This window comes from Rattus norvegicus, chromosome 16 (genome assembly GCF_036323735.1).
Source record: "Rattus norvegicus strain BN/NHsdMcwi chromosome 16, GRCr8, whole genome shotgun sequence".
Lineage (NCBI taxonomy): Eukaryota > Metazoa > Chordata > Mammalia > Rodentia > Muridae > Rattus > Rattus norvegicus.
Genome location: NC_086034.1, coordinates 77712531 through 77997438, shown reverse-complemented (window position 1 = coordinate 77997438; position 284908 = coordinate 77712531). Strand labels below are relative to the sequence as shown.

Genomic DNA, 284908 nt, shown 5'->3' with positions numbered 1-284908 from the left:
GTCTGGCTAAGGGGAAGTTTGGAGCAATAAACTTCTATTGAACCAAGAGAAGTGAATAGAGCTTGCAGAAGGAAAAACTTTTACATAGCCAAATATGCATAAACATATAATTTCATGTACAGATTCATAAATGTGTATTTATTCATTTCCTTATAAACAGTTGGGCCCTGCTTAATGCATTCTCAAAATTACATTCTTACACATATATTCTCACAATTACATACTTACACATACATCCATACTTACATATACATATGGAGCAAAAGACTAAACACCAATGCAGAAAGAACTCACTCATTCTGGATGAAAGATGAGCTCCGATCTTCACTGCATAGAGAAAGAAAGAAAGAACCCTTTTAATGCTAAATGAATTAAACCCAAGTTTGTAAGAGAAAAGACTTGTTCCTTTTAATAAGACTAAACCTGCCTTGCTATTGAGAAATGGCCTGTTCTGTCCCATGGTAAGGAGAAACCTGCCTGCTCCTTCTGCTCTCTCCAGCTTCTTCTTTTTTCCTCTTTTCCTCTGCATTCTGCACATTGCTCTCTTATGTTACCTATAGTCTCTAAATTATTCCACTCTGCATTTCTTCTCAGCCCAGATCTTTTTAGCTCAGTTCTCCTTCACTCAGTCCTGACTCTTCAGCCCAGTCCCTCTCCAGCTCAGTCCTGACTCCAGCTCAGTCCCTTCCAGCTCAGTTCTCACCCTTCTCTTTGTCCTCCAGCACTTAAACATCTTTCAGAATACATGATCACATGTTACAAAGTTCATCACAAGCTCATAAAAATCAAATCATAAATTGAAATAGAAGTTTACAACAGAGCATGTTTGCATGCATATCCATTAGGACTAATTATCTGGCTAAACATCCATCACCTGTCACAGCTCCACAGGTTCATTGAAGGTTTAAAACCATAACTAAGGTATTGGTGAAGTTTTGTATAGATAAACCCAGTCAATGTTTTATCCTCTGTCCTAGCAACTATAATAAATTGTTAGTTCCCTTTTTAAGACCTTTGGTTAATTATTTTACAACCACTTGGAATATGCTCTGAGTAGGAGAAAGCCTGGTTACTATCTAAGAGCAATTAACTGGTGACACTTGGGAGACTTGCAGAGTTCTCACTGCAGTTTTGACTATCAGAAAAATACTTAATAACAGTCCCACTATAAAAGAGCATAATAATCACTGATATAATTTTAGGAATTCTTATAGGATCATATTAAGACTTAAGTCTTCTATTTGTCTATATAGCATCACTACAAGACTTTGTAGATCTTTGTAGATCTGCAGAGATTTGCTCCAAAGGGGTGTGCTATTACTTAATGATTGTTATATATGTTTAATAATAACAACAGGAAAATCATTTTAGTAGCAGGAATCTTTCTTAAAATGAATCCCTTACAACCTTGTGTAATAAGGGTGAACCGGTAGCAGATTATATAATAATCCAAGGCTGGCCATCTCAGGAGGATCACCTGCTAGTTATTAGCTTGTCCCGTTATGGTTCCCAACAATTCTCAGTACTGATTTCTACAATGGCTGGACCAGTTGCATCCCAGCAGCAGTGGATGAGGGTCCCTTCCCCCATAAGCCATCCAAAACCTGTTGTCAGGTGGTTGTTATCTTTGCTATCCTGACTGGAGTAAGAGTTGTTTTTATCTGCACTCCCCTAATTGCTAGAGACAATGAACTATTTTAATATTCTTTAGGCATTCTTTTTTCTTCTTTTGAGGCTCCTACTTCTAAATCTCCAGGTATGAGTTCAAATACTGGAGTCACTTCAGAAACCAGAAAAGTAGAAAGGGGGGAGGGGAAGGCAGGGGAACAACCGAGATAGGAATAACAAGGTGTAAGTGATCTGATGGGGGAATAGAAAAAAATGGAGAACTCTAATCATGGAGGAGAGGAAAGTAAATACAAAAAGAGGGAGAAGTCTAAGATAACAGTAGGATGTCAGAAGAAATCATAATCATCCTTTAAAATGCCTAGAATATATGTAAGTTGGCATATAAACACATATACAGTTCAATTGAAGGTTTCTCATCTGGACTGACAATACTCTAAGAAAGACCACCTAACAAAAAAATCCAACATCAGGTTTGACAAGCCCTCTTTTGAGCCGTTGGCTAGAGTTATTCAAGAGACTCTCCAAAATATTATAAGCTATTGCTATCGCCACTGGTTGCATCTAGGGCGGAAGGCAAGTCTCTGTTGCTGAAGGTACCATGCACTTCAGACATGGGATCCAAAGGCCCCTGAGTGGAATTTGCCTGAAAGTCTCTTCCCTGAGTACTAGCTTTGTGGTACCAGAAGTCTGTATGCAAGCTTCCACACGAAACACTGAACAACCAACAGTTCCTAGCCAGCTATGAAACCTATGAATCACATCAGTGAGCAGCATGTCACCTAAGGGTATTGGCACACATACGTTAACAATAATAACTCTCTAATTAGACATATGATTCTCTAAACAAGAGGGAAATCATGACTGGGACCAGAAACTCAGCCAACTATCCAAGGCTACTAAAGTCTGTGAAGAAGAACCTATGATACACACGCCCGTCTTTCTAAACCAGCATAATCTCTAGCTGTACTCTAGATATTTTTCCTAATACCACAAAGTGTGGTCAGCAAAGACCAGCATCAGCAAAGCCCAGCAATGACCAACAAAGAATGGCAATACAAACCAATACCACACAGCAGCATCCACTGTCTGTTGAGTCATATTTATACACTTTCCAAACATCACATATTGTCTCAAGCATCCAGTCTGGCAAAACATCACATGTCCCTTTTCCAGGCTGCTTTCAGAAAAACACCAAGTATCTGCTTCAGCAAAAACATCCTCTCATAAGACAGTTTCCAGAAAAGCATCACATGACACAACTGAGTCGCCAAAGAAACCAGAAATTTTCACTTTGGCCTACAGTGTTCCACTAATCTTTGCTTGTTCTATATGGAATTTTTGTTTGTTTGTATTTTCAAGTAGGTTTCTCTGTGAGTTCCTAGCGGTCCTGGGACTCGCTCTGTAGACCATACTGGACCAGGCTACTTTGAGCTCAGAGATCCTCTTGTCTCTGATTCCCAAGTACTGGGGTTAAAGGCATATACCACCATACCCTGCTCAATATATAGTGTTTTAAATGTCCAATACTAGAGGATGAAATTAAGAATGTCACATGTTAAGAAAAATTGTGACAAGATCCGTGGACTGTGCTCTGTGGTCTATCAAAAGTCCCAAGCATTTTCCCTACCAAATAGCACAGTGGCCAAAATGGCCCTGGCAATCTTTATAACAGCAAAAACAGCATCAACCTGCATATGTAACAACAAAATTTAAATGAGTGGCGAGACTGTACCCTAGCTGAGGAGGTATTGGTGACCAATGTGTGCTGGGAGACATGGCTGCTGATGGAGTGCCCATGCTCAGGCAGCACTAACTGGACTCAGTGAGTTCTAAAAAGAAAAACAATAAGAAGCTTTTGGGAAGACCCAGGGGAAGTGGGAAAGGAAAGCTGGGTAGATGTAATCAAAATGTGTGTTGTGTGTGTGTGTGTGTGTGTGTGTGTTATACAAAATAGTCAAATGTAAGTAAAAAGTTAAATTTAATTTTAATTTGAACACTAAGAATAATTTTTAAAAGAATTAAATGAGTGGTATAGCTCTCTAGTAATGACCTGGGAAAATATTCTCAAACCATTTTAAGCAGAAAATCAATGTCTAGAGCTATGCAAAAAAAAATCATTCTCTGTTTTGAATATATACAGATATTCTGTTAACAGAATTTTTATATGTGAAATATATATGAGGAAGAGAATCAGAGAGAATGCCATGTAGACATCTGCATGTATAGATCCCTGTGAGGTTTGGGGGGGCAGGGGGATCTGCTTCTATCCCAGCAGCCACTTCAACTGTAGTACCTGGTCCTGACAGATGTTCTGAACTGATTGAATGCCAGATTGTTTTCTGTTATCTTCTTTCTTCTACAGTTCCTCATAATGATTCTGGTATAGTCAGAAAATTGAATGGTCATAAAAATGTGTCCGGGTCTGTTTCAGAGCTGCGATGTTCATCCCCATTTGCCTCTATCCTGGGCAAATGTGAGTGTTTTTTTTTTTTAAGCCAGCCTCTGAGGATGCTGAAATGGGCTCATCTCCAGGGGCAGAAACAGGGGTAATCATGCTAAAATAAAGGAAAGATGCTAAGTGCCAGCTTCTGATCCTCCTCAGCCCCCCTGTTACAAGCTTGCTTTGATGTAGGCAGCAGCTGTGGGTCTGGATCAATCTGAGAAGCCCAGGACAAGTGAGACCTGTGTTCCTTGTTCTCTCTCCTCTGTGGAGGGGGAGATGTCCCTTTCACAGCAGGGGGGCAGGCGAGGCTATTGTGCAGGATGCAGATGCTGGTACCAGCCCAAGACTTTGCCTAGGTTGAGGTTATGACCAAATTAAACCCTCCCAAAGAATAGGCTTTCATTCTCAATGGTGATAATAGCTTTTCTGCCTTTCTCAGTGTATCTTGTTTTCCTAATGTTTTCTGCTGTAGGGACACCACAAAGAATCGAAGCATCTTCCTCCTGGGTCCTCCACTTCAATAAAGAGGGCAAAGTAGTTACGTTACATGGTTGTGACCAACATACCTGACAGAACAATTAAGAAGAGACAATGTTTCTTAGGTTTTGTTTGTTTGTTTGTTTGTTTGTTTGTCTCACAATCCACACTGGGTCACTTGGCCCCACATACGTGAGTAGGTCATCATGGTGAAAGAACTATGTGGTGGGGGATAGCTGTGCACTCTGTGGTAGACAGGAAGCAGAGAAACAGGAAAGTGTCAGTAACAAGATACACGATAGACTCCCCTCACCCTCACTATCTGGGCTCCACCTCTTAAAGTTCCCAGAACCTTCTAAAACATTGCCACCAGCTGGATGTGAAGTGTTTCTGACGACACACTTCCTGTTTGAACTGCAAAAGGCCATGACAAAATCAGAATGCCCTCACATCCTGAGTTTCATAGTGGGGGCACCATATTGCCAGGGACATGGAGAGTGGTGTGCCCCTCCTAGCTTCTCCCTGTGTGTATCCCTAACAAAGTCAACACCACAGTCACATGGGGCTTCTGATCAGAATGTCAACTCAAAGGAAGCATAGTTGTGGAAAGAGGTCTCCATCTTCCACAAGTATCTGACCTGCCTGATCCTGGATGAAGTTCATTTTATGTGAGTTAAGTTGGCTTGACTGCAGTACCCAAATAATAAACAAAGATTATCCTGGGTGACTCTGTGAGAGTGTTTCCTGAACAGTTAAACGGATGGGCTTTGGACAAAGCAGAGTGCCTTCAGGAATGTAGGTTGTCTGGATAGAGCAGAGTACCTTCAGGAATGTAGGTTGTCTGGATAGAGCAGAGTACCTTCAGGAATGTAGGTTGTCTGGATAGAGCAGAGTACCTTCAGGAATGTAGGTTGTCTGGACCCAGTCAGAAAGCTGAATACGCAAAACAACCAGACCTTCTCAGGTAAGAAGGAACGATCCACCAGACAGTCTTAAACTTTAACTGCAAGTGAAGGGCCAGATCTCGGTCTCCAGCCCAGCATCTAGATGTCATATAATAATACAATACCTTCTATACTCATGTGTCTGAACCACAGATATCACAGAGTATCTATCTATCATCTATCTCTCTATCCATCTTCTCCCTTCTGTCTCTCTCTACATACATACATACATACATACATACATACATACATACATACATACATACAGTCTCTCCCTCTCTGCATATAAATACATATATGTAACACATAAACACACACACACACACACACACACACACACACCAGATTTGGAAAACCCTGACTGATACTACCTATCACATGTGCTTTCTAAGATATCTTGCTTGGGTCTTTAGCAACCTCTGCAAACCCCAAGCTTAGATTGTCGCTCCATTAATACCTCTGTACAGACTTGGTACAGACTTTGTGGCTTCTGGGCAGCTCATCCCCAGTCCGTTCCTTCAGCCGCTGCCTCTCGGCCTCTCAGCTATGTCATGTTTTACTCCTGCACATTATCTCTTACAAACAGGAGGAACCAGTAAGAGACAACAGAAAGAGTATTCCTGCTAGTCAACCTGCATGCTGTTGTACACAATGTCCCTGTTGTCCTCACAGCCTGTCTCCCATCCAATACCCTTCTCTTTCTGTTTCTTGCTTGGATGCAAGGAGACTGCAGAAGCATCTGTATGTTGGGAACTTACCCTGCAAATCTGGCTGCCCTTTGGTACCTTACTTAAGCGGTGCAGAAAAGCAGAACATGCACGGTGAAAGGCACTGTGCTATACCTGCCAGAGATGTGAGGTCAGAGGAAAAGGACTACCACAGTAATGAGTCTGGGTGCCTTTACATGGGATTTTATGTAGCGCTGACATGTTGTTATATTCATAACAGAAAGGTTTGTTGGCCAGGTGGCTGCTTGGTTGGTCAGTATATTGGTTGTTACCTTTGCCCTTTGACGGATATAATAATACCTGAATGACTTCCTTTTGGGTGAGCAGAGTGTCAATGCCATGTGCTATAATGGAACTGAGAAAGCACAAATGAACTACCCGTAGTAGTAAGACGTAGACACAAGGAACAAGACATCCACCAAGCAGGTGCGATGGTCTAAACAAAACGTCCCTGATGGACTCAGGCATTGAACACGTGATCACTAACTGGCGGTGCTGTTTTGGGTGGTTTGGGAGCATGATTTTGCTGCAGGAAGTATATCACTGTGGACAGGTTTTGAGATTAGGTAACTACTCTTCTTCCACTTCAGGCTCTATACGCTATGCTTCTGGATCAGGTGTGATCTCTCAGCTTCCTACTCTGGTCATGTTGCCTTCTTGCTCTATTTCTATGCCTCCCGACCAAGAGAGACTCATATCCCTCTGGAATTACAATCCCAAATAAAGTTGTCTTTCTTAATTACATAAAAGTAACTATGGGGGTCATTCTGCCAGGGCTTAAAACACATAGGGGGAATGCAGAGTTTAAATGAAATATTTTATTTGTAAAAATAATTTTTGGACTTTTTGGACTTATTCAGTTAAAGATATTTATTGAGTATCACCTGTCATGTAACCAAAAAGAAATGTACCCGTTCCTGTGTTTTAATACACATCAGACATTCAGTCTTAAATAATAAAATTAGACGGTTATCATCATCTTAATCAAACACTGGGTTACTTAGACAAGAAAGGGGGAGGGGAGAATTTGTTCAAAGAATACCTGACTAACATTCTCCCCTGACGAGGACCTTAACTTTCAGGGAATGGAGTGTATACATTACAGAAATTTTCACCAGATCCCACAAAAACAAATCTATATTCCATGCTTGAATTAGACCCCCCAAAATCCGGGTGTCCATTACAGATCTGAATCTGCCAAAGTCTATACCATGTGAAGGTCCTTCCTCCAGCCCTGAGGTCAATAGATTGGGAAAAGGCCATATGAAGCTGGTAATAAAGTAGACTCAACACAGTGCTCAAGTACAAGTAATAAAAATTCATTACCTGGCATAACATTTTCCCTGGGGCTCCTATGGACTCTAAAGGGCAGGCTTGCACGTAATTAAATATCAAGGAGGAGCATAAGGGACTCTGAAAGTCTCCTCCTCAGCCTCTCCCCCTACCTTATGACTGTTTAGATAAGATTATGTCTCAGAAACGACCATCTTTTCCCCCTGTATTCTTTTCTCTACAGTGAGTAAAAACTATCAAACAAAAACAGACATAACGGGGTGAGAAGCCTCATCAACATTCAGAAGAGGGAATGTTGGAGGGTCACGTAAGACTGCCTTAGCGTAGCTCTCAGCATACTGACTGAGCTTCACACGTGATTCACTCAGGACGCCGCTGGGAGCTCCCTTACCTTGCAGCATCCAGCGTACCTCTTGGCTTCTCCTCCATGGCTTAACCAGTGCTTGCCTTCTTCTCATGTTCTTACCACTGTTTCCATCCCACCGTGTCCCTCACTGTGGTTCCTAGCTGTATGCCCTGGCTCAAGTCCCAGCTGATTTGCCTGCTGTGACAAGCCAGCCCTGCCTTTCAGAAGCCCCTTTCTGAGCTCTGGAGACTCTAAGTTGCCTCGAAGGCCTAAGAAGATGGCTGGTTCAGGCTTTAAATAATATGTCTACATCTACAGAAAAAAGGCACAACTGGATACTCAGTTCTCAAGGAGTCCCAGGGCTCCAACCATGAACACTGTACCCTAACTCCAGTTTGTGGCAGTATATAAATGACAGTACTCCAGAATAACAAGTATATGGTCCACGGAGTAGAAAAAGGCTGTACCACTGGTGTTGGCATCCTCTCTGTGAAAACAGGCAAGTGACTACTGCAGTTTGGATGGCCAGCTTAGAGACATCTCCCAATGGTGCAGAAAAACCCAAAGGCTGGCCACATAGGGGCACCCGTCTGCTCAGACTCACAACTCGTTCTGTTGAGCCCTTGACTTTGATGAGTCTCACCCACTTTATTCAGAGTCTCCTTCTGACTTAAAGGCTCATAGCATTCAAATTCCCCTTGAAGTTGGTACCTAAATTAGACACAACACACCATAACACTGTGGATCTGTAATTAAATTACAATAAAGGTTTAAAAAAAACAGAAGGCTCTTTGCTCTTATGGTAAGGCTTAATGGCTTTATGTGCATCATACATAAAACCCAGTCTTAAGTAATGTAAGGAGATGCCTCTCATTGGCATCAGAATCACATGCACACACACACACACACATACACACACACACACACACACACACACACACACACACACAGTTAAAAATAATAGAAATAGATCATTTTAGAAGAATAAAGTTAAAGAGCCACATATTTGCAATCCAATGAAGTGTTTTCATTCAGAAGATCTATGTTTAAAATATCTGTGACCCACCAAGAAAAAAGCAGGTAGCCTCATCTTTGGATACGGCAGTTGAACAGGCATGCCACAGAAACAATTCTATAAACAATAGCAAAGAAACAGCGTAACGTTACCTCCTATCCACTAACCCCGGTTCATGGTAAGAAAACACTGCGAACTCTGAGTCCAGTGGTTTAGTTATAATTTAAATACATACAGCTGGTTTGGAGCAGGGGTGTTTGGTGTCAGTATAAACATCAGCACCATTATGTATCTACCCTGTGGCAGAAATTCACCTCCCTTCGAGGAATGCAGTGAGAGGGAGTGAGAAGGCAAGTGTGTCAGTGTCGGAGGCTTCTGTGGAAACATTCATAGGCAACATTGTTGATCTTCCTCAAAAACCAGAAACAACCAAGGCACAGCAGCAGAAGAGGGGAATAAACTGAGGGTATTTCCATGAGTTAAAAGCAAGAGTAAAAGTCCAGGCAGTCCATGGGTGAATCATTCAGGTATGTTTGAGTCCAAGAAGCCGACAGTGAATAGCCCCGAGTTTCTACATAGAAAAGGCTCAAACACAGGGTGTTAAAAGCCCTAAAGAGAGCCCACCCCAGGGGCTGAGAGGGCTGGAGGAGCCTCTGCCAGCCCAAGAGACTTTTTTTTTCCTGATTTAATCCAGGGTTTCACAAAATACAGCAAATACATTATAATATGTATTTTTCATGAGTACATGGTCTACTTCTATTTTTAATAAAATTATCAATATACATGTTTTTGGAGAACGTGGAGTTATATGGACATTTCTAAATAACAAGAAGAAGAGGAAGAAGAAGAAGAGGAAGAAAAAGAGGAAGAAAAAGAATTGTCCTCAGTTCAAGATAGAGTCTCATGATGCTTCCTGAACCCACACAATCCTCTGCAAAGTAGTTACGAAGCAAAGCCAAATGTTAAAACTTTGCAAAGAAACCCTGAGATGAGTTTAGAGAGCTAAAACTTGTTGATTCTGTTGAGAGATGCTGACAGGTGAGTCGAAGCACCTCAATTTCACTCTGTTATCTTTATTTTAATAAGGGAGCAAAACAGAATTAATAATTCAGGAGCAAATTTTCCTGAGAACAAGAAAGTCTGCAGTGGCTTTAATTTTTAAATGTGAGTCTCCCAATCATTTCCCTGCCTGACGCTAAAAACTTCTACTGACTCCTGTGACTTGGTTGGGTACCACAAAGCCTAGAAGAAGGAAAAGGAGGCAGTGTGGTACCAAGACCGAGCAGAAGGAAAAGGAAGTGGGGCCTTTTAAAATTCTAGAAAAACTCTTGGAAGTCCAAATGACTGCTGGAGTTCAGAAGCCATTGTATGTTGTTTGTCCTAACACAATGTCACTTGTTCTGTTCTATTGAAAATTATATACTACATGATTGTGTACCATCTTCGATACATGTGGGAGCACAGTACAAAGGCGATTAGAACACTCTGGCTGCATAACCTTATTCATCATCTACCCCAGAATTTTTTTCATGTGGCAAGAGTCAAAGTCTATACCCATAAAACACTGACACCCCCCCATGCCCCATTCCTCAAAGCCTGACAATCCAGTCCTACTTTATCTCTATAAATTTGAACATGCCAGATACCTCCTATAGCTAAAATCCTACATTTCTGTCTTCTTGAGATTAGCTTGTTTCAACTTACATATAGCCCTCAAGGTTCACCCAAATTGTAATATCTGTCAGTATACACCTCCTTTTTAAGGCTGAATAATATTCCTTTTTATGAACAGACCCTGCTTTATCTATCCACTACCTATGTGTGGATACTTAGATTGATTCCACCTTTTAACTATTGTATCATACTTTAAAATTGATGTTCTCTGTGACTAAATAAAAACAGAGGTCTGAAAGTATAACTCAATACTATAGCGCCTAAGGCACTAAGTTCTGTTCCCAGTACCACACTAAAAAGAAGGGGAAAAAAAAGAAGAGAGAGAAGAGAAAGATGAGGAGGTGGTGGTGGTGGCAGTAGCAGGGGTGGCACTGGTGAAGACAGTAGGGGAAGAGGAAAAGAGGAAAAGAAAAAAAAAGAATAGGAAAGACAAGAAAAGAAGGCCACAATTTGACACTCCTTCCATCCAATGGCAGGGTTGATTTTGTCTGCCCTGAGACATAGTTGAGTTCCCTAGTCATTTGACTAGTAGAACAAAACAAAATTATTATCTGTTCAGACTTTTAAAACAGATGGTTTTGTCCTCTACTCACCAGAGGACAAGATGAGAGTCCATGGTGGATGCCCTTCCTTCTGCCCTCACTTATGCCAGCCTGTCCTCCATCCCTACAAAGGCAGCAGGGACGGAAAGAAAGCTACATAGACCCTTCAAACCTGTTCTCCCATCAGATATAGAAGGAAAGACAGTCTATCTGGAGAACAAGAATTACCAAGACATCCTGTGCTCATGATAAAATCATTAAGCCGGTAAGTTTTGAGGTGCAGTGTGACAGAAAAATAGACAACCAGAATGACTTTGACAGTAAATCTTCAGAAACTTCCCTGGGATTCTCCCACAGAGGAAAAAGACAGTAGTTCTTAACATCCTAAAGATGTGATGGCAGGAAGGCCATTCTCAAGACCAGATTGTGTCTGGCCAACCCCAGAGAGGCAGAGGAAAAAGGAGACCATAGGACACATGCTGATATGTTGATGCTATGGGTGTGCGTTTGTTAGCTTGCTGGACAGCATTGTGTCGAATGTGTATTGTTGATAAGTACTGTACTAGGAGGTGGTGACAGGTGAGCACGTGCCTGTACTCAGTGTTGTCACCTCTCTCTTCTCACCAACGCTTCCCACTCTGCCACTTCTCCATGCCGAAATCAGCAGTCGGGCCCACAGATGGAGTGCTGAAACTCACCATACTGTGAGAGCCATCCTCCTGCTAAAAAGGGGGGGGAATCCAAAAGGGGAAAAGGACGCAGCTGAATAGCACTTAGAACTAGCATTTTGTGGCATCTTCTAATGAACTGTGTTTCATTCGCTTTGATTCAGATCTACTAGAAGTTTCCCAGGGTGTTTGGAATTCATGAGACAGTGACAGAAGCTCATTGTTAACTTCTTAGTCTAAGACAACAGAGTGAATTCAAAGACAAAAGCAAGAAGAATTCAGATATCTCTTAGGGACAAAATCTTAACTTTGTACAAGACACAGGAAAGTCGATTGTTCTAACGGGGCTGTGTCTTCCCACGAAGTTTACTGTGATCACTTTCCCATGCTCAGACTTGCTTTATTTATTTTGGATAGAAAACAAGTGAAGCATTGCCCCCAAGGGAGGGAGGAGTCCTTGCAGGTAGAGTGGTCTCTGAACTCACAGGATCATACCTACCCATCCTGGCTTTCCTTTAGTCTGTCAATGTGCCAAGACTGATTCAATACGTGGGCTCAGTCTCTCCTGTCCCTGCACCATGAGTATCAGAGCTACATGCTGTGGAAACCAATTTCAATCAAGGAATGAATATCTAGCATCAACCTTGGGTACAGGAAGTGTCAGTGGGACCCCAGGAAACCCTGATCTCCCACACGCCTACACAACTGCAGTCCTCTCCTCTTTCCTAATGTGTGTGTGTGTGTGTGTGTGTGTGTGTGTGTGTGTGTGTGTAAGCGTGTTACAGCTGTCTCTCTCAGTTCTCAGTTAAGGCAGGAACCCTGTCATTAACTAAGTTCCCTTTAATCCACTCCACACGTTAACAATGACTTGGTGCCCCCAAGAATGCCCACAGCATACCTAACATTAGATATATTGGGGAAAGATTTAGAGGTGAAAGAGATACAGAGACAGAACTTGTTTGTTCAGATAATAGGTAGTTACTAATGCTAGGCACTCACATGCAGAGGGGGTCTTGGAGGTCCCCAACAGCTGTAGGGGGGTCCCATGCCGCAGGTACATAGGGCTATGGGGAATATGTAACTTGGTGAGAATCATGGAGGCCCTATAAGAAATTACCTTGATCTTTGTATGACTATAATTCAAGGCTTTTCTGACTTCAGGCAGGAGGCAAGGGGGAATGTTTTTCCATCCTGCTCCTGCTTGTGTTGGATGTTGACACTGGGCCCTGCAGCCCACATCCTTTGCTTAGGGCCTAAAGGGGACTGGCTGCTTTGGTACCTCAAGCTTCTTCATCCAAAGTATTGAAAATTAAAACATGAAATAAAGTGTGACTGTTATGCTTGAATCGGTCAGGGTTCTCCTAAGAAACAAAGTCACATCACAAAGAGTGGACAGAAAGAGACATGCTCTGAGAGACTGGTGAATGTTATGATTGATCCTGTGCAGGGAAATAGCCAAGACGTAGCTGGAGGCCAAGAGAGCAGATATTGTAGTTTAATATAAGCCCAAGGGCCACAGAAACAGGGAGGCTAAGTTTCTGTGTGACTCCAAATCTGAAGGCTGAAAACTGGGTTTGCTGATGCCTATGTACAGGGCGAGTGGACACTCCAGCTCAAGTAGTAGATGAGATTTGCCCCTACCCCTTGTTATTCAATCTGAACCCTTTATGGATTGGAAGAGGCCCAAACACATGAGTGACAGAAAATATTAACCCAACCTACCAACTAAAACTGATGTCTTCTCAAATACCCCTCAGACACACGCAGAACTGTGTTTCACATTATCTGACTCAAATTAACATCATCTCAAACAAATGAATTAAAGGATTACCATTTGCATCTATTCTGCATAAATATTTCCATATGCTTAAATTGCCTTTAGCTGAATTATCATACCTGAGACATGGCAGATGCTATATAAATAGTCTTCAGCTGTATTGCTGAGCGTGTAGAGACAGGGAAATTAAAGCTACCCATTGTCAGTACCAACACGATCTCTAAACTTTTTTAAGTCCAAGATTGCATTGTTGGCATCCACTTTGTTAATGTTCAGATAAACGTGAGTTCAGGTCCTAGAAAACCAACTAGGATCAGCCTAGGCCCTCCATGTCTTCTTCTGCAGCCTCGGGAGTGTGCCTCCTTGTCTCAGCCGTCAGTGGTTCTGTCATTACTAAGTGGCACTATTTCCAGTCAGAGCTGAGTCTTGATGAGACCATCTGAAAAAGGTAGGGAAGTGAAACCTGCCCCTCTCCAACACCGTGTAGTTGGAGGATCAGTAGGCATAATTGGGGTTGAGTATCGGCATGGCAAACACTTGCCAGGAGATGTTTGTAAGACTTGGGTTTCTGGTGACAGACACTCTGGGAAACGGCTCCTGTCTCTTCCCCAAATAAATGTTTATTGTGAATCACGCCCATATTAACATGAAGATTTTTCTCCATCACACACCCAAAAACCATGACTGTCCTTAAGTAAGAACTCTTGCTTTTATCAGCTCACACCATCTCTGGGAGAAATGTGTCTTTTCATTTAGCTTCTTGGGTGCTAATTAATTGCTAATTATCTTCAACTACAACTACCTTCCCTGCACTGATTTTGCCACACAGATTCATGAGCATTTTTTTTGTTAAACCAAGTGCAGTTTCATGCATTGAAAGGAGCAGGCCCATGCATTATTCACTCCACATAAATGCATGTGCTCCTATTTGAAAATTTCAAAGATCTCAGGAAGAAGCATGGAGGAGAAGCACAATCTGACAAAGGCAAGTACTGGGATGGGAAAATTATATACGGATGGAAATGGAGCAATCTGTGTGAAATGAAGCCATTGGGAAGGATGCAAGAACCAGAAGGAAGGAGAAAACTCTCCTGTGCCTCTCATGACCCCAGTGTGCACAAAGGAAGTGCAATGTCACATAGGGATCCCTTCTCTGATCTCCCACAACATGAGCAAAGCCAAACTACCCTAGGCTTTAAAAACTACCTTTGCCAGAACCCACTTGACCATCTAAGGAATGCACAGAAGGCCAGTGTCTCCTCCAAACAGAAGCAAGCCTAGATCCCACTTGTCATCAAGAAGCTGATGAGAGAAGATCCCCAAATCAGAATTGCTTGATTTTTTTGGAGAAAAATTAGAAGACAGAAAAGCACTAAACTGAATTGTCCTTCAGGCACCAGCTTCTTTTAGTGCTAAAGCCACAGTTTCAGTCCCCACAAAGTGAAGTATCTTCTCCTAAGGGTCCCAAGGAAAGAGAGACCCTGTGCTGTATGGTGAGGATACAGGTTTAGTTAATAGGTGACCTATGCTGTTTGCCCTAGCATGCTTTCTATTGCTGCAATAAACACCATGACCAAAGACAGGTTAGGGAGGAAAGGGTTTTTCAAACTGTCATGTCCTGATCACAGTCCATTATAGAGAGAAGCTAAGGCAAGAGCTGAAACAAAGAACATACAGGAAAGTGCCTACTGGCTTTCTCAGTTTTCTTTTTATACAAGCCAGAACTGCCACCCAGGAGTGGCATCACCCACAATGAACTGGGCCCTCTTACGCCAATCATTAATCAAGAAACTGTCCCTATAAGCTTGCCTCCAAGCCAATCTGATGGAGGTATTTTCTCAATGGAGGTTCACTCTTCCTGGAAGACTCTAGCATGTGTCAATTTGAAATAAACAAGCAAACAAACAGCATACAATTTAATAGAGGTAGGGGAGAAGGGCACATATGACAATGCTAAGTGACAGAAGTATCTCTCTCCTTGAGTAGGGAATAGAACTTGGCTAATGTGTGGCCTGCAAGACATGACCATGGCCATGATGTCTTGAGCAGGTGGTAGGTAAGATGTGTGTCACTGCCCTGCTTGCAGCTTTGTTCGCTTGGAGCCCAAAAAGCTCTGAGTGTTCTAACAGTACTCTAAACCCCGAACCCCAAAAGCTTCTGTGATAAAGTAAAGAATGTATCTGGGGTTTGTCCCCAGTTGCATGCACAGAGCTCAGTAACCCTTGGAATTGTTAAAGCTAATAGAGATGCTTGGCTCCTGCCAGGCAACTTCAAGATGAGGGCTGGTCATCGGGGAGTCCACAGATATGCCTAGCTTTGAGGCTTTTTGCTTCTGACCTCCAGGAAAGAGAGAGATGAGGAACTGTGTGCAAGCCAACAGCCATTGGTTTATTTGATCAATAAAACCCTGGAAAAAAATCCTTGGACATTATGGCTGAGGGCAGCTTCCTGGATGAGGAACACACAGACATGCCAAGAAGCTGAAGCTTCCTGAACACCAAGGAAGACACAAAAGAACTGGGCGGTGGGGACTCTCCAAGGTTTGGGGCTACACGTCTCTTTCCTGGGCTGTTCCTGGCCCGAATCTTCATGATAATGCTCTAATCATGACCACAATTCTCTCTCCTGGGTTTTCCGAGTTGTAGCAAATGGAGAGGACTGTAAAGACCTGGAATCTGTAGCATTTGGCTCTAAGTGAAGATGGCCTGGTGACCCTGGAAATGCATCGTGTCCTGTGAAGACAGTGTAGCTGAGGACTGAGCCTTCAACGCTGCAGTCTGACACTGACTCCGACAGGTAGAGACAGAAGTAGATGGCAGTCCACCCTCTCAGAGTATAAACCTTGGGACTCGCTTTACCTTTAGCTTTTCCTTTCTAACACCCACCCATGCGTTACTCTTGACCTTACTTAAGGGTAGTATGTTTCCTCTTGGAATGCAAAGAATAGCCAGACAGGAGGCCCAACCATCCCTCAAGCATGTGGCTTTCAAGCCTTTTATAAAGCAGCAGGCTGTGCTTCATAAAATAGTTCATCAAATAATCCCGCTAATATGCAAGAAATAAGGCAGACACATACGATTCCATTAATAATGTTAAATTTCACACTTACAGAAGTGTGGTTCTATAGACTAGAGACAATAAGGAATGAGCTTCTCTGTGCTTTCCAAGCCTCACAAGTCAGCACATTCCCTTTCTCTTCCTGAAATCAGAAAGGGGTGGGGGAGGCAATAAGAAGAACCAAAAGTCATTTTGCAAACTAGTCTTTTCAGTGAAACTAGGAAGCAGATACAACCCACAGACTACAAATTGTGAGCTCGAGCTGCCGAAAGCCGCTGGTTTAAGGAGAAAAGCCATGGAGCAGAACCGGAGAAGAGAGCACAGCCTCAGTGAATGGCAAAGAATAACACACGCATCCGCCTGGGGGGCCAGTGACAAACAAAAGGGAACGTCTGCATCCCTGACTGGCCAGTGTGTGTAGAAATGTTACCAACAGGGGCAGGGCAGCTCACGCGCCTGGCTCATGTGCTGGTCAGATAAAGCAAGAGGCACGCTTCTGCCAGTCGTCACTCTGCTCTCTGTGGCCACCAGTACCGTTTATGAGATCCTGAAAATGACAAAGAGTAACACCCGGGGGATCCAGATCACCATTCCCTGCGTGGTACCCAATGAGGTCCCGAATGACAGACCAAAGAAACGATTCCTCCTAACTCCCACCTGATGGACTAGTGAGTTTATTAGGGTTACATCCAGGAGAATGGGTGACTCAAAGGCAGCCGAATCATTGAGAAGCCTCTGCCAACACAGGGATGACTCAAGCAAGAAATCTGTGTCTTGGGGTTGGGGATTTAGCTCAGTGGTAGAGCGCTTGCCTAGCAAGCGCAAGGCCCTGGATTCCGGTCCCCAGCTCCGAAAAACAGAAAAGAAAAAAAAAAAAAAAAGAAAGAAAGAAAAGAAAAAAATCTGTGTCTCTGGAGTTCCCTGCATACTTTGCAGGCAATTCCACCAGAAAGTTTCCGCTCAGGCAACGATTAGTGCTTCTAGAACCTGGTGAGGGTCCCGGAGGTCTTGCAATGCCCAGAGCTTCCTGGGCCAGTTAGTCCATAAGCTTCTGGAGACTTCTAAATTCACTTTGCTCCCTGATCTTCTGAGAGTGTTTCAATTCGAAAAGAATGGCTTCTATACACGAAGGGTCCTTCTCAGAATATCAATAAAGGGTTGATCTTAGACAGCTAAATTACAGAATTAACAGATTAAGAAAAGGTGTGGGTGGTGCTGTTTAAGCACAGGACAGCAACATAAGCAGAAGATTAGGGTAACAGCCTGCGGTACATACGCTGTATTCCCCAGCAGTGCCGGGGGGCGGGGGAGATTTAATTTAAAAGGTATCAGAAATAAAGGAGGAGAAAGCTTGGAATTAAATTCATTGAATGCTTAATCCAAAATAGCTGGGAGTTCTAAAATATAGCTTAAAGCTAATAAGGTAATTAAAGTATAAACATGCATAAAAGTACTAGACAAAGCCATGAATAGTAATATTAATAACTATGAAATAGGTGATTGTGGGATTGGAGCAAAGAAATAAACAAGCTAATTTTGTGATTGTTCTCTGAGGGGAACCAATAAATATTCTTTAAGGAAACAGAGTCCTGAGGTAATTACATGACAGTGCAAAAAAAAGCCTTTGAATAAAAATACCAACTTCAGTAATTATCGCAAGAGTGAAGGAAAGGAGCAAATAGCTCACATAATTACATATCTTTAATATACTATTTTCAGAGGTTTCAGTTTCACAGAAAAGCTGAATAAAAAGCATCAAGAATTCCCATCCACTCCCTCCCCCCACCCCACAGATGCACATCCTGCTCCAGAGGGTCACATTGGCTACAACTGGCCAATCTGTGAGGATATATGACTGACTCAGAAGTCCACGAGTGACACCAGAGTGAACTGCTGTTGTGCACCCCATGTATCTCACGCACAACATTCTGAGTCCGTCATTACAGCATCAAACAGATGAGTGCCCTGGTCCCGAGTCTCCCGTGCTCTGCTCTACTCCCCGGCTTTAACAGTGGCAGCCACCTTTTCCCTTACTGTTCCTGTCACCTGCCATCTCTGAGAGGTCATGAGTTGGGGGTCACACGTCAGCCTTTCCAATTTGTTTTTCACTTGTAATTGGCATAGAAGCTGCCCCCCACCCCCACCGTGTCTCCTCATGATTTGATGCCTTACCTCTTTTCCTTGCTTAGTGATATTCCACAGTTTAGATTACTATGGGCTGTTTAATCCGTTCATCCTATAGCTATAAATATAACTGATGAACCTCCGTGTCCAGATTTTTCTGGAGAGAAAATCTGATTCCTGTGGGTAAAATAACAAAAGAGAGTACTTGCTAAATCAAACGAACTGTTCCGAGTTCAAGGCCAGCCTAATCTCCATAGCACATTCCAGGCCAGACCTTGTCTCAAAGAAGAAGTTTAGAAATAATAAAGTAATGATGAATCATTCCCAAATGGAGCTAGAAATTCTGCTTCTCTCCCTGAAGATGTACAGGATACAATCCCGCATGAAGGTACACTAAAGCCAAATCGGGGGTGGGGTATGCAAATCACTTAAATATTCTGATGGAAAGTAATTTGTTAAATGGGACACGGCACGGAGAAACACAGACGTTAATAGAAAAGATTACTAAATGCATCTACATTGAAATTAAAAATTAAGGGCTTGTCAGATGGCTCCGTGGGGGAAGGAACTTGCTGAAGAGCCTGATGACACAAGTCCAATAACTGGGCACCCACATGGGAGGAGAGAAACAGCTCTCGCAAGTCCTCTGACATCTACGGGTACACCTAGTATACACCGACTTCTCCAGAAACGTTTAGTGAAAAAGCAGTGACATATGGTGAGTGATATACAAGTTTGTCACCAAAGGTTCCCACCTCATTTAGCAATGACAAAGCAGTAAAAACACCACAGAGTTTTCAGGCTGAATTATGTTTAGAAATCAATTTAAGATTATATGACTCGTTTCCTGTGTGGTTTGATGTTTGAATGTCTTCAGGCCTAGAAGACAGAGAAAAACTGTCTGCTCCTCCCAGACACAGATAATCCCTAGTTAGAAAAATACTCCTGTGGGATCGTCTTTTGTACATAGTAAGAATTTTGGTTTCTTTAAAACAAACAAACAAGCAAACAAGCAAACGGTTCTGTTATGTGAATACAGTTTTTCTTTTAATCCCAAGCTTCTCACAGCAGGTGATTATGATTTGCCTCCTGCACTAGAAGGGGCGTGATTATGGCCAGCTGCAGATAGTTTAATTCTGGGGACTCTGGAGAAGGTATAAATGAGAGAGCCCTGAGAGGGCCTGTGGTGGCTGCTGTTCCCTCTGCTGCTCCTGGTTACTGCTGTTTTTGTTTGACGAGGAGAAGAAGTTGTTGGAGGTAGCCTGACAACATAGGTTGGACTGGCTCCAAAAAGCCTCAAAGCTCCTAATCAGCAGGAAGTAGTCTGAAGAGGTCTGTGCCCTCTTTTCCCTCTAGACTTCATTCTCTCCTACTTAGTGTTAGGAGGTTGAAAGGGATCAGGGTGGAGTAAGAGTTGGAAGGGAGGTAAAGGTATGAGAACCTCATAAAGCAGGGAAAAATACACCAACATTCATGAGCCTATCAGCAAACCCACCACCAACCTCAAACCACCCTGGTCTGTCTAGCACTCTCCGGGAGGAAATACTGCCCTAAGATCCAGATCCAAGGCAACTAGAGACAAGCCCAGAGCTCACTGATCACTGATGACCATTCTGCAGTCTGTTCACTCTGCCTTTGTGACCTTGCCCGCTGGAAACCATGACAGAGTCTGACCACAACTGCCCCACTCTTGTCTCTTTTTTTTTTTCCAGCAACACTATACTGGCTAGTTTTGTGTGTCAACTTGACACAAGCTGGAGTTATCACAGAGAAAGGAGCCTCAGTTGTGGAAATACCTTCATGAGACCCAGCTGTAAGGCATTTTCTCAACTAGTGGTCAAGGTCAGAGGGCCCAGCCCATTGTGGGTATTGCGGTCCCTAGGCTGGTGGTCCTGGGTTCTATAAGACAGCAAGCTGAGAAAGCCAGGAGGAGCAAGCCAGTAAGTAACATCCCTCCATGGCCTCTGCATCAGCTCCTGCTTCCTGACCTGCTTGAGTTCCTGTCCTGACTTCCTTTGGTGATGGACAGCAATGTGGAAGTGTAAGCTGAATAAACCCTTTCCTCCCCAACTTGCTTCTTGGTCATGATGTTTGTGCAAGAATAGAAACCTTGACTAAGACAAACACTTTTAAAAATTGTGTACGTGTATATGGACATGTGTGCATATGCGTTCACGTGCCCATGTGTGCACATGCAGAGGCCCCTCCACTGTCTACATTGTTTCTTAAGATGGGATCTTTCAGGGGCTGGAGATGTAGCTCAGTGGTTAAGAGAACTGACCGCTCTTCCAGAGGTCCTGAGTTCAAATCCCAGCAACCACATGGTAGCTCATAATCATCTGTAATGAGATCTGATGCCCTCTTCTGGCATATCTGAAAACAGCTGTAGTGTACTCATATATAATAAATAAATCTTAAAAAAAAAATATGGGATCTTTCACTGACCTCGGGGCTTACAGAGTAGACTAGACAAGATAGACAGAAAGCCCTAGGGATTCCTCAGCCCTAGCCACTCTCATTCCAATCTCAAGTGGGATTACAAACATCCAGTGCCACACTTAGTTAGCTTCTGGATTCTGGGAGTCCCACTCACCTCCTCATGCTTCTGTACCAAGCACATTAGCCACTTTGTGCCCTCCCTAGTTCTCTCTCTATCTCTTGACTGGCCTGCCTACCATCTCTAGCAGGACAACCATTCAGAAGTCCATTAATAAATTTGACCTCTCCTATTCGAGCCCAAGGGAGTGAATCACACCCGGGTAGTCCAAGAAGCATCCAGAGTTGCACAAACCCACCAGTCCTGGCTGCTCATTCACTTCTTAGATACTTGTCCCCCCTTCCCCAACCCATCACCCCACTCTTGAGTCCCCACTCCTGTTCTTATGCGAGTTCATGAGGACCAGATGAGGAATTTACTCCTCTCAGAAGCACGAGTATTTTAACAAACCATTTCTTAAAAGACTTCGACACTAAACTGCCACTTTATATCTATTAGGACAGCTGTCACCACTCAAAACAAAATGCACATGTGTGGCAAATGTTAATGAGATGCGTAGGCACTGAGACCAATATGCAAATGAAGACGTGGGAAGAAGAGTGGGTGTCCATTGTGGAAAACAATATGGCAGTTCCCCAGAAAAAAACATCAAATTACCAAGTGACTCACCAAACCCATTTCTAGGTTCCTGCCCGAAACAACAGAGAGAGGATCCTGAGCAGATTCGCTCACAACTGTTCACAACAGCAGTCCTCCCAACGGCCAGTGTGGAAGCAACCGCGATGTCCATGCACCGATGCACGGAGAAGCGAAGGAAGCAGACACTATTACTCCGCCTTAAGAAGGGATGGAACTCCACGGTGTTCTCAAAGGCTCTGTAGTCTGTGAAGCAAGGCAGTCCTAGGAGTGGGAAGCTACTGTTTGCTGGATACATGGTGCCAGGAGGAATGGAAATCTGCAGAGATGGGGGTAGTGATGACTTCATAACAGAAAAAATGGACTTAGTGTAACAGAGCTGTACTCCTACACATGGCTAAAAGGTAGCTCGATACCAAGCACTTAAAAAATGCGGGAGAGAGGAGGCAAATTGTGCTGTGTATACATTACCACAACAATTAAAAAGATAAAAGGCTACATACAGTGCTTCACTGTCTAGTTACTGGGGTTTGAGTTAAATGTACACAGACACTTTGTGATTAGTATTAGGCGAAGAAGGTCTTAGTCCCCCGTTAATATGTCATGCGGAAGGGTGAAGATGGGTGGGTATGCGTGCACTTGCAGAGGCCAGAATTCAACCTCTTGTGTCCCTTCCCCAGATGCCTTCCACCTTGGCTTGACACAGGTTCTCTCACTGGGACCTGGAATTCTGTTTTTGTTAGAGCTTTACTGTTGTGAACAGACACTATAACCAAGGCAAATCTTATAAGGACAACATTTAATTGGGGCTGGCTTACAGGTTCAGAGGCTCAGTCCATTATCATCAAGGTGGGAACATGGCAGCATCCAGGCAGGCATGGTGCAGGAGGAGCTGAGAGTTCTACATCTTCATCTGAAGGTCGCTAGGAGAAGACTGGCTCCCACATGTTTAAGAGGAGGGTTCATTGCCCTCTCCCACACTTCCTCCAACAAGGCCACACCTACTCCAACAAGGCCACACCTCCTAATAGAACCCCTCCCTGGGTCAAGCATATTCAAACCATCACAGACTCACCAGTAGCTCAGTAAGTTTCTGCAAACTCCAGGATCCTTCTGGTTCTGCCTCCCCAGGTATAGCACTGCAAACACATTCTACTACACCGGGGTTTTTGCATGGGTTCAGGTCTCCAGACTTGCAGGGTAAACACTTTACCAATGAAGATATCCCCTAACCCTTCTTCAGTAACACTTAACTGGCCCCTCTGCACCAGTATGAGACTTCACCCAGCCATTTTGAAAATTACCCAATGGAAAGCAAGTACAACAACGCAGAGAGAGAGAGAGAGAGAGAGAGAGAGAGAGAGAGAGAGAGAGAGAGCTGTCAGAGAAAAACTTGAGCCACTATTCAGAGTGATGCCCAGCAAGAAGGCCTGCTCACATATGGAGACATCTTCGTGTACAGTCAGCACAGGCACAGTGAGCATGGCCTGCAGGCCAGACCCTCCGAAGGGCAGCTAGAATGGTGCATGGAGATACAGTCTACTGAGCCACACTTTCAGACTTCTGTAAGTACATCAGACAGTAACTTGAAATCTGGGTCTTTGATTTGCGAGCCTGCTGCTTCCTCCAAAAGAAATAAGCAGAAGCCTTTCCCCTGAAGGCCCAGGCAGGGAATCTCACTCTCCTCTTAGAGGGGGCAGCTCACTTTCCCTGAGCCCAATGCCGATGGAGCAGCAGGGGATATGGAGTCTGTCCTCCTAACTCTTCCTTCTCATAAAGAAAAGGTTGAGGCTAATACTGGGGCGGGAGTTCCTTCCTCTCACCCCATACCCCCAACACCACAGGCAGTGCGGGCTGGGAAATTATTTTTTCCACATTTTCTGCGTGAGTCGTGAACACTGCAGGCAGAGTATTCATAAACCTCAGATTTCAGAAAGGTCTCTTAGCAGCCCCTTTTAAAGGTTTTTATTAGCATATATTAATTATGCACAATGGTTTCATCATGATATTTTCATGCATGTGTATAATGTATCTCAATCACATTCACCCGGTTAGCCCTTGTCTCGCTCCCCTGATGATTCCCTTCCTCTTCTAAGTAAGGCCTATTTATGTTTCTTTCTCTCTCTCTCTCTCTCTCTCTCTCTCTCTCTCTCTCTCTCTCTCTCCTCTCTCTGTCTCCTCCTCTCTGTCTCTGTCTCTCTGTCCCCCTCTCTCTCTGTCTCTCTCTCTCTGTCTCTGTCTCTGTGTCCTCTCTCTCTCTGTGTCTCTTTCTGTCTCTCTCTGTCTCTCTCTCTGTCTCTCTCTGTGTCTCTTTCTCTGTGTGTCTCTCTCTGTCTCTCTCTGCATCTCTCTCTGTCTCTGTGTCCTCTCTCTCTCTGTGTCTCTTTCTGTCTCTCTCTGTCTCTCTCTCTCTCTCCTCTCTCTGTCTCCTCCTCTCTGTCTCTGTCTCTCTGTGTATCTCTCTGTCCCCCTCTCTCTGTGTGTCTCTTTCTCTGTGTCTCCCCCTCTCTCTCTGTCTCTCTCTGCATCTCTCTCTGTCTCTGTCTCTGTGTCCTCTCTCTCTCTGTCTCTTTCTGTCTCTCTCTGTCTCTCTCTGTCTCTCTCTGTCTCTCTCTCTCTCTCTCTCTCTCTCTGTCTCTCTCCCTTTGTCTCTCATGTGCGTGTGCGTGCGCACATGTGCATGTGTGTGTGACACAATGAGTTTCACTAGGGTTTCCTACAGGAGCATGTGTGAGGGAGTATTGGCAAGAGCAAGATCAGCTTATCAGTAAAGGGAACACCACTGAGGAAAAATGTTTGTCCTTCATCAGCAGCGTTAACTCAAAGGATCTCATAAGCCCCTCCCTGCTCCATGATGTGATGTTGACGGGGCCCCTTCCCCTGCAGGTCCTAAGAACTGCTGAGAGCTCAAGGGTACCACAGCCCAGAAGACAGCATTCCACAGTGCTCCACCTGGAAGCCGCTGATCAAACACCAGGAGAAATCTGTATTCTGGGCAACATTCCTCATAGCAAGTAGGGCCTCTCTTGTCTCCTCCTCCCTGCTGAGCGCTGAGGCCCCAGGTGAGCATCAGGTGGCTGGGTCTGAGCATGCCTTCATAGCTTACAGCTTACTGTCAACATTCACTTCCCCGACTCTCAGAGACAGTGCAGCAGAGGCCTCCAGAAAACACCATGGGGGCAAACCTAGTAAACAGCACAAAGCTTCCTAAAAATCTGAGGTTCGACACTAAACAATAGCATTCCCAAACAGCGAAGAAATCAAAGTTTCTACCATTGAAAGATGTAATTTTTATTTTTCTTGGATATTTTAGGTATTTACATTTCAAATGTTTTACCCTTTCCTTCCTCTCCCATCCCCTCTCCCGCCTCCCCTTCCTTCTATGAGAATATTCCCACTCCCACCCACCCACTCCAACCTCAACGCCCTGGCATTCCCCTACTAGCTGTCAGCTAGTACCCAGAATTGATTCCCCAACACCCCTTCCCCAGGACCCCTGACCAAGCTGAAACTGGTCCTTGGCATATAGGTATTTGCTCTTATGTGTGTATGTATGTCATGTATGTGCCTGATGTCCATTGAAGCTAGATGAGGGCATCAGAGCCTCTGCAACAACACCTACAGGCAGTTGTGAGTTAGCATGTGGATTCTAGGAACCACACATGGGTACTCTACAAGAGCCAGTGTTCTTAACCATTGGCCACTCTCCAGCCCAACTTGAATGTTCCTTTTAATTAAAACATGCTTTACATTTAATTTACTTTAATTGTGTACGTACATACATGCCAAGGTGCACATGCAGAAGTAAGAGGACAACTTTTTATATCTAGCATACTATTTTTTATTGATTCTTTGGGGACTTCACATCATACACACCTATCCTATTTGCCTCCCAGTCCTTCCCTGTCCATCCCCCAACCCCACTGCCCTTGTGACTTCCCCACCCCCCGCACACACAAAAAAAAAATGTCGAATTTACTCACTGGAGTTTGGTCAAACTTTCAGTGGCCTGCTCCTTAAATAGAACTGAGTCCTTCCCCTTCCCCCATCCCTGCTGGAAGCCATCTATTATGGACAGCCACACTTGAGCATCCTATCACAGTTTTCAAGAGTTCTCTCAGATGGCTTCCTGTCTAGGCTGTTACTATTAGGTGGGGGTAGGTAGAGGCAGAGGTTAAGACAGACGTCTTCCATATCCCTCTTTCTTAACTGTGCATCAACAGTCATCCAAATCACTGTGAAAGTGGCCTATCTGCTCTATATTCAGTCTGTGGGACATAGCTCATGGGCTTGCACATGGTTTCTGGCATGAGCACAAACCACAAATAAGGCTCATGTTTGCAGGGATCTGCAGACCCAGACAAGGCCCTCTGATGCAGCTTGGATCACAGATATCAACACAGCGGCAGGCCACAGCACAGACCATAAACATCTGTCTGGCTGCCAGTGGCAACACGGGCTATGGACATCAGCACAGACACGGCCAGTAAAACCATGGGCTCAGACATTACCCTCAGAGGCATCACAGGTAAGACATCACCACGGCCTTAGGTAACAGTACAGGCCACTCGTGTCAGTATGGCCCCTGGTTGCGCCACATCCCCCATGAGCATCAACATGGCTTCAGGCTGCAGTACAGATCACGTCTCCTCTTGGCACAGGCAGAAGACAACTTTCAAGCATCAGTTTTCTCTTTCTACTCTGCATGTACTAGGGATGGGTCTCAGGTCCTCAGACTTGACAAGCACCTTTACCTGCTCGCCACCTCGATGGATGTTTTTGCTAACTCTTTTGCTCTCGGAAAAAAATATCATGCCTATTTCTCTGTCCTGTAAAAACCTTCTTCAAAGTAATTCTTACAGGTCCACCACTGATGACAATCCCCTACTGCTAGACGTTCAGATCATCCTGTGTCACCCTTACACAGACAAGATTAAGAAGAACACACCTCCACAAACACCTTCCTCCAACTCAATAATGGCGTCCTTAGAATAACTCGTGGAAGCGAAACTACTGAGCAGAGTGCTGCGCTTTCCATTTGTGCTTACAGAACAAGCAAACTCAGAGCACAGCTGTCAACAGCAGCACCTGTCCCCATCACCCCACTTCTAATTCCTTGCCTCCCTCACCCCTGCCCCTGACATTCAACCTTATTGCTATGTAGTGCTTGCTTTTCTCATTGTGATGGCTACCTGACAAAAACTACTTAAGGAAGATGGGTTGGTCTTCTGGGTTTTGTTGTTCTGCTTTTTTGTTTTCCTGGCTCATGGTTCGGGGGCGTAATTCATGACGGTTGGGGAGTCCTGTGTTAGATGGTCAGCTCCACACGCCGCATCCACTGTCAGGGGTCACAGTGATAAATGGGGGTACTCAGTTTGCCTTCTCCTTCCCATTCAGCCTCAGATTCCAGCCCGTGGGATAGTGTTGCCCACAGCGAGGGTGGGTCATCCCGTTTCAATCAATTTAGCCCAGGAACACCACCCCCGCCCTCAAGGACAAGCCCATGTTTTTCTTGTGATTCTAGATCCTGTAAGTTGATGATCAATATTCAATACTTCAGAGTCCTTTTCTTTCTTTCTTTTTTTTTTTTTCTTTTTTTCGGAGCTGGGGACCGAACCCAGGGCCTTGCGCTTGCTAGGCAAGCGCTCTACCACTGAGGTAAATCCCCAACCCCCAGAGTCCTTTTCTTAAAAACACGGGTACCCGCCAAACTATTATAGTTAGCTAGATTCAGGGAAACCAACATTAACACAAACCATTAGCTAAGCTTCCAATCATGCTCTAAGCTCTTCAGTTCCGAAGACGCTCGCTCACCGTATCTCTCCCACCACAGTCAGCCAGAGAGCATGGTCAGTTACTCAAGATGCTTCAAAGTGAAATCGACAGTGTTCAGTTCTGTTGCTTTGCAGAGGATATCCCCGGTTCCTATATATTGGTGACACCCTCCATTCCTATTTATTTGTTTCCCTGCTCAGGACCAGGTTCAAGTTCAGTTGACTCCTTCAGCCTTCTTTCCAACTCCATCACAAAATTAGCAATAGTTACGTCTGTACTCCTGATTCAATAACATGGGGTGGATTCAGATAGTTTCCCGGAGTGTGCCTGCTAGTGATAGCAAAGTAATAAAGTGAGCATAGGCGTCGCATAATCCATGTTTTCGCAAACTTTATAAATTCATCAACTCACAGTAAAGCTCTGTGGGTGAGGACACCACTTACCTCAGACATCAAAGATGAAGGAACTCAGCTGCTACCCAACTAGGATAGTCACCCATCCTTGTTCACGTTCACAGTTAGGAAAGGGGCTGCACACGCTACTGGAAGAGAAAGGTGGTCACCAATCTCCCCCAGATAGAAACCTTATGACCTACAATAGCTGCCTGCCTGCAAGATACACTAGTCCAATTGCGGTGCAAATGAGAGAAACCAAGCACTTTTCATTTGTATTTAAGGTTCATTCCATGAGATGGAACCCATATTTCACACTGCCAAAATGGCCAAGAACCTGAGGCCAGACAGGTCACGGGCCTACGGGACATCTATTACTATTATTCTGCTAATGAAAAATAAAATAAAATGATTCCTAATGACATTCTGCTGTCCTCATAGATCGGTGCCTGTCTCCACCCTCATCAGAAAAGCTCCTTCCTGCAGTAGAAGGGGATTAACACAGAGACTAACAACTGTACGATGTGCAGAGAGTAAGAGCATTCAGCCTTAAATGAGGTGTCTTTATCAAATCTCTCCGCTCAAGGGTCAGGGATCCATGTAAAAGAGAAGGTGGAGAGATTGGAGCAGCCAGAGGACATGGATGACGTTAAAGAGGCCGTGTCTTTCAGACACAGCAGGACAGATGCACATAGGAACCCACAGGGACTGTGACAGCACACACAAGACCAGCCCAAATTCAAACCACACAAAATTCCAGCATGGAGGAAGGCAGGGAGACAGAAAGTTCCCACTCCTAACCGAAACTCTATGTTCACTTAATACCTGCTGAGAAAATCAGTTTCTACCATGAAGTTATACTGGGTACCTCAGCCGTACTCCAAGGCAGATTGCATGCTCACAAGTAGTTGCCAACACAAAATGGACTCCATGGTTTTCTCTGTGTGTGCTTTTTGTTTCCATTGTTGTGGTTTTATTTTTGTCTTTGGCGGTGTTTATGGTTTGGGGTTGTGAGAAAGAACATGAAGCTGGGTGGGTAGGGAGGTAGAGAGACTCTGGGAGGACTTGGGAGAAGGCGAAGAATGTGATTAAAATATAATCTATGGGGGTTGGGGATTTAGCTCAGTGGTAGAGCGCTTGCCTAGCAAGCGCAAGGCCCTGGGTTCGGTCCCCAGCTCCGAAAAAAAAAAAAAAAAAAGAAAAGAAAAAAAAAACTAAAATATAATCTATGAAAATTTTTGAAATTTTTAAAAAATGTAATAGAAAATGAAAAAAAGTTGAATTCGTCAGCCCTCAGGATAGTTTGCTCCTCACTCATAATGCGGCGTCAGTTATAACACATCTTGTTAGACTCCACCTCAGGTCTGACTGAGTGGAGAAATGCCATACGTCAAGAGGACCCAGACAGGAAATCTGCCTCTGGAGCCTCAAAGCAACTCTAGGACCCTCGGGTAAACAAAAAGCACAGTATTTCAGAAAAACTTAAAGTACACCGGAACTTGACGTCTGTGTTATTTTCAGGTGCCAGAGATAATTGTGTCTTTCGGTGATTTTTTTTTCAACCGTTTTAAAACGTATGAAAATGGGTGGTGACTTGGATTTGACTGGTGGGCTATAATTTACTACTCCCCACATCAGAACAAACAGCATGTGAGCAAAAGATAGAATGTGCCAAGTCTGGCGGCCTTATATCTTGTCAATGAGGAATTTTCTACTTGCTCTGACCAAATAATAATAATAATAATAATAATAATAATAATAATAATAATAAAGCATAAACCAAATCTAATGGAACCTGCGAGGCACTGTGCTAGGGAAGTCCCCAAGGGCCTTGATGTTCCACAGCAACTGTGATTATTTAAGAAGGAAATATTTCATTATTCAATATGTGTTTTCACGTGGTCATTACTCTGGTAGGTCATAAATATGAATTATCGTAGCATCTGTACTCAACGAACAGAACTACTAGGTACATTTTCATATCAAGAAGATAGCTGAGGCACTGAGGGACCCTCGGTGACACTTAAGTCAGGCCCAGCTCCTCCATGCTGCAGGGTCCTCTCCAGAAAGCGACAGGGTTCTCTATTCAAATCAAAACTCTCAGGTTAGGGTCCTGTGCCTGGCACTCTCCTGCCCATTCCTGGATGGTAAACAGAATGACCCCAGGGAAAGTAAATGGAAAAAAACGAAGAAGGAAAAGGAAAGCAGATAGAAAACCGAAGGTGGCCCGTATTACTATGTGGCTGCTTTCTTCCTTTTCCGGGCCTCCCCTGCCTTTTCCACCCGGCGTATTGCCATCCATCGCTCTTAACCCCACAGCCTGTTTGTCAGTTTGCTTGTGCTGTTGCAGTAGAATCCGGTGTGATTGAATTCTCAGCATGAAAACAATCTTTCCTGACAGCAAGCTCGTGTGTGAACACTTCTCTTCCTCCTAGGGGTCCGAGAGCAACAACTCCAGGGAAGAAACCGATCTGGTTCCCGAGGCTCAGCAGCCTCGAAGGGAGGCGCACGTTCCCTAGGGAATGGAGCACAGCGTCTACAGCCAAGAGAAGACGAAGGGGATGACGGAGGTTGAAGAAGCCTGAGAGAACTTTGCCCATTGGTCTGTGCCTCCCTCTGGCCACGGAGTCTGACTCCCGGTGCTATGGAGGCTGTCAACACCGTGCAAGCCGTGCGTCAGGTGCCCTAGTGCCCAAGACATCCATGCCTGCGGTCCGCTTGATCAGAATTTAATTTCCCAGCCGGAAGCTCAGGGACTCCTCAACTTCCTTAAGCCAGATAAATAATGCTTCCCTCTAGGCTATTCCAGTCTGTGCTGCCTGACCAGTTTGGACCAGTTTGGACCCAGGGAATCACATGTCCAGGTATGGTGCTGCCATCTCCTGAGAGTTTCCGTTCACCTTTAGGAAGAAGAGGCTCGACCTTTCCTTCCAGAGTGTTGTTATTGCCCGGAATAGATACTGTCACAGAGAAGATGTTAAGTGTGGATCTGTTGCTGTGATGCCCAAGAGAGGTGACGTGGTGGTCAGCAAGCCAGCCCTGCTTTGGCAGGAAGCCTAGTGGCAGCCCTTCACACCCCAGCACTCTCTCTGAAGCACAGTCTGCTCAGAGTTTCTAGCGTGGCTAAAAAGAGTTATGGCTACCCTAATATAGTTTCTGAACTAAAGCTCTAAAGGCTGCTAGGAAAATCAGAGTTGGCAAGATGCCTCGGAGGGTGAATCCCAATCCGGACAACTTGAGTTTCATCCCCCAGAAGCAGATTGTGGTTAGAGAGAACCAATTCATGCGGGCTGTACTCTGACCTGCACATACGCATGCACACTAAATAGATATGTAAATTAATAAAGGTAGATAATTTAAGATCAGATTTTAAAACCCTGAAACCACATTTGTTATATGACAGATGTAAGACTTGAGCCCAGCCTCTGTGCAGAATAGCACACATCTTTGGTCATATGCGCCATCAAGCCCTGAGTACCACCATGGCAGGCTCTTCTGTCCCAGTTTCATGGGCAGATAGCAGTCCTTGAGTATAAACAGAAGTAGAGAAGCTGGGAAGAGAGGCATGTGCCTAGAATTCCTGCACTTAGGAGGTTAAGGCAGGAGGAACAAGAATTCAAGACCATTGCAGGTTACAATGAAATCAGGCCAGCCTGGGCTACATGGCACCCAGTCTCAAAAAAATAAACTTTATAACAATTAGATAAACAACAGAAATTGACTCAGACTAACTTGTGTATAGTGTTTATTATCAGAATGCTGAGAGCTCATAAAATATATGAGGCTAAGGAAATCCACAGCCTACTAAGGAAATGAGATTCCTGAGTAACATAAAAACAGGCCAGCAAGACACACAGATTAGAGGGAGAATGATTAACTGACGTTTCCAGTGTTAGCAAGTGTTGAACTTATCTTAAACATCCTACAAGGCTGTCTGACTTCTGAGAATGGCAATGACTTTGAAGAGACTCGGAGCCCAACTATACGCTATCTCAGCCCCTAAATAGCCATTTCTTGACCCTCTCTGCATTTGGCCGAACGCCCTTGTAAAAGCCCTTTTGTAATGTACAAACAGAGCCCCGACTCCCACCAACACTAAAGCTAACAATGTCATCTCATCAGACATGCGTCTGAGGCCTACAGTAGAAATCTCCTGGGTTTGCTGCAGCTCACCTCTCCCATGTTTCTGTCGACGTGTTTTAAGCAATTTTTCTTTGCTGTTGCTCTGGAAAAATTCATGAAACTGTTAACCATGTTAGAACATGTAAATTTAGGTAATGATCAAGTCACGGTCACTAAGATTTGGCTCCTGAATAAACCCTCTCTTGCATCCTTTGATGTGAGAGCTATGCATTTTCTAGCAGAGGTTCTCACATCTGTGAGCTGCCTTTCCAGACTGTGCACCCGAGTAAGTCTAGCTGGCTGAGGTAAGGAAGGACGAGGGCACTTCAGCTTCAGCCAAGGAGAAGAGCACCTATGCTACCATCCCCCAAGGCTGCACACAGTGTGGCAGAAAATCCTTCAGAAAGAGCTGGGGGAGTGGCCGAGGAAGAAATTCTGGGAAATGATTAACGAAGGCATCACTGGTGGTTAATATTGTTTGTGCAGAACATGAACAGGAAAGGGAGTCTGTTTACGTTGATTGTTTTTCCTGAGTAGAACCACTGTTATCATCAAAGTAGTCAACTGCGTTTAAAATTCAAGTACTCTAAAATTCGTGCACAAAGGACTAAGGTGTGCCAAGTTTCAGGATGCTGTCCCAGAGCTTCATGAAATTTATTTCCTTTCCTTCTCCCTTACTGTCTTCCTTCCTCTCTAGTTGCCCAGACTAGCCTTCGATTCACAGCAATCCTTCAGCCTTAGTCTTCCAAATGCCACAGGTCTGTGGCAACAAGCCTGCTCCCGCCTCTCTTCCTTCCTTCATTTTCCCCCAGCTTTATTAAGGAATAAAGGACAGGTCAATAGTGCTTTCTTTGAAATGTGTGTGCCTCCCATTATATAGAAGATTAACTAAATTCAGGGCTCATATCTCTAAAAATCTTTCCTAAATTATGTCTGCTTGTCATTTAGACAGTCTCAGAGTTACTTGCCCAGCCCAAGATAACCTTGAATCCAAAATAACCCTCCTGACTCCACTTTCTGAATGCTGGGATTACAGGCATGGGCTGTGATGCCCGGTTTATGCTCTCTTCTTTGTAATGGTGAAATATTCTGAGACTTAGCTTTTGAACTTCACCAAGTCAGCTTTGAGAATATCAGGACGTGTTTGTGGATGGCTGGGTTGGTCATTTCCTTTTAAAATTTCTGTTTTACTTTTAATGACATGGCTGTGGGTGGAAGGACATGGTGGGTATGCATATGTGAGTGAAGTGCTCACAGGAGCCAGAAGAGGGACATCGGATCCTCTGAGGAAGGAGCCACAGGTATTTATGAGCCACCTGATGTAGGTGCTGGGACCCGGATGCGGATTCTCTGCAAGAGCAGTACACACCCTTGACCTCTGAGCATGTCTCAGGTCTTTTCATTTTCATTCTGTTGTTCTCTACGGACCGTGGGGCAACTCTAACTGTGTGACTCCCAGAACTGATGGGGCCTCCACTTCCCCTGGATCTGTACAAATAGGTGTGACCCCAGTACTTTCTCATTTAAGGTCATTGTTTCCCGTTTGAAGCATCACGATGTAGTCTGTCTTGTTGAAGGCCGCTTGTGAAAACTGATGACAGCAAAAGAGTCGACCCTGGACACTGCTTTCCATTGATCAGTGATTCAGGGGAAATCAATAATTAGCAATTTCTTTCTCTTTCCAAACTACTGAATAAAAGAATGATAGGGATCAGTCATTTGCTATTCTAGTCAGTGCCCAACACTTAGACACTTGACCTGCAGCCACTTAATCTCCCTGGGCTTTAATGAAGAACTTGTACTGGTTCAGCATTGGGTCAATCTGACTGATGTTTGTGGAAGTTGCCAAAACTGCTTGCTTGCTTTGTCCAGAAACTGGAAAACATCTTTACGAGGCAGCTTTTGTAGGGATACCGCTGTTGTGTTTTGGAGACTAAGCTTCTCCAAGAGCTCATGTTTTGCAAGCTTGGTCCTCAACTGAGGGTACCTTTGTGAGGTAGTGAAAACTCTAGGTAAGATGGCCTTGGCTGAAGGACACCATAGACACAGCTTTGAAGGGTATACTTTGAGACCAGCTCCTGGTATTCTGCCTCCCTCCCACCCCACGCTCTTCCTGAGCATCCCTCATTCCCAGCTGTCATGATGTGAGTAGTTCTTTTCCATCATGGCATCCTGTAACAATGCTCTGCCTCTAAACAGCCCAGAAACAAGAGTCAATAGTCCATGCGCTGAGCCCCTGGAATTGGCATGAAATAAACTCTTCCTCCTCTTAGTGGATCCCTCTAGTGTTTGGTCACAACCAACTAAGTGCTGACTGACACAACTACTCTTCTCCATGTCTCCACCTCGCCTTGCACAGCCTTCCAATTCAAGTCGTGCAAATTTCCTCTTTGAGAAACAGGAATGAAAAAGATGAAGAAAAGGGGGTGCTGTGTCGTGGTTTTCTCCCAGATCAAAGCCTCCCTTCTTGGAGAGAAATGTCTTAGAATGAGATATTTATGGGGAAGGTAAAATACTGCAGGGAAGCTCCTCAAGGCAGGAAGGAAACAATTAAAAGGAAAAGCCCTACAGGAAGTCCCTGAACCTGACAAGATTCATGAGACTCCTCCATCCCCAAGAGTCTGTAGACAGAAAACACTAATGACAGTCACTCTAAGAACGCAGCCAAGGATTCTGAAGAAGCAGAGAGCAGCCAAACTGCCTAGAAGGAACAAAGTCTGAGTTGCCTAGAAGTAGAGACAAACTGAGTCGCCTGGAAAGAACACACTCCAACTTGCTGAGTGGCCTGCAGGCTGTGCAATGAGTCCCCTGTCCCCAACTTTTGTGATGTGCCTCCCACACTGAGTTGGGTTTTGGTGGTACTGCTGTCTTGGGGTCTTTTATACTCCTGTAAGTAACCCCCTCATCCATATTCCTGTATGTAATCCCAGTAAAACTCATTGGTTTGCCAGACTGAGCTTTGGGGGGGTACAGTTTCTGTGGTCTGTCATTGGTTCCCTATCTGGGGTGAGTAGCATGTCTCTCCAGGAAAAGTCAGTCACACAATAAGAGAAAAGAGGTAGGATCTGGAGCAGGTGGACTGGACATCAAAGAGGGTTATATTCATAAAATATGCATAAAGTTCTCATCATGTGAAACAGCCAGATTCACAGGGAAAGGGGAGTTAAAATAGGCAATTTCATGTCTCCACATAAGCAATGCTGGACAGACTCTAAAGCTAGAGCGGAGAGTAAGGCAGAGGGGGTCCTAGCCCTTGTAGACAGAAGAGTAGACATCAAGCTTTGTTAGATTATACGTCTTTGCGCTGGGTCAGTGGTTTTCTGTGAGAGAAAGAAAGGTGAAATCTTCCATTTGGGAGTGACTTGTGACTGAGGAGAGCTGGAAGCTTATCTTGGGGCCATAAATTGAAACTAAGCAGGGCAGGAGGGCCTGGGGACACTGCAACCTGAGGGGACCCTGGGGAGGAGTTTGGGGAGGTGTGAGTGAAGAGGGACAGGAAGATGTCAGAAGACCTGAAGACCAAATGGGGAGGTAACATCCTCAAACAAAACTCCGAGTGAAACAGGTAGTCTCCAGATAGCTCAGCTCAGCCCAGCATGTCCCTCCAAATACTGAGGAAATTTGGAAAAGAAGGATGGAATTTGAGACCAGGGCTCTGTATGACACCCAGAACGACTTCTGGAATTCATTCAGGGTTTATAAGAAGGATAGCTGGGTCAAGATTTTACCATATATAGATTCGAATGAAGAGATTATTTGACTGTAATGAATAAAACAGGAGAAAGCCCAAATCAATCTTCCTAACAAGATTCTCCATGTGGCTCTCAAATGTTTACTTCCTCTCAAATGTTTATCTGGAGCATTTGTTCCTGGAGATGAGTGAACTCAGTTCCTGGCTGGAGGGTTTCATTTCCTGCTCAATATTCTCTTCTCTGAAGTTGGGCTGATGTCTTAGCTGCTGTCATTGAGGATGCTGCCTCAGATACAGGCTTCACACAGTCCTTCCCAAATTCAGAGTCAATGTGAAGCTAGACACTCTCTTTACAGAGGCTGAAGATGAAGTATGGATAAAAATGCAAACAAACAAACCAGGCTCTGGAGTCACTGGGACAGACTGTGGTTCTCACTACGTAATGCGCTTTGCCCGTGATACCTGAAGCCACTAGGCTCTCTTTCTTAAATAAATAAAAAGGGGGAAGACAATTTGAAAAAAATCTATGTAGTAGAATTTTGTGATCTGTAAGCATGTTGTTTTGTGTGTGTGTGTGTGTGTGTGTTACAAACTTGTGAGGGTGTATGTGTGTATGCTTGTGTGCACGTATACCTGTGTAAGAAAATCCCAGAGGTCAATATCAGTAGACATCAAATCCATTGAAGCTGAAGTTAAAGGAGGTTGTAAGCTAGGAGCTCAACTCAAGTCCTCTGGAAAGGTAGCAAATTCTCATAACCACCGAGCTATCAATGAAGTCTTACGGAAATTTAGTTTTTAAGAGCCAGTGGAACCTAATTCCATTGTGCTTCTAAAATCTACTAGCAGGGAGACATTGAACCAGATATTCGGTCTCTCTGGGTTTTGGATTCCTCAATTGAAAGAAAAACTATACCCATCACAATCCTCTGTGGACTTTATGGGTATGTGATGTGATATGCATGTAAATTATAGAGCCTAGCTCTTGTACATAGTCTCTTAGCAATATGTAGCCTCTTAGCAATTCTTCCTGTTGCTCTGATAAAATATCCTGACAAGTGCAGCATTAAGGGAGAAGAGGTTATTTCAGCTCACAGTTCAAGAGTGCAAGTCCATCATAGAAGGGAAGCCATGAAGGCAGGCATTTGAGCCAGTTGGTTACATTGTATCTGAAGTCAGGAAGCAAAGAATAAGCACTTGAATCCAGCTCACTCTCTCCAGAATCCTAGCCTAGGGAATGGTGCCACAAACAGTGGCTTTGTGGCTTCCTGCTTCCTGCTTCCTGCTTCAAGTGACCAATGCCCAGAGGCCTGTTGCCCAGGTGATTCTGGAGCCTATCAGGTTGATAGTTGAAATTAACCAGCACACTCAACAAATCAGCCACAATTTTCACAAAAAATTGAGTTTCTAAGAATGAGTAGTTTTCAAGGCATCAGAGCTGTAGTTGTCAAAGCCAAGATCCCAGCACAGGTCTACACGAACCCAATGTTCTTTCCAGGATTCAAACTGAGTGAGTGAAGTTGAACCCTATCCATCTCTACAATGAACAGCCTGTCCCCTTGCAGGTGCTGTTGGGGTACAAGTTAGTTAATAGATTGTAGGCAGTCGGCTACCATAGTCACTTAATTTATTAGATGTCCTGGTTTCCCGTGGGGGTGGTTACTTATACCTCGGAGAGTCATCCATCTTAACTCTAGGCTTTTGCAAAAAGAAGCTGTAGAAGAGACAAGCCATGGAGATAAATAACTAGGACAAGAGTGAGCTGACCTCATGCAAAAGAAAAAAAAAATGCATCTTCAAGCTGAAAGAGAGAGCACATCTCTGTTTAGAGAATATATATATATTCTCATTGCAAAAAAGGCAAGTCAGTATCAAACACATTATCATTTGTTACTTATTTCAAATATGCATATCTATAGGCAGGTCATATGGTCAACAGTGAGTCTTCCAGAAAGGTGGACTTGAAGTGAGAAGCTACTGTTCCTGATGGAATTATAAAGGAGAGCTTGTGATAAATACACCCAGTTGTCTGCAGAAGGAATTGCCTGCCCTAAGAGATCATGCATAGTCATCACAAGATGACTTGTTATTTAAGAACTCCCACAGTTCCCTGTATCTAGTGTAAAGAATAGCTCAGCACTGGGAGATGAAGGGTGAGGCTAATTTAGGCAGCAGCCACCGTGCTGGATGCTGTCATGTATCTTTTGTTCGCAGATTTCTACGGCAACTGGATTAGAGCTCCACTTCACAGGTAGAAGGGGGGAGGGGGACACTGAAAATACATGACAGTGGTACTATTTGTCCAGGAGCTTGGGGATGAAATTTGAGTCAAACTCTGGCCCCAGCCACATCGTTTTTCCACAGAGAAGAACTTGAATATCAACATCATTTCCTGGTCCCCAGAGAAGAAACTTTTCTATAGTGAAACTGGAGACTTTAGGTGAGGTGAGTCTCTCCCTGAGCACCCAGCAACAGTAGAGCCCGCCTCTAAAACACAGGCTTCCCCCCAGCAAGATTGACACCAGCCCTTCAGCGCACTTCTTTTGATATAAATTAGTCAATGATCAATCTGATTCATCCACCATTTCCTTGCTAACGTGATCTCCAAGAGTCATTCCCTGGCCTCTGTAGGTACCCAGGGAACAAAGTTTCTGGGATTTGGAGAGACTGGGACTAGACTGTCTGTCACAACTTCCCCTACCACCCTGAGGCAGGTTTCATCCCTACTAACAGAACACTTGCCAACGTCTGGCGTTATCTCTGTGAGGCCTGTCTCCCAAGCTAGAGCACCTTGCATTATCTCAACAGATCTCAGGAGGATCCTACTTGCAGCTGTTAAGTACCTCGTGTCCAGATGTTAAACTAAGCACGAAGGGTTAGACTCTAACTCCAAGATGATACTAAGTTCTACCTCTGCTCTCGGGGAAAATGGTGACACAGAGGAGCTCACAGTTTTTCACCATGATATTAAAAAAAAAAAAAAGTCATCTGAACACATCGAAAGAGGTCTGTTTCTCTGGGAAGCACAACCTAAGAGATATAGAGCCCAAAGGTGACGTGTAAAAATGATTATCAAAAGCAGAAAATGTCCCCCTTGCTACTGTGATATCCAAATAGAAGTAGAGGCTACCCACTTAGTCTCATCTTACACCCAAAGCAGGATGGGCTCCTCATAACTGCTGGAGGGGACATAATAGAAAGAATTCCCTGACATCTTGGTGGTCCTCAGGTCCTGGCTGTCTGTCTCTTTTCGCCTTGCTGGGTCTCCTTCTGTCTCATACCCAATGCCCAGAATTTTCAGTGGACAAAACAGAGAACTTCTATTCTATGTCCCCAAAACCATGTCAACCAGAATGGCATTGCCCCTTACATGCCCTAGAGCATACATGATAAAGACTGAAGCTTGTTTCAAGCTTCTGTCACCCCTGCAATGATGACACCCCATAGGTGCAGTCTGTCCCCACCCTATCAGCCTCTCAGACTCACAGCAGAATGACAGGCTAAACTTCAGTTCCTGGAAGGTAGGTGGGCTGAGCGCTGGATGAGACAACACTCGTTCATCCCTGGATTACATTCTGCTCTCTCCCAACTAGCAGCATAAGAAGCCATATGCTGAGCTGTATTTCTGGCTAATAACCAGCAAGGAGGAAATGAGCCCATGTGTGAATTATCCTGTTGATGTTCTTCGAGTTGCAGATCCAAGTGTTATTTTAAGTACTTTCTCTGCCAACATAATCATCTCCCACCACCGATACTTCATTATGAAGGAACCTTGGAACTGGTTTCATGTGTCCCTCTTTCCACCTGGAATCTGCTTCCAAACTACCAAGCTTAATTCTGCAATGGTCACTGGCACCCAAGAACCTGTGAGCATCAGTAGCCTAAAGAGGAGGAGAAAAAAAATTACTTGCTGGCCCTTATGGAGAGAAAACATGAAAGGGGCAATGATTTTACTTGAAGAATAGTCAACATCTTTGAAAATGCATCAATAATATTTTGGCATAAAACTTGATAAGCAAATTCAGACACATTACTGGAAAGTTCTTTGAAATAAGGGATGGATGCTAAATAAGAAACGGAACATTCTCGTCAAGGAAAAAGTTAAAAAATCAGAAAGGAAAAGGAAAACTTTGGCTGGCACTGTTTTTTTCCATTCTCTCTACACCTCAGGCCCTCTGTATGACCCCTCATAATTGCATGTTCTAGCTCATTCTCACAACTTCTGAACCACACTGTCTCTGTTACTTGGTCAGTGTACAAACCTAAAGGGCCTGAATCTGTCTTTCCATATAACTTCAAAACACCTGTATTTACAAATGATCGTGAGACAGGCACACCAGGAAGAAAACACCACAAATATGTGAGCCAAATTATAGCATAAAGGCAGACTTATGAACCCACTTTCCAGGTATCTTTAAAATCTGTCAGGAAATCTCCCCAAGTGTTTTGGGTCTAACTTTGAATCCCAACACTATGAAAAGTCGACTTATCAATGAAATCATTAACAAAAATCTACCATGTGTTCCGATCTACAGAGACACTAAATCCCAATGTCTATCATTTGATCGATTGGCTGGTTACTAGTAGGTTTCTTTTGAGGAGGAGTTTCATGTAGTCCAAGTGGGTGTTAGCTTCTGAGGGGGAGGCTAGCCTCGAACTCCTGACCCTCCCAAGTGCCGGGATTACAGGGCTGCACCACCACAGCCAGATTTTCTGCTTTAGTGTTGTCTGCTGTAGTACTGCCTCCCACCTGATCCACCTAAATCCTCCTCCGTAGGCAAGCATGGCTCCTCTGTAGGCAAGCATGGCTGCTGCTCCCCATCCCTGCAACTCATCTGCATGCTGATGCATCCATGTATTCATGAGCCTGTTTGAAGCATCTACTCTGTCTGCTACCTAGCTAAGCAAGCAAGATAAAAATAAACAAAACCCTGGACAGTGTGCCCTTTATTCTAGTGTTTTAGATAGATCTGCTCCCCATGCAGAATCTATATACTATCTGTTTGCATACAGTAACCAAGAAAACACACACACACACACACACACACACACACACACACTCATACTGATGAGGTCCCTTTAAGGTCTTATGGTTGAAATAAAAACTTGGAACGGTCAGGCTACAAGAGACACATCTATCTCTCTCACCCATATTATTACTCCCACATTTACTCAAAGGAATTTATCAACCCAGATTCAGGAAGCTACCAATGAATTCAGAACCAATGAGATATCATTATCACCCCTGATTTTCTTTGCTCACACGTACCCCATTTGTTCTTTCTCCAGCTTTGAGGAGCAGGCTGTGTATCTGGAGGTGGAAAAGAGAGCAGCAATTAGTCAGAAATGAGAAAGTTCCTAAACTGCCCTGCACTGGGTGCAGACAGAAGAATGACATGAATGTGTGCAAAAGTGAGGATCCGTCTGTGAAATGTGCAAGGCAGAGACCATCCTCCCCAAAAAGCCCCAGATGCACCTGTGCCAGGATCCTGACGTCACCGTTCTTGCACAGCTGTCAGAGGAGAATAAGACTATTGCAGGAGGAAAGGTTTTGTGGACTCCAGGTGTTCTCATCACATTAGTCACTGCTGTCACTACTGTAACTTCTCAGTCCTGTCCCCGATTCCTCCCCATGCTCAGATCCCCACTGTGTCACCCTCAGCCTGTCTTCTGTGGCATCACATGCGATCTCACTCTGCCCATTTCGCTTTCCACCTCCCTGGACAGCAGAGAAGGACCACAGACACACAGACTCTGTGACCAGGCCACTTAGATTTGTATTCCCAAGACTGAAAACCACTAAGCCACTGGTGTCTTGGCTTCCTTGATTATAAATGAAACTAATAATGGTACCTCATCCCAGGGACCCCCTGAGGATGCAGTGAGTAACCACAGCTTGACGTCCCTGGGCAGTCTCTCCTCTCATTATCCTGTGTTCTGTCCATCAGGAAGTTCTGCTGTCATGCTCTCTCTTTCCCTGTTCCTCTATTGTGTGTTGGATGTTAGCATCCTACTTCAGTCTGTGAGCTTCTCAAGAAGATAAACTGGCTTTGCTGTCTAAGGAGCCTCATCCCGGGTCTGGCAAACAGCACACAATAGATGTGCAACCGAGTAAATGAATTGAAAGTGGTGAGCAGGTCGGGGACCATAGACCAGGTTTCTTTGTATTCACAGCTCAACCTCGCTCCCTCGTTGGGCAGTTGAAGACACAGGCTGGTTCTGCTCCTGGTGTCTTCTAGGGAATAAGTATTTATACTGTGCCTTCAGCACTGCTACCCAAATGAGAGTCAGTCAACTCCTTCCTTCTCAGACGGAATCTACCTATAAATACTATGCTTAGAGAAAATGCATTAGAAATGCATCCCAGGAAATAGTGTATGGCTGCTTTAAGCCCAAGAAGTGTGTGCATAATTGAACAACTGCCCTCACTGTAGCAAGCCTTTGAGGGAGGCAGAGCAGGGTGATACAGTCCTTCAGATACAGCGTGAGTGTCACCTGTTGGGTACGCCAATGATGTCAGGAGGCCCGTTCTGCTGCCATCATCTTCTAACTTGATTTAAAACATCTGCTTTGTCGGGAGCAAGAGAAAATCTTGCAAAACATAACTAGGATATCGTTCCTCACGTTTACTCTATCAAGGGCCATGTATACACAGGCAGTCACAAGTGCACACTCATGGTGGCTGTTTCTCCACCAACATCTCCAGAGTATGACAGGGACCTGCATGTGTGTGTTTCTCACAGAATCAGCCAATTTGTCCTAGGCTAGCTTTGAGCATCAAAGCATCTTGTGTGTTGGAGCAAGAAGATGTTGTGATTTTATTATCCAACCAACCATTCTAAGTCAAGCTCCCCCCAAAACATGGTGATAACAATCTGTTGAGTGAATTAAAATCTAGTCAATGTTTTATTCTATGAACAAACACATCTTAAGAAAGTTTGCTTTTTACGTTCATGTGCACCACACAGTCTGAGTAAAACCAACTTTCTTGCTTAGAAATCCAGCACCCAGACACATCTTCTGGCCTCTCTCATCACCCATCATCTCTCAGACAAATGGCCATCTCACCTCCAGCAACTGTCAGTCAGGTTTGTTCAGGGCCAGATGTCCTGATGAGGAGGCTCAATGTCTAAGGCAGATGCTTTAAGGAAGAGGCAGACAATGAGTGATCACCTGGCCCACGAGGGAAATGAAGACAGTTTGGTAAAGATAGAATCAGAATGGAGACATCACAGTGTAGTAGTGCTCCCTAGAACTGGAGGTTGTGCACAGGAAGAAAAGAAGGTAGATTGAGATTCAGGGGGCAAACGTCTTCATTTAAGACCGGTAGACATAAATTTTGTTGTGACCTACTTTCAATAGCCCACCATCCAAGCAGAGGTAGTTGAAGAGAAAAGTTGTTAGGATGTGGAGGAAGTGGACCTGTTCTACAATAGTTCTTTGGGGGCGAGCTTGATCTTCTTTCTCCACAGGTCAGTCCTGTAGCAAACACCAAATAGGACTCAGCAGCTGCAGACCAGTCCTTTCAGCAGGCAGACACCAGGCACGAACCAGCAGCTATCAGTCAATCCTGAAGAAACCACAAGACTCACCAACTGGCCTGAGGCAAGGCCACAGGAGCCTCAGGAGCACAAGTTGAGCTCAGCAATGCTATGCAAGGTGAACCAATACATGTGTTTCATTAGCAAAGAATAGCAAGGTGGAGCAAACCAAACCAATAGTCAGTGCTTATCTCCCACTGTGTGGGGTCACATTTATACTCCTTCATCAAGTGTCCTTTCACATGTTTATATAGATCAAATAATAACAAAACTGCCTATTAATGTATAAATTCTGAAAAGTGACTGTGCATGAGCTGTGGATTGGCTCTGTGGAAGAATGCTTACTGAACACACGTGACCCCACATTCCACCCCAAACAAAACCATGACTCACTGGCTATCGAACTTGCCTCCGTTTGAATTCTAGCATTCAAAGCACCTGAGTGAACACTTATTCTCAGCAGTAGAGATTATGTTCTGTCCATATTTCTCCCCCATGGTTCTGTCCCCATCCCCCACATTCATCTTAGAAAAGCTTGTTCTTTACCTTTAATTTTGGTCTTGGGATGAAAGTTTTCAGGTCCAGATTTAATAACTGCATCCTGACACAGTTTTCTATATCAGCTGTGGTGGCAATGGCTTCCAGCTCATTCCTGATAAATGACCGCTCTGCTATATGAAGTCCCTCCGGCTCCTAGGTTCCTAATGCCACACAGGAACTTGTCATCACTGATCAATCACCTTTGAAATTATAATCTCAAAAGCTGGTATGCGTTCATGCAGCCATAATCCCAGTCCTCAGGAGGCTAAGGTAGGAGGCTGGCCTCAAGCCAGCCTGAGCTACATAGCCAGTATCGGGCCAGCAAGGGCCACAAAGCAGGATTCTTTACCTCTACTTCTGATGCCCATGCTCAGCAGTCTTCACCCTCCTTGAGATGTCAAGAGCATACTCTCTCATTCCTTCATCCTGACCCTCACTTAACTCTCTGGGCCACATCCAGTGAGTCTGCCAGTCCAAACCCTCAGACATGGCAGGTACCCTTGCCAAGCAAGGTTCCACCCCTCACTGAAGACCTCTGCCATGTTTGAGTAGAAATATCTACTCACCCTGGGAATTCCATGGGCTCTCATGTGTGTGTGTACAATTTTATGCTTGCTTTGCCTTTCCAGTTACATCACAGACACAGGCAATGAAGAGAGGAAATCCAGTGAGAGCACAGTAGGTCTCCAGACAAAGTATAGTGGGTTGCTTATGTTCACAATTCAAATGGCATTATAATCTCAGCTCCTTTCAAAAAGGCTAGGAAACCGGCCACATAAGGTCATATGATATGGCCAGCATAGAACTCATCCCGCAGAGGCCAGAAAAGATAACAGTACCTCCTGGCGGTGGCTGGGTGAAGAGAGACTTCTTAGTATCTCTTCTTTATCTGTAAATCTCTGACACAACGGCTACAAAAAGAAAAGAAAGAAAGGAAAAGAAGAGAAGAGGGAAGAAAAGAAAAGATAAGAAAAGAAAAGAAAGGAAAGGAAAGGAAAGAAAGGAAAGGAAAGGAAAGGAAAGGAAAGGAAAGGAAAGGAAAGGAAAGGAAAGGAAAGGAAAGGAAAGGAAAGGAAAAGAAAGGAAAGGAAAGGAAAGGAAAAAGAAAAGAAGATATAATTCAGTAGCCAGCAACTGAGCCAAGGCTCAGCGAGGCTAACCTACAGAAGAGAGAATACCAAGCCATGCCTGACACCAGCTACAACCCATTCTCCCTGGACCAGTTCTTATCTCTCAAGAGTTCACAGACTAGAGGGGATATGGGAGTGGAGATCTTTCCCTCAGGTGAGAGGGGAAGAGTGGAAGGAAATCTTGCTACACCCATGGTGACACTTCCATTTGAAGGCTCTGGAGACTTAACAAAAACTGAATAACGTAGCCGAGATGAAGATAATTATAGGCGGGCATGGCGGCTTGTGCCTTGGATTCCAGCACGCGCAAGCACGGTAGTTTGTGACTGTGAAATCTCAGCATCTGGGAGGTGGAGGGAGGGAGGAACACAAGAAGTTCAGGGCCAGCCAGGGCTACGCAGAGGGATCAACATGGACTAGATGAGAACTTGACTGGTAGAAGAGAAAAAGTGGAAGGCGGCCGAGGAGGAGGTGGCAGCGGTGGCGGTGGCGGCGGCAGCGAGCAGCAGTGATGGCTGCTGCAGCTGCGACCCAGCTACTTAGTAAACCACAGGAAATAGTCTGAGCCCAAGCCACACTTGTCTTTGGGCCCACTGTCTGCCCTCACTCACTTCCCCCACTGTGTCGAATGAAGGCATCCTGGCCAATCTGCCGTTCCCCCAACAGTCATCAAGCTAAGAGAAACTTCTGGGAAGTAAATTAGCCCACAAATATCATCAGGACCACTACAGGGAGATCATCACTTTGCACATCTAATGCATGTGTTTATGTAAATGTCGGTGAACAAGGCTGATTTACATCGGTGTCAGCATGAGTTTTTGCTTGACTTTGCATAATGAATCTTAACCTTCAACTCTGGGTAGGTGAAATTTAGATGCAAAAGTCAAAGTGATGGAGGAACACGCGCGCCTGAAGAAAGGAAGCAACCAGCTCTGAGACTCAAGAAGAAAGTGGGGCAGAGGATCTTAAGATCCTAGGGGCGTGAAGATGAGAAGGCAGGTGGGGGTGGCTGCCTCCCGAAGCGCCTGACGTCTGAGTCCAGTCATTTCCAAAGTTTCTTCTCACCTTGCAGCCTACCACTCTAACAGAGGAGGCCATGGTGGCTGAGCAGGGGATCCCTGAAGTGAGACTTCAATGAGCCCTTGAATCTCTCATCTACATCCTGGGCTCAAAGAGCCAAGCTGGAGGCTCTGCATCCCTCACTCAGAATATAAGCAGCAAACTGGAACCCAGTGCTCCCTCCGAAGGGTTAAAGAAAAGTGCAAATCAGTCAAACATTCTTTCCCAAAGGAGAGACGGTGTCAGCCCAGCTCGGTTCCGATTTAGTCCTGTGTGCCAAACTCTTAGGCCCTAAGAGTTGTTCTCAAAGTAACTCTGTAGGGCCCCCTCCCCTGCTTTTCTTTGCAAGTCATGCATATGTTCACCTGTCTGCAACTATGTGTAGAAATCAGAAGCTGACACTGGCCTCTTCCTCGGTTGCTTCCACCTTATAAATTCAGGCAGACTCTCTCACTCGAACCCACAGTTTGACAGTTTAGCTAGCCTAGTCAACCATCTGGTCCTGGGGATCCCCACGCCCTTCTCCCAGGGGCTAGGATTTCAGGTAGGCGGTGTGGGCTGTCGTGCCCACCCGCCATTCATGTGGTACTGGGGGTGTGAACTCAGGGCACCACGGTTACACGGCAGGCACTTTAAACACCAGGCCATTTCCCCAGAGTCAGTAACAAGATTTTTTGTCCGACGGCTATGTACACACTGCAAGGCAGGAGCTCGACCTCTTCGGAAGGCATGGCGACTTCTCACTGTGCACCCTGGCATCTAACGATCACTGACTGGGCCAGTAGCACTTCATGGTTGTACACCATATGCTCATTTCTTACTGAGAAAGACACTGTCCTTCCCTCACATGTCGGAGCCCTAAGCACTAGAGATTAAGCACCACAAAAAAAAACCAGTGCTGGTTCTGGGTCTTACATTAAAGCTGGTAAATGTAGCCACTCCACGGTCTGCTGTCATCGTAAGAATAAACTTGTTACAGTGCTCTCTCTACTTAAGATGATTTTAAATGTCATTAACAATAAACTGTAACACTGCGTGAGGAAAAAAAATTCCTCCTATCTAAAACACACTTGTCACTTATAAGCAATTCCTGAAAGAGACGTTTTAAGACTCATTAGAGAAAGATTTATTTAATATATTACTTTGGTACGTTAAAAGGGAAAAATAAAAGCGAAAGATCTTTTAAGCCTCCCTCCTTCAGTTGTAGTCCCTCTTTTCTGAACTGCATTTTTCTTGGAGATATTAATGGTAATATATACTTTTCCACCTCGCTCTGTCATCTGCCTTGTTTAAAGAGCTGGGGAGAGAGCCTTTTAAACAATTCTATGATTCAATTAAAAGCTATTGTTGCTAGGCATGTAATCCTGTTTCTTACTTAGGAAAGGATCATCTGCTTCTGATCCGGCCTCTGAATGTTGGTAAACACACCTGGGGTTTTGTTTGTTTGTCTGTCTGTTTTCACCTTCCTCAACAAACATTTGGATTTTAAGACTTAAAACCCCACGGGGCTAGACCTGGATCTTTCTTCCAGTGAATGGTACCATGTCTCTCGCCTGCTGGAAAAACAGCCTTAGTAAGGCTGCGACCTGCCCCATGGTGGTAGGAAGACAGCACCGTTCAGAATTAAACGGATGATTATAGAACCCATTAACGTATATGCGTGAGGTTCCACAAAACCCAGAACTCAAAGCAAAGCCGACCAAAATAAAGCCAAGGCATGAGAGCAAACGGGCTAAAGTATCCTTGGTTTCCTAGCTCCGGGGTGGCATCTGCCCTGCCTTCCTAAAAAGCTTGCAGGGAACAAGTCTACGTCAAAGTACTGTCATTCTGACCAGCTGCGCTTTCTAACTTCGTGATTCGGTGTTTTCTTGCCCCTCTCAGGCTCACTTAATACCTGGTCCTGTCTGTGTTCTCACACCTCTATCCCACAGCTCTGTTTCACATATACCTGCAGGCCCTGGCTGCAGCGCGACTTCCCCATTGCACGCCAGGGCAGTTGGCACGTGGCGGTGCCTTTGCCGTTTTCCAAAGGATAGCAGCTCCACCTAGTGGCGCAGTTCAGAACTGCCGACTCGTTCTGGTCTCCATGAGAGTTTGTCCCCTCACACTTGTGATTAGATCACAGACGCTCCCTCAGGTTGGGGTTATGTGAGGAAGACAATAAATATATAGTTAAACCACAAATACACAATCACTGAGTATATAGACAAAGATATATAATCAAAACCGCAAAGTGCTCGTTAATAGTAGTTATGTCTTTTACAATTTCACACTGACTTTTCTAAACTTTTGCAATATCCAGGGGCTAATGCAAGACCAGACACGCTTTACCTAAAGATGATGTATTTCAGGGACAAATTATTTCTTTTTTAGAATTATACGGGAAGGTGTGCATGCTAATCTATGACTCACCTGCCCTAACTGAATTATCTTACAAATTGATAGGAGATAGTTCCTGGATTTACTGCCCGTCTATTACTTATCTCCTAATGAATTTTTAGAAAATTTTAACTGGCTAGGCTTTACGAAGAAAGCGTTTTTCCATTAATCCTTTCGCGAGCTAGATGTTTCCTGGTATTCTACCAAGTTACATGGATGGGATAATTTGTAAAACATGACAGATGTTGAGGGACTCTCTGTAAAGTTAATCCACTTGTCACTGAGATTCTTTTTACTTAAGTCCTCAGCTTCCTGGCCCTTTTAGACTATAAATCACATTTTTAAGTTATTTCTCTGTGTCTTGTTTCCACAGAGAACACCAATAGCAGTAGTAACAGTCTCGTCTAAAAGTCTGCTGCCTCTGAGCCTCCCATTATTATCACTCCATTTCCAGACTGTCAAGGGAGCTAGTAGGCTCGCTCGTTTTGCGCCAGCACAAGGCTCTAATCACTTCTGTGTGTTCCCACCAGCGTGGTGGTCTAAAAGTCACCACAGTAGGTGATCAATACTGAGAACAAGTATTCAAGGCCTGAGAATGTAGCCATCAGTATCTGGCTTGCTTAGCGTGAGTGAAGACCCTGGTTCCATCCCCGAGCCCACCACAAAACCAGCATTATGATGCACATCTGTAATCTCAGCCTTCAGGAGGTGGAGGATAGGGAGTTCAAAGCCATCTTTAGCTATCTAAGGACAGCCTGGGCAAGCTTCAGACATTCAGCAAAATATGAGTTTCTTAACCTTTTCCTTCCTTATCAGACGTGGTAAGGGCCCAGAATTTTAAATGTCTGCTATTGAGTATCAACTGCGGATTTGTAAAGAGGAGTGTTAATATATAGCTTTCCCAACAGAAAGGAAACCGCATGAGGAAAAGATGACCACAAAACTGTTAGTGGCTGTGCTGTACATAAACCCATTTTGTGTTACATGTTTATCTTGAGCTGTCCAACCGTGAAGTTCCTGGAATGGACTTTGAAGGAGAATTAACGTCTCGTGGACCTCCCTATTAATTAGCAAGCTCGGTGATCTCTAAAACATACTGATATTTTAGGTGTGCACGATCTTGCCTTTTGAGAACTTAAGTTTCAGCAATTCATGCTAATTGCGCTCCACTGCAGTCCTTAATCCTGGCCTTAACATGGAGCAGGTTTGCATGTATGTGTCCCTCACAGGCTCATGTATTTTAGTACTGCGTTTCTCAGCTGGTGACACTGTTGGGTGGTAGAGCAAGCTTCAGGAGGTGAATTCTCACTGGAGAAAGTAGGAAGGGGCAGGCCCCGGGGTTTTATAAACCAGCCCCACTTCCTTTTCACTCTCTGCTTCCTATGTGGATACAATGTAACCAGCTGACCTCCTGTTCCTGCCACCATACTTTCCCAGTACTCTTCCCAGTCCTAATGGACTGTACACCAGTAGAACTGTAAGCCAGAATCTGCTTTCCTCCCCAAATAACTTCCCCTTGGGTACTTAGTCACAGTTACAGGAGAAGTAAGTAAAACACACAGAACAAGACTATCTGTAGGGTCTGAGGAGATGCTTGGGAATGAAGGGCATCACTTACTGAAGAGTTTACTTCTATCCACTAGCCACAGCTTATATGTCTATGTTTATGTCTCTGTATTAGTTTCTTATTGTAATTGTATATAACAATCAGGCATCAGATTAACGACCACTTCAGAGAACAGAAATCCACCATGAGTTTTTCTGAGCTCAAAGTCAGGGATTCTGAGAGCCAAGTCCCTACTGAAAGTTCCACAGGTCCCTGACATCTTCCAATGTCTGCAGTTCTTGACTGGGCCTATGCATCTACCTTCTGCTTCCACTGCCACGTCCTCTTTCTTCCTCACTTAAGGCCTAGAGACCACCCTAAGCCCACTGAGTAAGAAAATTGGTCCATCTCAAGGTCACATCTGAGTCAATGCCTGCACAGTCCAGTTAGCCAAGAATCGGACTTGTTGACATCCTCCGAAATCATCTCAAGCACCTGTAAGGACACTGTTATTTGACCTGCCAAAGCCTTTACCCTAACAGAACAACCACAAAAATATGCACTTGAGAATACTTTGCAAAATAATGAAATGGTTTTGTGTCATACACTGTGGCTGTTAAGCATTCCGAATCCACTCAGCTCACTATGAAATGGACAGCTCAGCCAGTTATATTTATCTTGTGGCCCTCCCATATATGTTCTTTAATTTCATGAGACCTGGTATTATGTGCTTATGTGGGCAGAGGCCTGCAATCAAATAAATTCAGCCCAGCCCTGGCTGTAGCATTCAACCTTGGTAAGTTATCTGACCTGTCTGGCTCACCTTTCACCATCTATGTAGTCAGTGAAGATCATGCCTCAGTGAATGTTTGCTGAGGGGTCAAATGGGAATGTGTTGACCACAGTTTCAGTGGCATACAGTGAACACATTCACTGCTATGGCTGTAATCCGTTCTGATTGTCCACTTAATGCACCACCACCGTCTCAGCCACTAACACCCTCAACTGAAGAACCCAAGCGCATCAGGACGGCTTCTCCGAGCTTCCACGGTCAAGCAGATGTCGGCATTCTTGAAATGAACTTGCTAACACTCACGTCTCACCACTTCTCTATTCCGTGCCCAGCAGTGACTCTCTGTCCCACTCAAAGTTCTCCTTGCTGTCTTCTCTGAAAGGGGCTGGGGGGATTCCAGTTAGCCATGTGCCTGGGTCCGCCTGGTATTCTGCTCTCACCCCAGCACTGCTCCTAAGTCCAATGTCCCTGTCCCTTTGTCAGATAACTTTCTTCATCTCCTTTGTGCGAACATTACCTTGTGAGTGAGGCCTGTGTTTATTGCTCTTTCTGCTGCAGGCCCCTCCCCCCACTCAGCCACAACCACCCCCTAACCGCCTCCTCCCCTTAAACACTTTTGCACAGGATTTGTCTTTAACTTACATATTGTATTCCACTTACCTTTCTCCGATTATTAAATATGTCTCTTGGCTAAGACATAACTCCCATAAAGATAAAAGTTAATTGTAGCCAGCCCAGCCTAGTGGCACACAGTGCTAGTTATTTAGGCAACCGAGACAGGGAAAAAAAAAAATCACAATTTCAAGGCCATCCTAGGCAATGCATTGGAGATCTTATCTTAGATTTTTCAAAAAGAGGAAGGGAGATGTGGCTCAACAGTTAAGGTCATTTATTCTTCCTGCAGAGGACCAAGTTATATTCCCAGCACCCAGAGGATCGCTGGGAAAGCTCCAGGGCATTCAATGCTATTTTCTCCCTCCACAGTCACCTGCACACACACACATACACACACACACACACACACACACACACACACACACACACAGAACATAAACCCATAAAGCTGCACATACACATACACAATTACAGATAAATAAAAATTTTAAAAAGAGGCTGAACGGCTAACACAGTGGTATAGTACTTGTCTTAGGGTTTGACTGCTGTGAGCAGACACCATGACCAAAGCAACTCTGATAAGGACAACATTTAATCGGGGCTGGCTTACAAGGTCAGAGGTTCAGTTCATTATCATCAAGGCAGGAACATGGCAGCATCCAGGCAGGCATGGTGCAGGAGGAGCTGAGAGTTCCACATCTTCATCTGAAGGCCGCTAGGAGAAGACTGGCTTCCAGGCAGCTAGGACGAGGGTCTTAAATCCCACGCCCACAGTGACACACCCACTCCGACAAGGCCACACCTCCTAACAGTGCCACTCCCTAGACCAAGTATATACAAACTAGTGCAGGCCTGGTATACACGAGGCCCTGGGCTCAGTACCAATATGGAAAAATAATTTAATTAATGTATATTCACAGTAATCAGTAACTAACCAGTGCGTATTACATGCACCCAAAAAAAGTATTTCCAGAACAAATGATACAGGAAATGATAAATGGTGGCGTGGATTGCAGTGTTGGTCTTTCTGGTCGGCCTGTCCTTTCTACTGTGTTACTTACTTTCCTGTTGCTGTAATAGACACCATGACCAAGGCAACTTAATTTTTAAAAGGTGTCTATTTAGAGCTTACAGTTTGAGGGTTTGCTGCATGACCGTCATGACAGGGAGCATGGCGCTGGAAGAGTAGCTGAGAGCTCAGATCTTGAGATGGCAACAGGGCCGGGGAAATGGCTCAGTGGTTAAGAGCACTGGCTGCTCTTCCAGAGGTCCTGAGTTCAAATCCCAGCAACCGCATGGTGGCTCACAACCATCTGTAATGAGATGGGATGCCTTCCTCTGGTGTGTTTGAAGGCAGCTACAGTGTACTTATATATAATAAGTAAATAAATATTTTTTTAAAAGGGGGTTATTGAAACCTCAAAGCCCACCCCCCAGTAACACACCTCTTCCAACAAGGCCATACTTTCTACCTGGAAACCAAGTATGGTCTCCATCTGGGAGAGCCTCTCACTCAAATCACCAAACCCCAGATATTACTCCTAACTCTGACCATCACAGGCCCTACTAGATACCCACAGGTGATATAAAAGGCAAGTTTTGAGAAACATTTTGTCAATGTCCTTACCTTCACATGGGTGGCCCCTCCAGTAACTACAATAAGAAAGAAGCAGATGGAGAAGACATGGAAAGATGAGCACTCACAAAGCTGAGTGGAAGGGGAAACAGTGTGGCCATTTCAGAAAATAGCAGTCTCTGAAACAGTTAAACTGGAAACTTTCTATCCACCTTGTCCATTCAACTCCAAAGTTGCTCACTGGAGCCTTAAAAGAAGGCTCCCATTATTCCCAAGACTGAAGAACTGGTAACAATCTTGCAGCCAGATGGGGAGTGCTAGACAAGATGCTAGACAGTGGAATCCAATACAGTAATGAAAAGGAGTCAGCTGCTGGCACACACAGACATGGCCTTACAAGGCATGCTGGGATACCACCAGATGTGGTAGAATAAGGACATCTGAAGGTCTACTCCCTGAAAAACTGACACAGCAGACAGAGCACAAATGTCATCAGAGAAGCTTCATCCATCAGCTGATGAGATCAAATGAAGAGACCCACAGCCAGACATCAGGCAGGGCTCTGGGGAAGCTCTTGTAGAAGCGTCAGGGGAAGGACTGAGGGAGCCAGAAGGGTCAAGGACACCATAACAAGACCTACAGAGCCAACAAACCTGGGCCTGTGGAGGCTCCCAGAGACTGAATCACAAACCGAAGAATGTGCATAGACTATACCTAGGCCCCCCAAACACTTACGTAGCAGAGGTACAGCTTGGTCTTCATGTGGGTCCCACAACAGTTGCAGCAGGGGCTGTCTCTGACTCAGACTCCATTGCCTGCCTTTGGACCTCCTTCCCCTAGCTAGCTACCTTGTCTGGCCTCAGCGGGAGAGGATACACCTAGTCCTGATGAGACTTAATCTGCCAAAAAGGTTGGTACCTAAGGGATGGGGAGAGGGTGGGAGGCTCTCTTTCCTCTGAGGAAAAGGGGAGGGGGTAATGAGGGAAGAAGGAGGGAAGGTGGGATTTAGGAGAAGAGGAGGAAGCAGAACTGTGATCAGGATGCAAAGTGAATAAACAAATTAATGGAAAAAGAAAAGAAAAAGAAAAATTGACACAGATACTATCCACTCTGGGGATTAGCCAGAGACTGGCAATAACCAAGACATATTTATTCAAGAGAAAACAGCTCATTTCAGCTAGTGTTATGTCACAGTGAGTGGGCTTACTCCCAAGCCCCTCGCTCCAGCTGTGCAGTAACCATGAAAACCAACAGTCCCTTTCAAATAAAAAACAGCAGCATAGCAACCACTGGAGAGGAAGAACAGGTTTGAAGCCTCCCAAATTCCCCATTCCCAGAAAACTGTGACTATCCAATTCACATGGTGGTGCCCTGGGCATCTCCTATCCCGGGGTTTCTTCTTGGGTGGTCTTACAGAGCCCTGGCTTGGTAAAATGGTCCTGCCCGGGGGCTTTTGGCTGAAGGTAATCAGCGATGGTTTTTAAATATTCATATGCACGTGGCAGTACTATCAAGAGATCAAGCAGAGGGGTTGGGGATTTAGCTCAGTGGTAGAGCGCTTGCCTAGGAGGCGCAAGGCCCTGGGTTCGGTCCCCAGCTCCAAAAAAGAACCAAAAAAAAAAAAAAAAAAAAAAAAAGAGAGATCGAGCAGAGGACTGGGCAGAGTGGCACACACTTATAATCCCAGCACTCGGGAGGCAGAGTCAGGTGGGTCTCTGAGTTTAAAGCCAGAAGGATCATCAGTGAGTTCCAGGAATGCCAGAGATACATAGTAAGGCCCTATCTCAAAGGAACAAGGGAAGGAGGGATGGAGGGAGGGAGGCATGGAGGGAGGGAAGAGCTGAGCAATCAGGAGGTAAGTAAACCTCAAGGCAAAATCTTAGTCAAGTGAATTGTGCATGATGCACACAAACTCCCCTGCCAAGCGGCAGCTAGCAGTGACAAGAACAAAAAAGAAAAGGAAAAAACTACTCAATACACTATATAGATCTAGTTTAGAAAGTCGCTAAACAAGCCTACAGCAACCACACACAGAGAAATGAACTGGCTTTGATACCCGCAGTGACATTACATAATCCCGAATGTCCAGGTTTCAACAGACAGTTATTGACAAAAAAAAAGAAATTAAGTTCGACTCACGCACAAGGGGTACGCTCGGTAGAACTGGTTCTTACAGGAGTGCAGTCATTGGACTTAATAGACAAAGTGGTTTTTGTTCTTTTTTTTTAATTACAGTGTTTGTGTGTGTGTGTGTGTGTGTGTGTGTGTGTGTGTGTGTGTGGTGTGTACTCACAGTATACATGAGGTCAGAGAATAATTTCAAAGCTCAGTTCTTTCCTTCAACCATGCAGGAGCTTGTATGTAGGAACCAAAGAAAAACTGAGATGTTGTCTCGTCGAAGAGAGACTATCAAGGAAGAGATGGATACTATGAAAGAAAATCAAAAATTCTGGGAGTAAAAATGCAATGGAAGGCTTTTTTTTTAAAAGAAGATTTTGATAGAAGACTAACAAGTGGGGAGGGGTAGGAGTCAAGAAACTTAAAAATGGAGATTTATAGAGAGAGAAAAACAAAGCAAAATTAGCATCCTCAGAGGCCTGTGGGGGCTCTCCTAGGCATTGTAGAAGAACCAGAGGGAGAGACAAACATGATGTTTGAAGAAAATTTGAGAAAATCGATGCCCTATGTTACTCTACATAAATGGCCAACAAGCTGCAGTTGGTATAAACTCAGTGAGATCCTCACCTAAGTGCACTGCAATCAAAATGCCCAATGTCCAAAACGAAAAGGGAAATTTTGAAAGCAGGAAAGAAGACATCTAACAGAGTCTCAGTATGGTTAAAAGCCGATTCCTCACGTAAAACATTGGAGGCCACTAACAGTGAAATAGCAGACTTCAGACCTTGGAGGAGAGGGCCAGCTGTCAATCAAAAACTCTCTGCCTAGCAAAATTTTTTATAAGAAATAAAGAATAACTAACAATACGTTTGTTGAGGCTTAAGTCTTTACTCACGTCTGATGGTATATATAGGAGGTAGGGGTAGTTTAATAAACACGAAAGGTTCGCGCAGCGCATCCTTCTCCCAGTCTAGCTGGGTTCCAGTAGTCCTCCACATTCTTAGTGCACAAACCCAGACACCACACACACACACACACACACACACACACACACACACACAGTAAAAGTCAGAGTTGTGGAGCCCAGTCCCAACCAATCTATCTACAACACAACTCCCTCATCCAAGGCTCAAGGATCACAGCAGAAAGGAGTAGGAAGACTGTGAGAGCCCGAGGAGCGGGGAGTTTGCTGTAAGACTGTTTCTCCAAGAAATGTCGGAAGCTGCACGTTGGGTGTCTCCCCAGCACAGCTGCTTAAACATGAGCTAAACAAGGACAACGTCAATGAACATGCTAATGTGGGCAGGGGATGCTCGCCAGGCTTCAACCCTAGAGGAGGAACTACAGTAACTAAGGAATGCTGAGAGCAGAAGAAATCCTCTGCTCCGGGGAAGAGCCCACTGATCAGCCAACTCCAAATGGTCCACCCTGAGCACAAGCACAAATAATACTATACAGGCTGAACAGGTTGTACTCCTGTACTTAGGGACATGGATGCGCACACGCGCGCGCGCACACACACACACACACATGTACACACACACGCACACACACATGCCCATACACACATGCCCGCACACACACACACACACACACGCACACGCGCACACACACACACACATCCACCCATCAGGATATATGTATGGGACACACACACACACACACACACACACACATCCACCCATCAGATATATGTATGGGACACACACACACACACGCACATGCACACACACATGCACACACGAACACAACAGACGTGTAAATGTTACAACAACTTAAGAAAAAGGTCATGACCTTGAAAGAAAGCAGTGTGGAGAGGCCCATGGGACGATATGGAGGGAAGAAAAGGAAGGGAAAGAGAAATGACGTAATTATAACCTCAAAATATGAAATAATTACCTTTAAAAAAACATAAAAGGTTCTACTATGAACTGAACACTCCTATTACATTTTTATATCGAACAAGAGATTTTTCTGTATCTTCAGTCTAACAAGGATGTTCCTTTCAAAAAGCAGGGTATGAACATCAAAGTTACTTCAAATCACAAAGGGATGGATGTAAAGGCTCTACCGGTGGCCCTCAGATAATTTCTAGGGGAAAAAAAAAAAACTAAGTCAATGTGTTCATCTAGCCCAGAGTTATTCTCTTATTTATTTTGCCCAGAAATGGAATGGCTTTGGCTTACCATCTCAGTGCTGTGATTTCCTTCAGTTACCTAAACACACACACACACACACACACACACACACACACACACACACACACGCACGCACACACGCACATACGCACACATATGCACACGCACACATATGCACACGCACATATGCACATGCACACATGCACATCCACGCATGCACGCACATGCACATGCACGCACGCACACACACACACACACACACACACACACACACACACACACGCATACACATGAACATTCTCTAGTTCCTGAATAAAAGTACACAGACAGGCATTGTCTTTGTTAGTTTGGTTTTTTTTTTTTTTTAACTAACTTTTTAACCTGAATGAAAAGTCGGAATTGGCTCTCCCGCTCTTGAACATAACACAGCTGAGAATGTCTTTTTTTTTTTTTTTAACTATGCTTCACTGTCTATCGATTTAGCTAGGTCAGTTTTTATCAATGGTCCATTTAAATTCTGAAGCCGAACTGGATATAACAACTGTTAACACTGATGGAAGACCTCGTCCCGTTGGATCTGTAGCACTCATTATCTCTGACCGTCCTAACAACTCAGTTGCTGGAAATCATTATCATTCCCAGGTCAGAGGAGGCCAACATTGAGATTAGGTAAGCTCTCGAGCCTGTCCTCAGTAAAGCTGAGAGCGGGCTCTGAAGCCATCCCCATTCTCATACCACCACAGAAAGTGAATAGCACCCTGAGATTCTCCCTTCATTTCTCCCGCCTCTGGAGGGGCTCTGCAGAGACCCCAGTAATCTGCCCGATGCAGTGCCATCCTAATCTTGGGACTTTAACAGTCGACACTGTTGCAACCCCTTGGTATGAAAACACTCCTACTTTATCCTCCCCGGCCTCAAAGCCCTTCTGCACAGGGTAGGTCATTAATAAGTATGGTGGTCTAAATGAAAAGCACCCCCACCCACCCTCGCATAGCCACACATTTGAATAGTTGGTCACCAGGTCATGGAACTTTTTGGGAAGGATTAGGAGGTGTGGCTTTGATGAAGAAGGTGCGTCACCGAGGACAGACTTTAAGGTTTCAAAAGACTCCCTGTTGGCTTTCTCTGCCTCCTCCTTGTCTCTCAACTACTGCTCTAGGGTCATGCCTACTGCTCTGCTCCCTGCCATGATGGTCATGAACTCTAACCCTCAGGAACTGTAAGCCCCAAATAAATCCTTTATTTTATAAACTGCCTTGGTCATCGTGTCTTATCACAGCAACAGACAAGCAGCTAAGACAAACAGACCAGGGAAAATCAAGGAATTTTCACAAGCTTAGTAAAGACATCTCAAAGAAAAACCTAACCTCCAACCGAACTGCAGAGGTCACTGTAGCCTGACACCACAGAACTGTGGCCCTGGGCACATTAGAACACTGATCAACCAGGGGGCTCTGATATGTGTGGTCCTTATTTGCACAGCCCTGATGTGTATGCCTTTAATGTGTGCGGAAGACGTATAATTGGGAATGACACACGAGATGGTTTGTGTTACACTCCAGCATGGATAACCCTCAGTCACATGGTGCGAATTACATGACAGGAAACTGACTCACGCTAATGGCACAAGTTCTCCCCAGACTACTTTCTATGTCAACGTCTCATGTGGCTATAGTGCGTTGGAGAAACTTGGCCTCTTCCTAGGCAGTGAACGCTAGGCATTCTTCAATCCCTAGTTTCTACTTTTATGACTCTTTTTCTCTCAGACTACTTTTCCGGTTGCCTCCTGAACCTGTCCAAATGTTGGAGACCTGTGGAGATTTGTCCTAGGACCTTGGCTGCTCCTTGTCCATTTCTTCACAGACTCAACACATCTTCCTTGAACTACTACTATGAATAAGTACGTATGCTTACAGCGCTGACTCCCAGCGGAGATGCCAGCATTGAGCCGTAACAATAACAACGTTAAGTACATAGTGAGAGAGTTGAAGAAATATTGACAGGAGACCTCAGCAAGGTGTGGCTGAGGTAAATAAGGCACAACCTGGGATGGGGCAGCATGGGCTCTTTCTCCAGGGAATGCTTGGAAGATGAGTGGCAGTTTTTCTATGGAAGAGAAAGAATTGCTTTGTCTGGTGTGTGTGTGTGTGTGTGTGTGTGTGTGTGTGTGTGTGAGAGAGAGAGAGAGAGAGAGAGAGAGAGAGAGAGAGAGAGAGGAAGGGAGAGAGAGAGGGGAGGGAGGGAGGGAGGGAGGAAGGGGCAGGCAGAGGGGGAAGGAGGAGAGAGGGGAGGGAGAAAGGGGGAGAGGGAAAGGGGGAGTGAGAAAGGAGGGAGAGACCCCTAGAAGCTAAAAGGAAGGCATTACCAAACTCAGGAAAAGGCAGGGCTGAGATAAGAAGCTCAAAAAATCTAAAAAGCAAACCTCAGCATGCCTAGCGGGCTGCAGAAGGATCTCCTGTGCTCCCTGAGGGCAGTAAAGATATTCACCGAAGGACAGGAGATAGACAGGTGACCTCACCTTGACTATGCTTTTAGAGGAGCACATTGGCTGAGGCAATGAATGCTCTGGGGATGTGAGTGGATAGTCTAGATCATTCTTGGTGTAGCTTACTTCTGTATCCAATTTTAAAATTTTCTTTACTCCCAGTGTTGACGCTCTCCAAGGCACCTGTCAATGTGATCATTTTCTCTCGTTGTTTTGTGTGAGGGATGGGTAATACGTGTGTACGGTATCATGTGCGTGCATGTGTGTGATACTGTATGTGGAGGTCAGGAATCGACATCAAGTTCTGTGTTACTTTCCTAAGTGCTATGATAAGACACCATGACCAAGGCAACTTATAAAAGGAATGGTTTGTTGGAAGCTTATGGTTTTCAAGGGATACAAACTGGGGACCAAGTATTCAAATGTATGAGCCTATGGGGGCCACTCCAGTCACCAGGTGTGTTCTGCTATCACTCTCCACAATACTCTTTAAGATGAGTTGTTCACTGAACCCAGAACTCAGAAGACAAATGGCCAGAAAGTTCCAGTCATCTGTCTCTGCCTTCCCTGTACTGGGATCATAGAGGTGTGCCATCTTGCCTGAATTTTCACATGGGTGTTGAGGGGAGGGTTCAAGTCCTCATGCTTTCGTGACTCCCACTTTACTGACAACGCCATGCCCCACCCTCAGCCTTTGATTCTGATTCTAAAGATTCAAGAATAATGCATGGCTACCTCCTCATTTTGGAAACACTCTTACATACACATCTCTAATTCTCCACTGTAAGCACTTCCCTGAAGTGAGTCTATCTAGATCCCTTCTCCTTTCTCAAGTCAGTGTACGAAACTAAGCCTGCCATCGCAGGTTGGTTTGGACCATTTGTGTTGACAAGATGAAGCTGTCTTACCATGCTTTCTATTGCTATGGTAACACAGTGGCCAAGAACAAGCTGGGGAGAAAAGAGTCTGTTTGACTTATAGACCAACATCAAGAGAAGACAAAGCAGGAACTGAAGCAGAGATCGACTTGCTCTTCATGACTGCTTCCTTAAAAATTCGGGACCCACGTGCCAGAGCTGGTACCACCCACAATGGATTAGGTCCTGCCACATCAACCATTAATCATGAAAATGCCCCACAGGCTTGCCTACAAACAATCTAAATGAAGCCATTTTCCTAAGTGAGGCTCCCTCTTCCCAGATGTATCAAGTTAACAGAAAACCAACCAGCATGCTGTCACAGATTAAAAACCTGCCATTTTTCTAGGACTTAACATTAGCCGGCAGATTTTTACTGAACCAATCCGTGGTAGCTTTTGGTTGAATGGGCAGAGGAAACCCCTGCATCGAATACACTGTGGATGTTTTCTAAGGAGATGCTGTCGGTTTGGTAACCTGCTGTGCTAACATGCTCCAGCTACAGTAACCAGATTCTTGGTCTCTGCTACTTGAACGAAAGTCTAATATATAAAATCCACAACTGTTACCGACCTTGAAACACTGACTTGAAGAAGATGGACTGCTGACTGCTACAGGAATGTCTAAAACTGCTATCGAATAAGCCCACTCTTAGCCACTCTTCTGCGTCCAGCTGATCTTGTAACTGCTGTCCCTACATACTTGAAGTCGTGTGACTGCAGGCTCAGAGGAGTCCTGGGATTCCCTCCTTCACTGTCTTATCCTGCACAACATACATCACAATTTGCATTTCTGGACAGCCATCAATTCCACACAAATAGTACAGCCGTCGGGGACATTTGGTAAATAAATGTTTGGTCAGAATTCAAATCGTGCATTTTCCGCTCTCCGCAATTGAGTCTTTCACTCCTGCTGGATTTCAGATGGCAGAGAAGAGGATCCCAGTGCTGTGATAGGATTGGCCAGCTACTCTAATAGTTTCAGGACTTCCAAATCTCCATTCGCATGCTTCCCTGTTAGTATGCAGCTTATTAAACCAATGGCATTTCTTCCCTTGTGCGTGCGTGCGTGCGTGCGTGCGTGTTGAAGCCTCGCACTTGTAAGGCCAGTACTCCAGCACTAAGCTATATCTCCAGCCCAAGCCAGTGAAATATCTGCTGCCCCTGCTTCTTTTATTATCACAATATGAACCATCTAAGTAAATTCCAGAAAATAAAAATGAAACGCAGTATAGAGAGAAGTTAAAAGAAAAACAATAACAAACTTAACAGCACAGGTGAACTTCTCAGTACTCCTGCCTCAGAGGAGGAAGTAGAGATGGCTATTAGCCCTGCAGACTCTGACAGATGCTTTGAGAAGAGCTTGGTCTATGGGGGTTTTAAAAAAAAAAAAAAAAGCACTTATGGGGCTGGGGATTGAGCTCAGTGGTAGAGTGCTTACCTAGGAAGCACAAGGCCCTGGGTTCGGTCCCCAGCTCGGAAAAAAAAGAACCAAAAAAAAAAAAAAGAGCACTTTTATATTACTATTTTATCCAAATCTTATATGAAAAAGTCGCCTAAAATTTTAAATGGGAACATAGATAATAACACTTCCCTCTGCAATTCCGAGGCGGTGCTCTCATTCTCTCTTTTTCTTTCATATCATCAGACTTCCCTGCCCAGTTTCTACTTGGCTGCTCTCAGTTCCTGGGGCTGTGAAATTTAATACTGCTCTCTTAGGTGCCATATTCTTCCCTCTCTTATCCAGTTGACTTATTACGTGTCCCCTTTACTACTGAATGGCTAAGGAATGAGCAGCGCACAGGCTCCAAATGGGAACAAAGGAGGGTATCAGATTATATGGCAGGGACCAGGGAGGTGGCTTAGTTTGCAAAGCGCTTGCTGTGTGAACATAAGGACCCAAGTTCCATCCCCAGAACCCACATTATTAAAAAAAAAAAAAAGGAAAAAAAGAAGCTAGGCATATGGCTGTGGAGAATGATGGAAAAAGGCACATCCTTACAACCTGAGTTTGATACCAAGGCTCTTCATGGTGAAAGGAGACAGCTGACCCCAAAGCTTGTCCTCTTTATCCTCTGCCCTCCACGTGTGTCCAGTGGCATGTGTGGGGAACAGTTGTAATCAGGCAGGTTGTTTCATTCCAGGCGTAGCACACGCTTGTAGACGCAGCATCAATGAGAGGGAGACTGGTGCATCTCCGTGGGGTCAGCGGTCAAGCAATTTAGCCTAATAATCAGTGAGAGACCCTGTTCCAAAACCAGACAAGAAGAGGTGGCGCCAGAAGAGAGGTGCGTGTGCACACACGCAGGCGTGCACCTTAGCCCCAGCACTCAGGAGGTAGACAGCTGGATCTCTAGGAGTTTGAAGCCAGTTTGAGCTACACACAGCAAGTTCCAGACAAGCCATAACGAGACCCTACTTCAAAAGCAAAATGAAACAGAAAACTTTATGATAGTGGTGGTGTTTGCCTATAGTAATTACAGCCCTGTATCTGCAGGTCGATAAACGATGGAATGTGTATACTCTTCCAAACCCATAATGAATGCTTCCACTGCCTACCAAACCTCTGGGCTCCCCCAGTTTATCCCTATACATCCCAAAAATACACTCCTTGGTTTAGTTTTTGCCAGGACGCTGTCAAGATGGATTCCTGCAACTTGTCCAGCAATATATATATCCACCACGTCTTGCCAGGACTTGCGAGCATATTTCTTTTCTAATACGAAATGCTATCTGCCTAGATAGGCCACAGCTGGGCCCATTCATCCACTGAAAGATGTCTCAGTTGTTTCCAATTTGGGACAATTATAAGCTGCTGAAACACCCACAAGCAGATTTTTCAATGCATTTGTTTTCTTTAAATACACACACACGTATATATACATATATATACGTATACATATATATACGTATACATATACATGTACAGTAGCTTGTATTTGTTTAGTTTTAGTTCAGTTCATAGCACTGAATAATAAGGTTACTCCCATAGATACTCAAGGACATCATTAGCAAAATTATCAGCAACTTCAATACATGCATCTATACTCAAAGGGCTGGGATGCAGTCTCTCTCACAGTCACTGTTAATGCAGGGATTAACAAATATGGGCCAGGGATCATAGAGCAGCAGCCAGCCGCAGCTTCTCCTGAGTGATGGAATGGTTGGAGACACCCTTGTCTTCAGAGGCAAAGCCAAGCACGGGGACCCCAGCCGCAGATCATTAAACATTTTCAATCACACCACCTCTAAGGAACTATGCCCCAGGGTTGTTTTGTTTTTTATTTCAGGACACTGTGCTCATTTTCCCACAATGGATATGCTTACCCAAGCTTCAGGGAAAGATCTGAGGTGATTTAGCATTGAGTCAGCCTATGAGTGCTGAGGAATAACTTCTGTCGGCCTCAGAGAATTGTTATGAACAATCTACTTTAAAATCATGAATTCCTCTCTTCTTTATGAAGGACCTCTCCATTTGGTACTCTGCTGAATCTGCAGGTCTCAGTGGTGTGCCTGTAGTAAAGCATCCCTGGGATGGAGAGGAGAGAGGGAATATACCAGGGTAGCACGGAAACAAGAAGAGCGGCTGTCTCAAGTGATGGCTGCCGAGAATAGAAGGTAGAAGCTGGCCAGGCAGTGTTAGGTCCAGGGACCTCAGAAATGAGCAGTGGTGATTCTTGTCCTTGTTCTAGGTTCCATCCTGGCCAGAAGCTAGAAACGCCAAGAGTGTTTGCGGGGCTGGTTCCTGGTGTCGTGTCTTGTCTTCCTTCACAGCTAGAGGACAACTGCATGAAGGTATGAGGGAGTGGCCCAAACGACGCATGTGGAGGCCAACTAGACTGGTCAGTTCATCTCTCCATCCCTATGAAAGGCTCCTGTAACTAGCAGCTAATACCAACCCATCTCCTGGACCCCTACAGTTATGGAGGAACCCCACTGCTTTCTATCTCTTAAATTCTCACCTGTAAACCTGTAATAAATTCCTTTATAACTCACCCTGCTCCTTACCTGTGAAATTCACTCCAGTTCAGGAGATGAAAGATCAGGAAGCCACTGCCCTTGCCCGTGGTGCCTATAGTGGTTGTTAACTGTCCAGGACTCAAGCACCCTGGATTTTGCTTACTTCAGGTGAGAAGACTGCTGTCCCTCTCAGGAGATAACCTCACCATTTCCCCCTCATATCCTTACTACCTCAGTACACACAAACCTTTGTAGAAAAGCTAGAACTTCCAGTAAAACCAATTCCCTGGCAATCTGCCCTATGTCTTTTCATCTGTTCAATACACAAGGTTTTCCAAATGTATTTTACATAGATCCAACCAGAAACAAAGATTATGGGCTACAGATTTCTTAACCTAAAAGAGACAGGGCTAGACAAGGTTAAAAACTTCCCTTGTGGTAAATTCTTACTTATGCTGTTTGAATTAATTTAAAAAAGAGCTCTAGGGGCTGGAGAGATGGCTCGGTAGGGTAAGAGAATGTGTTTGTGCAGAGGACCTGAGTTCACAACTCTCTATAACTCCAACAACAACCTCTTCCAGCCTCTGTGGGCACTGAATCCATGGCTGCAAAAAAGACTCATACACATACTTTTTTTTTTTAATTTAAAAAAAGAACACAACCACTTAGGTTCTCTGCTCGCCCATTAAAATTCCATTTATATCGCAAGGCATAAAACTAAAATGATTCATTATTTGTGTTCCAATGGGTTCTCTGGCCTGTTACATTTGTTTTCTTTTGTTCTTTCTACCCTCGGGTTTAAAAAAAATCACCTTTGAGCTAGTCACTTACCTCAGCTCACTTGCCACATTTTCAAAGTACTTAGGTCCGTCTGTGTGAATACAAGCCTATTCTTCATTCAATATCGCGGAACAATGTCATTTACAACGTAAAATGTGCATTTTTAATTACTTTATTTTTGATTTATGTGGTGTGTTTGAGAGACGGGTGGACGGATTGGAGGATGGCACAGAGTACTTGCAGTGGACAGAAGATGACTCTTTAGGTGTCAGACCTCTCTTTCTACCTTCATGTGGACTCTGGGTACCAAAGGCAGTCTAGCAGGCTTGTGTGGTTGAACCACCTCACCAACCCCAATAAAATCTATACTTAAGACAGTGGCGTCCCCAACGAAGGAGTTAGGAAAAGGACTGAAGGAGCTGAAGGGGTTTGCAACCCCATAAGAACAACAATATCAACCAACCAGACCCCCCCCAGAGCTCCCAGGGACTAAACCACCATCCCAAGAGTACACAGGGATGGACCTATGGCTCCAGCTGCATATGTAGCAGAGGATGGCCTTGTTGGGCATCAATGGGAGAAGAGTCCTTTAGTCCTGTGAAGGCTCAATGCCCTAGTGAAGGGGAATGCCAGGGCAGAGAGGCAGGAGTGGTGGGTGGGTGGGTGGTGGAGCACCCTCATAGAAGCAGGGAGAGGGGGATGGGATGGGGGGTTGCAGAGGGGAAACTGGGAAAGGGGATAACATTTGAAATGTCAATAAATACAATATCCAATAAAAGAGAAGAAAAAAGTGGATGGCATTTCTCTGTTATTTGTCAGATTGCCTTAGCATAGGCAGCATTTGTACTATGAAAGATGTTTGTCATGTCTCTGTCCTTCCTCCACCCTTCCTTTCTTTATCTTCCATTCTGTTTTATTTTGTAGAAAGTATACTTGCATGGTTGGTGCTGGTCTCCAAATTTGACATTCAGGAGCTTCTAGAAACCTAGATCCATGCCCGGCTGCCTTCAGTGTCTGAGCCACAGTGTTGAGAATGCAGGCTTCTGGGAGAACTTCAGACCGTAGGGAGCCACTGTTCTCCCTCTGAAACGGAGGACCCCTTTATCTGACTTGTTTGCCAGGACTTCTTGGAGACTTGACTGCTGCTGACTCCTGACTGCTGCCCAAATGCTGTCAGGTTGTTAAGGAGAAATCTCTGAAAGCCAGCCTCCTGCTGAGCCATGTGTCTGCCTCACAAAAGTCAATATTTTCAGCTTTCCCTCGGCACCAGTGTGTTTAAAGGGCTTTCTAGTGTACACCCTTTGATTGCGGGTGAGTGTTGGTAAGTGTTGGTAAGGAACAATGGCTTTCATCTTTTGTCTGCGGAGAGTGTCAAAGAAGCAGAGTTGCTCCAGTTTAGTCTTCACTGGATTCTTTCTTTAGACGAAGTCATTTTATTTAAAAAAAAAATTGCAAACACGATTGCAAAAAAGAATTAGATTAGGGCTTGTTAATGCAAAGTCAGATTCACTTGTATTCATTAATGTCAATAACTTTTGTTCTTTCTGGGGGGGTTGTTTTATTGAATTTATGCCAATACTGGCTCGATGTACAGCAGAAAATATGAATCAAATATGAGCCATGCAGTTTAGAACGCTTTGTTGACCCTAGGCTCGTTAGTGGTGCCGTGTACCACACTAATGCCAGGTGAAGGTGTGAGTGGCATGTAGTTCATGGTTACTATTTGTCCTTTCTGCTCAATAGTTCTGCAAATTTAGCACACCCTGAACACGTCGTCTATTTTTTTTAATGACCCATTTCCTAAGACTTTCCCTACCTTGTTATATCCACATTGCACATGTGTTTTGTTTAAGTTTGGCTTTATGAGGCAGGATTTTTCTCTAGCCCAGGCTTGCCCCCATCTCAGTGTACGTCTGAGATGACCTTGAACTCCTCGTCCTCCTGTCTCTACCTCCCAAACCCTGGGATAATAGGTGTAGAATTCCACATCCAGCTTCCCCTGGTGGCCAGGTGTGCCGTGGGCACGCCTTTAACCCTGGAACTCTGGAGGCAAAGGCAAGTGGGTCTCTGTGACTTGAAGGCCAGCCTGGTCTACACAGCAAGTTTCAGACCAGCTCGAGCTACATAGTGAGACATCTGGATCTGCTAAGAACCAGCCTTGTCTTGGAGGCAGGTTCTGAGGAAGGGGCATCTGGAAGTGGCAAAAAGGAACAACTGGAAGCCAAACAGTGGGTTACAAGCTAAGTTCTGCTCAAGGCAGATTTCCAGGCAGCTCTCTCTCCAACAGCTCTCTCTTGCAATTCCAAACACTCTCTGGATCTCTTGCACATAAAAAACCCAGTCTTTTATTTACATACCAATTCAGTGATTAACCCATGAGCCAGCACTCCATGACCCCAGCCCCCTTATTTCTTAGAAAAACAGCAAGCACTTTTTTTTTAAACATTGTAAACTTTAAGGTTAAAAAAATCCACCCCTCACTGCCTGCATAGGGCAGTAAACACCATTAAAAAAAATCCTATCCCTCCAGGTCTTGGCATCAGAGGTCCCTGGGAGGTGATTTGGCTCTGAGAGTAGAGGCCTTATAAATATAAGTAGTGATTTTAAGGAGGTGTGTGTGTGTGTGTGTGTGTGTGACCTGTCCTTGGTCTTCCAACCTGTAGAAACCGAGAGATACATTTCTATTGTTTACAAGCCACAGTTTATGATCTTTTATTACCAAAGCCCTCGTCAGACTAAGAAACTAAAGGAACACATTGTCTGAACCATCTGATTCTTTTTTGAATATCTCTGGACCTATAATGTTAATAGAGCCACTATTGAAACAAATCTCTGGGTGTTTCTGTGAAGAATTATCTAGATTATGAAGTGTGGGGATCAGCCCTAAATGTGGGCAGCATCAGGCCATGGGCTAGGATGACAGAGAGGAGAAACAGCTGAACAGCACCCCTCTCTCTCTCTCTTCTTCTTGAGATACAGTGTGACCAGCTACCTCACACACTTCCCATCATCGCTTCCATGCCCAAATGGACTGTACCCTTGAACTGTGAGCCAAATTAAACCCTTCCTTCCTTAAGTTGCTTTTGTCTGCTATTTCTGTCAGAGCATCAAGACAAGCTACTGATGTGTGCATAAATGTGGAAGAATATCCAACCGATTCCAGCCTCTGTGAGTGAGATTAGGGTCATATCAGCCAAAAATTATTTAGCCTACTATTTCTCCTTCTGACAGATCATTCTTAACCTTTCCCTTTTAAACAAAGTTCAGGCTTACAGGAAAAGCACATAAATAGGGAAAGAAAGATCCCCATATAAGCGATTCATGGAGATCCACAATGTCTGCCACACTTCCTTTGATTTATCCTACCCTATCCTTTGATCTTTCTTCTTGGATCTACTCTGTCTATTGCAATTTTTTCAGTTGACTAAACGCCCATTTTTCAAATTCGATTAGAGGTTCACCCATATGGGGCTAACCGACTTGGGCAGCACTCTTTCTTGTTGGCTCAGACTTGCCAAGAGTTGTTGTAGATGAGATGGCAAACCTTTCAAATGGTGCTGGGAGTCAAGTTCATGTTGTCTGGGGAAACAGTGTGCACACAGAGAGAAATTGGTTGGTTGGAGTCCCAGGCTTGCTCCCCTCTCTGATGAGGTCCTGTTAATTCCACCTTTCTCTCCCTCCTGCAATACCCGACCACTTGAAAAGCCTCAGAACAGAAAAAGGTGCCAAAATCCTAGTCCCACATTCCTGACAGCTGTCCCAAGCCTCCCTCACTTGAAGTCACCAGCCACCCAAGTCCCACCCTATGTGACCATATCAGGGCGTGTGTGTGTGTGTGTGTGTGTGTGTGTGTGTGTGTGTGTGTATGAATATGACCTTAACCAGTCATAATCTGTCCCTGACATTTTCTAGTCTTGTCCTGAGCCTTGTGAACTTAAAAACTTCTTAATTGGGCTGGAGAGATGGCTCAGCAGTTAAGAGCACCCGACTACTCTTCCAGAGGTCCTGAGTTCAAATCCCAGCACCCACATGGTGGCTCACAACCATCTATAATGGGATCTGATGCCCTCTTCTGGTGTGTCTGAAGAGAGCTACAGTGTACCTATAATAAATAAATAAATAAATAAATAAATAAATAAATCTAAAAAAAACTTCTTAATTTGGCTCAAATTAACTATTTTTTTTAGCAGAGAAAAACCTATTAGAAGTGATTCAACAAAGATTCCGGGAGGCCCTTGTTTTGGACTAAGTTTGCGTACTAGGTCCAGCAGAGTTGATCAAACCAAAATGGAGTCTGTCGTGCTGAGTGCCAGATAATCCAAGTGAGAGGTTGAAGAAACTAAAAGGTCCCAACAGTAAGAGGAGATTCCAGTTCACCTATGTTTGCCAAATGAGGAATTCCAAAAGGAAAGTTGAGCCTTGGTTCTGATTCTGTGTTCCCTCCTTAGGAATCTAAGTCCTGCCCTTACTGTCTGTGGAAAGTGAGTGCATGACCTCTCCAAGGTACAGCTGAGGGGAGGGTTTTTTATTGTAGATAGCAGGGAGAGTTCAGCCTGAGGCATCTGGAAAAGTCCACAGCAGGGGGAGAAAGTTCTATATCGAACTTGGCTAACAGAGTTTATCAGGCCACGAGAGGGGTGAACACTGGGGAGAAAGATGGAAGAGAGAGAGAGAGAGAGAGAGAGAGAGAGAGAGAGAGAGAGAGAGAGAGAGAGAGAGAGAGAGAGAGGAGTCTCAATAGGACTGTGTGCTAAAATGGGGGGGGGGGGTATATAAGAATGAGAAGCTTGGAAAACTGAAGCCCAAGAGCTGGAGAAGTTTAGAGTAGAGTGTGGGTTGAGAAGAGCTAAGAGGAGACACAGGTACCGAGTAAATCTGGAGGCCAGCAGACACTTTGGTATGCTATTAGGCACCACAAGGAGCCATTTGTCTGAGTTTCTCTTTGCACTGCCTAGTGAAAGCCCCCACACTGTTGGTATAGTGAAGGTTGCCTCAATTCATGAATTCCCAATAACAGCTAATTATTTAGAATTTGGCTTTTTTTTTTAAATGCAGACTCTCTGAGGGTAGCTTCCTATTTCCAATCCTTGTCCCCAAGGGTGTATACCACTTTCTGACAGAAGCAAAAAAATTGAGACAGTGAAGACGAATCCCCTTCGAAGTCTAGCAAAGAAGGGAAGGGATCAACAAAAACTAAGAAAAGTCCACTCGAATTCCAAAGCGTACTCCCAAATTCTAGGTTATGAGTCTCTCTGACTTTAAGTGCTGTGTTTTTATTAAGCGTGTGAAGAGAATTATGGTCTTCATAACGAAACGAGGGGACATTGAACTATGGGTAAAGGAACATTACATACATTTGGTCCATCTTTTAATAAACATGGTGCAGGGCTGGATGCGGCAGCACAGCCTGCATAAGGCAATGAAAGAAGCCCGTTATCTGCAGAAGAGCAGCATCTCCCTGGCTGCTGTCCTCCCGGGATGGCTCCCGCCTCCTCCCACTCCCGGCAGCCCTTGCGCGGGGAGGCGGGCCCGTCTGACTCCTTCCCCCTTGTAGACTCGCCGGCGGGAGGTTTGAAGACCCGAGCGCACGCAGAGCCTCTAGACACCCGGCTCGCACTCCACGGTGTGGGGCTGTGGCAGAAGGACCCACGGGTGGATCCCACTCCCGGGTCACCGGGCGCTGAGTGACAAAGACGCGGGCCCTGCCCGGACAGACGACCGCGACGCTGACCAGCGACCTGAAGCCGCGGGGCGGCGGGCTGACTCCAGCCGGGATAGCTTCCGTGCCGCCCGCGAGGGACTCACGTCTTTGCTGTTGTGTGTCACGGAGCCTGGAGCTCTCGGAGAGGAAAAAGGACACCGAAGCCCTTGCACACAGCCTCAGCCCGCTACGCCGAACCCGAGGCACGGCCTGCGCATGCGCACCGTTCTGCCTTCCTGCCAGCGCACGCTCGTTCCCGCGGCATCTGCTCTGGTCATGGAGGCCTCGGGAGGCGCTGGGGGCGCCTTTCTGAAAGGTGAGGAGACACGCCTAGTTAGGAGGAGGGCTGTGGACTAGTGCCCGGTGCCGGGGTGCCTGTCCAGGGCCATCGGGATCGGCTCACACCCCAGGTCCAATCACATCTTGTCTCCTTACACCCGAGGACCTCTCACATCCTAGGTGCCCTCACTCGGGATCCCGACCACCTGTGTGGACACTCCCCACGCATTCACCATGTGACCTTCACCGCCCCCGGAGTGCCTGCCACCGCACCTATGTGTTCCCCAACATCCCACCCCACCCCGGTGCCTGCTGAGCCCTGGAGAGCTAGCAGGAGGATCAGGTCCTATCTTAGCTTCCTGAGAGTCTCTCGCCTCTATGACCTGGGCAGTTGTGGGATTAGGAAAAATAATAGTTTCGTAATAATCTGATGGCCTCTTGAGGGCCCGACCTGAGGAGAGCTGACACGTGCCCAGAACATGGGACCCTAGGTGAGGAGACTCCAAGTGTGTGTGTGTGTACACATTTATATTTATATAAAACAAATATATAAAATAAAGTAAAAGTAAATTATTTATTTTAAAGGCAAGCTGGCCTTCAACTTGCTATGTAGCTGAGGCCGGCTTAGCGCTCTTTTTGTTGGTTTGGTTTGGTTTGGGGGTCTGTGGGGAGGGGTTGCTTGTGTAACAAAGTTTCTCTGTGTGGCCCTAGCTTTTCCTGGGCCTGGAAACTCTGTCTCAGTCTGTGGACTAGGCTAGCCTCAGACATCTGCCTGCTTCTGCCTCCCAGATGCTGGAATTAATGGCGTACACCACTCCCAGCACCAACCAGCAGCAGCAGCAGCAGCAGGAGGCCACCAAGGCTTTGGCTTAGAATTCTTGATCCTCTTGTCTCCACTTTATAATCCCTATGTGCTAGGATGCCCAACTTCATATAAATAATGTATTAGAACCGAACTATATTAGCTTGTTACCTACTGTCTATGCTGTGGCCATAAAATTGTATTATTGGAAGATAATTACAATAATTATAATAAATATAATTATTCCAGTCCCGGAAAGCCTAGAATAATCACTGTCTGTTTCTTTCTAGAAAGCATAATCCAGGATAATTAAGCCTGGATTAGGAAGATGTAAAGTGCTACCAAAATAGCAGTGATGGTGTTTTCAATAGATTCATAATAGGAAATTTTCATTTTTTTTTTCCTAACATAGAACAAGAGAAAAACCTGTTGCGGGAGGGGGTGTGCAGTGCAATTACCAGGTTCCTGCTAACCTCCTGCTTATTTTTCAGATGTTGTGGCCTATGTTGAAGTATGGTCTTCCAAAGGGACAGAGAATTACTCAAAGACGTTTACAAAGCAACTTGAGGATATGGGGGCAACGGTAAGAAAATTAGTATCAAAATGACTGATAACCTCAAGTCGGGCAGTACTGCTTATGGAGCACATGGTCTTGCAGGCACTGTGTGAGGAGGAGTCTAGTAGGAAACATGAGTCTGGCCTTGGTTCAGTGAGGCTGGTACTTGGAGTCAAATGAGTAAAGATGTGGGAGAATGAGCGGGTTCCAAGGGAAGGTTGTGACCTTAGGCATTTTGGAAACATCTCATAGGTATTTGATTACTCATGTCTGGAACTTGAGGCCATCAGAGCTGTAGATTGTTGATGTGGGGGGTCAGGAGAGGATCCTGGCTAGTGTGAGGAGTGCTGAAAGCGGAGGGTGCCTTTTTGAGTGTTTAAGGACCAGTGATGGCCTGACCACCAACCTGGAAACAAGAGAGGGAAAAAGATTGTCAGGAGAATTATCGAAACCCAGTATGGAAGAATTCAAAAGGCTGGGATTCGGAGCAACAGAGCCTTAAGGTAAGATGTGCTCGAGGCTTGACAACCATGTCGTTAGTTCACTTTCCCTTTATAGAGGTCGAGGGCTTCAGGGTGAGTCTAGACTCCTGGCTTAGGAAGAAATGGAGACAGTGATCACCGACGCTTGAACAGAGCGTGCTTGTGGCATTCAGGAGCCACTCCCTGACAGGCTGAGTGGACAAATGAGTGACTGGATAGCTCACGTCAGGGTGAGGATTAGGGTGCAGGAAGGCGATGTTAGAGCAGTGCTGGCTTTATTTAGCCCCCCGCCCTGACCCTGCGAAGTCGGGTCAAAGGCTGAGAGCAGAGGAATCTGCACAGGTGCCCTGCCACCCACAGTAGAGTCAGAACCCGTATACTCACTGTAAGAACGGAAAACAATTCCGTAAATTGAAATTGTGTTTAATACTCACAGGGCTATAGTTTAACAACTCTGGGTGGGGGCCAGGGAGGCTCTTGGGCCTGACTGAGAATTGCTGCTCTTTGCATCCTGAGATGTAGCTGGTAGCCATCCAGAAGAAAATGCCATTTCTATAGACTAACTGAATAGCACTTTCTGTATAGAAGGTCACCCCTGCTTTTTTATTGAAGGGGTACAGCGTGTCTTGTTATCCTGGCACGTGGCACACCAAGTGGAGTTCCATTTTAGGAGGGCCCGGTATAAACGTCACGTCTCTGTGTAGGTGCAGTTCGTGGCAGCTCAGTCCGAAGTGTGGGATCTTATCTCATCCTTCTTTAAGGCTGTACTAAGTGTCCGGCAGCCTCCTTCAAAGACATTCCCAGGTGTACTTATCGTCTGGTAACTTTGATGAGAGCCTTGGGGAGAATGGCCGGCTGCTCAGCTGGGCTCTTTCTGATGTCTTGAAAAGCAGTCTGTGGAAGTAACACCTGTGCCTGTCTGAAACTGCTGTTCTTCGGGCTCTGAACTCTGCAGTGAAACCCGAGACAGGCCAGTTGTCATTTGCTTTGTACCCCTTTCGTGCTGAGATACAATTCCTGGCCTCACGCACATGTACGCAAGCACACCATCAGTGAACTAGGTTCCCGAACTCTTTTCTGTTTTTGAAAGGCAGTTTTAAAACCATGGGTGGAGAGCCAGAGCCCTATGGCATGAGTGTAAGAGGTCAGATGACAGCCCGAGGACATCTCTTACTGTGCTGGGCCTGGGGAACACGCTTAGCTCATCAGGCTTCATTTCATGGTGCGAATGCTTTCCTTTACCCACTGAGTCTTATCACCAGACCCCGGAGGCTTTGCTTTTAATCTTTTTGTATTTGCTTTCATATTTCCAGTGTATAGTACTTTCCAGGGAGGATAAATTCTAAGATCCCTAATAAATCCCTGAATCTACAGATAGTGGAAAACCCTATATGTGCACACATGTGCACACAAACACACACACACACACACACTCTCTCTCTCTCTCTCTCACATACACACACACATACTCTCTCTCTCACACACCCTCTCTCTCTCTCTCTCTCTGTCACACACACACACACACACACACACACACACACACACACACACACACACACACACACGAGAGGCCTGACCCAGCGGTACAGGACAGCTACTTGGAAGAACTAGTCAGATTATCAAGTTGAAAGGTACCTTATAGAGATCCTGTATCACAATTTAAAAAAGTAAATAAAAGGTTAGAGTTGTAGGTATACAATTCAGTAGTAGAACATCCATCTGCCTAGTATGTTTGAGACCGCAGATTGAAGTCTCCCCACTGCTGGGATTATAAGCACACACTACCATTCCTGACTTTACACAGGTTTGGAAAATCAAATTGAGCACATTGATGCTTACAAAAGCTCACCTTGCTTACCGAGCCGTCCCCACGGTCCCACAAAGCATATTTTTGACATGGCTATGTGAACGTACTTGGTTAATATTTTAGCTGGTGGTACTCTTTCCTTTCCTTGAAGGAATGTCTTCATTAGCTTTTTGACACAAAGTCTCACTCTGTAGCTCTCCTCAACCTTGTTGTGATAATTCTCGAACCTCAATCTGGAGCGCTGGGATCACAGACTTGTGCCACCATGCCCAGCTTCTAAGTTATTTTCTGACCTGAGATTGCTTTGGTGGTGTCTGATCTAGGTGTTTCTCCTTGCCCGAAGTTTGTCTCATCTCCATCTTCTCCTCATCTTCACCCTTTCGACATTTCTTCCTGATATTCTCTTAATTCCACGGTGGCCTATGTGCTGGCTAGCTTTATGTTGCCTTGACACATGCTACAGTCATCAGAAGAGGGAGCCTCCATTAGAAGACACTTCTGTAAAATGGGCTTTGGCAAGCCCAAAGAGCGTTTTCTTAATTAGTGATTGATGGGGGATGGCTCAGCCCATTGAGGGTGGTGCCGACCCGGGCTGCTGGTCCTGGGTTCTATAAGAAAGCAGGCTGAGCAAGCCTTAAGCAGCACGCCTCCATGTCCTCTGCATCAGCTCCTGCCCTCGGGCTCCTGCTGCTTGTCTTTTTGTCATGACGCTTTTCTTCAGTGATACAGTGATGAGCAACCATAAGACAAGAATCCTCTCCTCCCCAAGTTGCTTTGGTCTTGGTGTTTCCCCACAGCAACAGTGACCCGGGTAGGACGTGTCGGCGTAGCACTCTGTTCACACCTCTGGAGGGATCTTTTGATCCAGAATGCATGTCTTTTGAGTTCAGGAAGTTTTCTTGATCATTTCTTTTATAATTTCTGCCTCATCACCTTAATTGGTATGTTTTAACTCCTTAATTTGGCTCCAGGGCCATGATCTCTGCTTTTTATGGTCCTGTCTTTCCCCGTTAACAGCTTTCAGTGTGCTCTGTTGTTGGAGATTTTCTTTTCTCCACTTGGCTACCTATTATTTCTATGGAATTTTTTTAAAGGTTTATTTATTTTATGAGTGCACTGTAGCTGTCTTCAGACACACCAGGAGAGGGCAATGGATCCCATTACAGATGGTTGTGAGCCACCCTGTGGTTGCTGGGAATTGAACTCAGGACCTGTGGAAGAGCAGTCAGTGCTCTAACCGCTGAGCCATCTCTCCAGCCCTGGACTTTTTTTTTTTTTTTTTAACATTCTTAGATTTGTAGTAACCCTTTAGGTCTTCACCCTTTTGAAATATCTGATCTTATCACTTGTCTTAGTTAAAGTTTCATTGCTGTGAAGGGACATCATAACTAAGGCAGCTCTTATAAGGACAAGCATTTAATTGGGGCTGGCTTTCCGTTTCAGAGGTTCAGTCCATTGTCATCATGGTGGGAAACATCATGCAGGCAGACTTGGTGCTGGAGGAACCAAGAGTTCTACATCTTGATCCGCGGGCAGCTAGGAGTTGTCTCTGGATCATACTGCCCAAATTTGAGCATCTATACAAGACCTCAAAGACCTGCCTTCACAGCGACACACTTCCTCCAAGGAGGCTGCACCTCCTCCACTTGAGACCACACCTCCTGATAGCCACTCCCTATCACCCAGGCATTCAAATACAGGAGTCTGTGAGGGCCAAACCTGTTCAAACCACCATGTCACATAAATACGTAGACATCTCAAAATACTGTTTTTAACTTTAATTAGTAGTGTATTCTCTTTTATGTTTTTTTCCTCTGAAATATATTCTTTAATGTAGAAGGGTATTTATTTATTTATCTATTGAGACAGGGTCTCATGTCCTGAAGCTGGTCTAGAGCTGGCTGTGTACAGGAAGGTAGCCTTGGATGTATGGTCCTCCTGTTCCCACCAAAGCACTATGGTTACAGTGATTACACGCGTACCTGGTTTTTATTGTGCTGAGAACACAGCCCAGTGCTTTGTGTGTGCCAGGCACAGTCTTCCAACTGAGCTATGCCCACAACCCAACATGGCAAGTTTACAAGGAAAGATTTTACTTATTTTTATTTTATGAGTGTTTTGTCTGTAAATAGGTGGTAGCTCCATTCTTCTTTTCCTGCCCATTGTCCTCAGGGGCTCCTTCTGGTTGGCTCTCCCCTTTCTCTTTGTACTCGAAGGATTCCCACTCTGTTCTGTGCTGGGAAGCTTTATTGTGGGGAGCAAAGGTGACTGGAGCGGAAGCTTTATGGAGGGGTAAAGGTCACACGAATGCTAACCCTCATTCTACCTGCAACAGGTGTGTTTTGGTAGGGCAAGGTTGAAATAGGGTCTCACTATGTAGTTCTGGCTATCCTGGCACTCTCCATGTAGACTAGACTGACCTCTCAAACTCATAGAGATCCTCCTGCTTCTGCTTCTTGAAGACTGGGTGCTGGGATTAACGTTGTGTAGCACCATGCTATGCAAAAGCAGGTGTGTTTTTTCAAGCATCTTTCCATATTCACTACAGTATTTTTCTGATGTATTCAGAAGTGAAATTCTGGGATAAGGGTTTTTTGATCATTTCATTTTGACAGATTTTGAGTGGTCTTTTTTTTTTAATTAATCATTCCTATCATTTACATCTCAATGATATCCCCCTTCCCAGTTACCCCTCTACAACCCCCCATGCCATCCGCTCTCCCCCCTTCCCCTGCTTCCCTTTGCCTCTATGAGGGTGCTCCCCCACCTACCCATCCACTCCTGCCCCACTGCTCCAGCATCCCCCTATGCTGGGGCATCAAACATCCACAGGACCAAGGGCCTCCTCTCCCAATGATTCAGACAAGGCCATCCTCTGATACATATGTATCTAGATCCCTCCCTGTACACTCCTTGGTTGGTGATCCAGTCCCTGGGAGCACTGGGTGGTCCAGCCAGCTGACATTGTTCTTCCTCTGGGGTTACAGTCCCCCTTCACTCCTTCCACCGGGTCCCCCACCAGGGTCCCCAAGCTCCGGCTGATGGTTGGCTGCAAGTGTGGCATCTGCATTGGTCAGGAGCTGGCCGACCTCCCAGGGAACAGCCACACCAGGTTCCTGTCAGCAAGTGCCTCGTGGCAAGGGCAACAGTGTCTGAGTTTGGTGTCTGCAGACAGGATGGATCCCCAGGTGGAGTGGTCCCCCGATGGCCCTTCCTTCAGTCTCTGCTCCATTTTTTCTCCCTCTCTTTCCTTTGGACAGGAACATTTCTGGGTTGATCACTTTATTTAAGAAATTATGGGTAAACAGCAATGAATATTTTGTTATTTTCGTTTTGTCCACAGGTGTCAAAAACGTTGAACAAGCAAGTGACCCATGTGATCTTCAAAGATGGGTATCAGAGCACGTGGGACAAAGCCCAGAAGATCAGGGCAAAGCTGGTTTCCGTCCTCTGGGTTGAAAAGTAAGTAGTCGCCTTGGAGCCCGTGACCGTTGACAACGTGCCGCACACTTGCTGTGCAGGAACTCGTTTTCTCACAGCGGTGGGAAGTGAATGTCTCGGGTGGCTGTGGGTTGTTTCTCTTGAGACATCGTTGGCCTGAGCGTGGCCATCTTCTTCCCGTGTTCCCATGACGTTCCCTCTGTTTGTGTCTTTGTCCTAATTAACACTTAAAAGGTCATGTTACTTCTTTAATACCTGTTGTAGTAAACATTAAAGAAGATGGCGGGACACCATGCCACGTTAGCGCTGGCCCCAGCAGGCCACATGGACCAGTGGGGTGTTCCCATCCTGGCCAGCTCTCTGGCCCAGAGTTCTCAAGTCGTCCCTCACCCATGTTTCTTTGGTTCCATTTTCCATCCCACGCTGCCACCCGCTACTCCCTGGCCCTGAAGCAATCTCTCCACCTCCAGGACTAGCCCCGGCTGTCTCAGGGCTCTCTTGCTGCTGACTCTGCTCACAGTCCCAGCATCTGTCCCCTGTGGTTATAGTCACAACTCCCAGTAGCCTGTTAAAATCAAAACTCTAGAAACTTGTAATTTATCAATCAGATTTATATCAGTAAATTCTCACTTCACAAAACGCCCACACAATAAACTCAGAGGCAATTAATATTGATATAAACTGCCTACCTAGATAAGACAAATTGTCCTATAAAAATCCATCCCTTATATGATATTCATATCTACCTGTGGCCATTTAAAACCACACAGGGTGGGTCATCCTTCCTTCTCCTCCTCGATCTTCGTTGTCCTTCCTTCTCCTCTCTCCAAAACTCTGCACCCGCCTTACTTTTTCACTGCCCCATCACAGGGCCTTATCTTGTGCCTTCCCTCACCTGCATATAGACAACAGTCCACAAATATCCTGTCTCCAAATGCAGTCACTTTGGGGCTTTGGTAGTTAGGAATATCAGTTTGTAGATTTGGAGGACACAATCCCTCCATCAAAGGGAAACTTGGGTAGGAATTAAGGTCAATAGGTCAGGAAACACTGTGGAGACTCCTGTGGGGGTGAAGTAGACTTGTGGTAAGGTTTGGCCTGTTGCTATTGTAATGCTAAATTCTGTACTAAAGAATTAGGCCTACAAATGTCTCGTCATGTTCACCAGCTTTTGTGCAAACCGTGCTCCTTAATTTAAAACTATAGGTTGAATAAAGATGCCTATATAGCTGAGCAGAGGAGAGGTAGGCGCAGCTTCGGTTCCCTGACTTGGGGTCTGAGGCACGATCACTAGGAAGATGCCTGAGGAGCAGAGAGAAGAGAGAGGAAGGCACCATGAGATGAGAACTGCCCACGTGGGCTAGCCAGTCAGAGTGAGAGCAGCCTAGGCAGAACATGCCAAGTTATAACTTGGGATTACTGGTAGGCAAGTAGATACTAATGGCTTAGAGAGTAGATATCTGCCCAGCTCTAATGCTGTTCAGGCTTATTATAAATATAAAAAATGTTATGTCTTTTATCTGGGAACTAAATGATCAGAGGTGGAGTAGAAACCCCAAACTGATATTGATATTTACCACAACAGAATTGTGCTGGAAACTGGTTAGGGTGGAAACCAACAGTGATGGGGAGCTGATGGGCGTTCAGACCAGACCAGAATGGTAGCAGTGTAGTGATGTCTGACTAGTTCAGGATTTTAAAGTCGTGTGTGTATGTATGTGTATAATTTTCTGTATACATGGGCTTGCTGAGGAAGGCTGCTGTTCATTACCTGAACTAGGCTGGGAACTGAACTCAGAACCAAAAAGATGGTGTGGCCATTGGCTGGGATGGGGTAGGCTTTAGAGACGTGGGGGTGGATGTTAGCTGGAATGATACACGTCAGAGTCAGGACCTTCTACTGAGCTGGGCCAAATCCAGTTTCTGGTACTTCCTTAGACAATGCTCAGTGCAGGTGACAGGCATCTGAGTGGGAAGACAAATTCAGGGAGAGATGGGTAATTAAGATATAGGCGCCATCTGCCTGGGGCTTAATTAAAGTACATACTAGCAGTGAGCCTTGGTAAGCAGATGGAGGAGAAATAAAGAACTTGAGTGTGTCTGGGTCTGGAAGTCAGGGTGAGATGGAATTGGGTAAGACACTGAAGAATGGAGAGTTTCTATTTGGGAAAACACAGCTGAACTGTCAGTATGTATCCTATTTCTGACCTCAGATGTGTGTGGTCCTGTCCTCACTGGGAAAGTCTCCAGTTCACTTAGCACCAGCAGGGTGGTACTAAAAAATAAATAAATAAACAAACAAATAAATAAAATTTAAAAATCTTTATTACTATTTAATTATTTGTATGCAGAAGGGATGGGTATGTGGGTATGCTTCCCACTGTTAATTTGTCTCCCTGTCTCCCTTTCATTTTGTTTTATTTATTGGTTCTTTGAATTTCATATCATGTACCCCAACCCCACTCATCTTCCCGTCCCCTCATACCCACCCTCTACCCTTGCCACTTCCTCACTGTGGAAGCTGTAGCATGTCGCAGCGTGTCCCAGCGTATCCCACAGGACAGTCCATTTCTGTACTTCTTTGTTTGCAAATGTTCATTGCAAGGACTTGGTCTGGTCTGAGGCCTCTGGCCTCTGCTACCCTGTCAGCACTGGACCCTCGCTGGGACTCCTCTCAGACATCCTATTGTTGCCCTGCCTCATGGAAATCTGTAGTTTTGGATCAATAGGACCAGTCCCTTCATGCACTCATTGATGAGGTAGATGTTGGGGTGGGCCAATTCAAAGACCTGGATGATCAGCCCGCCAGCCCTTCCACTCCCATGCCCTCAAGGCTAGCTTACCAGCACCACCAGCAACTCTCACAGCACGAGGGACAGCTCTCGAGTGTTGCAGCCAGTGAGAGTCATGGCCAGTTTTCCCACTTTCATGACCCCAGGGCTGACTCTCCCACCTGCCGTAGATGGCAAGGGACATGGGAGGGGAGGACATTTCTTCCTTGTCCACACCACTGCCCAGGAGACAGGAGGCAGAACATGCTCTCCCATGCTCATGTCCTTGGGGCAGGCTCACCTGCAGCCCCCACATCCAGGGCCGAGTCTTCTGTGCTGCCCAGATGAGGGGCAGGGCTCCTGCTCTCATTGACCCTGTTGGCCAGCTTTCCTGCCCACCACCAGGGTAAGGGCAAAACGGGGGGGGGTGGGTCTCTCTCACTGATACCACCACACAGCACACAAGAGCCCGGGCTGGCTCCCCCATGCCCATGTCCTTAGGACCAGCTCATCCAAAACCCCTACATCCAGGGCTGTGTCCCCTAGGGGAGTTGCAGGGCCTTCTCTCCTGAGTGCTGCAGTTGGTGAGGGGCAGGGCCAGCTTTCCCACTCTGATGACCTTGGGACCAGCTCTCTTGCCTGCCGTATTTGGCAAAGGGCATCTTTTCCTCGCCTGTGTCACCACACTGCCGACAGGTAACAGGGCCAGCTCTTCCAAATGTATGCCCTTGGGGCTCTCCTTCACACCCCCCACACAGCAGGGTCAGCTCTACTATGCTGCCCAGGCGAGATGCAGGGCCCAGTCTGCTAAGTGCTACAGTTAACCCAGGGCCAGGTTTCACACCTGTCTCAGGTGTCAAGGGACAAATTGGGAAGAAGGAGGGTATTTCCTCCTTCGTCCATGCCACCACGTGGAAGACAGTGGTGGGGCCAGTTCACCTACAACTCCTACAAAATGAGGGGCCAGTTCTGCACAGCCCTCAGACCGAATATACTCCAGGGCGGCTTCCCAGACCCAGGATAGGTACCTGGTTTTTGATGGTAATAGACTCTGGCAGCTGCTGGGCCAGTGGCAGCACAGACTAGGACCCCACCATGGCCCCAGGTGGCATCACTGGCTACTCACTTCAGGCCGCTCCTCACTACCCTTGAGTTCTGCCTCTCTCTCATCATTGTGCCCACACCCTTCTTTCTGTTTCCCTTTCTCTTCCATTTCTCCACAACTTACTTGCCCCAGTGGCATCCAGGGTCTCTGAGTGTCTGGGGCCATCTCAGGAGTGCTATGTCCCGCTGGTGCATTGTGACACTGGGCAGGACTCAGCTCGGGCATGGTGCAGGCCATGGGCTTCCTCAGGCTTGTCATCCTTGCAAGGGTCTTCACCCCACCTGGGGCCCATAGTCCCTGATTGGTGGGCATGTCAGACTTGGCTTTTCTTAGGGAATGTTAGGCTACTAATCATTCAGATATTCACAAGTCAGAACACTGAGCACAGACCATGGCCTCTCCTCTCTGCCATCTACTGACATAGCCACACTTAACAATGGTTTCTTTTCCCCCTCTTTTTGTTTTTTATTGGATATTTTATTTATTTACATTTCAAATGTTACCCTCTTTCCTGGTTTCCCCTCCACAAACCCCCTATTCCATTACCCCAGTCCCAGATGCCAAGAAAAGAAACTCCTTCAGCTCCTTCAGTCCTTTTCCTAACTCCTCCATTAGGGTCCCTGTGCTCCAATGGTTGGCTGTGAGCATCTGCATCTGTGTTTGTCAGGCTCTGGCAGAGCCTCTCAGGAGACAGCTATGTCAGGTTCCTGTCAGCGTGCACTTCTTGGCATCAGCAATAGTGTCTGGGTTTTGTGTCTGTATATGGGATGGATCCCTAGGTAGGGAGTGTCTCTGGATGGCCTTTCCTTCAGTCTCTGCTCCACACTTTGTCCCTGTATTTCCTTTAGACAGGAGCAAAAGCTTTTATAAGGCAAAGGGCACTGTCAATAGGACAAAACGGCAACCAACAGATTGGGAAAAGATGTTTATCAATCCTACATCTGATAGAGGGCTAATATACAAAAGACTCAAGAAGTTAGACTCCAGAGAATCAAATAACCCTATTAAAAATGGGGTACAGAGCTAAACAAAGAATTCTCAGCTGAGGAATTTTGAATGGTGGAGAGGCACCTAAAGAAATATTCAACATCCTTAGTCATCAGGGAAATGCAAGTCAAAACAATTCTGAGATTCTACCTCACACCAATCAGAATAGCAAAGATCAAAAACTCAGGTGATAACCGATGTTGTTGAGGATGTGGAGAAAGAGGAACACTCCTCCATTGTTGGTGGGATTACAAGCTGGCACAACCACTGTGGAAATCAGTCTGGAGTTTCCTCAGAAAATTGGACATAGTACTCCCTGAGGACCCAGCTATAACTCCTGAGCATACACCCAAAAGATGCTCCAACATATAACAAGGACACGTGCTCCTCTATGTTCATAGCAACCTTATTTGTGATAGCCAGAAGCTGGAAAGAAGCCAGATGTCCTTCAACAGAGGAATGGATACAGAAAATGTGGTACCTTCACACAGTGGAGTACTACTCAGCTATTAAAAACAATGACTTCATGAAATCCACAGGCAAATGGGAACTAGAAAATATCATTGTGAGTGAGGTAACCCAGTCACAAAAGAGCACACATGGTATGTACTCACTGATAAGTAGATATTTGCCCAGAAGCTTGGAACACTCACAATTCAATTCACAGACCACATGAAGCTCAATAAGAAGGAGGACCAAAGTATGGATGCTTCAGTCCTCCTTAGAAGGGAGAACAAAATACTCACAGGAGATAGAGGGTGAAAAGGATTTGGGAGGAAGAAAGAAGGGGGAGGGGAAAGGAGAGGGCAGGATCAGGTATGGGAGGAGATGGGTATGATATACAGAGGGTCAGGAATTGAACAGAGGTGTGTAGCAATGGGGGATATGGCCACCAGAAAGTCCCAGATGCCAGAAAAGCAAGAGATTCCCTGGACCCAACTGGGGCGAGATTAGCTGAAATGCCCAACAAAGGGGAGGGAGAGCCTGTGGAGACCATATCCAGAGTGAGGCAAGGCCCCAAGTTGGGGGATGGGGCCACCTACTCATTTCCAAATTTTTAACCTGAAATGTTTTTAGAGGCAAAATTTGGCTCTTTTAATTGGTTTAAGTGGCCAGACTTGGCTTGGGGCACAGGTTTTGACTCCCGAGTTCAAGGTTAAAGACGCCCTAGCACCATAGCCCTGCTTTATGCTGTACTGGCTTCAGCCCAGAGCTCTATACATACTAGGAAATATACTACCAACTGAGCCATACCCTCTCCCATATAAAGTCTTGTTTTAGATTTATTAAGCAGTGGGGCAGTGGCTGGAGCCGTGCCCAGTGTTAAAGGCACATATTGTTCTTACAGAGTCCCCAGGTTCAGTTCCCAGCACCCACACGGAGCATCTGCAGCTCCAGTTTCAGGGAGTCAATGGCCTCCTCTTACCTCTGTGGGTACCGTACACATAAAATAAATACATGTAATAAAAATAAAATTATAAAAGATTATTTTTAAAAAGTGGGCCATTTCTTAATATACAAATATGTTAAGGATGCTCCAGTATCATTTAACTAAAAGTCTATGTGTATTGTTAAAAAGCAAAATCTATATGTGGATATAACAGAAATGCTAAAGGTATTTTCATGGTTTGATAGGTTAAGTAAGTGGCATAAAAGATAAAGAAAGTTGTGAACCTTTGAGATGGCTCAGATACTTGATACCATGCTGGATGACCTGAGTTTTACCGGAACCCATGCGATAAGAAAGCTGTCCTTGGATTTGCATATCTGTATCATAAAATGAGCATACCTGCAGAGCTCACATACACACACACACACACACACACACACACACACACACACACACACACAGAGAGAGAGAGAGAGAGAGAGAGAGAGAGAGCTTCTTCTTTTTTTTTTGGTTCTTTTTTTTTCGGAGCTGGGGACCAAACCCAGGGCCTTGCGCTTCCTAGGCAAGCGCTCTACCACTGAGCTAAATCCCTAACCCTCACACACAGCTTTTAACTGCTCAGGGTCACTCCCCTGTTTTTCATTGGCAGTGGTCAAGTGTGTGACATCTAGGGTCACCAGATTCCCATTGTGTGGGGACTCAAGGCTTCAGACAGTAAGTCTCTGATAAAAATGCCCTTTTAGAGAACAGAAAAACTTATATCTGAAAAAAAAAATAAACAATGAAGACAGAATAAAGATCAGCCTGGCTCTCGTCTCCTAGGTTTTCTGAAGAAAGTTAAAATTTTAAAAGACTAACACAGAAAGCATCGAAATGTATCTATTAGCTGTTGTCAACCTGTTAAAGGAAGCCTGATGACTGCTGCAGAGGCAGGCCCTAGGTCTGTGGAGGAGCAGTCCTTAGGGGTCAGGTGGCTAGCAAGCAGGCGATGGTGTCATGAGAAACCTGCAGCGGCCACTCATCTCTCCAAAGCAGTTGGTGACCGAAGTAGTGATCAGTAAGTGCACTGCTCTAAGAGGTTGTCTGGCTCCCTTCTCAAAGTCTCCACAAAACCCCTAGGGTATGCACACCTCGTTCATGCTGATCGCCCTCTTAGAAGAGGAGGCTGGACTCTAGGTGGTATTAGGCTTACAGAAGGTAAGAAAGGTGTCTAATGTGGCATGATGAGGAAAGTCGGGGCTGGCAAATTTCAGGTGACTTAGCAGCGGGCACTATGTTATTCCCCAAGTGCCTTCCCTTCCTTCTTGTAATTACGTGTTCTCTTTTAGCACCTAGTTCAGTTACAGACGCCTCCAACAGGGTTCTGAGAGCATACGTAGTCTGTGTCTTGCCACCATTTAGACTCTGGAGCCAGTCATCCTGGGGAAGAATGGAGACTGGGGGACAGTCTGCTTTGTTCTGACCCTTACTGGATCCAACCTGGTGCTCAGTGCCTAAAGCTCAGGTCCCAGTTCAGATACACTTGTGTTTTCTCTGCTAAGAGACCCTTTAAACACTCCTGCCCGTGTTCTTCCATGTGCCTCGGGGGGATACCTGTTGTGATCACGTGCTAGCTGACTGAATTTTCAGCTATGTCCTTACCCGTTCAACCCCTCAGTACCTGATGCGTGCGATATGTCTGTGTTGGAGACTCACTAACGGCTTTAGAGGGTGAAAGGCAACAGTTTGGTGGAGGTGAAGGAGGACCGGGGCTGGCCCAGGTGTGGAAGTGGGAAGTGACAGGGGTCCTAGTGGCACCTGCCTGGGCTCTGAGGTGGCTAGAACTGGATCCATTGGGGCTGGGGATTTAGCTCAGCGGTAGAGTGCTTGCCTAGGAAGCGCAAGGCCCTGGGTTCGGTCCCCAGCTCCAAAAAAAAGAACCAAAAAAAAAAAAAAGAACTGGATCCATTGTCGGGGCTGCCTTGAAACATTTTTCTCCTTGGCCACTAGATGGGGCACTAATGTCACACATTTCTGAAGATCTGTAGACGTCTAATAGGAAGTGCTTTCCGTTAATCATGCATATCTGTGGATAAATGTGAGGCTTTCTGTTATTGGTGGGATTTGCTTTATCGTTGTTAATTATGTGTCTGTGTGAGTATGTGCATATGAGTTACCCAAGGAGGCCAGAAGAATTCGCTCTCCTTGATGTTGGACAGAAAGCTGGTTGTGGCCTGCCTGACATACATTCTGGGAGTCGAACGGTCTTCTGGAAAAATAGTACACGCCCTTAATTACTGATCTGTCTCTAACCCTGGTTTCTGCTTTTGAGACAAGGTCTCACTTTGTAACCTGGAGTGACTTGGAACTCACTGTATAGATCATGTCAGCCTGGAACTCACGAATCCACCTGCCTCTGCCTCCCGCATGCTGAGATGAGAAGTGTGTATAACCGTGCCTAGCTCAGCGTGAGATTTCGTCAGTGCTTCTTACCTGTTCACCTGTGTGGACAGGTAAGTCCCTTGCCTAGATTTTTGTTGCTGGCACTGTGTTTCCCTTCATGTGGGGACTAACTGAATTCCGGATCTGAGCCTTCACATCCTGTCACTCTGCTCAGTGAATTGTTGAGACACTTGTTGTAGAGTAGGACAACATGCACCTCCTCTAGTTCTAACTAGTATAAATCTAGTATAGATAGTTTCCCCAAACTGATACCTACGAAAGATGACTAGTAAGTTTATGAACGTGGGCAGATGGTCTGAGTGCTAGACAGCTTTATAAACTAGAAGGAAGCTGGCAGCTCTTACACACCAGAGCTGGTGCACAGTGCATGTGAGCTGACCTTGCGCTTATGGTGACTGGGATATTCTACACATGGTCGTTGGCTCCCCAGGTTCAGTTGCTCTCCTGTTCAGATGAGCCTGAACCATCTCCTTTTTCTCTTCAGTAGAACAAGCTGGTAAGAACTGCTCTGTTAAACTCATAACTGGGCTAGAGAAGATCCATGAGACACGTTTCCCTCCTGCCTCTCTCTTGCTGTTCTTGCGGGGCTTTCTTTCCTTTCATCTCCCACCTTGTCTCCTCTCACCATCTAACTGTGGCTCAGGCTGGCCTTCAGCGGCCTTTGTGCCTCTGCATCCCAAGCGTTGGGGTCATTAGCGTGAGTCAGTGCACCCAGCTCTCCTGTAAGACCATTCTGAAGCTGTGGGCTTTTGTAGGCTTAAGTGAGGGGCCTCTCTTAAAAGCAGCTTTGTAAAAGTGTGGCCTAAACCAAGTGTGATGGCTCATGTCTGTAACACTAACATCTGGGAGGCTGAGACAGGAGGATCACTGAGAGTTCAAGGCCAGCTTGGGCTCTATAACTAGTTCCAAACAACCTAGGGTACACTGCCAGACACTGTCTCTAAATGTCCCCTTTGAGTTCACAGATCGGTGTGTTATCTCATAACCACCAAAGTCAAAAGATAGGGGTTTTATAAGCCCCAGAGCCACCGGCCCCTTTGCAGTCAGCTTCCTTCTTCCCATCCCTCAGCCTTGAACAGCCTGTGGTCTGGATTCTGTAGGCAGAAGCTTATTTCCCAGCTGTAGGAGTTCAGACAGATGGACTCTTCTCGAATGGACTGTTTGGCTTCCTCCACTTGATTGATAGTTTAGAGACTTCTCTGTGTTTCATGCAGTAATAGTTTCCTTTCGCTTGTCTAGCCAAGTAGTATCCATTGCATGGACACACCGCGGTGCGCTGGCCAGTGGTGCAGGGGTGGAAATGTGAAGTTGTCCATTTTTGGTTACTATGAATGGAGTTGTTATGGAGATTTGTGTTTGTGCCTTTCTGTGTTTTCATTTCTCGTGGTTTATCACCCAAACAAGGTGGCCGCGTGGTTTTATGTTCCTCTAGCAGTGTGAGTGTTCTGTTGTTCCAGGCCTTCACCCACACTTGGGGTTTGTCCATCATCTGAATTTAGCAATTCAGAGTGGATACATAGCAGCCTCTCTGCACTCCTAATTTACATACCATGTAATTTTCTCAGTTAAAGTATACAATTCACTGCTTCCAAACATACTCAGAGTTGTACAGCCTCTCTTCAATTTTAAAGTACTTTGTACCTTGAATTGAAGCCTGTGTCGTTTAGCTGTCGCTCTCATGTCTGAAGCTCAGCAACTGTCCCTCCACTTTCTGCCTTTATAGTTTTCCAGGTCTGCACAGTTTTCTATAAAGCAGCTACATAGTGCCTGAAGCTGCTTCTTAGCAAGGCCTGTTATGTTGTCTCTTTTGTTTGTTTCCTTTGTCTGATCAAATAATGGACATCACACACACACACACACACACACACACACACACACACACACACACACACAAGCAACTTAGGGAAATGTTTATTGGACTCACAACTCCAGGTTATAGGCAGTCCATCATATCAGTCATGTCACCGCAGCAGGGGGATGAGAGAGTTGATTCTGTTCTATCACGGTCAAGAGCAGGGAGCAATGAATGCACATGCACTAGTAGTGCTCAGCCTGCTCCTCCCTGTTTTATGCAGTCCAAGATCCCTCTCTCAGGGAATGGTTTCATCCGCAATTAAGCTGGGTCTCCACTTTCTCCTTTAATGTAGTCAAAACAATCTGTCAGAGACATTTTAACCTTAATCTAGACAGTCCTTTACAGACACACCTGCAGGCCTGTCTCCTAGAGGTTGAATTGTCAGTTCCTAGTAACTATCACAGGGTAAAAGGTGGTCATCCCTTTCAGCCACCCCACTGCGACTTGACCTACTGTGGAACTATCTAGTGCTTGTTTTAAGATATATTTACTTTTCTTTACATGTATGAGTGACTCCATGTATGTGTACTGTGTGCATGCAGTGCCCATAGAGGCCAGAACAGTGCATCAGATCTCCTGAACTATAGTTACATTACAGATGGTTATTATCAGTAATTATTATTAGTCACCATGTGACTAACCCAGGTCCTCTCCAGAGTATCAGTGCACTGACACCGAGTTATCTCTCCAGCCACAGCAAATTCGTTTTTACCATTCCCCCTCAGGGGGCATCCTTTGCTCACAGATGTTCTTTTTCTTGACACCACCGTACAAGCCAGTGGCTTGGGCTTGCAGTCCTGAGAGGAAGTAGATAGTTGGATCTTGAGTCCACCGTGAATGCAGTTCCCATCACATAGAGCTTTTCCCTTCCCTCTGTGCAGCCTGCCATCCCTATGTCCAAAGGTGTTAGCTTCCAGTTATCTCACATGGACCTAAGAACTCCAGCCTGGTGCTAGGAGAGTGGGTGCTTCTAGGTACCTGTGTCCAGACCTGTTCCTCTGCTCCTCTCTCGTGCTGTCTACTCCCCAGGCTGGGGAGGACCTGGAGTCCTTGACTTCTGCACCTCTGCTAGGCCTGGGCTTCCTTTTGTCTGTCTGTCTGTTTGTTTACTTTCCAGTTCTGTGGGCAGCTCTTAACCACTCCTTATTTTCATTGGTTTATGTCCCATTTGTTTTCTTTTACTGTTGTTTTATTGGGATTTAGGGGACTATGAGAAAATTGTGCATTTGCTCTGTCATTTAACCCAGATGTCAAAACCTGTTGTATTCCCTAAACACTGCTTAGTTAATTAAGTCTCTGGCCCTGCTTTACCCACACTGTTACTGTGAACCTTCAGTGGTCCTTGGCTACTCTCTTGCCCCTGAAACCTATTCTTTGGGTGACCTGTGTGTGACACCCTTTTTCACACGATCTTCACCTAGAGCATAGCAAAATGTCCTCACGGAGACTAGAACTCCATGTGATGTTTTCTCCTAACTGGGATTGTCTCCTGATCTTTCTCAGTGTGTTGGTGATATTAGAAAAGTTACTTATTTGGTTTTTATGTTGATTTTGTATCCGTCACTTTGCTTAACAATGTTTATCAGGGCATTTATGATGGAGGCTTTATGGCCCCTTAATAGATTGTATCTTCTAAAAATAAGAACACTGACTTCTTCCTCTCCTAGTTGTATTCTTTTTATTTTCTTCTCTTATTGCTCTATTTAAAACTCCAAGACTTCTCCATTCCTCTTTTGAGGGTCTCATCATGTAACTGGCTACCTGGAACTTGCTAGATAGACCAGGCTGACTGTGAACTCACGCTACCTCTGGCTGCTGAGTGCTGGGATTAAAAGTGTGAAACACCAAGCCTGGATTTATTGTTTGTGTTCTTTCACTTGAAACACTTGAATCCTTAAGTGGGACTGGTTTTGGAAGGTGGAGGTGTCAGTCCTTCCTGTGGATTGTGAGTGTTGTGAACTATCTACAGATAGATAGACGCAGCCACAACCGCTGGAGAGGCTTGCCACAAACATTGTAATATTAGTCAAGTCATCCCTGTAACTTCAGTAACTGTTCAGGAGTAATGAAGCTGAGATAGGCTGGTAGGTATAGTGACACTGAGGTAGGGAAGGAACATAGGCCAAGCAAGGACAGGGATGAGCTAGATCGACTGGGCGAAGTAATGAGTGAGGTAAGAGGGAAAGGAGGAGCCTGGACACTGTCAGGATCTACAGGATGGATGGCTACAGCTACAGAGGGTGGATCAGTTAGTGGGAGGAGGGCATGCAGAAGAGAGGAAATGTGGGAGGAATGAGAGGAGAAAATAATTAGAATCCAGCAATATCAAAATCAAAGCAAGACCATGACAACATATTTATGCAGGATGGAGCGATGGCTCAGAGCACTGGCTGTTCTTGTAGGGGACCTGGGCTCAATTCCCAGTACCCACAAGGCAGCTCACAGCTGTCTCAAGGCCTCTTCTCGTCTCTGTGGATACAAGACAAACAAATGAAGCACAGAAAACATGCAGACAAAACACTCGTTCATACCCATAAGATAAAATAAAAATAAATTTTAAAAGATATTTATGAAAATTGAAAAACAAAGACAGTGAAGATACTGTTAGATTTGTTATCATATCTGTCAATATTTCTTCCCTGGAGGGAAGGGTTTGAGTCCCTCCCCTCCCTGTGGTGTCTCAGGAAGCAGCAGACAGCTGATGAGAGAGGTGCAGCTTGTTGTTTTAGTTCAAACTTTGAAACCGCATTTCTGAGTATGCAGTGTCCCAGGGAGTTTAAAACCAAACCAAACCATTACCTTTGGGATTGAGGCTCTGCCCTTTTGCCAGTAGGTGTCACACCTTCCTTGTGTTTCCCCAGCCCTCTGGATGGAATGGTGCTGTTGGGAAATTTCCTTGTCATTGTTCCATGTGCTGGATGGTGACACTTCCCATGGCATTAGCCGAAGTTGAGCGTGAGTTCCTGGTGCAACCACGCCTATGCAGTCGTTTGCCGTGTTTCTAGGCACACTCTCCTTACCTTGGCGCTGGCTACCTCTGTACTGTGTGCATCCATGATACCCTCTTAGTTTTAGATCAGGCCAGTGATGACTTCATTCTGAGCTGGGCAGAAGTCTTCCATGTTCTTGGTCACTGTGGAGTTTGGAGGGGGCTTCCTTCCTGGAGAATTACTTGCAGGGTGCCCATGGGTAATCTCACCTTCAGGCTTGCTCTAATGTGTGATACATCGGCCACTTCCTCCACAGCCCGTTGATCCTGAGCCCATCAGCCTGGGTGTATATTCTAACCCCTGGTTGGCTCAGAAGTCTGCCCATCTCTCTCTAGCTGGATGGTTCCTACATCTCCAGGGTAGGGAATGGAGGTGTGTGGGGAGTGCTGATTTTGTTTTGGCAATTCTTGGGATTGAACTCAGTGTGTCACACTTACTGTATGAGCATCCTAACACACTCTCAATCACCAGGTAGATCTTTGAAATTCATCCACCTTCCTCATTCCCCAAGTGCTTGTACTAATATATTACAGGCATGTACTAATATACCTGACTCCCTTCTGCCTTTGCATTGGACAGGGAAGACCATGGAAAGACGGCTTTGGAAGATCTAATGTATAGTGACATATTTAGAAAGTATCTATGTATGTGTGTATCATAAAAGTATGCTAACTTTGAACCTGCTGCCCGTTGTGTGTGTGTGTAGCAAAGACAGTTACTTACTGGGCTGCCTTGATGTGGTTCTACAGATGCAGGATGGCTGGAGCACGTGTCGATGAATCTTTGTTCCCTGCAGTGAATACCGATGAACATTTACCAAACCTAATTAGGAGAAAAGTAAGTATGTAATTCCTTTGAGGACAGGGTGGTTATGAATGTACGGACCCTAGTATCTTTATTCCTAGAAACTCGACTTTCACAAATGCGTTCAGAGTATCTTAAGCATGCCGTTGAGTTCATTGACATTCTCACATAGGATTTCTCGTTCACTGTAGAGGGGTTTTGGTTTTTTGGTTTTGTTTTTCTTTTTGTTTTTCTTTAGTTTATGAATGCTTTGATGTGATCTATAGGACATGGAAGGGATTGTAGTTAACCTTGAGAAATTAAAATGTGCCCAACGCTAGGCAGCCATAGTTGCTTTGTTGCCTCTTTTCTTTTTTGCTACATTTTTATTGTTCGTGTTCGTGTTCGTGTGTTTTGCCTAAGTCTGTATCCATGCACCACATGCACGCCTGGTGCTCATGGAGGCCCGAAGAGGGCATTGGATCTCCTGGGGCTAGAGTTGCACGTGGTTGTAGGCCGCCAACTGGGTACTGAGAATTGAACCCATGTCTTTCTCGAGAGCAGTCAGTGCTCCCAACTGTGGAGCCACCTCTCCAGCGCCCTGGTATTTCTCTAAGTGTAGTGACTGTGAAGTGTCAAAGCACTCTGTGCTTACACAAGAACTAGGGCTAGATTTAATGACTTAATCAAGGCTGAATCCAGTGGACGAGAAGTGTATACGTGGCCTCCCCGTGCCTCTGATTTTAGATCCATCATGTTTACTGTGCCGGAGCTGTGAAGACACAACTCCCCTAGGTCTCTCCAGAGCTCCTCGTCTGATCCTGGGCACTTCCTGACTGTCACATGCTGAAGTCAAAGACGTGGAAAAACACGTTGACAGTACATGCTGCTTCCATTTAACATGCTTAGTAAGCGCAGACACAGCAGGCATCGCTGCTTTCCTCCCTCTGACACTTCAGCTTGAGTAGTGATGGGTAAGAGCCCACCCAGCTCACTGATGTCAGCACACGTGCCTGCTGCACACGGTGTCGCTGTGTGGAGCAAGGCGTTCACTTGGCCGCCTTTTCTTTGCCACATAATAGTGCGGTTTTGATCAAGTTACTTTTGTGTTGCACATTGTGGCGGGCCTTTCCTGAATGGACTCACAGTCAGGTTATATGAAAGGTGTTAGTGTGAGCTGTGCATTCACTACCTGTGCTCACAAACGTAAGAGTGGATTGTTGGCTCCCTGTGCAAGTAACCTTAACTTTGGTGATCCCATCTGTAGTGTGCAAGGTCACCTCTGTCTTGTCCAGCGCCATTGTATTATCTTTACTCTTTGTCTAGTCTGATGCACAAATAGTGACTGCCTGCAGCTTACACGTAACCACTTCTACAGGCCTCCCCTTTCCACAAGCAGTTTCCATAAGCACTACTCGAGAATCATTATTTTAGGTGCTTGGAGGGCAATTTCTGTTCTCACCGTCTCCTGTCGCCCTAGGCTGGCCATGGCGTTCTGCTCAGAAAGAGTTTAAACACTCGTACTATTTGCCCCCTCTGTCCAGATCATGCTCTCCTCAAGTCCACTCACCAGCCCGCCTCCCAGCTCTGCTGTGGCTCTGTGCAGATGCCCACAGTCCTCTCTAATGCCCGTGCCACAGTAGTAGGTCTTTCTGCTTGAGGCTGCTGTCCTGCTTCTGTCAGTGTGATCTAAGTTTCCATTCCAAGGTGCTGTATGGATTTGGAACCATTGCTGTTTTGAGATTCTGGGAATCCGTTTTTTATTTTAAAGCAACTGAGTCTGTTGTGACTGCCACTGTTTGTGAAGTGGTAGAAAGAGGCCCAGCATTAAGGTCACAGAGTGGGACCTCTATTCTCTGCTTCCCACATTCCTATGAACTGTGCCTCGTAAGAAAAGTACTTCAGGCAAACTGCTAATCCTCCTAATGGAACAATATGGGCAAGCTGCACAGACTGTCCCACTGTCCAAAGGCAGCACTGTTGACATCTCACACTGCAGCAGCCCGCTGAACATAAGCGCCCAACTCATACTGGTAGAAGCCAGTTATCTGCTAAAGCTGTTCCCTGTCACTCCTTCCTTTGTGCAAGCTCTGTATGCTGAGGCCCAGTGCCTGACACAAGAATGTGATAATGACCAGGTACCTACCTCACCTAGCAAGTCAAGAGCAAAACAGGCCTGAGGCTGTTGTAAGGGCCAGAAACAGCTGCAGCAGCAGCAGCAGCAGCAGCAGCAGCAGCATAGACAAGGAAACAAAGATTCCTCTCTTTAGTAACTGGGATAATGCCATTTGTGTTGCTGTTCTGTTGGAGGGAAGCTGGTGTGAGGAGAGCAGAGAACCAAGGCTACTTCTGAGAACCCTCTTGGGTGCTGAGAATGCCGGCCTGCTGAAACATCTCAGCACACAGTAAACATACACAGTATACAGCCTTATTCCTAATCTCTTCAGTTCTGTACTGCTTGTAAAAATAACGCTTCAGAAATAAAAGTCGCCAAATAACATACAGTATAATAAACAACCCTTAAGAAGTTCTTTTAATATGTGATATCATTAAAGTTACCACAACTGTATGGAAATGGCTCTCTCTTGTTTTAAAAACTATCAGCTATCCTAGGAACTGGAGAGGTGGCTCTGCAGCCAGGAGCACTTCTCTTGCACAAGACCTCGCTGAGTTCTCTACATGGTGCCTCCTAACTGTACTGAACTCTAGTTTCTGGGGAATCTGACGCCTTCTTTTGGCCCCTGTGGGCACCAGGCATGCATGTGATGTACATGCATAAATTCAGGTCAACATTTAACCACATAACAAGTCAATCTTTTAAAATAAGCAATAAAGGAAACAGTACATACTAATGTTTGTAATGTTCATAACCTTTTTACCTAGCACAAGTGTATGCAGCCCAAAGATTTTATTCCTAAAACACCAGAAAATGACAAAAGACTTCAAAAGAAATTCGAGAAAATGGCTGAAGAGCTACAAAGGCAAAAGGCAGCTCTAGGTAAGTCGCATCCCACGTGCCTGGCAGCTGCAGTAGCTTTAGGGAGGAAGGAGACCACAGCGGGTACCTGCCCACTTAGACTGAGTGGGAACAGGAGAGCCACTGGGAGGGCAGTCAAATCCTCGTCATTCATCAGGTCAGTGGGGTTCTTATCTGGGGAGGGATACAGGAGAAGAGCAAATCTCATTTCTTAATTCTGTCCTTTTAACTAATACCTGGTCTATAATGACAATTTCGACATTTTGGTCTCTTTAAAAATCACAGAAATATTACAGGAATATGTTTTTGTGTTAATCCCAGGTGTGGGATATGGGGCTGTTTCAGATTATCCACAACAGCTAACTGACTTGCCTCAGGCTCTAACGGGTGTGATTTTGCCAGCTTCAGGATAGTTTCTTCATGGTGTGATGTTTGGACTGGGGACTTGAGAGCCTAGATAAATGCTGCTCCTAGAGAAGGGCGGGCCGGGTGGTTGGTTACTGATTGCTCACTGTCTGTAAAATAGCTGTGTGCAAAAAGAAATAAGATAGCCTGGACTGAAAAGATCAGATTTGCCCCAAGGAACTCAACGCCCCTAATGAGCAAGAAGTAGTCTAAAGAGAACACTGCCCCATCCCTCTCTTCTCTATGTTAGGGGTTGAAAGGTGGAAGAAAGAAGAACCCACAAAGCAGCAGATGCCAGCTACACAGCTCTTGCTTCATATCTAAAGCAGGCAAATCATGGGCTGGTGTGCTTTTAATGCTGTAGGAAACACCTTGGGCTCACTTCCTCTTAAATTCAGATGTGTGTGCGCACATGTGTGTGTGTATGCGCGTGTGTGTATGTGTGTGTGTATGTGTGTCTGTGTGTGTGTGTGTGTGTGTGTGTGTGTAGGATGAGTAGTGTTCAGGAGGACCATGTTCTAACCTGGATATAAAACAAGTTTTAGGAGCCAACCCACACTGCCTTTCTGGCTTCTTGCTAGTTGTATGATGGTGTTCATGGTATCAACTCACCTGTTTCTCAGTGACTACCTCTGTAAATGAGGGCTGACACCTATCATCATGCAGGGCCTGGGTACAGCTTGGTGAGGACTTCATGCCTTGTACTGAGAGCTCAGCAAGGCTCACCTGGCAGCTAGCTGTCCTGGCTGTGCCGTGGTTCATGGTGGGAATAATACTGTCTGTGGGAAGAGAGACTGGCACTGAAGGGGGAATGAATGCAGTGGGGGTGGGGTGGCCGTTAAAGGAACTACTGGTAAAGTGTGATGTCGTTGTCGTGGTGTCTTGAACTTACTATGGAGGTTTGTTTTCAGATGACGACGTCCCTGTCCTCATGTTTGAGTCCCCTCAGTCACTGGTATACAGCTCCCCAGTAAACATGATGAAGAAGAGACTACAGGAGATGAAGGAGAAGAGGGAAAACCTTTCCCCTACCTGTAAGTGGTTTCATTGTAAAATGAAATGATGTATGCTGACAAATTACACAAGAAATGTCAGTTTTGATCTCTACCCTAGATGCTATTTTTTTTTCCCCCACAGTGCTTGGGTCAAGAGATCATGCTGCACCCCAGTCTCCTTACCTAGACCTTTTGAGTGCTTCCTGATTTTAGTACTTAGTTCCAGTGGAGACCTTTCTAGTATTTTCTTCCAGAAGAAATGTGCTTTGTTAAGATTGGGACCCATGTAGAAGACAAGAGTGTTTTCCATTCCTCTCTTGCAGCTCCTTCGTCATTTCCAGTCTCCTAACTGTCTTTTCTTTTTCCAAAAAAAAAAATAATAATAATAAGGAGCTGGAAAAATGGCTCAGAAGTTAAGAGCACTTGGAGCCTTTACAGAGGACCGGAGTGTAGTTCTCAGCACCCACACTGGGTAACTCATAACTCTCTGTATTACTCCAGCTCCATGGGAACCAGTGCCCTCTTCAGGCTTGTGTGGGACCCTGCACACGTGTGTAATTTAGACATGCATATACACATAAATGAAATGATAAAAAGTTAAGCTAATCAGGTGTCTTTTAAAAGAAGAGTGTTTTGATTACTCAGGTAGTAATAAGCACATTTTAATAAAATGATGAGCAGTGTAGTGAGTCTACAAGCCTTTCCTCCCCAGCACTTACACTCCTCTGCTGATGCATGCACAGTTGGAATGATACAGGCGTGCGTTCCATGTGCGGTTGTAGCTTATTTTCTTTCTTAATTTAGATCATGAGGATATTCTGTTTTGTTTGTTGTTTCTGAGACAGGATTTCTCTGTGTAGACAGGGTGGTCTCTAACTCAGATCCAGCTGCCTCTGTCTCCCACGTGCTGCACACCTTGCTTTGTAGACGTGGCCTACTGCCTCCAGCCCCCAAGTGATGCGCATGCACTACCGTGCCCGGCACACCATGTACGTCTTTATGAAGCCTTTTCCTTCACTTGCTCCTGTCACAGGCTACACTCGACTCCTCTGTATCTCAGGCCCTGGTAACAGCCGTGGTAACAAATCAGACTGAGATGGACTCTAGCTTTTACTGAGAGGCCATCAGAGTTTTGTTCAGAGCAAGCAGAGGATGGCAGCTAAAGCAGGTAGCTCTGTCTCGTGTGCACATCCAAATTGATTCGACGTGTGTAAACTGAGTCCCAGATCGTAAACCCCACAGCTGAAAGCCAGCTGTGGTGGTGCATGCCTGTAATCCTATGTTGAAACAGTGGAATCAGGAGGAACAGGAGCTCAAGAACATCTTGTAAGGACAGCCTGAATTTATTTATTAAAATGAGCCCCCCCCCCAAAAAAAACCAAACTGTTCAAAAGTAAATGTAAAAGGACTAAGGCTATGTAGTTCTTGCCTAGTGTGCACAAAGGCCCGGATTCTGATCCCAGCATCAAAACAGATGAGTAACCTCAGACTGAGGACTTCTTCCCACCCACACCTTCTTTATATAAATGCCCCTGCTTTATAGTCATTTTATCAAGTTTTCTCAGAAATATCCTCAGAGTCTCCTTTAAAAATGACTTCTAGACACTGCATAAGTACTGTACTCCTGAGGACCCAAGAGCAGCTCCCAGAAGACGTTGGGTGGCTCAGAACATCTTGTGACTACAGCTTGAAGGGAATCCCAGTACTTCTTCTACACGCATGTCACATACCCATACACAGAAACACGTGTGTACACGGAGTTAAAAATAGATTTAAACATTTTTTGAATATGTTTTTGTCTCTTTTATGGACATCTTTTGAAGGTAGCACCTAGAGCCTCATTTATTAAGTTGTTGGTGTTCTAGATATTTTCTTTAAAACTGTGGTTTCTTAACTGCAACACTGTTGGAGACAATTCATTATTGTGTATACTTTCTTAACCAGTAATATCCTTCCCCCACCATGTGACAAACATTGCCTCATGTCTGTGTCAGCACTGGGCTCTACTTGGAGGTAAATATTAGGAACTTTGGAAAATATTCACTTAATTTGGTTTAAGCTTCATACAAGTTGAATTTTGAAATTTCTATCTCATATGACTCCGTGAGTTAATGCTTTGGGGGCACTGATGGGTAGGGTTTCATTTTTGTCAGTCTTGCATCTGCAATACACTTGCTGCGCCGTTTATCCTCGTGTTGTTAAGCTTAGAATAAAGGTCAGAGTCATTTCCTGTGTATATGGGGTCAGGAGCAGAGTGGGCAGACGTGCTATTGTCCCTGTACAGTAGGCGATTCTGCCGCTCAGTGTTAATGACATGTCATTCATTATGTTATCAGCCTCCCAGATGTTGGAGCAGTCTCAGCAGAATCCGTGTGTCAGTCTGCTTAAAACATCCTTGAACATGTCTCACCAACCTTCGAGTTCAGGTAAAATTGTAATAAGTATTTTGTTTTTGTGACAAACTTATGATTTGAAAAGTTTGTGTGTGTGTGTGTGTGTGTGTGTGTGTGTGCATGAGTGTGCGTGTGTGTGTGCACGTGTGTATGTGTGTATGTGTGTGTGTGTGTGTGTGTGTGTGTGTGTGTGTGTGTGTGTGTCTTCGCACCATGGGGCTCTGGCTAGCATGGCACTGACTGTAGAGACCCAGCTAGCCTCAACTAAAGCCATGTTCTTGTCTCCTCAAGTGCTGAGATTACAGAAGTGTACCACCGTGCCCAGATTTCATGTGCTTAGCTCTAAACACTCAAGTAGCTGAGTTAAGCTAACTCAGGTTTCTCCTTGAGATTTGGTGTTATGGTCTCATGGACCTCCCCCTTCAAGTCTATTAGTTCCTCCCTGGGGATTTGTTTGTTTGTTTTGTTGTGGAAATCCTTGTGACTGTATATGATTTAAATGCAGTATAAGTGTATATCTGAGAATAGCTACTACTAAAGAGGAATTATTTCATGTGTAATTAACCCATGAAGTATATTGTTGAAACTAGTTTGTGTCAAATAGTATGGGAGCCCTTGACCTTTTTTCAGGATTATATAGCTCTCAGGTGTTGAGTTTCTCACACCTTCCTCATGTAAGTCCATGGGACAGCCTAAATGAAGTCTCTGGAGCCCCTAACAACTGGGTTCAAACGGGCTTCAAATGCCACATGAGCTTGAGCTAGGCGTTCTTCTGTCTGTGTGGTATATTCTGGCAGTCTGTCCTGAAGTTCTGGGACTGCACCCATTTGTCTCCTCATTGCTCAAATTCGTCTCTCATAGTTTGGAAGCCAATGGTGATAACAGTGCTGGCTTCCTTTTCCCTGCACTGTTCTGCCTCACTGTATCACACCCACGCCTCAAGTCTCCACAGATAGGCTGCATCCCCACTCCCATTTCACTGAAGAGAAAACCAGGACACGGGAGGTCAGGTGGATTACGCAAGATCCTGAGGTTGTGAGTGATACACCCAGGCTTCTGACTTGAGTAGTCTAAGAATTTATGCTCTTAATGATGTGCCACACTGTGTCGTGACTTACTGAGGAGTGATTGATGCACTCAGGTCCTAAGAGGAGATCTCAGTATCACCAGCTGCTGCCTTTGAAGCAGGTCTGCACAGGCCCAATGTCAGGCTGGCTGCGGCCCCTCCCGCCCAGAGCGCAGCTTCCAGGACGGTACCTCTGCTGCCTCTCTTTTCTCTTAAAGCTGAGCGCTGGTGCCTTGTCTTCAGAGGCAGACAGTTAGGGTCCCAGCATTGCCTCCAGATTGTGTCCTTTCTCTAAAGAGGAAGCTCTCAGCCAGGCAGCACTGAACCAGCGGAGGACCAGGTCTGAGTGGTGACACAGGTTCCAAATGAGCAGGAAGTGCTGACTGCCCTCCAGTACCTCAGCATAACAAGAGGACAGAAACCTTACGCTATGTGTGACGAATATTGCTGTGTCCTGAGAGGGGCTAGCAGCGTGACCTGACAGGATCAGGGGATTCACAGGTGACACTGACACTCAGGTGGCTTTGAAGCATGAGTTATGTTTGCCCACAGCAAAATGTGTCAGAAAGCTGGGGCTGGGTTGAGGAGCCTGGAGACTGGAGGTGGTGGACAGTGTGGCTTTACACTGAGAAAAGTACAGGCGTTGTGAGAGGTCAGAATATTGAGAGCCCTACATGTTTCATTTGAAATATAAATAAAACATGAGGACTTGCCAGAAGAACAGGGGACAGGAGCTGAGTTCTACTTATCAGGGGAATTGTTTATAGAAGCCCAAAGCCTAGCCAAGCATGGTGGCACATACCTTTAAACCAAGCTAGCATTCAGGAGCAGGGGCAAACAGATCTCTTGAGTTCCAAGCCAGCTAGGGTTGCACAGTGAGACCCTGTCTTTAAAAGAAAACAAGGTACTTATAGTCAGTTGTACATTTTAAAGATGACTCTTTATTGATCTCTCCAGATGAATCCTTTGCCAGTGGTTCTCACTTATCTTTTGATGGTCCCTGTGGAGATCAAGAAAGGAAACTGGGAAGATCTTCTAATGAGATGGCCAGGATGACATGTCCTTCCTCACCTGTGTTGAGGGCAAGCAGTTTTTATGGTTCAGCATCATCCAACCACCTCAGGCAGCCAAGTCCTCAGAAAGCTGCAGACACTCCTTCAAAGGAGGGTGTCAACCAGCAGAAAGAGGCTACAAGTGAGGTAACTGATTCCAAGAGAAAGCAAGCTGCAGGTGTTTCTCAGGGGATGGCTGATGAGAAGCACTGTCTGTCTCCTACCAAGTCTGTCATAGAAGAGCGTGTAGTACATTTGGAACCAAAGAGTTCTCCAGCAAAGAGAAAAAGGACAGCGGACTTGGGTTCACCTTCAAAAGGAAAACTGAAGAAGAGGTACAAGAGAAAGTCTACTCCGGCAGTACAATTATTCAAGTCCGACTGTAGCCCGCAGTCCACAACCAGACCTATCCCGGGGACTCCTGATGTTGAGGCCTCTTCGTATGAGGACTATTTTTCCCCTGACAATCTCAAGGAGAGGAATTCAGGGAGACTTCCCGAGGCTCAGCTACTAGCAAGCCCTTCTCTGTTCCGCTGCAAAGGTCTCTCAAAGTGGGAGCGAAAAAACATGCTAGAAATGTGTGATTTTACCTGCATTGGTGAAAAACACAGATCCACCAACATTAGTGACTTAATTTCAAAAAGTACGTGTAGTCTTGAGAAACCTGATAAGGAGGACGTAAATACAGCTTCTACTTGCTTGCCTTTGTTGGGGACCTCTGCTGATGACAGCCCAGGGCAGCGCAGGCACCCTGGCCCTCAGCCGAGGGAAGACACAGGTCCAGAAGGAAGCAGCCACCCTGATATCCTGTACAGCCCTGCTCACCACATCACACCCTTGAAAGGAAGTAGTACAGAAACAAGAGACCCAGGTGATGGAAAAGGCTCCCCCAAAGAAGGCACCACTCCTCCCGCATCAGCCTCTCCTGAAGGTGAAGCACACAGCTGTAATCTGAGTCTGGGAGAGGATCGCAATGTAGAAGAAAAGGAGAATGTAGCCACAGGGTATCCTGGAAGTATGTGAGCCCCATTCCCAGTACTTTCTGCTCTGTCAGTGTGTGACGCTGTGTTCATATTTTAAATCGTTTTTACATCTTTACAATCTAAAACCTTCCCCTCCCCTTTTATTTCAAGGAACATGCATTTGATATTTGCCAATGACTTCTTGAGGTGGCAGACCCTGAGCTTTCTGGTCAAATGTGTTGCCATGAATATACCTCCCCAGGCTTCCTCCTTGGGATTAAAAGAAACAGCGCTTACTTCAAATGGGTGGTCTATACCTTCCCATTGCCTCTCGCACTTAGCATGGCTGTACCAGAGACACAACTGATAGAGCAGTGTACTTCCTTTTTTTAAATTTGGGTTCATTTAGCAAGGGTTTATATGTGAGGAGTGCGGTAAGCATCTTACTAGTGACAGTTGATAGTACATTAGTCACAGTTTTTGTCAACCCTCCTGACTTCAGTCCTGAGTATCAGGCTTCAGGAACAGCATGAAGAGCATGGGCACTGGGAGCACTCCAGTACTCAGAGGACACTGGGAGATGTTCTGATTAGGAAGTGGGCCACCTTCCTCGTGCACAGGCAGAGACAGGTGTGACTCAGTCTGACTGATGGTTCTATAAACTATCATGTCATTACCACAAGACAACATGGGCTCCTAAGGCACGGAAGCACCGTGCTAGTCTAAGCCTAAGCATTTGCTTTACTTAGTAACATTAAGAAGACGCATGGGTATTTTCTATTGCCCACTATCAGCCCATGCTGGATTGGGGCCAGCCAACTCCTTGGGGATCCACTCTAGATACAACCGTAAATCCTTGGCTGAAGTGGACGTTCCATACTTTCCCCAACTGGAGCCACGAAGGCTGCTCTGAGCATTAGCTAGATAGACCCTCCAGATCCCTCTCGGTGAAATGAAAGGCTGTTCAGTGCCACTTGAACCCCACTTGGACTTACCAACTCTAAGATAGTGTGCAATGAGGCTTCTAAAGAAATTTACCAAGGTCAGTAACTGATATTTAAACAGTGGGGTATAATCATTAACTCTTCACATTTTTATTCCATAATTTTATGAACAATAAACAAAAAGTTTCCTTTATTAAAAAGAATAAACTTTCCCATCTCAATTTCTCACTTTCTGCCTGTGTTAATTCTTGAATTACTATTAAAGGCTAGTGGTAGACCTGTTATACCTCTAGTTTGCTTCTAGTTTATAAGAAGAGAGCCAGGAAGGAAACAGAATGTACCCTTAACCCCAGCAGGTTCTAATTTCCTTGAAGAAGACAAATGGTAAAGCCAGGTAGGACACAGTATCAGCTAGTGAGAGTATTCCAGAGGGTGCAGACCCGATCCTTCGACTGGGTCAACATTTTTATTGTAGATGGGAGAGAGAACAGCCAAAGGCATCTGGAAGAGTTCAGAGCAGAAACGGGGAGGTGTAGACTGGCCATGGCCAGGGCTGGGGAAGGAGAGTAGAAGTGAGAGTTAATATAGTTAATGTAGCTAATATAATTATAATACAGATAATGTAGAGACGAGGAAGAGAATACAAGAGTGTAAAAGGAGAGTCAGAGTTGGGAGACCAGCTGGGAAGGAGGAGTAAAAGCTCGCTTATAAAAAGAACAAATGGTATCGGGAAAAAGTGAAGCCTGGGAAAGGGCGATGGGCTGTGGTGCTGGTGTGGACGTGGAACTGTCTAACAGATGATGCTAAGGGAGCCTGGTGCCAGCGTGGGCTTTGATATGCAGCCCTTGGTACATGTCAGGAAACCATACGTCCCTTCTGCCAGAGGCAAGGGAAAAGACTCCTTAAGGCAGATGAAACCAGTCACAGGTTCCTGAGAAACGCTGGGTTTTATCACCTTGTAGTGCAGGTGGGGCTCATTACTGACTGTATAAACTGCCTTTTGGAGTTTGGGGGATTGAATCCTCCTTTGGACCCAACAGGGAGTAATTAGGAAAACAGTGATGCCCGAGAGTATAGGAGGTTCCACCAGGTACACAGAAGGCTCCTCTGAGGAGGCCGTACTGACTTTAGGCCAGGTGAAGAATGTGCTTGTGTCCACTGGAGGTGAGTACAAATGACCGAGCATCCTGCAGGAAGGAAGAGGCCAAGCAGCATCAAGCCATTGAGCCTCGGGGGTGGGGACAGTGACCGCAAGTGTGGCAGCAATCAGATCTCTGAGACCTTCCCTCCCCAGCGAGACAGGGAGTTCCAGTTTGTTTCATGGTACGATGAGAAGCTCTAGGGATTCTGAGCCGGAGTAACCAGATCTGATTTGTTTTCGCCGTAACCCTGGATACTCTGAAGGACAAATCGTGGCTTAATGTGTTTGCTAGAAACAATGACTATCAACACCATTCCCTTCCAGATAGCTGTGTATATAAACATGCAATTGGGAATATATTTAAAGGGATTCTCTCATATACATAGAACCGTGTTATCCTGTTACTTTAAACGGGCCATAGCAACGAAGTCAGACATCCCATTCACAGTAGATACTTGTTTCTTTTAGTAGAGGACCAGTGGCATTTTCTGTAATGGGTCAAAAGGATACAGATATAGAGAAATAGAGATAATTATAAATTACAGATAATTAGAGAAAAGACGTTTTTGCAAAACCTTTACTGATGAAACACTAAGTTGACTATAGTCTTGGAATGCATGTCTGCTCTTGAGCAGATTTCTTGGGTGGGGAGAGTCTGAGTGACCCTGTAATTTAATTGGAACTCTCATAAGTGAGTTTCCTATCACCTAACCTGATTGCAATTAATTCCTTAAGGTTATTGTGTACGGTGTTAGGCACCTCAACTCACTCTTGAGGGCGCCGTTTCACAAAGACTGGTCTTGTCCAAGTCTGATGCCAGTCTCCAAGGAAACAATTTTCAAACCTGTTGGGTCCTAAGGCGGTGTTTATGTACATGCATGAGTTGGTGGTGGGAAGATAGGCGGGAGCTCTTGGATCGTGCAGGTAGAGATCTTGTAGTTAGGGTATAGCTTTGTTCTTTCATTAGGTCTGAGAAATGTAGGAACTGTATATAGTCTGAATTCAAAAATGTCTGCACCTAAGTTGTGGGGGGATAGAGGACTTGCTTTCTGTTTTAATGTATTTATTTTGAAGCAAGATCTTTCTGTGTAGCACACTTGGCCTCCAGTTAATAAGCTTCCTGTCTCATCCTCTGCACTGCTGTGACTATGGGTATGTGGCAACACACCAAGCTTCATTTATCTTTAGATGGTGCAAGACAGGAAGTATGAAAAGCAGCTTGGTGAATATTGAGGTGACATTCTTCTGCCTCTGCTCCCACATGCAGGCAGACTCGCCCAGTAGATAAGGTCTACCAGATGTCCTGAGCACCTTGGCGTATGATGGAGCTCCTGGCTGCCTTCCACTAGTGACGCTGATGCAGGAGCTCCATGTGTCTCATTTGCATACCGGCCGCATTAGTACTTTCCATAGGATAGCCCACATCTGGCCATTGATTCAGTGCAGATTTTATCCTGTGCAGTGTGTGGTGGAATTTCACGTCAGCATTTTATACATGTGTGTTCATTTATCTGCACAGTTTGGCCACTTCCAACTATTGGATTCTTTTACAGTTACCAGCTGTTGGGGGTTGATGATGGACTACTGTCCTTCCAGCAGCTCTGGCCACCAGATCTTACTGCAGACAAATTTCAGATGCATAAACATTTGTTGCCCAGCGAAACGGGGTAAAGCTTTTCCAGTAGACAGATCTGCTGAAGGCCCAGCCCCCTTAACTTAGTGTCCTATTTGAGACAAGCCTCTATAAAAGTTAATGTGTGCTCAGACTACCTACTATCTCTATATTTCATCACAGGTCATTTAGAGTTCAAGATCTGGGCATTGTCTTCAGAGATCCAAGCTTCAGCTAATACCAGATATCCATGCCCTGCTCATGCATGGTTGGGGAGTGTAATATTCCTGCCAGGTCATTCTTGAATCCAAGAAGTTAGCCAATGGGAAGCTTTCTGGCAGTTTGACGACATCAGTTACAGCTCATTTGCTTCATCCGTACTGGCAGTTAACAAGGCATTTCAAAACGGGCTAGTGGACTGGTCTCTCAGGTGTGACAAGTGTTAGCACAGGAGTGGGTGACACCTGTGTTTTGATGAGGCTGAACATGTACAGAGTCGTTATTGAAGTATTCTAACCAAGAAACTGTCGTTTCTGCCAAATGTTTAATCCTAGAGTATTTGTCTGTGACGGGAGTGACGGGAACTGCCTGTGCTGATCTTGGGAGGCTGGGGTCACTGCCTGTGGTCACTCTGGGCTTCTCAGGATGAGGCTGTGACAGGCCTTTCACAAGACTAGGGGCTCCTGTGATACATGGAGTTACTGAACCAGTAGGATATGCTGATAACGGTTGTATGGGAAGATTGCAAGCTCAGGATCCCGTGGATCATGTGTCTGTCTGTCTCTGCTCACACTTGTACCTTTTGAGATTGAGTTTTACATCATTGTAAAAGTGTTGGCGCTGGGGTTTTTCCTCTGTGTCTTTGTTTCTTGAGACATGGTCTTACTCTGCATCGTAGCCTGACCTTGGAGCAGCCTTCCTACCCTAGCCTCTAAGGTGCTGCAATTCTACTCCTGTTCCACAGCACCCTTCCGCTAGATGCTTTTTCTTTCCCCTTTTTAATTTGTACTTGATGATTTTATGAAGAGTGGGGCAACACAGCATGGGTGCAATGAGGCTGAAGAGACTTACAGTGTGGATAGAACACTGTGCCCACCCCACCCCAAGACCCAGCCCTGACCCTAGGTGAGAGTATTTAGAAATTGGGCCTTTGGAAGAAGACTGCATTCAGATGAGGTCTCAAGGCTGGGGCCCTTATGATGGAACTGGTGTTTCATAAAGAGGATAAGAAACACCAGGAATTCTTCCAGTCCCCTTGCCCATATGAACTGGAAACAAGGCTGCTGTCTGCAAGCTGTGGTGGGGTGGGGGGGCAGGCTCACCAGAAGCCAATTATCCGAGTCCAGTTGGGATCAATATCTTCGAAGTTTCTGGAACAGGAGATAAATCCTCCTTATCAAGACCCCCAGTTAGGGCTTTCTAAGACATTCATCAGATTGTCACATGGAGCGGCAGCTTGCTGGAGGCCCACTGTGTGCAGTGGATAGGCTTCACCTAAGACCCCCCAAATAATACCTGTTAGCTGGAGGCCCACTGTGTGCAGTGGATAGGCCTCACCTAAGACACCCCAAATAATACCTGTTAGCTGGAGGCCCACTGTGTGCGGTGGATAGGCCTCACCTAAGACACCCCAAATAATACCTGTTAGCTGGAGGCCCACTGTGTGCAGTGGATAGGCTTCACCTAAGATCCCCCAAACAATACCTGTTAGCTGGAGGCTCACTGTGTGCAGTGGATAGGCTTCACCTAAGATCCCCCAAACAATACCTGTTAGCTGGAGGCTCACTGTGTGCAGTGGATAGGCTTCACCTAAGACCCCAAATAATACCTGTTAGCTGGAGGCCCACTGTGTGCAGTGGATAGGCTTCACCTAAGACCCCCCAAATAATACCTGTTAGCTGGAGGCCCACTGTGTGCGGTGGATAGGCCTCACCTAAGACACCCCAAATAATACCTGTTAGCTGGAGGCCCACTGTGTGCAGTGGATAGGCCTCACCTAAGACACCCCAAATAATACCTGTTAGCTGGAGGCCCACTGTGTGCAGTGGATAGGCTTCACCTAAGATCCCCCAAACAATACCTGTTAGCTGGAGGCTCACTGTGTGCAGTGGATAGGCTTCACCTAAGATCCCCCAAACAATACCTGTTAGCTGGAGGCTCACTGTGTGCAGTGGATAGGCTTCACCTAAGACCCCAAATAATACCTGTTAGCTGGAGGCCCACTGTGTGCAGTGGATAGGCTTCACCTAAGATCCCCCAAATAATACCTGTTAGCTGGAGGCCCACTGTGTGCAGTGGATAGGCTTCACCTAAGACACCCCAAATAATACCTGTTAGCTGGTTGCATCTGTCCATCCATTGACAAGTCCAGAGAAGGGACAGTGACTTAGCAATGTTGAGATAGAAGGTGTTATGAGGCCTCAAGTTGTCTGGGGTGGTGAGTGTGTGTGTGTATGCACACTGCAGCACAGATGTGACAACCTGTGAAAGACAGAACTGCAGGAGCAGACAGGATAGCCAGGGGAGGATGCTGGGAGATGGGACCAGGCTGGCCCCATGGTCAGCTCAGAGCCTGGTGACCTTAGAGGAGATGTGTGCAATCTCCCATGTGAGGTGTGGTGAGAGCTATGTATCTGCTTTATGCTGTGACTCAGGGTTTTATGTCCCCTTACAAATATTCTATCCCTAAATCACTTGTAACCTCGGATCTGAAGGATGATTAAAAACAATTTCTGTCTGTGTCCCATGAGTGTTAGGAGCCAAGAGGGGTTGGTTGGCTGGTTGGCTTGTTTTAAGATTGTTCGAAGCGTTAGGAAGTAATACAGAAATGTCGGTGTCACTTGCCAGGTGAAAGACGTTTACTACCTCTTAGAGCAGACTCATTAACCCTCTGCCTGCTTGCTGCAGCCCATCATCCTCTTAAAGCCAACTGAGGGCTTTTGTGGGTTGGCAGTTATCTGAGATTGAGAGGGACATGACGTTTAAAAGATGCCTGAAGAGGAAGGGGATTAGCATGTGGTTGGTTTGTCTCCAAAAGGATCCAGTTTAGACATTTATAGGCCAAGAATGTTGACCTTTAAATGTTTATAGGGCCCAGGATACAAATAACAGCTAGTTTGAATTCTGGAAAACACTGAACTATTATTCTGTGTTTTAGAGTTTATGATTAATTTTCTTATACCTATTTATTGTGCATTGTGTGTGTGCACATTGGGCAAGGGCACGCACATGTGCGTGTGTGTGTGTGTGTGCATGCGTGTGTGCATGCATGTGTGTGTGCGTGTGTGTGTGTGGACAACTCACAGGAGTTAGTTCTTCTATCACGTAGGCTTTGGGGATCAGACTCAGGCTCCTCCACTCACTGAACCATCTTGCTGGCCCCTCTCTTTATTTAGATACAATTCCATTTTAAAGACTGGAAGTTCACAGGTGCTACTCCTCAAGCTTGGGTCATTCTCAGTTTTATCACACTGCCCCACCATCTGCAAAGTAGACTTTCTCATGGTGTGCCCATTTTGGTTTCCGGGGATATTTTTATGATTTTTGGCTTGGAGTATATTTATTTGTCTCTCTAGCATGTGCATTGGGTCACCTGCAGTGGTGGTCTCATGTCTTTGCTCATACCCGAACCAGCATTTAGGCGGGATACGCAGTTTACCTGCCATCACCTTCCTCGGCTGCTGCCCTCTGAGATCACAAGTGTGTTCATGTATGTCTCATGGTATTTTCTATCTTCATAAAGCCCAGCTAGTCTCTAAAATAAGCAGTCTCCTGGAGACTAAGAAGAGAGAGATCATGCAGGACTACAGTGGTAAGGGACAACTCCCTCTCCTTTTCTCTCTCCTCTCTTTGCCTCTCTTACACACACACACACACACACACACACACACACACACTATTTTATGCAGCTGAAATATCACAGAGCCACATGGAATGCAGTGGGATCTCTTTGCTTGTGCGTGTCTTTGTGGCAAGAAGTGGGTTTAGTGTGAAAGTCTGTGGGGAGCAGTTTTAAGTATGTGCAGATTAACACTAAAGCTTTATACTAAAGACCACTCTACAGCAACTAAGCATAGAGCTCACATAGCCGATGGCGTGCGTCTAAGAAGGGTCTTCTCCGACAGACGGGGCTTTATTAGTATTTTGTAATTTAGAATTGTCTTGAATGATACAAACATGCAGATGTGGGAAAGCGCGCTAACCAACCTTGAAGATTTTCTTGGACAGTTAAGCGAGAGGCAAGGAGTTGCCTACCTGCTGTACAGTCTTTTTTTTTTCTCCCTTTGAGCTCCTATATGTATATGGTGTCTGTACATAGTCACACGTGTTTATTGCACATGCACATGGTATCTGACCTCAGAGAATGACATTGCTCCCCATCACATGCGTAATGTTTTTATTTATTTGCCAAGTTTTAAATTTTACTTTAAAAATAAAGAACACCACCACCACAATATGGCCAGCATGGATAGTCTAGTCCTCAGACTGTGTCACAAGTGCATTATCTACTGAGTTGTCCCTCCAGCCCTCTAACCAGTTCTTAAATGTTCTAGGCGGGTATGGTGGTGATGGCAGAGTCTGCAGTATCCTGTCCCCATTTAAGCAGAAACAGAACGCTTAAGTTTTGTCCGACCCATGTTTCTAACCAACCTCCAATCTACTTGTTTTTCAGGTGTTAAAAATGGACTAGGGAGGCCAGATCCTTCAGACAGCTCGTACAGAGGCCTTGTCAGACCTCAAGAGAAACCGAAGAATTCTGGGAAAGAAAAAGAGGTCAGTGGGTAAAAATGTAATCTCAAGCATTCTGGTTACTCAGATGTCATAGCGTTCTGCCCTGTGTTAATGAAAGCAAATTATTCCTCACACTTTGCGTTTATTTAAGAATTTATTTACAAGCGAATGTGGGGCAGTTGGACTATAACACAGAGGTCTGAAGTCATTCAAGGATGAAGTGTTGGCACTAACGATCCTAGGCAAACCCAGCTTCCTTGAGTCTCTTTGCCAGCCCATGCCTGGCTGGGAACAAGCCTCCTGCAGTCCTCAGGTACAGCAGGGCCAGTATTTGTTCTGTGGTAATTAAAAAAAAAAAAAAAATCACAAGACAGGAGCAAAGCACCATTCTTTGTGAATAAATAAAGTCCTGCTATAAAATCCTAAGAGCCGTAGTCACGAAGCTGACATATGGTCTGGTGAGACTGAAGTCAGCATGGTAGACAGAGGCCATGCCTCCGGGTCAGAAAGATAGCTTTGGAGAGACTGGCTGGCTTGAGCATCCAATGCTACAGAAGAACTGAGTGAGAAGTGTGGAGAGGTCAGAGGTTACACCTTTGACACTTGAAGAACGGTAGAAATTCCTTGATACACATCTAGATTTTAAAATACATCTTCCCAGTAGGTTGATATCTTAGGTATGGTGGAGACAGGAGGCTGTTTGGCTTCTGGTATTGTTAGGAGTCAACAAAAATACTCTGGGTTCAGTTTGCTGATTTGAAAGCCAACTGTGGGATTACAGAATTACATTAGTAAATTAAGTACAGCTTCCTCATGTGAACTTCATTTCCAGATCCCCCCCTTTTCCTCCTACAGAAACTGAGGACTTATACCTGCTTGGTTTTGATCCTTAATAGATTTTAAGATAATCTGTGTTCAACTGAAATTTGAGACTTTGACAGGGCCCTGGTTTTACGCACAGTGCAAATTAAAGGATTCTGTTTTATCAAGCACAGAACTTGTTTTCATTTTAAAATCTTGTGATCGAAACAGATGTAACTCAGCAGTAAGCCTGCTGGGCATGTGCAGTGCCCTGGGTGTGCTCTCCAGTGCTGGGGGGACAATGAGAAACCTGTGACTGAATTCTACTGCTGAAAAGGGGGTTCCGTCTGCTAATTCATGTCCCTATGAGATGACAGTCCTGGTGGTCAGGGCAGTGTTTGCACATCAGAGCTGATACAGAGCTGTCGCTGTGGGGATGAACGGAGCTTGAAACCCTGTTGTTCCTCTGGGCCCTAGTGAGCTTTCACTCTAACTAAAGAGCTGGGTGGGTAAAGTGCCATCCCAGCAGCCCTGTGGAGCAGGCCATCAGAGTAGATAATAATACTGAATTAATTCAGCGTAACATGAGATCCAGGGAGGAGCGAAGGGAGTCAGAGACTGGTACGTGTGGACCCCAGGCAACAACCCCCACCTCCCCAGAAGACTGAAATCTGTGTGTCAGGGTAGGTAGATGAGGTCCCTGTGACACAGCACCAAGGACAGTGCTGTGTTCCTTGTGAGCTTTCTTGAGGGCCGCAGGACTTTGCTTGATCTCGGATTTGTCCTGGGCAATGATCAGCTCTTGCTGCTTCTGCCCATTTGTTTCCACTCTGTTGTTGGCACTACAGTCACGTGTGACGCCATCCATTACCTCTGGGGTATGTCTCCGATGCTTCTTTGCTCGAGCATCGTTTTTAAGACAGGATTTCACTCAGCCCTGGCTGGCCTGGAACTTGCTTTGTAGGCCAGGCTGGCTTCAAATTCAGAGATGCCTCCTCCTCCCCTTCCTCTTCCTCCTCCCCTCCTCTCCTCCTCATTCTCCTCTCCTCTCCTTCCCCCTCCTCACCCCCTCCCCCTTTTCCTCCCCTCCTCCCACTTCCCCCCTCCCTCCTTCTCCTCAGTGCTGGTGTGCACAGCCAAGCCTAGCTTCTCTTGTATCTTTGCTTATTTTTTTCTAATCAACTTTGTTCCCATCTCCCCTTTTGGTCACTCTTTATAAGTCTGTTGTGATACTAGACCAACAGACTGAAAAGTCTATCATCTATCCGTTGTTGTTCTTTTAGGCCCTTGTAGTATTTATTATTTGAATTTACTTTCTCATTTTTGAGTCTGTGCCATGCATGCTCATTTGAAGTCTATCCCCGACACCTCTGCTTTCCCTCATTTTTTATTCTCTGCAGTTTCTCAGTTTTCAGTCCTGTATTTCACAGTTAGTAACTCATTGGTTTAGCATCGTCAGGAGGTGGGATGGCCGAGAGCTGGGCCTGTCTCTGGAAATCCCACTGTTCTAGGGACTGTGAGCCTCAGATGCAGAGTCACGGTTCAGGTCTCCCAGATGATTGCCTGGGTGGTGGCACCACAGACATTGCTTGCCTGTTTGTAGCTTGTACATTTTCTGGCTGATTCCAGTTTGTTGGTCGATCCACAGGACTCAGTCTACCACTACCGGGAAGTACACTGTGGTCGTTTGTATATGCTCTGCCCAGGGAGTGGCACTGTTAGGTGCAGCCTTGCTGGAGTGGGTGTGGCCTTGTCTGAGGAAGTGCGTCACTGTGGGGTGGGCTTTGAGCTTCCTCTTAGTTGCTTGAGGATTCCAGTCTTCCTCGCTGCCTTCCCAACAAGAGGTGGAACTCTCAGCTCCTTCTCCAGCACCGTGTCTACCTGGATGCTGCCATGTTTCCTGCCATGACAATGGACTGAGCCTTTGAACCTGTAAGCCAGCCCCAATTAAATGCTGTCCTTGAAAGAGTTGCCTTGGTCATGGTGTCTGTTCACAGCAATGGAAACCCTAACTAAGATGGATGGGTTCATTTTCACGGTCTTTTTAAAAAAGAATTAAAATGGTGATTTTTAAGAACACACACATACACACACACTCACACACACATCCATATCCTTTCTTCCTATAGGTTGGTTAGTTGGTTGTGTGGGGTGTAAATCTTTGTTTATGTATGTGCTTGCATGCACATATATGTGAACAGGACTCCACAGTTTATTTCTTGAGGTAGGAACTGAACCTGGAACTTGGTGATTAGCTGGACTCCCAGCCATCAAGCTTCAGGGATACACTGGTCTTCATCCCTTCTTTCCTCTCCCCTCCCCACAAACTGACTTTTTCCAGGATGCTGGAGATTTAAACTCTGGGCTCCTTGCCTGCACCGAAAGCACTTTACTCCCAGCACCTCCCCAGTCCCCGATATGCATCTCTTTGTAAAAAGAGTAAGGAAAAAATTAAGTCAAGAGAAAAGTTTTCTAAAACAGTTATTCAGGAAAAAAAAATACATAAACATCTAATTCCTTGTTTGGGTTGTTTTGGCTTTTACGTTGCAGTTTTTGGTTCTTTGGGATGTTTGTTTGTTTGTTTGTTGCTGCTGCTGCTGCTGTCAACTTGACATGAGCTAGGGTTATCTGGGACGAGGACCCTCAACAGAGAAAATGCCTCCACCAGATGGCCTGCTCGAGAGTCTGCAATCTCAGTCAGTGATTGAACTGGGAGGGGGCATCCACAGGGGTTCTGAGTTGTATAAGAAAGCAGGCTGAGCAGCCATGAGGAGCAAGCCAGTAAGCAGCACCCTCACCCCATGGCCTCTGCATCAGCTCCTGCCTCCAGGGTCCTGCTTTGATATCCCTCAGTGATGGACTTGTAGCTAGCCCTCTCTTCTCAAGCTGCTTTTGGTTGTGGTGTCCTAGCAATAGACACCTTTCTAAGGTAATGATGTTACCTCAGTTTCTCTTTAGGAGTGAACAGATAACATCCAGCAGAGTTTATAATCTAAGATTATAGCTTCCAATAGAAGGTTCTTGGCATGACACCCATTTCACAAATGAGTGTGACCTCAGCCCCCTTCAGGTTGACAGTTGTAGATATAAGTTCGTTTGCTGTCTTTTTCCTTGAGGACTTGGTTAAACAGCTCCTCTGTTAGTTTGTAGTATGGACAGTCTAGGCAGCGAGGACATTATACATCCTTCCAGGGAGGGAGGAATGTCAAATGCTCAGGCAAATTGACCAAGTATAGACCTCTAGGAAACTAAATGTGGGCTTCATGCTTGAACTCCGGAAAAGTACATGAACTCTGTTCCTCCAAGGGTTTTTTCATTCGCTCTGTTACTTCTCGGCTTGTTGTTCGAAAGATTATTATCCTCAACAAAAACTTAACTGGAATCATCAACTGCATAGTTCTTGGTCCGGGGCTGAGTTTTAAAAATCTCATTTTGGGGCTGTGCCTGCCAATCCAGGTTGCTCCACAGGAAGACAAGCTGTGGGTCAGAGCACAGAGGGTTTGCAGATGGCTTTCATAGATGTGAAGCCTGGGGGAGAAGAGGACCAAATACCCCGCACCTATCTGGACAAGGATATCTTGTTCTTTTAAGGGAAGCCATACATGAGATAGAATGCTTACATTTGTTTGCAAGGAAGCCATACATGAGATAGAATGCTTACATTTGTTTGCACTTTCAGAGATTTTGTGTCTCGCCATCACCATCACCACCACCACCATCATCCATTTGTGTATGTACATGTTCACTTGTGTATGGGTATACGCGTGTAAGTGTGCATGCATGTGGTGTGAGTGTGCACGCATGTGGAGGCCTGAGGTTGGCCCTGGGAGTCTCCCTTGATTGCCTTCCCCGTTATTCATTGACTCAGTGTCTCAGTTGAAGTAGAGCTTTCTGATATGGCTGGTCTGAGTAGCCAGCTGAGTAGCGGTCCTCTGTGTCTCTCCGCCAGGCACTGGCTTACAGGTTGGCTACCACAAGCATCCAGTAGGTTTGTAGGTCTGAACTTCAGGTCCCACATTTAAACAGTCAGTGCCTTTCCACTGAGCCATCCGCCAAGCCTTCCCTTTACAGTTTCCTTTGATTTGCTTTGTGTGCAGACACTTTACCCGCATGTATGTCTGTGTACCGTACTGTCCAGTACAGAGACCAGACAGGCGTCAGATCTCTTCCGACTGGAGTTGGAGAGTGTTCTGAGCTGCCTTACGGCTGCTGGGAATCGAATGTGGGACCTCTGGAAGAGCAGCCAATGCTCACAACCACTGAACCATGGATGTCTCTTTCCCCGCTCTCTCTTTACCTCAACATGTTTTCAGTCCTTTCTTGTGCTCTCTGTCCCCACCCACCCCCACTCTCCACTAGGACCATTGCCACATGCTGTGTGTTTGGTTTTTTTGTCGCTGTTCCCCTCCTAGGCAGGTGGCTTTGTGTCAGTGAGAACTGGAGGCTATCCTTAAGGTAGCGTGCTGCAGTGCATCCCAGCTTAAGTCCTGCTCCTTCCTCCAGATATGTGTCCTATTGCTATGATTGAGTCAGTAACATTTTATGAATATGGTTTTTCAGTTTGCAGTAATTCCAGGAATTTGGCTGTGCCTTTCAATAGTATGATAGAAGCTTTGATTTCGAACTTTGAGTTTAAACAGCAGTGATTCACCCAAATGACAGTTGGTATTTGTTTTTCTTCTTGAAAACTCAACATGAGTATTTATTATTAATCACGTCAGGGAACTGTCACACTTCCTCTAAGATGACACACTTTATAAATGTCCCCGTAAACAGTTTCCTGTTGTTTCTTCCTGCTGGGTGCACTGAGATAGGACCAGAGGGTAGATCCTCTGAGAGCCCATCACCGGACGGATGGGTTAGCAGACAGGGAGCTTTGATTTATAACACAGGTGTCTGGTGATCTGCGGTTACTTTGATAAAGCCTTCCCGGCAATCCATAGCCAGGGCTGGCAGAGGTGGGCCTGTGCTCATTGCGACAGGTGTGGGGTTCATCGGCACGGGAGGCTTTGTGAAGCCATTTAGAAACCAGCAGCATGTTGATGGCCACGGTCACTGCCCACTCCCAGGAACATGTTATTTTCTTTCTTGTTATGTATGACAGAAAATATTTCTACAGAAAACATTTCATATAATCTTCAAAGAGTTTCCGATACATTGTGCAGTGTATAGCTCAGAAGTCATCAAATGCAGCTGTGTGGCTGTAATCCCAACATTCAAGAGGAGGGAGGCAGGAAGAGTAGTTGCCACTCATCGTCAGATGTGTGTGGAGTTCACAGAAGTGGGTCTCTACCAGACTAATCACTAATAAGAAGGGCAATGTGAATGGGGTTAGCCTGAGCTACATGAGCCCCTGTCTCAGTACTGCAGCAGGAATGTGTTTGGACTGGAGATGGTAGAAGTTAAGAGGCTGTTGGACAGATTCTCCTAGACCTCAGGTACTTGTGGGTCACATACTTGGAGGCCAGAGTGAGAGTGTACTCCGTACTGAGAATCCCGGGCTGTGCAGCAGAGAAAGCTGCCCCTGGAGCCTGGTGAGCCTTCAAGACTCGGAACAAGGCTGAGTCAGCAGATCCCATTTAAGTACTGTGTTAACTACTTCTGGTCGCTGGGACAAAATGCCTTAAAAAGCAACCTAAAGAAGGAAGGACGTATTGTGGTTTACACTGTATCACGGTGGGACACCATAACTACAGGAGACTGAGACAAGTGTTCTCATTGTGTCTGCAGTTGGGAAGCAGGTGAATGCTGCGCTCAGCTCAACTTCTGCTTATTCAGTCCAGGGCCCCCACCCCATGGGATGGTGCCACCCCGCCTCAGTTAAGCCTTTCTTGAGATGTCTTCAGTGGTACGCCAAACATTGAGTTTCCATAACCATGGAAACTAACTCTAGGCAAGATGCCGGTGAAGCATTACCAAACCCATGCATGGAACTGCTGGTATCTAGGCCTAGTTTATTAAGTATACTATTTGGGGGATGTTAGCCAAATGTTAGTAAACCCTAGTAATCTGCTCAGAAATATCAAATTCACCAATTCGACATTTCCCCTGGGGTAAAGAAACTTCTTATGTGAGTTTCCACTCAGCCTAGTGCCTCCTCAGGGCACACAGGCCCTCCAGAAAGTCAACATGGTGCTGATGACCAGCCTGCCAAAGTACCCCACGCTGTGTCCACTGTGTCCCCCAGTGACTCAGCGAAGCTGACCGCATTCATGTTGTTCTTACTAGTTCTCAGTTGGTGACTCACTTCTGTCCCATAGAATACGAGGGAAGTCTTACTGGGAAGTTTCTGGGACTAGTGTTCTCTCAAGGAAGATACCCCTGGGAAGAAGGGGTTGGCCATGTCCCCTGGAACATCCACAGCTGGAGGCCAAAGCCAAGAGTGAATTAAGGAAAGGAAAGCATTGGCAAGAGTAGGCGGCAAGGCCTGCAGGCCTCACTCGGTTTCCACAGAAATCAGATGGCCATGTGCCTAAGGCCAGGCTGCTTCGGTGAGGAACTGAACATCGTGTGGTCAAAGCAGAGGAAGAACAGCCAGTAGACTTCATGCCATGTCCAGTGTCACTGGAGGGCTGTGTCCCTAAGGGTGGGGTGCTTCAGTTAGGACTCACACACACCCTGCCCATCTGCCCAGAAGCACAGACCTCACTTGAGACTGTCGCTTACCTAAGCAGGTCTGCACTTCCTCTCCTTCTGCGTTTTCATTCCTTCGTCTTTCCTTAATTCTCTTTACATTTTGACCCTTTTAGATAGCATTGCTCTGTAGATCTTTGGGACTATTACTTGTTAGTTATTAATACAGGGTAGTTTTAGTTTTTGTTTTTTTTTTTTTAAGAAAAGAGTTAAGTAGAGAATGGCATATAAATGCTGCCAATCACAGACAATAAGCATTATCTCAGTTAACGGAACAAGAGGCATTGCAAATAGATTTCTGGCAGGCCTTTGTGGCTTTTGGACGTGAGCAGAGTTTCAGTCTGTCGGTGTCGGTCCAAGAAAATCTCATGTCTGTTGACTGTCAGATTAGAGCAATTTGGGATGAGGGACTTATCTTTAGCCTCAAATTTTCAACAAGCATGTTATTATAAATTATAGTGTTTTGTTTTTCTGTGGAATTATCCTGCTTTTCATTTTAGAATCTATTTGCTTCTTGATTCTGTTTTATATTGAAAAAACGAAGTCCGTTTCAGTGTTAATAGAATTCTTTCTTTTTCTCATTTTTCGTGTTGTTCTTGAGGGGGTTCCACTTCCTCCAGTAAACTTCTCTTTTAATTGTGTGCGTATGCACACTTGGGTTAGCTCCCAATGAGGTCGAAGGGCGTTGGGTACGCCGGAGCTGGTCTTAATAGACAGTTACGCACTTCCCAAACGTGGGTCCTCTGGAAGAGCATCGAGTGCTCTTAAGCCCTAAGGTATTTCTACAGACAAATGTATTTCTTTGTAATAAGATTTACCTATCTTAATATTATTCACATGTTTTACATGTGTGTATGCGTGTGCACTACCTGTGTGTAGGACCTGCAGTGCCCTTGGGGGCAAGAGGAGGTTATTGGATCCCTTGGACCTGACGTCATGAGTGTTGGTCAGCCACTATGTGGTTAATGAGAGCCACACTTTGGGTCCCCTGTAAGAGCAGCTTGTACTTGAAGCCATTGAACCATCCCTTTAGCCCCTCTCACGTCATTTTGAAAACAGTTGGGGTAGCTTGCCTGAATATATTTTAAAAGTATTCCTTTGGTGACAGCTTAAGTGTGTGTAGTGTGTTGTGAACATACATACCTGTTATTCTCTTACATCCCTTTCTTACTCCTACAGACCCTTCCTCCATTCAGTGCCACCCCCACCCTTCATGTCTTGTGTTTTTGTGCAGGTCTTGCCACCTCTGCAGTGCTCCCATGACTGCACTGGCCGTGGCCTGCCCAGAGGACAGCATGTCACAGGGCTCCCCTCATCCTCCAGCTCTGACTGCTTTTCTAACCCCCTTTCCGTAATGCAGCTCACATGGCTGCCCTTGCTCTAGACTCCAGAAGACAATCAATGACTGACAGACAGAGCTGCCAGGGGTCTGCGTGTGGAACATCCCAGACCGATTTCAAAACTTCTGAGGGATTGGTTTTGCTTTGGGTTTGTTGTTGTCATCGTCGTTGTCGTCGTTGTTGTTGTTGTCGTCGTTGTTGTTGTCGTCGTTGTCGTCGTCGTCGTTGTCGTTGTCGTCGTTGTCGTTGTTGTCATTGTTGTTGTTGTTGTCATTGTTGTCGTTGTCGTTGTTGTTGTCGTTGTTGTCATTGTTGTTGTTGTTGTTGTTGTTGTTGCAGCCTTTGTCCTTTGCCATAGTTGACCTCTTCATTTCCTCTGTGGTCAGTGTTTATGAATCTGTCAGCCCTCATGTTCATGGATTTACACCAGGAGTAAACAAGACCAGTCAGTCGGATTGGAAAAATACTTGATTTCCTCAGTTTACCCATTTTTTCTTTCTTCCCTTCATTTTTCTTCTTCCCTTTTACTTCTCCTCCTCCTTCTCTTTGTTTTTCTTCCCTTTCTCTTCCTCCCTGTCTTCCTCCTCCTCCCTCTCCCCCCCCTCCCCTTTGTTTTTCAGTTCCTATGTGCAGTACTGGCTGTCCTGGAACTTGCTGGGTAGAGCGGGGTAGCCTCAAACTCAGAGAGATCCACCTGCCTCCCCCTCCCACGTGCCAAGATGAAAGGAGTTTCCCACCACCCAGGCAGTTTAAGGAAAGTAGCTTTCCTGTTCATCTGAAAGATGATAAGTAAACCCAGACAATCTTACAGTGTTTTATCTCTGACATGTTACACTTGCTCACTAATAAAATGAGTACATCTGTTTGGCTTGACCTACCTTTGATCTTACTAAAACAAAATCAACTACAGTTTTCCAGTGTCACGCCCCCTCCTTCCAAACCTCCCCTTCTCTCCTCTGGATGCTCTGGAACTGTACTTTAGAGACTTCAGAAAGCACTTTTGCTAAGGTCAAAACATACCTTAAATTTTATATGAATATATTGCAAATAATAACAAAGGCTTCAGCTTTCCTTGAGTCTGGCTACAGGAAGCAGTTCGCTGTGTGTGTGTGTGTGTGTGTGTGTGTGTGTGTGTGTGTGTGTGTGTGTATGCAGAAGGGTGTTGGAACCCCTGGAACTGGAGTTACAATCAGTTATGAGCTGCCTTCTGTGTGTTGAAAGAAAAGGGGGATAATCTGGAAAACTAGAGTCAAGAAGCCCCAAAAAGCAAAAATGGCTGAGGCTATACAGGAATTAGGGAAGCTGGGAGAAGGGAAGCCAGCCCCTGGGCTGGAGAGTGTAGGGTAGTCCCCGTAACTGGTAGGGACTGAGGGAGACTGGCCACTTTGATACATTGAACAGGCAACCTCAGCCATTTGTGCTGAGTTTGAGACCTAACATCAAACCTCACTATCTTTAGAGCCTTGGGAGATCCTAAAGATTACCTTGCTACAGTGAAAAGGGGATCTGTTTACTAGGGAACAGTTGTCTTAGAAGACAGTCTTGACAGGATTGAGTTCCCAGGTGGGCAGTCGGCTAGATCCAGGGAGAAGGGAAGGCTTTGGGTCACACACTGGTTCTAAGGTGGTGTTGCCTGGAACCTCTGATAAAGCAGGACCATGGCCCAAGCATTGCCGCACGATAGCCAGTCCAAGGAGAGCCAAGCTCACGTGTGGTTTGGCTTGGTCTGCTGTGGTGCCCAGCTCTGCAAAGTCCACCTCCAGACTGAGTGGATGTCTCACTCTACTCTGACCTGAGCTGATTCTCGAGCTGAGTCAAGTGAGTGAAATCAGAGGATTCGTGCCAAGGGTATTGAAGGAGGTGAGAATGTGGTGACTATTGGGGGTGCAGTGGACTCTGCTCACTAAGCAAGGTAGGTGCAGTAACTGGGAAGTGAGGTTGTGTGAGTCACCACCAAACAGTTTTACATATTAAAGGTCAGGGCTGGAGTTAGAGGACGAGGAAGAGGCTTCAGACACTACTATATGCCTCACATACAAATTTTCCCATAGTCCCTCTCTCATTGATCAAGAACCAACTCTTAAATTATTCATAGTCACAAACTAAGCTTTGCTTCATTTGATGGATTTGCATAGATGACAGAAACTAGAATGACAGACAGAAACTAGAATGACAGTTGGTCAATAGGACCTTAAATTTGATTTATGGGCCTTGACTACAATTTCTTTCTTTCTCTTCCTCTTTCATTTTTAGGTTTATGTATGTGAGTGTTTTGCTTACTGTGTATTTGTATACTGTGTGTATGCCTGGTGCCCAGGGTCAGAGGGCATGGAGTCCTCTGGATCCACAGTTATGGGTGGTCAGTAGGCATCAAGTAGGTGCTTGGCATCAAACCTAGGTCGAGCCTTCTCTCCACACTGCGGCCCACGTTTAACAGTGTCTTCTGTCTGGAAGCTGAGCTAGGCAAGGCTTGCTGCCACGTTGGCTACAGCCTGTTATGTTTGGGAGACTTCCCTTACCTCCAAACGTCCCTCAGCTTCTGACCCTGCTACAGGGTGACAATTCCTCACTCACTTGAAGGCTGAGGACCCTTAAGCAGATCCACTCTTGTTTGCCTAGATAATATTGTAAACGCTGGATCTCTAAAGCAAACCTGGGTTCCTTAAATGTGTGGTGGCTACTGATTAAAGGAACATATTCTCAAATATGACATTGAAGAAAAGGCTGCCATTGTAAACCAGTGTTCAGTGACTTCCTCATAACAGTAAAATCAGAGACTATTTTTAAACCTCTACAAAAAATTATATCACAGTTTCTGAATTCTGGAAGGACCAATCAGGGAGAACGAATAAGAAGTCATTTTCAAACATGTCTTTTAGTTTGTGAAAGTATAGTTAAGTATCTTCAAGGCATTGTGAGATCCACGTAGCATAAAGGGAAGGGTCTCCTATTTAACACAGCGCAGAACACAGGTACATCACCCGTGTCATAGTGAAAGCCTGGCTCACTCCCACCCCATAGCTCATTAAGGTGCAGTAAGACACTGTTCTGGCTGGTTAGCACTCCCCAGGGCTCATTTTCAGAGTTCTGAGAATCTCAGTTTAATCCCCCCAGGGTGCTGGGGGTCAGAACAAAGCAAAACACAAGATGGGTGTGATTAACTTATGGCCATTTCAAATCACAAGGATCTGATGAGAGACAATTATAAAAGTCATAGCAATGGAGAGGTCAGGTTGGACGTGGTGTGCAAAGCACAAAGCTTAGGGAAGGCATCTGTAAATAATGATGAACCTTACTTTCCAAAGGGAGTAGGAAATATACCTATTTATAAGAGTAGGAAGTGTACCTATTTATAAGAGTAGGAAATATACCTGTTTGTACAAGTAGGGGAGCCAGCAAGATGGCTTAGTTGGTGAAGGCGCTTGCTGCAGACCTGACAACCTGCTGTTCAGTCCCCAGGATCTGCACAATGAAAGGAGAGAACTGATTCCTGCGACCTCTGACCTCCACGTGCACTCCATGGCATGCACATGTATAATAAAACAGTCTTTCAGAAAAAAGATCAGATGCAGCAAAATAGCCCTAAGACGTACTTGTGGTCTGTCAAGCATAAAATTAGAGTAAGATTTCCAAAGAGAGTGAGTTGCTAGTTAGAGTGAGCCGCACGTCTGCCCGTTGGTGCACTCCATGGCACAGATGCCCGGGGAGGCAAAGCATCTCTTCTGACAGTTTGCTGTGTTCTGTCACCAATAGAGTTCCATCATGTGGACACAGCTATTTCCAGGTCCTGTGTTCCTACAAAGCAGAACAAACCTTTGTGGTTTTCCAGGAAATGTCACAGCTTTAGGGGCAAAATATTTTTAGTTTGATCTGGGAAAGGCAAAGCCCCAGAAGTTGTCAGGAAATTTTGAATACCTGTTTTAAACAAGACCATAGTTACTAAGAAATATTAAGTAGAAGTAACGTCCACATATTAGACCTGTAAATCTAGGTAGCTTAAGGAAGAACACATATAAGGAGAATGAAATAAAATGTTTGCTAGTAATACACAGGAAATTTAGCTATTTTCCCCAAACCTAAAGTAGTCAACAAATTTCATTTTCCAAAAAGTTTACTTAAATATGTGAACCTGAATTAGATGTTTGAGTTTAGTAGGAGTGCCCCACCCCCACCCACACACAATGTTGAAAACATTTCACTTCTTAGGGCAAGGGTCTAGAAATTTGCAGGTTGCCCTGTATCTGCAGTCTGTGATGTATGGCCTCCTTTGGCTTGTGAGAGCCATTACAGAATGGAGGGTGATGGTTGCTTGGGAATCCCAAATGAACTGGGCTTCAATATCAGTGTGGTCTCATTGCTGCCCAACAGAAGGTGCTGGGGAACTGGATGCCTATGACTATGGCATGCCACTCACAGGTGCTGCTGGGCACAGGTGACTGTGGCGTGCTGCTCACAGGTGTTCCTTTCACCTGGTAGAAAGCATGGCACCCAGTGTCTGACCTAGGATTGCTGTTTATACCAGCAAATGTGCTGTGCTCTTCTCCGATGCGTGCTGAGTTTCTGCTACCACTCTGGCACTGCCTTTGAGTTCCCCTTGACATCCCAAGGGCATCCCAGCTTGCAGTAGCCCTGAGTCTTCAAATTGAAGTACAAAATTCAATGTACTACAACGAACAGTAACTTTAACTTAAAGATTAAATGCAAAGAGATTAGGAATTCTTCCATCCCCAGACTATACGAGACAGGTTAGAAGAGCTAGGTGTGTGTGGTGGGGGTGGGCACAATCCATGATCAGTGCCTTCATTTCCCAGGTATGTTTTCAAAGAGGATTCTTTTGGAGATTGAAAGCAAGCAGATACAGCTTTCTTGAGGTCACACTCATCCCGAGGGGGTTGCTGAACCAGGGCCAGCTAGACAGAGAGTATATATATGTATATGTATATAAATATATATATGTATATGTGTGTGTGTATATATGTGTATATATGTATATATACATATATGTATATATATGGCCTGAACTGAGATCTTAGGTGAGATTGTAGAACTAGAAATGAAGGTGGCAAAGCCCTGCTTCTTATTTAAAACAAAACATCCAACCCTTAAGCATTTTAAAAATACATGCCAAGGCAATATATAGTTTCAGATATTTCCCATGGTGGGCTTTGTGCAGTACAGTGGCATGCACACATGCAAAAAGAACCAGAGTTAGGAGCTTTGATTCCCGAATCTCTGTCATGGATCAGGCATGATTATGGTAGTACAGAACAGCATATCTACTTCTTAGTAGCATGAAATTTTTATTTGCTTCAAACTCAAAGCAGACAAACCGAAGGATGTCTTAAGCCAGATTCTCCGTTATTTTCCCAGTGGAGACAAGATCTCTGTAAACATCCATCCATTTAGAGAGAGTACCACACGGACAGACCGTGAAACCAACAGAAGCTGGCACCAGACTCAACAGAATTGAAATCAGGTTCCTACTGTGACACCATCACGCACAGGGTCAATCACTGGAGTCCTTGGCACTTCCCTCCATTTCCAGGGATGCATACAAGGACTCATGCTCCTTTCCTAGATGTGGAAGCAGGGCCAGGTGCCTGTACCTACCCCAGGAGAGACAAAGCCACCATCCATCACCCTGTTCAGACTGTTGTAATGGGAGGGTCCCCTCATAAAAACTGTTGGAAAGGGAAAGAAGGACCCCGGGTTCTAGAGAACAGGCTACTAGTTTATCTCACAGGCACTACGAGAGCACATGGCAGTGGACGGACTTCTAGGCCACTAAAGAAAATGTGGGAGGAACACAAAAGGTGTGGGGGGCAGAGGATGGAGGGGAGAATCACAACAGCATTTTCATTTTCTTGGTGGTACATGACTCTGGTAAAGTTCGTCTTTACCATAGAGAATCGGCTCCCTATAAGATCAGAATAGGTACTGTAACCATCTAAGTCTCTGGTATAAATAAACCCCTGCTCAGCTTTTCAACATTTAACACATCAAGCCTTCTAAATGATCACCCGTCCTCCTGGTCCTTTCTCATAACACCAAGCAAAGTTTTCTGATTCTAGTTAGATCTTTGCACTATGACTGCTTCCGTACACCATGGCTCTCATTGGCACTAAGAGCATCAGATTCCTGTCATGGAAGAGAGTCAGGCACCTAAACTCACTCAGCTCTTATGTCAGTCTATGAGATCTCATACACAGAAAGGTTATATAATTATACTGTGAAGATACATGGGGACACTTCCAATATTAACTCTGTAACACTTGGGAATAATTCATTAACGTAGCCCTCAGGTAAGACTTACCTGATGTACAAAGACAGCTCAGGTGGCCTGTCATGTGTAAAACCAGTGACACAGGCCCTGAGTACAGTCTTTGGCTGGCAGCTGTTGTCCTTGGACGGTCACTTTGTGTAATTGTCTCCACTGTTGTCCTGTGAGTCTCCAGTAGTCGTAGCACGGGGGCAGTCTCTTCACCACAGAGCTCGCCAATGGCCAAGGTCAGGGGGCTTCTCCCCTCAAAGGTTTCCACGATTGAACCTCCTGAGAGAAACTGACCGTGGGTGGGTAGCAGGGGAAAGAGCATGTGTGTTTGTTAACGGGCCAGTACACAAGTGTCACACAAAGTATGAACTTCAAGCATGTGCTGGGTTGTTGAAGCAAGGAGCACGGTGGCCTGAGGAAGGGAAGTGTGTGAGGAGTGGAGCCGTGCAAGGGCTTGATCAGCCTCCTAGCTTTGCCTGGCAAACTCTGAGCTCAGATTGGCTCTGCTGTCACCATGGTGATTGACTTAGAAGGCACAGGGTCCATCAGTTCAACAGTTCTTTGTTCCTATATAGCTAATGCCATCTATAAATCATGATCCTGTTGATTTTAAGTAGTGGTGGGCAGAAATTAAGGCAGGATGGTAGCTTTTAAATTCCTGTGTTTTTCAGCTAAAATACTGAGTTCACAGTGTTGCAGATAAAGCCCTGAACCCACCTTTCCAAGACACAGTCTCTCTGTGATGCTTAAGAGTTTGGCCAAAGCCCAGGGGAGGTTCTAGAAAGACCCACCAACTGGGTGCCCAGTTTTGGTCCTCAGCTTTTCTTCCCATTGCTTAACTGAAAAACTGAGTAAAGGAAGAAGCTAGGGCATTCTGAAGCCCAGATTCTGTTCCTAGCCCCTACACGGAGATTCACAACAATCTGAAAGTCTAGTTCCAGAAGATCTGATACCCTCGTCGATCGCCTCTTAGGGTATAAGGTGTACATAAAGCACACAGGTATGTCTACAGGCAAAATACACATACATGTTAAATAAATGAAATGATAAATAAATAAATAAAATGAAAGATATTTTATTTTCAAATGCCGCTAAGATGTTTTATGTGGGGAAGAGAGGTGATTCAGGAGTGAAGAGGACTTGCTGTCCCACCAGAGGACAATATTTCAGGCAGCTCATAACTAATGTGACTCCAGCTTCAGGGATCCAGCATCCTGTGCGCTTACACACACACACACACACACACACACACACACACACACACACACACACACACAGAGACTTCTTTAAAGAAATCATTTCATTTATGCCTCTCAGAAATGCATCCCACTGATTTTGAAGCATTTAGGGTCTTTCTCTGTAAAATATCCCATAAAGTAAGCAATTTTGGTTCGATGAAATCTTTGCAGTGTGGCTCCCGTCACTGTCTGTAGGGGGAAAGTTCACCTGTTGTTCCAGCGGGAGAGTTCCACATCAGGGGCCTCCCAGCTTGAAGAATAGGATGACTGCTGGTCCCCTTTTCAAACCACTGCCCACCCTCTGACCCAGGCCTCCTGTCTAAGTGGCTGAACTTCTAAGGCAGAGCTCTAATGGATCCAGCTTAGATAATCATGGGCTGTAATCCAGGCCTGGACCCTGTCCAGTCCAAACATTGCTCAAATCAACTCAAACTTAAAGTACAAGCCTGTGGGTCTTGAGACCAAGGGAGGGCCGTCCCGTGATTCGGGAGCACAAAGATGGGCAGGTACAGTTGCCTGGAAGGTGCTGCCACGTGATGAGGCAGTGGGACCAAACCAATAGCCTGAACCCAACCCAATCAAAGTGCAGTTTCTAAGGTGAGCAGCCAGGTTCAGAAACCTGATCCAGGACTCAGCAGGCATCATCTGGGGGCAGAAATCAGAAGAGACATGGGTGTAGCTTGGATATCTCCCTCATCTGAACTCGGACTGATCATCTGCCTGTCTGCCTGCCCATGACTGGAACCTGCTGCAGTACCAGCTGGTGCTGCTTAACACAGGGTTTACCACTAAGTCAGGTTTCTGCTGGGCTGAGACGCTAATTCTAGTTTATTCTGTAAGGACTGTAGGTACTGAGGCATCCTGAGGCTTAATTTTCTGTGACTTCACAGTTAATTTATTAACAAGCTATTTTCTCTCCTCTTCCTCAGAAAAAACTAGGTCCCATTTATGTAGGACATCAAATGAGCAGACCAAACAGCTAGATTCCCCCACATTGCTTTCTCACCAAAGGCTAGCAGAGAACAAAATAGAAAATGAAAAAAAAAAAAGTGCTTAGAAAGTTCTAGAGACTCGGCCTTAAAAGCCAATGAAAGATGTGTCTTGGTTGAGCTGCCTGGGGTGCACAGGCTTTGCCCTGACCTGCTGCGGATGATCATCTCCTGTACCTTCAGAGTCCATTTCAGGAGATTCTCAAAACTGAAACGATTATTTTTAAGGTACAGGAATGAATCTTGCACCAATATAAAATGAATATTCAGCACAATAATTTGTGAGTGAATCAGAAAGCCCTAATCTCCTGTTCAAAGGATAATAAACAAATCAGTTGAGAGAGAAGATAGAATTAATGTTACCCAGAGGCCATGGGCTGTGAGTCACCTGCTTAATTCAACCTTCCACTCACCCTTCGCCCTGTAAAGCTGTCCAGATGCTAGAAGAACACTCATGACTTGGAGGAGGGCATGTCCTGCTTCTCTGTACACTTGAAGTATGTGTGTGTACAAGCCACACACCCATGACTAGTGACTGATGGCCGCAGTATGGTCACCGTTTGCCAGACTCCTTTCTTTCCTTTCAGTCTGTGAAACCAAATCCATTGACTGCCATATTGGAGTTCATGGCTTTCTTCTGGCGCCATCCTTGCTCTGTCTGTGCGCCTCTCACCCTCAGCTTGCCTTTAAGTCGATTTTAGATTGTCAAGCATGGTTTTGCTAGTAGTTTCCTCAGTGGAAGAGTGTGTCAGTCAGCTTCAGTTTACCGTTACAAACTATCTGAGCTTGCTGTCTTATAAAGAGAAGAGTTTATTTTGTCTCACAACAATCAACTGGCCCTGTTACTTTGTCCTGTGGTGATACACCATGGTAAAAGCTTGTAGCAGAGCAAAACTGCTTATATTTTGTGGCAGGGAAGCTAAAGTGAGTGCTTTAGTCAGGGTTCCTATTCCTGCACAAACATCATGACCAAGAAGCAAGTTGGGGAGGGAAGGGTTTATTCAGCTTACACTTCCACATTGCTGTTCATTACCAAAGAGGTCAGGACTGGAACTCAAGCTGGTCAGGAAGCAGGAGCTGATGCAGAGGACATGGAGGGATGTTACTTACTGGCTTGCTTCTCCTGACTTGTTCAGTTTGCTCTTTTATAGAACCGAAGACCACCAGCCCAGGGACGGCACCACCCACAATGGGCTGGGTCCTCCCAACTTGACCACTAGTTGAGAAAATGCCTTACAGCTGGGTCTCATGGAGGCATTTCCTCAAGGGAGGCTCCTTTCTCTGTGATAACTCCAGCTTGTGTCAAGTTGACTAGCCAGTACAGTGAGCTTAGGGGAGGAGAACTCTTATAAAACACTGACCTACACGCACGCACAAAGAGCCCCCTCCTCAAACTGTCCTAAAGACCAGGCCTACATCTTAAAGGTTCCACCACCTCCAACATTATACAAGCTTTACTGGGACCTTGAAGATTCAAATTATAGTAGAGCAAAAATCAGTGGAGGCCCTACTGGGTGAACATCTCATGTCCGTAAATAGTCATCATTTGTGTTCTGTTGTTGTTACTTGTCTTGTTGCTGTGATAAACCCCGAACAGAAACAACATCAGGGAGGAAGAGTTCGTCTGGGCTCACAGTCTGAGGGCGAGACCCACCATGGCAGGGGCACACCAGGCAGCAGGAGCTTGAGGCGGCTGGGAGCATGACATCTGCAGTCGGGGCCAGAGAGAGATGAATGCAGATGCCCAGCTTGCTTCCTCGTTATTCAGCCTGGGCTCCAGTCCACCCTCGGGATGGATGGAGCTCCCTACATTTAAGTCTTCCCGCCTCCATTAACTTAAAGTAGGCAGTGCCTCACAGCCTAGTCCAAAGCTTGTTTCCATAGTGACTCTCTGCCCTGTCGAGCTGTCAATCAAGATGGCCTGTTGAGCATCACAGTCAGATTTTGCAGTCCTCACCCCCAGCTCTGAGTTCTGCAGCTGCTGCCTTTGCGACTGTGTCTGCCTTGTCATACAGCCTGTTCTTCCGTTCTCCAGCAGTCTTCATCTCTGTAATTCATTCGTAGCAGTTGGTGAACAGGAGGAGTCTCCCTGGCTATATTCCCAAGCCTCTATGTGCTCTGTGACCTGTGCGGCCAGATCGCCGGCTTTCGTTGTTAGTCGTTCTCTGCCTTTGCTCATCATCTGGCAGTGGCACCTTTCAGAGCACAACTGTTCCCCAAAGCCTACCTTCCCGCAGTGGTGACAGAGCCTCCAGCTCCTCCACAATCTATCAGGTTTTTTTTTTTTCTACAGTGTTGGTTTCTAAACAGCTGATGGCATAGGCGTCACGTGTCATCTCAATGGGACTTTAGTGGTGTTTCCCCGGTTACTAGGATATCTACCACCTCTACTTGATGGCCGTCCCTTCTTCCTTTTCTTTGGAGCCGTGTCTCTCCAAGCTGCTTGCTTACTTCTAAAATGGAGGTTTTGATTTTTTTGTATACTTCTTTTTTATATGCACGTGTATTTTGCCTGCGTGTATTTCTGGGTACACATCACATGTGTGCCTGGGTCCTACGAGGCCAGAAGAGGGCATAGGATCCCCTGGAACTGGAGTAAGAGATGAACTGCCCCTTAGGTGCTGGGAACCAAACCTGGGTTCTCTGGAAGAGCGCCAGTGCTCTCAACTGAGGAGGACAGAGGTTGACATTAGGTGTCTTCCTTGACTCCTGTCTACCTTGTATGTAGAGACATGGCCTCTCGTTTGTACCCAGAGCTCAGTGATTGATCTAATCTAGCTAGTGAGCTTGCTCTGACCAACACTGCTGGCTTCTGATCAATGGGGTCACAAATAGCCACCCAGTATTTGCTTGGTTCCTGGAGATCTGAGCTCTACTCGACCCTCCCAGTCGTGCAGACACTTTACCCCCAAGCCCTCTTCCCTGCCCTTTAACATTTTGAATCTTCAGTGGACAATATCATGCCACCCGTTGAATTTATCCTGCATTGTTCGTTTTCATACTGCTACTGGTGGGAACTGCTTTCTTACTATACTTTTCTGATCATTCAGTACTAATTTGTAGAAGTATAACTGGCCTTGTATGTTGACCTTATTTCTTGAAGACTTGTTGAATTTATTTAGTTCTCGTGGTTATTTTTATTGAAAAGCCAGAAAAACAACCCATGTAGAATCGAGTCTGTGGGTAGAAGTGGTTTTACTCCTTGCTCTCCAGTTTTAATCCCTTTCGTTTCTTTCTCCTAATTGTCTGGCTGGTGCAGTGGTTTAGTTTTTGAGCAGAACACTCGATCAGGGGGGTTAGAAACTACACCAAAGGATTCTGGGAGTCGCCAGCCATGTGCTGACATGGCTGGTAAGTAAACCCATGTGGCCACTCTAGAGAGTGAAGAGAAAGTGGGGTGGGCAGGGGGTGAGGGGTACGAGGTGTGTGTGCGCTGGGGACAGGGGAGGTGCCCAGCATGTGATTGCCAAGCTCCAGCAGGGTAGAGACAGCTTGTTCCCTGCGCTGCACCCCAGAGCAGTGCTATCCCTGGCCTGTGGCTCTCCCGACTGTCCCACCCCTGCTGTGTCAGAGCTGACAATAAAGGCCAGTGGAGGGTCAGCCAGAATGAACCATGTTGGATGACTGGGGTTTCCCATATCTGGGCCCTGGATCTAGAACCAGCTTTTGCTATTGCATTTGGCTTTTCAGAAGTGCGGAAGGCGTTAACAGTGCAGTATTGCAGAAGGTCAGCTAAAGGGATGGGGGCGATCTTCCCCTGCATGCCCTTCAGATTCCTCTTCCCTCTGTGCTCTTTAGTCCCCATCTTTCCCAAATGGACAGTGTCTAGTCAGTCCCCTTCCAGAAGTGTCCCCTCATCAGTGTGGTTTCTCCAGTCAAGAAACAAAGGAGGGCCTGGAAAGATGGCTCAGTGGTTAAAGAGCACTGTCTGCTCTATCAGAGGTCCTGAATTCAAATCCTAACAACCACGTGGTGGCTAAAACCAGCTGTAAGGAGTTTGGATGCCTTCTTATGATGTGTCTGAAGACAGCTTCAGTGTCTTCATTTACTTATAAAATAAATAAATCTTTATAAAAGAAGAAACAAGTGAGACTCCTCACTTCAATTACAAAGATATTTTATATAGTGTAAATTCATGTTTTGTATCACGTAAATTCACACAGTGGCTGAAAGGTAGAAAATCCTGGGAAACTTGTAGCACACTCAAGTATTTACTATTTCCATAGCATTTACATTTTCTGTCCATTGGATTTTCAGGGATTGTGCTTCTGGGTTTTTAATAAAAGTAACCATGAGAACTAAGTAAGTTCAGCAATGCTTCGAGAAGTAAGATGAACTCGCAAAGCCAGTCACACTGCTACAGATGCGCAGTGAAAACTCGGAAAAGGGAATAAAGCAAGCAGTCCCACTGACAGCAGTTACATTCTGAAGCAGTGGGTGTGCGCACGCTCGCGTGCAGTCGCACGCACGCACGCACGCACGCACGCACGCACGCACCCCTCTGAGGAGACGAGTGACTATCCTTGTCCCTGGCTTTCAGTTTGAAGGCCAGCACGTGTACTGGGGCTGGGAAGTCAGGCGCTCGAGGCAGCTCAGTGCGTCTGCTCTCAGGAAGCGAGAAGAGAGGAGGCTGGTACTCCGTTGGTTTTCTTCTGTTTGTTCAGCCTGGAAGCCCGGCCAGTAGAGAGGGAACCCCTCACGGACATGCCCAGGCAGTTGCTTCCATGTTGCTTCCAAAGTTTTGGAATCGACAACCCAAATTAACCGTAACACTAAGTAAAAACGTTTAAAATAACCATGTTTGGCAAGCTCTGGTAGTGCCCATTAGTACTGAGGAAGGAGACTTGTGAGTTCCAAGCCAGCCTGGGTTACATGATCCCCCGAAGCCCTACATACTGAGACACTGTCTCAGCAGCAACCACCACCGAGTCCGTGCAGTCTTCATATCAGCAGACAGGAATAGCCTGGGAATTCATCCACCTTCCGTGAGATGTGCAAGGTTTGCTGGGCCCTCCTGACCACTAACCGCATCATACAGGAGAGGTCTGAATCAAGGACATAATTGCCTATAACTTAGGAAAAGCGGGCCAGCCTTTAGAGAGCCCTTCTCACTCCTTCGTAACTTTAAAGTGTGCACTTGGAAATTTCCAGCTCCTGTTAGGGTTTTTTTCCTGGTACTATACTGTGTGTGTGTGTGTGTGTGTGTGTGTGTGTGTGTGTGTGTGTGTGTGTGTGTGTGTGTGTTGTGTATGTGCTTAAATATTTATGTTTAAGTTATGTAACTGTTCAAAAAACTTATTAAAGTTTATTTCTGTAGGAAAGTATTTCTTGTATTTTGACTGTTTTTTGTTCTTCTCTTTTGAAATCTCTAGCCAACGAGAACATTAGTCATGACAAGCATGCCGTCTGAGTAAGTACTTGTTGTTTTGATAACTTTCTATCCATTGCAGAAGTTAGCCTTTTCTTGTGTATACTGTAGGTCTTTGTGCCTTTAGGCCATCCACAGAACTGGGCTGGATTACTTTTACTCGATGTAGCATGTATGGGGTCAGAAGATCATTGGAAATTAAAAATGTAGTTAAGTGTGGCAGCCGAGAGCAAAAAGCTTTTTGGGTCCTTTGTGTCGCATTAGGAGATTTTATTTTTTGTTGTCCCGTTTGCTTGCTTAATTCCTTAATGGTTCTGTTTGTCCACCCCTCACCCTATGAATGTTCAGTACACTGAGCCGTGTGGTTGAAACATTTCCTTACCAACGATCTTAAAGCAGTGCTGCGGTGGAAAGCGTCCTGCCTCTGGTCTGAGGCAGCCATCTCTGCCTCTTTTAGAGGTTAATGGCCTTCTGGCGCACTCTTATCATCTCCCTTAAACACTCGGCGCAATGCAGAGCATCCAACAAAAATATGCTGTACTATATGCCTCGCAGAGGGTTTTCAAATCTGTGTTTAAACGGGAAAACCACATTTTTTTTTAATCAATCATAGGTCTTGAGGTTTTAAGACTTTCATCAAAACATTGGGATATTTCGGTGCAAACACACTAGAGGAAGCATGCGCGGATAGACCGCTTTCCGCCAAAGTGCGGGTGCTTTAAACACTGTCATATAGTGCAAAAGAGGCGTCCTCCTGCTTTTATTAATAACTTGTGATGTGCCACAAACACTTTAGTCCACTCAGGAAATACCGAAGGTGAGCATAATAATGTCCTCGATCATTCTGTAGGTTTAAAAATGACAGGCAGATTTTTTTTCTCACTAAAGGATTTAAAGAGAAAACTTTGGTTTTGGGTGCACAGTCCTGGGATTCCTTCTCATCTTACAGGTCTTGTGTATCTTAAGGAGACCTTGGACAGTCTGATTCCACATCTGATTAACAAGGCCATAAAAAAGCAGTTGTTCCTAATTAGCACGTCCATGGGCTGCTAGTAGCTGCCAGGCTTGGAATGGAAGATCAGATCTTCTGAAGTGAAGCTCTAAGCCTAATCCTCTCTGAGATGCTAACAAGCACAGAGTCTCCAGGTTGGCTGGGGAGGGGCCATGCCTACCCACTCTGCAGAACCCTAAGATTAGAGGGTGATGGAGGTTGGCCCTTCTCACAGGGAGGCTGAGCTCTTGAAGTGCTGTACATGGGAGATAAGATTGGGAGACAGTCAACAAGCTGGGAGCTCAGCGGGCTGCCCACTGTGTGAGAGGAGAGAAGCTCCTGTCCCTTGACATAGAGTGTGGCAGAGCCTAGGAGACCTTGCTGGGAGTTCCTGATTCACTGGGGATTTTCAAGCAATCCTGGGGCAGGGGACCATGGATTGCAGCAAGCACACTGTAAAAGAAAGAAGCCTCAGATCAGAACTGAGGCCTGGCCAGGGCTGCTAGAAGAACATCTTGAAACAAAAAGGCGGTCCGGTCCCGCCATTAAGAAACTGACAGGTTAAAGATTCTAGTGAGCTTTGGGAATTAAAGAGATCGTTTAATTGGAGTCACTTGACACTCCAGTGATGTTACATTTTCAGAGTAAGTAAGCAAATAATGTGTCCTGGGCAAGTGGCATTCCTGTAAGCCAAGGCTCTGCTGCCAAGGCTATGACCTGCATTCCATCCCTGGAGCCCTCATGGTAGAGAGAAGGGAACTACCATGACAGCTGTCCTTTACCCTCCACACAAATGTCATGACACACATGCATACACACACATGCACACACATAAAGTTATATATATATATATATATATATATATATATATACACACATACACATACACACACACACACACACACACACATACATACACGCACACTGGTCACATATGTGTGAAGTATGTAATCTGCCATGTGAATGGATGACAGGAGATTGGCTTCCAGTGCCCATGCTGTTCCTAAACAGCCTGTGACTGTGTGGACACCCTCGTAGCATCATGGGCTTAGACTTGAAGTCTGAAGTGCTCTCGTTTCCCCAAATCCCGTGTTCTACTGTAACCAAAGTGAAGGCAGACTTTGGGCCTGTTTCTCTGATGGACACACAGCATGAGGGCTGACTCCTGATTCTCTGGCCCACAGGCAGCAGGACCTCATCATCCAGGTGGTGAGCACACTGAGAGGCTTTTCATTCGCCCCTGAGGTCTGCGAGTCCACCACCCACGTGCTGGTGGGGAAGTCTGTCCGTACCCTGAACGTGCTGATGGGGATTGCACGAGGTTGCTGGATTCTTTCTTACCAATGGGTAAGCCTTGCACTCGTTGTTTGTTTTGAAATGAGGTGTTCGCTAGATCCTTTGATCTGTGGTGTTGATATGAGCAGTGATACCTACACTTCTGTGCGCCAAAGTGGGCGCCATCAGGTGTCCCTGAGAGCTGAGGAAGTTATTCTTCCCGCAGCCACACTGAGAGTCCCTCAGAGAGGGGTAAGCTAGAGAAAGGCAGGAACCCTTAGAATAAACTCCCAGCCTCCGGAGAAAATAAGATCAGAACAGACTTGGACTAAAAACACAAACTGAATTTTTCTCACACGCCAGCGAGTGCTGCTGTGTGTTTGACTAAGGAGCGATGTGAACTATGCTCATGATGGCTCAGAAGCCAAAAAGAAAAACTCCAGAGCTTGTTTGCACAGATGGAGCTGCTTAGGATGAACCATGTTCCTCTAATCCCTTTTGGACGTGTTTCATCAGGCACACATGTAGCCTTGACACTATTTTCTTTGCATTTAAGGCAGTCCTTAAGAATGTATCATCATTTTCCTAACTGATAAACGTTGGCCTAATCTGTCAGTCAGTGTGTTTGCCCTTTGGTCCTCAGCAGAGGGTCACTTCGAAGCCCAGCAGCTCATTGCTAGTGGGAACAACGGCACTGCTTCTTGTGCTGTGTTGACGCCCACGATCCTTTCTCCTCACCCAAGAAAGTGCTCCACTAACACTGCATCAGTTTAATCCTCTGGGATCACATTAGGAAAACGAGCTACAGACGGCCACCTCAGAGTGGCTCCAGTCTCTCTCCTGTGTCATAACCCACAGGTCTCTGTTACAAAAACGGTTAAGAGGGGTTGAGGGGAGGCACAATTGCTAAAGTACTTGCTGCACATGAAGACGTGGGTTCAAATCCCAGCGCTCACCCGAAAAGTCTGGTCTGCCCACATGAATTTGTCAATCCATCCCACCACTGCAGAGGAGGCTGCAGGCAGGTCCCTGGGGCTGTCAGCCAGCCAGCCTAGCCTGCTCCTGCGAAGGACACAAGGTTCAACCTTTGGTGTCCACACACATGTGCACACGGGAAAAAAGGCAAAAAGGCTTAAGATTTCTGTTTAAAACCATGATGTGCGAAAGACTGAAAGTCTTCTGTTCTGTCCTGGTTTGGTTTGGTTTGGTCTTTTTTGTTTGTTTTTTGGTTTTTGGTTTTTGGTTTTGTTTTTTTTTTTCAAGATGGGCGTTTTTCTGTATAGCCTGGCTGTCCTGGAACTAACTCTGTATACCAGGCTAGCCTCAAACTCAGAGATCCGCCTGCCTCCGCCTTCCTAGTGCCGGGGTCTCGGGCATGCACTACCACACGTAGTTGAAATGAGTTTTAAAAGGTGGTGTTTTCAGAGGCAATGACTTGCTTTGCCTAGTTGCATCTAAGCACTGGCTCTGTCTGTCTCTGTGAAATACCACTTAATCCCTAAGTTTCAGTAACCGAATCCCCTGTTTTATTTCCAACTAAAATGTCCTTAACACTTCATCCTTCAATCCCTCCTCCTTTCATGTTTCAGAAGGAAACATGTTTCTCTATAAACGTACATATCCACACTTGCTGCTGTGCTAGTCTCTTCTCCTGGGAGTCAAGCAGCTAGGAGAGACCAGACGAGGGTTTGGGATACGTACTGTCTGCTTAGAGAGAGGGAGGAGGGAGGAGGGGAGGAGGGGAGGAGGAGGAGGAGGAGCAGCAGCAGCAGCAGCAGCAGCAGCAGCACTGAGAGGGAGCAGGAGATAGAGGGAGACTATGGGAACAGTGAGAATGGGGATGGTTTTAAGGAGGTTGAGTATCTGGAGCAGGAAGGAGCCTAAGGCATGGGCTTTGAAATGTTAACTCTACTTGTGAGTAGGGACTAAAGGACCCACAGTGTCTGTTCCATCTTCACCCTTTTAGATGATCCCTCATCTTTGTGGCGGGCACTGGAGCAGTAGCTGGAGGCTTATATTGTGACTCACAGGTGTCAGGCAGAAGGAGAGAGACACTGAGCCCGCCATGGGCTTTTGAAACCTCAAAGTCCACCCCTAGAGACAGCACCTACTCTAACAGGGCCATACCTCCTACTTCTCAAACAGTTCCACTAACTGGGGACCAGCCACTCAAACATAGGAGCCTTTGCGGCCATTCTCATTCAAACCACCATCGTTGCTGTCCACTGTCACTGTAGTTTTATATATAAACCATGTTAAATAAATCAGTCAAGGAATGACTCCTCTTCCAGTTCCCATAGCTCTCTGTCCTCTTTGCTGTGCTGTCGCCTGGGTCCTGCAGAGGGCGATGTAGAGCCCAAGCAGCGGCAGGTGTTTGCTCTCCGTTTCTGCGCTAGCTACTGCCCTCTCTGCAAGGCAGACAACAGCTCGTCTAAGGTGTCTTTAGAAGGTGATTCTGGAAGGTGATTTGACCTCACCCAGCTTAACACTATTAGCAGATTCTTCACTAGGGCCTGTGACTTCACAGCCATGGATTTCTGCCCTGGATCACAGAACCAGATCGGAACTTCTTCTCGTGGAGCAGGCCTCATAGCTTATCCAATACTTGAGCTTTCTTAGAACCTTCAACTACTGTGTCACAGCAGGCAGCCCCGTCCTGGTTTGGAGAACACTGTTTTGGGGGGTTGCATCTTATGCAAAATGAGACGATTGCAGTGCCAGCAGCCGCTAGCACAGTGCTGTGTAGTGCCAGTGTCAGCCACATCAGGCAGGTATCTGTTCCTGTAACTCTGCCAGCTTCTCCCCTTCCCTACCACGGTATGTGCTGGTGCTGCTAGGACTGACTTACTCTTGGAGAATAACTCTAGAAGTGAAGCAGACACCAGTCATGAAGACAGAAGGCACTGTGCCTTGCAAGCCTCCCTCCCTGCATCCATTTCAGTTTATTTTCTTGTTTTACGTGGTTCGTGTTTGTGTGCTCATGTGTATGACTGTACATGAGGACAGGAAATGCATACCTGGAGCATATGTGGGCTCAGCCTCAGGGGTCGTCACCAGGTACCTTCCAGCTTCTCTTTGAAACAGGGCATCTCACTGGCCTGCAGCCTAACCCAGCTGCCTCCTGCCTCACTATGGCTGGGATTACAGGGGTACTTGGGTTCTGGGGATCTGAGTTCAAGTCCCCACCCTTGTGACTCACATGCTTTACTGACTGGACCATTTTCTCCAAATCTCCATCTTAACTTTAAAAATAAAGTCAATATTAACATAAGATTTTTTTTTGAGTAAGATTGTTGCTGCCACCATTAAGAAGGTCAACGATCAAGATTTTTTTTATTTATTTTTTTACAAGATTTCTTTACAACTCAATTTGCCTCTTAATCTGAGGCATATAGTTTTAGATACATTATGACCTTCACAGACTACGGCTTCCCTTAATGTTGGGAATTGGGTATGGAGGTTTTGTTTTGTTTTGTTTGAGTTTTTGTTTTTTTGGTTTTGGGGGGTTTGCTTCTTTTTTTAATTATTTACTTATTTTATGTATATGAGCACACTTGTAGCTGTCTTCAGACACACCATAAGAGGGCATCAGATCCCATAACAGATGGTTGCAAGCCACCATGTGGTTGCTGGGAATTGAACTCAGGACCTCTTTAAGAGTAGCTGGTGCTCTTAACCACTGAGCCATCTCTCCAACTCCAGAGGTTATAAGTTTTCATATTGGATCTTTGAAAGACTGTATGGACCTTGCTATCAGAGGACCTCAATCTCTGCGGTCCTTCCTCTAACCCCATCTCCAGTGCAGTTGGGGGATTCTTAAAATATTCTCTTTGGCTAGCATGAGAAACTTAGCTCCAAGGAAAACATTTCTGAGAATGTTTTCATTTCAGGGTTTGTGTAGTGTTCTCAGGAAACCTCTGTGAAAGACCATTGTAGCAGTCCATCAAAGTCAGATGGCTGCCTGTGGTCAGTCAGTCACAAAAAACTCTTAGTGATTTTGTAACACAATTTGGTGTGAATTTCTTGCCTAGTCTTTATTTTCCCATTTGAGAATGCTGCCAGTGACGCCTGCATGCTCACAGAACGCTCATTTCCCCAGTGTTCACTCTGATCTCTGGAAAGACAAGAATCCATGCTTTTCTGACCTGACAAAGCGCCCATCCGGACTCAGGCCCTGTTAAACACGCTGCTTGCTGGAGGAGTCATTAGACACCTGTCACCTTGGTGGGACTTGCTCGGTGTTTCTCTTATTCTCTATGACTTCTCTGCGCCTGGCTCTGCTCTTTCACTGCTCGTGGTCACTCACAGGCTAGCAGAGTGCCCTGTGACCCAGCGCCTCCCTCATCCAGCTCTGTCTCCAGGCAGAAACAGCCTGGCAACCACGGAGAATTCAGCCTGCTTTCATATTTTGAAAATGCTGTCTCCAAACATCTCGCAAACAAAGCTTGATAAAAGGCTTTTAAAAGTTAAATCCGCTGAAAATCCAAATATTTCCACGAGCCTTTAAGGCGCTTACTATAAATAATCACGTGCTTTGCAAGTTTGGCCCCAGAATGGTGTGATCGAGCGGGGGCTTGCTCCCCTTGGCTTACTCCATCAGGAATGGAGTCCGTTGGATAGAGCAGAGCATGTCACTCGTGTGCACTTCCCAGCTCTTCACAGTACTCATCCTAGAACCAAAGCCAGGTACAGCCGGAATCAGATCCGCCTCCCGCTTGGTCAGTACCTTACACCCCCTTCCTAGACTGCTCAGAAGTAGGATCGTGAAACCACCTCTTGTCTTGGACCTTACATGAATAGATTCTAAGGGTAAACGTTTGGGCAAATCACAGTTGCCCTATCTTTCGCATTCACTTCCAGACTTTCTGCCTTGTCTCCTTCTGCTCCTCTGGTGGGCAGCCGTGTACAGTGTTGGGTTAGCTCTGGCCACACATGGCGAGAATGGATGTCAGGCTCCCAGGGAGCTGCCCGGGGGCCTCGTTCCAGAGAGATTTCACCCCTGCTCTAGGCCGTGGCACGAAGGCCTGCAGGCTGCAGAGCCCCTTGGTACATGAGCACTCACTGGCATCTCCAGAGCGTTGGGCAGCATAGAAACTGCACTTCTAAACGCATGTCCAGATGCCTCAGCGTAGACAAAGCTTGTCTGACTTGAAGGTGGGTCTTTGAAACAGCCTCAGGCAAGGCACTGTCCCAAGGCAATGGCCGTGATCAGTTAAAGTTACATACCTGTCTTACAGATTCTCTTTCCATAGGGGGCTAGCCATGGACCACTACAGTAAGGATTCTGTCTGGAGCCCTTCCCTAATCCTCTGTCATCGTTTTTGTTCCTCTGGCAAGATCCTAGAGTCCTCTTCCCACACTAACGGCACAAACTGCCCCAAGAACACATTAGACACAGCCACACAGTGCCCCTGGGAATGAGGTCCTTGGCATTTACCTTGATGACAACAATGGGAAAACATAACTGGGAGGGACCAGTGGTGGCCTTTAGAGTCAAAGCCATTTTTTCCAGAGAAAAGACACCGTGAGCCATCAGCACCCCAGGCTTCACCACGAACAAAGTTCTACTGCCACTGCCTTTTTCTTTAAGGTGGTCAGGGGCCAAGTGAGAGAGTGGGAAGCCACCCAGGCTGGGAGGTAGCAGACTCTTGTCTTCCCGTCCTGTGCTCTGAATGGGTTACAGGGAGGCTAGAGCAGAAGCAGGGCAACCAGCAGCAGGCAGGTGGGACAGTCCTGAGAGAAACACCTGTGGCCATGACAGGGCAGCTGTGGTGCCCGTAGTTAGAGAGAGCTTGTCTGCATCCTGTTGGGTGCAACAGATTTGGTAACGCGTGCTGTGTGGGAGTAGAGGGAACAGGTGACTTAACCTACTGTGGTACTGGGACGACTGGTGTCAGCCATTCTTCATGGGAATAGTGAGAGAGAAAGCGTGGACAGGCCAAGGTCAGGTGTTCAAGGAGAGGTTGTGTGTACACGCGTGCGTTCATGCATGCCTGCCTGTTTGGTTTAAAGTGTCATGGGATGATTGTGTAATGAAGAGGAAGAGGAAGAATAGCCCCTAGGCTGAGCCAGCGCTAAGGAACCCAGGAAGGTAAACAGGAGCAAGCAAGGGGGAGAGGAAGGATATGGTGTAGTACATGGTAAACACTCCCTTTTTCACACTAGGAAAAATGTCCCTGGATTAGTTAGTTTTAAAGTATAAGTTTTTGTATTGGGCAAATAGTTTCAAGGAATTAAACCAAGACTCGGTAAACGGGGGCCCTCAGCCTCACTCGGCTGATTTCTACCCCTTTGACAGAATCATGGACTTAGGGGCCAACACTGTTGCTCTATTGCTTCATTCTCAGCAAGGTATTCAATCTGGATGATGGGTTTAATATCAGGGGCGTGGTTACCCCTCCTTATGAATGAGAACTCTGGGACATTACCTTCATGTTCAAGCAGAACCCAAGTTCAGAGCTCACTTTTAGAAAATGCTTTAGTGAGCTGTAGATGGCTCAAGTTCCCAGCAGCCACACAGTGGCTCACAACCATCTGTGACTCCAGTTCTACACAGTCCAGTGCTCTCTTCTCACGTCTGCTGGCACCAGGCATGCACATAGTGCACATATGTACATGTAGAGGAGCCCTTAGACACACACACGTGTACAGGAACCCTTAGACACACGTGTACAGGAACCCTTAGACACACGTGTACAGGAACCCTTAGACACACGTGTACAGGAACCCTTAGACACCCGTGTACAGGAACCCTTAGACACACGTGTACAGGAACCCTTAGACACACAATAGAGAACACTTTAGACACACAATAGAGAACACTTTAGACAATACTTGACAGAATCTAAAGGTCCATCTTCACCTAGTTCTCAAGTAGACTCTCGTCTCTGCTCCCGTCTCATTGTACCGGGGAGGGATTTAACCCTGGGCCTTGTGCTTGTTGTAGAGGGCTGTGTGACAGCCATAGCCCAGCCTCTGATGGCTGGCTCAGCCTCACTTTTGGTATTAACATGGAATATTTTATCCATTGGCATGCGTTGGAAAATTCACCCATAATTTGGTTTAATTGGAACTTTCCAGCAGTTGGCTTAGCCATCCATCATTCAGATCCTTCCCAGCGATGCTGGGAGGCTGTCAGCTGTCCACACTTTCAGGGTTTCTGAACTTTATCCCCAACTTAAAGTAGATTGCCAGAGAGCATTGTACTTGAACTGTGCTAGTCGGTCCTTCAGTGCTGCTGCAGATGAGCCTCGAGTGCCAGCGTCAGCTCTGTGGAGAGCTGATAAAGAAGCACATGGTTTCCGAAGGCGTTTGTACTATTTTTCAAAACTGTGGCTGACAACATCACTCCACTGTGTAATGCATTTCAGTCTGCATTAAGAGAAAATACATTTTATGAAAGAAACAAGCAAACAAACAAACATTAGTTATCCTTTTGCTGGAGAAGAAGGAAGGGACTCTATGTTAGCTTGTCCACTGAGATTTAAATAACAGCTTGGAGCGTGCTTAGAATAACCCTCTGTCTTTGTGCTTTTCATCTGGTTTTGTTTTCTTTGAAAGAGCATGCCCTGCTGCCACATTAACATTACGCATACCTAGTAATTTATCAAGCTCTGGCCATACACAACCTCAGGGACCTTCGCTTTAGCACGGTTCTGCTAAGATGTGACCACCAGTCGTGAGGCTCGAGGAACAGAGGCTGCAGGCCTCTGTCCTCAGCATGGCCTCCTCTTCTCCCCAAAATGCTATAGGGTACCACCCCAGGCAAGCAAAGACAGCATCACCCCAGTGTTCCAGGAGTCATTTTCCCTTGAGTCTTGTTGAGTAACAGCAGAACAAGTACAAGAACATACACTCATTGGGTTTCCCTAATAGACTTTTTAGGTTTTGAGCACTCCTGACTTTCTGGCACTTTGCTGTAGCAAGATATTGACTTCAGTTATGTAACTGAAACAGCATCTTGCCTCCTACCCTTCGCTATGCAAACGTTCTCCCATTAAGCCACACCCTCAGGACCCACAATGAAAACTTTCCTTACTTAGAGGTGCTCAGACTCTCCTTGGCACACAATCAGAAATGGAGCCCAGTGCCTATTTTCTAAATGATTAAATGAGCAGATGCATGACCTATCTCTTTTATAAATTGGAGAATTTTAGGTTCTGTCACATCATAAGTTACCAAACGACCTCTGTAATTAGTGTCTCTCCTGTTTAAATTCAGTGGAGTATGTGCCTTGGTGCTAACTTTCAGAAAGTAGTATAAACTCCAGTGTTTCCCTTAGTAACCGTAGCATTCAGAGCGTTGCCTTGCTGGTCACAGTAACTTGTGCTTTGGTTTCATACTGTGAAGTGATGTTTCTGCTGTTTATTTTAGTTACATCGGAATTCGTTATAGTTATTTCTTTGTTTTTATTCTGATAAGGAAAGTACGTGCTCATGCTATTTATAAACATGTTTGGATTTGACATCCAAGTCCAATGGTGAAATGCCGGGTCACCCTGGTCACTGCATAGCTCCTTGAAAAGTGGCTGTGACAGAGCACTTTAGTGTCTGGATCTCAGAGACTCGTTTTAGTGAAGTGAAAAGGAGCAGGTCTAGCCCAAGTGTTCTATGCCGTAGCCCTCAGCTTCTGTGAGTCTAGGGATATGTAGGCATTTCCAGCCGTGGTTGTACACTCCTGGAATCCCAGCACACAGGAGGCAGAGGCAGGAAGGAGCCTGATTTGCTTGCACCTCAAACCACATGAGACTCTTGTCTCAAAAAGTCACACATCCTGTGCTGGCTAGTTTTATGTCAGCTTGACACCAGCTAGAGTTATCTGAAAGATGAGCAGCTCAACTGAGAAATGTTCCTGTCTGTAGGGCATTTCCTTACTTAGTGATCGATGTGGGAGGGCCCAGCTCATAGTGGGCGGTGCCATCCCTGGGCTGGTGGCCCTGGATTCTGTAAGAAAGCAGGCTGAGCAAGCCATGAGGAGTAAGCCAGTAAGCAGCACCCCTCCGTGGCCTCTGCATCAGCTCTGCCTCCAGGTTCCTGCCCTGCTTGGGGGGTTCCTGTCCTGACTTCCTTCAGTAGTAGACTACAATGTGGAAGTGGAAACCAAATAAATGTTCACTCCAACTTGCTTTTGATGATGGTATTTCATCGTAGCAATACCAACCTTCACTAAAACACATGCAGGAAAGGTTATATGTCAGTCTGCAAACTTATCTAGGCTCTCTCTGTTACTATCTGTTTTACCAGGAGAGAGTTATTTATTTTGGATAGCATATTAAATATCTTCCATGTCTTAAATATCACTAAACTTTTAAATTTTTTGCCATTTTTTAAAAATACCACAGTGTGGTGATTTAAGTAAAAACCTCCGCAAGCCCCACAGACTCGTGCTGGAGTGCTCTGTCCCTGATGGCAGAACTGTTGGGAAAGATTAGACGTGTGGTCTTTTTGGAGGAGCCATGCCACTGAGGGCAGGCTTTGAGGTTCACAACACTGACACCATTTCCAGTGGACCTTTTTCTGCTTCCTGTTGGTGGAGCAGGATGTGAGCTCTCAGGTGCTGCCTCAGCACTTCTTCCGTGGCTCCTTGCCGCGCTGCCCGACAGTACAGTCCTATTCCTCTGGAACTGCAGACCCCAAATAAAGCTTTCCTTCTACACATTGCCTTGGGCATGATTTTTATTCCCCTGCCCCCAGTTGAAAAGTTACTACCTGACAGGGGGTATTACTGTGACAGGCCTGCTCGTGCTCGTGCTATTTATAAACATGCTTCATTTGCAGGGAAATAGAAGACATTGGGGGGAAATAGCTGGGTAGTAGTGATGCATGCTTTTAATCCCAGCACTCAGGAGGCAGAGACGTGTACAGCTCCGAGATTGAGGCTAGCCTGGTCTGCAGGATGAGTTCCAGGACTGCCAGGGCTATCCTGTCTTTAAAAAGAAATGAAGGAGGAAGAGGGGGAGGAGGAGGCAGAGGAAGAGGAAGAGGAAGAGGAGGAGGAAGACAACCACACGGATGATGGTGACATCTGAGGTGATGATAAGGATGAAGAGACAACTACTTTGGGACTTTCAGAGTAGAAAACTGGTTGAATGCCACAGTAAGAGGCATTCTCTTATTTAGTGCACCATCCATGCAGAGAGCAGCACAGACTATCGAGGCTCAGCTCAAGTGGTTTCAGGGGGAACCACTTGGAGTCCTCTCCAACGGGGTTAGAGATCATCCTGGTAATGCTTTGTGGTAAAGACTGTGGCTGCTTTCTGCCCTTGTCCCGAGAATCTGCCTGAGGCTTAGCTGAAAAGGACTAAGTTCTTTAGTGGAGGAGACTTTAAGCCAAGTGTGTGGACCTATTTGGGGTTAGAAGGTGTGGCCTTGTCAGAGGAAATAATGTCACTTGGAGTAGGTTTCAAAACACTCCTGCCATTCCCCAGTGAGCTCTCTCTGCTTCTTACTTGTGGATCAAGATGTGAGTTCCAAGATGCTTCGTGAGCTGCCTGACATCATTCCTTTTTTCCATCTTCAAAAACTTCCAGATCTGTAAGTCCAAATACACTCAGAGTTGCCTTGTTCATGGTACTTTATCACAGCGATAGAAAAGCACCTTGTACAGACAGATCGGAAGTGCTACATGAAATGTAGGTTCTGAATGGGTGGCAGTGATCTAGGTTGGCTCCACAGATAGCCATATGCTCAGTGTCATAATTAGACATTGGTTAGGAAGGCACTGGAAACCAATTAGACATGTTGGGTGTGGAGAAGAGCTGTTTCCCAGTGGTATCCACATCTTAGTGTTTCTATTGCTGCAGTGAAACACCATGACCAAAATGTTGAGGCGCAAAGGGTATATTTGGCTTATGCCTCCAGATCACAACCCATCACTGTATGAAGTCAGGACAGGACCTCAAGCAGGACTGCAACCTGGAGGCAAGACATGATACAGAAGCCACGGAGGGGTGCTGCTTACCGGCTTACTTCCCATGGCTTGCTCAGCCTGCTTTCTTATAAAACACAAGACCACAGCCCAGGGATAGCACCACCCACATGGGCTGAGCCCTCCCCCATTGATCACTAATTGATAAATGTCTTACAGCTGGATCTCATGGAAGCATTTTCTCAGCTAAGGCTCCTTCCTCTCTGATGACGCCTGCTAGTGTCAAGTTGACACAAAAAACCAGCCAGTATGGTCAGTTACAGAGAGGCTGTTTCCCAGGTGATTTGCATCTGCCAATTCTAATGGTCAGCACAAGCAACTGTGAGAATTGGTGGCCTGAATGCCTTTACTAAATGGCTCTTGGTCAAGGGGATTCGTGCTCAAAGCTGATGAGCCTTGAGTTCAATACGTCTACAGTCTCTGGCCCATAGTAATTCCCGAGGTGACCTAGGGATCACCTTTAGTCTCAGAAAGGCTCCAACTTTCACAGGGTAGTCCTGCAAATAGATGGGGTTTCATGCTAACCTTACTCAAAGCCACTTACCAGATGTGTGTCCTTGGGGAAGCAGTGGCACTCCAAGCCTCGGTTTGCGAATCTGTAGCAGTTCAAGACCAGCTATGTGGTGTGAGCAAGTATGAGCATGTCGCATTGTCATGCAACGAACTTGGACACTTTCCTGGAGTTAACATCATAATTTAGTAAAACCTTGACAGTCTTCCAAGAGGTCACACGGGATGATGTCTTTAATGACATCGCCATCATAGATGATTCCATGGAGACGAACTCTGATCAGTCATTGTCAGGATGGAGCTGGAGAGAAAATGGGGAGGACTTTGTGGGCAGATAGGCTTTGGTCACTGTTTTATGGTTTGATCTAGGTGTGGGGCCTCATGCCTTTAATCCAGTACCTGAGAGGCAAAGGCAGGCCGATCTGTGAGAATTCAAGGCCAGCCTGGTCTATATAGCAAACCATTGATACACAGTGAGACCCTGTATCCAAGGAAAACAGGGAAGGAGGTACTGGAGGGATGGCTCAGTGGTTAGGAGCACTTGCTGCTTGACCAGAGGACCCAGGTTTGATTCCTAGCACCCACACTGTGACTCATGACCATCTCAAACTCCTGTGCAGGAGATCTAATACCTTTGGCTGCCTAGGACACAGCACACTATGGTGCACAACATCTGTAGGCAAAGCACTCATATGTACAAAATTTTAAAATGAGGGGAGTATTGAATATGTGTATCTACGAGTTTTTTCAATAAGCTTTGAAACTAGAGAGGGTGACTGCACACTGTGAGTGAACTTCATGCTATACTTTAACTGTGTGTTTGGAAATATTTGCTATTATTAAAAACTTACATGTGAAAAACTGTTCCAATGTGGCAGGCACTACATCTACTAAATGTTCTTGCTTGTACCTTTTAAAACAGCTTACGGAATTATAGGAAGCATTTCTTGGTGGTGTGAGATAGGGTGGAAATGCACGGGATCGCTTACTTTGGAACTAAGATTATTGCCTTGAAACTCTGCCAGTTCAAGTTGGGCTCTTTGGAAGACCAGACCTCCTGTTTTCTGGCTCCAAAGTGCGTGGGACATAAGTAACCATTTACTTTGTCATTAGAATTAAACTATTGGTCTGTCTCTCTGTGTCCCTCTCCCCCTGTCTCCGTCTTTTCCTCCTCCCCTCCCTCTCCCTCCCCACGTCCCTCTGTAACTGCACGGGCACACTGTTCCACTCACTGCCTGGTTACTCTTCCATTGATGGAGACGGGTGGCATATATTATATATGTGAAGGATTAACTAGCTTGCCCTTTGTCCCAAGCTGTCTGCTTTCTCTGTGTTTAATCAGTTCTTTATACTGCCTATTTGGGGAAGAACCACAAACTTTATTCATAATCCTCAAACAGCTAAAATGGTGCACATAGTCCAGTTTGTCCTAACTTTTGTTATTTGAGAAAAATCACCATAATCATTGAGACTGAGACTCTATGAGATCTGATGAGGAGATATTTGTAATTTGAAATTTATGGTTTTAACAAGTAACAGTTTAATAAATTACTTACATCGTCCTTGAAAATACTGAGCCTGTTTCTGAACTTTAAACCATCATTGCTGGGGGAAGATAGGGGGATGGTGACAGAGACTGCCTGGTCACTGTTCTGGTCAAAGTAGATAAAAGACCATGTATGCGACAGTCCCTACTCTGTCTGCTGGCTAAGTGGACATGAAGCAGACTTTGAATAGGATAAAGTTAATTACGTTCCTGTGGATTAAATCTGACTCAAGTGCCCATCGGCTGTTTTTGCAGCTTACAAGAAATCCCTTCTTGCTCCTTTCTTTATAGGACTCCATAGTAGCCCAGGCTAGCCTTCAGTTCCTTCTGTAGCTGGTGATGACCTTAATTAACTTCTGATGCGCCTGCCTCCACCTCCCACCACACACGTTGATGTTGTGCTAGGGTTTGTACCTAGGACTTCCCTGCAGTCTAGGCAATCACTCAACCAACTCAGGCTCCATCCTCAACCCGTGAAGTTGAACTTTTAACAGCTGGCTCCCTGTTCTTCTCTAAATCAGCTCCAAAACAGAGGTCAGGGCGGCCGGCTATCTGGAGCTGTGAAGTAAACTCAGTCTTTACAGTACAGTTACAGTAAGTCTGGTCATCAGCACCGTGGCTGTTCGTAAACGTTTCAGCATGGCCTACAGCAGTGCTCTCGGGGGAGCTGAATCGGCTTCACATTGTAATTCATGTCAGCACTTAATCATTACTGAATGGAACCCTCAGCTTTCTCAAGCCCAACCTGAAAATGTCTCTCTTACCGATTAGTTTTTGCTGTAGTTCAGGCCGATCCACCACCATCACTTCTAATTAAAATAATTTACTATTGTTTTCTCTTTAAAAACGTTTCTTGAGAAGTTAGAAGTTAAGGAAGCTTTGCTTATTGTCTCTGCTTAGGAAGTACTTTGTGAATTAAGGTTGTCCTTGAGGTGTTTTGTTTTGTTTTTTTAAGCCATTAAGAAAACAGAATTGGGAGCCATGGAAACAGTTCAGTGGGAAAGGTGCTCACCAGCGAGCCTGACTACCTGAGCTCCTTCACGCCTCTGTAGACGTACCATAACTAGCATGCGTCTCATATGTGTACACAGCAGAGAAACTTTATCTCCAGTTTCTCGGAGATGCTCTTGTGACCTCCTTGCCTGCTCTGCCTCTCTCAGAATTCAGGCTCACGGGCAAATATTTGATCCATGGGTCCCACTGCCGTGACACCAGAATTCTCTTTTTGTTTGTTTCATATGATTTTTCCTTGCTGTGACTGCTTTGCAGTTGGGGGTACATTGATATCCACCACAGAGGTAACAGAAGGGATTGACGCAGCCTGACCGGAGCCCTGGCTCTCCTGTAGATGAAAGGGTGACCAAGGCCAAATCTGTTTTCCTCTGCTTTTTTTCCTGGATAAGTGGCCCCAGAAAATCTGCCCAGTACCCGCCTGAGGGCACCATTCCTGTGTCCAGGGTGATATCTGTGCACAGGTTCCTTCCAAGCTTCAGTACCTTAGAGAAGCCATGGCTTCACCCTCATCTCGCATCAGCAAAGGCGCTACTCCTTTGACCTGCTCTCTCCCAGCTCTCTCTCCAGATTGTGGGAATCTGCAGAAGGATTTAAGTATTCCTTCCTTGAGCTCTGCCTTCCCCAGTTGGCCACCATCCTTCCATCTGCTCTGCATTTCCCTGCATTTAGTTCCACTGTCCCTCTGTGCATGGTTTCCCTCCTTAAGTCCCTGGTGAGACTAAATGTATGCTCAGTTTCCTGTAACAGCCAGATCTCAGCTACATTTTCTTCTTGATATATAACGGCCATCTTCACTTGTGTGTCATAACAGCACCACTTTCTAGCTTCCTCAACTGCAGCCAAACTGCCTCATACCACCCAAGAGAATTATAAAAATGTGTGCAACAAGAAGAGGCTTTGAGCGGATGGAGGGACGGCTCTGTGGTTAAGAGCACTGTCTGCTCTTCCAGAGGACTGGACTTTGACTCCTAGCACCTGCATGGCAACTTACAACCATCCATAACTGTAGTCCCATAGGATTCAATGCCCTCTTCAGATATGCAGACATACATGTAGACAAACACCCATATGTGTATATGCATATGCGTGTGTATATGATTTATATGTATAAGTAAGCCTTTTGAAAAGAGAGAGGGAAAGAAAGAGACTTGGTCCCCTGAGTGAACTACATAGTCCTAAATGAAGAGACATCATCCAACGATATCTAAAAGTAAAGCAAAAAAACGGTTCCTCTGATAGGTTCATCAACAAAGTGTGGGTTTATGAATGATGGTCAGATGTCAGCTCTACCATTTCTGTCACGTGGTTTGTCTAATATCTTTACTGTGTTTGTGTCCCGCGTGGGATGTTGAGCTTTCATTGAGGTGGGTCCTGGAGGTAACCTCCCCCACAAAGATCCATGTTCACACAAGTCGTGATCCCTGCACACAACCCCACTCCTTGCTGGATTTAATCTCTCAGCTAATTATGTCTTATGTAGTATTTTCTGGGGAATGTGTGTGGTTGGGTAAGATTATTTCACAAGCCCACCTGAAAGCCTAGAAAACAGATTTCTACCCTTTTGAACATGCACTGAGCTAAAGATGGGTCTGGCTAATGAAAGGGCTGTGTGCCAGGAAACCTTTGTAAACCCCATCGCATTAGGGTCTCGTTCGCTCAACTTGGACTGCACCACCCTCTGACACAGGAGAACAGGAGGGGACTGAAAGTTTCAGGCCAACATTTCTAGAGGCAGGAAGAGGGTATCTAGCCTGGTACACATCTGACTGAGGGGAGTGGGGGCTGGGGGCGGGGAGGCTGTTTTATGGCTGCTATTGAGAACCAAAGCATAAACTTAACTTCTGCTTTCCTCCTGATTGGTGGTTGTTAGGAAGTGAAGTGTCAGGGGAGGGCTTGTAACCTAGAGGTGTGTAGATTTGCTGGTGAGTAACCTGGAAACTGGTGCTAGAAACCGTCTGTTAACTTGAGTTCAACCATAGGTCAGGTTCTCTGAGATAGAGTCTGAACCCAAAAGATTTGGTCTCTCAGGCTAGAGTACAAATTTATTTTTCTGTAGTTCTGAGTCTGTGATTTCAGTGAAATCAAATCTGTGTTTTCTGCTACCTCTATGCAACATTTATTCTTAAAGAAATTAAATTTATCCATTTGCTTAGCAAAATCGTACTATAAGTGCCTTACGATTTTATTTTCTTAACATTTAGAAAGGAGCAAAGTCAGAGAACATGAATTTTCCCCATGAGCTTGTTTGGGTTCAGTTGACATTTTAATGTGGATTAAATTTGAACTTGAGTGCCACACACATTTCTGTGCTGACTCCTGGCCTCTCCCTGGTGTACCAAATTTCCCACCACAGGACTCTACCATTGCTGCATGCCGACAGGAACCCGATGTTGAAACCACATTTTATCTCCTGAGCTGATTGTACAAGGTCACAGAGACCCACATTTCCATAGCGTTATCTCTAAAGGATAGATAGCATAGGGAGGACGCTGTGTAATACGAACGGCTTTAACCCACATGGTAATGAAACTTAATAAGATCTTTCTCCTTCCTCTCCTCCCTCCCTCGCTTATCTTCCTCTCTGCGCTGGCATTGGTGCAATAAAAGTTAGAAGAAACAAAAAAGACAGTTAGATGACAAAGCATCTGTGACCACAGGGATCTAACTGAAAATGTGGCATTTGTCTTTGAGCAGGATTCCTGTGAGCTTAACTTGCTGTTTTCCCAGTCCTGATAGAAACTGTGACTTCCCATGTTCTCCTCTACTCTCATGGACTCTTGAGCTCAACACCTCAGAGCTACTTCTCCTATCCTGTAGATTTGACTTCTGACTCTCAGTCCGGTGTATGTGTGCATGCGTGCATGCGTGCGTCCGTCCTTCCTTCCTTCCTTCCTTCCTTCCTTCCTTCCTTCCTTCCTTCTTCCCTCCCTCCCTCCCTTCCTTCCTTCATTCTTTTCTTTCTTTCTGTGCTGGACGACCCCCCACAGTCCCACCTACCACCACCTCTACCAGCTTGGCACCAGGACTATACATGCATCTCACCCCTTTTTACACAGTGTCTAGAGTTCAAAATCAGCTCCCTCTGCTTGCATGGCTTTAACAACTGAGCCATCTCCCTACCCCTCACTTCATTTCTCTTTTTTTGTAAGTCATAAAATCATGGGATGACCGTGGAAGATTCTATAGGACAGTTTAAAACATAGATTTCTAGCACACAGAATAAAAGTAGGATAGTGTTTAAGTATTTGATTTCATTAGGATACTGTGTTAGTACTGTCAACTTGACAGGATGTGAAATCACCTAGGAGACCCACATCAGGCACACTTGTGAGGAGTATCCTATTTAGATAAGCCTCTGTTCATGCCTCTGTGAGACTGCCTCAATCAGGTTCCCTGAGGTGGCCGAAGCCACCCTAACCAAGGGCAGCAGTATGCCCTGAGCTTGAGCACCACGGTGCATGAAGAGGGGAAGCCAGCCAAGCTCAGACACTCAGCTCTCGGCTCTCACTACTCCTAACTTCGGATGCAGTGTGACCACTGCCTGCTTCAAGCTGCTGCCTTGATTTCCCTGTCCTGAGGGACTATGGCCTTGAACTGGGAGCCTCAGTAGCCTCTCTATTTCTTACATTGCTTCTGCTGGGTATTGGGTGTTGGGTATCAGCGGGAGAAGCCACCAAGCTGGGTATTGGCCTCCGTTTTTAGCCACATTGAGGTTTTTTTGTTTGTTTGTTTTTGTTTTTTTTTTTAAGGCATATTCACTAATGACTGGAACAGGTACCATGAAGCTTCCTAAGGTGCCCTGGCTTTCTTTTCTGTGGCTGATTTCAGGCCTGTGGAACTCATCCATGCAGGCTTTTAGAGGGGAGGGGTGTTTTTGCTCTAATCAAAGTGACTCCGACCTGCTAGCCAACAGCCTAATCAGTCCATGACTCGTGTTCTCTGTGGATTTGTCTCCCTTAGGTTCTGTTGTCTTTAGAGTTGGGTCACTGGATTTCTGAGGAGCCTTTTGAACTCTTTGAAACCTTCCCTGCAGCTCCGGTAAGTCAATGCTGTCCGATAGTGGTAAATGCAATGTCTTAGGAAAGAAACTGTTAGGATCGTAAACTCGGTATCATAGGTTAAGAGAGGGCTCATTCAGACCAAAAGGGTGTCCCCAGAAATGAATGCCACTGCCTGTTTATTTGTGACATCACAAGTGAAAATCTGAGGAAGTCACTTGTAAAGTGCGGTGAGAAATGTCACCAAGAAGAGTGTCGTCGCCTAAGCCCGGCATCCAGCTCTCAGGAAACGGAACTGGGTGGATTGCTGCAAGCTTGGTGCTGTCCTGGGCTGGAGGGTGAGGCCTTTCCTCAGAAAAGGGTTTTTAAAAATAATTTAATCATGAAAGCCTATAGGGCCAAGCAGTCCTTAGAACTAATGCTAACACAGATAAAGCCAATAGGTATAAAACAGGTGGGCTGCCAGCGTTGTGACATAGTCTTTATATTTTGGTATTTTCCCTAAACTCCACCTTACGGACTCTTAATTATTTTAAGTATTTGCTAATTGAATTCTAACTTCTCAAATAATTAAGGTTAGACTGGAAGCAGGGCTATACAGAAGTCAGCTCTCTCATCACCCATGTTGATTGGTTTGAGACAGTTAATTTGGAAAGATGAGTCTGACAGACAGTGACTTCTGGCTGTAACTGTCCAAGTGGCCTGTGCCGGGACCCAGCAGGAAGCTGCCCTCTGACCCTAATCGCTCTCTCGTCTAGCCCATCGCATTGTTCTGTTCTCATTTCAAGATCGCTGTTCTGATTTCCTTTCAACTCTGTAAATGTTTTCTTAAGAACAGAAAAAAAAAAAACCCTCACAGTAAGTTTGTTTATTTAAAAGACTGTATAAGGAGCTGGGGAATAAAATGGAAACCCGGCTTCTTCCCATTCTCGGAGCTAAAAAAGTAGGTGTAACTCTGAGCACACTGGTTTGCCTCTGACTCTGTCTTCTTGTGTCCACGGATGTGAGTGAAGTGCACTGCTGCCCGCCCTTCCTGGGTGACCATTTTCCCTCCCCAGTTCCTGCCCTTGTGGTCATTCAAGAAATAAGAAATATACTACGACTTTGAAGCTGTGGAGTGTGTGTGTGTGTGTGTGTGTGTGTGTGTGTGTGTGTGTGTGCGCGCGCGCGCGCGTGTGCGCGCCAGATGTTTTAACTGGGTACAAAGCCATGTTGGCCCTGTCGACATTCCCTAAATGAAATAAGAGAAACAGTGGTCAGAAGGCAGGGACATAGCTCTTCTCTCTAGAGTTAGTTGGCAGGAAGTAAGCGTGGCAGAGAAGGGTGCCTTGGCTGCCCTGAGTCTGCGGATTGACCAGAGCACACACCAAGGCTGTGTGAAAGGAGATGGGTTAGAGCAGCGGTTCTCAGCCTGTATGCAGACACCTTTTAGGGGTCGCATACCAGGTAGCGTGCACATCAGATACTTATATCACTGTTCATAGCAGTGGCAAAGTTGCAGTTATGAAGCAGCAATGAAATAATGTTATGGTTGGGGGTCACCACAGCACAAGGAGCTATGTTACAGTGTGTCAGCATTGGGAAGGTTGAGAACCACAGCATTATAGAAATAAATAAAAAAAATAGCATCTGGAAATACAAGACGGTCGGACAGATAGACAGGTAGAGAAGGCACTACAGGAGAAACTGCACTAATGCTCTGTACAGGCGCTCATTGCTGCGGAGGCCACTCTGCAAGCTTTAGAGGGTTAGAACAGCAGGAGTTGGGGTCTAACCGTTCCAAGTGTAAAGTTGTGCTCTGAAGAATTCTCTAGGGGTATCTGGTTACGTTGCAAGCTGGACATTTTGGCCTTATGTTCTGAAACACTTGTTTAGTTTGTTAGTGGATATTAAAAATGTTACTAATGCAAACTATTCTTTTTCTAAAAATTAATTCAGAGAATTACAGCTTTGTAAATGTCCTAAGAAGGATTATTTTCCTCAACCGCAAATTAAGTTTTAGCTTCATTTTCTAAAATATTATCTCGCTAAACTAGGGAGCACATCTCTAGGCTAGAGCACTGGCTCAGGGATGAAGTCTCTTCATAAAACTGCATTTTTGTCCTTTATAACAGTCTTCCTCGTTACAAGCACAGATTGTGTGTGTGTGTGTGTGTGTGTGTGTGTGTGTGTGTGTTCAAAGAGCAAAATTGTATATATTACCATAAAAATTAAACATAATCACCTCAGCTAATAACTTATATTTAATTACTAAAAATACCTTCATATTTAACAGCCAGAAAGAAAACAAAAACAGTACAGTCTCCACATGCACTGACATGGCGCCCGCTTGGTGGCTACTCCAGAGATGTAGGCATTTTTGCCGTATAGTAATAGTGTCCAGCCATTAAAAACTAAGCCGTCAGATAGGTAAATGTGTTGTTTCCAAATGAACATGTCAAGCACAAGACGGAACAACGAACTGTGCTTATCCAGATGATAACCTGTAACCACTACTTAGAAGTCCCTGGAGACTGACTGCTGTGGTTCCAGGACAGCTGAGCTGTGTCTGTGTACACTGTAGAAACGTGCTCCGAGTAATGTGGTCCCGGGATTTATCTGCACCATCTGAGGGTTCTGTTTTCCAGTTATTTACTGATGAACTCCCACGTAACATTCTTGCTTGTGACAGAGTCCGAATGCATGCTGTCCCTGTGATTCTAACCATGGCCTTCTCATAGGTATTTCTCCAGACCCGCAGTGCCTTTGGGTCTCCTTTGGTTGGTTAGCGGTGCAGGCCTAAGTGATGTGCGTCAGTCTGGAACACACAGATCCTCCCCCGCCCCCAGGAGCACCTCCTGATGTGGGAAGGGGCTACTGTGCATTGGTGTCTCTCAGTGCCTCAGAGTTAATCTTTGGATGCAGCAAGTTCTTCTGATAATGTAGGCAGGCATTTAGAAATCTGCTGGCCGGATCATCATGGTCGTGGCCTTGAGCGAGTAACCGGACCCCTTCCAGTAGTACCACTTGATACCGTTGAACTTATTCGTATTCTGCTTTTGTGGGTAGTACTGTCCATTCAAGTTGGAAGGACCACATGCGTCGAACCACCAGCCTGTGAAATCGAAACACAAATGCAGTCAGGACTGGGTAATCGCTAGTCCACAGGGCTCAGCTGGGCACACACACCCCCATGATGTGGGAAAAGCCACATTGATTTGTTATTCCATAGACACAAACTACACACCAAGGTGATCACAGTGCCATTGTAACCTGAGTTCTTACGCATGTCTAGCTGCTTTTGTGCAGAACCCTTGCTACGTGAAGAAGCGTCAGTCAGTGCTGTGTGAAGAGCTGTCATCTGCGGTACACTGCGGGGTGAAGACGTGAGAGGCTGCCCGCAGATGTGGGTGGAAGTCTTAACAGCAAGGCAGGCCAAGTGGTTCCCATTTCCCCCGTCATGTTGCTTTGGATGGAGTAGAAACCAAGTGCCTATGCTCTGTGAAGCTGGGGGAAACGGAGCCTTAACACTATAAAGTTGGTACTGAGGGAGAGTCAGGCAACAGTAAGCATCTTCCCACCGACAGGTGGGAGTATGGCAGGCCATAGGATTCACCATATGAAGCAGAAACCTAGACAACGTACTAATCCAAGTTCATCTTTAAGCTTCGTGTGGGAGAGACTGGTTGTATGATAATATTTATGTTTCTTTTAAAATACAGAAAACAATGAGAGTAGACAGTAAGGAATGGGGGTGAAACACCAATTCTGAGGCTTCCTTAGAGACACGGTGTTAATAGGGTAGCTTCTTTTAAAAACCTATTGAACCCCGGGCACTGCTCCTGTGCACATCCCCACAGGCCACCTTCCCAATGGGCCAACCCATGGCTTGGAACTTGGCCTCTTTCAACCCAGACCTCCCCGCTTTCCCTCCCCTGGCTGCTTGCCTCCTCCCAAGTCTCTCCCAACTCCATTCTCAGCCCTTAAATCTTGAACTGGGTAAATAAATGAATTGTGTCCTTGGTTGTGAAGCGCTCTCCTGCTCTCTGGAATAGCAGCACACGGGTGGTCTGAGAACAGGCAGCCTCTCCAGAGAGGTCTAAGTGTGGGAATGAATAGCAAGCAGGCTTGGGATCAGGGGTGCTGGGGCCCCCTAACCCACCCACCCCCCTTGTCGTGTGGCTGTAAAGACAGCTGTTACAGTGAGATGAGAGTCTAGCCCCCTTTTTCAAAACAGTTCAATGGGTTTCTCTCCTTTGAATAATTATAGTTAATGGAGAAAACTCATGCCACCAAGTGGCCACTCTGCTATCCCAAGAATCCAGGATCTGCCAGACAGTGGGACCTAATTCTTCCACGAGATTTCAAGTTCTGAATTCCATTTCATTTCATAAATAAATCCTCTCATTACTGTTGCTGCACAAATTCTTCACTGAAGAACAGACATGGTTCAAGCTTAGATCTTTTACTTATATTAGGAACTTAATATTTTTATTTTTTAATTAATTTTATTTATGTATGATGTGGAGACCAAAGAATTGTAAGGAGCAGTTCTCACATTCTACCATAAGGAACCCGGGATCAAGCTCAGATGTCAGGCCTGACAGCAGGCGTGTTTACCCAAGGAGCCATCTCAGGCCTGAGACGAGTGTCTTCTCAAACCTGGGGCTCATAGACTCAGCCAGGCTGACAGGCAGGCCAGCCCCAGCTCGGAGGTTGTCGCACAGCACATACTCAGCCTTGTGCAGGCTGCCGCAGACCTGAATGCTTGCTTGGCAGGCACCTTACCCACCGAGCTGCCTTCCCAGCCCACTTTCTTGCTATGTAAACGAATCATTTCAAGAAAAGAGGCAGCTAAGTCCTTGTCTGGGTGTTAAACAGAAGCAAAGCAAGATGGAGCTAAACCCTTCGCCTTTGATCTGGTCAGGAAGCCCACTTCATGTCCCCCGGTCACTCCCAAGCATCCTGAGAGTATACTGTCACCCCAGTGACAAGTCCAGCTCCGTGTTGTGTTCTCACTTCACACGTGAGCTGAAAGGCAGCCCAACAACGTGCTGGTGTGCAGATGGCGTGTCTTCTTATGGAGGTAAGGCCACTGTCAGTCACCCTTCCCAGCCTGAGCTCCACACCGCCAGCCTCCCATGTTCACAGTCGCCATTACAAATAGGATGCTTACCTCCTGTGAGCATCTGGGAACACTTGCAGATGCATTTGTCATTGTCCGAATCCTTTGTGCTAAAATCACTTCCTGGTTGGCTGATGCTACTGATTTTGCCCGCCGTGCCTGTGAGTCCTGTAAGGTGAATCCTGGAACGTGCAAAGGAAAAAATAAAAACTGTAACTGGCTAGGACTGTCGATTCACCGTAGTGGAAAGTTTCTCGTGCTGAGGAATTCCATTCTACTGAATGCACTCAGGCCGGTCAGTGCACTCCAGTGCCTACTCTGGACAAAATATTTTGTACTGGTATAAACAGGAACCAACTTATCATCGAACCCTCTGACAAAGAGGGATGTTTTCAGGACAGCTTCAACACATACTGCCTGCACCAGCATCAGCAGAGCTTGATGGGCCCTTTAGCTCATTTTCCCTCTGCATTCAGATAAACAGAAGGGGTCTGCAGCACAAGGGGCTTCCCACAGACCCCCAACCACCGCTGTCCCCATGGAATGGCTGCTGGAGAGACCACCTGCTCTCTCTGCTCTGAAGGGGTAGGAGTTGGGGTAGAAAGGCTAGAAGACGAGGAGTGGGCGAGGAGGTTGGGGTAGGAGTCTATAGTGCTGCACCTTGACTCTGGACACTGGTATAATAAACTCGTCCGACCTCAGGAAAGGAGAAAATGTCATCGCTAACCCCTGGTCACGCCACACTGTTAGACTACTGCGGAAGTGTAGCCTGTAGCAGCCAACTGTGCCAGCAAGGATAGTGTAAAGGACGGGATAAGTGTAATCGCTTTAATTAAACCTGGAATTCACTCTGCAGCCTAGGTCGACCTTGAACTTGTGACAGTCCACCTGCCTCAGCCTCCCAAGTGCTGGGGTTGCAGTCATAACAGCCACGCCCATTTAGTTCATATAATTCTCTAAAATATCACAATACTGTCACAAACCTCCCGTGGTCAGGTGTTCCGAGTCAGGCCAGAACTGGGTCTGACATAATTGGGTGACGTGAGGATGTCCTGTTGGAGCCTTGGCATACCAGTAGCCCACTCTGGCAAGCTAGCATGCTGAGTGCCCATGAGCTAAGCTGAGTGCCCATGAGCTAAGCTGAGTGCCCATGAGCTAAGCTGAGTCCCCATGAGCTAAGCTGAGTGCCCATGAGCTAAGCTGAGTGAGTCCCCATGAGCTAAGCTGAGTCCCCATGAGCTAAGCTGAGTGCCCATGAGCTAAGCTGAGTACCCATGAGCTAAGCTGAGTGCCCATGAGCTAAGCTGAGTGCCCATGAGCTAAGCTGAGTGCCCATGAGCTAAGCTGAGTGCCCATGAGCTAAGCTGAGTGCCCATGAGCTAAGCTGAGTGCCCATGAGCTAAGCTGAGTGCCCATGAGCTAAGCTGAGTCCCCATGAGCTAATGAGATGAGACACTTGTCAGTATCTCATGTGGGGACAGGCAGAGGAGAGGGAGAGACCAGGACTCTGCTACATGTCTGCACGTGAGTGCTCATGGTGGCCCCAGGACCCCAGCTGCCGTGTGGAGAACGAGCTCTTATGTGCTTTGGAACCTGAAACACATTTCTTCCTGGTCCTTCTCCTTAAGCCTAGGCAGGCCTGACGTTCACCGTCCCCCACTCAGCCCTCCCCCCAGGCTTGTCTTCCTTTTCAGTCTCATCTCTGAAAGGTCAGTTCTCTGGGGACTCATTAAATGTCCTGCAAAGGCAAGTAATACAAGAGAGAAAGCTATTTTTATTAGTCTCTCTTTGAAAGGCTGTTCAGTCTTAGAGCCTTTGGAGGCCCACCAGACCAAAGTACATCCTTTCAGATCTGTTACTAAGAACAGCCTTGAGCTGGCCAAGACCTTGCCGGTATCTACAGTCCTAGCTCATGAGCGGTGGAGGCAGGAGGTCAGGAGTTTGAGGTCATCCTTGGCTATATAGCAAGTTCGAGGCTCGCTTGAGAGCCATGAGACCCTGTCTTGGGAATTCAAAGAAAGAGAAGATGGAGGGAGGGTGTTAACAGGCAGGCAGGCTCCCATTCCTGCATGCCCCTTTCTCATACACACTCGGTTTCCTGCTGTCTCCTTGGTGGGAAGCACAGTGGTTCTGAGGCCGCCTTACTCTGCACGCACTTAAGCGTTAGTTATGGTTGCATACTGTGTTACCGTCCTCTTAATTAGTGTAGCAAGTGTCTGTGGAGTATTACTATTTTATGTTTCCAAATAAACTAAGCCTCAAAAACCAGTGTTTTTTTTTTCAAATAGCATCTTCAAAATATGTTTGCATTTCCAAAAGAACCTTAGCTTACAATATTTTTATAGTATCACTGTGGAAGGGTGATGACCCATGTTGTAAAATCCCCTTATGTAAACAGGCTAATTCTTCATCTCTGTGTTTCTTTCTTTAAAAAACTTAATTCCTCCATTATAGATTCCTAACTGCTGCCAGTTAAGGAAATATTTAGCTTGGAGATAGCACAATGAAGACCCCAGTGCCTTGGAATCCATTGACTTCTGGGCTCTGGAGTCCAGCGAGACCTTCTGGGTTTCGGGGTCTTAACCATGTCTTCCCATTCACCCACTCCAGGGAATCCTAATCTTTCTAGAAGGTCACTGCTGCTTCACCAACCATTCCCGTGTCACAACAAGCTCTGTCTGCTTTGAAAACAGCTTCTGAATCGGCACCCACTGTCTGTAAAAAGCAGACTGTTCCTGGCAGCACGTAGCTCTCAGGTCAGGCCCCAGGCTCTGAGCTGGCTTCCCTGCGCTGTCCACTGTGACCTCCCTAGGACACCAGCCAAGGACGTTATAGTCAAGCTTCCTCTCCACGGGGCCTGGGCGCCACTGAGATAGGGGTGGCACTGCGGGCCCTAGCTTTGTTTGTGGAGGGCCTGTTGTGCGTCATTTGTCGTGTGTGGCCTCAGGCGCTTTTGCTCTGTGCTCAGTGGACACAAGCAGTAGGTGCCCACATTCTTTGGACACCTGCATCCAGCTGGGCTCACACCTGCTTCTTTGGTGACACCATCCAACTTCCTGACCAACACCCCCTTGGAAGCTGGATTCGAGTGCACCACCACATGCAGAGATCCCAGCACTTCATACGTGGCTCTGACCCTCACAGAAAGCCAAGTTCTTGCTGTCCTTCTCCCTAACCGTGCTCTACAGCCTGAGAGCACTGTGCCGTCAGAGCGTTTGCAGTAGCTGCCCCCAGCCAACAGCTGAGGTGGGGCTGTGACTCAGATGTGCCTTCTGCTTCCTAATTTGGGATTGACCTTCAAAACACAGGCTAACTTAATATCTTAGGTTAAGAAGACCGTACGGCCCGGTGTCTGTCTTTTCTTGCATACGGTATCTATCAAAGGGTTATCTCGTGTTCACTAATTCTGCGGGGTGCTGTGAATTACACACGGCCTGCCACACAGCATCTCCACTCAAAGCACACACAGGAAAGCAACAGATGCAAAAACGCCCTCACAGTTTTCTATACATCGTTTAGCCACGGGTAGAAATCTATGATCTGCCCATCCGTTTCAATTATCTGTCTGCTCATCTTTCAGCACTAGGGACCGAGTTTAGGGTCGAGACCGTGCTAGAGGAGTGCTACACTGGTGAGTCATGGCACTAGCCAAAGCTAGAATCTTAAAGCTAGAGAACCTGGGAGACAACAGTGGCCCTGGGAAACAGCAGTCCATGTGACCTGGCTGTGGATCTTGGCTGGATGAAAGTCTGGGATAATGACACAGAAAGGCGGTCCGGTTCCCTCCGTGGCGACTTACCTGTAGTTGGACTCCTCGCCGGACAGGTAGAAGTGCTCATACAGAGAGTGTGCCTCGCTGCCTTCCCAGTCCTTCAGCTGGATCTTCAGCACGTAGCGATGCCCACTGGTCAGCTGGGAGACAAACTCGTTGCCCAGCCAATACTCTCCCAGAGGGCTCCCGAAGCCCTGTGACCGAGAGCAGCACAGTTAGTCCCCCGTTTGTCCTTGTGTTCGAAACCCCTCCCTTATCATGCAGTCAGCAGATGGTACTCCATTGCCCTGCTCGGTACAAATGCAAGGCCTCACACACAGGAAAGATGTTTTCATTTAGTTTTTGAGAGAGAAGAGGGGGTGTAAATACATGCCACTGTGCGGCTATGGACGTCACCAGCACCGAGGTGTCAGCTCTACCCTCTGCCTCATTTGAGGCAGGTTTCCCTTTCACCACTACAGGACTCTGAGGCCAGCTGGTCCACAGGGGTCTGAAAAGTCACTTGTCCTTGTCTCACCTTATTGTAGGATTACAGATGAGAGCCAATGTGCTCAGCCCTGAATGGGTTCTGGGGATTCAAACTCAGGTCCCCACTCTTGCACAGCAAGCATTTCATACACGAGTCATCTCGACAGCTCAGGAAATGGATTTAAGTCAATTTTAGTGACCTGAGCTCTTCTCAGAGAAATGTAACTGTTACATAGCTAAAGCCACTGCCATAGCCATGAACAGAGATGCAGTGGGGGGAAGAGCTGGACCGATCTAGTACCATGAAACGTGACTGTCCTAGGGACATTTATGCTGTGGAAGCCTCACAGCCCAGCAGCTTGCCCGGCGTGCTCTGTATTACATTCCAGTTTCTTCAACTGCAGTGGTTCTTGAGAAAGAGAGAGAGAGAGAGAGAGAGAGAGAGAGAGAGAGAGAGAGAGAGAGAGGGAGAGGGAGAGAGAGAGATAGAGATGCTGGGCACAAAGAATTATATCATGAATAACTTCTTCAGAAGCCATTGGTCACTTCTGAATGTGTGTTAATTAAAAGTTCTGAAAAGAATTAAAGTTCCCAAGGGAAAGTACTTTCTTAGCACACTTCCTTACCTCTTTGTACTCTTTCCACGTTCTCTGGAAGTCAACGCTGCCATCTTCCCGGTGTTGGATGACCGTCCACCCTCCTCCACCCATGTCCATGTCACAGTAGGCCTGCAGGAAAGCACACAGTTACTGCAGGCTGAACGTCGGCGACCCAGGTCTGTGCAGCAGTGAGGTGTCCCCAGAGGACTTTGTGATACCCGCTGGAGCGAATCCTTGCTGTCAGATTTTTAGAGCGATTTAAAATGGTGATGATTGAGAAGCAGTCGAATCACATGACACATTGGTGAAAACGGAACTTCCTGCTCATCACGTGTGCTGGCCACAGAGTCCCACACCATAATTGGTTTTGAGAGCCATTCTCTCTGACTGGGATACTGTGGCAGATTCTCCTCAAATCCATCTCTTTAGAAAACCGCAGTCCTGTGTTCAAAGCATTGACAACCCTCCCTGCCGGCTACACTCACTCTGTCAAGTCACAGCTTCTTCACTACAAGATGCCAAACTCCTGCCATGTTCTCCTGCTGTTGGGCTTCCTTTGTGTACAGGGAAAAAAGTTTCTCCTGCCTGTGAGGGCCTGGGGTGGGGGGTGGGGGTTTGGCGTGCCAGCACCATGTGACCCAGCTTGGCTGGGCAGCTCTGACATAGGGGTTTGGGTTCAAGCTTCTATACACTTCCCTTAATGCCTGTGGCATTTTTCCCCAGTATTTTATTTCTGCTTTTAAACTGCCTCAGTGGTCTTTAAAAATTTTGCCTAGAACACAAAATTCTTTGGGCCTGCATGTTTAATTTCAACTCAGCTGGAGTTTTATTGTAAAAATTAAAAGCCCCTGACAATAAGATTATATAAATACTTTTCAATTATGAGATTACAGTAGAACCAAAAATAAAAACATTTTCCAGAAAATAGGATAGTTCCCTGAAGCACATGTGGTAGAAATATTAGGCTTCACAACCACTTATGAATATTCTTCCTTCGTTCAGTGCCATGGTCTTTGGAGACCAAGGATGACCATTTTTGCAGGGTTAACTTAAATCCGTGTTTGTGATTTAGGATAAGAACTAAAGAGCCACACGAGCCTCACTCTGTTTCTTCACATTGTCTATGAGGAACCAAACCCGAAAGAATCCATGTTGTCCGCCATGTTGTTGCCTCTCTTGCTCATGGACCTTGACCGTTAGTGGACTGCTTTGCTGAGGCCTCTCTCTACCAAGTGTTCTACCTCCCCACAAAGGTCCTGAGCACCTGCTGCCTTCCCCAGGGACTAGAGTTTAGAAAGACACAGTGGCTTGAAACATAATCACTATGTCCTCAGTGTAACTACTCAAAAACACATGACGTTTGCTGGAGGGACTCTCCTGGTTATCATAGGACACATTTACTTAAGGAACCCCGGTTGTCACCATGTATCGGAACTGGTTTGTGTAGTTGACCACCATTTCACTCTCCGGCATGTGAGCTGTCAGACAGCTCACACGAGTTGCTGTCTCACACCATGCTGACATCTGGGAATGATTGAGTTAGCACAGATTCATTTGGTTAGTCACAGGGCCAGCAGGCGAGTGGGATTTGAATATGGCCTCCTTAATTTCTATGTCATGTCTTTCCCATGCCATGATGCTGCCCAAAGCAGAGAACCTTGAAACTTTTGATATGACAGATCCACACTGAAGTCAGTTCATGAGGGATCATTCGTCTCATTTGCCTGTGATCAACCAGCTGACCGGTGCTGCAGCATTCTATCCCAGTGTCTTCTTAAATCTCACTCAGGGTAAGGACCCAGTGGCTGTGCACACATTAACTCCCCAGCATCCTAAGTGGCTTGCTGGTAAATGGGAAGAAATGTTTGTAGTGAGCCCACCCTTGTCCTAATAAAACCTTCACAGTGGACTTAGTTGCTTGATGATATTTAAAGCAGGCTCTTTGCTGTTTAGAGAATCATTTTATCTTGTGGGAGTCAAAAGCAAGATTCTCAACATTGAGGGTCACTGCTACTACATAAATAAATTACATGAACCATGTTTTTATTCTCTTTGAATCCATCAGGGACCATGGCACAGTTACCAGAACATTCTCCTAATGCTTTGTCCAGCTTGTTAAGAAGTGAAGAACAAAGCATTTGTGAGAAACAGAGAATCATGGTTCACTGAGCTGCGAAATTTGGAAAAAGAGATAATATTCTCGTAGACGATTCACGTGGTCAGGAGATGCTCAGTAGAAATATTGACAAGGATCAGGACAGGATCTGAAAGGCAGCAAGCAGCACTCGGGCCAGGGCATGACCACTTCCATTAAAGCAAACCTGGGGGAACTGAGTGCTTTTGATTTGCGTGCCTGTGCCTGTGCTTGGCACAATGACCCGAGGCCCTGAGCTGTTCAGCAGGTGATGCTTGAGTTAAGTGCTGTGCTCCAGCTTCAGGCCGTGGAGAAATGAATCAGTAACAGACGTCCATGGCACTGGGAGTCTTGTGCTAAGAAGGTTGAGGAAGGAAACAATTGTGCTTCTAACTGGCAAGGCGCATGCATATGCCTCTCACGGATGCCCTGTGCAGTGTATAGCCTACACACAGAAACCTAAGCAAGGGCCACGTCCACTGATCAGATGTAAAGCTGCCATACTGAAGCCTTCGAACTAATTCCTTGGCATTAGATGCCCTGTCTCTGTGACCTCTTGTGCAGGCTCCCTGTGTCATTTATTCCAGGGCCATCTCTGGTTCTATCACACCCTGGACAGTGGGGTGACGGGGCAATAACACCAGAGCACACTGTCGTTTATAGAACCTCAAGTCTGGGGGGAAGTTTAGAAGTAACAATACAATACAGCCCAGTTATTTTACGTTTTAAACCTGTCTTTTCTTAGTGCATGGGGGGTGGGAGGGAGTGGGTCGGGTGTGAACATGCGTGGGTGTGAAGGGAAAGCAAGCAAGTCAAAGTCAGGACAACCTTTAAGTCGATTCTCCCCTTCCACCTTCTGACCCCGGAGTCACACTCAGGCCACTGGGGCTTGCAAAGCCATCACTTCCACCCACTAAGCTGCCTCTCCACATGTAGACCTGGTATTTTGGGAAAGAAGTCGAGGTTTTGAAAACTTTACTATGCCTGGCTGTGTTGACGGATTTCTTTTTACTGAGAATAGCTAAAGGGAATATAAGTCTGTCTCTAACCATGACCAAGACACACAGTGCAGAGCACTGGATCTTCACGTCTCCGTGCCTGTCAAGCTGTGAGGGTAGCATGATGTTTGGCAGAAAAGGAACCCACCCAGAAGAGCGTCCCCAGAGCAGTGTGACTATGTGACAGCATGGTTCCAGTTCCACAGTGTTTACAGTGTGCTTGTGGCCTCTGTCAGCTGTGGGGTTCCTGTCCCCATTCTTACCAGGCCAAGAACATGCAGGCATCTAATGACAGACACCGTCCTGCACGAGCTGTGTTGGCACGCTGCATAGGAGAGTGGAGACTCCACCCTGGGGTTGCTGGTTTTGTCTGCAGCAAGCTGTATAGCTTCTCTCCTCCCCACCCCACCCGCCGATGCTCTGCCTCTAGGCCATCAGGGACATTAACCAATTTTCAAGGTTGGTTTAAAGCAGCATGAATGAATTATATTTCTTTGGAAAGTATTATTCTAAATAGCACAATATTCATTTTTTAATTCATAATCAAAGTGTATGTTACTGTTTCAAATTCCACATCTTTAAACTCTTAAGCACTTGTGTTTTTTCTTTGATACCATGTTGAATTCTGAAGATAATACCGAGTTCAAAAAGATGCTACTTCCAAGAGCCCCTGGAAACTTTTGCTTTGACACAGCTTCCTGTGCATGTTTTGGAGTCCTGTTGGCTTTTGCAAAGATGCAGCCATATCTGTCCAAACGCCACACACAGAGGGGTGCAGTGTGATGATTCTCTAGCTCTGATTCTCGTGCGATGTCATACGACCTCACCAGACCTCTCAGAGAAGCCCCGGGACATGAGTTGCTGAGATAGTCTCCCAGGCTGCCCGAGGAGGGCCTAGTGTGACTGTGTTAACGTGCCCTGCCCGACAGGACAGGGTTTCTGTCTACTTTGTACAGATGGAGCAACCACCCAACTGAACGCCCCCGTACGAGAGGGAAAAGAACGGCACCCCAGGGCAGCATGCCCAGGTCTTCTGGGCTGCACTACATAGGGCCCTAGTCCCCCACTCTGAGCTATGGGACTCTAAGCTTTCTGGGCACCCTGTGAGCAGCTCCATATGGGAACAGTTGTCTCTATGGGAAAACTGGCAGCATCCTGGCAAGAAGCAGCCCAGACACTGAAGGTGCGGGAGCCGTGTGCTCTGCCCAGCCCATGTGCAGTCTATGGAAAGAGTGGCCAGTAGAACCGAAGAAGTCTGTCGGTGCACTAAAAGTATTTTTGTTCTGTGATTTTCTTGAGAAAAGGATTCACTGTGCTGACTTTATTAAACTTTGACTGCTAAGCACATCTATCTATCTACAGTTTCTCTGATGAGAAGGGGAAATGTGTGCAGATCAGGGCCTTCTTAACTGTTGTGTTGGGTGTGTTCTCAGTGAGCTCCCTCCAATATAAAGTGTAACTATTGCTGAGTAAAATGACGGAAAGATAGGCTCTGGTTAATCCAGCCTCAGTTTGAAGAAGATCTATTCATTAAAATTAATGAGATGATGTCAGCACCTTGGGGGATGTAGCTCATTTCAGTAGGACATGCTTGTGGGGGAAGGCAGAGTGGCAGACATCGGCTCAGCATCCATGTTCTGTACCCAGCACTGTCAGAGCCCTCAGTGGGAGCCTGGGAAGGGCAGGAGGCATGGATGCCCAGGGGCTCCGTGGCCCGTACAGTGAAACAGGGAGCCCCCACAGCTGCCGTGGGACATCCCGTCTTACCTTGACCTCCTCTGTGGAGTTGGGGAAGGTCAGCGTGTAGATGCCACTGGTGGTGAGTCCTGACTTGAAGATTTCTGCACAGTCTCTGAAGGTGGTTTTCTCTTCTTTAGGGACAGCAACAGAGCTCTTATCTGTGTTTAAAAAGCGGCAGGCATTGAAATGGGGTTTTTGACTGGAGAGACGCCTGTTCTTCAAGACGTAGACAGTTGCTCTCGTGTAAGCAAGCAGACTGCAATGGCCTTGATTGACTCCTGCAGCATATTTGCTGTCAGCTTGGAAAATTAGTACAAACGGCTCTTGCTAACTTTTTTAAAATTACACTTTGTGTGTGTGTGTGTGTGTGTGTGTGTGTGTGTGTGTGTGTGTGTGTACGTACATGCACACGACATGGCACAGGGGGAGTCAGTTCTCCATATACCATGGTGGTCCTGGGGATATAAACATTGGGTTTTGGTGGCCAGCACCTTAATCCACTGAGCCATCCTGCCAGCTTCTTACTCCCTCTTAAAACGAACGGTGTGTAATGTGGGTACTTCATAATGAGCTGTAATAAACCACTCCTTTAAAAAGAATTCCTTCTTGACTAGACTTGGGAAAACATTGTAAAACAACAAAGGGAGACACCTTACTCCCTCCACCATCACCCCAGGTCCCTTTGGCGTTTTCCCATTGAAGTTGGAACATACACACGGACCATTCTTAGTATGTCTGAGGCTTAAATCTTTCATCTTTTTTAGAATATTAAAGGAAAGGCTGGAAAGAGGGCTTGGTGTTAGGTCAGAGTACTTGCTGAGCAAGCTCAAGGTCTAAGTTTGGATCCTAGCACCCATATAAAACTTTCCAATGTGGCGGCACACACCAGTAACCCCAGGGCTTGGGGCTGGGACACAAGGTTACTATAACTCGTTAGCTGTCAGCCCAGCTCTGCTTCAGTGAGCGACTCAAGAGAAGACACCCGCATATTCTCCCGGCCTCTGCTGCATGCCCAGGCACACATGCGCCTCCACAGGCACCACACACATCCAGTGCCGAGTGGACATGCTTAGTGACCTCTGGGCGTTGAGTGTGACCTGAGCGTCTGCACCTTTGTGGGAGCACAATGCCTACTTGTCTACATGTTTTAAACTCTTTAAATCTAGACCTTATATGCTGATACATTCCCTCCAGATTTTAGTTCTGCCATTCCTGTTTCAACTTCCAGTTCTTGCCACAGCCACCCAACACCCCCACCCCCACCCCACACCTCACAAGCACCAAATAAGGGGACATCGTGAAATAAACCACAGTAAGAATGAGGGCAAAGTCAGTTAGGAAAAAATTCTACAGATAAACACTACAGAGATAGTATTACATCTTTAATTAATGACTGAAGACTCTCTTCTTCCTCCCTCACCCCTATGAACTAAAAGAAGCTAACAAGGAAGGCTAAACATCTTTCAGGGTATGTCAGCAATGGGAACTGGTGCCTCCTTGGTGCCAACCATGTCTGTGCCTCTCCCTTACGTGTCTAGCCTTCCTGTGGGCCCAGGGCAGTGTGCCAGTTTGAAAGCCAAAGGAAGAAAGAGTCACTGTGGCTTAATACTTGCCAGCCTCCTCCATCTGACCTATGAGGGAACTAACTCAAGATGAGAATTCTGCAGCTTTGAATCAGCGATAGCTGTCGGTACAAGGCTTACTCTGCAGTTTGAGCTCTAGAACTCACATCAAATAAACAAAGCCAGATGTGGCCGCACAGCCCCACGGTGTCAGCGCTGAGGATGCAGAGACGGGTACATCCCTGCGGCTCCTTGTGGAGCTCTAGGTCACAGAGGGAGGCTTTGTGTATAAAGCCAAAATGAGGATACCTGAGGACAGACCTCTAGACACACATGTATACATGTGCCCATGACCGCGCACCAGAACTGGGGTCTGTGCTTCGTGAGCAATTAGTATAGGATGTGACCTCCCCCATTCTCTTTGCCCCACTTTGTGCTTGGGCCTCTGCTGGCTGAGACTCTTGTGCTGCTATGTGAAGCACCTAAGGCAGGCCATGTTGGAGTGTTGGGTCCGCTGACCGAAGGTCATCAGAATGAGGAGCACTACTCACAGTCGGGCGATGACATCATGGTCAGCAAGCTGTTGACCGTCTCCATTAGATCATGCTGCTGCTTCTGAAGGACTGAGTTGTTGACTGTGGCCGTCACCAGCTTCTTCTCCAGCTCATCGATGACGGAGCTCTGCTTGGACACCAGCACCTGAAGCTGGTCCTTCTGCTCCTTCATGGACTGCAGCTGCACACTGTGCTTGTCCTCCATGTCCAGCACTTTCTTTTCTAGGAAGCTTAAGGGGAAGGGGTTTGTAAGTAAAGGGATTTCCACAAGCCTCAAGGCCTGGCCAGCCAAGAACTTGATAAAATCCCGTCCATTCCAAAGCCAAGAAACCTCTCTGTTCCCTGGACTTCTGTGCTGCAACGGTGTTTGGTTAACACACAGTGTAAAGTGGGACGTTTTGGAGGCTGGAGAGGTGGTTCAGTGGTTAGACATACCAGCTGCTCTTGACGAAGGCCTGACTTCAGTTTCCAGCAGCCCTAGGGCTCACAACTACCCATAACTCCACTTTCTCATGTATAGCGTTGAGCATGCTCACTTCCGTAATCCCAGTTCTAGGGGATCAGATGCCCTCCTGAGACATGTTGCGCATACCTACATTCAGGCAAAGCTTCTGCACATAAACATAAAGAAGCCTTTAAAACAGACAAACGTCTTCTTAAGTAGGGAGATTTCTCACCACCCAGTGAAACCAAGGGGAACTATTTAGGGGTAGTTGTACATGTGGGTAAACCTGACAGAGGAGTGTGCAGTGGTGTCTAGTCAGGAGAACACTGGGCCTAGGTGACAGACAGAGTGTCACAAGCACTGCCTGCCACGGCTTCTAGGGAGGTGGCCTTATTTCAAGCCCCACTTTCAGAGTGCTTTTCCTGAGTATGAGCGGTGAGCTTGAGTTGGACCTTTGGGCTGTGTGTTGCCTTTCTCCTAGAATATTTACATTTTCACAGGAATCATAATAACAGGAACGACACTCACGATGCCATGTGGCAGGTATTCTATGAGGGAGGTGCATGTCACCCACAGGTTTAAACCCTCATAAGCCTCTCTGGCTTTATGACATTAAGTGACTTATTCAGTTGTGTATTGGTTCCCTCATCTGTAAACTGGGTTAATATGACCCACTGCAAGAGGCTGGTCCAGGGAATGCGTGTACAAGTATAAGCAGGCTGGTAGTTAACACTTAAGCAGTATTATTACCAGTATCAACATTATCACCTCATGTTCAAGGAGTAAATGAGCAAAAAGTAAAATTTAGACACAGTAAATCACATGCCCACAGACACACCCAGGTGGCTGCTGCCAGCTCTTCCTTACTGTAAACTCCTTGTTTTTTTGTTTGCTTGTAGTTTAAGGTTTTGGTTTGGTTTATTTGAATCCATTTTTCTCTGGGGAGTTTAATCAGCCTGTTTCTTATAGTGGGTACTCAATCCTGTAACCTAAGCAAACCCCCTGAAAAGCTGCTTAAAAATTCCTTGATAAAGTTATGCCATAGAAGTCTCAAAAGGCTTTACTAATGATTTTGTAGTTATTTCTGATCCTATGATAAAGATTTATAAAGATGCATCGCTACCCAGAGATCAGTTAAGAGTGTACTGATTTTTTTTTTTTTTTTGGTTCTTTTTTTCGGAGCTGGGGACGAGTGTACTGATTTTTAACTGAAAATTATTCCTATATATTAAACTGGAGAAAACAATTCCAAGTGTGTAGGCTTAAATAAATGTGAGACATTTAAGACTGACCACTTCCAGGAGCAGACTCCTGCAGTGAAGGCCTGTGACAGCTGCTCTTGTCAGTGGGGGAACGGAAGAGTGGAGAGCCCGACTATAAACCTTTCCTCTGAGCACACGCACAGAACCAGCGGCTGCTTCCTGCGTCATGGCACTGGTACCAAGCCCAGCGTCAGTTAATTGTTTCTGAGAGGAAGTAGGCAGATGAAGAGCATGCACAGTAAAAGTATCTTCAGCTGGTGAACCAAAACGTGCAGTAGCGCTGATTTGGAGGGAAATGCTGATCACAATAAATATTTGTAATTTTGCTTGAATCTATAAAGAGAGCAATTTCACTTTGAAGAAATTTTGAAGATTGTTGAAAAATCACTTGTAGAATGCGGAATACCCCATGTTTTTCTCCAGTCACATTATTAAAAGTCTTAGGCCAGTCAGAATTGGAGGCAGGAAAGACCATCAGGAGATCTAGGTCATCAAGGAGCTTTCCTGAGGTTCTTGACAGGGAAAACTTATTATTCCAACCCATATTTGTAACAGAAGAGAAGACAATTTCCGCAGCTTGTAAGATTCTTGTTCCTTCCGTGTGCTTCTCGTTACTGATGGGTTTATAATGGTAAATCAGAGTTCGTGCACCCATCCCCAGGAAGGCAGCTCCAACGAGGAGCATCCCAGGCAGATTTCTTTAGCAGTTCAAGCTGTGAGGAAGCACTGTTGGTCCGAGCAAGAGAGACTTTCCATGTTGTTAGATACGTGTGGCAAGGTGCTTCCGTGGGGAAACTCCACAGTTTAATCATAAACTCAAAATGACTTTAATTTATTGGAAAGGCACAGTATCTATTGATTCAGGTCAATTAAACTAGGGGAGATATGAAGGCCTTCAGTAAGGGGTGGATTGCAGGCTATCTCGTAAGCAAGACCCTCAGTAGGCTGCACCAAGATCGGTAACACTATTCTCTAGAGCAGAGCCTTGATTCACAAAAAAATTACACCAAACCTTGGGATGAATTTTAAAATGTAGTGGCAGTTTCTGTGTATTTCAAAGCAGTTTTCTTTGAATAGCAAATTCTATTCCAACAGTGGGTATAAAATAAGGAGCAAGACTTGAACTTTTCTGGAGAAAAAAGGCAAACCAGTGGCGAATACGATTACCCTTTGATAGCCACAGATTTGCATCTGTGGGTCCATCACACTAGTCTTCAATTACTTCATCCATGCTCAGCTTGTACCCTCTTTTTTGTTATTACTCCCCCGTAATACAACAGAATTTTGAACACAGTTGTTATGTTGTCTTGTGTATTATCCATAAGCAACATAGGGACAGCTTAAAATATAGAGGGGAATTATGCAGGCTTTGGGGCCATGCCATCCCTTTTTATATAAGGGACTGGAGTATCCATGGACTTCAGGGTCCAAAGTGGATTAGAGATCCAAGGCCCTGTGCATCGCGAATGATGGGAGAGTTTACAGAGAAGAAGTAGGTGGCACGGTGGGTATATTGACCTGATTTTAAAGCCTTGGGGAGAAATGTGTTCAAGAAGCTGAGCAGTGCCTGGTTTCTGAGAGGTGGTGTGTGCGGTGTGCTTACAGGGAGAGCCCTGCCAAGGGGAGATGAGATTGCTTACGTCTCGGTTACCGTCCCAAGTTCTCATCTCTTACTGTGCAGACAGGGAATTCAAAATAGGAAAGGAAACTGTTCAGAGAGGAAAAACAATCTATTTGCTTTTCCATCCCCTAAATAAAAGTGAGGGTAAACCTGGTTACCCAGAGAACACAGAGACTAACTGCAGCTTAGTTCTTGGTTAACTCCGAGGATGAAGCCAGCCCCTGTTCATCCCCTTTTCTGGATAAGAGAGAGATGTGCTGTGTAGACCATTCTGTGTCAGATGCCGTCTCGACTGAAAACAAGGAAGGAAGCACCTCAGACATTGTACCCTCAGGTGTCCCCGGTGGAATAAACACGCAAAGCAGATGTTTGCACTTGCATAGATTATTTTGAAGGGTTTTAAATATTTAATTTAAATATCAACGCAATTGTTTCAGGTTAACTTTTCCTTTTGGTTTATCAAGAGGTTTTAAAGGTATTTACTGGTGTATGAGTGCACGCGAGTGACATGTGAGTGAGTGAGGGTGTGGGGGCTGGGCAGTAGACACATCCCACCGCTGCACAGGAGGGTCAGCTGGCAGTTTGGTGGAGTTGGTTCTCTCCTTCCGTGTTTATGTGCGCTCTGGGAATTGAACTCAGGTCGTCGGGCTTATCTGGCAAGCACCTTAACCTACTGAACCCTCTCTCCAGTCCTCATCCTAAGTTATAAAAAGGAAGTATTACACAGCAGAGGCTGTTCCAGGGCTCCTAGTGTGGTTCATCTTGCAAGAAACAAGATCCCCACCAGGCATGGTGGTGTGGGCCTTTAATCCGAACACAAGAAATACAGACACAGGCATATCTCTGTGAGTCCAAGGCTAACCTGGTCTATATGGTAAGTTTCAGGCAAACTAGGACTACATAGTGAGAACTCCCCACCAAAGGCCAGGAAATATGACTGCAGGCAGTGTTAACCTCACAGCCCAGCAGTATTTTGTGGAGATTAACCTTCATGATGTTGAGGCAATGTGGAAGATTTCTGCAGAGTCTTTAACGGCACAGAACGAGAACAAAATTCAGGACTAATCAGGAATTCGGGTTCTTTTCAGAGATTTTCTCCAAATTCTCCTTGCCTCTTGTTCTCAGGGCTTCTGACCCATACATGCTCCAGGCTAATCCACCATTCTGGGGAAGCCATACATAGAGTCTAGTCACATGAGATAAGCCGAGTGTCTAGAAAGGTTACAGCATTATTACCTGTTCTTATCTTGTAGTTTGTTTATTTCACTGGTCTGGTCCAAAATCTGCTTTTCCAATTTGTTGGTAGAAATAGAATGTTGAAGAAGCTGCAACTCGAGTCTTGTCGTCTGGTTTAGTACCTGTATATAACAAACAGGATTACTGCCTGTCATCCTGATTGGTGTGATGTAATCTTGATGAATGTGACCTGTGCCCACTCTTGGTTCAGTCACCAAAGTGATCAGAAGGCGTATTACTCAGTAGCCCACCTGCCTTGTCTCGACATGTGGTCTTTCTTGTCTTATACCATAAAAATGATCATAATTCGCCCCCGTTTCCACCCTCCTCCTCCCCCCCCCAAACACAGCCTCTCCCAACTCTTTTTCTAATATTCAGCCTGGTCCAAGTAGTGCTACCCATGGGAGTCTGGGTGTGGGGGCCATGCACCGCAGCATGGAGATCTTCCTGTGCCCACACAGTTTAACGAGAAAGAAGGAAGAGAAGAATTCTGTCTCCCCAGCAGCCACCAGCTGCCAGTGGCTCCTCAGCAGGGAGGGGCTCCCCCCCATCTGGGCCTGGCAAAATTTTTATGCCCATAAAAATTTTTGGTATCATGGAACAGGCCTAACTATATTACCTTTAAATCTCTTTGTAGTAAATAAGTGACAAAATCCTTTTGAGGTAAATAAGTCAGGGAAACATAGTAACAAGTCGTACATTATGTTTTTCCATCTGTAACAGTTTATCATTTTATGTAATGTAACAAATGGAGGTATTAAATAAACATCTTATGAATCAAAATTGATAGATAAATTTTAAAAATTGTCTCAGCCTAGGAAGATGGCTCCGCAAATAAAGGCACTTACCACCAAGCCTAGTGACCTAAGTTGTCTCCCCATGATAGGGCCGACTCCTGCAAATTGTCCTTTGACCTACACACACATACACACAAACACACATACACACACACACCCATACACTCACACACACACACACACACCCATACACACACTCTCACACACACACACTCACACACACATGCACACATACACACATACTCACACACACGCACCCATACACACACACCCATACACACACCCATACTCACACACACACACGCACACTCACACATTCACACACACAGGCACACACACGCACACTCACATGCACACACACCATGCACTCATGCAAACCAAATAAATCTAATTTTTTAAGTCTATGAGAGAATTTCCTCTTGCTCAGAAACATCTTTCTGTTCCTGGACAAAGCAACAAAGACACACGCGTCCTTGCCGTCCCCAGCTTAACCCGCTTGTTAAGCCTTCTCTTTCTTCTGTTCTATTTTCTTATTCCTACTTTAAAAGCCCTTCTGGCCAATTAGGGAATAATGAAATGTCACTCTCCAGTGGCAGCCAGTGCTGCCCATTGTGTGGCTCTTCGGTGCCTGGCTGCCCCCCAGCAGGAAGAATCAGCTACTCACATCCTTGTGTGGTGTCACTCAGGATGTGATATCACCTGTTAATGGAAGTCTGACTCGTTGCCGAGCAACCAGGGACCTTGAAAAAGAATCATTGTTTGTGGGGGTCCTTGTCATCAGCACAGCCCTGGCTTGTCTCCCCGTGCAGGTGCCGGGCACGTCTGGTCCTTGTCATGCCTGGCTGAGGTCATAGCAGAACGCCTCTGGAAATGAGCAAAGGCGGTGAGAGCCCTGCCATCAGTATGGCTTTGCTCTCTGTTTTCTCTGTACAGACATTCAATAGCAGTTTATTCTTTAAAGAACGGGACAGTCTGATGTCCTGTTTAATCCATGAGGACTATAAGATGAGGACAGCTTCGGAAAGAGGCAGAGAATGAAGCCAACAGAAACTTGCTTGTTATAGGACTGATGTGTATAGGAGTGAGCGGAGAGGGGGTGGTGTGTATGTGGAGGTATGTACACATGTGTATAGGAGTGAGCGGAGAGGGGGTGGTGTGTATGTGGAGTATGTACACGTGTATAGGAGTGAGCGGAGGGGGTGGTGTGTATGTGGAGGTATGTACGCACATGCCAGTGCACGCGTGTGGTGGACAAGGCACTGTGAGGACGTGGCTGTCTCTGCCTCGCTAAGCAGGGTCTCTCTTTCTTCTGAAGTGCTGTTTATCTAGGCTCGTCAGGCTCCCCAGTCATCCAGACAGCTCTGTCTCTGCCTCCCACCTTGCTTTAGGAGCACTGGCCTTATGGATAGGCACCTCCACATCCAGCCTCTTTTTTTTTTTTTTTTTTTTTTTTGGTTCTTTTTTTTCGGAGCTGGGGACCGAACCCAGGGCCTTGCGCTTCCTAGGTAAGCGCTCTACCACTGAGCTAAATCCCCAGCCCCACATCCAGCCTCTTTACATGGGTTCAGGGGTTCGAGCTCAGGTCATCATGTTTGTGTGGCAAGCGCTTTTACCCTCTGAGCCATCTCACCAGCCTTCCCATCTCTTTTCTGAAGAGGATAAATCTTAAGATTCTGTGTTCGCTGATACTGAGTTGTTCCAGTCAGGTAATGGCTGTAAGATCTCAGACCTCCAGCTATGTAGGGTGTCAAATAATGGCATTCTGGCAAGTTTAGAATTCTTTTGCATATAAACAGAAATGTTCATGTTTTAGTTTGAACCTATTCCGTATCATCCATAAGTGAGCGACACTTGCTGTCAACTGGGTTGAGAGCCCCTGAATGTCCTTCCTGGGGCTCACCCGTGTTGATGTGTTTATTTGGACCCTGCAGCTGTTTTCTCTCCATCCCTGGCCTGTTTTCCTGTTAGCCTCAGTCATAGGATGTCTAACTCATAGTAGCACTTTTTAAACCCTGTGATCTTACACAGGATGTTACAAAGGTTTGCATAGTTGTTCTGTGTCCTAACATTTTATTGCTTGTATCAGAAAAAAACAAGAATGCTGCATTGTTCTTACTGGATGTGTTGGAACAGCGTGATAGCCCAGAATTACTGTCAAAAGCTGTGGAATGTCACCTAACCATTACTGTTTTATGTTATCAATTGGCTTGACACATGGACACATTGTTTTCTTTGTAACCTATTATATCTCTTCATGTAAACACTTTCTAACAAGCAGGGTTAAATCTGGGTGCCTTGTGAACTGTGAAAAACGTGGGTTTCTTCATATTGTTCCTAAACGCCTGATGTTGTTGAAAGGTGATAACTAAATAATTTCCTTACTCTGTTTTCCATAAAACTTTTTGATGCACTGTTTTCTCTATAAAAACAGTTTTTAGAGAGACTCTGAAAGATCATTGTCACCATGCTGGCCTTGTCTCAAGCTTGAGAGGCTTGTGGTCTCGGTGTCTCTCTCTCTCTCTCTCTCTCTCTCTCTCTCTCTCTCTCTCTCTCTCTTTCTCTCCCCCTACCTCCCTCTCTCCCTCATTAGATATTAGATATTTTATTTATTTACATTTCAGATGTTATCCCCTTTACTGGTTTCCCCTCCAGAAACCCCCTATTCCATCACCCCTCCCTCTGCTTCTATGAGGGTGCTCCCCCACCTTACTGCCCTGACATTCCCTTACACTGGGGCATCGAGCCTTCACAGGACCAAGGGCCTTTCCTCCCATTGATGCCCAGCAAAGCCATCTTCTGCTACATATGTGGCTGGAGCCGTTGGTTGCTCCGTGTGTACTCTTTGGTTGGTGGTTTAGTCCCTGGAAGCTCTGGGGGATCTGGTTGGTTGATATTGTTGCTCTTCTCAGCTCCTTCAGTCGTTTCTCTAACTCCTCCATTGGAGACCCCGTGCTCAGTCATGGTTAGCTTCGAGCATCTGCATCTGAATTTGTGGTTTCTCTTGTATGAGACCTGTTGTCTTATGCTGAAATCTAGCAGTTGGTCCTCTTAGCCGAACAGTAGATGAGGCATCGAATATTGGGGTGGTTTACAGTGTGTACCCTTTTGTATTTAAAGGATAGATATAGCTCAGAGCATGATCATACTAACTTCTAAAGCTTCCAAAACGTATGTTCTTGGCTCAGGAAGCCAACCTACAGAAAACTGAGCACCTGACCAGACTCACTCTCTCCTGGGCTCTTCCCTCTGGATCATGCCCTGTTGTGAAAATGAAAACCGTGTTGGCTTCCTCCAAGTCCTAACTGTCCTTTAACCCTGCAGTGCTGAAGCCTCCCCTTCCTTCCCAGCTGGGGTTTGGAGCTTTCCACTACCACACTGTACACCAGCTCAGGCGCATGGTCTGTTAGCTGCGTGCTGTACCCAGGGCTTTCGTGTGCCACTTACTTGGGCTTCCACATCAGTCAGTTTCCGAGTTTGTGCCGCCGTCTGGTTGAGCAAACTGGTTCCAATCTCGATCATCACAGCCGTCTGGTTCTGCACCACATTCTGCTGGATCTCCACCATCTCCTTCTTCATGTTGTCCTGGATGTAGTTCTCCAGCTAGGAAGGGGCACATGAGGGTCATCAGCCATGTGGTTAGAAGCCTGGTCCCTCAGTGTGTGTCATCTGCCCTTATCTAAACACTGTTTATACTTCAGTAAGGTGGCCCCGCAGCCAGAGGCACCAGCTCTGGTGTTTACTGCTTGGCCTTTTGGATACTGATTTCCTTAAATGTAAAGTAGCATTTCTAGTAGGTCAGTTGAATACTTCAAGGAGGAGGCCATGCTTTTGCATCATTGTGGATGTGCTGTCCCGTGCTTGAATATTCATTTTCCTTTTTAAAATGGTAATCCAATGGCGAGCACTATTAACTGGCCCAAATTATAGCTCAAGAACAAAAACTGTCTTTATTCTTTCTTTAAAAGTGTAGTGTTTTTATATTAAGCTGAATATGAGAGCTGTTTCCAGTGTCTTCCTTTAAATTTAAATTCGATAGTTTTTACAGAAGATCGTTGTATTTACAGAGTCAGTCATCAAACTTCCTCCTAAAACATTAACCAATGATTCTAACTTCTGCCTTTAAGAGTAAGAAAGTGGGGCTGGAGAGATGGCTCAGTGCTTAAGAGCACTTATTGCTCTTCTAAAGGACCTGGGTTCAAGGCCCAGCACCTACATGGCAGCTCACAACTGTTTATAACTCCTGTTCCAAGGATCCAACACCTTCACACAGACATACATGCAGGCAAAACACCAATGCACATAGATAAAAATAAAGACTTTAAAAAAAAAAAACACCTAGTTTAAAACGAACAGTAGGGAACTAGTATAGGAGGAGAAGAGTTCCTCTCCGGGTGTTGAAGGGCTTCCCTGTGGGTGGGACCATACTGTGTCCGTGCTGGGTTCTTACTCTCAATTGTAATAAATTTGTTGTTCCCACTGTGTGTTTGCTCTTGGCACTGCCCTGTCCGTGGGTCTCCCACCCTCCACACAGCCTGTCTGGATAGCTGGCAGTCATTCCTTGCTGACTGGTGTCCTTTGATGATTGAACAGATTGACTCCAACAGTGTGACGTGTCCTAACTCTCTCTGGTCATTTATGTGAGCATGAGGGTGAAGCCTCCACTAGCGCAGAGCTCTAATAGCCGCATGCAGCAAGCAGTCGGCCCTCGCTCGCGTGCTGGCCTCTGCTGACCCCCATCAGGCTATCCCAAGATCTTAGTGTAGTGTCCTTCCCGGCACGCTGCCCACACCGGCAGCAGTTTGCATGTATGAGACAGGGCCACAGCCAAGTCATCCAGAACTTCATGCTTCGTTCCTCTCCACACCCAGCAAAGACAGTATTCACAGGGATGTGTCCTGGGGGTCTCCAACTAGGGAGAAGCCTCGAACCTGGAGCTTAGAGTACACTCAGAAACAGCAGTTTACAACCCTAGTGTGCATGAGGCTCTCCACTCCCCTTTTCTCATTCTGAAGCAATGGAACTAGAGAGGGAACATAGCCCTCTAACTCCTCCCTCCCCCTTTCCGAGCTTCTGGGTCAAATGTGGTTACAACTGTCAAGAGACAGGAGATGACTGTTTATGAGTGGAGTGCTTAAACTCAAGATGGAATTTAAAATTAGAACTGGGAGATTTTTCTTAAAAAGCCTTAATTTCAAGAAATAAAATGTCTTCATTTCGTTACTCTATCTTTTTCTAAGCTTGAAGACAAATTCTAAAAAGTCGGGGACTGAGAGAGGAGGAGGGAGAGAGAGCCGTGTACACCGACACCCGGCAGGCAATGCTTAGGTAACAAATGCCATTCCTTTTTATGACACTGGCACCTATTAGTAACTTGAAATTTGCAGGGTAGAGAAATTGACCCTCAAACGGTAACATCATGTGACCCATTTTACAGAGAGGGACTGAAGTTAAAGTTCTGAGAAGCCATGGACTTTTTGAGGAAGAGTACACTCTCCAGAATAGATTCAGCAGCAGGAGCAAGCCAAGCCCCATTGTAACGTTTAATGTCTGATGGCTCGCCACATCTCGGCCACTCGTTTCCGTGGGCTCCGAATGGCCAGCTGATAGCTAGAGCTTGCAAGGCCAGTGTGACCTCATCCCCGAGGCTTCTACACACGCTCCGACCTTCCAACAAGCAGCAGTGACAGAGTTCAGAATGGTCTGGAGCTGTCCATCCTATCCTGGGTTTTATGCTGCTTAAAAACAGACCACCTTCACTTGGTTGACAGCCATTTTGACCAACAAGAAAGCCTGCAATTAGGGGGTGGTGTCCAGTTTGGTGGTGAAGTGCTTGGCTAGCATGTGCAAGGCCCTGAGTGCCATCCTCAGCACCATAAAAAGAAAAGAAAGCCCAGAATCAAAAATGATCAACACCAGCCATGTCTCCAAACAGTGTTGTGACAAAACAATCTGCTTTTCCTCTCCAAGACTAGTGCTAATCTTGAGATGAAAGGGCAGGCCGTGGTTGTGCATAGGGTAATGTGAAGACAGACATTTCCAAATGAAGGTATCCTTCACATAGTGACCTTTCTACCAATCATGACAACTTAGGTCCAGACATGAAACCCCCAGCTGGTCCATGTACACAGATAGACCTTGAAACCAGCCTGTCTCTGGACATGTGTAAATTCATTCTTTTCTAATTAGTCAGTGTTTCTTATTGTCTTTAAGCCCTATGACTGCAACCCAGACACACATAAATCTGCTCAGGGAAGGCCATCTTGGCATAAGAGTTCAGCCCAAAGGAGAAGGAAGTAATTAGAGCTGTTCTTCCATGGGAGCGCTTTCTTGTCACCCCTACTTGGCTGCTCTTACCAACAACAGGCCCAGAACCCTAGAGACTTCTGGAGAGGGGCATGAGTCTGATTCCGTGTGTAAGGCTTCACATACCCTTGCTTTGCTTGGATCTTTGACATCCACTTCCTGTGGTCATATAGTGGAGACTGCTCTGTGGACACAAGTGTCTCTGGAAAGATCCCTGTATATGTGTGAGAGGCTAGTGTGTTTCATTCCCTGTGTGCACCTGAGAGAGGTCCGCCTGTGTTCGGATGTTCACTTCTAATCAGCCTTGGAGCTGCTGACCCTTTATGGTTCCTGTGGTCAGAATGCAGAGGACCTCTGGGTGGGACAATGCAGCCTGTTGTGACTTTGTAGCTGGAGAATGTTTTTGCTCAATTTTGGAGGCATTCCTAGTATACTCAGTGAAGTCTGGCAACACAGTTCCGAAAGCTGTCACAGTTAAGAACGTTAACATGTAACTGTGTGTGTGATGTCAAATGTGATGTTCTCGGGCTTTTCATTGCACCCTCAGCCTTTAGAACCATCAGGGTTGACGGGGAAAGTAAGTCCATTTGTGAGACAGCCATGGAGGCTGATTGTACATTAACCCGTCTCTCTGGCTAGCTCCTTTAATTTTTTTTTGACTGAAAAAAAAAAAAAAAGAAAAAGAAAAAAGTTGTCTTGCATCTTGCCAGAGAAAGGAAAACAGATGTAGTGTGAAGAAACTGCCACCAGCCCAGGGGTCTGATGTTGGTCCCTTGGTAATGGCGGATGCTAGCTGAAGCAGCTAGTAGATGCAAGATAGAATTACACGTCCCCATTCCCTTCCACTAGTGTGCTTCTGAAGAAACCTGTCTTCCTGGAAAATTAAAAAGAATTTGAACACATTCCAGGTCATCATCTTCCTCTATGATCAAATACTCCAACCTTCCCGACAACTGGGAGACAAAGGGGAGAAGAGAAAGGGGAGAAGAGAAAGGGGAGAAGAGAAAGGGGAGAAGAGAAAGGGAAGAAGAGAAAGGGGAGAAGAGAAAGGGGAGAAGAGAAAGGGAAGAAGAGAAAGGGGAGAAGAGATGTTTCTTTCGCCTTTACTTTGTGACAGGGTCTTTCGTAGCGAAGCCTGGCCTAGAACTTCCCATCTCCTGGCTCTGCCTACCAAGTCTTAGATTACCAGTGAGTTCCACCATACCCAGTTGTTTTTTCCTTCTTTCTACCTCCATCCTCCTCCCCTTCTTCTTTGGACCCTAAGGCAGCCCCTGCCTTCTCTCCCATCACCCCTGCCTTCAGAATGAGGGAAGCTCAATATAAATTTGATTCCTCTGTGACTCGCATTGTTACCTGACATTGGCTGAATATTAATCTCCATTCTTTCACCTGGTAATAATCAGGACTGACACTCTACAATCTCTTGGACCTCTGTGTCAGTCTGGCTTTTGTTATTATGACAGACTACCAGAACTTGGGTACTTTGGAAAGAAAAGAGGAACAGTTGGGTTTGATGGAGCGGATCAGTAGGAGAGCCTTGCCTAGCATGTGCAAAGCCCTGGGTTCAGTTGGCTCCCAGATTGGGAAATTCAAAGTGGAAAGAGTGTGATGGACAGTTTCCCTGGCAACTCATGGCACAGGTTATCACAGCAAGAGCTCATGTGACAGGGAAAGGTCAAATAGTAAGGCAGAAACCAGAAAGGCCAGGAGGGGACAGTCTTGCTCTTCATAACAACACTCTTGGAGGGTCTAACCAGGGTCCCAGGAGAAATACTTTAATCCTTTCCCAGTGCAGTGCCCCTCCCTTCCCCCAATGACCTATGCCTAGACTCCCAAATGATGGGTCCCACAATTTCCCAAAAACTGTGACACTGGGGACAAAGCTTCCATCACACAAACCCTTTGGGAGATATGTGCAAAGCAAACCCATACCAGAGCAGTCTCCAGCTTTGCATGCATGTGACCTCCCTGCTGTGCTTGTTTGCAGATTTTAGAGTAGCAATAACTGCACATTGAGAAACTAACTCCTTCTGCTTAAGAGAATGGACTCTCTGGCCTAGATAATGACATATAACATTCCAGTTGGGCCGGTCAGTCACCTGGCCAAAGTACTATCCCTAGGAGAGCAGGCTCACCGTCAGCCAATCTAGAGACAGGAGAAGTAATTAGCCCTTTAAGGAGAGGCTGTGGTTTTCTATCCGGAATCTTCAGCCCTAACGGCTCTCTTACAGGGTACAGCCATGCCATGCTGCTTCAGAAACCCATCAACTTTCCTGAGTTACTCAGAGAGCAGTAACTTCTCCTTTTCTCTCTCTCTCTACACTAATCATGTTCCCCTGACACTCGAGATTCCTTCTCTCCACAGCTCTGCTATGCAACTGCTTGTGGATCACATACCTGCCCTCCATGCTGGCTTACATGGTGTCGCCGTTTTCCTTTGCTCCTCCATGCTCCTCTTCTAGGTAACTGCTGAGGTATAGCCTGCCTGGGCCAGAGTGATTTCCTTTTAAACTCTGTCTTTACGCTTCCATTGGAGTCCATTCTTAACTTCTTTCATTGATAAGACTAAGAGCCCTAAGAAGGGGCCCAGATCTCTTCTGAGTTACAAGGCTGCTCAAAACCTCCCAACTCATCTGTCCCTTGAGGTCCTCCTCTGTGATCCTGAAGCAAGGATGCGTTCTAATTTTTTTTAAAGTGCCACTTAATTATTTTTAAATCCAACACTGGAAGTGAACGTTCATGTTCATTTGAAATACTAACTTCTGTAAGCTTTTCCATATACACCCTACAAATAACCCAAACATTTGTGCTTAGAATTACCCTGAAAACTTGAGTTCAAGATGATTAAATCCAGGGGTGCTGTGTGAGGATGGCTTTTGACTTCATGTCCCTAGTCTTCATCCTGGGGGAACTCCAGGGCATCGTCTGAGGTCTCCGGACAGAAAGCTGGCAGGGCCTGGGCCCGCCCCCTTTGTAGCATAGCTTTGTTGTTTTTGGTTTTCAAGTCTCAGGCTTTTGCTGCCTAAGCATCTGTGTTCTCAGCAGTGCTGCCGGGGTGTGGGGGTGGGGGAATGCTGAGATTAAAGGGGATGGGACAGGAGGCTCAGGCCTCAGAGAAACCTTCCTGCGATAAACATGGGGGTTCCTGTAGACAAAGGCATATCACTGAGGGTTATAGGTCATGTTCTGATGCTGCCCCAGAGATGGGAAGCAAGTGTCTTTCTGACTGCTCTGTTTGCAGACACCATCATACATTACGACCTAGACTCACACACACATCGGAGCAAATTGCCCACCTCTGCTCTCCAGGTTTGCCTCCTTTGCATAGCCACTGCAAGTTGGTAGACAGCAGCAGGCCATTTGCTGGGACCAAGGGGCCCCAGCTCATGTAAGGCCTTCTAAGAACACCCTAATAAAATACTAATGGCTCTCTCTGTCAGTTTGAGTTTTTGTTGGTTAATCTGAATGGCTTTCTGTTATCTGATGCAAGGTCTAGACAAACTAGCCTCTTTGTTCCCGTCATAAGTACGAAGAGACAAAATGTCATTCATCTTGGTGACACACACACCTCACCCCACAGAGTGGAATTGAGAGCCTCGATCAGCAGCCTTGTCCGCAGCTCCTGAAATGGTACAGCTTGGCTGAGTCTGTGTGTCCCTATGTAATGCACATGTCAGGTCAGACCTGCTTGTTCATGAGTCTCTGCGACTGCTCTTTTACTGGTGGTTGGGTGCCTTTACATAGGCCCCCTCCCTTTGCTGTGTCTATCATATCATTGCTTCCAAATCTAGAAAAGAAGTTCTCAGCTGCCCTTAACACCACCTATCAATTCCTCCTGATACCACGGCTTTCCCCTCAGCAGCTGCCACTCTGAATGTATGCAGGTCTGATGAAGCTTTGTAGAGTGGGGTGGGCTTTTTATTTAGCACAAGGTATCATTCTATTAAAAGTGTCTTCTAGAGAGTACTTGCGATATATCTTTCTCCAGTAGCTGTTAGAACACAGGCCCATTTGGCCTTACATGAAGGAATAAAATGTGGTAGAGCTCCCAAGACCACTCCACCCTTCCTTCCTTCCTTCCTCCCTCCCTTTCTTTCTTTCTTTCTTTATTTATTTATTTATTTATTTCCTTCTTTCTTTCTTTCTTCTTTTTTTTTCATCTTTATTAAATTGGGTATTTCTTATTTACATTTCAGATGTTATTCCCTTTCCAGGTTTCCATGCCAACATCCCCCAGCCCCTCCCCGTCCCATTCTATATGGCTGTTCCCCTTCCAATCCTCCCCCCATTATCGCCCTCCCCCCAACAATCACGTTCACTGGGGGTCCAGCCTTGGCAGGACCCAGGGCTTCCCCTTCCACTGGTGCTCTTACTAGGATATTCATTGCTACCTATGAGGTCAGAGTCCAGGGTCAGTCCCTGTATAGTCTTTAGGTAGTGGCTTAGTCCCTGGAAGCTGTGGTTGCTTGGCATTGTTGTTCATAAGGGGTCTCGAGCCCCTTCAGCTCTTTCAGTCCTTTCTGTGATTCCTTCAATGGGGGTCCCATTCTCAGTTCAGTGGTTTGCTGCTGGCATTCGCCTCTGTATTTGCCGTATTCCAGCTGTGTCTCTCAGGAGAGATCTACATCTGGTTCCTGTCAGCCTGCACCTTTCACCTCTTTGCTTCATCCATCTTATCTAGTTTGGTGGCTGTATATGTATGGGCCACATGTGGGGCAAGCTCTGAATGTGTGTTCCTTCAGCCTCTGTTCTAAACTTTGTCTCCCTATCCCCTCCCAAGGGTATTCTTGTTCCCCTTTTAAAGAAGGAGTGAAACATCCGCATTTTGGTCATCCTTCTTGAGTTTCATGTGTTCTGTGCATCTAGGGTAATTCAAGCATTTGGGCTAATATCCACTTATCAATGAGTGCATACCATGTGTGTTTTTTGTGATTGGGTTACCTCACTCAGGATGATATTTTCCAGTTCCATCCATTTGCCTATGAATTTCATAAAGTCGTTGTTTTTGATAGCTGAGTAATATTCCATTGTGTAGATGTACCACATTTTCTGTATCCATTCCTCTGTTGAAGGGCATCTGGGTCCTTTCCAGCTTCTGGCTATTATAAATAAGGCTGCGATGAACATAGTGGAGCACGTGTCTTTGTTATATGTTGGGGCATCTTTTGGGTATATGCCCAAGAGAGGTATAGTTGGATCCTCAGGCAGTACAATGTCCAATTTTCTGAGGTACCTCCAGACTGATTTCCAGAATGGTTGTACCAGTCTGCAGTCCCACCGACAATGGAGGAGTGTTCCTCTTTCTCCACATCCTCGCCAGCATCTGCTGTCACCTGAGTTTTTGATCTTAGCCATTCAGTTCACCATTTCTACTGAGCAGGACAATATTGCAGCAGCAGAATGCTTCTTAGCGCTTTTTCCGTCTCAGTGGATTCTCACATTCCTAGCTTGGGTTTCCCCAGGATCAGTCTGAGAACCAGGCAGGCATACAGGAAGTTTATTTAGGAAGTAGTCCCAGAGAGTGGCTATGGAGGATGGTCAAGGAAGGCAGCAAGGAGGGGCAGCCTGTCCAAACATGAGGACTGTGTTGGCTACCATGCTGGTGGCTTTTGAGATCCCCAGAAGACCTGGGGAGCCCTGAGAACTGTCCTTTATTAAGCACTGGTGGCCCTCTAGACACCCATGCCTTGGGCTATAATAACTGAGAGAAGTCAGCCAGGGGTCTGGAGGAGGGACCACATCAAGGCCAGTTTCTGGGATTGGCCCGAAGGATTGAAAGTGGTCCTCAGGAGTATGGGTGGTATTATTGAGGCTCTTCAATAGGGGAAAATGGGTCCCAGAAACCTTGACTGTCTCTTCCAGTGTGCCCTAGACCATAATCTGTAAACTGACAGAGCAATGTGGTGGGGTTTTGAGCTATATCAAGTGTGGACTTTGATTATAGCTCCAGGCCAGCAATTTGTGTGGTGGCTGTGTGGGAGAGCAACAGCAAATCTGAAAATGACCATCTGAGAGGGTGAGAATGCAGAACGGAAATGCCAGCTGAAGTCCCTACAAAGGGACAGCAGACATGACCTTGCTGAAGCTGGAGCAGCCAAAGAATGGAGAAATTCCTTCTAACCTCAGCTTCCATAGGCCTCCTCCATCATCCCGTCACTGTGGAAGTTAACTCGTTCATCCCACTTCTTATTAAAGGCAAGTGAGCCTAGGAGTGCAGGTCAGCTTACGGAGCCTCACTGTGTGCCCTACTGCATGCTGCCACCATGGACAGCTGCCAGCCAAGCCCTGCTTCTTTATGTCCTCTTTCTAATAGCCATTTAAGATGCAAAGAATTCCAGTGGAAAGGCCTTCGAGCTGGTATAGAGGCTGCTAAAAATGAGACAGGGTCAGCTTACGTGAAGAGTCAGTAGTGCACCTGCCGTCCCTTTAACCATGAGGGCGTGCACCTGCTGTCCTGTGCCTACGGTGATGTGCACCTGCCGTCCTGTCCCTACGGTGACGTGCTCATGGTGTCCTGTCCCTACGGTGACGTGCTCCTGGTGTCCTGTCCCTTATAACCCTGTAGCATTGCCCCATGCTGGTCTGCTTGTCTTGGAAGGCATTTCCTCAGTGTGGATAGTGCCTCTCTCCTAAATAGTTTTCATCCTCTTGTCTGAACATCCTTTTCTGTGGCTTGCCCGAGCTTAGAAGGCATGGATCCCTCTGTCAGGGTGGAGGCATAAGTGTATGTGTCCCTTCTGCATTCGTGTGTAGTGCAGACCTGGAGACACTGCAGAGTGATGCCAGGAAATCTCAGACCACAGCCTGCTCTTCAGTTTGGCCACAGCTTTTTTAATTTAATGATTTCATTACAACAAAACTTTGCTTGTCTGACCTAGTTAGGGGAGAAATCATCTTCTTCTGTTTGATTACATTATCTCTCCTTTAACCTCTGGTTCCATTCCCACTCGTCCAAGTGTTTAAGGCTGCAATATTTTTCATATTTATTTTCATAGTTGTAATCCCTTGTGTGCACATATTTCACAGGACTGCACATGTGCCTGTGCCTTGCTGAAGCTAAAAGTGAGCAGTCTTTTTATAACTCACATTAGAAATACAAACCGCTTCACAAGGCCCTGTTTTGTGCATCAGTTTTTATGGTTAAAATATGTCTTTAAACATTTTAACAAACTCATCTTAAATCTTATTAGTAGGTTTTTATTTTACTTTGAGTCAAAGTCTCATGGAGCCCAGGCTGACCTGGAACTCTGTAACGTGCTGCAAGGCTGGACTTGAACTTAGGACCCTCCTTCTTCAGTCTACCTCCCAAGTCTGGGATTTCAGGCAAGAGCCAGCCATACCTGGATATGTATGTATACTTAATTTTTTAAAGAAAAACTACTTCAGGGGCTAAGAATATAGCTCAGTTGAAAAGAGTGGTTGCCCGACATTCAGGATGCCCTGGCCTGATCTCAGCATTGCTTTAAAAACAGGCGTGGGAGGGCACACTTGTTACCCCAGGATGGAGTCAAGAGTACATACGAGGTCATATCAGCTACATAGCAAACTAAGGCAAGCCTGGACTGATGAGATTGAACCAGCAGTCAGGGAACACATGGCTGTACCCAGCACTAATCAGATATGGAGACAAAGCTTGCAATGGAGTAACTTTTGCTCCTAAATGTAATTTATATTCATTTCCTGGTCTAAGATTTGATAGAAAGCATATTAAGTACTTATCAGTGTGTTCCCTCTGTGCTATTTAATTTTCGATGGTTAACCTGGGCCCACTGTTCACTTTGTAAGACTGTTAGAAACCCCTGAGTATGTTTTCATTCTGCTTGTGGCTTGCAGTCCATCAAAACTGCCCTACAAACCACATGCCCCTGAGTCTTATGGACGGCTGTATTTGATTCCACTGAGAAGAGGCTCAACTGGGAACTGCAAATGGTGATTATGACTTCAGGCAAATCGAGCGTCTAATTATGTCTCCTGACCCGAAATAAGCAGCGTCTACCACAAAATACATGCTGTGCCGAGCCTCTCATTACAGCATTCCTGCTTAGGGCTGCTGTGTTGCTGCTGACTGCTGTTCAGAGAGAGCTGGCCACATTTGTGTTGTGGGCTGTCACTCATGTTGGAGAAGGATAGAAGCTACTCTCCAGGCACCAAGAGCAGAAAACAATTGGCCATGAAATTAAGACTCCAAACAATATATTCCTTCTTTCAATTTTTTTACATTCATGTGTCTGTATGTATCTGAGAGAGAGAGAGAGAGAGAGAGAGAGAGAGAGAGAGAGAGAGAGAGAGAGAGAGAGAGATTTAGACATGTTGACCTGGCTGTAAGTTATCAGATGAGTTCTCATTTTAAAGATAATATCAAACTGTAAGCTTGATGTTATCATACCCTATGTATTCCCTACATTTTGTGACTCAGCAAAAAGAACTTTAAATGACAAGATGTTTGAAAATGAAATGTTTACTGTATTTAGCTGTGCTTGGGTGTATTTGCTTAAATGGGTGATTTCATGTGTCTGTACCTTTCACCTGGGACTACCTACGTAATGCCTGGGGAGTGAACTTGGGAATGTAAGTTCACTGGCCTTGAACTGTGGATGAATCTGTACTAGCTGCCGGAGGACAGCTAAGGGATTCAGTTAGGTAAATTAGTAATTTAACATTCTGAAACATGACTCTTTCCGGATCAAGCATAAAAGGCATGTGCCCTTGGAAGCCCAAGAAAGAATTCATACAGTTCCCATTAGTCTAAAAATAAATAACAAATAAATAAATGTCTGAGTCATGCATTGCACTTCAGTAGAGCCCAGTGGCACAGAGAGCCTAAGCTATGCCATGGACAGTGGCTCTACCCAGTGCCCAGTGGAGCCAGGCCCTAGTGCTCCAAGGAAGTGACAGGAACCAGCTGGTGGACCTAATTCAGTCATGGGTCCCTCCAGTGCACTGAGTGTGTCATTCGTTGAGTGGCAATGTGAAAACCTGGCTGTGCCAGGACTGAGCGGCTAGGGAAGAGGCTTGCCACTTTGAAGCTCTCCTGCAAACCCTAGCTTAGCTCCGTAGGAGCTCCTGGGCCAGCCAGCATGTTTAAGCTTTCTGTTCCTCTCTGGGAAAACTAACAGAGATACTGTGAAGTTTGTCACTGGGCTCAGTTACAGTGCTTGCCTAGTGTGCATGAAGCTTTGGGTTCAGTCCCCAGCACCATATAAGCTGGTCATGGTCAGCAACACCTGTTCTCCTGGGACTTAGGAGGTGGAGGCAGAAAAGTCAAAGGTTTGTGGACATCCTCCACTATACAGTTAGTTCAAGGGTAGCCTGGGCTGCATGAGGCCTTGCTCTGAATGGAGGAGGAGGAAGAAGAGGAGGAGGAGGAGGAAGAGGAGGAGTAGGAAGAGGAGGAAGAGGAAGAAGAGGAGGAGGAGGAGGAGGAAGAAGAAGAGGAGGAAGAAGAGGAGGAAGAAGATGAAGGGGAGGAAGAAGAGGAGGAGGTAGGAGGAGAAGGTGAAGAGGAAGCAGCTCACTGTAGTAGGTTAACATTTCAAAATCAAGTTGAACAAATTAGCAGACTCCAAAGTCCACACTAAGGTATTCTGAGTGCCTGCAGTAGCAGATAATACAAGGGGGGGGGCAGCTTAAAAATACTCAAGGAAAACCCACAGCCTTCAACTCTGTCAGATGTTAGAGGAGCCAGAGGCTCTGAGGGCCCCCCCCCCATTATAATGTCTGATTGTCCTCCTGCAAAGCTGAGTTTCTGGTGGCCGCTGTTGCAGAAAGCAGGCTTGGCAGGATTGAAGATGGGCTGGACTCACTGGGTCACTGTCCACTTTGACTCCAAAGGAACTCTGTGGTGCCTATAGGCTAAATCCATTCCATTCATAGTTAAGAAACAACTCCATTCAGAAGGCTGAGGCAAACTGGAGGTCAGCCTGGACTGCATAGCGGTACTTTGTCCAAAAAAAGTAAACAAAGCACCATTTATTTCTTACAGTTTGTATGCATTTATGTTTTGAAATGACTACTAAGTGTTTAAGCATTTGGACCTCACGTACTAGTCAATGCATTTATTAGGTATCTGTTTCAACCTAGGGGTGCTATGAAAGAAGTAATAATTAGTAAGACACTTTGGATACAGGAACTAAGAAAATTGGAAACACATTGCCCAGAGCCTTGTCTTCAGTGCGATTGGAGACCCAGCCCTCCCATCCTCTTTCCCTGCCCCCAGTCAGGATACTGCCTTTAGTTGCTATCTGTGTGCTTGTTGGGAAACTAGAAACGTAAAACAGAAGTACTGAATGTCTAAGACCTTAGCTAGACCTTAGAAAAGGTCTTAGGCTTCAGGGTTTTTCTAACTTTTGATGCTTTGAGGCCCTATCCCTCTTCGTGTGAGCAGCTTTGCTGAGCCGCGGGTACCTGGTAGCATGTTCTCGGAGCAGCATGTGGAGCCATGGGACTCTGCCTGCCCCTGGGCCAGTAGGTGGAAGTGCAGAAGTGGACATCGGCTTTCTAAGGGCAATCTTGCCGATGGCTGCTTGCCTGCGTCCGGTCCTTACTTGTTGTTAGGTGGACAATTCTAGGACACTGAGTTATACAGAAAAGGCAAACTGACTTGAGTGCCACAGCCACTTCTTAAGTAAAGCTTCAGCACGATTCTCCACATGCTTGTGGTGAAAGTACAAGAGACGCGAATCATTTTCCCATAATCAGTTGCAGTTCTGGAGGTTTGCCGCTCTCCCCGGCCCTCTTGCCTTGCATGCATGGCTGTTCAGATGGAAGCTAGTGGAAAATTCCTGCCCCCTTTCACTCCACTGCCATGAGTTATAAAAAGCAAGCCATTCAGAGCTGGTTTTTTTTTTTCTCCTGCATGCTTGGATTTTTACTCACAAATAAAGGGGCCATGAGCTTTACGAATTGTATTCCACTAATAGTGAGGCTAGGGACTGTGGCTCTGTTCAGAATCACAGAGCAGCTGGCCCAGTCTGCACCTTCTTTGGTGGCTCCTGTTGATATCACTGAGGCCATCTGAGTGCACCTCTTTTTCGGAGCCACTATGACATTAGCCCCACAGGTCACTCAGAGCTTGCCCTGCCTGGCTGGCTTTGTGGGAATGAGGGGCTCACACAGAAGACTGCAGTAGCAGAGTTTGACTTTTGTTTTTTTCATATGGTTAGATCTGCTTGTTTGTTTCAATGAAAACATGAATCATCCTGCTCCATTTCCAAGCCAGAGCTCTCCATGGCTATCCTGTGACTTGGCCTTAATCCCTGTGATCTGCTTTAATTTGATCTCGACAGCGTCCCTCGGCTGTAGGAATTCAGTGTCAAGTTTACGAAGTGTAGGTGCCAGCTTTAGCAATGCACGTCTGCCATGTACGGAGTTCCCGGGTGGAAGGGCCTACCCTGGAGGTTGCTGCTTGTTGGGATCCCATTCTGAGTATTTGGTTTCTCTGAACCTTAGCCCCCTCCTGGGGTAACTTTCAAGACCAAAGTTAGAGCTGAAGTGGAAAATTTGCCCCCAGCATTTTTCTTCTGTTCCAGTATTTTCCAGCCGCTAGGCACAGACCTACCGAGACCTTCCCTCATTCCTAAACCCTCCAGCCCCCAGCCCCTCTGATGACTTACATTGCCTCTGAGGTCAAAGTCCCTACTAAGACAACTGCACTGGAGATGACAGTGGGAAACCCCCGAAGTAAGGACATAAAAGCCTCCCTGTCCTTATCCCCAGCAGCCAGGAACCCCACGGGCCAATGGCAGCCAAGGAACTCTGTTCTCCTGCCACCTTTCCTGTGTGTTTGTGTGGTCCTAGTAGCAGAGGACAGCCAGCTCTCAGAGGTAAGCTGGTACGAGCTGTGTCTAATGAGCACACCTGTTGGAGGACAGTGCCGTCCAGGAAGACCTATGAATGGAAGAAATCCCTCAGAGTTCACAGAAGCAAGCTCTAGTTTGGAAAACTTTTGTACACCAGTCTTTCCCTGCACCTTGATGATGAGGAAGGACAGGGACAGTGGTGAGGTAGCAGCATCAGGCCTGAGTGAGCATCGAGTGGGCACTCGGGTACACCCTTCCTTCCCCACCTCACTTTCCCATCACTCGGACCTTCTGTTGTCTCCATTCTAAACCCTGACCATAACCTTGGGGAAATTCATTATATTTGTCTAGGACTCAAATTCACTGAGATCTCTCACTTCAGAGCTCCCCCTCAACGCCTCAAGAATGTACAGCACAACCACCACTCATCATGGGCCCTGAGTGGCGAATTTCATTAGAAAATAAGTTGATCTTGGAATTCACACCAGTCTGCTTCTAAGTCATTCTAACAATATAGACTCCAAAGATAACAGTGTAAGGTATAGCACGTGGGTGTGGCCAACAGAGAGAGCATACATCCACCTGAACTTACACATGGTTATGAAAATCGAGATATATAACAAATTACTCCCAGAGGATTGGGGGGAGCACATTTCAATGCATGCAGCAGCATGAATGAGTCATTAAAAAATAAAATCACTGAGCAGAAATATCGACTGCACTGCTCCAGTTACATGCAATCCAAAACCTATAGTGGGTAGCAAAGTAAAGATCAGCCTTGAGCGGAAAAGACCCAAGCAGTGAGGGGGACTCAAACCTCATCAGCTGTGCTGGGACCCCTCCCCGAATATGCTGGGCTAGGGTGTAATTACATGTGAGAGTGTATTCATCGAAGTATGTACTTGGGATGAGCGAACTGCAGGCTGTGTGATTTACTCCTTGAAAAACTGAATTAAATTTCATAATGCAGCATAGCCCAGAGCCTAAAGCAGCTAAGCCAGCCGTCTGAATCAGGAAAACTAGAAGCCTCATCTGATTGGTGAATGGAGAAGTAGGGGTGCAGTGGCAGGAGGACCTGATTTGCTCTTCCGGGCCTGTTCAGCAGCACTGCTTTGAGAAAATAGCCTTTCCATCTTGATACCTAATGTCTTCACAAGTCCTCCTCTACCTCAGAAAACCTCACCTGTCCCCTTGTCTTCCAGCCTCGGGAGCAGCTTTCGTCTGGGAAGCCTCAGACTGAGTTACATGGGCGTTTTATCCCATGGCTCTCAGAGTTTCACATGCCTCAGTCTGAGCCATGGGAAAAGCAGAGCTTGAGGAAGGAGGGCAGCCCCTGGCTGCAGGGTTCCCCATGCTCCCTGCCTTGAAGCAGGCCCTCCATACCTCTGCACCTAGAGCCAGCCTACCAGACCTGGGTCCCGGCCTCTCCTCCCTTGTTTCTTGCTTATTCGTCATGACAGGTGCACTCTACACATGGCAGCTGTGTGCAGTAACACAGTCGCAGGTTTAGGGGACAAAGTGAAGTCTGCTCTGTGTCCTGAGGACACGGAGGAAGTCTAGATCAGCTACTGGAGGCCACTGAAGATCTGCCTTATCATAGGAAGCTCTGAGATGAAAAAAGGAAATGTAGTCTGACCATTTGGGCTACCCCTGCCAGTGTCTCCCCAGTTGAGTCTCTTCTCCCAATGGAAACAAGACCTTCTCCCCTACATGGGTGTCAGTAGAGCCAGTCCTGGGGCTCCGTGTCATCCTATGACGTGTGTAGAACCTGGCAATTAAATGGAGAAGCAGATGTAGATTTGCCACTATTACCTCCAAAGGGAACCATACTTATTAGTAAGCTTCGAGGTCGCTTACACATCGAAAATAAACAGCTGTTACTGAAGGCACTGGTTTTGGTTAGTCTTCATTTTTAACTAATATTTTTGTCTAAAATATAACCATTTTTTAAAGAACACTTCATTTCACTGTTCAATGTAGTTAGAATGATACTCATCAAAAATTCTTGTTAACCCTTTAATGAGGTCAAATAAGTTTTTTAAGAAAAAAATTGAAACTCTTCCTTTGTAGTTAAAGATAATAAGGAATTTCACAAATGTTAGGCAGACAATTAGCTTGTGGTTGGAATTTGGTGGATTTATGTCACTCAGCAAAGTGCGCTGTACTCTCTTCCGCAGCGCTTTTGCACCAAGCTTTCCTGTGAAGGAGCCCAGTTTATTCAGGGATTGTTAACGCTACATCTGTATCTAATAAGTCCGCAAGATTCCGAAGCCCGGATAGTCTAATAAAACCCAAGACTGCAGTTATCTTCAAACTAATGTTTATCATTATCTAGTAGATGCCCCACGGATTGATATCATCTGTTGATTCTAGAAATTTAATAGCATTAAAAAATGCTTTCAGAGGCCAGAGAGAAGTGAGAGGGAACACTTGTGAATAAGCCTACATCTTGTCCAGCCAGGCATGCAGGTTGACTGGTTAGCTGCCCCAGATCCCTGCCTAGAAGGTACCAATGGGGGGGCTGTCCTTTAACACTGATAGAGTTCTGACTTGGTTGAACAACAAAACACGCTGAGACACTCCCTTCCGGTTCCAGACAAACTACCAAAGCCTGAGATAATTTTCTTTAAAAAAAAAATTGAGTTTTAAAAGAAGTAGCCATTCTAATGGGCTCATCCTGTGACCTGTAAGTACAGGAGGTAGACAGGGTAGGTGGGAGGAAAAAGTAATTAGCCGAAAATTGTCAGGCTCGTGCATCTCCAGAGAGGCCCTTCACCAGGTGTCGTGCAGAATAAAGCCATTGCACATGTGTGCTTGCTCCCTGTCCTCCTGTTCAGTGTTGAGAGGTAATGAGGTGCCGTAAGAGCTGGGGTGTGCTCTGCCATCCCTCCCTCAGACAGCACAGAAGCTAGGTGGGACCAAAAACTTTCAGTCATGCGAGCAAGCGCCAGCACAGACCTTGATCAGTGTGGCTCTGATCTGATCTCATTAGCAAACTTATCACAGTTGCAGTTTGCTGTTTGTCCATTTCTGATGGTTTCCACTGCACTTCTGTTCCCGCTTGCTCTGTTCCTGGCAACACATGACTGTTCCGTGAGCTCACCACTGTTTACATAAGGAAGCCTGATCCATCCCTGAAGATACAGAGTCAGGTTTTAGCCAGTGAACTTCGCAGAGCGAAGCAAGGCGTGACTAGGCTGATACTGAGTGGCTGATCCTGCTCTTGAAACACCCTTGGGGCCTGGAGAGATGGCCCCGTGGTTAAGAGCACTGACTGCTCTTCTAAAGGTCCTGAGTTCAAATCCCAGCAACCACATGAGAGCTCACAACCGTCTGTAATGAGATCTGATGCCCTCTTCTGGTGTGTCTGAAGACAGCTACAGTGTACTTGTATATAATAAATAAATCTTTAAAAAAAAATTGGATAAGCAAAAGAAGCTACTCTGAAGGACTGTTCTGTGACTAAGTACATGGCATTCTGAGGACACACCTAGGGGACAGGGAGGGCTTGGTGGCTACAGAAGACTGGCAGGGTGGCTAGGTTGCTGAGGATTTGTAGAGCATTGGAGACACTTTGTGTGATGTGCTAGAACGGCACAAGAATATCTCTTTGCAGTTGTCCAACGCCGTGCAATGGACTCAAGCCTGCACCGTGGCTTGTGACTGGTAAATATGCCATTGCCCATAGAACGCTTTTAGCCCTTCCCCTCCAACGGGGAAACATTGACAATGAGGAAGTCTGTGTAGGCAGTAGCTGGGGAATCTCTCCATCCATCTCTGATCTCTAAACTATGAACCTGGAACTGACACACCACACACACACACACACCCTTCAGGTTATATCAGTAAAGTTAGCGTACTCCTGCCAGAGCCATCTAATGGTTTATTTTGTGGTTAAGTAAACGTGCAAACTCAAACGACCCGAGAAGTGACCTCAAAGCAAACTGTATGATGACAATTGCATGGACACAACACATAAGCTCTATGCACACACATCTAGATACCTCTCTCTGGTGTAGACTGTCTTTATTCATGCTCTGGATGGACATCAAAGTGTCGTTTCCCCCACCCACCCCCTTACCTCCCATTGCTTGAGTTTGGCAAAATTCCTGAGGCTGGCTTTGGCCAAAAACAAATTATCTGGAACAATCTTAATGTTTCCACCTCTTTTCCTTCTGGCTGGTGGTCTTGACAACCCAGAGGTCCCTCAGCCAGAGTGGGTGGGCAGTTTCCCAGCTCCCCCCATCTTGGAACAGAAAGTTGGACTTTATGCTAATGGCCTTTCAGAGTCCAGGACAACCCAGGAAGTTCTGCTGAGAAGGGTGGCCTCCTTGTTGTAAACCCATGAGCAGACACTCTCCTCACTGTTTCCCCTTTTCCTGCTGAGCATTATTTCCAAGACGTTTTGTCGTCTGCGAGATAGAAATGCTCAGTTTGCGACAAGTTCAATGGGATGCTGTTAATTGATGGCATAAAGAAGTGAGCCATTTTTATAGGGGGGAGGGGGATATGGCTCAGTGGTAGAGGACTTACCTAGCATTGCCAAGGCACTAGGTGTCATTTCCAATACCAAACCAACCAACCAACCAGCAAAGTAACCAGACCTCATACGTCTAGATCTAGCCTTTGTTGTATGAATCTGCAGGGACAGTCTTATTGAAGTCATAGTGAAGGTGCAGAAGGTGTCCTGGAAGGCACAGAAACCCTCTTTGGACCAGTTGGTGATTAGACCACGCCACCCGTCAAACAAGAAAGAGTGTTAGCGATTTGGAAGCCATGTGTGCACTTGCACAACTGTTCTTGATCAAATGTAGCAACATAGATGGAGGAGCCTGGGTGTTTGCTTCCTCAGAGAAACTGTGAGACTTCATTAACGAGATGTCTCCAAGGCGTGTATCTTAGTATCTCGTCCCTAAAGAATTCTATAGTGTCTTCCTCTTTTTAAAGAATTCTCCATTTTCCATAAAAATATATATTTCTATATACTGTACATATATTAAATAATGAATTTTTTAGTTTAGTGTCTAGTTGCAGTTTTTTAAACAGTGAATCTTGGTTTAATATTTTCTAGCATTACCACATTGATTCCAACGTTTATCCGCGGGTGTGAAAGGTTGTTCAAAAGGAGAATGGAGACAGAACCTGAAGCAGAGAAATTGCCCTCTGAGGACCCTGGTGGGGACAGGGTGGTGGGGGCACTCTCTAATTGGTTCTCCTTGGATTGAAAAGTTAACAGTTCTTACTGTTGGAGGAGTGGCACTGGGAGGAAGGATTGGGTCCATGTTTCAGGAGATCTTTACAAGGTTCACGGTTTTATTTTGTTTTGGTTTTTTTTTGTTTTGGTTTTTGTTTTTTGGGTTTTTTTTTTTTTTGGTTTTTTTGTTGTTGTTGTTGTTTGTTTTTTTTTTTTTTTTGGTTTTGTTTTTTGCCATTTGGTACAGGCTAGAATTAGGATGGGAAGCTAAGTGACTCCACAGGGAAATATCTGCGTCAGTTATCCACTTACAGACATCCAGCTAGGACGCCAGCCTAGGGTTTAGGTGGAGGAGAGCAAGTCTTGTCCCTTGTTTTCAAACCACACATGAAACACATTTTAATCCCATCAAACTAGTAAAACTTTTATAAGATTACCCATGTTTTAACTGTTTTTATTCCTGCCAAATCGCCTGGTTTTATACTCTTCTCATCTTAAACATGCGTGTAGTGCTGGTGCCCTCTTTGGTCCTGCCCATGCCGAAGATGCAGGATGAGAGGCAGTCCAGGTGACTTCCAAGTCACCGTGGAAGGGGAGGGGCACAGAATGCGTCCTTCCTGGTGACGTACTGCGGAATCTGGGGATCTATGTTCCGTGCAATTTCAGGGCCTGGGTCTGTGTGCAGTTGCCCAGACCTTGCATGCATCCTTTCTCTTGGTTATTAGACACAGTCCTCGTTCTTACTGTCCAGACTGCGAAGTAGAAGTTCCTGCCAGTGTTAAGCAGAAGGCATTACCTGCCCAGTGCCTGCTTCCCCTTTAGCAGCGCTGCCACCATCCTCACATTGAAAGGATGGGAAGCCCCACTTGTCTGCCTGGCTGGCGGAGGTGCCCGCTCTGCTGGGCCTGCCGAGTGGAGACAACGTGCATACGATGTGGACTCTTGAGTGCCCACCAGGCTGCTGAACCTTTCCGGTTCGCTTCCTCCTCAACTAAAAGTTAAAGTATTGTTGAGTCTGGCTATACGTAAACACTGTCCTTCATTCCTTATGCTGTATTTGTCTGCAGACATTTATTTATTCATTGATGGGCTTCTTGTTTTCTGTTTGAAGATTTGTCTCATATAGCCCAGGCCTGGCTTCGAACTTGAGAGGTACTGTGTACTGGCCATTTCAGAAACAGGTCCACTTCGAACAGTCTTGTCTTCATTTTCATTTCATGAGGTTTCTTGGCAGTGACCAAAGGCTTTCCATTGCCCGCACACACTGCCAACACCCCTAGCTTCAGCCCCGAGGATCCTTTCTCCAAGCATGTGTTCTGGGTGGTGCAGGGCTGACTTCACAGGTCCCTCCTGGCCACATTCTTAAGTAGTCTCCTCCTCCTCCACTTAACCCAACACCAGAACAAACACTTTCTGGACACTCGGAGCCCCTCAGTCAATGTTTTTTGAGCAAATAAAGAAACTTTCATGGCTCCAACCCTGAACAAGAAACACCTCCAGATTGATGAAGGATCTCATGGTTTTCACTCACTCACGTCGGCAAGCTTAGAAAAACCATGGCACTTCTGTCCAAATCCATATTCATATGCCCCTCTCAGCAGTGCTTGACAGGTTCCCAGCTGAGACAGGTTGCCCTGCTCCACATTCTTGAGCTCCTCATGACCTCTGAGCCCCACAGAGCACAGCGTTATCACACCGGCGTAGAAGCTGGTTTACAAACACATGTGGGAGATCGTCTGCACAATGCCTGGCTAGAGATACCAAAGAGCTTTAAAGTGAGCCAGTGCCAGGCATGTCACCGCACCTCCTGTCCTGATGTCCTGTACCTACTGCTTCAGAGATGAACGCCTGCTGGGAAGCTGAGTGGATTTCTTTATATCTTGCAGAAGACTCTAGAATACATGAGGTTCCTCAGGTCAGAAGACACAGAGGAAAGGTGGCAGTGTCTGGCTCAGTCCTATTTAACTAGAGTAAGCATTTCTGCTAACAAAGCTTATTTTGAAGAATGTTCTACAGAGCTGATACAGTCCAGCGCTTACACACAGTCACAAAGGCAGACGGCACTTTTCTCATTATCATAAAGTAATAGGAAAAAATCTTGGAATTTTGATTCATGACTTAGAAGTAGTCAGCTCATGGTCGGTTGCGCACTGTCTCGATCCCAACTCAGGAAGTCCCCAAGCGATCCCGCTGTGTCCTCATCTCGTGGGCAGTTATGGAAAGATAAAAAGCACCTCCTCCATCAGTTCCTGTCCGCACTGTCAGCCCCCTCGAGCTTCCCTCCTCGCTCTCGTCTTCATCCTGTCACAGGTGGGCTGCCCTCCCCCTCCTCCTCGAACAAAAAACGCACAGGGCTTTGACCCAGATGTCCTGACCTGACGATTTAGTTTTGTTCCTTTCTCCCAATTTCATTCTCCTGGCCTCTTCTTTCCACCTGGTAAACAAGAGATAATCTGGCCATGGTGTGTCTGTGTGGTAAGAAAGACAGCCACACACCTTTATAGTGACCACTGAAAACAACTAGTGAAGTCCTTAATGTTCACCTTAATGTTTGTGTACACATGTGGAAGCCAGAGGCAAACGTTGCCATCTTCCTTAGTCTCGCTCCACTCTCACTGAGTCTGGGTCTCACTAATTTAGCTCATGAGCTGCCTAGTGAATTCCAGAGACCTCTCTACCTCCGCACTTCCCACCAAATGCTGGAGTCCCAGACGCCTGCCCACTTTTCACATGGGACCCAGGGATTGTCGTGCTTGTGTGGCAAAGAGGTCACCAACTGGGCCGTCTGTCCAGCTGCAATTCTTCAGTCATTTTCTGCCTTCGAACAGAAGAAGCAGCATGGGCCTTAGTGTCCCTGTCAGCTTTCAGGTAGTGGGACTGGCATGTAGGCAAACTCCCCAGATTGCAGCCTGTTTGTTAACTCTGTAGACCCACTACAATTGAAGTCCACAGACTTTCCAGGATCAGCATTGAGACCAATGCTTGGTATCCTGTTTCAAGAAGGGAGTCATTCCTTAGCCTCAAGCCCTTCAGGCTAGTCAGCTCCGCGCAGTGACGTATAGTTAATCCAGCATATCCTGCAAGCCTGTTTGATAGGCCGAGACCTCCTGACTACGCATACAAGTCTCAGGTCCATGTATAGAAAACACGGATCCTTATGCACCATGTGGAGTTGGCAGGCGCTGTTCTAGGGATGTTCACACTTTGGCAGCACACTGTGAAGGCCTACACGGTACCACACCTGCCTCCTAAACGCCCTACCCCGCCCTCGTCTCCCTCGTGCCTCAAAACGATGGAGCTAATATATAACGGCCACAATCACAGCCTTTGTCTCCCCACCATCGTGGATGTTTAATCATCTTATCTAAATGCAAATAAAATAATAAGAATGCTTCTAATACTACTCATGTATGCATTCCTCAACACAGCATTTAACTTCTGGAGGTACAGCTTCTGTCCTCCAGCCTGCAGGACAGCACAGTGACTATGGTGTCACAGGGGATGAGATGGCATCTTTCCCATAATGAAGCAGGCTCTGTATTCTTTAATATACAGGTAAAGAGTGCTTTACATGTGTGTGAGCATGTGCAAACACACGCGCGCACGCACGCACGCACGTGGGAAGGGCCTGCAGAGCCCAGCTCCTCTGCAGACCCCTTGTCATTTGTTTTCCCAGTGGCAGCAACTACACTGTCCAGGAACATGACGACTTTGTTCCCTCTGCACTCCACTGAGCTGCAGTTTCCAGACCTTTCTTCAAGGATATCTTATTATCGCTTTTAAAGAAAGAAAGGGATTGCTGTTCCTGGATTGTACTCATGTTGTTTAAACACCAGCACAGAGGGGGCCAGTGGCAGAGGAAATGTTTACATCAAGCTAATAACATTAGCTGTGTTTTTCAAGTCGCTCCGTCTTAAAGTGGCTGCAAGGTTCATAGCTGTTTATAAAATATACGGCATTCAGTAGCGTGAAATAGTTGTTTATTTCCTTTCCATATTTCCTCTTGTTGGGGGAAAAAAATACATTTGACCTACCCAAATACAATTGTGTCGGTAAGCTGGGAGCCTGTGTAAAATGTGTTTGAAATCACTGGGACAGAGGTCTGTCCTAACACTTAGTTGATCACCTGGTAGGCTGGGATCTGGCAACCAGGAGTTTGTCTGATCCTTGCTTAACCACTCCAGGGAGAGTGAGGCTTCCCCTGTATTGTTCATTCATGTGCTACACACACACACACACACACACACACACACACACACACACACACACTCATTCAGAAGGCTGATAGTTCCTTTGCATGACAGATTAAAGGGGCAGTGTGAGCTCTTTTGATGGTGTTCATGGGGCTTTCTTAGACTGAACTCCTGGGGCTGTTCTCAATACTCAGAAACTGAAATACTATTCATCTGCCAAACTCACCGAAACCCTTGTTTTCCCTCCTGAAGAGTTTTTTTTTTAATCCCCAAATCTGGATGGCTCAATGAATTTTGTGCATAGGTGGAGGAGGGGAGGGTGGCAAGGGAATAGGGAAACGTTTTTAAAAACAGCTCACGAGAAAACACGTATCACAATGAAGCCAAGCCGTGCCTTTTCTTTCTGTGATAATCTATAAATAGATATTGCTCATGCTGCCGCTCTGTTCGTTACCCGGCTTATCTGCAGCTCCATTAGACCTTATTTTCTTCCCGAAGAGAAAAGGGTGTTTATTATTGCAGGTGCCAAAACACGGAGGAGGAAAGCAAGTAGAGAGATTCCGTGTAATCATTCCGAGTGGGTTTCATGTTTGCCTTTTGCCTTTGTTTCCACGCCGGGAGCCCATAAACCGAGTGAATGAGCAGGCAAATTGCCTTCTCAGGTGCAGCTCTCTCGGAGCTGGAGCAGGTGCTTGATGGGAGCCGGTGCCGAGCTGATGGGCAGATAAGCCTGTAGCCGCCCCTCCCTCCGCCCCGCTCGCCCGCCCGCCCGCCCCCCGACCGGCTCTGTGAGAGTTAGCTAAAAAGCTGAAGGAAGCGCTTTCGAAATACCACCCATACCGTTCAAATATTGACTCAGAGACCCTGGGAAGGAGGAGATGCCACCTTAGAGTCCCTCCTCCCGTTCTGTCTTTAAGCTGCTTTGCGAAGCCCCACAGGTGGTGTGGTTTCCCCCCAGGCAGGAAACACAAGCCCAGGTATTGCCTAGCCTGGGCTCCTGAGCCGAGAATATAAAATGGGCAGCGTTGCCCTTGGCAAAACATTTTTCCCCCGGTTTGGTGACTGTTTATCTTAGCAGAGGACTTGGAAGTCGGCAGATTAAAGTATTTACTAGAAGGCTGTGCCTCTCCGCGCTCTGCGGAGCTCTGCAGCCCAAACGCCACAGGCAACTTGGAAGGTCCCTGAAAGTGTGCAAGGCAGTTCCCATAGAAGTCCCAAGAGATAAGCAGATGCCTCCCTCCCCACCCCGGCCCTGGGACATGTGTTTCTGAACATGAAGGTTCAGTGTTCAGAAAAACTGAAGAAATCACCCAGGAAAAAATAAAAATACTAAGGTTTGGGTTTTTTTTGTTTGGTTTGGTTTGGTTTGTTGTTGCTGTTTTGTTGTTTGTTTGCCTGTAGTCCTGGGCAATCTTTGATTTGAAAAACTGCCCCGTCTCCACAAGATTAGGGCCAGCAACACTCATTCATTTAGACTCCAGGTTCCGCAAAAGCTTGTCCACTTAAGAAAGTAGGGTTTTATGCATGAGAAACAGATTGGGACCCCGTCTCTGTTCTCAGATTAAGGAAGGGCAGCAAACCAAAAGATTATGGTGACATCTGAGAAAAGCAAATTATGTCTTTCTGGGAAGAAGTACTAAATGAAGTCAGATTTTAAAAGGTTTATATGACTTTAAACAATTTCCTTGTGAGCATGTGATGTCATTGTCCCAACGTGTAACGATTCATCTCCTATCTACATTCTTTGTTTAAACTTCCTGTGGAATACATATGGTTCACATAAAGAAAACTCCAGGGTCATTTGAGGTTTTGTAGAAAACAATCATTTGCGAAAGCAAAACAGACCCTTTCAGTGTCTTATTTTGGTTACGGTCTATAAAAAGGCCATGAAACAGAGCAAACGTCGCAGCCCCAAGAACAAACTGTCAGACCCTCTCAGCCCGGCATGACACAAGCATAGCAGTCCCACGTGGGGACAGACTCAGAGCCTGTCTCTGAAACTGAATGGGGGCCTCCATGTCCCAGGACACTTGGGAAATGCAGCCCCATTTCCAGATGGCAACCCCTTCACAGCGCAGCCCTGAGACTCTGAGAACACAAGGTTGGCTTTATTTAATTTCCTCTCTTTTACCAAGAGTCATAATCTATTTTCGTAAAGAAATTCAGGAAATTGGTAAAGCACTTGACTCCATCCGTTAAGTATCCGTAATTAACGTGATTGTCACGTTTTTCCTGGCTCCGTGCTGTCTTGTTCACAGCCTCCCTCACATGCCTACAACCCGCTGAGAAGATCCTGGTAATGGGTGTCATTTAGCCTCAGCTACTCAAACAAAACAGCATGCGTGCTCTGCAGAGAAGCGCACTTCCTCTGCTCGGCTAAGTTCAGGGATTTTTCTGACCAGATTCTGGTGTTCTTTTCAGACAACCCCTTTGTTGCTCTTCACCCTAGGACTACTTCACTCCAGGGCAACACAAAACAGGGTGCTTGCAGCCCACCTCAGCAGCCCCAGTCCCTGATAAAACCAGGGCTGTTAGTTCTTGCTCATCGGAGCCAGCCCACCCTCCTACCTTCATCAGCCACTGTGTGTTGTTCTCTAGAATGTTCTCCAGCACCTGCAGCCTTTGCACTGAGTCGTCGTAGTCGAGGGGTGCATCCCTCTGCACGGCGTTAGACATGTAGGGGCTGGAGGAAGATCGGCAGCTGTCGGTCTCCGGCAGCAGGAATGTGTAGCTGCAGGGTCCGTTCTGGACCTGGTACTGCCTCCTGCCCGTGCTGTCCACGCTCTTCCTAAAGTTATTGTAGGCTGAGGCCAAGACAAGATCACAGCCAAAAGTTAGGAAAACAATCTGCCACATTCTTTCTCTCTTTGGGTTCTAAACTGTGAGTTCAGCAAACTTGCAGGCACATAGGAGTCCTGAGCCCTCAGCTGCTGTCTAACGCACAGGGCTGTGCTGGGAACAAGTCCATCAGTGAGAGCCTTCTCCCGTCCCTGAAGCAGGCTGATTCCCAGGCTCTTCTCTTCTCCGGGCACACAGGGAGCTGTCCTGAGAGGAAGGAGCAGCCCTGCTCACTCCAGAGGTCTGCACGGACTCTTTGTTTCTCCCCTGAGCCTACAGTGTCAGTATCCGAATCAATCACTTTCCTTCCCTTATATGATAAGTTGATAAGAGCAGCCAGACATGTGCAGCCAGCCGCTCCGCCCCCTGGCTCACCCACTGTCTTCCTGTAGGGGGTCACTAGCCAGGCAACAGGAAAAATCAGAGCATAGTGCTTACTGCCCCAAAGGACTGTGCACTGCAGAAGCCTTCTGGGAACACAGACCAGCCACAAGACCCCTGGGCATGTCATAGGCACCACCCTAATTATTTCCTAGAGAGAAGCTGGGGCTCTGTTGTCTGTCTGCTCATTTGTAGGCTGAGCTTGCAGAGTATCTGGGTTAATCACTGTAATTTTAAAGCATAGGGAAAGTTTCTGGTTTTTTGTTTGTTTGTTTGTTTGTTTTTTAGGAATAAAACTACAGCTATATTAGGACTGGTTTATTTTCTTTATTGTAAATATAAAGAGTAAGATCGGCCCTTAAAATTGTGTTTTTCCAAAGGGAAGTAAAGTTCTGCTGGTTTTTTCACTACTGAGTTATGCACTTTTTTTTTTTAAATTTTAACCCAATTTGCTATTACTAAATCAAGTTATCAGGTCAGCTTCTCAGCACTTACATGTTTTTACCTTTAACACAGAATACCCATTTAAATACACAAATAAAACTTAAAGTAGTTTGGCCTGATTAATTGTCTGTTGAGTAACAATAGATATTTGAATGAGGTATATCAAGAGGAAACATATACCTTTTCCTTCGCTGTATCAGGGTTTCCTCGGGGCTCACCATTCTGTGGCATGTTACTGATTAAATTAGTCTCAGTCAATGAGCTCAGGCAAATCACTTTCCCCTTTTAATTAAGTTCTAAAACCCTTGGCCATAAAAGCTGGGGGCTACACTGACTTCTAAAGACACTTCCAGCTCTGTGGCTCTGGTCCAGTCACCACCCCTTCATGACTAGAAGTTAATGCTCCAGAGATTGGTACTGTGCAGACTACAGTATCCCTGACTCGAAGGACCACGTCTGCCTCCTTGAAAGCCCAGGGCAACTCTGTTATGAATTCTCGGCTTCTGGAGGATAGGAGAGTCATGATTTTAGATCATAGGTGAATCTGGATCTGCACAGGGAATGATGTTTTTCATGGAATCTGTTTGGAAGAGAACTAACTGGATGTTTTTAAAGTGTATCCTGTAGCAGACTGGCTCCCAAGTTGACACCAGAAGAGAGTTTTTGGGGGGTTGTTTGTTTGTTTGTTTGTTTTTAAATCCCAAGATCCACAGGGTACATGAACTTGGAGAGAAAAAGAACTTGTCTATATTTTTCACCAACCACTAAGTGATATTTAGCTCTTCTTCTGTGTCTGAGAATTGATCAACCATATTTTGCCATCAGTGAAGACACATCCTCCTTAAAGACACCATAAGCCTCACACTCCATTGAAGGGACTCATAGGCTCAGAAATTACCAAGTTCTGTGGTTCAGAAAGGCCAGAGCTCATGCTCTGAACAATTAGCTGTGGGGTTGAGAGGGTGGGGGGTGTCTTATTCCTGAGAGATGGAACAGGGTTCACTAATGCTAACACCCACACTGAAAACCCCTCAGAAAGAGCAGGCAGGCAGGCTTAACCTCAGTCTGAGTGTGATGTGCAAACTTAGCTGCCCTCAGCCTCAGGGTTCCTACTTGGAAAATAGAGACCATTCCTCCCCTTTGGAATTTTCTGGATTAAGTTGCTATGTAATTGGCACAATTTAGGAATGCTAACTCCCTTTCCTTACAAGCTTGCTTATTAAAGGGAAATGAATTTGCTCACCATCAAATAGGAGCTCTGTGGTTAGTCTCTGATCAGGACAAGGCAGTAGCAATGGGTGCAAATCTTTTGGGTTTGTTTTTCTGTCTGTCTGTCTGTCTGTCTGTCTGTCTGTCTGTCAGAGCACAATTCAAGGCACTGATACACGGTTTAGATTGGAACCATTCAATTGTGTTCCAGGCAAAAAAGGAAATAAGGAAAAAGAGACATCTAGTACTAAGTCAAGCTCTCTGCTGGGCATAGGGTGACTCATATAAGGACTCCTGATCTGCAGGGGTTCATGGGACATGGAGGGAAGGAGACCAAAGGCAGAGAACTATGAGTACATAGCAGGTAACACCGGCTCTTGGGAACACCAGGCCTCCATCTTTTGCTATAAACACTGTCCTCATCCAGTCCCCCAGAACACAGTAGAAGCTGTTCTTCGTTGATTCTGAAATAGAAATTATTAAAATGTGACCAGCAGGTCTTCTTTGAGGAATGAGGTAGAGGATTCAAGCTCTATGGTGGCCCCATCTTGATGACTGCATCAAGTCATGACAGGCACCATGCAGCTCTGGGACTGCCAAAACAACTGGGTACCGTAAGGCTTTACTTGTGAATACGGCACTTTTCGTTTTTATTTTCATATCCATGAAATAATCCTTTTTGTGTATTTTTCAATCATTTAAGAATGTACAAAGCAAGGCATAGTGGAACATGCCTACAGTTCTAGCGCCCAAGAGGCTATAGCAGAAGGGTTGTTGCAGGCCAGTCTGCACTTCTATACAGTGAGTATTGTGCCAGCCTGGGCTACACACACACACACACACACACACACACACACACACACACACACACACTGCAAGCTCACACACAGGAGGAGGAGGAGCATCAATCCATACCCGGGGGATGGAACTTATTCAGTGAGGCCACTCATTGTTCAGTGCACATCCAGCATGAGAAGAAGTCCTTTACTTAACAGGGTGATGGATGCCAGGGCAAGGGGCTAGTACAAAGCCCAAAGAAAAAAATGACACTTTGAAGCCAGTTATAAAGTGCTCAGAACATGCCACCGTTACAGAGCAAAGGCAGGCAGCACAGTGTGGCAGCCCCCAGGGACACAGGAACTCAGAGGGGCTCACACAGTCAGAACTGTAGCCAGACTGCTAAGAGGAGTCTCAGGAAACCCTCACAGGACACCAACGCCAAGGAGGAGAGCAGAGACCAAAGGAGCCCATGTTTCTCCTCTGCCCTGGCCATAAGTGCCATGAGCCAGTGGACAGTGATTCCCACCATAGCCTGGGGTGGCCACTAAACATGCTCACACCCCTCCGTCCTTTTCCGTGGTTCTCCACAGTGTTCCCTTTCCATAGAACATCAGCTTCCCTTAGTTACCTGCTGACAGCATTGCTAAAGCAGACGGAGATACAAACCGAGGGATGTCATCACTGCTTTCCCCGAAGTTGCCCTGAGCGTCCCTCCGTCAGCTCTGTGGAACAGCAGTGGGTGCTGCTGTTTGTTTTCTTAAGTGCGTGTATTTGCTGCCACGTTGCATGTCATTAGCTGGAATTTCGGAGCCCCTGCAGTTCACCCTCTTCAGGACTGTCCCCACTTCTCCTTAAACCATTTGATGGTACCAGAAAGACATAGGTACCTGTGTCCAGAAAGGAAGCCATCCACAAAGGCCTTAAAAAACAAGAGTTTAATTAATTCTCTGGGAACTTCGTATACTGCAGTCTGAACACATTCACACACTCATGCTCATCCTGTCCCCCTCCCATCCAACTTGGAGATGATAATGGCAGCAGTGTCTTCTTCCTCTGCTTCCTCCTCTCTCTCCTTCCTCAGTCCTCCCAGTTTGTGTTGCCCTGATAATTCTGAGAGTGGGGCCTGCCCTGGTATGTGGTCAAGCTAACAGGAGTCAAACATCATTAAAAAAATAATTGCAATTGATTCTCCCTCTCCCAGCAGCTGCCACATGCCAACCACTCTTCAGTTCACGGTGGGATCTCGTGCCCACCCCCACACTGGGATCTCATGCCCACCCCCACACTGGGATCTCATGCCCACCCCCACACTAGGATCTCATGCCCACCCCCACACTAGGATCTCGTGCCCACCCCCACACTGGGATTTCGCTGGCTGTTGCTGGCAGTCTCGTATTCCCTGTTTCGTCTAGAAGACCTTGTAGGGAGGAGTGTGTCACATAGACCTTGAGGCAGCAACTGTAGCATCGTTTTACCCTATTCAACTGAGATAAAAGCTACAGGGTCTCCTGTAGGCTTTGGTTTTCCCAAGCCTTCAGGAATCTGATATCTCAGATCCCTTGCTGTCCGAATCATGGGGTCAGAGTGGGCAGAGACTCCAGGTAAGCTAGAGTCACCCAGCAGACTATTGGCCCTGCAAGTGGTGTCCTAGGAAGCTGGGTATTCCCCGCTTTTAAATTGGCACAAAGTGGGCAGCTCCCATGTGACTCATGCCAGTGGGCATTTGTGAACAGCTCTCACGGCCTCCACGGTCACTGTGAACCATTTTACAGAATGTCACCAAGAGTTTTGTCCTTGTCACATGAGTAGGAGAACCAGCACACAACAAGGAACATTTTACAAAAGCCTGTGTTATTAAACAGTCCACAGAGCACTCAGATCCTGGACAGGCAAGGATCCCTGCACTTGGACACAGTTAGCAGTCATTCTCTGCAGAGCTAGGCAGCCCCTCTGAGCCAGTCCCCTGTCTGTCCCTCACCAGGAACAGCACAGCCTTCTCACCGTGTCATCGCTGCCTACAGCCCTGGCATGCTGACTGGCACAGGCACATCAGGCCAGCTTGGCCTGGGTTTTGGAAAGCGCCTTGGTCTATGAGGGACTCTCAGTGCTGAATTACCCTATGATGTGAGGCTGGGACACTGTGTCTTTGCAGTCAAATGGGTACACCCGGGACTCTCAGGCGCCTGGCATGCGAGAGCAGGGAGAGAACTGAGGCGCCTCTTGGCCATCTTTCCCACTGCCCTTGGCATCTTTAAAATTATCACAATAGTTGATACATTTCGACATACAACTTGACATTCATTTTCAGGGAAAAGCGCTAGGCGCTCAATGAACATAAAACTTGTCAAAGAAGTTTTCTACTACTCTCTCCAAATTAATCACAATCATTAGTGAGAATCAAGGAAGCAACTAAAATGTGCACGCGTGCACGCATGTACACACACACACACACACACACACACACACACGGAATTGGGATAATATTTCAGCATTCTAATAGCAGTCCCACACAGAAATACCTTGGCATGGCTTGTTTCTACTTGTTTCCACTCTGTATATGTTGACCTGGATCTGAAGAGCACAGAGGCAGACTGTGGCCATCAGCACACACGTAGGCTCACCCACCAACACCCCTGAGCTGCCAGCATAACCATATGGAACCCAGAATCTGCAGTGCTGCGCTGTAATTCCCCAGCTGCAAATGTGAGAAAAGCACCAGAGGAAAAGCCCCTTGCACTTACTCTACGGACAGAAGGAAAGTTCCACAGGCACACATTTCAACTCCTATGGTCTTAGCTTCTCGTACCTGTTAAAGATGAAGAATCAAGGCTCACTGAGGTGAAAAGCAAAAGCTCCTGTCAGCCAAACGCATCCATAGACCCTTCCCTTTCACTGATGGTGTTGGCATTGAACTCAAAGCTATGGCGTGTATACTTGTGCATGCATACATGCATAAGTGTGTACATACATGCGTGAGTCTTCATGCTTACAGAGCAAGTACTATTTCTCACTGAACTGTATCCTTAGCCCCTAAAGCGGTGATATCTTTCCTCCAACTTTAAAAACTCCTGGAAAAAGTCGAGATTTCCTGTTTAGTGCGGTCTGCCGCCCTATATGGCACTGATAGGCATCCTAATGACAGAGTGCACGACACCCAACACTGAGCTTCTCGGTGCTGTGTGAAAGTCCAGGCCTGTGGGGACAGTGCAGGACAGTCATCCTCCATGTGGGGCCTGTGATCACCCATCAGGGAGCAGCCTTGTGTGAGGACAGACACCCGCGTGTGTGTCAGTGCCCTGGCTAGCTGTGGATTCACACTACCCCACATCTTCTAGCTTTCGTAATTCCTTCCCGATCTGCCTTTCCACGTTTATCCTGCATTCACAGCTAAAAGGTTCTGATGGGCCTCTGAAATAAATTATGGTGACACTGAGAATGTGATTTCTATTCTCATTGGACGTATGTGTCTGTGTGTATATTTATGCATGTTTTCTGTATGCACATTAGCATTTGACATAAAATAGCTGGCCTGGTATATTTAGAGTATAATTAAGTCATTGGCTGAGGATCAGGCACTGACTCTGGAATTCACCTTTGTGAGAGGTGAGGAAGCGAGTATTTTGTTAAAATCATTCTCTAACTGCCAAAGCAGGGAAAGGCTGTCTGCCAGCTGTGTTTTCAGGCCATTTCCTTTCCTGGGAAACAGCCATTTCCGCCCACTGCCAGTGTTTTTATCCACAAGTAGATGGTGACAGGTGCAGCACAGGCCTGCAGGAGTGGCAGGACAGGCCTGTCACCCGCAGTCACCATCTTCATCCCACATGTGTGACTTGTATTGGACCAAGAACTGCAGGCCTAGCACGCTGGGGGTGCTCGGGGCAGGGCAGAGGCTAGAAAGGGTCACGTGACTCCTGATGCCTGCCATTCCTGCATAAGGTGCCAGGTGCCCACCACTCCAGCGGATCTGAGTGTTTACTCTGAAATTATGTCTGAATGGCAGCTAGATAGAATAGGGTTTATTTGGTTTTTGGTTTTTGGTTTTTTCTTGTTTCAAAGAAACTTAAAAGATTCTCATTGTTTACAGTTTGCCCCAGCAGGACCCAACTGAGTATCCTGTTAAAGTACTTTCATATCTGATACCCACACTGTGTGTCTTCTAGAGCCCACAGACTCTAAAAGGGGGAGCTTTTTATTTATTAGCAACTTGGGAAATATGCAAGTAAATATTTTTTTAAGATTACACCACAAATTCCTCAAATTTTTAGGAAGATTTCAGTTTATATAATTATCCTGTTGTATAAAGTTATCTCAAACACTGTTTGATTTTTAAATATTTTCATTCTAATATTTTCTTGTGGAATATTTTATCTCTCCTTCTGAAAAAACAAGTGTCCAAAAGGTCCATACAGGAGTCCCAGCTCCGAGAAGACAGTGAGTTCCGTTCTCCGGTGGTGAGTGAGGGCTGACCTGACACGCCTGCTTTCCTCTCTGGTGGGACGCACTGTGTAAAGGACCCGTGTGCTAGCCGTAGCTGCTTCACCCATGACCTCAACTAAGTCCTAGCGTTGACACAGTACTTGATGTTTTGAAGTGGGTTTACTAGCTAAAATTTTACATTGACTGTTCCTAAGTCCATTCTGACACACTTTCAAGAGTTGGAACCTACCAAGAACTGTGTCCAGCCTCCATAGCCATTCTAGTGAACTGTCTGCATCTCTCACAGACTAGTTTTCACTTGGAAGTGGCTTAATGCCATCTAGATTAATCTTCCTTTAATATAAATTTATAAATGTTTATCTTAATTATTGAGAAACTTTTAAAAGGAAATAAAAATGTCATAAAGAGTATTCCCATTTAGATATATTATCTCTCTTGGTTATAAGTTAACATAAATAAATGGCTTATGTCAAGGTTATTTTTTAAAAAATGCACATGACCCTCATTTTGTATTCCCGTCCATCTGGCTGCGTTAATATGAAAACTCTTGTCTGTGGGAACTTACATTCCATTATGGACTTACATGGACAAAAGTCATTTTTGAAAAACTTTAGCATAACTTTGACAAATAGTTGAGAATAAAAGTTACAGTCAAGCTTATGAACAGTTACGATGCTCTGCTTAGGTAAAGGACCCTCTGCTGTCCTTGTCCCGGCACGGATCCAGTTGTCTCTTGGTGGCCAGGTTTTCCTGGTTATCTTCCTGTATACTCTGTGCCTTTCTTTCAAACTCTGCCTTAAGCCCCTGATCTGGCACTCACTACCACATCTGCCATAGGTTTCCATTCCAGGAAGGGCACAAGTCAACAAAAGGTGACCAAAAAGAGGAAATACAAGGAAACCAACTGGACAAAGACCACACAGAGGGCGTGGTTACAGCACTACTGGGATACAACGCTGCTCATATCCGACTCCCTCGAGGGGAAAATGCAGCACTGCTTTTAAAGCCTAGAATGCTAACTAGTCTAATAGGATTACAGAAAAGAGATTGTACACTTTCCTCCAAAACCCCTGATGCCTTTAAATGACCTTATATGTTTTAGTCTGTACGCCACAAAGTCTTGTTTGGATACAGTAAAAAATTAGGCCCACAGAACAGTGCAAGAAACTGTACCTATTACAAAATGCTAGTATTAAACCCACTATTAATACTCACCTGCTCCCTCTACTGGTCTCCTAAGAAGTGACCGACAGAACTGTCATTGACGTCATTAGTAGGAACGCTAAAGCAGTTTAAGGGGTAGGTCAGCTTCACCTGGTAAGTGACCTGGATGCTGTTAGTCATAGTGCAAAGTAGCACAGCACAGACAGAGCGTTCACATCGGTGCATGCGGGCTCATGTGTGTAGTGTGCACAGCTCGAGCCATGTGGCTCTGTGACGGAAGTCTGTGTTGTCAGTCTTCAAGAGTCGAGTTTGGGGTCCAGCTGCCTGAAGCAAGACTCCACTCTAGTGAACCTGAGTGGTGCTGTGCCAAAGGCATTGCTTGGCGGCACCAATGGTGAACTTCATGCCCCCAGGAACGTCCTGAAAGCAGGTGAAGGCTAACCGGACTGCTGGAATGCCTTCAGTGTTGACTTTGATCCCAACTATTTGCTTAGTCAAAAAGTTGACTTGGCTATTTGCTTGGCTATTTGCCAAGCCCAACCTGCCCCATAGAGCAACCTAAACTGAGATCAGCTACAAACCACACTGATAAAGTTATTTTGAAATGAAAAAAAGACACAAATTGTATCGGCATTAAGAGCGCATAACCGTAGCTGAAGAAAGGGATGGAGAGGGGATTGATTTACAGTGCAGCCAGCCCAGCAGTCAGACCCTGGCCACCTGTGGAGAGTTTAAAGCAGTGGAGTAGTAACCCACTCTGATCTGGGAAGTACCTGGGTAAAGTATGGAAAGGGAGTGAAAGGGGGTAGAGTCAGGGAGGCCAAAGACACCGCTGAGGTCCCTCAGGGCAGACATGGCGGCCTGAGCTTGCAGTGTTAATGTGAGGCTTACAGAGGACAAGAGAAAGGAGGCATCAGTGTGAGTGACTGCTGTGAGGAGATTGGGACTGGGGATGTTTGTCACCTGAAACAATTAGGATGCTGATTAGGAGGTGTAAACCACTTGCTAAGTGCTTGCCTGCTGTGAGCAAAGCCCTGAGTTGCATCCCCAGGAGCATAGTGTGTCTGTTGGGGAGAATGAGGAGTAAGAGGGAAACATCTTTAAATGCTGGAGTCACTTCCATAGCATATGATAAGACAATAATAAACTATCAGACATATCTAGTACGGGGGAAGGTGGGAGCACAGCCGTGATAATTTTTCTCAAGCCACCCTCTGCTGGTGATGTCAGTTCTCCCCATCCCAGGTTTGGTAAAAGCTGGTGAGGATTCTTTCTGTACCTTCACCACAGCTCTCAAGATAACTTGATAGTTTCTTAATAAGGCAGCCAAGAGCTCGCAGACAAAAGTAATAAGGACCCAAGCAGTCCTGTGCCACGGGGAAAGCCAGCAGACAGAAGAAATAACAAAGCAGCACACAGAGCCTTCACGGGGCAAGCTCACAGATGCATTTTCACAGCATCCCTGTGCTCCCGCTAGAGCCATCTCTCAGGCTGCTACTTACACACCACGGTCTCGGATCTCCCAGTCAATGCTAACCTCCGTAAGCAGCCTTAACCGGTGTCCTTATGTGACATGCATAAAAAGAAGCTGTCCCGTACTCAGAGTGCCGTAGCCAGCGTTTCTTATGCTCAGTACTAAAACTAATCCCATCAACGGTCCTTCACCGAAGGCACGCAGGGTAGACTGTGGCTTCTGGCATGCTATCCCTTGCTATCGTTTCTGCTCTAGGAGAAATAGGCAAGAAAGGAAAAAAAAAAAAAAGACACAGTCCAATTGGTAAAAAAGTAAAAGGGCCCAAGGGGTATTGCGTATGACTCAACGTAGACTCCAGATGTCGTGTGCATGATGCATTACGTAGCCTTATACCTTTGCACTAATTTGTCATTTGTGGTTCCTTGGTAAGGGTTGGATAGTAGTACCTCTAAATCAAGTAGAAATCCTTTCCTCAAGGGCTTCAGAATGTCACCTTATTTGCAGCTGTGGTGATTCGGGTATATCGAATGAAGCTGGAGTAATACTGAAATAGTGTGGCCCTTATTCAGTATGGCCAGTACCTTTTAAAAAGATGCTCATGGAGAGACAGAGACATCCTCTGAAGATGCCGTGTGACCCTGGAGGCAGAGACCAGGTAATAACACTCCAAGAAAGCCACCGGCTTCCAGAGACCTGGGAGAGACCAGAATAGATACCATCCTAAGTCATCCCATGGGGGGCCATCTCTACCAACACCTCGGCCTTGGGCATTCTGGCCTGCAAAGCCACGTGCACACGAATTCCTGTTCCTTAAGCTCCTCAGTTTTGTGGCTGTGGTGATTGAGCTGTTGAACTAATACAGCATCAAAAACAACTCATATTAGGAAGGACATTACCATGTGCTTCCACCAAACTAGCCACTTGATTCTCATGTTTAACCTGGGGGCAGTGGGCAGCTCGTGGTTAGCAAGGATGGCAGTAGCCATGCCCAGCTCTGGCAAGACTCTCCCAGGAAGACTGCTGAACTGCGGTTGCAGCCAGCCTCTAGAGGCCTGGACCAAAACCGTGTCCCCTTGGACGCGCTCCCTACATGTAAGTCTCTCTACATGAAAACTAGGGGTCACTGCACCTGAAGTGCTGGGTGACAATAGCTCACTGTCTCCACTATGTGGTGGCATCCTGAACTGAGGATTTAGAAGGCCCCTGGTGCCGCTGCTGCTGCTGCTGCTGCTGCTGCTGCTGCTGCTGCTGCTGCTGCTGCTGCTGCTGCTGCTGCTGAGCGACTCATGCGTATTCCTCCGCCACCCCTGAGGGGGTATCTACCATGGAGTAAGGACATGCAGTGTAGGGCTCCTGCCACACTGCCAGTGTTTGTCTGCGGCCTGGGTGACAGGAGCCCCTTCTCTATCCAGCATAAGTTCCACCCGCCACTTGAGCGGCTTTCTGAAGAAACCCAAAATGGAGTTCCCAGTCCCAGCCATCTCAGGCTTCTGCTGCAGTAGAGGAGGACAAGGTGCTGCTTGGTTGTCATGAGCTCCTTGGCTGAGAAGTTTTAGTCTAAACACCCAGGGTCCCTTTCCTCAAAATCTGCAGCAGCTGGCAGCTCATCCTCCCTCCCAGGCCCTTGAAGCTGTGGTGCTGTGGAGGTCTGTAATGAAGCCGCCATCTTCTCTTCATCCCATGTGCTCTGGGTTACTGCACTTACTGTAATAAAACCAATAAGCCTTCAGAGGCCAGCGGCTCTCAGCCAAATTCAATCTCAGAGGCACGGCACCTGACATGGAATAAACTGTTCCCAGGTAAACACATTCAGGGATTCCACGTGTGCGTTGATCTTCTGGTAGCCACGCTAGACCTCACATTTAAGAGAGCGTTATCCTTCAACATTATTTGCCGCATGGATAACTCTGCCCTTACTCCGTGACTCTTAGAACTTTTGGGCCTAGGCTGAAAGCCAAACCCCTTGCATTTGAGACGTCATGGTTGGTGGTAAATCCTCACCAGTTAAAGGCAGAGAAGTTTGCGTACATCCCCAACGACAAAGTTAGCTTAGTATACGGCTAAGTGATCTTTAATGTTAGCCATTTTGGGGGTCAGTGGTATTCCCTTGTAGTCACTTCTATAAATGTAGAGGATATTTAGCACCTATACAAGAGAGACTAGGCAAGTATAGATAGAGCTCTGGACAGTAGATCCTCCTGTTCCTTCCCACCTGACTGCAAAGTTACTCTAAGAAAAGTAAAACATTATGATATGGCGGGTGGTGGGAACAAGGTCTTCTCCTGTGCCCTGTAGCACACTGCATCTCCTTTCGACATCTCATTGGGACCTTGGCTTCCCCTGCCCTCTTTGGGGAGAGCTTCAGCCCTAAGGGCTGATCCAAAATGGGCTCTCCTTTCTCCGCCTGCTAGAAACAGCGTGCTGACTGTGTCTCCCAGTCAACTGATGCCGACTGTGTCTCCCAGTCAACTGATGCCGACTGTGTCTCCCAGTCAACTGATGCCGACTGTGTCTCCCAGTCAACTGATGCCGACTGTGTCTCCCAGTCAACTGATGCCGACTGTGTCTCCGAGTCAGCTGCCCTGGGAGGTGCGAGGACCATGACCTTTGAGCAGAATTAGGCTTGAACAGTTAGAATGGCTCATGGGAGAAGGAAGCATGGAAATTCTTTCAGGGCTGGTATTTCTAGGAAAACACTCAGCCAGAGCATATCCCCATTCCCTACCCAGTGTCAATCCCATGCACCCGTTCCCTCCCAGTGTCAATCCTAGTCAGCATTTTCAGTCGGCAAAGGAAAAGCGCAAAACAGTGAAGCGGCCTAAAAGCTCGGGAAGCCCCTTTCCATACTGTGCTTATTTAGGGATTAGGGACACGCCTGTTTTCAGGGCACCATAAGCAAAGCCCCACTTTGTTTGCACCTGTGCTTCAGAGTGTATTTTTAAATGCCTTCATGACTAAACGGGAATTTTTTTGCATTATTTTCTAAATATAACCTTAAATTTTACTGTACAATTGTTTTCTCCCTTTTTTGAGAATAGGACAGTTCTACTCTGTGACTACCAAAATGTCAGTAATGCAGAAGAAACAGGCTGGATTCAGATGGGAGGCGCGGGAGGCACAGGAGGCATGGGAGGCAGAGGCAGGTGGTGCTCTGTGAGTTCTAGGACAGCCTGAACTACCTGATATTTCCAGGACTCCAAAGAGAGACCCTGTCTCCAAAACAGTTAAATGTAAGGCACCACCTATGAAAGCCTGGGTTTGTGTTAGAGCAGTGGTTCTTAACCCTCCTAGTGCTGCAACCCTTTAATACAGTTCCTCATGTTGTGGTAACCCCCAACCATAAAACTATTTTCATTGCTATTTCATAACTGTAAATTTTCTACTGTTGTCGGGCAAATATCTGTGTATTCCAATGGTCTCGGGCACCACTGTGAAAGGGTCATTCGATCCCCAGGTTGAGAACTACTGTAGCAGTGACTAAACTCAAGCTCCTGGCAGTCCCCCTGCCTCAGCCTCCTGAGTGCTGGGATTATGGCCGGAGCCACCATACCCATCATGTTTGACACTTTCAGATGTGCTGGGCACACAGATAGAAGAGAGAAGGCCGCAAGGAGCTTTAGTTGCCTCAGGATACCAGGGCACATTAAGGGTCTGGGCAGTCAGGCCCACCTTGAGGTGGACGAGCTGACCAATACTACACATTGTCCATCCTCCTGCATCTGACAGATCTCCAGAGAAAACTCCCACGCACAACTGAGAAGGGTCCTGTCTATTCCCCTAGGAATGATGACCAGAGTGCACTCTGTCCTTGGTAGATACGAAAACCATGTCTGTGTTCAGAGTTGAACTGTCCCAAGATCTTCTGATTAATTCCTGCATTCCCTAGGACAGTGTTTTCCTGGAACTGTTTTTATGAAAGGCACTTGAGCAACTGTTTTGGTGCACAGATAATCTAAGCATGCCTGATGTACAGCTTGGGCTATCGTCCGTGCATCTATTGCTGTATGCCTGACATTAGCCTCTCCAATCAGGGCTGAAGGTATGTTCTGAGTGCCTCCCATCTTATCCTAAGGAAAGATCTGAGGAAAACAGCATGCAAAGGGCAGCCGACAGCAGTTCCTTCAACCCCAAAGCTCATGTCGCCAGGAGTCACCGGATGCTGTAGTTATAAAGGGAGATACTTACAGATGCTCTCTAATGCACACATACCAGTACCACCAGCCCAGTCAGAAGCTGAGGGCCCTGTGTACCACTGTCTGAGAGGTGCCCACTACATTGAGGGCCCTGTGTACCACTGTCTGAGAGACACATGCTGCACTGAGGGCCCTGTGTACCACTGTCTGAGGGCACATGCTGCACTGAGGGCCCTGTGTACCGCTGTCTGAGGGCGCATGCTGCACTGAGGGCCCTGTGTACCACTGTCTGAGAGACACATGCTGCACTGAGGGCCCTGTGTACCACTGTCTGAAAGGTGCATGCTGCACTGAGGGCCCTGTGTACCGCTGTCTAAGAGACACATGCTGCACTGAGGTCCCTGTGTACCACTGTCTGAGGGTGCATGCTGCACTGAGGACCCTGTGTACCACTGTCTGAGGGCACATGCTGCACTGAGGGCCCTGTGTACCGCTGTCTGAGGGCTCATGCTGCACTGAGCTCCCTGTGTACCGCTGTCTGAGAGGCGCGTGCTGCACTGAGGGCCCTGTGTACCGCTGTCTGAGAGGTGCATGCTGCACTGAGGGCCCTGTGTACCGCTGTCTGAGAGACACATGCTGCACTGAGGTCCCTGTGTACCACTGTCTGAGGGTGCATGCTGCACTGAGGGCCCTGTGTACCACTGTCTGAGAGGTGTGTGCTGCACTGAGGGCCCTGTGTACCACTGTCTGAGAGGTGTGTGCTGCACTGAGGGCCCTGTGTACCGCTGTCTGAAAGACACATGCTGCACTGAGGGCCCTGTGTACCACTGTCTGAGAGACACATGCTGCACTGAGGGCCCTGTGTACCGCTGTCTGAGAGGTGAACGCTGCCCTCTCCCTCGTTTAGACTCTCAGTCCTGTGTGACAGTTCTGTCTCTGTACATGGGTGTGCATTCCCAATCTATTACATTGGGACAGGGAACTGCCAAATGGAAGCTGGCACTCGAATGCCAACCAAGGGAGCAAGATCCATCCAGTATTACAGTCTAACCCAGGTATTACACGGTCTAACCCAGGTATTACACGGTCTAACCCAGGTATTACACGGTCTAACCCACAATGTGGTAGCACCTCACGATGCTCCCGTGACTGGTGGCTGTCTAAAACTGGAATCATCTGAGACTCAGACAGAGATTCGGGAGCCTTCATGTTGTTCGTGACTCCGAAAGGCAAAATGCCTCCCCCAGCAGACAGGGTATCACAGACTTCCTGACTCCTGTTCCCATAGCTGATTGCATATGATATGAGCATACATTTAATGTTGCTGACACGGAGTCGATAACTACATTACTATTTTAATAGATGAGAGGTTTATTATTCAGTGGTTTGTTCCCCCTAGAAATGTCCAAACCTGTCCAGCGGCCCTGTCACTTGGAAACTTCAGCTCATCCCCAGATTTGTCTGTAATCGAAACCCTCAGATTTTGTTGCATTTGCAATTTTAAAATCCCAGGTTGATTTCATGATCCAGACACACTTTCAAAATAGCACTATACATGGAGAAGCTGGGGACAAAGGGACTCACAAGCTCCTCTTCTCGGCCCCCGTCAGAGACATTGATCCGTCCTCTACCCCAAATGTTTACATTCATATCAAATCTAGGGTTTAGTGAACCATAAAAGTTAGAGGTTAATGGAAACAAGAAGTGACCTCAAAACATATTTCAACTGATGTAAAAGGAGACAAAGCAGATGTAATTACTGAGGAGGACACTGTCACTGCACCGAGCCTGCCCCAGTGTAATCTGTCCACTCGTCCTGTTAGCTGCATACATTCATACATTCCAAGTACACAGTGACATTACCAGAACAGGATTCAGGGCAGCCCGGTCTCTTCAGACCATTAGAACTGGAAGAGGGAAGGCATAAAGAAGGCTTATCTCCTGAGCACTTTCTGTCTCAGCTACAGCTTCACTTAAGATTTTGACAGTGAACAAAACAATTAGTAATGACTTCTTAAAGTGACTGGGGGGTTGGGGGGAGCTGGGAAGATGGCTCTGTGGGGAAAGTGCTTGCTATGCGACCCAAAGGGCTTGATTTGGAATCCTCACCACCCACATGGAGCCATGCATGGCAGTATATGTTCCTTATCCCAGTGCTGGGGTAAGAGACAAGAGCGAGGGGTTGGGGATTTAGCTCAGTGGTAGAGCGCTTGCCTAGGAAGCGCAAGGCCCTGGGTTCGGTCCCCAGCTCCGGAAAAAAAGAACAACAAAAAAAAAAAAGAGAGAGAGAGAGAGAGAGAGACAAGAGCATCCCAGAAGCTGATAAGCCAGCAAGGGTTCCGTGAGAGACCCTGCTCACAAAACAATTAATGCCGTCCTCAGGCCTCCACACACATGCCCATGCCTGTGAGCACGGGCGTATCAAAACATACGTGTACACATTCACACACAGCTTTACAACAAAGTCATTCTTTCCTGATTGTTCTCCACAGTCAGATCCTGACGAGACTTCGCTATTGCTAGAGATGCTTGCTTACCAACACGGCTCTCGCACTAAGAGGTGGGGCTCCCTATGTCCCCTGGCCCCGCAATGACTCCACGGGTAAATCTAAGCTGCATTACATTATCAGGGGTCAGTGAATCAACAGACAAGCCCCACCCCCACCCCGGTGTCCGAATTCCTGGCAGTGTGATAGGTGTACACGGTTATAAGCATAAACTGCTTTTCAGTGATTTTAGCCTAAATTGAGAGAAAATTTGTATTTTCCTAATTTTTCCAACTACTCACAGCATCTCTATTTCCTGATGTAATATGTATTGATTGGAGGGTGCCAATATAAGGATTGTCAGGAATGAAAACAATTTTTCTCTTGGGGTCTACACAGAGAGGAGAGGAGGCCTGGCTTTGTGTGGTAGTGCACACAGCTGAGGTGAGACGGATTGGCATTCCCTGCACTGCTGGGTCTACCTACAGCGACTGTCCCACAAGCTTCCTGTTGAAACGAGACCGTTTGGGTGACAGCTCCAGGGAAGCAGGCTGTGCTGTCAGCACAGCTGGGAATGTGGCGGGATGTGATGCATATTGGGAGCTCTTTCCTGGACAGGGTTGCTCTCCGGGGCTGCAGTGCACCTGGAGCTGGGTGCCGCACCTCTTGCCTGCCTTCACTTCCTAAAGCCGGAAGCTAGGGAAGCTAGGGTGCCATGGATAGACCAGCGCCCCTCTCTCTAGGTCTGCCTTTCAGGATGTCACAAAATACTATACATGTGGTCTGTAATTAAAACTCATCTTCCTGCCTCTGCAACCCAGTGGCTGGGATTAAAAGTGTGTATCACCACACCTGGCTTCCTTCTCTGCTCTCTAAAATGAAGTTGATGTCAGAAAAATGGGGCCTGTATTCGTTGCCTCTTGACCAGTCAGCCTTGCCAACAGACTGCCGGGCAGACTTTAAAACACAGAAGCTGGCCACCACCACGGTAATGGTGTACAGTGTTCTGCTTCCTGTTGAACAGTTAGCTGAGATTCACTCATAGCTCTCACTAGACTTTTTCTCAAACTGAAGAAGCAGCCCCTCCCTCAGCACAGGCAGGGTGCAGTGATGCAACTGGGACCAACTGACGGTCTCCAACTGCTCCGGGGTTTCCTAGACAAAACAGGCTCCCTGCCAACTGCCCACCTTCAGAGGTCGATCCCAGAGGCCCAAACTGCTCCGCAGCTCACTGTGCTCTTCACCGTAGGCACTCTCTCCATGCCAGGGTACGCATTGGCTCCTCTCCTTATCAGCCATTTCTGTCCGCCAGTCAGGGCTTAGAGATGCTCATTTGAGGGGAACTCTAGCCATGTGAACCCCAAGTAGGCTCATGTAGAAGGGGCAGACAGGGTAGAAGACATCTGTGAGTTACCAGAGTGAGTAAAGCAGCGGCAGGGGACGTGCTACTGCTAAGCACAGTGGGAAAGGAAGTGCTGGTACTAAGCACAGTGGGAAAGGAAGTGCTGGTACTAAGCACAGTGGGAAAGGAGGTGCTGGTACTAAGCACAGTGGGAAAGGAAGTGCTAGTACTAAGCACAGTGCTACTTGTGCTATGAGCACAGGCACTCTGAAGCCTGGGCATGAGTTGTGTTGAGAATGGTCTGTTTCATGCTGCTCAGGATAAAAAGAAGGGAGAAGAGCCATGCCAAAACACACATACAATCTCAGTCCAAAGGCACGTACACAGTCCTCCCTACATAGGTCATCCTCAGTTAAAACTCACCGTGACGATTCCTGTCAGGAAAATCCTCTCGCCACAGGCTATGTTTGGAAGACCGCTTGGTGTCCCTAAAGGGACTCTGCTATGTACTGGGAACTGTTCATTCAAGCCAAAGCCAGGGTGCTCTTCCCAGCCTCCCACCGGTGCTGTAAGCAGCTGCTTACTTTGATTATGGATGATGTGTACCTGCCTGACTTGAGTGCCTCTGGACCATCTCTGGTTTGGGAATTACATAGCCCTAGAGATGGGGCAGAGACCCCCATCCATACCAAGGTTCACCTGGGTGTCCTTGGGCTTAGACTGTGTTCTATTTGCTCAGGAATGTTTCCCCTGACTATTTGTTCACTGTCCTTTCTACACAGAAGGAGCCCCCCACATTCCATGTGTGGTTTGATGCTCTGGGAGACTGTTCACAGATGGCCGGGTCACAGGCTGGACAGCTTTCAACTGTTGTGACTTTGATAAGCTTTCTGGCCGAGAATTGTGTGTGTGTGTGTGTGTGTGTGTGTGTGTGTGTGTGTGTGTGTGTGTGTGTATAAATCACTTGGTAAGTTTTCAGAAAAATAGCTGCCTTGGGGCCTGGAGAGGTGAGCGCGGTTTCAGAATATCCCTGATGACAAGGGTGTCACTCAGGGCATCCTTCTATGAGTGAATGCTTTCCTACTTGCGAGCAAACTGAGGTGATGAGAAAGACAGCGTGTCCTTGGAGAGACCGCTGCCAAAGAAAAGGACAGATAATGGCAGCCAAAGCCCAGGGGTATCAAAGGCCCTGTCTCTGCTGCCATTGAGGTAGTTTGCATCTGAGCTCCCCAAGAGTGGGTGTCGTCTGGCAGGGGTGTAGTGAAACAACCGCTCACTTGGAAGAGTCCAGAAAGGACATGCAGGCTTCAGTCTGAACTGTCATCACTGGGCTGCTTTGTCTCAACCTGTGGGAGGTTAACTTTGCCAGTTAATTCTGCCAGGTCAGAATATGCTCAGGCCTTGGGCAAGACATGAATTGTGTACTTTAAGGATAGCAACTGACAGAAAACTTTCTCTCAAGACTATTGGAGAACAGATCCATGGCTTGGAAGGAAGCATTGGAAAAATTCTGAGGGGAAGATGAGGAAACTAGGCCCTCTGAGTTTTTAGACGGGTATGCTACCAAGTCACATAGGGCAATATAAACTCTGTACTGTGTTCTGTCGTGGCTTCCTGTGTACTTCACCCTCCAGCCTTCGCCTGTCTCTGGGTAGAGAGAGAATGGTGCTCTGGTCAGATATAGCTACTGCATTATCAAATCCCTTGGCCAGGCTAAGTCTGATCACTCTGTGTCAGTCTTTCTAGGATAGGTCTGCATCCCCTAAACGCTGAAATCCACGGTATTCTGAGGGGGCCACCAGCTCCACTAAGAACAGGCCAGAGTCCCAGCCGGAGTGAGAAAGACTCACAGGATGCATTGATTATAATGTAGTTGTTACTTGCAGGCCACCGGGGGAAAATGGCCAACAGGTCTAAGGGCAAAGGTCACACTGGTAGAAAGATGGCGTGGGTGGCCATTGAAACATTCCTTCACAAATTGGTTTTTCTAAAGTCAGAGCTAGAGTTTAAGACTGTCAACATACCTACATGATAAATCGGCAACAGGACATTCTTTATTTGGGGGGAAGCCATGTTTATTGGACAGTGATTCGGAGCACAGAAGTGTAGGAACATGGGGATGGCTTTATGGGGCGCAGATCTTAGTGATGGCCTTTTCCCATATTGGAAGTCCTTTTGTTTTCCTTTCTCGAGCCGCTGATACCTTAACTAGTGAGACATTCTCTCGGCACAAGTTGGGAGTAAAGAGTATTTATATATTCTACTTCCTCTTCCCTCACACTTTGTTACTGAGGATATTGACATGAAAACAGGATCTTTGTGACCAATGAGTTCATCCACTGCTGGTTCCCACCAGAAATTCCCGGCTTTGTGACATCAGTGTGGTAGCTCTGGGTGTCACTTCAAGAGCAGGCATCTGGAAATGATGGAACCTTGGACAACAAAGTTGTTTTCAAGAAAACAGGCTAGTGGGGAAGAGGAAGGAAGCTGAACTTCCCTGCGTTCCTACTATGTGCATGTCATCCACATCTTGAGGCTTGGGGTGAGACATGCAGATAGCACCCTGCCAGGCAGTCTATGCTGGAGCTAACAGATTCTCAGGCACCTGTCTCCTTCACACCATTGCACTGCCGCTTGGATGCCTTTTACCTGTCAGGTTTGCAGTCTGAGCAGATGTGACAGTGCCTTCTAGAAAAGTCTGCCCTTGTTGTGATGAAAATGTCAACACAAGGTTACTTTTCTCTTAATATCTGGGGAAAAAGTCTAAAACCTTTCCATTATATCCAGATGCTACGTGCTATAACTTTTGTAGCTCAGGCTGGCCTTGAACTCCCAATCCTCCCAAGTGCTGAGATAACAGCCAGGTGAGGGCTGAACACTCTTTATGATAGCAAACAGAGGGGCAGAGAAATCAGACACGGATGTCTCAGAAAATTAGAAATGATGTCACAGCGCTCAGGACAGGGAGGAAGCGGGAGGAGCAGAACAACAACAGAAACCGAAGAGGGTCCAACCTGCAGCCATTATCTGGGCAGGCGGGAGGAAGGCTGCCACCTTATCTGTGTTACAGGGGAAAGAGCAAAAGGTTTGGGCTTTCAGAAATGCATTGCAAGCCACCGTGACAGAAACCCCAGCCACAGTCAGCAAACAAACAGGTCTGTGGTAGGAAGCAGAGGATCTGTGGGTCTTCAAGCTCAGGTCTGTTTGCCCCTCCCTTAGAGATAGGCTGGTCTCTGGTTCAGACCACCAAGCCCCTAATCTGGTATCTGATCCTACTGCCATTGTTTTCCCGCCTGGCAGGCTAAATTCCAGTGCGTAAGGAGACACTGTTGCAAGCAATGGTTTGCCAAAACATAAATACATTTTTATAAATAATAAAATTGTAAGCTAAACACCACAGATTGGGGGAAAGGTGTAACCCTAGGCTTAATTACATTTAATAAGCCAAACATGAAGTCTTTAAACATTTCTTACATTTATTCCCTCTCATGTATTTATTTTACATGGAGACCAGAGGACAGCCTTTGGGAATTGGTCCTTTCGCTGTACCATGTGGGTTTCAGGGATGGAACTCAGGTTGTGAGTCAAGCTTGGCAGAGAACACCTTTACGCTGTGCTATCTCACAGGTCACCCTGTTCTCCGCACCACAGGGAGATGCCTCTGGGGGACATGGTGGTTAACATCACTTCCGTTGGCCATGTGCCTGCTTTATGCTGCAACTGAGCTCAGTGGGCTTGGCTACATCGTAGCTGAACTCTGGGGCTGCTCTCTCTGAAGGTCTTGCTCTCACGTGGTGTTTTCAGAGTCAATGCTGAGTGATAGACAGGCTGTGCTAACGTGATGCCGATGAAGTCAGAGTGCAGAAGTCATTGCTACTTCCCCTGTAAATTTCCCTAGTGTTGGATGAATGATGAGAGAAATGCACTGTCTTTCCTTGCCTCCTCTGTCTTTGAGGAGGGCAGCGATGTAGCCTCAGGGACTTCTTTGTAGGCTCTGTCCTATCATGCCTTGAAGGGTGACAAGCTATGGACATCCACTCTCTGTGACATGTTCAACCCTTAGAGGAACAATTAATTCTGTCACCTCGTATGTCAGCAATATTGCTGAAGTTTAAGGGCTGTACTTCGTAGAAATGGCGTCAAGAGACACTGAGATACTGTGTGGGATTTGAAGAGAAATGCACTTAGCTCCTCCTTGGAGCAACAGTACCCAGCAGTTCCTCACGTGATATGTAGCAGAGAAGAGTAGAAAGTGATCCTGTGTGTACCTGGGTAGGACTCACCCCAGCACGTAAGTAGTGTGTGTCACGGTAAATTCAAGCTCAGAATTCTTGAGAGTGAGATGCTGGGGAAGCTGCGGGGCAAAACCAGGGAAAATTCCATCGAGCAAACAATGGAAAATCATGACTCCCCATCACTAACGGCCCCTTTCCTTATGCCAAACTTCATGAAGCCACCCCGGCACACGGAGCACAACAGAACTGTCTGCCACACAGTTCGTCAGATCCTAATATTTTATTATATTTATTTCCATTTTTGTTTGGTCTTGGCGAGTATATCTAATAGTTAGAAAGGCTTACCCAGTTTTTCTTTACTTCATCCAGAGAGGTCACTGTGGCCCTGGCCCCTTGCCCTTGAACATGTGCAGACGTCTCAGGTGGACACGCATGTCTATCTCAAGATTGACACAGGGTCTCCCCGTGACGTGTGATGAGGGTGAGAGACCGCCCCTGCTCCCAGCTCCTGCCTGGACGGAACATGGGCCTCAGCACTTGCTAGGAAACAAGACTGTTTCCTGCCTCAGTTTCTTCCTAAATTACGTGGGAATAATAACTGTGACCCAGGAACATTGCCAAGAGGTTAAATGACATTTAATAGCACCTTCCTCAGCTCCTAGCAAGTAAGCTAGGCTATCAGCCTGTAACGGCAGAGGGGTAGAGGCATAGACAGCTCCTTAGTCCTTTAGAAAGGAGTCAGTCGCATGGGAGTGTGAATCTTGTTTTTAAGATTGACTTTGCTACTTATGTGCTATTTATTTCACCCACATGCATGTCTGTGCACCATGTGGGTGCAGTGCCTGCAGAGGTCAGAAGAGGGTGTAGGATCCCCTGGGAAAGCAATAACAGACCGTTTTCAGTTCGAACCCTGGTCCTCTGGAAAAGCAGTCAATGCTCTTAACTGCTAAGCCATCTCTTCAGCTTGAGAGTGTGAATCTTGACCACTTGTAAATGCCATAGGGGACCAATTCTGTAGCAGTCCTTAGCTGTTAGGAGCTCAGAGGGCCTCCAGAGACACACCCTATTGTCAGGCAAGCAGCAGAGGTGGCTGGCAGGGGACCCAGTGGGCTCCAGGACATGTGTGTTAGTTATATAAAGCCCATTTAGTAATTCAGACATGCAATGGTCAAGTCAAAGTCCATTTCTCTTCGCTTTTTTGAAGTCTGAGTTCACTCTGATATTTGAGCCTTTTAAAAGTAGTCTGGGCTATTTCTCTCTTTGTGCATGGTTTGGCATTCTGTTTAATGAACAGAGATCTATACTTGCTTTTTGGTGAGCCTGTGGCCTGGAGCCCTGCTTATTGCAAGGTGAGCCTTTGCTGCGTGGGCCTATTGTGTTCCTTTACCACCCCGGGATTGATTTGAGTGTGTATGACCCGAGTGTTTCTGTCACAGTAAAGCTCAGGTTGGTGCACAGGACTGCACAAGGAGAGGTGTCCTTTCTCTTCGGAAATGTCTTCTTTTGCAAAGATTGAAACCGTTCCATTAAAGCACACCTCTGGTCCTCACCATCTTACACAACAGTCTCTATTGAAAGGGTCTCCAGCCGCCACTGCACTCAGTCTGCAGGTAACCAGAGCTCCTAGGGCAGCTCCATCTTTGTGGCTGTCCCTGAGAGTTCACACACACACCCTTCTCTCCGTTCAGCACCTTCATGACTAGCCATCTAGGTGAAATGAGGACAGTGCCCGGAGGGGCTGAGCACTTGGCTTTCCCCTAAGGTGCTCATCTGGGATATCATCTGTACAGGCTCCTCTAGCATTCATAGTTAAAGGTCTGCTTGTTAAGGAAATGCTCCACAGGGAGACAGGATCTGTAGTTCAAGGCCAGCCCCCTCCCAGCCTCAGCTACATGAGTTTGAAGTCACCCTGGGTTTCGTTTTTAAAAAAAAAGAAAAAGAAAAAAGAAAAAAAATCCCCACATCACCATGGGAGTCGCTCTGGAATTTTACCCTGGTGCTCTTTGCCCTCAGGTCCTGGGAGAGGACACAAAGGGCTTCCACTCTCTGGGACCATACAAATTTTTCCACAAGACCCACTTCTTGCCTTCGTGCAGGATCCCAGGCCATAACTAAGATGCAAACTGTCGACCCTACCCATGTGCTGAACCAGTCAATAAGCACAGGAGCTCCTCCGTGCTCTAGGGGAACCAGGCTGTCCTTAACTGTAGGATCACACAGGTCTGCTCCCAACCAAAGGGAAGAGGAAGGCTGGGGACAGGAGCCAGCTGGGCTCTGCTGTGACCAAGAGATGGGGTCACACAAACGTGAGTGAGGAGAAGCCAGGGACACAGACCTTCAGAGAACTGTTTCAGCTACTGCGTTGTCTCAGAGACTGTCAAGAGTAGGAGGCTATCAGGGATGAGAGTAAATGAGGACAGTAAAAGATGTGGTCCAGGGGGGTTGTTTACGTCCTCCGCAGAAAAGATCCCCAAGAAAGAGCGTATAAAAGTCAAGTGAAGACTCTAAATGACAAGTGATAACGTGGAAATGAGAACATTCAACCACGTGGTCTGCTTCAGCCTTCTGCATCCTCACATGCACATCATACACATACACAGACATCTCTCCTGGCTGTACTGACCATGGTGTGTTCTAAGGACTGAGTTCACATTCACCTGGGAAGGTGATTGGAAAATGTTCTGACCTTTTCTTCAGGATCCAAGCTCCATGGCTTCAAACAAACCGTGCCTTTAACTGTGCACTCCATCCATCCCTCTGGGTCAGAGGCTCAGTTCAGTCTGAACTTCCCCCGGAGCTCAGCCAGCTGTGGGTGTCCATAGCCCCTGTCTTCCTTCCTGGTCAAGGCTGTAGACAGTCAACTGACTGGAAAGCTGGTCTGTTGAGATACCCATCACCACATAGCTGGCCCCACCACCAAGGCATGATGCTTCTGTCTCAATGCCCTGGCTAAAATGGAGTCTAACAGCTAAAACAGTGGGACATGAACCACCCAGACAAGACAGTCAAGGAAGCTGGAAGCCTAGAGCAGAGCCACTGTGGAGTGGCAGTATGCTAGCCCAGGGTGTAGGTGAGGGTACCCCTGTTCCCTGGGAGAAAGCTTTGTGGCATTTGACTGTATTCCTAGTAACTGGCACCCAGCTCAATGGGAAATAGCAAACTGTGGCACTAGATGAATCCAGCCAGGTCACTAGAAGGCAAGTTCTCTTGTGCTGGGATTGCTGGCCTACTTCCAAGACAATATATTAGCAGTGGACATATAAAATGACTAAGACTCAGCTGCCAAGATACAGAAGGACAAACAGTAAAGAAAGAAAACTCCTATATAGATGCTCCGCAAGAATTAGCAATGAACTGGTTTACAAAGAACCTAGGCAAGACTATAGCCTACTGTGGGGGGTACAGGAGCCATGAATGCGGCCTCCACCGTGTAGTTTCTGGTAACTCCTCCTTGAGATTCAGTATAATGGCTGCTGCAAGAGGAAATGTGCAATACTACTGCACAGAGCACCTGGCCCTCCCTGTCACCCTTATGTCATCCCTGTCAATACTGAAAAAAAAAAAAAAATCAGGCAGGACCCAGGGCTCCCACGTCTGTCTTTTCACCAGACACATGGATACTCCATTCACTGTGGCCACAGATCCTGCTCTGCCTAGAAACACTGGAGGTGGTGCAAGGAAGTGGCCGACAGTCTGGAGTGCTGGAGTTCCCCGATAGACCCAAGTCTACTCCCCCTGAGCATTCCTGAGCTTCTCCTGGGACCCATTATTGCTCCAGGGAGAAACAGCAAGCTGAGAGCTGGTGCTGGGGACAGCTGAGCGGACAAAGTTCCCTCCGCTTCCCCTATTTGTTCCTCACTGGTGGCATTCACTTCAGGGAACTCTTGGCACTTCTGCCTCCACCACCATCAATCCACTTCCAAACACAGCCCTTTCCTTACTGTGCACACCATCACTAATGTGCCCACCCGAAGTCTCTTTCCTAAGAAAATAGGCACCTTCTTGCACTGTACGCCCCCAGGAAGGCAAAAGCAGACTCTGGCTTTTGGACTCCGTGAACACACACACACACACACACACACACACACACACACACACACACACACACACACACACACATCACACACATGATGTGTAACTGTCCCCGCATCAATGTACATTGAGTTAGGTAGCCTCTTTCCAGAATTATCTCATCCCTTTCCAGTCAGCATTATCTCAGTATTTCAATGAAGTGATGACCCCCACATACACCATAAATGCAACCATGAGGAATGGACAGAAGAGTCCACTGCAAGAACCCCAGGCAGGACCCTCAGTGGGACCCTTCCCAAGACAAAGCATTCCTAAGGTCCACTTGATGCATCGGGCTGGGGAAGGGCTGGCTGTAGTGTGACTCCTGAAGAGACAGCTGTGGAGGAGACCCAGTACAGGACAGAGGCGTTTCAGTGTCGTGGGCTCAGGGAGTGTTGACCGGCTCCTGCAGCCCTCACCTTCACCCTGTACCTCCACCCCTACCCCTGACTCTTGCCAGGAAAATGGCTGATAGCTGGAAGGTGAATGAGCTCTCCCTTGAAGGAAGAAGCCTCTGGAAGACCACTGCTCTTTTCCCCCGTGAAGCCTCACCTCTCCTGCTCTGTTCAGCAGCAGACACGTGGGCTTGTCAGTGAATGTGCATCCATGGTGACCTCAGAACAGCAGCATGGGCCACGTGCTCATGTATCAGCCCCTATAATCCATCATCTGAGAAGCATGTGAGAGTCTGACGTTACCGCGGGTGCCCTTCTGCTCTGTAAGCTAAGAAGTGACCAGAACTTGGGGGATGTGGTCAGGCTCCTTACAGACAGTTATAGCTGTGCTTATCCATCAAATGCGATTTAGATTGCGACTTTGCAAAACACTGTGTGTTATACAAACTCTGCCTGGGGAGGTGTGAACAGAAACCTATTCATCCCCCAGATAAGCCACCAATCAGACCTAAGTGATGAGAGGATACCACTCTCGTCCAGCTGGGAGGACCAATATAGTGACTGGCCTTGCTTAAAAGGAGTGTGGGTAACCCTAAGACAGCCACATCCCCAGAAGGTCTCACCCTAGCGTAGATGACTTGTAGCTCCATGGCTGCACGTATGGCGCTCCCATAGCCTCTCTGAGCCGAAGACCAGGAGACCATGTGCAGCTGGGGCAGAGTTAAACAGGCTGGGGAACAGGCACTAGAGAGACCAGGTGAACTCCGGGTGCAGGTCTAATGCCCCTTCCCACTGTGTCCTTCATTTCCGTAATGTCAGCGCTGGAATCTTGAGGGTCTCTTGTGAGCGGGCACAGTTGCTCTGATTAAAATGGCTCTTATGCTTGGAGGACATCATCCCACAAGACGGTATAACTTTTTATAGCTGAAAAGCAAAATGCACAATTGCCCCTGCTTAACTGGGAACAGAGAGAACAGGGTACAGTATTGCTGGCTTCTGGCTACTTAAGCTATGTACTTTACAACCACCCCCACCTCCGTCTCCCCGTCCTATTTAGATGGTATTTCTCAAAGTAAATACAATCGAGGCTTTTAAAGGTCTTCATAAAAGCGAAAATGTAAAGAGGTCCTGGGAAGTGAGGCCGTCCTTTCAACTCGACTTCAACCCGCTTCCGCAGCCTTATAAATAGGAAGGCCTTTTCCTCGTTTCAATATCTTAAAAAGAAACCTTGATGTTACGTGTTGACCTAAGAGGAATGCCTTCCTCCTAGGGCGGACGGAAGGATATTCTTTAGGAATGCGAAGCTTGTGACAGGAATTATCGATACCTTTGGAATTTTTTCCCAAGTGACTCAGGCTTCTTCAAACCATTACCTAGGAATTAGTCAGGGACTGCGTGTCGCCGTCCCCAACTGTTTTAAAGCAGAGCTGGGCACAGCCAGAGAGAGAAAGGCAAGGACATGCTCTAGCGCATTACTCTTCCCGAGCTGGTGACGCTTGTTTTCCTGCACACTTTAATTAGAATGTTTCTACATTTGCCAAAGAAAATGTTGGAATGGAGACAAAACCGTGAAATTATAGGAACAGGGCTTGATGTAATAGCTTATTTGTGAAGGAAGCACAACTTGTTTGGTATTTTATTGAAGCAGGAAGTCCAGAGCCTCAGAACACACAAGCACAACAAATTCTCAGGTGCCGCTTGACTCATCTGTCGTCGGCAGCGGGCGGGCACTGGTGGCTTCCCCGGGTTTACTTTTTATCTTCCATCTGTTTTCTCTTTTCAGAGTCCTGGGGGTCAGGTGGAGTAGGAAATTACACAGAGCTCCAGTCACAGACTGTGCACCTTTTTAAAGATAAGCTCTGGCGACTGAACAGAGGGTGTCAGGCAGCCTCCCCAACCATATTCATGCATCCCTGTACTCATCTGCATACAAAATAAGGAAACATGAAATAAACCGAGGATTTGCCTGAAATACTGTCACTCTGGGGAATCGTATGGAGACTCGTCAAGATGAGAAGCACTGCGGTCCGTTTCCCTGTGTTCTATTAGCTTCTGGTCGTGGGAACTGAATGTCAGACCCACAGCACTAGAAAGTTTGGGAAATGTCTGGGGCTGACGTTGTTTTGTTTTGTATACAGAAATCGTTGGGGGTTTTTTGTCTTTGTTTTTTGTTTCTTTCTGAAAGTTCGGATCTAGATGGTGCTTTAAGATTTGTGCAATTCTATAGCCACCCTGGCACCACACGGTGTATTAAACACCACCGGTGAGTTGCCTGTCAAGTGACTGCTCCTGGTAGCATTGAGTGAAGCGCTGGGATGGGATCCACTGGAGAGTGAAGTGGGGGCAGGGGAGGCAGGACCCAGGCCCTCACTAGATTGCTGTGTATCCTGCAGAACATGCGGCTGGTGAGCAGTTCACGGTTGGTAAACAAGCCTGTGTAGAGACAGGTGACAAGGCAGAGAGTAAAGACAGGCGCCCTCCGGAAGGAGCAAGTGCAGAGCCCACAGATACAGGGCTAAGGGCCAGAGCCAGCGGGGCCTTTGTTCCTGTTACTACTTGATAGATTGCTTTTCTGCAGGTGAAATGAGCCAGTTCTAGGCAAATTAAATTATATTAAAGGCAGGTTCATTGGGACACTGCTCTTGGATGGGTGAGTTCACTGGCCCTCAAGGTCTAAGGCCAGGGTAGTGGCCATGGAGAAATGGAGGGGGTGGGGCATACACACAAATGGAGGGAGAGAAGTAGAGAACAGAGAGGCACCAAATGTCCTATATCGACATAAGATAGTACATAGAGCCTCTCAGGAAAGGGCAGCCCCAGCCCCTGGGCAGGAAAGTTAAGGGTTGGGGACAGAGTATGCCAGGTAGGGACTGAGGGATGCTGGAAATCCTGGAGGCCAGGTCTGCTTTGGTATGTAAAAAAAGCACCAGGGTCCTAAACCTAACATTGCTCGTCCTGGATATTGCATTATATGTGAGGATCGCTGACCTGCAGCTTTTTCCATGCCTGTCTCTCTGCTTTTATTGGTCTTCTAAGCATCTTAGGAAACAGACACCATCAAACTCCATACTGCTGTTAAATTTCCTCTTGTTGGCAGGTTCAAGGTCATGCCAGAGGGTAGCACGCAGCACTTTTCAGAACCCACTCTCAATCCCTGCCAATTAGACCTCTTCTTCCCTTTTTCCTTTCTGCCCACATGAGGGCCAGCCTGCCCTTTCACACACCACAGTTCCTTAGTCCGTCATGAACTTTGCCCTGCCTACCCCACTCTGCATGCATGTGCCTATCATACACATGCACATATCATATACATGTACATATCATACACATGTACATATGCCCATCATACACTCAGAACGTGCATCCCTGCTGCACTGAGATCCGCTGGAGAGAAACCACTTACACCATTTGGGGCCAAAATTTGAAGCAAGCTTTAGTAAATATTAAATACTGACCAAGAGATGGATGTTAGTCAGGACCACTCCCTGGAATTTCCCAGCTGGGAAATTTATAAACCTCTGAGGGGGTTATAAAGACAAACCCATAAGCTAGTGTACTTTCCTATGAGGCTTTTGTTAGAGTCCAGGAACTACAAGTCCAAGCATCCCAGGAGGGTTCATGGTCACTGGGCAGGTGGGGCTCACAGGTTAGTATTCTATTACCTCACTTGTGTGTGTTTGTTCTAGATCGATCTCTCTCTCTCTCTCTCTCTCTCTCTCTCTCTCTCTCTCTCGCCCCCCCCCCCAAACTATCCATGGGGCAGGCTTCTCTCCCCATACAGAAGGATTCAGAAGGATTTGAGGAGTTCACAGAAATGTTGTATGTTGCCATTATATATATATATATATATATATATATATATGAAGATAACTGTCCTGATCCCCACTGGATGTCTCTGTAAGCCTCCTGGTAGGTTGTGGGCTCCTACTAGCAGAGTGTGTGTGTGTGTGTGTGTGTGTGTGTGTGTGTGTGTGTGTGTGTGTGTTCTCCTCTCCTTTTAAATCCCTTACATCATAGGTTGAGCACATTCTGAAACTGAGTTAAATTTGAGTCTGACAGGAGGTAACAAGATTCCAAATACTATGTGGTAATTTATGATGACCAGAGTTCTTGCACAGAGTGACCAAAAACAGTTCTCACTTGGGGAACAGGGGGATCCAGAGGTCCTTGTGCTTTATGTATAGGAATTTAGGACAGCCACCTTCAGTGAGGCCTTCCATGGCAGCTAAGTGCTGACAGATAGACCTAATGGGGTGGTCCCCCAAGCAGAGGTGCCCTGAGGTGCTGAGCCGCAGCAGTGGCCATGGAAACAGAAGGGAGCTGGGTCTGGCGCTAGGGAAGTCCAGAGACCTGGAGGGATGGCGCCAGCTCTGCCCTCCACTCCTGCGGCAAAGTGGAAGGCTCCTGCTTTGCAGGTCATTTCCTCCCCCTAATGTGCAGTGAATTCCTTCCTGGTCAGCCTTTGCTGTTGGCTGGCTTGGTCTGCCGCTTTCCTGCTTTCCTCGTTGTTTACAACCTCCAGGTGTTTGTAGGCAGATCTTATCTCCTTCTCTCTTAGTCACCTCTTGGCCCAACTCTGTGGATTTTATTCTTTTAAACTCTGCTCCTGGCATGACCTTTCCACACGCTCTGAGGCGTGTTTGTTTGTGTTTTCAGATGTTATTCGACTGGGACTATTTTAAGAGATGCAATAAACTAAATAAGGCCTGGCCTAGATAAGAATGAACTGTGAAAGAGAGAGAGAGAACTGAAATGTGTTTTTATGATGTGTGCATATTTATATCTATAAACACATGTGGTTATGTGTGTTGTGTTTCTTTATGCAAGCATATGAATATATCTGCATGTACACTGTGTGTGTGTGTGTGTGTGTGTGTGTGTGTGTGTGTGTGTGCGCGCGCGCGTGCCGGTCTGCTGTGAGTACAGTCTACCACTCCTGAGCTACACCCCACTTACACCCCTGAGCATCTCTGCAGCCTAAATCCAATTTATGGCTGCACCATAGAACGTGTCTGTCCCCTTCTGTAAGGCTGTGGGACGGATAGAAGTGGCTCATAAGTGTATGGTGTTCCAATGGGCCAGCTCGGTTTTGTCTTGGATTCCCTCATCACCAGCAGCTTCAGGGGTTGAGGTGGAGAGGCAAGGAAAAGGGACATGAATGCAGTCTCCAGGATGGAACGACCTGTTTTACTCGAGTGCTGTTACTTCCTTTGGTAGGAATCATCACACACTGACTCCTTTAATTGGTGCCTTTTAAGGCCTGTGTATAGCCTCAGTTAAGCTAATTCTAACAGTTAGGCACACAGAAACAGACATGTTACTTCAGAGTAATATTTCTGTTCTTCACCAGAACAGTGCTTGTAGCCAGTCCAGTCCCTCAATAACTGTGACCTTGACCAGAAACCCCAAAATTGGGCTTCTTAATTTTGCTGTTCCCCTCATAGAAGGTACAGAGTGTCACTGGACCCTCACCTGATTTCTGCCACTCCCTTCTGCACCTCTAGGTGCAGGGAAATGCCCTCCCAAGTGGTGCTGATCCTCTTCCTTATTGCCTCCAAAGAGCCCTGGCCCTGACTCAGGTGTGCTGCACGACCATCCTGGCCAGAGGCAGAAACTGGGTCGTTCGGGCTGACTCCAGAGCTCTCTCTGTTTAGGTTAAAATATAACCGAATATGATGTGACTGTTTGACTGCTCCACTGTGCACTAGTAACACAGTCAAAGGTTTAGAGTTGTCAAGAAGCTTTTGAAATTAGCTGGGAACAAGCAAGTCATTGGGTAGACAGAATCAAGAGAAGTGGCCATGAAGGAGATGCCAAACCCAGCTATTTAAAGAGAATGAAAGTCAGAAAACCACCCAGTGGCCTTTTCACTTCACAGCTGGAGTGCTAGGGACTGGAAGAATGGGGTCACACCGACAGTGCCAGTGCCGTGTGAATGCCTCTCCTTGTCACCCTGATGTCACTGTGTCTGTGTTCCTGCTTCCATGGCTGCTAGCCACTGGAGATGCAGAGAGGGCCAGACTCCCCTCACACCCCTGCCCTGGGTAGGTCTCAAATGTCCAAGCAGTGTTTCTTCCTTCTTCCAGATGTTGGTGTCCAATTAGGATCTCTCCTCCCCAGGGCTCCCTGGCCACTCAGTTTCTCCACCTCCTCTCATGCCCCAGGCGTTCAGCAGCTGGCAGCAGAGGCAGACTTTCACCCTGAGGGAGCGTTTGGAAAGGCGGCAGATAAATCATGGAAATGAACCACAGAGCAGCCCTGAGCCAGGCAGCAGCATCTCCAGAAAGACAACAGCCTTGCTGTGAATGGCTGGACAGATGCCACAGCGCTCTGCCCGGCCAAGCCTAGATCACAACCCAGGTGACAGTTGTGGCCACTGGCCTGCATCCCAGTTCAAATTTGAAAAAAAATAAAATAAAATCACAGCAGGTCGCTTTTGTATTTTACAGATCTTTAAAAGTGTAGTCACTGAGCATTCCAGAAAGCTGAAGAAGCAGGAATGATCAGGCCATGCCTCTCACTTCTCCCCAAGACAGGTCTCGTGACTACTGTGATACGTGATGTCTTGTGACTACTGTGAGGCGTGTCCTCCACACCTCAGTGGAAGGAACACCCTTTTCTCAGCATGAGAATGAGTGCCCCACCCTGCTTGGGCCCTGGCTCACCATTAGCCCACACCTGCCTTATCCGCACTTCCTCCTGACTGTCCACATGCACTAAAACTAAGCACACAAGTATCCTGATGCAAAAGGAAGAATCTCTCCCATCTCCCAACATGCATCTGCAGTAAGCGACCAGTTCACTTCAGGATACCGAGAGAAATGAGGAGACCAGACTGACCACTTAAAATCAGGTCATGTTTGGTCCCAATAAAGCAGGCAGGAGCCCTGGCTCTTGCAGAGGTCAGAGGACTCATCCCCAATGAGGTTAACCAGTCCCCAAAGCAGGACTCTAACATCAGCAGAGCTGGCTGGCACGCTGGCCATCGTGGCAGGAAGGAGAGCAGCTCATTACATGCGAGGGCTGAGCCGTCAGTCCCAGCCCAGCGCCCACAGGCCAGAGCTCACCTGCTCAGGGCAGCAGGGCTGTCTAGGTACAGAGATAACCCAGAAAGCAGAAGCAGGGAAGGGTGCAGAACCGAATCATTTGCCAGGGTGGCTGATATGCCTGGGCCTGCGGTAGGCTCTGTCTTTGTAGATTTTCCCTCCTAACTGAGGTGCTTAGGCGTGACCCTCAACCAGGGTCACTGTGGTTTTTGAGCTGTAAATAGATCTGTCCAGAGTCAGCCAGCCAGCCGGACTCTTTGGATGCCTCTTTTTTTTTCCTTCTCCCCCCCCACCCCCCCACCACCCCCCGCCACCCCCCCCACCACCCCCGGAGCTGGGGACCAAACCCAGGGCCTTGCTCTTGCTAGGCAAGCGCTCTACCACCGAGCTAAATCCCCAACCCCTGGATGCCTCTTTAGTTATTCTAATCCGGACCTTCTGTGGCTGTAGACTTTGGTAGGGCCTACTGCTGGGGCCTTAGCTCCGTTAATTAAATAAGAGGGGCCAGGGTGCTGGTACCTTGGAAATCCCCTGGTTGACAAACTTCCTCAGCCTCAGCAGCCTACTCAGCTCAGCTGGGGAGCAGTGTCAGATCTCAGCCACCCAATAAACTGACTGCCTTGATAGAGGGGCCTGCAGCAGAATTCTGAGGCAGTTCTAATAGCCACTTAGAATGAGAACCACTCTGCAGAACCCTAAGGACCTGTCGGAGGACAGCCTCATTTAAATGTTTGCTCAGAACTTCCAGGTCCACACACGTGAGGGTAGGGTGTACAAGTACGTGTGTGCACAGGCACATGAAGGCCAAAGGTCACTGTCCATCCAGTGTCATTCCTCAAGAGCCATCCACCTGGTTTCTTTGAGACAAGGTCTCTCTCACTAGGCTAGCTGCCCAGTGAGACTCAGGATCTCCCTGGCTTCTCTCCCTAGCACTGGGCTTACAAGTACAGGCTACCATATTCAACATTTTCATATAGATTCTGAGGGATCAAAACTAAGTCCACATGCTTGGGGGGTGGGGGGCAAATACTTTAACCGAGCCCTCTTCGCAATACCCAGAACCCCTGACTTCCTAATACCCTATGTATGTGTCCTAGGCATTTAATGGATCTACAAAGCTATTACTGTTTACCCGACAAGCATTCATTTATTTCAATGCACAAGGCACACGTACACCACACAGTGTGCTTCTAGAGGTCAGAGGACACGTTGGAGAAGTTGGTTCTCTCTTCGCACCTTGTGGGTCCTGGAGATCAGCTTGGCATCAAATGTCTTTACCCACTGAGCCATCTCAGTGGCCGTACAGACAGTTTTTAAAGGCTCAGAGGAAGATCCTGTAAAGCCAAAGAGTAATTCCCATATGAAGATGCCTAACGTGAGAATTTAAACACAAGGTGATTTAGAGTCCTGCATACACCACAGAATAGTTCACGTCCTTAGTACTGAAATGTATGGAGAAGGAGCCTCAGGTACCCTGGCAGGTCCCTGGCACACCCTTGGAATCACAATGTAGGAGACTGAGGCCAGGGAGGGTGGGGCAAGTACCAGGCCAGGCCATAGTGTGAGACTCTTGAAAAGAAAAGAAAACCCCACCTAACGGGTCAAATCCTGACACACTTCTTGCAGTTGCTGAATACTATGAAGCATGAAATGCAGATTTATGGCTTTTTGAAAGTTATTCGTGGATTCCCCAGACAGCTATGTTCCCATCACTCGTGCAGCCTTTAAAACTCAAATGATGCTTTAAAAACCCAAGTCTGGCACACACCGAGCTCTGACGTTGACTGTCTGAGTAGCATTAGGTGAAAGTCAGGAAGCCGCTTCTGCCTTGGCCAACTCCGTCATCATCTCGGACAACCGCAAGTGTCTCTTGTGCTCGACTCTCAGAAGCACTGTGCCAGCAGCCCCCCCTTCAGCACCTCACTGTGCCTTTTTCTCATAAAGCGGGGGCTCCAGTCAGTGCTATGGGAGAGTAACAGCCCTTTTGTCTCTCTCCACAATACATAGACTTGGTCTACTGGGAGTTTCCTCAGCACAGCAGTGCCACCCACACGCCATCAGGTAGCCCCATACTGACGCAAGCGCCAGGGCCGTTCACTTCCCAACACTCTTCCTCTGTGCTCACCCCAAATTATTTCTTAGTATGCTCTTTGCATTTTTATCCCATCTTATTTCAAGCTAAAAACCAAGGGAGGCTATATAAGCCATTCTCTGGGACTCAGCAGCACGTGCTTGGCCTGAGGACCATCACTGCCAAGGACATCAAGGCTCTCTAAATCATTCACACTGTTGTCACTGGCCCTCACATCCCCCCTCCTTGACATGCCCCCATCTCCCAGTCATCAGCCTGTTAAATGTCCCCGAGTCCAGTCTACTTAACCAGATACAGATGTTCAGGGTTGTGTTGCTACCGCATTAGGAGCAAACTCCCCTCCCATCCTCCTTGGAGCTCAGATTTCAGAACGCAGCCTAAGCTGCTGCCTTGCGTGGTATCTGGAGTCTGCGTTGTTATCAGCGTATGCCTTGGGAGCTCTTTATGGATCAACATCTGAATGTTGCTTATATGCACACACATCCACTTCTGAATCATCTAGGCACCATAATCTTCCTTGAGAGCAGTCTTGATATCAACCAGTATCTTATTACTCTTTCCTCATTCACAGCACTGAATCAAGTTGGTCCATGACTTGCCACACATTCTCAAAGGATTCAACTGTGTTAGACAGACATCAGATGGCAAGGCTAGCAGGATTAAAGATGGTCTCCACCACAACTCCGGGAGGGCATCACCTGCATCTTGGCATATACAGAGTGAAGCAGTCTCACAGCAAAGGCACCACATGACTTATCCATGTGTTGAAGTCCCAGATCAATAAGGTCACACTTAAAGTCCAATGTGGAAGTGAAATGGAGTTAGACCCGTTGGAAGATTTCAGTTTTGGATATAGAGTAAAGGACTCAAATATCTCAAACACTGTCAGAAAGCTGATGGCCAGAAAGACTACCATGCTTTCAGGCCAGATGACGCTAATGGCTCCCGGTAGAGCAACCATCTTTAAGGCACTATGCTATGTAGCCAAGGCTGGGTTCGACTTACACAGCAGACAGACCCCATTAGCAATATGCCACCTTGGTCAGGATGCCTTAGACTTCAGTCCTTTTTATCTCCACAAGTTTATAACAGTTGGGCATTTTGCTAAACCTAGAATGGTTTAACAAGTACGCAAAGGGCAAATACCACGTGAATGTAAACGAGTAGAAGACTGTGATGATAAGACCACTGGCGTTTCTCCAGTGTCTACAATTCCAGTTTTCCATCCATCACTTTTGCTGAGCAGATGGCCTGAGAGCAAAAATAGGGAGTCAGGAGAGCTGAGCGCTCACTAAGGCCACACAGTGACAGCTGAGGTTTAAGCCTGTGAGCCCAGGCCTACCCTCTTGTCACTCAGCTTCTGAGGACAAGAGAGATGCTGAAGAGATAACAATGGGCTCTTAAGGATTTCTCTGTGGGGGCTCCAGGGTGGCCACAGGAAAGAAGATCAGATAAGAAGACAAATTCAGGGGTTGGGGATTTAGCTCCCTGGTAGAGCGCTTGCCTAGCAAGCGCAAGGCCCTGGGATCGGTCCCCAACTCTGAAAAACAAAACAAAACAAAACAAAAAAAAAAGAAGACAAATTCAAAGAGAACATGTCATATATTGGCGACACATACTTCAGGCACCTTCAGATGTGTCCAACAGAAGCCAAAGATCTGTACTATAGAACTAAATGAGCAGCAGCGTGTGCCAGCCTCATAAATCGGCCTTCCATGGAAATGGGCTGGAGTGGGGCAGGAAGTACCAGCATTTTCTTTCCTCTGTGCCACATGCTGGGTGCAGCCTCTAGGGTGCCGAGAACCACTCTGTCAGGTTCCTGATCCCTGTGGGGGAAGAGGCTTTCATTCACTACATGACTCAGTGCCCCTCACATCCCTAGGCCTGGAAATGCCTAGCAGCAGACTGTTTTCATCCCTTGGAGTAGAGCATTCTGTTCCAAATGTGGCAAGCTTTGAAAAATGGCTTTCTTTGTCACTTGGACTACTTTTAAACTGGTGTGGTAGTGTTTACTTGCTAAGTAATTTATGGCAGACATTAAATAAGTATTTTATAGCTCAGAACCTAGTGAGAAAACGTTGAGTCCAGGGCTCTGTGCCCTCTGTTGTGAACCCCAGAACCTTGGTGACACTCAGGAACCTTTATTCTTGAGGCATTGCTTCCCTGGCTTTCCCACTGTGCCCTTAGCAGCAGGACACCCTTTAGAACCTTCCCTCCTCCTCCTCTCTCCCACCTTCTCACTCCCACAGTCAATCCAGTCATCTGGCTCCTGGCAGCTGAAACGGAAGAGCCGGCCTGGCTCATGGCTGTCTCCCGAGAAGTCCTTTCACTAGTGAGAAACCACAACGTCATCACAGTACACCTCCAGTGATTCACTATCACCCTGCTTTGCTGTTGCCCTTGGGCTTTCCCAGACAGGACAAAACTGGTGCGAGTTTGTGTGACTGTTGCGGGTAGAGGGGAGTACTGGCCCATTTACCCCAACTAAGACTATAGGACATGGACTTTATTTTATTTTTTCTACCTTTGTAGTTCTTTCAAAAAATGCCTGTGAACAATGTTTCAAATTAAGGACTTAAAATTTGTTTTAAGCGCCAGGTTAGAAATGATGATGTCTTCTGGTCACTGTTGTTGCCTATGCACAGATGAACCAGAGCCCTGCTGCCCAGCTGTGAACTGCCCCCAGAGGATACCCTTCCGGGTCGGAACAACCCTTTCACAGAGTCACCTAAGACCATCAGCAAGCACAGATGTTTACATGGTGATTTATAACAGTAGCAAAATTACAGTTATAAAGTAGTAACAAAAATAACTTCACAGTCAGGGGCTTACCACAACATGAGAAACTGTATCAGAGGGTCCCTGGAAGGTTAGGAAGGTTGAGAACAACTGATCTAAACTCACAGGCTCCTGCCTTCTGCTGTCCGTGCATATAGCACAACAGCACTGACTGTGGGGTCCCCATTCAAAGCAGCCCTCACTGTGGATACTAGCTGGGCACCCTGACACTCAATCCAGTTCTGCCACTGTCATCCTGGAGTTACAGACAGGCTGGCTTCCTCCCTCCCCACCCCCACCCTCCTACCTTCCACCCCCCACCCCACCCCCACCCCGTGACTTCTGACCCAGCAGCTGTAAGCCAGGGCATCCTAAATCCTCTCCTAGGATTCGATAACCTGCTCAGACAGCTGAGAAATCAGTGTAACACTGAATTACATGTCAGTTTATTACAAATGCTATTAGAGATATAACTGAAGAGCCTAAAGAGGAGATGCCAGGGGCAAGGCCTAGGACAGAAAGCGCAGGGCATGCATGACAGTCCTGTGCCCTCACTGCCATGTCCACCCACCTGGAACTCTATAAATCCACAGATTACATGGGTTTAAGATCACCATGGAAACACAGGTCTGAGCATGTCTACAAGGGGACTGCTAGATTAAGTTAAGTGGGGTGGGAAAACCCACCCTAAATGTGGGCAAGCTCCATCCCCTGGGCTAGGGCCCGGGATTGAATGCGAAGGACCTCAACCTGGGGCCCTGCTTTATGTTCCCTGCTCCCAGACTGCACTCAGTGTGAGCAGTCTGAACAGGCTCCTGCCCCTACGACCTCGCCTTTCCCTCTGTGAAGGAGAAACCAGAACAGACGCCTTCATCCTTAAGTGGCTTTCATGGATATTTGTCACAATGCTGAGAAAAGTCGCTAATACATCTAAGCTCCCCTTCCCCCCACAGCTGTCCCCCAGCAGGCAGCCTGATTAGGCAAGCTGCCTCCTCTGCCTCTGGCTGGAGACAGCTCAGCTCCCTGTCCTCCTCTCCTCACTGTTCATGTTCTCCACGATCATCTCCTCCCTTCCCCATGCAAACCCTCGCCCTTCCCTGCCCATCCATCACCACAGTTCACCCTTCAATGCCTCACTTCATCTGCCACAGCCGTCCCTCCTCAGACCTGCACCGAGGCAGCCGCTAAAGTGGAATGCTTTGCTCCCAAGCTGAAGTTGGAGCTTTCTTGAAATCAGATCCCAGGTTTCCCACATACCAGACCCCACAGTCACCCAAGAAGTCCATCAGCTGTGCAAATGTAGCTGAGCGCCTACAGCGTGCCAGGTGCTGCTGGGCGTGCCGTGTCCACCGTGGAGCAGTGTAGCCATTTCTTGCCTTTGGTTCCAGCAGGAGAAACAAGAAACAACCCAAAAAATAAACGATCTGTCTCATTAGAAGGTGCTGGAAACTTTGACAGAAGGAAAAACAGACCAGGTTAAGGGAGAGCATGCTGGGAGCCCAAGGGTGCCCTGGGGGCCTTAGAGGGCAGGCCTTGCAGACAGTGAGAGAGTTGAGTGAATAGCACAGTCATCTAGGTGGGAAAGGGGGACATCTGAAGCAGGGGGGAGGGGGTACAGGGCAGGAGCATGAGACTGACCTGGGATGGGCATGAGGCTGACCTGGGATGGGCATGAGGCTGACCTGGGATGGGCATGAGGCTGACCTGGGATGGGCATGAAGCTGACCTGGGATGGGTATGGCTGCCTGAGAGTCATGGACAATGAGTGCAGGTCCCTAGAGGTGAGAGCCTGACTACTGCCCACTGTGGGGGCTTCAGCTTTCACTCTGGTGAAACGACACACCACCATTCTGAACAGAACAGCTTAGGATTCTGAAATCCCTACTGTAGCAAGAAGAGCTGCAGGGAGGGGAGTAGCAGCAAAAAGATGCGGTGGCATTAGTACAGGCTGGGCGGGCACTAGAGTTGTGCTGGGCCTCCTTGCACAGCACCGACAAAGGGCCTAAGCAGTGTTTTGACGACAGTGAAGCCAGTCAGACCCTGGACAGGTGACACAGGACATAAGAAAGGAAGTGAGCCAGCAGTAAGTCTGACTGTAGGGTTTGGGTCAGCATCAGGAGGTGTGGGGTTCCCCTTAACTAAGGTGGAAGGCTGCAGAGCCAGCAGATTCTGGGGAGCAAGAGGACAAGTTGTGGTCAGGACAGAAGTGTATCAGATACCCCCACACAGGGGACATAGAGCAGAAGGTTGGGTGAGCCTGTACTGGAAGCAGAGCCTGGGCGTCAGCGGCGTACAAAGGCTCCTTGAGGCTGGTTGGTTTGGGCTGCTAAGGGAGAGCAGAACAGAGCGTCATGGATGGCGGGTACCGTGGGTCAGCATTAAGAGGTTAGGACATAGATCCAGCGACTAGCAGCAGAGGACGTATAGGTAGGACGAGGGAAATTGCTCTGAGGATGTGGAAACCACAGTCTGTGCCGTGTGTGGTGAGGACTGTGTGGCTTGTCGTCTGCAGCGCTGTGAAGGTCCCTGACTGGCAGGTGATGGCATGGATGTGGTGAGATCAAAGGTGAGGAGGAGGTGTGGGGACAGACAGATGCAGAGACAGAGAGGAGTTGAACAGGAAGTGGCAGGTGAATGGAGGGATGTGGTTTTATTATATTAATGCGGATGGGGGAACAGACAGGGCAGCTCTCGGGCAGGCAAGCGAGACTCGGCCTTGCTCAGTGGGGACCACTAGCCCTGGCTGGGAACAGTCCGCACCAGCCACTGGTAGGAAGGCAGATAGATGAGTAGGGATGCTGAGTCCAAGGACAGCCTGTGGCGTGCCTATCTATCACCCCACTGTCTACGGCAGGGTAGGAAGCAGGGTCGTGGCTGAATGTGGAAAACACCATGAGCACTGGAGGCTGAACTGCACACTGATGTGGTTCGCGGGTTGAAGAGAAGAAAGAGAACTGGACATGAGCTTCCTGCCATCAAGAGCTCTCCAGTGGCCGGCAGCTGAAAGTCACAGAATGCGGTCCAAGGCCAAGTCTGCAGGCAGCTGCATGGCAAGTGCAAAGGGACTTTGGTCTCTACGATTTGCTCAACACCTGTAATTCCTGCCCCCTGGTGTTGAACTTGGGGGAAGGAGGCCTGTACTGGAAACCTTCCACCCCGATGGATGACCCTTCTGTGGTTGCCACACGTGGCTCTTTCTCTGTCTTCCATGCTGACCTCTAGACTTGTACGTATCAAGCAGCTAGCGGGACTAGGCCCACGTACAGTTGCCTGCCCATTCTGCCTTGAATTCTCTCCCATTCCAAACTCAGTACCCTTCACTTCTTCGTTTTTAGTAAAATCACAGCGCTTGTTTCACGTTTGAGGATCAACCTTTCTACCCAGCCTTGTGTATTTTTCCCACAGGACAATTCTCCTAGCTTAGAGAGGTGATAACGAAGCCGAAGCTCTCATGGCCGGTTGGTTGGTTACCTGGTTTTTGTTTTGGGTTTCTTTTGGTTTGGTTTGGTTTGGATTTTGTTTGTTCTTTTCTAAGAGTTTCACCCTATAGGCCCAAGCTGGCCTGGAACTCACTGTATAATGAGGTTGTTGATGGCTCTGTTAACTGCGGTCCTCCTGCTGTGCAGTCACGTTGGCCTGGTGCCTGCTTACGTAGGCTCACCACTTGGTCACTTCTTAATGACTCTAAAAGAATCCTTTTTTCTTATTACCCACACGCGCCCTCCACACATCCACACTCCAGTGATCCTGGACTATGTGTTGGAACGTGCCAAGCTTAGACACCCGTCACCCAAAGTGCCCTGCCTTGCGCTTCCTGCTCTGTCTTTCCCACTGCAGCTCTTCCCAACCCTTCCTAGTCTCGGTCGCCTCTCTTCCTTGAATGAAGCACCTTACTGTACACTTGAAAAACAAAGTGGACTGACTGCCTTCCCGTTCTTGTGACTTCAAAGTATAGCCTGTTACTCTATTACAGGAATGCAGAACGAATTATTGATTAACCAATGGCCATCGTGAGGATGAGGAGCAGACTGTGCTGCGTCGATGGCACCAGCCGCCTCTATGATATGTCAAGGGAGGGAAGTGTCTGTTAGGCAAGGCTCTGCAGAGGAAGAAGGTACACTGTCATTCCAGGAAAAAAAATGAGTCTGTAAGGCTGGACAGGCACAGCCATACCCTTTAAATTAACATGCAGAAAATTGACATTTTTCATATTCAGATCTGTAAGTGTGGCACCAGCCATCCTCCAGGGAACTGAAAAGGCCAGGCTCATTGGTAGAATGCTTGGAGAACACACTTGATGGCCAGTGTGCATCTGAGAGAGTGCGTTAGTACACGTGCAACCCTACCCCAGACTACAGGGATAAATCGAGTCACTAATGAAGTGGACCCCATGTGGGTTCAGAAGGCCTGACCCAAGAGGGAGGCAGCAAGTAACGTGTCACGATTGCACACCCATGGAAATACTCTAGAGACCCACCCCAGTGTACACAGAGCTGACAGCAGCTCCTTACCAGTTAGGGAGGAGTCAAGTGCTCCATGTTCCAGATCTCAGATGAATTGATGCTGCCACCCGATTGCGTTTTCCACACTGCTCAGAATCATCACCATGCAATTGTTATGCTGTGGAAGGCTCGTGTGGGAACTCAGGTGTGGCATTATCTCACCTGACTGGAGATGTGTGTCTGCCTCCTTGCTCCTGGTCAGAAGCAGAGTTGGGAAAGGCCAACTCTGTGACCCGAGCCCTTTGATTCAATACTAGCCTGATTTTCCTGTGGCTAGTAAGTGGTCTCGGGCCTCCTCCTGGGTCTGCAGCCCCTTATACTGTTTGCCACAAGAATTTGGCCACTGCGGATTTGGTTGCCGCAAGTCTGTACCTCCTCTCACATGTGTGGCTCACCGGGAACCTGGATATCCCATCAGTGAGCCACTCAGCAGGTGAGCTCTCACACCAAGTGAAATCCAATGCCCTGGTCATAGTGACTGAACCATGAACTCCTGCCAAATTGTCTCTTGGCCATGGATAAATAGCTGGGATTCCTGAGAGCTAGAAGCCTGTGGCATTCTGTTCCGCTCCAACAGTAGTCTGCCATAACTGACTTCTGGGTAAACAGATTTGAAGGGTCTGTGCTAAACCCTGGTGAATCAGTAGCCTCCCTCATGAGGGTAAATGCAGCCACAGGGACAGGGCTCTCTAAAGCACAGCTGATGTCCAGGCTTTGGCCTCAGCCGGCACCACACTGTCGCTAACCCACCAGCGCATGCACTGCATCTACTTTATGCATGTATGCCCATAAGCACATAGATATACAAGTAAAATATTGCATCACCATCTGCAGAGAACATCAGGAACTCTCCTGAAAACCCAGAGCTCACCCTCAGCACTTTGCCCGTCCTGTTTATTTTAGAGGCTGCTTGAGCCTAGGGTGTCAATGAACTCCATTTAATTGCTGTTTCTTCCAAGTTGTTTTTTCTTTTTTTTTCACAGAGTATCTCTCTGTAACTAAGGCCTTGCCAGACTCCTGAGTGCTGGGATAACAGATGCACTTCAACACACACATCCTTTATCCCTGGCATCCAAGGAGACGGTCAGATTCTGCAAAACTATACTCTGTAACTTGCATGTGCCCTTCTTAGTCATCTGATTTCGGCTCTGGTGGCCTCTGGTAGCCTCTGAGACACTTTGGGGTTCCACTCTGCTGGCCATTCAAACGCTGTCTGTTGACATGAGATGAAATTGTGTAGAAGAGGACACCTTCTCTCCCATCAAGAAAGTTGAGTCCATGCCAATATTCCTAATCCATACTTGTCTCCAGTCCCCCTTCCGCAGATTTCAGCGTGACACAGTCGTTCTGACTTGGTGTACAGGCTAGGGCTTTCTTTTTTGTTCTTTTTTATCTTTGCCCTTTTGGTCCTTCATGTGTGTGTTCATATGAGTGGGAGAGCACTGTGGGAGTGCATGTGGAGGTCAGAGGGTGACACCGTTGTCTTCTTCACTCATTTCCAAGTTCACCAAGGCTGGATCTGTTTCTGAACCGGAAGCTCAGTACTCAACTCTTCCCAAGGATCCTCCCATCCCACCCCACCTCTGCACTTGCTGGGGTTACAGGTTCTTCACCGTCCCAAAAGGGTTTCTACATGAGCGATGGAGATCTAAGCTCAGTTCCTCATAATTGCACAACAGACCATCTGTCCACTGAGTGGTCTCCTCGGAAAGAGTTAGTTGAGTAATCTCTGGGGCTCTAGGTGAGGTGTCAACACAAATAGCATCACAGTGACCACCCAGCCATCTGCTCGTCGATTCACCCCTTGTCCCTACTGCCCCCCATCATCCCCAGATACCCTCAAGCATGCCCAGCATCGTGTGTGTGTGTGTGAGTGTGTGTGTGTGTGTGTGTGTGTGTGTGTGTGTGTGTGTGTGTGTGCACGTGTGTGAAGTTTGCAGTGAAGTTGGAGGTTAAGGAAGTTGCCTTGAATTGTGGCAACAAAGGAGACTAAGGCAGCTTTGAAAATGGGATGTAAGTTCCTCTCCCTCTAAAGGAATAGGGAGGACAGAGGAGCACACAGGGGCGCACTCTGTCAGTAGCTTGGTTTCCCTTTTGTGCAGTGTAGAGCCTTAATGTTCTCAAATAACTTTAAAAAGGCACAGTTGAGGTAATGGTGCTTTGCTGAAAGAAAGATGCACAAGCCAGGGTCAGGGTCCAAGGTTGTATCGATGACCTGCAGTCACCTGGACCACATGCACTCAGAGTTATGGGTGCCTCTAAGGGTGGGGTTGCATGGGTCCCTTTCCTTTCAGGCGATTTCGCAGTTTGCTGAAAAAAGTCCGAGAGGCTAGGAAGACTAGTAAGAGCCCCGAGAAGCAGCCTGTTCTGAGCCTCTCTCACAGGAAGGACCTCACCAGAGCTTAGCGGCGAGCACAGTGCCAGTCATCACGGATGGTGTCTGTGGCAATGAGCTCCTCGTACATCCCTGTCCTCGTTTTACTGAGGTTTGGACAGAGGGTCTTAGTCACTCTTCTCATTACTTTAACCAGACACTTGAGAAGAAGTCACTTAAAGGCGGAGTGTTTGCTGTGCCTCACTGTTCAAAGTGATCGCTCCATCACGGTGGGAGAAGACATGGCGGGGGGGATGGGAGGCCTGCTGGTCACTTCCATGGGCACACAGGAAGCAGAGAGTGAGCAGGAAACGATGCCTGCTGTAGCCCCTCAGAGGCTACGCCCAGTGACCCACCTCCTCCAGGAAGGCTCCACTTCCTAAAGGTTCCACAGCCTTCCCATGCTGTGTGATCAGCCTTGGACTGAGAGCCCGAGCAGGACACATCACATTCAAACCACAGCAGGAAGGCAAAGCCATGCAGGCTCGACTGCTTTGACTTCAAACACTACCTCCTCTGCTTTCAGGCTGAATAAACAAACAAAGAGAAGAGTCTCGATCTGTCAACTTTAGTGTTATAGTCTGAAGTCAGGGACCCCGTTTCCCACATTCACCAGCACAAGTGAGCATGGCAAATGCATGTGCTTGATGAGGAAACAATACCTAACCACAGAAATTAGCAACTAAAGCCACACCCTGAGACGGCCAAGGTTGGCCTTTCCCTGAATAAGAACAGGCTGCCTTCTGATTAGAATACTGTAAGACAGTGAACTGGGGTGGGGGTGGGGGGGCAGTGAACTCGAAGGCATTTCTTGTTTGTGTGTTTGTTTGTTTGTTTGAAACAAGGTTGCACATAGCAGAAGCAGGCTTGGACTCACTGTATAGCTGAGGCTGGCCTTGAATTCCAGATCAACCTCCCTCACCTTCAAATTGTCGTGTGTGCCAACAAACCCAGATCACTTGTTCTTGTTGCTGCTACTTTACACACACACACACACACACACACACACACACACACACACACACACAAAGTGTGTATATGCTCATTGTATTAGCATTTTAGAGTGGGTTAATACAAACACAGCAAATCCTTGATAGTGGTTAATTGTGTGACATCATTCAGACAAGTTGGTATCTTAGACACTTACAATCGGTTTTCTAGTATACCGGAAAATGAAGGATGTGTCTCCAATTGGTTAGTCCAGGACTTAGGTTGTTTGAGATTCTAGACTTGCCGTCTTCCAATTCAACCACTTTTATCATGTCCCAGGGACTCAATAACTGCATGTAACCCACAGAGGCATGACCATCTGGCCCAAAGGGCAGTAAGGGAAACTTCCCCCAAATCCCACCTACCCTTATAGGGTAGGAGTGTGCCATCTGCAGAGGAAATGAGGTCACTTGGATTGTCTTGGATCAAGCCCATCTTCCACTGGGCTATAAATGCACTGAGCAGAACACATGAGCTAGCATACCTTTATAACATCCATGGTTCCTGCCTGCCATTTTGGAAGAAAAGGCATTAGTGAATTAATACACAACAATATCTAATGTACAAAAAGTCACTTTTTACTTTGTGTCCATCAGCCGCAGTCATCAATCACTATATATAATCATTATATATTATCATTATATAATAGTTATAGTTATCTATCTCAATGCACCTTGGTCCAGTAGCTCAACACCTTGGTGGACAGTGGTGACCCTGGTTTCATCTCTGCATTTGACTCATGGTATTGATAGAGTAGCTCTCTCCAGCCACTGCTGTTTTCACAGTGATACTAGTTTGCTCCTGACCGTGTTAATAAAAGGACCATTGGTACAGCAGGGGCCTGCTGCCAGTCGCCAGTCAGGGCACACCGCTGCTACCCAGTACTGTACTCAAAGGAAAAGAAGATTCATAACTGAAGTATGTCGAGTGGGCCCCCATGATGGTGAAGCTTCATTTTCATAGCTGGGTCCTTGTTTTACATTAGGGTTAGATGTAGTCGTGCTTACATAATCCCAGCACTCAGGAGATAGACACAGAAGACAGAGAGTTAGAGGCCTGCGGGAATGTGAAGAGAGTTCCAGGCCTCTCTAACTGACACAGCAAGACCTGGCTCTGAAGCAAAGCCCACCACCACTGTAGTGTGCAGAGTGAGGGGGAAACCATCTGGAGGTGTTAACTAAGCAACTACTGTCCACCACTTGCAGGGTCTTTCACCCTCCAAACAGAGGCCCAGCATGGATTCACTCTTCTTAAAAGAGTTCCTTCCCCTTATACTTGACATCAAAGTCCCTAATCTCCCTAAGCTATTGATCCCAGGTATTGGAAAGAGACTGGCTAAAACATTCAGAATACATAACTCCCAACAGCTCCTAGATTATTTCTATTTTTAAAAAATCTTCACCAATCCGTTATTAGTAAAATGTATTTTAAAATGTGCCTCACTGTTGTCCCTTGGAAACCACAACTGTTTGAGACAGCAGGAGAGTTCTGATACATTTGTCTATTTCTCAAATGCTCCCCACTGTCTGACACTTGTTCTCAAAGGCTGCCTAAAACACCCTTCAGACCGTGATCAGAATGACTCCTTCAGACATCTTCTAGGATACCCCTATGAGGGCACGTACACACCTGCTGTCGCTGAGGGACATCCTCCATGGGATCTCTCCTTCTAACCCTTTGCGGTCTCACCTGGTGTCTAGTCTGAAGCAGTCCTAGGATCTGTTAGTCACTTGCGAGAGAGCCCTGGAGGCCCCTGAGTTGAATGATGGCTGGCAAGAGCAGCACCAGTGGTAGCTATTCCCCCTCCTTCGCCAACACGGTCCTCCGAGCTACTTAACCAGTGCTCAGAGATGTAGTCTGTTTATCGGTTGGTTAATCTTTAATACTTTGTTTTAAGATTGTGATAATTCAAAAGTGTGTTGTACTCCTAGACTTTTATCCATATCCACTTTGAAAAATATCTTTCCCATCATCGTCTTCTCGGGTTTGGGGAATGTAAAATTTGTGGAACAATGGATTGTCCTTGTGATTTGAATATAAAGTGGGATCCCAAAGGCCAGTGCTTTGAGCCTCGGTCTCCCGCTGGCCATGCTGTTTGAGAAGTGGTTAGATCGGAAAGGTGGTAACTTCATCATAGAATTAATCTGCATGGGCTCATGGCTGAATGGACTGTTAGGGACTAGCTGGAGGGAACTGGTCACTAGGGTGTGCCTTTCCCCCAGCCCTTGTTCTGCAGTCTCGTTTCCCAGAAATCACTCCTAGAACAGCAACCATGGGCTGACCCTTCTGAAACCATGAGCCAAGAGAAAGCTCTGGCTGTGTCTGCCTCGCTTACACTGTCATACTGACAGAAATCGACCAGCACAGCAACATTACCTTGAGTCTGTATTTTGAAGAGAATTGAGCTTCACTGTTGACCCGATCTTCACACAGAATGAGTTCTGTCCCCACTGACTTCCTTACGTCTACCCACAGATCTGCCGACGTGAACGCCACTTATCTACCCAGCAATACCGAGGAACCCTCTTTGCCAATCAGCCGAAGATGTTCATCGCACCAGCCAGCAGCCCTCCCAGAGCCAAGCTGTGTGAACTAGTGCTCCTGTGTGGGGGCCAAGTCAGCCCAGCCCCTCAGCTGGCCAGCCTCATCATTGGTCCCTACAAGGGCAAGAGGGAAGCAAGGATCCAGTACCTGTCAGAGAAATGGGTCTTAGGTAGGAACAGATGGTGGAATACAAGCAGGGGGGATAGGGGAGGGGCCTGCCAGTCACATGGCTATCAGGAGCTCAAGGAGAATACTGCCTTGGTGCTCTGGTATAAGGGCAGGACTGGCGGGGTGGAGGGGGATGCAGCCCACATGGCCTGGGCCTGAGATTAATAGTTCAGCCTCGGGGCGTCTTCTCTAACAGTCATAGGCACAGTTGCCCCTTACTGCCGGCTGAAGACCAGTTCACAAGGAGAGGATATTGGAGCGGCCTTAACCCCCTGCTCCTGTTTAGGAAATCTGCTCGCTCAGAGCCACCTCAGCCTCAGTGGTGAGCGCAGAATGACCAGGGTAAACTGGCTGGCTTGGGTTCTGCAGGCACCCTGTACCATGTGCCACCCAAGATTTTCAGGGAGGGAAAGATACTAAATTAGACAGCTGGCCATCAGAAGCTGTCCATATGCGTGATGGAGGTGGGCGGGCTCCACCAGTCATTCTACTTGGAGGACCACAGAACACTCCAGAAGGGCCATATAGCCATGAGTCTGCGTTCTCAGGGGTGTGCTGCTGCTACTGCTGCTGCTGCTGCTGCTGCTGCTGCTGCTGCTGCTGCTGCTGCTGCTGCTGCTGCTGCTGCTGTTGCTGCTGCTGCTGCTGCTCCTCCTCCTCCTCCTCGCCCTCCTCATCTTCCTCCTCCTCACCCTCCTCATCTTCCTCCTCCTCGCCCTCCTCATCTTCCTCCTCCTCGCCCTCCTCGCCCTCCTTTTCCTTCTCCCTCCCTCTCCTCTTCCCTCTTCCTCCTCCTCCTCGCCCTCCTAGCCCTCCTTTTCCTTCTTCCTCCCTCTCCTCTTCCTCCTCCTCCTCCTCACCCTCCTCTCCCTCCTTTTCCTTCTTCCTCCCTCTCCTCTTCCTCCTCCTCCTCCTCGCCCTCCTCTCCCTCCTTTTCCTTCTTCCTCCCTCTCCTCTCCTGTCCTTCGCTCCTTCCCCGCTTTATGCTAGGCTCAACACCCTACAATGGACTCATCCCAAGCAGGATGAATTCTGGACTCAGCTCCAAGGATAAATTTTAAATCTTCATCCCTGAGATTTTGACAAAGGTATTGGTTTGGTGGGATCAAGCCCTGCAGACCAGACAGCTGAAATACTCATTTCTCACTGTTGTGGAATCTGGAAGGCCAAGGGCAAAGCGGGATCAGGCAGATCTCCATGGCTGCCCCTGGACTTGCAGGTGACACCCCTTTCCTGTGTGGCTTCCTTTTTGAGTTCACACTTCCTCCTTAAGTGAGGTCTGGTTCAACCCCTTCTGGGTCCTGCCTCCAAATGCAGCCATGTTCCAAGGTGCTAGGGATTGGGGATTAGACGCAGGAATTCTGGGAGGGCTCAGCTCCACGTAACAGCAGATTACCCTGTTTGCAGGTCCTTACCTGGTCGCTCAGTGCTCTCTCCCTGTGTGTGCTTCTCCTTTCAGCCTTTCCTCTCCTGTTCTTCCTTGTGAATGCTGAGATCCCAACTACCTGCTCCCCTGCCCTCCTCCTCCCCTCCCCCACATACTCCCCTCCTCCATCCCCCCCCCCAGCCCCCCAGTCCTCTCCTCTCTCTGCTCCTCCCAGTTTTCTGGTTCTTCTTTTTCCCTTATCTTCCAAGTCCTCTTCTGAGACTGAGTCCTTCCTGGGTCCTTTAGGACTGCCCCCCATAAGTGTCCTTCTCTCTCCCTCTTTCTCTCCCTCTCTCCCTTCTAGCTTCCCCTTCCTCCTGGGTTTTTTTATTCAGCCCCCCTTCCCCACCTCACTCTCATTTCTAAATCCTAAAGTCCTGACTTCTCTCACTCACTTTTTGATGTTCTCCTTGAATAGATAAAAATGGATAACCTCATTTTCCAAAGTTACATTCACACAAAAATTCATGAGTATCTTTTAAATGATTGATGATTGACCCTGTACATTTTCGATAAGGCAATCAAAAGTACTTTTTACTATCTGCTACAGAGCCGTTTGTCTTTGCATAGAAAGTATTGAAAGGAAAAAAAAAAAAAAAGCTACCCTTTAGCTCCCGTCCCAAAGCCAAATGCTGTTTATTTTTCTGAATGCCAAGAATAGAACCTTCGAATATCCCATGTTCCACAGCCGGGATCTTGTTTGGTTTCTTGGAAAAGTGAATCAAACTGACAACGGCCTCAGACCAGAACTGAGCTTTGAAAACACGTCGGTGCATGACCGGTATCAGCTGTCCAAAACAACAACTAACAGTCGCAGAGTTCGGGAATCGCCGCTGTGGGGGAAGGCGGCAGCCTGAGCCGCACTCCTGCTATTTCCAGGCTGGGTGGCTGACAGCCTTCCTGTTGCTCCAGCGTCCTGTGCAGTGCCTGTTACAGCCAGGCTAAGTTCTTCCGGTTGTTTTGTTGGTTGGCTCCGGCTGGGATTTTAGGGGACGACTGCCTACCTGCTGTGTCTACCCAAGGCCCCCCGGCAACATTCTCTGCATGCCAGGGCTGGCTCAGAGACCCCAGTTTGTGCTCCTTTCCTCCCCCTAATTGACATCCGGTTGCTGACCTGTCATTGATTACACCAGCTGCTATGCCCTTGGCAGTATCCGGGCATTGTGTGCTCCAGGCCTGCCTGTGTAAGATGAGTCCCCGTGGCTTCTGGGTACCCCCCTGACACACCAAGTCTTCCAGCCTGAGCCAGGTATCTTTCAAACGCCAATTAGCACAGTTAAGTCTCTTTCTGAATTGAATTATAACGGAGCCTCTCCTGTGGTGTGCACAGAACAAAGGTATTGCCTCCACATCTGTCCATCAAGCACAGGTTGACAAGCACAGCACAGTCCTGTGCTTGGTGTCCCTCCAGCTCTGCACAGGCTTGATCTTTTCCTTATACACTGGCCAAGGGAGACCCAAGAAGATGTGATGTGGTATATGCTGTGGTTGGCCTTCTCAGGAGTCCTGAGCGACAGCATTCCTGCATGCATAAAAATGTCACTACAGTGCCACGACAGAGGGACCGTGTGACCTTTGAACACTCTTATTCCCCAAACCTCTATTATTTTAAACATTTCTCTAGAACACATTTTATTCCCAGGCTGGTGAACTAGGCTTAGTTGTGGAATGCTTGCCTTCCGTGCAGGATCCTAGGGTCATTCTGCAGAAGGGAAGGGAGGGAGAAGAGGAGAAAGAAAGGAAGTATTGCATTCTCAAAATATACTAAGAGAGACTGAAAATAGAGCTTCATGGCAGTGCACTTGCCCGCACGTGTATGAAGAAGTCGCAATCCCGTTCTAAAATAAATGAATAAATTAAAAAAAAAAAGAATAGAAAAAATACACTAAGATAAACAGAAACTTTTAAGGCATGGATTTGAGAAGAAAATTATTTCGTGATAAGCTATAAAAGGCAATATTCAGTATTTATTAATTCAGTTTACTCCAACTGGAATAGGCAGTGTGAGTTTGAGCCAGGGAGAGTCTTCAGAGCAGTTTGGATTAAACATTTAAAAGAGTTAAAAGCATCTTTTTATATCCACCTTCAAGTTTGCAAGTAGACATCCAAAATGAAAACACCGGGGCCGAGTGGTGCGCTTGGTTGCTCCGTAGCTTTCTGTCTAGTCTTAAAGTCAGTGGGTTTTGCGTGAAGCTGCTGAGAAGTGCCTCAGAGAAAGTGAATGATCCTTAGGAGAATTTCATGGAGCCTCGAGTCTGGCATTGAGTTAGCACCGCACATCCTGCCTTCCCGGCCATTGTGTGTTGCTGATATAGGACATGAACAGGCACAGAATGTCACCCTGTGGAATTCAAACAGAAAGCATTTAATCCCTGCCGTACTCAAGTGGCCCACAGAGGGTGTGAGACGCCACGCTGCCTTCCTTACAAGGAGTCCCTGTCCCCCATTCACTCCCCAGAGCCCATTTTCCCTGAAACAGCACTGTACCCGGGCCAGGATTCTCCATGAATCATTCAAGCAGAAGGAGAAATGGGGATTTCTGAGCAAGAACACCCTTGTGGGCACTTGAATATACACGAAAATCAACAAGAAAACAAGCATCAAATTCCCGGTAGCAAGAACCAGGTACTACCTGTCCCAATGTCAGAATGTGGGTGTGTCACTTAAAACTGTTTTCCAGTCCTCTTGTTCTCCTTGGCACTCCCATGAATGGCAGTTCCCATGTCCCGTCTCAAAGGTCGCAGGGTCTAAGGACCTTGCCTGGTGAGAACTGACAGGCAGGACTGTCAGGCTGTATGGCTCGGTGCTGTGCTCATTCTTGGTCACGCCGGCCCCTCCCTTTGATGTTATCAAATAATATGGGTTTGGCCTTTCTCATGAGACTGCTTCAATCTCAGCCTCCCCTTCATTGTCTGGGCTACATTCAAGAGATAAGACCTGCATTTATGCTATTGTGGGGAGAACATTTATGCTATTGTGGGGAGATAGTGTAATATTCTCCGCAGAGCTGTCAGAAAAATAAAGTTTACCCTTGACATGACTTCTACATAACTTACAAAGAACATTTTACTTAACTGCTTCCCCAAGTCAGAACTTCAGGAAAAAGGGTCCCTGATAGCTTCTGGGCCTTCCCATGCTGGCCTGAGCTATTCATGTGTCCCTCATTGGCTGGCCAGCTAAGTGCCTAACTGTGGCATTCCACGGAACAACGGCTACTCTGGAGACCACGGACCTTGGGGATTCATAATTATATGGACACCTGAGGGTTAGTCAAGCTCCCCTTGTCTCCTAGTCCCATTGCACAGATAAGAACTAGTCACCAAAGGCTGAGGGTTCAGGAAAAAAAGAAAAAGAAAAAAAAAGAAACAGAAAAATGGGAGGGCTGTCTGTCCCTTGGCCTGCCCTTCCCTTCCCATGTATCCTTCCCAGGACCCAGGCCCAGGAGCTTACCAGTCACACTACACATGATTGAAAACTGGACAATAGAGTCTGTAATTCTAACATCTAAAGACCATGTGTGCACCAATATATCATTGATTCAGTTCTGTCAATCGGCTGCTTTAGCTTTGGTTAGGGAAAGCTAGGGAAAGAATGGACTTGGGAAATGTCCCTAAGCTCTCCCAATAGTCCAGGTAATAGTTCTTGAATTTCCCTGGCCATTCAGGCTACCCATCTTCAACTCAAGTCAGATCCTTCAGCCTCCCTCAGCACAAAATGCCACCTCCCAACAAAGAGTCCTCTGTGAGTTTAGCTCAGGGCAGAAATGATGTGAGCTCAAAAGTGTTCTACGGAAGAAGAAAGGTGTGTGCTGGTGTGGAAGTCACAGTGGCCATCGGCATTTTTGTACTTGGCATTTGTGACACGATGGCCAGCTCTATAAAACTTGCTGTTGTTAAGATTAGAGGTTCACCAAGCCCTGCAGCAGTCCCACTCTTAAGCAAGGCCCCAGTATGTGCCTGCTGCCCCATGGCTCCCAGCACATAAAAGGAAGTTAACAAACATAAAAGAAACTTCAAAGCGCCACCTCCTAATGCCATGTTACTGACCACTTAGCCTGTCTGTGCTCACTGCTTATGGCTGGAAGGTAGTTCTCATGTGACTTCAGAGGACCTGAGGCTTTGGCTCCTTTTCTGTTGCTGTTGCCTTAGACGTTAATGTTAACACCCTAGAGCCTCAAGTGATGACGGTTCCGGTGTGAGGCGAAGCCTGCAGGGAACTTAGAGTGTGACTGCATGGGGAGATAGTATTTGGAAAGAAGACCTCGAAAGAGAGCAAAAGATTAAGCGCTCATAAAGTAGGATGTTAGTCCAACCACGCGGTTTCAGTGCGTGCACAGGGAAGAGACGTCGGGTGGATGCAGGGAGCCAGGGCTTCAGCTAGCCAAGGACAGTGACCCCAAGAGAGACACTTGACTAGACATCAGTGCAGAGGCCTGAGGTGGATGCTGTTGCCCCACCCTACCTGGGGTCCTCTCTGATGGAAGCCTGAGCTACTACAGTTCACAGAGTCCTAAGGTCCCCTTTGGAAGTCAGAGCCCATTCCAGCCACCCAATCTCCAGTTAGGGATCCTCCTCATAGGGAGTGGGATGTCATACCAGTAGTGAAATTTTCTATCAATAGTAAGATTGCAAACTAGTAGATTTCAAATTGTGCAGCACAGAATCCAGTGTTCTGCAAACAGGACTGAGGCCGAGGTGTCTCCCCTGGCTTCCAAGCAGAGGAACAGTAGTTGGATGGGATCATGCTATTTTAATCTTCAGTCAGTTTTTTCTTAAACATCAATGCCACCACTAGACACCGTTGAAAGAGAGAAGGACAGGAGGGTGGGCCATGCTGAAGCCTGGCCATCTAAATAGTAAATAATGCAGGCAGTGCTGAGACAGGGAGGCAAGGCCATCAATGCAGCACTGCAAAGGGACCTGGGGCTGCACAGTAGGGATGCACAGTGGGGATGCACAGTAGGGACCTTTGAAAATCGAGGCAGTGGGATGAACACTTTCCCACTGGTAAATTTGGAGATGAGATGCTGAAACTGAATCAGGACACAGAAAATACAAACAAACCGAGCATCACAAAAAGTGAAAAGGAGCCAGAGAGCATCTCTCACCATCCACCAAACTGCTGCCAGAGGACGGGGCCATGCCCACCATCAGAGCCCTGGACCTGTACTCCCGGGTCAGTCCATCACAGAAATAAAGGAAGTGAGAAAGATTCACCTGACTCTTGTGGGAAATCTGCGCAGCCTCTGAAGGTTTACAACAACCAGAATATGTCCCTCAAGGAAACTTGGCTTCAGAAGGGCAGGGAGCCTTGTGCATGGGATAGAGGACCAGAGCTCTTCCACCACCCAGGAGGAGGATTCCGCAAGAGGGATCCTTGCCTCCATCTCAGGGACCCTGGAGAGTGGACAGGACCACCAACCCTGAAGGGAGACAGCAGAAGTAAAAGCAGATGGATGAGAGTATGTCACAGCAGAATTCTGTGAGGAATGCATTAAACTCTGTGACTCAAAAGATAATAGTAAGAAATGGGACAAAGATATAACAAGAAATTCCAGAAAACCTGCAAATGTACAATCACCCATGAAAAAGTATTCAACAGCACTAACCACTAGGGAAGTGTGACTCAGAACCTTACAATCCCCTTCCCCCAAAAAAGTGTTGAAGAAGTTGTGGGCAATTAGAGCCCTTAGATGCAGCTAAGGGAGGCATAAGCATTGTAACCACTAAGGAAAACACTGTGTGGAGTTACCAGTGATCCAGCGGCTCCACTGCGGGGACATATATACCCCGCCCCTAATGTGACTCCGAGTGTGAGTGAGGGTTGTACGTCTGTAAGCACAGCAGCATTGTTCACAGCGGCAGACGGGAGAAGCGACCAGAGTAGGGAGAAGCGACCAGAGTATCAGATAACAGCAAAGGAAACACAGCATGTCCACACGGTGTGCAGTCTCCTGCCAGCAAAAGGAGATCCTGGTACCCGCACTACACGGTGGAGACACCATGCCCAGTGCAATAAGCCAGTCACACGATGTCCCCGGAACAGTCAAAGTTACAGAGACAGGGCATGTGACCAGGGTTTCCCGAAGCAACCGCAGGGAGCATGAGGGTGGGAAGTTACTGTTTAGTGGATACAGAGATTTGGTTTGGGATCCTGAGAAAGTTCTTGAAATTCATAAGTGCTGGTAGTTTCACAGTACTGTGAATGTACTTTTATTGAAACATGCAGTCAAAATAGCTAAAATGGTAAATTTATAGTTTGTATATCTTATAAAATGGCAACTCCTCTATATAATTTTAGTACTAGGTTTTTACCAAAAATAACAATTATTGCAGAACTAAACAAAGAGGGGGAGTTATACACCCAATTTTTCAAGGCCCATTTTTCAAGATCTTAATGCAATCACTCATTTTGTCAACATGGATATTAAAAGTCTAAAATGAAACATTAGTGAATCAACTTTAGTAGTTTGCTAAAAATAAAATGTACATAAAATCAAGTATCAGGCTAAGAATATAAGAATAGTTAGTGACAGGATTGGTCTCCTGTTACTTTTCCCAGTGGTGTTAAAAACCATGAAAGATAATTGAACATCCACTCGTGTCAAACATGCCTCGAGAAGCAGGAACACCTTCTTCCTGTCCATGTACATGCTAAGAAGTGGCTATGGTAAATTACTTAATAGTGAAAACCTCAGTGTAAGCTTCAAGTCTCATACAAGAAGCCCAGCAATGCTACTGCCCTTTTCAACAGTGTTCTAGAGCAGCCAGTCAAGGAAACAGAATGGGGGGCAGATGCCTTAAAGGCTGAGAGAAGCCATCCTTCCATGGTTTAATTGTCTACACAGACGCATCCTGTAGGAACAGAAAGACTACCACAACTAAGTCGAACATCACGGAATCCACCGCGGAGACTGATAGAGCAGAGCCCATGATTGTAATAGAGAAAATCGTCGATGGCTCTGGAGTGGCCTAGTGCTAAGCCACTCTACTTCCTTGTCTGGGACAGCAAAGAGTTCTGTGAATGACAGCCCAGGGCTGACTCCTCAGTGCACCCTCAGAAAGGTGCCAGGTTAAGGATGACCCTGGGCAGTATCAGAGCTGAAAGGAATGTTAGAAGCTGCCGTAACCCATTCTTGCTTTTTCCACAAGAATACTGGATTAGTTACCTGTCTCTTTTTTTTTTTTTTTTTTTTTTTGGTTCTTTTTTTCGGAGCTGGGGACCGAACCCAGGGCCTTGCGCCTTGCACTTCCTAGGCAAGCGCTCTACCAACTGAGCTAAATCCCCAACCCCCTAGTTACCTGTCTCTTTAATGAGACAAAATATCATACCGTAACAGTTTAAGGAAGGGAGGGAGGAGGAAGGAAGGATGGACGGAAGGAAGGAAATAAGGAAGGAAGGAAGGAAATAAGGGAGGAAGGAAGGAAGAAAGGAAGGAAGGAGGGAAGGAAATAAGGGAGGAAGGAAGGAAATAAGGGAGGAAGGAAGAAAGGAAGGAAGGAGGGAAGGAAATAAGGGAGGAAGGAAGGAGGGAAGGGAGGAAGGAAGGGAAGAAGGGAGGAAGGAAGGAAGGAAGGAAGGGAGGGAGGAAGGAAGGGAGGAAGGAAGGAAGGAAGGAAGGAAGGAGGGAAGGAAATAAGGGAGGAAGGAAGGAAGGAAGAAAGGAAGGAGGGAAGGAAATAAGGGAGGAAGGAAGGAAGGAAGGGAGGAAGGAAGGAAGGAGGGAAGGAAATAAGGGAGGAAGGAAGGAGGGAAGGAAGGAAGGGAGGGAGGAAGGAAGGAGGGAAGGAAATAAGGGAGGAGGGAAGGAGGGAAGGAAATAAGGGAGGAAGGAAGGAGGGAGGGAAGGAGGGAAAGAGGGAGGGAAGGAGGGAAGGAAGGGAGGGAGGAGGGAAGGAAGGGAGGGAGGAAGGAAGGAAGGGAGGGAGGAGGGAAGGGAGGGAGGAAGGAAGGAAGGGAGGAAGGAAGGAAGGAAGGAAATAAATAAGGAAGGAAGGAAGGAAATAAGGAAGGAAATAAGGAAGGAAGGAAGGAAGGGTGGGTTATTCTGGCTGACCATTTAGAATGAAGCCTGTCACGGTTGGTAGGAAGTCACAAAGGCAGAAGCAAGAGGCAGCAGCTCACATTTCATCCAGTCAGAACAGCACAGTGAGGGCTGGTTCTCAGCTCACTTCTTCCTCTCAGTGCAGGCCTTGAGCCAGTGGAATGGAATGGTGCCTTTCACACTTAGAATGGGTCTTCCCATTCCAGTTAACCCACTCTCCAAACTTCCTCACAGATATGTCAAGAGGTTGTCTCCTAGGTGATTATCAACCTGGCAAGTGGCCAGTCTTAGCTGACATACATGCACACACACACACACACGTGTACACACACACACACACAAGACATTGAGGCTAGTTTATCGTACAGTAAAATAACTTTGCACTGCTCGTGTACTAAGCATATTGCGTATTCTTAGGCACTGCATGTGTAACACTTAACAAGAAACACACAGTCCTTGCCCATGTGAGAATTAGATCGGTAGCAGGTTTAAGCAACAGTAGTGGTAGATATTATGAAGGAGATGAAGTGATGTGAGGGAGGTCCTTGCTTCAGTCTGGAGAGGTAGTCAGCCTGAGATAGCCTAAAGGAAGAAGAGAGGACTAAAAAGGGGAGGGAAGCCAAGGAAAGCTGGTGCCTAGAAGCATGGTAGTGTGAAATGCAAGGAGGAGAGAGACGGTAGGGGAGAGGCTTGAAGTGATTAAGTGTTAAGTGATGCTGGCCCTTGGTGTTTAGGGATACCAGCTTAATATTGGTAGAGTCGTGGCAGCGTCAGATTTTAGTTGACATTTCAGTAGCTCTCACAGCCGGGTGCGGGAGAAACGAGGGATGGTGATTACCCGGACTTGAGTTATGAGCATCCAAGACAACCGTGAGGAGAGTCTTGCCAAGCAGGACTAGAGGAGCCGTACTGAAAGAGCAAAGTTTGGCTCAGCCTGTGGAAGTGAAGCCTGTGGGATGAGCACACAGCAGGAGAGACCTGCTCCATGAGCTCCAGGTGGAACTGAGGTCAACCTGTCAGAGTATACAGGGGGCAGCGCTGGGTTCATCACTGCGAAGTGCTTGGAAATTGTGGCAGCTGGCTTCTATGTCAGCCTGACACGAGCTAGAGTCACCTAAGGAGAGAAAACCGCAACTCACAAAATGCCTGCATAAGAAGGGACTGCACAAGCCCATTGGCATTTCCTTAATTGGTGATTGATAGGAGACAGCACAGGCCATTGTGGGCAGTGCCAACCTGGGCACTGGAAGAAAGCAGGCTCAGTGTGCCGTGAAGAGCAGGCCAGTAAGCAGCAGCCCTCCATGGCTGCTTCATCCTCTTCGGCTTCCAGGTTCCAGTCATGAGTTCCTATCCTGACTTCATTTGTTAGTGGAAGTGTAGGCCAAATAAACCCTTTCCTTCCTGTGGAACTTTAGTCACCGTGTTTCATCACCCTAAGACAGAGACATTCATAACTGGAGCCTCTCTTGTTGAGGGGGAAGCTCTTGCCATAAATACCCCCCAGAGTGATACTCACCCCACAGAGAAGCCTCGGAGATGCCTGCTGAGTGAGCTGTGAATGAGCATGTCCACTGAACTGCCTTCTGGGACTTCTGCTGAGCAGAGAAAAGGCCTGGTCCGCTGTGCTCTCGGCTTGGCACAGTATCATCCACCACCAGCTACCAAGTTTTAGTTAAATATAGAGATTTGTCCCCCACACCCATAAAACATTAATGTTGGCAGCATGTTGGTCCGGTACACCGACCGAAAGACCACACAGAAGTTCGGCTAGAAAACTGGCTTGCCCTAGGTTCGTGCCAAGTCCTATTAAAGAACGTGGCCGGCCCGGGGTTGGAGTTTGTTTTTGTTTTAAGAATGAAAGAACTAGGGAGGACAGGAAAGAGACAGAGGAGAGGGGAGGCCGTGACATCTCCTGCATCTTTCCTGCTTAAAATTCTTAGCAGTGCAGTTGGAATCCTAGCAGTCGAGAGGAGAGCTGGAGGGTGGGTAGCTTATGTACACCCTGGGCTACATGAAAGCCTGCCTCAAAAAGCTGAACAATAATGCTGTTAACAATGGTAGCCACTTTTTCTGATTGCCCGGGCTGCACTCTGTCTGCAGTGACAAGACTGGAGAAAGGCCGTGTAGTTTGTCTGACTGGGTCCTGCTGATAGGCAATGCCTCCTTCCACTCACCTATACGGGCTCATTTCCCATTTCCCTGCAGTGTCATATTTGTTCTGTGCAAACCTCATCGGACCTCAGTGCTGTAATTAGAACAACTCGGTCCCTTTTATCACCTACTTCTTCTCCTTTTCAAATCTGTATTCCCATGTTAGTCACTGTGTTAATGTTCTTCTTTTTGTAAAACTTGGAATTTGGGAGTTATATTGAATTATCAGATTAAGTAGAGAGAGGCTTCCTTTCAGTGGGTTGTTTGTTTTGTTTTCTGACCTTATAAACTGATCCAGTCAGAAATCCATATGCTAAACTGGGGTCCAAAGAGCCCTTACAGCCTGGGTGGACATTACTTTATAGACCAGGTAGGGAGAGCAGCAGATTGTCATCTGTGAGTCAAAACCCAGGTACAATGAAGCAAAACCTCAACATGGCATGGACACAGAAAAAAGACGATAGCTTTTTTTTTTAAGATGTTATTTATTTATGATATTTAAGTACACTGTATCTGTCTTCAGACACACCAGAAGAGGGCATCGGATCCCATTACAGATGGTTGTGAGCCACCATGTGGTCGCTGGGATTTGAACTCAGAACCTCTGGAAGAGCAGTCAGTGCGCTTAACCACTGAGCCATCTCTCCAGCCCCCGACAATAGCTTTTACATGGAAGAAACACATACAAGGCAAAAGCAAGAGACACGCATCCTGCAGCAGGCATTGCAGGAAAGGAGTGAAGCATGGGTCCACTTCAGCATCGCAGAGACACAAGAGCTGTCTTAACTGTATACAGTACTGTGTGTGTGCACATATGCTCATGCATGCGTGTGTATGCACCCAGTGCTAGTTAGCATGTTCCCCTCTACTGACGACCCCCAGGGGACCCCTCTCCAGCTCACAGTCTTAGATGGAAGCTTGTCTGTACAGGAAGGCAACAGTCAGATTCTGGAACAATTCTTTAAGCCAAAACTAAGATGAGCTTTTCTTTCTTCTACTCTTCCTTTGCTTTTTATTTCTAGAATGAACCCATCTTTCTCCCTTGTTCCACACAGCCACCATAGCTGTCCATCTTCCAACAGGCTTCACTCTTCAAGGCCCTTCAGATACGACTGTCTAACTAACTGTATAGTGGTCTCATGGGAGGTGTCAGCCAGTGAGCACCAACACTCAGCTGTGTTCCCTGCTGTTTTTGTAGTAAGAAGACCGTTGTGTATAGTAAGCATCTTAGTAGTAACAACTGATAGTACATTAGTCACAATTTTTGTTCCTTTGACAAAACTCCCGAGGAAAATGACACGGGGAAGGATATGTTGTGGCCCGATGCATGGTCGACTGGTTCTACTGTCCTGGGACCATGGGTGGACAGAACCTCGTGATTGGGGTGTATACAGCAGAGCAAAGCAGCTTATAGCAGCTGGGAGGCATGGGAGGAGAGGAGAAGCCAGGGCAGGACCTGAGCCAAGGACCCGTCTCAGCCACCCACTTCCTTTACCCTGTGAAGTTTCCAGCACTTCCCAAGGTGGCGTCACCAGCGGGGTCTGAGCTTTCTACACAAGTTTGTGGAGCAGTACACATCCCAGACATGGTGGAGGGATCGTGACCAATGGTAGCACACTGTACTGCCCAGCTGCCCAGCTCTCTCTGTGACCAGACATTTTCATAAAGCGATGAAGCCTCAAACCATAAGACCCTAGCGTTCCCCAACTCCAACCTCATCCATTGGGCCACAAACTGGGTTTTAGGACTGCGCCTAACTTTGTTTTCAACATGGAATCCCTAACGGGGTAGACAGCCTGGCACAGTCTAGATATCATAGTTAATGTCATAATTAAAATTAAAAATTTACACTCTGCCTTCTAACAATGGGTGTTTGAAGTAGCTCTAGGATTAGAGCTCAGGAGTCTTTGCCGACAGCTGTCCCAGCTCCCTCCAACAGAATGTCTGTCCTGATAGGAGTCTCTTCATTGTGATACAACCTAGTGGGACACTGGACTGCCGAATGGATCAGCCTGGGGCCAGTGTGACTGCATTTCATTTTACTTTTAAAAGTGAGCATCCTGTAAGGGCAAGTGAGACAATGAAGAGCTCTGAAACATTTAAGATGTTTAAACTGTGTTTCGTAAAGCATTCAAAGAGGATCACAGCTGGCACACACCTTTAATCCCAGCACTTGGGAGGCAGAGGCAGGTGGGTCTCTGAGTTCGAGGAGCCTGGTCTACAGAGTGAGTTCCAGGACAGCCAGGGCTACACAGACCAGGGGTGGGGGGTGGCGGGAGTGGATTTTCCTGTGTTGCAACTAGCTATCTTAACTGTCAAGCTGGTTTTTTTTTTCTCTAGATTCCATCACCCAACACAAGATCTGTGACTTTAACAACTACCAGTTGCTGCAATGAGACACCTATGGCTGCTGTCCTCAACACTCAAGAAAAACAAGAGAAGGAACCAGCATGCAACTTAAGGCTTGATGTCACATGTTACTTTATATACTGTGGTTTTTATCTTGAGAGGGAGGGACAAAGGGAGGGAGGGAGGGAGGGAGGAAAGGAGAGAGAGAGAGAGAGAGAGAGAGAGAGAGAGAGAGAGAGAGGCTAGAGATTAAATCCAAGGAATTTAAGCAAGCAATGAACCACTGAACTACATCTCCAGCTTTTATCTTTAAAACTCTTTTTATGTAACTTATTCATGACTCATATTATATTCCAGAGACATCTTGGCCAGCATCAGTTGGGTTCTTTATACAATACTAGTAATGATCATGATGAAGAGGTCACAGAACCTTTGTCTCCGAGATACTTTATTCCCAATTATAGGATGGAAATTGATTTAAATTGCTGTGGTCCTAAACAGTCAAGCAACTCCCTAACTCTTCTGGCTTAGACGCTGAGGTCTTTATTACCATGTTGTGTCTAGATAGGGAGGACAATCATGCACAATTAAGATGACATTTATGTCTCTGGAGATGCTTCACAGAGCATTTAAGAAAGACAGGTATGAATGTTCTGTTCACTGACACTACCTGCCTTCTGAGTGGCTGCCTCTCAGCCTCAACTGGCTCCCCTGAGGTTCCCTAAGGAAAGTCAGCTACTGGGGTAGAGCTCTGTCAAAGGTGTCCAACCCCTGGCCCGTGTGTCAGACTTGTTCAAGGGTACCTGTAAATGTAAAGCTGATATAAAATTATAAACAAATCTAAAGCATCATGAGATTTGTGCTTATGTACGTTTCCCCCAACCCGGCAGGGTTGTAACTCAATTGCACAGTTCTTCCAGATGAAGTCTCTAGACTGCCACATTGTATTACAATTAAATGCCGTCATCAGGTCGGTCACTCTCCAGTGTGTTGACACGGGTCTCTCAGACTGGCCTGGAGCTTGCACACCTCCTACTGTCCATGTTCCCAGTGTTGACCTGTAGTCATGCGCCACCACATGTCATGCTGCCAAGTCCCAGTGAGCTTGAAGGTTTTGCTCAGATCGTTGTAGTTTTCTGTGTTCGGATTGGTCGCTCATGTCAGTTGCCGCTTCCGACCCAGTAAGTCTCAACTCCACTTCCAAAACCTCGTCATTCCAAGATAAGTAATTGAGTCGTACAGTATGTGACTTTGTGGCATTGGCCTTGTTCCTTGTGTAATTCATGGTCTGATGGTTCATTCATGTCATGTGTGTCAGGACATAATTCCTTTTTGTTGCCAAACAGTATTCTATAGTACGGATGCTCTACAGTCTGCCATTCATCCCATGATCCAAGTGAAGGCATAAAGCCCAAGGGGAAAGCAGTTTATGATGTCATGGTGTTCTGGACGATCCAGCAGTCCAAGCTCCTTAGAAGGAGTGGATCAAATGAAAGTGAGGAAGACCACACTCATCACCCTCCCCATCTTCTGTAGTCAGAATAATTCTGTTTTCCCACACGAATCCATAGCTTAAAGCCATCACTTGAAGCCAAAGTAATGGTGTTAAAAAGTGTGGTTTGGGAGAAATTATCAGCTCATAGAGCCCCAATAAAGAGATTGGTGCCTTATAAAAAAGACCCGAGGGAAGCTTCTCCATCACAGGAAGACACAGTAAGAAGACACCATCTCAGCACCAGGATGCAGGCAGGCCTCCCTGCTGGACATTGAATCTGCCAGTGTCGTGCGCTCCTGGCTTCTTCATAACAAACAGAATACATCCATCAGCACCACAGGCTAACATACTAGACTATGTCAGTAGAAATGGGTTCTAGTCTTTACTCAGTGTTTGGAATTCCTGAGGGAAAACGGATTTACCTTCCCTGTTCCCAAAATGTTCAGTGTAAAGTAGGGGGACTGCCAGCCATACATCCCACCAGCCTTGCAAGGAAGAAAGTTAGAACTGTCTTTCCTCTTGATGGAGCAGAAACTCCAGAGCTGGCTTATATTGACCAACAAGAAATCAGGAGGGGGCTGGGGAGATGGCTCAGTGGTTAAGAGCACTGGCTGCTCTAACAGAGGTCCTGAGTTCAATTCCCAGCAACCACATGGTGGCTCACAGCCATCTGTAATGAGATCTGATGCCCTCTTCTGGTGTCTGAAGACAGCTACAGTGTACTCATATACATAAAATAAATAAATCTTTAAAAAAAAATGAGAAGGGGCTGGGAAGATGGTTGAGAGGATGTCACTGACCAATGGGCTCGTGCCGCTGGGGAAACAAGGATCTAGTGGACCCCAGAAGAGTGTAAATCAATGTTCCATTTACTTCCCATGGGAAACAATGATTTCACGTAGTCTCGGGACCGTCCTGCCCAATGTCAGCAGTAATACCAGCCATAGTGGTCTTTACCAGAGCCCTCTGCACACAGACCAGACCAGGACCTCCCCCAGACCCCTGTGAATGAGTTATTTAAAGCACGCCCTAGGTAACTCATGCACTGGGAACTTTGGAGCCAGGAAGGTGCCAGCACCAGCGTGCATGAGAGAACACCCAGGCCATGAGAGGGACGAAGCATCGTCATGAGAAGCGGAGGAAGATAAGGATGTTCACTGCAAAGCGCTAGGATGAGAGTCAAAGCAAGACAAAAGGGGACACAGTCTCCAAGTTTTACGGTTTCTGTCCTTCTGTACGGTATTATGCCCGTGCAGGCTAACAACTTCCGGTCAGCCTCAAGAGCAAGCTAATGTCCCCTCTTTCTTTGCAAGTGTAAATCCATTAAGAGTTACTTTGTTGCACACAGCAAGTGGTGACTCCGTGCTTCTTATGTGACGTCAGGCAGACCTGGCTGGCTAAATCCTTGATCACCTGACATCAGTCTCTAAATCCTTCAGTCAGCTCCCACTCCTAGAGCTCAGGGTTACTGAAACTACACCCTCTAATATGTGGTTGATCTTTCTGGTGACCAACCCCACCAGGAATCTGTCTAGGCGTCCCATGAGGAGGCCTCCAGCATGCCTGCGGGGTTCCCCAATTTTCTTTTTGATTGATTTCCTCCACAGTGAATGTATTAAACTGGTTGAATCACCCATGAATTGTACCAGGATTCCTAATGGTAATGGTTAAATTGGATAGATTTTCATTTTTTCTTAATAATCTTTTGAGATTCTGGAATTCAGACTCCCGTCATACATCGGAATAAATATAAAAGCCTAAAGACATGCATCTCTTATCTCATTGCTCATCACAAACCATTACTAGCTCACGTGAAGACAACAATTCTCACAGTTACCACCAACATGACGAGACTGGATTATGTATCTGTGCATTGTTAGTGGTTTGATAAACGGACACAGTGTCTTGATTTGTGCATGTGGGAATCAGCCTCCTGAACGCTAAACACGCACTCTAACACTACGCTACATCCCCGTCCTTCGACACGATGGCTTGAGGAAGCAATTGGTTGATCACTGTGGAAACAAAGGTATTTATGTCCTAGATCCATGTGGTTTGATTTTAATAAAATCTTCTAAGGAAAGGAAAGCTGTATGTATCCAGTTGCTAACTTCCTGTTACTGTGGTAAAATACCTTGACAAACAGTTTTAGGGAGAAAGGGTATAGTCAAGCATGGCGAGAAGCGAAGACAGCCGAGCCCAAGGCAGCTGGCCACAGGACGTCCCATCCATAATGAGGAGCAGAGACTAGGAGTGCTTACTGCTGCTTCCCCACTTACCACACACACAGTCCAGCCACAGTGGAGAACGTCTGATCCACACAGGCATACCCCTCCATCCAGCTCCCAGGGGACCCTAGATTCTGTCAAGTTGACAACACCATTGTATCAAGAATGTTCACTATAGCAACACTTACCATCAAGCATTGAATATCCTTGGTACAATGAAAAACACTACAGTGGAAGAAATATTTACAATATGAATTAAAACTACAAAATTAATACAGTTCTACTCTAGTCCACCATGCCATGAGTCTGCACAGGACAGTGACATTCTAGGACAACGTCATGGAGAAATGATTTAAGTAAACCAGACTATAATTGGTTTTTATGGTTCTTATTGGTGCTACAATGTCTGTCCAATAATACTTCTAATGATTTCAGAATGTGAAGTTGAGGCCCCTGTGGTCAAGACCAAAGCTCTTGAGCTCAAGGGAGGTGGAAAAGAACTGAAATTAATTATCAGCCGAACTGATTCCCTTTCGAAGCCCTAGGGAGAAGCCATTAACCTGCATTTTTTTCTGCGTGAGAGTCTCCCACCCTTGCCCCCTGGACTTTCCTCCCCCATAGTCACATTGAAGTAGCGTCTTCGCCTATTCACCCAACTCTGATTCATTATCCCAGGCTCCCCTCGACCCGTTCTGTTCAATTGAGGGACTATTACATGAACTACCCACATAATCCAGGATATTGTCTTTATTTTAAAGTCAGCTGAGTACGCCACTTTCCCGGATACCTCTGCAGACCACAGTTGCAGGGTCTTGGTCAGGACAGGGGCGTTTTCTGTCAAGTCAATCCCTGTCCCTTCACCTAGTAAAGTCACCATTGCACCTGCCCTGATGTCTGACAGGGTACAAGGTTGGGAGACATACCCTCACGGAAAAGGGAGCCAGGGCTCTGTTATTCTGAGTTATCTCCACCTGAGACAACATGTAAGCGTTCCTAGCACAAATAAGAAAAATGTCTACTACACAGCCCTGAGTCCCAACAGTGGAGACAGTAGACGATGTATTTAATTATTATTATTATCCAGCAATAACTGGATTTAATTAATATCAGGCTGCGCCGAGGTCTACCGTAAAGTATCTGCGGCTGCACAATGTTATGTTCTCTGCTCTCAATGTTGCTTTTCCTCCTAATTTCAAGCTATGAAAGTTTTCCGTGTGCCAAGAAGACATTATCTAGTTTTCTCCCTCTAATATTTGAACTGTTAACTGAAAGACAGTAATTAAAATTATTGACCTGAAACTAAACAAGAGCACACACATACTCCACAGGCTAAACTAATATTTTATTTGGTACGCGTTCCCGGCTTAGGCGTTCCTATTTTCCCAAAGCCTTAAGACCTTCCAGGGCCGAAGTTCCGCCTAGAATTCTAAGATACTGGCAGCTGCAGCTTTATTAATCTGGTTTCAATTTTTTAAGTATTTGGATTCACGGCTTATCTATGGGAACAAATGATTGTTCTATCTCGAAGAGTCCAGAGGGAAGATTTACTGAGAAAGTTAACTTCATATCCCCTTCTGTGGGCCAGCCATCATGACCCAGCCAAAGCTAAGGAGAGAGGACTGGCAGGGAGGAACTTCCTCATGGGCTGGGCCAGCACCCACAGGGGAGATGCGAGGCCTCTATCAGTCAGCAGACCGGGCCAGGAAGAGCTAAAGAAGAGGAGGCTGCCAGACCTCAGGGCTCAACACCAAGAGCACCCTATCAGCAAGAGGGGGCACTCAGCCAGCAATGTGAAACCCAACCATAAAGTTTTTGGGAGCCAGTTAAGGGAGGAAAGAGAAGGACTGTCTGTCCTGAGAGTGTGAAATTGTGGGTGGCAGGAGCAACACAGGGTTCTGACTCAGGAGACCACAAGCCTCATTCCAAAAGCAGACAGGGATGCAGTGTGGGACAGGGCCAGTAGCACAGAAGGAGCTAGAAGACCCAAGACAGATCTCCATTCTCAGGGTGATGAAAAGCTGTCACCTCAGCCCGTGGCCAAAAACTTAGAAGGGACCATACAGCAGCCTTTCACCATGATCAGATCCTACAGAAGAATTTGAATATTTTGAATTCTATCATTTTTCATGAGAAATCCCACCACAGCCCTAGTTAAGGGTGATTGTACTCAGGGCCCACCTTACAATATCCTTTGAGCCCAAATTAGACCTTAGCTCTTAGCATTGTCATGCGCAGGTGTTCTTAACACATGCTTCCTTACAAATATCTAAGGTTGGTTCTCACCAAACCAGCAGGAACATTTACTGAGCACTGTTCTGTATCCCTTACTACGCCAAGCCCCAAAGGTCGGCAGTAGCTAGCACAACACTGCCGTCAGAGGGCTTAATGGCCTCTTACTGTGGCACTGCCCATAGAGTGACAGCCTCGAAGGGATGGTGTGCAGCAAGTTTAACAAAGACCCGGGGAAGGCACAAGCTAGTTCCATAGTGAAAGAGGTGGGTTTAGAAAATGGTTCCAATAGAGATGGGGACCTACATGTTTTTAAAAGAAGCACTGGACTGCAGAGAAACCAGGGTGAAGCTGGGCACCGGGAGTAGCATGACTGGAGAGTCAAGGAGCCTGTGGGAAGGGGTCAGGAAGACACCAAGCTCCCATAGAGTTCGCAGAAGAGGGAAAAGGCAGTAGACCTGCTTTAGGTTGTCTGGTGTGTCAAGGATGGATGTCCACCAGTATGTGAAAATGAAGGAAGCTTTCAGAGCCTTATGGTCTACCACTGAGCGAGCCAGATGGTACCTCTGAATGCTTTTAAAAGAAAAAAAAAATAATCTCAAACGACTAAGGCAGGTGTGACGCCACCTCACTGTAATCTCAGTACTGGAGAAGCTGAAGCAGAAGGATTGATAGCAGTTCGAGGTGAGCCTGGCATGCAGAGTGAGGCGCTGTCCCCAAAAGCCCAAATTAGCGATTGACACAAAGAAACAAGTGGCAAAGGTGTTAGGGAAACCAGTAATAACTGAAGACAGGCAAAGGAGAGGGAGCATAGGAGTTCCCGGGGGAAACAAAGAAAAACAATAACCAAAGACTGTATAACTAAGAATATTTTACTGAATTACCAAAGATTTGAGACTCTACATTTTAAAAATACGTCACATGCCTGGGGAGATCAACTCAAAACAATAAGATTCCTAAGATTTCAAAAGAAAAAGAAAATGTATCCTTGGGCGGTTTTGCTAGCTAGGGCTGCAGAAGCAAAGCATCTACCTGATGAGTTAAATGACAGTAGCCCTCTCGTGTCCTGCAGTTGTTGAGCCTGGAACTGTAAAACCCAGGTGTTGGCTTGGTTTCCGGTGAGCCTCAGAGGTCCTAGGCTTGCAGATGTGGTCTTCTTCCTGAATGTGAAAGCCAGGTGTCCACCTCCTCTTCTCAGGACAACAGTCAAAATGAACTAGGGCTCCACCCTCCTGACCTCCTACATCCCTGAAAACCAACCTTAAAGACCTTGTCTCCAGAATCAGTCAAGTTCAACATCTGGACTTCAACGTTGACTTTGGTGTATAACATGAACATGTGTATGTATATATACATATATACAGTTAGTAAACATGCATCATACATAAATCTATAGTAAGAAGCACGTGGCATATAAGAACTAAAATTTTTCATAATGGTGTATACCATAAAGTGAAATAATGTATTTAAGATCTTCAAAAGAACACATGACCTAAATTTTTACACTTAAAAGCTAACTTTTAAGCAAATTGGACATGGCAAACTCCTAACTGAGTAACACAGGGACTGTTACTGCCTTGGGTCTTGGAGGAAGAGTACACTGGGAGGCAAGGTCTAGACAAGCAAGATGAGGAGGAGTCAATGAGGCTGTGGTGGTTAGGTCTGGAAAAAGAGCTATGCAAATAGAGCTATGCAAAGAGAGCTATGCAAATAGGTAGAGAGAGATAAAAGATGTGCCAAGGGCTGAAAGGAGTGGTAAAGTGGGTGGGAGCTAGAAGCTATAAGAAGCAGTCCGACTACTTCAGAACTGGAGGAAACAGGAAGACTTGGGAATGTACACAGCAATAAAACATTTTCAGTGTTCACAATGGCAGCCATACTGGTGTGATTCTCCCTACTATTCCATACCATGGAATATGCACACACAACAAATTCTTTATTATCTCTTGTATCTGAGAACTAAAATCTCAGAGTATGGAGGAAAGGAAGTCCCAATATGATCAAGAAGACAAGTTTTATAAACTGTAGTTTGAACCAAACTCATGACACATTTACAGCATATGGGCATAAACTATCACACGTGTATATACCAAGAAACACATGTAACACCTAGCTTCGTGCACACACTGAATGTTCCTCAGTACCCAAGTTACGATCCTAAAGCACTATTTCTAAATAAAACTATAGCAAGACTTCTCTATATGGCTAATTTTACATTTGCTAAGAGTTAAGATGAGTTTGGAACATCTTGTCACAACAGACAGAAAGCCATCACAGACTACCGGGTGACAGCTGAGAAGTTCCCAGACCTGCTGAAAGAGACTCCTACCAGGTAAGATGAAGCATTGTGGGCTTTGTGATAACTGTAATATATTCCAGCTCCTTCAGAATATTTCTTGGTAGAGCACTTGTCTAGGATATACAAGAACCAAGGTTCAATCACCCACAAGGGACTGGGGGAGATCCAGTATCAGTGACTGCGGAAATCCCAACAGAAGAATCAGACAGCATGTCTCCAAGAGTCTTGACAAAGGTCTTGAATCTGAATATGATCTCAACACCAGTTTCCAGGGAACACGGAGCCAACAGTGATCCTGACAAATATTTAAAATATCACCCAATGATGACACATCTTCTAGAATCTATATCACACCAAGCAAGATAACGAAAAGTGAATTCATACGTAGCAGTCTTTTAGTCTTTACATATCATCAAAGACAAAATAAAAAAAAACCTGAATTAGGCTGATTGTATTCCTGTAATAGCATGTAACCAGAGAAAATGGATCTCTTCGATGAACTAGGCAATAGTCATAGATCTAGAATTGTTTATCTACTGTTAGTAAATTCTAAACATGAGGTGAACTAGATATTCTCAGATAAATGAAAAATAACTTTTTCCTTGGTATGTGTATACATACGTACACACACATGCAGGCACATATGTACACACATCTATGAGTATGCATAAGCATGCACACTTTTATGTGCATATGGAAGCCGGGCATTGATCTTGGGTGTCTCCCTTAATTGCTCTCCCCGTTACTTTCTTTTTTCTTTTTCTTTTTTTCGGAGCTGGGGACCGAACCCAGGGCCTTGCACTTGCTAGGCAAGCGCTCTACCACTGAGCTAAATCCCCAGCCCCTCCCCTTTACTTTCTGAGAGCTGAACCTGGAGCTCACCTGTCAGCCCATGTGACTGTCCTGCAAGCCCCTGGGGGGATCTACCTATCTCCACATCATCCGTTTGGAGACATCTCCCCGGAGCCATAAATAACCTTAGTCTGTGAAGTGTAAAGGAATCTAAAGAAATAGGGCATATATCTTTAAAACGTGTAAAGATAAGTGAAGGAGACACAAAAGCACATCAAAGGTTATTCAGCATGGTCCTGAAGCTAGGAAAGATGGGAGATACACTGAGGTTTTTTCCTGCGAGCACAGGACGATATTGAACCACAAGGAAGACCAAGAGGCTGGTATTTTGATAGTCTCAGTTGGGGGGAAAAGATAATTCTTCAACCTGGAGCATGTGTGTGTGCATGCTTGCCTTCAGCTCTTTCTCTGCTCTAATTTTGGCAAACAACTTGTTTTTACCTCCTGGACAGTGAGCTTCACAAGAGGTTCCTATTTCTCTGGCTCCAGTGAGCAGCCACAAGGCGTCACCATGAATGTTGTGGAATCTTCCGGCGGGCTGGATGCCACAGTTGCTGACAGACCACCTCTAGACTCTCTGAGTAGAGCAGTCTGGAAAACAAACAAACAAACAAACCAAATTATAGTGTGCTATATGAGTTTCTGAGTTAGGCATTTGGAAGTCTACAAGAACCCTATCAAAGCGGGTATTTGGGTTCTGAACTGACCATTATGTAACTTACTATCCATAATAATTGGATAATAATAATAATAAATAATAATGATGATGATGATAATAATAATAATAATAGAGATATAGTAAAGAAAGTTCTAGATGATCCATGTTTTCAAACATACACAGAGCAGACCTAGACCACAGGGTGCTTGGCTAGACTTTGAGACTTTGTCCTGAGCCAACCCCTGGCCTGAGTGAGGGTGCGGGGATGAGGAGTTAATGTGGAGGGGAGGAGGCCCCAAGGCTTCCACCCAGGAGACCTGCCTTATCTAGGCAGCACTACTCTAACCTTTAGAGGGTTCAGGAAAAGGAAGAGGCCAGGGAACAGGGTAGCTGGCTGGCTTGCAGGCCAGCCATCCAGAGGGCAGTGAAGGAACCCCAGAGGGTCAAATGCCCATGTACTGGAGGAGGAGGACTGATGACCCATTCAAGCCAGTCCTCTGGTGCGGGAGCCCTGAAGACTGTGGGGTACTGATATTTTCACCTACTCCGTCACTCACCACCTACCCCGGGTTCAAATTCCCGATACAGTATTACATTTTTAGCCTAGTGCTCCTAGTCTCGAGGCTGTTCCCATCTCGGAGGCCACTAGAGTGACAGAATCTGGGGGTCAGGAGGGCGGGAACTAAGAAATGGAATCGGCCACACTGGCTGTGGAGAGAAGGAAAAGCACAAGTAATGGATCTGGGGAAGAATCCGTCTCCCAAAAGGGGAAAGCAGTTCAGGATCCCGTGCCTGAAAGGCAGTGGGTAGGATGTGGGCGAAAAGGCTGTCTGCTAAAGAGCCACAGGCTCTGAGCTCAGGTCTTCTCTATACTCTCCAGGAAGTTCTTATAGTTTTCGACATGCTCGATCGGAAGTGATGAAGACTCCTTTTGTGCCCACCCTCCCCTCCACGGAGGTATGGAGTAACCTATACCTCTGAATTGTGCTGAGTCGCTGACTCTAGGGTGCTCCAGACCTGTGTCTAGGGAGGTTAGCTGCCAGGACACAGTGTCCTCCACAGAAGGTGCCAGCCGATGCCCTCCGCAGAGGCAAAGGAGAAGATTTGTGGGACGGATGTTTGTAACAGTAGGACCAGGCATCCTGCACCGGGTGGCCATTGTGTGTGGCAAATCAACCAACCAAGAAGGCTTCGTGAGCCTCAGGCCTTCTCGGCTCACACAGCACCAGAGCTGTAGTCCCTGGGGTAGGGACAGGAGAGATGAGCATCCTGCTGCAGAAGAGGACTTGAGGGGAGTGGCTTACTACAGCAGCAGAGCCCAGAGCCGCACCGGGAGCCAGTGCTTTAGTCTGAGCCCCGTCCTCTGTTTATACGAACAGTCCTAGCATTGAGACCTATATAAGCGACTTTCACCCAACTTGCTAATCCCTGTGGAGTCTAAGGTAGTGTAAGCGGCCACCCCAGAGGTTGGCTTCTTCTTTAATTTCAAGGCATCAGTGAGTAAACGAAAGTTGAGTGGAAGCATCTAAGTCTTCCCGAAGCCTCGGTGCCATGCTCAGCTCTGCTTTGGCATCTGTCAGAGGCACAAACGTGTTCTCTGTTACTCCGAAAGGGACAGAGATCCAATGCTTGGCTTCTGCTGGTTTCAGTTATACACCATCATCCATGATCTAAAAATATTGAGAGAAATTTCTAGAAACAACAAGTTTCAAATTCCATACCATTCTAAGCAGTATGCCAGAATCTCCCATAATCCCACTCTGTCCCAACCAGGCAGGAATCATGCTCCTGGTCCAGAGTATCCTCATTGTACACACCTCCTGCCGGTCAGTCACCCAGTAGCTCTCAATGATGAGATCAACTCCTGAGGCAGGATACAGTGCTGTGTTCCCAGAACCCTGTACAGTAGGCTAATGCCATATCGTGTCCCTTGTGTATGTCCTTATCTCACATCCTCATAAGAAGGATGAATACGATGTGTAACTACACTAAAGGAGGAGCGGGTGAGACGCCTCCGTTTGTGAAGGTGCTTACTGCCTCACCTGCTGTCAGTTCCCTTCCTGACACCCACATGGTGAGAGGAGAGAACCAACTCCCACCAGTGGTTCTATGGAAGATCAATAGATGACTCAAGAGCGGTTCTCACTCTCGTACAGTGCTCAGGTTTAGTCCTCCGTACCCAACTGTCAGCTTACAACCATGTGTAATTTCGCTTCCAGAGGATGTGACACCTTCTTTGGGCCTCCATGGGCACCAAGGCATTCATTCACGTGTCAAGGATAAATGCAAGCATTCAAAAACGGATACACATGAGATAAAAACAAGTTCTTTTTTGAGAAAGTTGTTCTCTGACCTGCACACACGCACACACACACACACACACACACACAGATACACACATATACACACACACACATATATATATACATACACACATACATACACACACATACACACACATACACATGCACATATACACACACATATACACATACACACATACACATATGCACACATACACAGGCACATACACACATACACACACATACATACACACATACACATGCACATATACACACACACATGCACACATACATACACACACATACACATGCACATATACACACACACATACACACATACATACACACACATAGATTCACACACACATACACACAAACATAGATACACACATATACACATAAAGGTTTTCAAAATATATTTGAGTTCCTATAGCTCACAGCATATTGTTATAAATATTCTAGTTTATCATTAGTCCCTTCTGTGCCCAGTTTACAGATTAGACAACCTTGCGGGTGTGTGTGTACTCTTAAAGGCTGTGTGTGGAGGTTGCAGACTGGTATTGGTCATCCAGTGAGATCTTGGACCTGGAGATAAAGAAGGCAAGAAGGGCATCAATGGGAGAAGCAGCTTTCAGCTCTCTCTTCCTCCCCTCTTCACCCTCCTTGGAAGAAAGGTAACATTTGGATTGAGATCATGCAGCTGTTAGAGAAAGGACACAGCTTTCCCTCCCCGCCATGCTAGGTCCCACACTAACTTTCCCTTTCGAAAGCCATTCAAGAAAACTGGCAAAGCCAGCTTCCCGTCTCAGATCTCAGGTACCCGCCTCGATTTATTCAGGCCTCCTCTTCCGACTTCCCCTGCTGCAGCCCCACCACATTCTGTCTCGGGGCTCTTCCCTGCTCGGGCCTGTTGGGAGAATACAGATCTGTTCCCAGGCCAGAGCCCCATTGCTTGCCCATCCTCGTTAGTGTTCTGAGGCAATAGTTCCCCTGAGGATAGACCGTCTCTTTAGATTAGTACCACCAATGGAAGGATTTGGGGTCTCCATGCTGACAGAGCTAGAGGTCTAGAACAAACACAGGTCTGCTTTCAGGAATGATAAGTCACCCAAAGATTAGTCCCTTCTCAGTGCAGAGGGGAGATTCTGATTCATTTGAGTGGTTCCAAAGTCCATGTTCTTCCCAGAAAGGGCTCTCCGGAGACCAGTTCCTGCCACTCGATCCTCCATGAAACCTGTGTGTAGACTTGGTGTTGCCGCCACCCACCCTTCCCCATCACCCCGGGGATATCTGTGACATGTGCAGAAGGGGAACTGCCTTGGCACCAAAACTACACCCTTAGGAATCCAAGATAGTCCAGCCCCAAGCAGTCCCTGCATCTAGAATGCAATTTCCTTTTCAAAATTCCTCCTGAAGTAGCTTGCCAGCGGGCACCAATTAAACCTCAGTCGCTAATAGAGCCTGAGCGGGAGAGGGAGCCGGGCAGATTTAGCCCAATTCGGTACGTTTACTTTTTACCATGTGCCTCGTCTGAAAATGAAATGCTAACTTTGAGGCTGCGTAGAATTAACAAGTAACAAATGCTTACTCTGCCTAACAAGATAAGCTGCCCCCTGGGAACAAACACAATAAATGAATTAAACACAATAGCTGCATACTTTAAATGAAATAAACAAAAGTTTTCCAAGCCACAAATAGAGGCAAATGAATGGTAATAGAGAGTAGACGTGAGAAAAGTTAAAGTCGTGTCAAGGACTCTGCGTCCCATCTAAATCGGATTGGGCTAATACAATCATAGGTGCAGGAACAGAGGGGGTGGGGTGTGCAGTGGGGGAACTGTGCAGGTCCACAGCGGGAGCTCCTCAGCCTGGTAGGAACATTGCCCCTGTGTTTATTACATTCCCTCCTAATAAAGCCCCGGCCCAGCCACACGGCCAGAGACAGGACCAGCAGAGTTCTCAGAATTCCACGGTTAATGTGGTCAACCAGAAACACTTTAGCAAATACAGTGCACCAAGAAGAGGATCCTCCGAGATTAACAGCCGTCAGCTTCATCAGAACAGCTGTAACCCCACTCTCATGAATCTCCCAAGATTGGACTTGTCAGTTGTCGGAGAAAGGAGTAGGGAGTTTTAGGACCCCCATCTGAGATTCCTTTCTGCACTTCCCAGACATTTGTATGAAATTTTGTCCCAATCACACCTGCCCTCGTGCTCTCTGGGTGCTGGCGTGTACAGGCTGTGGAAGGGTAACTGAAGGAGGAGGTCCATCTCTGCACCCCATGGTTATCCGTCGTTATCCATGTTGGGACTTCGTGGTACCACAGCTGCTTTGGGACCACCCACAATCCTGTAAGTAATCCCTCACTCATGCTGTGTAAATAAGCCCAATACACTCTGTAGTCCTTCAAGCTCTACTCTAGGGGGGAAAGCTCTCTGGTGTGTTGTTTGTGCACTTCGAGAAGGGAGTAGACTTGTCTATCTCCACAGTGGATCTTCTCAGCTTCCTGCTCCAGCCACCTGCTGCCTCCTGACTACCCTGCAATCATGGACTTCTAATCCTCTGGAATTGTAACCCAAAGTAAATCTACCCCCTTAGTCTGTTTTGCCCATGGAACTTTATCCCAGATCAGTAAAGTAACTAACATGAGGAACAATGGGACTGACTTACTGCCTGACCTGGATTAGAGAGAAACAAGATGGAGAGAGGAATTAGCTTTAACTTCCTAAGTAGTCAAGAGGAGACAAGGAGGCTGGAGAGAAAGATCATGGATTTAGCTAGACATGGTGGTACTTGCCAATCATAGAGGCACATAGAGGGGGATTATAAATCCAGAGAAAACCTGGGCTGCAGAGAGAGTTCAGGGACATCCTGGGTTGCATAGTGAGACCTTGTATTAAAAAAAAAATAAAGTCTGGACATGCCACATCTTTTCTTGTACGCCTCTTGCTTATGCAAGGCCCTGGCTTTGCTCAGTAGTGCTGGGAGAGAGGGAAAGGAAACGGAGGAAATCAGGAGTGAGAATTTGCACTGGACATGTCTTCTGATCCTACAGGAGTTCTAATGAAGATCTCCAGGAGGAACAGGGCAGAATGTTGTGAAAGGGAATCTTCATGCCAGGTAAATGACAAAGACAAGCTTTGTTGCAAAAGGGTGCAACTTTCAAGGAAACAGGAAATGTGCAAGATCCATGTGTCCTGCTTGGAAGCCTGAAGGTGTTACTGGGCGCTGTCTGATGT

At 46.5% G+C, this 284908-nt stretch overlaps 2 protein-coding genes, 1 long non-coding RNA gene and 1 pseudogene across 6 annotated transcripts; 1 reads left to right on the top strand and 3 right to left on the bottom strand.

The window, feature by feature from the left end:
* The first annotated feature begins 70665 nt into the window (after positions 1-70665).
* Positions 70666-273188, top strand: Mcph1 (microcephalin 1). 4 transcript variants are annotated; one of them, XM_006253383.5, is made up of 14 exons: positions 70666-71420; positions 72677-72768; positions 78374-78492; positions 92761-92848; positions 95678-95792; positions 97088-97210; positions 99508-99597; positions 101588-102613; positions 111014-111114; positions 133717-133754; positions 135888-136050; positions 153935-154012; positions 255399-255636; positions 269597-273188. In XM_006253383.5, exons 1-14 carry the CDS (start codon positions 71321-71323, stop codon positions 269650-269652), a joined length of 2427 nt encoding a protein of 808 aa, XP_006253445.1. In that variant the 5' UTR covers positions 70666-71320; the 3' UTR covers positions 269653-273188. The 4 variants fall into 4 exon arrangements, with proteins under 4 accessions (XP_006253445.1, NP_001414017.1, XP_063131530.1 ...); NM_001427088.1 differs by having other exon boundaries at positions 70977-71420; positions 101588-102697; XM_063275460.1 differs by lacking the exon at positions 70666-71420 and adding an exon at positions 71435-71874.
* Positions 82683-82785, bottom strand: LOC120097621 (small nucleolar RNA SNORA17; annotated as a pseudogene).
* Angpt2 (angiopoietin 2) lies at positions 156198-206679 on the bottom strand. The gene is made up of 9 exons (NM_134454.1): positions 206321-206679; positions 179709-179864; positions 175468-175589; positions 170901-171133; positions 168815-168945; positions 163943-164044; positions 162876-163042; positions 159128-159258; positions 156198-157066 (listed from the first exon to the last, which is right to left on the bottom strand). Exons 1-9 carry the CDS (start codon positions 206606-206608, stop codon positions 156906-156908), a joined length of 1491 nt encoding a protein of 496 aa, NP_604449.1. The 5' UTR covers positions 206609-206679; the 3' UTR covers positions 156198-156905.
* LOC134482416 (uncharacterized) lies at positions 257677-259970 on the bottom strand. The gene is made up of 2 exons (XR_010058487.1): positions 259694-259970; positions 257677-259402 (listed from the first exon to the last, which is right to left on the bottom strand). It is a non-coding gene; the product is annotated as an uncharacterized LOC134482416 (long non-coding RNA).
* Positions 273189-284908: the final 11720 nt, after the last annotated feature.

Bases quoted from the DNA above. Each gene is read 5' to 3' on its own strand.
- Mcph1 (NM_001427088.1), top strand. From the start codon at position 71,381: ATGGAGGCCTCGGGAGGCGCTGGGGGCGCCTTTCTGAAAG. The intron at 78,493-92,760 runs GTAAGTAGTCGC...GTGGTTCTACAG, and splicing joins TCCGTCCTCTGGGTTGAAAA to ATGCAGGATGGCTGGAGCAC. The intron at 154,013-255,398 runs GTAAGTCAATGC...GTCTACCCACAG, and splicing joins AAACCTTCCCTGCAGCTCCG to ATCTGCCGACGTGAACGCCA.
- Angpt2 (NM_134454.1), bottom strand. From the start codon at position 206,608: ATGTGGCAGATTGTTTTCCTAACTTTTGGCTGTGATCTTGTCTTGGCC. The intron at 164,045-168,814 runs GTAAGACGGGAT...GCTTTCCTGCAG, and splicing joins ACTCCACAGAGGAGGTCAAG to GCCTACTGTGACATGGACAT. The intron at 159,259-162,875 runs GTAAGTCGCCAC...TGCACGTTCCAG, and splicing joins GGCGAGGAGTCCAACTACAG to GATTCACCTTACAGGACTCA.